The 287,695-nt window shown below is 36.5% G+C and overlaps 17 protein-coding genes and 1 long non-coding RNA gene across 32 annotated transcripts; 10 read left to right on the forward strand and 8 right to left on the reverse strand.

Moving 5' to 3' along the window:
* Positions 1-891: 891 nt before the first annotated feature.
* gjc1 (gap junction protein gamma 1) lies at positions 892-30,631 on the reverse strand. 6 transcript variants are annotated; one of them, XM_067381779.1, is made up of 4 exons: positions 30,085-30,631; positions 18,215-18,259; positions 4,480-4,966; positions 892-3,459 (listed from the first exon to the last, which is right to left on the reverse strand). In XM_067381779.1, the coding sequence occupies exon 4, from the start codon at positions 3,403-3,405 to the stop codon at positions 1,972-1,974; it is 1,434 nt and encodes a 477-aa protein (XP_067237880.1). In that variant the 5' UTR covers positions 3,406-3,459; positions 4,480-4,966; positions 18,215-18,259; positions 30,085-30,631; the 3' UTR covers positions 892-1,971. The 6 variants fall into 6 exon arrangements, with proteins under 6 accessions (XP_067237880.1, XP_067237879.1, XP_067237883.1 ...); XM_067381778.1 differs by lacking the exon at positions 18,215-18,259; XM_067381782.1 differs by lacking the exon at positions 4,480-4,966.
* Positions 30,632-38,769: 8,138 nt separating this feature from the next.
* eftud2 (elongation factor Tu GTP binding domain containing 2) lies at positions 38,770-54,692 on the reverse strand. Its single transcript, XM_067381787.1, has 28 exons — positions 54,580-54,692; positions 53,268-53,380; positions 52,975-53,140; positions 52,807-52,885; positions 52,653-52,728; positions 52,454-52,519; positions 52,275-52,310; positions 52,085-52,175; positions 51,866-51,948; positions 51,506-51,672; positions 51,179-51,303; positions 49,743-49,806; positions 49,566-49,656; positions 49,305-49,440; positions 49,098-49,225; positions 46,774-46,967; positions 46,224-46,335; positions 45,992-46,132; positions 45,677-45,778; positions 45,491-45,573; positions 45,260-45,346; positions 44,421-44,547; positions 43,959-44,046; positions 42,609-42,727; positions 42,270-42,364; positions 41,952-42,105; positions 39,836-39,943; positions 38,770-39,732 (listed from the first exon to the last, which is right to left on the reverse strand). Exons 2-28 carry the CDS (start codon positions 53,367-53,369, stop codon positions 39,637-39,639), a joined length of 2,916 nt encoding a protein of 971 aa, XP_067237888.1. The 5' UTR covers positions 53,370-53,380; positions 54,580-54,692; the 3' UTR covers positions 38,770-39,636.
* Positions 54,693-67,096: 12,404 nt separating this feature from the next.
* On the forward strand, positions 67,097-74,576 carry kcnj12b (potassium inwardly rectifying channel subfamily J member 12b). Its single transcript, XM_067381788.1, has 2 exons — positions 67,097-67,857; positions 72,128-74,576. Exon 2 carries the CDS (start codon positions 72,202-72,204, stop codon positions 73,468-73,470), a length of 1,269 nt encoding a protein of 422 aa, XP_067237889.1. The 5' UTR covers positions 67,097-67,857; positions 72,128-72,201; the 3' UTR covers positions 73,471-74,576.
* Positions 74,577-84,029: 9,453 nt separating this feature from the next.
* On the reverse strand, positions 84,030-91,530 carry LOC137004358 (myosin-11). Its single transcript, XM_067364616.1, has 16 exons — positions 91,468-91,530; positions 90,849-90,953; positions 90,623-90,679; positions 90,459-90,527; positions 90,279-90,368; positions 90,087-90,196; positions 89,278-89,773; positions 86,781-89,198; positions 86,557-86,704; positions 85,661-85,766; positions 85,329-85,488; positions 85,135-85,242; positions 84,772-84,858; positions 84,385-84,490; positions 84,217-84,290; positions 84,030-84,132 (listed from the first exon to the last, which is right to left on the reverse strand). The coding sequence occupies exons 1-16, from the start codon at positions 91,528-91,530 to the stop codon at positions 84,061-84,063; spliced, it is 4,269 nt and encodes a 1,422-aa protein (XP_067220717.1). The 3' UTR covers positions 84,030-84,060.
* Positions 91,531-99,082: 7,552 nt separating this feature from the next.
* Positions 99,083-105,850, reverse strand: eps8l1a (EPS8 signaling adaptor L1a). Its single transcript, XM_067373572.1, has 14 exons — positions 105,751-105,850; positions 105,602-105,654; positions 104,799-104,934; positions 104,618-104,706; positions 104,364-104,438; positions 104,099-104,247; positions 102,782-102,926; positions 102,659-102,702; positions 102,468-102,576; positions 102,057-102,194; positions 101,846-101,972; positions 100,538-100,703; positions 100,307-100,439; positions 99,083-99,224 (listed from the first exon to the last, which is right to left on the reverse strand). Exons 1-14 carry the CDS (start codon positions 105,848-105,850, stop codon positions 99,138-99,140), a joined length of 1,551 nt encoding a protein of 516 aa, XP_067229673.1. The 3' UTR covers positions 99,083-99,137.
* Positions 105,851-112,875: 7,025 nt separating this feature from the next.
* slc6a16a (solute carrier family 6 member 16a) lies at positions 112,876-130,202 on the forward strand. The gene is made up of 13 exons (XM_067373584.1): positions 112,876-113,237; positions 119,221-119,452; positions 119,537-119,694; positions 122,425-122,551; positions 123,344-123,349; positions 123,384-123,559; positions 123,882-123,992; positions 124,103-124,344; positions 124,943-125,123; positions 125,257-125,458; positions 125,544-125,703; positions 125,795-125,957; positions 127,796-130,202. The coding sequence occupies exons 2-13, from the start codon at positions 119,221-119,223 to the stop codon at positions 128,123-128,125; spliced, it is 2,088 nt and encodes a 695-aa protein (XP_067229685.1). The 5' UTR covers positions 112,876-113,237; the 3' UTR covers positions 128,126-130,202.
* Positions 130,203-131,155: 953 nt separating this feature from the next.
* Positions 131,156-156,593, forward strand: slc17a7a (solute carrier family 17 member 7a). The gene is made up of 13 exons (XM_067373597.1): positions 131,156-131,217; positions 141,925-142,177; positions 143,037-143,155; positions 150,748-150,862; positions 151,008-151,095; positions 151,276-151,362; positions 151,975-152,117; positions 152,285-152,434; positions 153,882-154,014; positions 154,585-154,695; positions 155,865-155,992; positions 156,107-156,176; positions 156,304-156,593. Exons 1-13 carry the CDS (start codon positions 131,156-131,158, stop codon positions 156,591-156,593), a joined length of 1,749 nt encoding a protein of 582 aa, XP_067229698.1.
* A 4,234-nt stretch (positions 156,594-160,827) lies between these two features.
* zgc:55558 (GTPase KRas) lies at positions 160,828-166,909 on the forward strand. Of its 4 annotated transcripts, none has more exons than XM_067381791.1 (5): positions 160,828-161,134; positions 161,766-161,877; positions 162,341-162,519; positions 162,940-163,099; positions 165,062-166,909. In XM_067381791.1, exons 2-5 carry the CDS (start codon positions 161,767-161,769, stop codon positions 165,173-165,175), a joined length of 564 nt encoding a protein of 187 aa, XP_067237892.1. In that variant the 5' UTR covers positions 160,828-161,134; position 161,766; the 3' UTR covers positions 165,176-166,909. The 4 variants fall into 4 exon arrangements, with proteins under 4 accessions (XP_067237892.1, XP_067237894.1, XP_067237895.1 ...); XM_067381793.1 differs by having other exon boundaries at positions 160,828-161,016; XM_067381794.1 differs by having other exon boundaries at positions 161,116-161,252.
* A 335-nt stretch (positions 166,910-167,244) lies between these two features.
* pold1 (polymerase (DNA directed), delta 1, catalytic subunit) lies at positions 167,245-182,638 on the reverse strand. 2 transcript variants are annotated; one of them, XM_067381790.1, is made up of 27 exons: positions 182,550-182,638; positions 179,645-179,842; positions 178,751-178,864; positions 178,518-178,658; positions 178,308-178,433; positions 176,428-176,596; positions 176,091-176,205; positions 175,863-175,992; positions 173,992-174,158; positions 173,574-173,678; positions 173,302-173,442; positions 173,095-173,205; positions 172,775-172,966; positions 172,590-172,678; positions 171,654-171,770; positions 171,405-171,518; positions 171,143-171,290; positions 170,968-171,063; positions 170,745-170,882; positions 170,180-170,355; positions 169,829-169,981; positions 168,690-168,792; positions 168,479-168,611; positions 167,941-168,054; positions 167,798-167,850; positions 167,586-167,683; positions 167,245-167,457 (listed from the first exon to the last, which is right to left on the reverse strand). In XM_067381790.1, the coding sequence occupies exons 2-27, from the start codon at positions 179,829-179,831 to the stop codon at positions 167,370-167,372; spliced, it is 3,318 nt and encodes a 1,105-aa protein (XP_067237891.1). In that variant the 5' UTR covers positions 179,832-179,842; positions 182,550-182,638; the 3' UTR covers positions 167,245-167,369. The 2 variants fall into 2 exon arrangements, with proteins under 2 accessions (XP_067237891.1, XP_067237890.1); XM_067381789.1 differs by lacking the exon at positions 182,550-182,638 and adding an exon at positions 181,656-181,859.
* Positions 182,639-184,710: 2,072 nt separating this feature from the next.
* On the forward strand, positions 184,711-197,387 carry gys1 (glycogen synthase 1 (muscle)). Of its 2 annotated transcripts, XM_067381795.1 has the most exons (16): positions 184,711-184,790; positions 185,874-185,992; positions 188,208-188,389; positions 188,946-189,137; positions 189,633-189,818; positions 192,527-192,671; positions 192,934-193,051; positions 193,149-193,269; positions 193,416-193,522; positions 195,142-195,201; positions 195,296-195,488; positions 195,606-195,732; positions 196,245-196,340; positions 196,475-196,638; positions 196,750-196,830; positions 196,995-197,387. In XM_067381795.1, exons 2-16 carry the CDS (start codon positions 185,875-185,877, stop codon positions 197,205-197,207), a joined length of 2,103 nt encoding a protein of 700 aa, XP_067237896.1. In that variant the 5' UTR covers positions 184,711-184,790; position 185,874; the 3' UTR covers positions 197,208-197,387. The 2 variants fall into 2 exon arrangements, with proteins under 2 accessions (XP_067237896.1, XP_067237897.1); XM_067381796.1 differs by lacking the exons at positions 184,711-184,790; positions 185,874-185,992; positions 188,208-188,389 and adding an exon at positions 188,426-188,842.
* A 147-nt stretch (positions 197,388-197,534) lies between these two features.
* aspdh (aspartate dehydrogenase domain containing) lies at positions 197,535-201,086 on the reverse strand. 3 transcript variants are annotated; one of them, XM_067381800.1, is made up of 8 exons: positions 200,961-201,086; positions 200,541-200,591; positions 200,092-200,236; positions 199,898-199,982; positions 199,645-199,794; positions 199,232-199,455; positions 198,828-198,967; positions 197,535-198,522 (listed from the first exon to the last, which is right to left on the reverse strand). In XM_067381800.1, the coding sequence occupies exons 2-8, from the start codon at positions 200,587-200,589 to the stop codon at positions 198,485-198,487; spliced, it is 831 nt and encodes a 276-aa protein (XP_067237901.1). In that variant the 5' UTR covers positions 200,590-200,591; positions 200,961-201,086; the 3' UTR covers positions 197,535-198,484. The 3 variants fall into 3 exon arrangements, with proteins under 3 accessions (XP_067237901.1, XP_067237900.1, XP_067237898.1); XM_067381799.1 differs by having other exon boundaries at positions 200,946-201,082; XM_067381797.1 differs by lacking the exon at positions 200,961-201,086 and having other exon boundaries at positions 200,541-200,679.
* Positions 201,087-201,901: 815 nt separating this feature from the next.
* On the forward strand, positions 201,902-205,025 carry tmem86b (transmembrane protein 86B). Its single transcript, XM_067381804.1, has 3 exons — positions 201,902-202,040; positions 202,480-202,723; positions 204,121-205,025. Exons 1-3 carry the CDS (start codon positions 201,990-201,992, stop codon positions 204,573-204,575), a joined length of 750 nt encoding a protein of 249 aa, XP_067237905.1. The 5' UTR covers positions 201,902-201,989; the 3' UTR covers positions 204,576-205,025.
* A 174-nt stretch (positions 205,026-205,199) lies between these two features.
* lrrc3cb (leucine rich repeat containing 3Cb) lies at positions 205,200-210,642 on the forward strand. 3 transcript variants are annotated; one of them, XM_067381803.1, is made up of 3 exons: positions 205,200-205,311; positions 205,705-205,744; positions 205,867-210,642. In XM_067381803.1, exon 3 carries the CDS (start codon positions 205,890-205,892, stop codon positions 206,700-206,702), a length of 813 nt encoding a protein of 270 aa, XP_067237904.1. In that variant the 5' UTR covers positions 205,200-205,311; positions 205,705-205,744; positions 205,867-205,889; the 3' UTR covers positions 206,703-210,642. The 3 variants fall into 3 exon arrangements, with proteins under 3 accessions (XP_067237904.1, XP_067237903.1, XP_067237902.1); XM_067381802.1 differs by lacking the exon at positions 205,200-205,311 and adding an exon at positions 205,326-205,453; XM_067381801.1 differs by lacking the exon at positions 205,200-205,311 and adding an exon at positions 205,326-205,453 and having other exon boundaries at positions 205,705-210,642.
* A 6,863-nt stretch (positions 210,643-217,505) lies between these two features.
* si:dkey-30j10.5 (uncharacterized) lies at positions 217,506-219,204 on the forward strand. The gene is made up of 2 exons (XM_067373609.1): positions 217,506-217,530; positions 218,085-219,204. Exon 2 carries the CDS (start codon positions 218,138-218,140, stop codon positions 219,020-219,022), a length of 885 nt encoding a protein of 294 aa, XP_067229710.1. The 5' UTR covers positions 217,506-217,530; positions 218,085-218,137; the 3' UTR covers positions 219,023-219,204.
* A 21,196-nt stretch (positions 219,205-240,400) lies between these two features.
* stk17al (serine/threonine kinase 17a like) lies at positions 240,401-259,595 on the forward strand. The gene is made up of 7 exons (XM_067381805.1): positions 240,401-240,836; positions 247,623-247,835; positions 254,117-254,261; positions 254,999-255,125; positions 255,442-255,490; positions 256,996-257,175; positions 258,093-259,595. Exons 1-7 carry the CDS (start codon positions 240,739-240,741, stop codon positions 258,346-258,348), a joined length of 1,068 nt encoding a protein of 355 aa, XP_067237906.1. The 5' UTR covers positions 240,401-240,738; the 3' UTR covers positions 258,349-259,595.
* Positions 259,596-264,852: 5,257 nt separating this feature from the next.
* On the forward strand, positions 264,853-271,535 carry LOC137004367 (uncharacterized). Its single transcript, XM_067364627.1, has 7 exons — positions 264,853-264,908; positions 268,867-268,919; positions 269,680-270,341; positions 270,430-270,475; positions 270,669-270,760; positions 271,166-271,275; positions 271,513-271,535. Exons 1-7 carry the CDS (start codon positions 264,902-264,904, stop codon positions 271,533-271,535), a joined length of 993 nt encoding a protein of 330 aa, XP_067220728.1. The 5' UTR covers positions 264,853-264,901.
* Positions 271,536-273,576: 2,041 nt separating this feature from the next.
* On the reverse strand, positions 273,577-274,632 carry LOC137011053 (uncharacterized). The gene is made up of 3 exons (XR_010893435.1): positions 274,457-274,632; positions 274,238-274,364; positions 273,577-274,007 (listed from the first exon to the last, which is right to left on the reverse strand). It is a non-coding gene; the product is annotated as an uncharacterized lncRNA (long non-coding RNA).
* Positions 274,633-274,677: 45 nt separating this feature from the next.
* On the reverse strand, positions 274,678-277,173 carry LOC137004374 (uncharacterized). The gene is made up of 11 exons (XM_067364640.1): positions 277,046-277,173; positions 276,727-276,802; positions 276,375-276,643; positions 276,166-276,261; positions 275,998-276,045; positions 275,837-275,910; positions 275,636-275,719; positions 275,328-275,533; positions 275,158-275,254; positions 274,914-275,076; positions 274,678-274,788 (listed from the first exon to the last, which is right to left on the reverse strand). The coding sequence occupies exons 1-11, from the start codon at positions 277,142-277,144 to the stop codon at positions 274,678-274,680; spliced, it is 1,323 nt and encodes a 440-aa protein (XP_067220741.1). The 5' UTR covers positions 277,145-277,173.
* Between the last annotated feature and the right edge of the window lie 10,522 nt (positions 277,174-287,695).

The following is a 287,695-nucleotide window of genomic DNA, read 5'->3' on the forward strand; positions in this document are numbered from 1 at the left end:
CAACAGCTCTGGCCAAACTGTGATCTAAGTGAAACGCTACTGGCTATTTTGAAAAAAGAGGAGGAGCTTCTTGATATATCCCGCCCTGTTTCATTGGAAATTACATCAACGCAGTGATTAAAGCTGCGCATTCCAAGGCACTTCAGTGGGCCTTTAAGTACAAAATTAGTGCATGAAAACAGAGAACTTTAAGTACATTATCGAAGTGTACTTTTTTCACCTGGGAATCTTATAGGAACACTCCACTTTTTTTGAAAATAGGCTCATTTTCCAACTCCCCTAGAGTTAAACAGTTGAGTTTTACCGTTTTTGAATCCATTCAGTCGATTTCCAGGTCTGGCGGTACCACTTTTAGCATAGCTTAGCATAGTTCATTGAATCTGATTAGACCATTAGCAACTCGCTCAAGACTGACCAAAGAGTTTTGATATTTTTCCTATTTAAAACTTGACTCTTCTGTAGTTACATCGTGTACTAAGACCGACGGAAAATGAAAAGCTGTGATTTTCTAGGCTGATATGGCTAGGAACTATACTCTCATTCTGGCCTATACTCTTACGCCTAACTATACTCTTACGCCGGAATGAGAGTATAGTTCCTAGCCATATCAGCCTAGAAAATCACAACTTTTCATTTTCCATCGGTCTTAGTACACAATGTAACTACAGAAAAGTCAAGATTTAAATAGGAAAACTATCGAAACTCTTTGGTCATTTTTGAGCGAGATGCTAACGGTCTAATCAGATTCAATGAACCATGCTAAGCTATGCTAAAAGTGGTACCGCCAGAACCGGAGATCGGCTGAATGGATTCGAAAACGGTAAAACTCAACTGTTTAACTTTAGGGGAGTTGGAAAATGAGCCTATTTTCAAAAAAAGAGTGAGTGTTCCTTTAATGAAAAATGTTCATATGCACCTTAATGTACAGGGATCCCACACTTTAGGACCAACTGTTTCCATTCACTATTCAATTACTGCACACAGATTAAAAAAAAAAAAAAATGCTATAATGACTATTGAACTCAAAAAGAGTCATGTCTATCTAATGAAACAACCAAGAAAACTGAGCACTTATATTAATTCCCTTCTAATTTTCTATTCCTTTAAATTTTATTTATTTTTATTTTTTTCAGGCCTGGAAATCACACTTTTAAAATTCCATGTCATTTCCAGGTTTTCCAGGACTGTGGGAACCCTGTATATATTTATATGGCTGATAAGACTAGACTGCAACTGCTTCCTTCACCACTAGGGGATAGTACAAGTACAGAGTAGGATGCGGATCCATCAACTGAATATCCCAAGTCTTTGTGGCTAGAAAAACTACAGATATTTCGAAACTGTGGGAATTTCTAGAACTGAAAGTCATGGCACTGATGCCTCTTAACACCCATAGCTCTGAGTGTGACCAAAAATGGCACTGAATGTGTTTGTAAATATAGATTACAGCTTATCAGCTTATTCCACAGGACCATTCAGTTTTGTTGGGTCTTCAAGACCACAGTGTACCACCACTGCATTGGTGCATCATTGCATTGTTATAGCATTGTAATGTCAAAGTTATTGTTTAACACTGGAAAGAGGAAGACAGCTGGCTTGGAATCGGACTGTAGTGTCATCACCATTCCAAAGGGATCCAATAGGAAGACTTTCTCTCACTGAGTAACTCACTGAATAGTTCCAAACTTTGAAAACGGAACGTTTTTTCAGGATTATGAGGGAATGTTCTTAGAGCTCAACATAATCTTGACAACACAAGATTATTTTAGGAAGATCAAGAAAAATCTTATTCACAGAGTTTCTTTAAGGCACTGAAAGCATTTAAAAATATATATACAGCATATTTTCCAATTGCGAATGCACAGTCTTTGTAATCTGTGGGATACACACAATATTTTGTGTCTAGAAAACATGTAGAAACGGATGAGAGTGTGCCCACAAATTTGAAATGCTCAGGTTTGCGTGAAAATGTCAGATCCAGACAGATGGTTTGCCTTCTCCTGACTTGCTGCTGCTGCTGCTCCCAGCACTCCCAGATTTCCCATGCTTGGACCGCTGTTTTCGCTCCTTCTGTGGTACTGTGGTGATGTTACTCTGAGGCTTCTCGTCGATGTCATTGGTGTCGTTGAGCTCATCGTGGTTATTGCTAGCATTGTGCTGCAAGGTATAGGCTTGAATCGCCGCCTCTAACTGTATCACATCTTTGTTGATGGGCGGCGGCCGCGCCTCACCTGCAGATGGGAAGTTGTCCTCATTGGAGCCGTACTGCTGCTGCTCTTCCTGTGCAATGTTGGCACGGTTCTGCTTGCACGCCATCTTGGCATTGCTCAGGTCTGTGTACGGCATTGTCTCGGGCTTCACCACGATGTTGTACCCTGGTGGTGCAGAAGGGGTGTTCCAGGAAAAGGGATAACCAACATAGTCCGCTTCTCGAGCACCACCCCCAACCCCACCTCCTGGTTCCCCCTCGCTGAGCGAGGGGCCGCCTACTCCGACAGACACGCCCCCCGCCGCAAGCAGGCCAAGCTGGTACTCATCATCAGTGGATGCTGCGTTTCGCTTGCGCAGTACATCGCTGATGGTTCCCACTCCGAGATGAATCATTTCCCACAGGTTTAGGAGCAGGCAAAGGCAGCTGACGCCGTACATGATTCGGAGAAAGATGGTCTTTTCGGTAGGGCGTGAGATGAAGCAGTCCACATTGTGCGGGCAGGGCTTATCTGAGCACACAAAGATTGGTTCCACACGAAAACCGTACAACAGGTACTGTCCCGCCAGAAAGCCAGCCTCCAGTGCGGAGCGCGTTAGAAGCTGTAACACATACACTCGCATCAGGCCATCGTCTCGGATACGACGACGCCCGTCGTGACGCACTTTGGGTTTGGGTCGTGGGGGCACCAACTCCCGACGAGTGTTGTCTATTTCAGGCACTTCGTAAATCATGGGGTCATCCTCACGTTCCTCTTCCCCATCCTCGTGTCCTGGTCGATGCTGCCGTGCCCCAAAGTACATCTTTCTCGGTCTGCGCTGGGTGTATCCGCCCCCTGCCGAGTCACCTGCCGCTGGAGCACCGGCCCCTGTGCCGCCCCGCAAGTCCTCGTTGTGGGAGATCTTATTGGCGGCGTAGCCCATGTAGAGCAGAGAGGGCATGGCGGACAGGATGATCTGGAAAACCCAGAATCGTACGTGCGAGAGTGGTGCGAAGGCATCGTAGCAGACGTTCTCACATCCCGGCTGGCCCGAGTTGCAGACGAACTTGCTTTGCTCATCGTAGTATATGGACTCGCCTCCCACTGCAGTCAGCACGATGCGGAAGACAACTAGCGTAGTGAGCCAGAGTTTCCCCACCGACGTGGAGTGGTGCTGGATCTCCTCCAGCAGACGCGTCAGGAAGCTCCAGCTCATGACGTCTGATGACAACGGGGCAGACAGCGTCCCACACTGCACAGCTCACAGACTCTGTGAACAAACACAGAGAGTTTCAAATATAAGTGCACAATAAGGAAAAGTGAATACCTTAAAACAATGTGAAGCATAATATCTTCAGTGCAATATTTGATATGCAGTTATGAAAAAAAAAATATCAGTGTAAGGAGTAGGAGATGGAGCACTTATGAAAAAGGGCAACTCTCAATATGGCATCTGTAGGATTGGAAGTCCGACCTTTCATTTTAAAAAGCCAGTGCCTTTTTGATCTTTTTTTTTCACTACAGAAACCAGACCAATTTGAAAAATGCAGTTTTTCAATGAGCTATGAGCGCAAAATGTATGATACAACCATTGTCATTTTATTGATGATTTGACGTTATTGAAACATTGTCTTGACAAACAGTGTTTTGGATATTCAAGTATTTCATTACTGAAGTAGATATTTGTATTTGCATTATTAGAAATACTATAAATCAAAGTATAAATCAAAAATATAACTTGAAACAAAAAAATGTAGTCTAAGTTTTGGATAAAGTTTTATGCAAACTTCACTATAATATGCAAAATCAAACAGCACTTATGTCAAGGATGTGGCCATAATTATTTTCATCATGGCTGAAAACAAAGAAAAAAAAGACCTTTTTTAAAATTATACTATTTGTCTAAATAAAATTAAAAACTAGAACTCTACTCAGTTTTAAATGCTAAAAAATTATTTATATCTCAAAACATTAGTATGTGCAATGTGAATTTTTTTATTATAAGTGTGTTATTAATAGTGTATTAACTTCTAGTGACTGTTAGATGAAGGAAAAGGTCATCTAAATGAAAAAAGAGGAAATTAGCATGATTAGATATCCAATAATTTAATCCAAACTGTAAAGGGGCCAATAATAACCAATATGGTCCCAATATATATTTCATCCATATATATATTGTTCATTGTGTATTCTGCTAGATATATTGCTCGATAAAAGGTGAACCTAGTGTTAATAGACTCAATGAACGGAACTCTCTCTTTCACACACACACATACGCAGACACAATTACCTTGAGCAGTGAGCCTGAACCACACAAATCTTCCCTGAGGGAGAACAGCTGTGGTGAGCGGGTGAGTGTGTGACCTCTCTGGTTTGTCTCTGCATGTTCTTGTTTGGCTTTTTTTTTTCTTTTTTTTTTGTAAATGAATGTTTGGATTTCTCCATCCAATAAAGCATATTGATTGTTATGACCATTTAAGGTCACATCTGAGCAGTCAAACACAAGGGAGACATGTAAAATTATAATATCTCATATAATATTTTAGTATAAATCCAGGTATATAGTATGTATGTTTGGGAAAGGGGAGGGGAGGGGAGGTTAATTTATTTCTTTTCAAGGGTCACTTTGAAAACAGGACCTGACAGGGTCCAACAGGACCAGAGGGTCCAGGGCTTTCTTGTTCCTCCTGCCCAGAAGAGGACCTCAGCAGTGGGTATGCGCTGATGTGTACTAGCCCTTCACCTTTAATCTGCGTCTCACTGTGCTGGTAGAGGCACTAGGGGTGAAGAACATAGACTTAGAACGTGGCTCGTATGTAGGAACACAAACAATGAACACACACATACTGAAAACAGAATAGACGCACAGAACACGAGACGGATCCACTGGTTACCCTGTATCATCTGTCCCTGAATGACTGCTTTGCTGTTATGCCCCCATCCTCTCACCATCACTCGTTTGTTTCTCTTTCTCTATCACACTCTCTGTCTCTCAAGGTTGAAATAGCACTCACTCCCAAAGGGAATAAAGGACTTTGTTTTGTATCTGTGACTGTTGAGCACAAATGGGCATACGCTCGCTCACACACAGGCTGTGGCCACAGGGAGTCAACTGACAACCATAAAATAATATAAAAATGCTCCTGTGTGGATATTAGACATGCTCACACAAAATAAATTGTGCCTCAGTATTAGTAGTGTCACATTAATTATATGTCAAAGGACAAGACATCCCCTGTGGTTTCATGCCAAGTAAAAAGCTAATCTGTTTATGCTTTAATGACTTAATAACATTACTTAATGTGAGATAAGAGTTATTTAATGTAAAAAAACCCCCACAACAACAAAACAATAAACAACATCATAAAGATATGTTGATTTCAAAACATATTTTATATCAAGGATATTTAAAAACATATTTTTGAGATATCATCCTTTCATATTTTTCCATATACATTAACATTCAATATTTTGGGTCAGTAAGAAATCAACTCAACTTAATTAACTTTTATTTAACAAGGATGCAAATCAAAATTGTGACAAAGATTTTTGCATCGTTACAATTTCAAATAAATGCTGTCCTTTTGAAGCTTCTATTCTTTAAAGAATCCTGAAAAAATCATGTCTTCCACAAAAATATTAAGCAGCACAACTGTTTTCAACATTGATAATAATAAGAAATGTTTCATCAAATCATCATATCAGAATGATTTGTGAAGGATCATGTGACACTGAAGACTGGAGTAATGATGCTGAAAATTCCATCACACGAATAAATTACATTTGAAAATATATTAAAATAGAAAAGTTATTTGAACTGTTTTTACTGTATTATTGACCAACTAAATGATCAAATGGTGAGCATATGATAATTATTTTAAAAACATCTAAAAAAATACATTACAATAAGGTTCATTTGTTAACATTAATGTATTAACTAACATGTTCATGTAAGTTCACAGTGCATTAACTAATGTTAACAAATCCAACTCTTGATTTTAATAATGTATTAGTAAATGTTGAAATTAACATTAACAAAGATTAATAAATACAGTAGAAATTATTAGTTATTATTAACTAATGTCGTTAACTAATGTTAACGGTAATACTTTAGTATAGGGAACACATAACTACAACTTTTCCCCCAATAAACTCCTAATTTACTACTTATTAATAGTTAGTAAGTTAGTAGTTAAGTTTAGGTATTGGGTAGTATTAAGAATGTAGGATAAGGTCATGCAGAATAAGACATTAATATGTGCTTAATAAGTACTAATAAATAGCCAATATTCTAGTAATAAGCAAGCTAATAAGCAACTAGTTAAAACACCCTAAAATGAAGTGTTACCATGTTAACTAATGAACCTTATTGTAAAGTATTACCAAAAAATCTTACCGAAAACTTACCCAAAACTTTCGAACAGAAATGCGCTTTTCTAAACTGAGAACAAGGCTCATTCAGCAGAACTCAAAACATTTTGTCCTGAATGCATTTAGGCATTCCTGCTATAATTGTTGACCCTATTCACTGATTAAAGCCGGAGTCCCCTGTTACTCTTGTGGGTCTCTATATCCACACACACACACACACACACTCATTTCTCATGCCCTGCCCCTTGGCAGGGACAGACAGTGTACAGATTCAGCAAAATGCCCCTGTGCCCATGCCAAAGCCAATCTATACCCTTCATCCATCCATCCACACACACATTCTCGCTCTCTGTTTGCCATCTCAGACATTTACAGCACTGTGTCCCAACATTTTTTGTCTTATGTACCCCCAGAGCTTCATTTCTCTATAATAAACCAGAATGTGCTCCTACTACCTTATAATACAGTGGATATCATTCAGCATTTTTAGTACTATTACAGGAACAGACCATGAAAAATAAATTAATGAAAAATAAAGTAGTTTTGTTATTTGTTGACAGTCCTCTAATATATTCTAATTTTAATAAAATTGTTTTATAGGTTTGGCAAAGCAAAATTAATCCCCTACTTTGGATTCACTCGTTCACAGTAGAGGGACATAATACAACACATGCCATATCTCGTGAGACACATAAAGCAAAATTCCCATGCTGTTCACAGAAATACCGACTTCAAGTCAAGTCAGGTCAGCAATGACGTATTCGCCTGTTAAGTCACACAAGCACACGCCGTGAAAGTTGTACTCACACGACATTCTGTTTTTCATGCCTTTCTTTGTCTGCTTTCCTTCTTCTCATTTCTGCATCCATCTCTTTTGAAGGGCAGCCTTGGAGATCAGAGACCACTGACCTTACAGCAACACCAGAGACCTACACACACATACTGTATGGGTGTTCATGAGCATGTGTCGCCATGAAGAATGCGCGAGGGAGAGACTCTCAAAAGTGCACACTAGCCCTTTACCCCAAAATCTGGGTCAGAGAGGGTTGTGGTTTGAGGGGGGAGTGTTATGGTTTTGATGTGGGAGGCTGGGTGGGTTAATATCCCTGACGGCAGGGGAACAGACAATGATGAGGGGAGAACAAGAGAAGAAAGCCAAAATCATGGGTGATGTTCAGCCTGTAACAAGAAACCAAGATTGCCGCAACCTCCTTACTCTACAACACACAAACACAAAGATAGGCTCACTTGTCACAGATAAGTGAGTAAGCAATATCTTACCCATAACCTTATCGCCAACCCCCTCTACTTCCTCTCTCAAGCCCCTCTCTCTCTAGCACTTTCACAACACACTGCTGGAAGGAAGGGAACTTCTTAATGCTTGCTCTTCTATTCATCTGCCCATCTTTGGTCATGGCTTAAATTAGAGCTTCCAGCGATCTCCAGCGCTCACATTCTTATTCCAAACCGTTTTCCCCCTCATCCTTATCTCTCCCCACTCTCTCTTTATGTGTTTCTCTCACAGTAAAGAGTGAGGCGAGATTACAATCGCAGGATTTCACAGCTACTTCCACAGACAGTGAGTGGGAAAAATCTCATTAAAATTCGACACACATTTCCCAAGTGTGATAAGGAAACAATCATTTAATGTGACTACATTAGTTTGTAGAGAGAGAGAGAGAGAGGCATTCCTGCATTGGAATGCTCAATGAAAACATTTCCCCGGTAATTATGATTTGTAATGTTAGAAGTTTGTTGTAGATTTTGGCTCGGGAATCAATGTGAAAGACTTCTCAGTTAAGTCAACATGAAATGTGAATAATTCATGACAGAATCTGATAATAGCCTGCACATTTTTTACTCTATCATATAGTCCCTTGTTGTTTATAATTTTTTTGGGTGAATTGTCCCTTTAAATCACCAACAAGCTAAATAACAAGAAGCTCTTAAAAGCTAGTTAAAAGTTTGTAAAAACACTGTGCAAAAATTGTTGTGAACTTTTCAGTGATTTTATATAATTCATTAAGAATTCAGTTACTGGGACCAAGCGACATCAATAAATTTAAATAAATCAGTTATGATTACCAAGATTGGTTATGGTTCCCAAGATCCCCAACCCTAGTAAGAGGACAGTGTGAATTTTGTAATAGGGATACAGATAAAAGTATCGATACTGCACTTGTTTACTCATATTCATTAAAATGTTCTGATACCAACAACTGATACCACGCAGAATGCACTCACCACATATGCGTCATTTGGATTAAAACTAAATCCTATATAGTAAAAATTGTAACTTGATTTATGTATAATGACAAAGTCCCTTTAAGACAATTCATTTCACTCGGTGGCCATCTTTGAAACGCCTCTCGGGCATCCTGGGCATCCATGCAGCTCCTATCTCTTTGAATGGGGAAACATCAAATTCTCCAAAACTGTTCGTCAACCTTACGATTAAATTTCATATTTGAAATCACCAATGAAATCTAAAAACAACCGGCTCATAAATTTAGTTTCTAAACGCTCGAATCATGACAAAAAAAATATTTTTCAGGCTAGAGACACGCATCTTAGTGTTTCTATAGAAACCGGTGATTCTAACGGCCGCTGAAGTGACGCGATGACTTTACCAGTCGGCGATTGGCTCTTGGCTTTAGAAGGCGGGACTTATTCCACCATATTGCGCGTTACACTTTCTTCCATTCAAAACAATACGAGTGACGCGTCTTGTGTTATTCTATAGTGTTTGATAATGAGTAGTTCCCTACATTATTACAGGACAATTGCAGGACAAAAAGTAAACTGTGCGCTAACATCCAAAGTGCGTGCCCAGAAAGCCGTGTCTCGTTCAGTGATTGGATATTGCATTGAATTCTTGTTTACGTCTTCATGCGAATTCACACAAAAATTATGTAATTATGCCCATCTTGTTACTCACAAGTAAGCTCCTAGTAAACATAATTGGTAATGTCTTAAGCAAACGTAAACAGTTGAGAAATAAAACGCATGTGTAACACTGGATCTGTGCATTCGGTCTTAAAGGGACAGCAGCTATATAAACCTGCTGCTGTGTTTTTAATGTTAATCAAACAACAAAGGACAAGGAAATGTTATGACCTACCTGGAAACCTGAAAAGCACTGTTTATTTTATTTGTATCTTTGTTCTATTGTATTTATTTGTGCTATTTGTAATTGGATAATGTGTTCTTATTTTATTACTGACAGTTTACTTGTCTTTAATAATGTTTTAAGTTGACATTAATTAGGCTTGTAGTTTTTGTTATAGTATCAAAAATTGTAATAGAGAGTTATGATATATCTAAACATTTGAAACTACTGACACAACCAGGCCAGCTGAAAAAAAATCCTATAACATTGAGCCCAGCTGAAGCAGCTCTAAATATGCCCTGTGCTATTAAATGAAAGATAAAATATGATAGAGCAATAGAATGAACAGTGAAAGTAAGAGAAGCTTGTACAATACATTTTAACAGGCATAATCAAGCATGAAAATAATTGATGGAAATATATAGGCTATTTGCTAAACAAATTAAATCAACGATAATGATTCACATTGTTTTGGTTTCTCTATACCTAATTTATTTTAAAGTTACAAATGCAATGAAAATACAGGTATTGGTATTGGTGAATACAAAAAATGAAAGTATCGGTATCGGCCTCATTCTGGAAAAAGTGGTATCGGTGCATTCCGGTGCAAGTCTTTTGTTTTATAATGCTACAAATGTATTTATTCACAATACAATCATTTGTATGCAGGCAGTTGAGTTTATTTGCCCAGAAATATGCATTATACACGCCATTTTGAGTCAGCTGTAAATTTAATTGTACAGCATACTATGCACTCAAAGCCTCAATTTCGTGTTTAGTCATCCAAAGTGAACCATTAGCCTATGTTATTTTGATAGATGATTACCACTGTGGTTGAATCAGGTTTAGATAAGTCTTGAATATCTTATCAGAGGGAAATACTTTGCATATGATTATGTACGTATAGGATGGACGTATGGACGTGTACTGGAGTGTAAACATAATGTGTTGGAGCACAGCTTGAGGCATTTGTAAGCATCATGAATACACAGTTACTCACACATAAAACCTGCTAAATTCATAACTAAGAGAGAGAGAAAGGTTGTCATACCTCTACCTCCCCAGGCATCCCAGCACCCGCCTGTGTACCTAACACTTTTTAATTAGTCGTGGGAGGGCAGATATTTAATTAGTGTTAAGAAGGTAGACAGCGCTGTGAAGAACAAATTGGGAGGTGTGTAGGATTAAAATGTTTGCTGTTACGATATGAGATAAATACAACATCTAATTTGGGATTATAGCCTATCATGGAATTATTCTTATATACATCCTACGGAGGCGAAACATGAATAAAAAGTAACAAAACTGTCATTTTAAATCTTAAAGTTGTCATACCATCTGACCTAAAGAAGGAAACCAAAGGACACAGATTATACACAGATGTTTGGGGGAGAAAAATTCCACAAATTTTGCACAAACAGCAACAAATATTTACCAACATTAGGTGTGGCTGCTTGCTAGCATGGTGTGCTTATTAAGGGACATAAACACTAGCTGGAGTTTATTGCTGGAGCTCATTACCATGCGCTACTTATTATGTCTATAATCCCTGATAAAACCCACAGCACACAGCCGTTAATCATATAAACCGTCTTGCAGCTAAATTAGTGGGAGGATAGTGTTAAAACTTTAGAGTCTAATTATAGGCCATCAGTGTATTCAATCACCAAATTAATTTAATGATTCATTTAAACGTGAATGTTTAGTAACAAAATGCAGAAACACACTACAAACATTCTCTTTTATACCTGCAAGAGGCGAATGATATTTCCATTATTTATTTTACATTCCATACTTAAGGCATTAACATGGGCTAACTCAAATCTTTTCAATGCATTCACACACACAAAAAATCTTATTTATTTGTTCAATAGCCAACATTGTTATGTTGAGTTGCATTCACAAATTATTGAGCTCAAAGATTCCAAAAGTCTGAATCTCAAGACACTTACTGATTTTCGGTCAAAACATCCAATGCTGACAGAATCTTTCTCAGTTTAAGCAGTGTCTAAATTTGAGAGCATATAAATTGATTTGCATACAATCAGTAAGTTTTTCAAACTAATAATATGCTCCTTTACAGACCACCCTGCAAGATATGTGCTATGCTTGTCTTTAAAATTATGACAGCGAAACACTAGGGTGAATTTAGTTAAAATGTAGATTTGAACTGTAAAAAAATTGATTAAAGGTTAACAGTAAGTTCCTGTTCTATATACAGGGAAAAACTGTAAAAGCTCTAACCAGACATTTATGCAATTTTCACAGTAAAATGCTGTAAATTTTAAATTTGTATAAGTAAAAAATACAAAATGAATGTATAATTTACAGTCAAAATCTGTAAACTAATGTTCCCACAATTCCCTTTGTGACACTCCACATTTGAAAGTATTTTGTTAAAATAATCATGTTTCTTAATAGTTTTTGTTATCAGTTATGTACATTAGGGTTTTATGTTACATCTTCTGTTGTTTAATGAATGTTTATTGCATTATTTAAGTGTTGTGGGTTACCATGATGGTGTTTTGCGTTTGCGTGAATGACTCTTTGCTGCTTCTTTATATTAGTATATACTTCAGCTTGTGGAAAAGCTACTTGTGATGAACTCTGATTCTTCATGTGGCTTTCTCTTTTACCACCTGCATTACTATGGTGCTTGTCAGTATATGTTAAAGGTACAAAACAGATTTTAGTAGTAATGTGCATTGTTGAATTTATTTAACATTAAAATTTTCTTAAATTACAGTTTTTCAATATTTACACAGTTTTTCTGTATTTTTTACAAAATTATTCTGGCAACCACAGTGTGGGTATTGACAAATGTCACAATTTGATTCTGATTCACAAACTTGTGATTGATTCAATAAAACGTGTAGGCCGGACTTGATCGACTGGATGGTTGTGGTTCGCTATTGCTGTGATCTCATGTGAGTCCTCATCAGAGAAGAGATGTCGTAATAGAGATGGAACTTGTTTTAATTTAAAGATTACATGAATTAACAAATAAAAAAAGAAAGATGTGCATGGATAAATCATTGACATCACTGATTTCAGGGCCTTAACTCAGGAGTAAAACACAGAGACACAAATACACATTCTCTCTTGCTCCCTTTCTTGGTCTTTCTCCAACACACAGTTGTGTACAAACAGTAATCCTTCTCATATATACCACAGTCAGCTTTAATCCTTTAGAAATTCATCAAAAAGTGCCAAAGATGCCATCTCAACATTTATTTATGAGTTCGAAAGAAGTAAATGGTAACCCTTCACAAGAAACTTGTTTACACTTAAACAGTATGAAATAAGATGAGATATTAGGTAGATATTAGGTAGATAGGTGTTGACTATAGCAGGAACCTCCACACTGAAACTAGAAGATTAATCAAATCACCTTCAGGGGAAACATAGCTGTTGATTACAGCATGAAAATACCCCATAAATGGCAACGTCTGAGTCAGCTAAATGTGTGCGTTTCTTTTTAAGGAAGACTGTTTTTCATACTGACACCCTGACAACTTTGATTACTGACAGGCTTTTGGGCAAAATATACATATAGGAGATGAAATTATAAAGGTGTTAACGGGAAAGGGAGTGAGAGAATGAAAGGAGAGATATATTGAGCACAAGTGTGAAAGGGAGGGGCATGCACGCTGAAAAGGTGAGATAAAGAGAACTGGCAGGGTACAATGCACAAAATGAAGAGAAAAAAGATGGAGAGAAGAACGCATGTTGAGGAAGATACCAATTCTCTGATGCTTGGGGCTGTGTGGTCCACATTTAGATTCACACGGAAAGCAAATATACCTAAATTTAGGTCTGCCTGTTTGGGTGAAAGTGTTCATTCTTATCTGCGGCCCTCACTTAAATGAAATATCTGGACAAGAAGTGAGAGGTGTTGCAGTGAATGCTCTCATTAAGGATAATTTAAGATCTTTTGGTGGGGGAACATCTGCTCAGTTTTAGCTAATGTTGGGGTAAAGTGATTATGTGATCCCCTGCGGGAGTTCGGCAAGTCACACACACCCGCGTTTACACATTACTGGTGCGTTTGTGTTCCACTGCTGTATGTCTAATATGCTGAATCCCCTCAGAGACACTGTTAATTAAACAGACAGACTGGCATGTCCTGCTGAAGCTCTGGGGGAAGCTATAAGTGTATAATGTATCATTGCACAACTATGTGAATGGACTGGAGTGCTGTTACCTGGAAAGAGATGCTGGATGAAAATCACGCATGGGGCATAAAGCTGTGCTGAGAACTTGCAGAGACAGGATGTGACATCAGATAAAAACGGCGCCACAAAGTAATAAAAGGAAATCAACACATCCTTCTATCACTGTGTTCTAGCTAGGCGCAAGATAAACATATACATATGGAGTGAATAGTGATTTGAGGACGGTTCTTTTTAATGAATCTGATTCAGAAATCTGTCATGAGCCTCACTGAATCATGGTCTGATTCAGTCAGACTGAATCATTGACTGAATCAGTTCAGTGACTCATTTAGAGCACAAAATATTATGTACAACTTAAAATGAGCCAATGTTACAATAAAACATTCTAATGTATTCTCTTCATTTTGCTTTAATTCATTTTAATTAAACCAATACTATTTCTTTCTCTGTTTTATTCATCCAAAAGCATTTAATGTATAATTCCTGATGTTTTGCCACTGAAACGGAAATATGTCATACTTAAATATTTTCCTATTTCAGATTTGTCATTTTAAATTTGACATACACTACCATTAAAAAGTACAGGTCAGAAGAAATTCTTTTATTCAGCAAGGATGCATTAAATATTAATAAAAAAAATTAAATAATCCAGAAAAAATGTATCACAGTTTTCACAAAAATATCAAGCCGCACAACAGTTTGAACAACTTTGAACGGTGGTGCATATACTTATCTTACTTCCTGTCTCACAGCAATGGGTCAATTATTTTGGGACCACAACAATACAGCAACAAAACTGTACAGCAAAGCAATGAGAGCAGATGTGGACTTGTGGTTCAAAATAACTAGCTTCACAAACATTACACTAGGAAGTGTAAGTGTGTACATGTGTAATGTGTGTATAAGTGTGTGTTTTTGGAAAGCCTAGCTAAGGCAGTGTGCTTTTTACAGCTGAGCTCCTTCAGGCAGAAGATTTAAATGGCATAATTCACATTATTTAACAAAAAACACGCACCATGCATCCAGGCATTTTTTGTTGCTCTCTCCTTCAGCTGCTGAGTCCATTTGTAAGAAAGCAGTGAGGTGACAGAGGGAATCCAGAGGCAAGAGGAGAATGCCAGCACAAGTGCTCCAGAGAAGCATTTTTATAAATGAATGCAATAATAATATTTCCCAGCATTTCTATGAATGGTAATGTACTGTGATGAAAAAAAAAAAACAAGTGGCCTGCAGAGATGTCATTTTTAAACACAGAGAGGACAGAGCATGGGTGAAAATAACTGTATATTTAAAATAGAAAGGTCAAACAAAACCTCACTCTCGCTCTCTCATCTATCTATATAAACACACATCCACACAAACACTGGAGCTTATTCACCAAACCATGCAGAAATTGTAAATGACTTGGGGGAAGAGAGACAGACTGTTCTGAATACACACACGCTACAGCCATTTACATACACAATACTGCTCACATTCATGCACGTTTCACAGAAAAGGCCAGTATTTCACATCTATAATCCTCAAACACATATGTGCACCATACACACACACACACACATGCTTCAACTTAAAACAGAGAACTGTTAGAGAAATGGATCACAGACTGTGTATGTATGTATGTATGTGTCTATGTAAAAGGGTGAACGGGATTAATCTCCCCAGCAACCCTTCCCCCAACCCCTTCTTTCTCTCAGCTCTCCCTCGTCCCTTATTCATCTGTTCATCTGCGCCTGTGTGTCACTGCTAACTTCATCCATCCTCTTCCTTTCGCCTTCACCATCTTTTCCATCTAACAGGATTTTTGGGGGTTGTGCAAAGCATGTTTGCTGGATAGGTAGCTTCTCAGCTGAATGGTGTAAATCAAATTACAGACTCTACACTTTCTCCAAAACCCTGATTATGAGCCCTTCATCCACTTTTTCCAGTTTCTTACTGGTTTATGACAGGCACCTATTAATGATATAGTGAATGACCAGTGTAAGCACATCTCAAGAAGGAGCAGTTCAGCAAAAAATATGAATTGATGAATGAAATGAATAAAGAAAAAAGAGCTGAGATGTGCAGCAAAATAAAAGTTCAGAAAAAAAATCTGCTCATCCCCCTTTACACCCTTGTGAAACATAATTCATTCATCATTGGCAGGTTTATATACACCAACGTTAGGTAAGGTATTTTGATGTTTTTGAAAGAAGTTTCTCATGCTCAATGTGGTTAAATTAATTTGATCAAACTAATAATATTTAAAATAACTACTTTCCATTTTAATATAACTCAAAATGTATTTTATTCTTGCTTTGGCAAAGCTGAATATTCAGTAGCCATTACTTCAGAATTACATGATCCTTCAGAAATCATACTAATTATATGTATAATATGTATATATAATATTAATGTATAATATTAATATATATAATATGTATAATATGATGACTTGCTGCTCAAGAAACATTTATTCTTATTATTATCAGTGTTGAAAACAGTTGTGCAGCTTAATGTTTTGTGGAAATCATGAACTTTTTTTCAGGATTCTTTGAGGAATAGAACGTTTATAAGAACAGCATTTATTTGAAATCTTTTGTAACATCATAAATGTCTTATTGGGTTAGTTCACCCAAAAATTAAAATAATGTCATTAATTACTCACCCTCATGTCGTTTCACACCCGTAAGACTTTCGTTCATCTTCGGAACACAAATTAAGATATTTTTGATGAAACCTGATGGGTCAGTGAGGCCACTATTGAGAGCAATGCCACTGAACTTCTCAAGATCCATAAAGGTACTGAAGATATTTGAAACAGTTCATGTGAGTACAGTGGTTCTACCTTAATATTATAAAGCGATAAGAATACTTTTTGTGCAACAAAAAAACAAAATAATGACTTTTCAACAATATTTAGTGATGGCCGATTTCAAAACACTGCTTCAGAGCTTTACGAATCTTTTGTTTCGATTTTGATTCGGATCTCCTATCAAACTTTGGTGCTCCGAACGACTGATTCGATTCGTAAAGCTCTGAAGCTTCAAAAAGCAGTGTTTTGAAATTGGCCGTCACTAAATATTGTTGAAGTCGTTATTTTGTTTTTTGGCGCACAAAAAATATTCTCGTCGCTTTATAAATTAAAGGTAGAACCACTGAACTCACATGAACGAATTTAAATATGTTTTTAGTACCTTTATGGACTTTGAGAGGTTCAGTGGCTTTGCTGGCAATGCAGATTTCATCAAAAATATCTTAATTTGTGTTCCGAAGATGAACAAAGGTCTTAGGGCTGGAGAACGACATGAGGGTGAGTAATAAATTACATTTCATTTTTATTTTCATTTTTGGGTGAACTAACCCTTTAACTGAGACTTGTAATTCTGATTGTTACAATATGACATTACTGGTGAAGTGAAAAGTCACTCTATTGTACTTCATTGCCAAAGACAATTTTTCCATGCATTCGGCACTTAATTTCAGACCCTGCTCACGTCCTTTGCCTTCAACATCCCTATCTCACCCTAGACGTCCATTATCATTTGCTGCTCCACCCTGACCTCCATTCTGCCTCTCTGATCATTATTCAAGCACCACAGACAGTAAATGTACTCTTATAAACCAGAAGGAACAGTTCATGAATATACAGTATATGTGCATGTCTATGAGCCTCTGACAAAATGTTGGCTTGTCCTGCAATGTAAAAATTGGTTCATTATGGGTAGAATCTAATATTAATTCTAAAACATGTATGTACAAAATATATATGCTTAACACACTGTATGGAGTATGTGCTGCTAAAAAGAAAAGGAAAAATGCCTCATGATTCAAAGTGGCAAGGATTGTGCAATATCAAGAAAAGCACACACACAAACACTTAGAGAGATTATGGTATTGATTGCTGTCATTTCTGGAGCTCTTTTCTTTATTAGACTGCTGCTAAATTGATGAGAATCAGAGTGATAATCGTTACCGGTTACACAAACACACTTATATACACACATAAACTAGAATCTGGAAACCACGTTGTTGTTTGAATGTATTAATATGATAAATATAACAATTAATACAAAATAATCTTCTTGTAATGATATTCAACCAAGCATTAGACATTATGTTTATGATCAATCACCTCCTAATAACAGATTAGTTTAAATTGCTTATAATACTGAAAATCTGTGCTCAGAGCCACAGGATTAAATCCCTACAGCTGAGCGTTCTCTGTCTAAATGATGAGATTATTTCCGTTATTTTTATTACAACATTATACCTATATATTTTCCATACGGAATGACGTAAACAAATGATCCATAAAAAAACAACTGAGCTTTTGATTTGCGAGTATAAATGAGGAAGTTTAAGCACTGCACTGTACAGTGGCTACTGACCTGAGAAGCCATTTCTGTCACTCCGTGAATTTTTGACCAACGAGGCTGATGAGACAGAATGAAGAAAAAAAAAATGTTGCTTTTGTAGTCAATCAACAAATTATTAATTCATCATTTATTTGTTATATTTCTAAATAATTTTGAAATAAGACAAAACCATGCATGAACAGCAGAGGAAAAAATGCTACTAGTCTTTTACCATAGTTTCCTAGTTTTATAGTGGGATAAAGCTTAATTTTAATGACTGTTTTATTAAAAAGCAACAAATTATATTTGTGAATGCATATTTTTAAATACAAACTGTCATACAAGTCAAACGTTTGGGGTCATTATGATATGTGATGTTCTTTTGAACTTTATATTCATCTTTTGATGAATCCAGAAAAATCTTGGATTCCACAAAAATATTAAGCAGCACAACTGTTTTCAACGTTGATAATAATAATAAGAAATATTTCTTGAGGAGCAAATCATCATATTAGAATGATTTCTGAAGGATCATGTCACACCGAAGACTGAAGTAATGATGCTGAAAATTCAGCTTTGACATCACAGGAATAAACTACATTTTAAAATAGATTAAATAAGAAAACTGTCTTTTTAATAATGTTTCACAAGGTTGTTTTTACTGTATTTTTGATTGAATAAATATTTCAAAAACATAAAAAAAATAAAACTTTTGAACAGATTCAATAAGTAATTAATTCGACTGATTCAAACCAACAAACCAACTCTTTTTGAAAGATTCATTAAAAGAAATGGCTGATAAGAGTCATTTGTGTGTGAATCAGACTATGTTTGAGCACTGTATTTTTGTGTGCAGCCAGTAAAGACATGTGGAAGTGTTGCTTACTTATTGTCTTCGCGTTATTTTTTCTTGAGCTAGTCTTAAAATATCATCTCATTCAACTGCAAGTAAACAACCTGGATTATATTTTTCCTTTGTCGTGGAGTAGCACTGCCGCTAAATAGTAATGCAGAAAACAATGCTGCATACACACACACACACACACACACACACACACACACACATAATTAATCAACACAAACAGTGAATGAATTAACTCAGGGGAACTGTCAACATTACCTCAGCTCACCTCATTATCTCTCTCTTTTACTCTCCGTATGGTCTCGCTCTCTCTTCTTTCTTGGTCTGACCTCTACTTATCACCTATGCTTTTTCTATTAATTTCTTCATTCCAATCTTTCTTGCTTTCTATAGTACCTGGTAATAACATTTGTCTCAGTTGATCAGATCACAAGTGGACAGATTTCGCTTACACTTGAAATAACATGAATCTCAAATGCGTCTTTGATGAATACATTCATCAAATTGTATATTTAGCCATACCTAGCTAGTAAAGTACAAAACATGTTTTGGAGCAATGACGGCGTTACATGCTATGCTGACATTGGCACTACAATGATAAACAGGGTTGTGTTCACCATGTCACAGTGGAGTAAAGATTTAGTGAAGGTTCACAATCGCGGTTTTCCATTGGAGGAAAATTTAGCAAGACCGCACTGGGTTTGACATAATCTGCCCTGCAGATTTAAAAAACAAAAACAAACAAAAAAGTACACACACACAAACAACAAATCTCTGCTAGATATTGTGGATAACCATGGTCAAAAACTGATATTCGAGACACATTGTTGAAAATACTTTCCTTTGCACGTCAACATTAATATTTACACAGCTTGGCCTTAGAACATCTTTCACAGTTGTAAACAGTGGAGCTACACTAGCTGTTGTCTTGACCTCAAGCTCACTGTCCGAAAACACACAGCAAATGGTTCTATTCTATTCTATTCTATTCTATTCTATTCTATTCTATTCTATTCTATTCTATTCTATTCTATTCTATAGCTTGAGGAAGTGGTCATCATCTGGTGTCATCATCTTCTAGTAGATACTGCAGGAAAGATCCTGAACACAAAGCCATGGACGCTAACTGTGGCCTGTTGCACAAAGTTGGTTTCAGTTGCAAATTTGAGATTAGTTTGAGCAAACTCTGGTTTTTCGGGATCATGAAGGTGTATTGGTTTTTTGTGGTGTTCATCGCCCTGGTAACTTATGCTACACAGCTAACCTGCTCTGTAGCAGGTTTTATTCTGGCTTAGAGATCGCAAACCAAAACTGGACCAATCAACTGTGAGTAAAGTGGAAATCTGATGCAATAAAGCCACTCCCCCTGTATCTCTCACTCCAAATTAAAGCAGTTTATAGTTAAAAATTATAGACAAAATTGCTTATCTTTTGCTACTAATTATTTTTTTATATTATATGAATTAGTTATAATAATGTATAATTCATATAATATATTCATATTAATATATTAATTATTATTAAACTTTGTTTTTAAATTCATATAAATACATGGATTAATCTATAAAGATTTTAAACAATTTAAGCTTATGTGTATTCTTTTGAGCTCTTTGTGATACTATATAAATTATTAGGCCTATTTCTTTTACATGTATTGATATAGTCAGATGTTTTCATTCAGCTGGCTTCTCAAACTTTCACGGCAGCAGAATTGTTTATTCCTGCCTTGTAAATGCTTTTCATTTCATGGTATTTTTTATAAAAATCTCTTAATCTTCTGAAGAGAAGTGAATTGCGCAGCTCTCTTGCGAGAAGTGAATCAAACGGACGTTCTCCGTGTTCCGTGTGATTGGCTGTTTTCCGCACGTGTCACACTTTCAGGTGCATGTGCTTCAGAGTTAATCGCAAACCCTGGATCAAACCTGAGTTGACAGAGAATTGTTTTATTCTGTGCGTTGTGAGATCGCTGAACCTGAAATAAACCAGTTTGGATTTATCTGAATTTGTCAACTCTAAACCTACACTGAAACTCAGCTGTTGAAGTAGTACAATAATATTTACAGGTACTTTCCACTCTTGAACTTACTGTATAATATAGCACCTACAATTTAGGTCTCAAACTATTTTCTGCACTTGAGAGAGAATGCATCAAATCCCAAATCCATAGACTCCAGCATTCATAGATTCAACTCTTAATAACATGAATTATGCATAAACTTTTTGTGCCATCACACACCTTCACTGCTAAATCTAATCCACGGCTGAAGCATATTAGTGCAGCATCTGCTTGTTATGTGACATATTAAAGCTACTTTACCGTACCTTCCTCTATGCCTCGATAATTATGTCTTAAAACTTTAGCTTCTTATGCAAAAATATCTCTCACATGTGTGTGATATTTGGATGGCTTAAATCCATTTTATACATATTTTTATGATCCATATTTGAACCTTCTTTTGATTTTTTAATCAAGTCACATTCACTTGAGATTGAGAAGCAAAATGGTTTAAAATAAAATGTATTTCTTTATGAAAAATTAGGTTCAAAAACAAGAAAAATATCTGCTTATAAAGGCAAGCTGTAACTTAAGTCAGGACTTGAGGGAAAACCAGTTTTTCTTACTTCATATGGCATAACTCATATATTTTTTTTATTGTTTTAAGCATAAACTTTTTAATAAGATATCAAGTCTTGATTTCTGATGAAATAAGTAATTTTCCTTCTCAAGTAAATGTATCGCGATTTAAGAATGTTAAGATATTTGTACTGGAAGACAAGACAAAAATACTGAGTAAGAAATTCATTTTTTGGCAGTGAAAGGAGGAAGAAAAGAGGAGAAGAAACACACAATAGTACCATGAAGTGAAGCACAGCTTAGAACGAGTATAGGAAATATTTCAGTCTCCATGGAAACGATGACTTGCCATAGAGGGGATTTCTCCCAAATCTGAGCTTTAGGCCTTTGATCAAGGTATGTGCGAGAATGTGTGTCTGTGTGCGCGTTTTTTTTTTTTTTTTGAGAGAGAGAAAGAGAGAGAGAGCAGCAGCAGCTATGTGTTCCTCAACTGATGGCTCACAATCCCATACCTACAGATGATTCCATAACAAATGAAAAGCATGCAGAGATTAGACTCTAACAATGGAATTCCATTTCCATGGACACAATCAATTCTAAAGGCAAACAATGCAATTCCATTACAGTTTAGAGTGCATTAAACCATAGGAAAATTCAGATGTTGGCCCCTAAGAGAAATATTTACAGGAACTGCCCTCTACGTTGCAATAAATCATCCAGCAAATGCTTTCTTTTCTCTCTCTCCTCTCTACCTTACACACTCTTACAGTATAAACACTCCGTCGGACAATATAAATCAACAAAGTTTGTAACTAGGAGAAAATCCATGGAATATGTCTCACCTCCTTTTCTATTTTTACAGGTTGAGTTAAAGCTTGTTTGTCTGAGGGGCACTTGTCTCCTTCCCCTTTCCTTCTAATGCATAACTGTTAAAATTACATCAAGCTATTTAAAACTTTAGAGAGATTTAAGGTTCAAGGACAGAGGGGATCAAAATGAAAGAGAAGGCCAGAGAGGAAGAGCCGCGGAGCAAACGCAAAGATGCTGGGTTAGCGTTAGCACGCTAGCATATGTGTCGCCGGCGGGCTTTTTCCTCGTCTGGAGCACATGGTGGCCCTGCGCTCTGATTGGCCCCGTCCTTGTGGCCATGGAAACCCAGCCATGGGTGAATGATACCCCCTCTGAACATGACTTGGGGAAAAGACAGGAAACAAGGACATCACTCTCACTCTCTCTCTCTCTCTCTCTCTGACACACACACGCATTCTGTCTAATACTTTTTGACCTGAGTCGGAGGACTCATGTTTTATGTTGATGATATAACCAAGGGGTCTGTCACTCTGCTCATGGCAGGATCACTGAGGGAGAATTAGAGGTGAACAAAGAAGAGAAACAGATCACATTGTTAATTTACTCCTGTTGTAAAAGCATAATTACCATAACTCTTCTTAGGAGAGACAGATATGCTTTGTGTGTATCTTCAGTTTGGCAACTACCCACATTATATTTGCTTAACTGAGTGAAACAGTACATGCTAAACAAAATAATACTCTTCCTTGAAACATTGTTTTTTTTTTTTTTTTTAAATTATTAAAACGAACGTGTATGTATTGTCTATTTATTGCCTTTGTCAGAGCACAACAGTAAGGATCTTTTTCTACTGGCCAAGTCATATTTATCAGTTTAAAGGGTTAGTTCACCCAAAAATGAAAATTCTGTCATTAATTTTTCACCCTCATGTCGTTCCACACCTGTAAGACCTTCGTTCATCTTCAGAACACAGATTAAGATATTTTTGATGAAATCCGATGGCTCAGTGAGGCCTGCATAGACAGCAATGACATTTCCTCTCTCAAGATCCATAAAGGTACTAAAAACATATTTAAATCAGTTCATGTGAGTACAGTGGTTCAATATTAATATTATAAAGCGATGAGAATATTTTTTGTGTGCCAAAAAAAACAAAATAATGACTTTTTAACAATATCTAGTGATGGTCGTTTTCATTACACTGCTTCTTGAAGCTTTAGCTTTACGAATCTAATCAGTGTATCGGAGCACCAAAGTCACGTGATTTCAGCAGTTTGGTGGTTTGATGCACGATCCGAACCACTGATTCGACTCAAAAGATTCATAACGCTCTGAAGCAGTGTTTTGAAATCGGCCATCACTAGATATTGTTAAAAAGTCATTATTTAGTTTTTTTTGGCACACAAAAAATATTCTCGTCACTTTATAATATTAAAGTAGAGCCACTGTAGTCACATGAGCTGTTTAAAATATGTTTTTAGTAGCTTTATGGATCTTGAGAGAGGAAATGTCATTGCTGGGAATGCAGGCCTCACGGAGCCATCGGATTTTATCAAAAATATCTTAATTTGTGTTCTGAAGATGAACGAAAGTCTTACGGGTGTGGAACGACATGAGGGTGGGTAATTAATGACAGAAATTTCATTTTTGGGTGAACTAACCCTTAAAATGTTTAATTTGAGATTTTAATTTATAATAAAAAAAAACACATTTTATGAGCATTATATTAACAAATAATATTTTAATACATTTGTACATTCAGAAGCGCTGCAAACTAGGGCTGCCTTTGACTAAAGATTTTTCTGGTCGACTAGTAGTCATTCATTTTAAGCGATTAGTCGACTAATCGCACATTTATTAATAAGCCATATAAATCATAATACTGAGCCTTTAATGCCTACATAGCCTAATTAGCACACTCGCAAAAGTAATGATTGTGAATGTGTCAGGAAAAAACAGCAAGGAGACTGCTTTAACATTTTAATAATTAACTGATAAACTAGTGTTTTCTGTATTTTTGGCTACAGTGATGAATTTGACGATGCTGACTCGTCATCTCTGCATTAGTGGACGAGTCTATATGAAGTTTTATTTAACAAAATTTGGGAGGCGCACATTCAGGTAATCAACTAATCAGTGCAAGACAGTGGCGGACTGGGACAGTAAATCAGGCCGGGAATTTGACTCCACCCCAGGCCACCTCTGCTGCTGCAGTCACCACCACCAAATTCATGTGTCCACCAGCCTGCTAAACTTATATACCCTATAACCCTGTTAGTTGATGTAACAGGTAGACTACCATTCATAATATGAATGGATAAATAAATAAACCCTCAAAAACTCACTAGGAATAGACCATCTATACTACCACACCAAAGACAAATATAAAATTGGCTTACACATTTTAAGAAGGGATAATAAAAGATACATATTCACATGTTAAAATATTTATATTTCATATATTTCCAATGCTCAATTCAAGTATATCAAAAGTATCAGAAACACAAACAAAAACAACACAAACACAAAACAAACGGTTCGGTTTGTTTCATAGTTTTAGAGTCACGGTTTCAGTACCATTGTTACAACGGCGTTGTATGTGCTATATTTATCGAAAAACTATACTTTCAAAAATATATATATTTTCTCATATTATTTAGAATATTCTAACTACAAAAAACAGCACAATTAAATATAATAGATTAAAGATACAAATAAAATAAACTGACTTCAGTTTTTTTTTTAGGGAGGTCTAGCATTAGTTTTTAGGTACAGAAATTGAATAAAGTAATAATGTAAAACAGCATTGCATTTTGGACTATACATTAAAGATTATTCTTTATTAAAGTTACAAAAGCTTTTTAATCAAGAGCAGTGAGTGATTTCTTCGTTGTTGCTGTTCAATTAATATAAAGACTGTCACTTTAAGAGAATGCACTGATACACTACAGTGTTCGTATTTAACAAGAGTGTATGGTTTGTCCACGGTTTTATTTTATTTTTTTCATCACTGTTGTTGTAATGTCGGGGAACCCAGAATGTTCATCCATAAACAGAAACATATATTAACTGAACCCTGATTGTTTTACGTGTTATTTATATTAAACCATATTACAGATGCTTCGTCAGATTTAAGTTGAACAGCGGTCCGAGCGCGTGCCGAACCGAGTGTGGAGAACCGAACGGATCGATTTTTTTTCCCCACCCCTGGTAAATATTATGGAAATGTAATTCTGGCCGACCTGTTCCCTAACCGGCGAACATGGCTGGGATTTTGCAGCAACTTGCTGCGTCTGTGGCCAGGGCTTTTCTCCTTTTTATGCGTTCTCTCTCTGCTCCTCCTTTGCGTTTACGCTCCATTTTTTGCACTATTATTCAAGATAAAGCCTGCCTCTGGATATAGCCAATTAGGCAGTGCTTCGCTGATGTTGGGTCATGTGGTGGTGTCATTTTCGCCTGATTCGTAGATTCATAAGTGCGTCAATTAATTCGCAGTTGCATACACGTCAGTCTGATCGACAGCACAGCGGCTTTCGGCAGGCCAGAATGACCATCTGGCCACCGGGAAATGTCCCGGTGCTCCCGATGGCCAGTCCGCCCCTGGTGCAAGAGGAAGCCGGTATATAAAGCCATCTCTCACCTCTATCCCACGACAAGTTTCACCCCATCACCTCACTCTTGGCTGGTTTCTATCCCAGTTAAGGAGGGGGAGTACTCTGGGTTCGGGCCAAATTCAGAGCTCGGAGCTCTTTGATTTCATGTACGTGTAACTTCGTGAAATTCACATTTCATATGGATCACATAACCTGTGAATATTTGTTTTCCAGTTGAATTGGTTCATTTAAAAGTAGACATTTTGCTTTCTATAGATATATTTTTCATGTCTGTGTGAGGCAAGTTTACATGGAGTATCGACAGAGTATTTTAAGTGCAAGTGATCGAGCCAGCGCCTCTATGTTACGCAGTAACCGTGCTACTATTCAGCTTTCACACTCTGCACAAACACTTTTATAGCCCACATTTTTCTAGGTTAACGTTAGAACAAGCGGCATGTAAAGATGCTACTACTTCCATGTTTCAGATGATAAGCCATATTTGAGGTCGATGAATGATAGGCGAGCGCTTGGATGTCCTGCCTGATACCACATAGATCAGCTGCTAATGTTCTGTCCTTCACAGACTGCGTGACTTCGTCACCTCCTGTGGATTTTTTCCCCGCGACTAAGCGACTAATAAAATTTTGTTCGAAGCCTAAGCCTCTTTTCATCGACTAACGATTTGTCGACTATTAGGGGGCAGCCCTACTGCAAACACTTCAGATGGAATTACTCACAGCCAGGGGTGCATATCCTGGGGGAACACTTTGGGATAACATCAAACTGTCACTACATTGTAAAATGTCCTGTTTGTTGCTTCTCCAGTTGGACATGAGATCTACACCTCTGCTCTACACTCATATCACCCAAGCGAGACGGACAGAGAAGAAGAAATGGAGAACAGAGTCTGTAATCTAATAGATTTCTTAAGTGTGCTATTTCTTACCCTGTTTTTCACTGTCTCTCTTTGACAGGACCCAGACCTGGCTGGGTCAACACAGCCCATGTACTTGTCTTTGACACAGGTTATGTGTCACCACAGAGACTTGTGTATGAGAAAGAGAAAGTTTTGAAAAAGATGATGTTGGGCAGGCCATGGGAGGGAAAGCTGTAAATCAGTATGGCTTGTGTTTGTGTGTGTGTTTTATGTGGCCTCTGTTGTCTCAGTGTGTCCTGTCTTTGCAGTCATCCCTCGATGTCACATAGCATTAATAGTGACTGCAGATTTACTCACTCAGCCACAGAAGCTGAGAATGCACACTCACGTGTGTGTCTGTGTGTGTTCGGATGGCAAAGGTTCACTTCGGCACTGAGCTGAGTGGAAGAGAAGAATCACATGAGACTCCTTCCCACTGGGAATGTCACCGAGGATCTATAACTACGCACACACACACACACATAAAAACATGCTGCGTCTATGGTGTGTGCATCAGACAGAATGATGGGTCATTATGAATCACCATGATGATAAGGACAGCACTCCTTTGTAGTTCACACACAAAAACTCACATAATATATTACAGAATCTCTTTACAGTGCGTGGATGGGTCAGGTTTTGCTTGGAATGTGGTGATCAAATGCCATAAGAAAGAGGGCCTGATAACAATACTACATAATATCTTAAAATGCAAAAATATCTGCATAAAGAAAGTGTTTGCAATCATTCATTTTAATCTCCATATGGATGACAGATTGACAGACTTTGTAACAGACTTACTGAGAGGCTTCAGAGCCTCCCCACTTATCTGATGCCGCCTCGATCTGGGTGGTCAAAACTGGCCTTGACCAGCCGGAACGAAGCAGTCTGTTTTCTCTCTTTATGTGTGTGTATGTTCACATTAGAAAGCTGTACACAGGCCAGGCTACTCAGATCAGGCTCCTAGACTATAGAGTGCATGAGCGTGTGTGTAATTGCATGCCAGACTGAATGTGCTCCTCATCGCTCTTTTACCCAGGCGAAACGCAATTTCCATCACTTTCTTTACTATTTTTCTTTCTACCTTAAAGTCCAAATGTCTGCTGTGTGCAATAAGTCACATAGAAACAGTTGTCTCACACACATATAGATCCTCCTGGAAGACTTGAGATGAAAAAGAGAAAAATAGAAAACAAAGAACATAAAATTTAATGAGCGAGTGTGTGTGGGAGAGGGTGTCTTGACATAGCAGCATTGTGTCTGTACACAGAACACGCACAAAATGCAGAAATGCTTGAATTTAAAAATGCTAATTATTCATATTATTTAGAAGATACATTCATAAACTGGAAATCTTATTTAATAAACATGCGTTATTTCAACTATGGGCACTTTTTTGTTATTAGAATAGTTTGTTTATAGCACTCTGTTTAGTTTTTAACTTGCAATTTGAATTTTTATGTAAAGTGTGGGTCTGGTGGGAAAGCAAAATCTATACATAAAAGATATTTTTAATAAACACAAATAAGTGATTAAGGCACGGTAAAAAGAGTTTTGTTTTAATCTGACCTTTATATAACAATAAAAAAGCGAAATAAAAATCTATAAATATATTCTTTTTGGATATGATTTTTCAAAACTCACTTTAATACTGAATTATCAGCGTATGCAAGCTTTTCAGAGCCATAAATCCATCACTGGGCAAATCAACTTCTTATGATTCTTATGAAAATTATTTAAGCAAATGTTTGCATTGTAATTTGAAATAAAATGTGTTTGAGCAATCCAGACATATAAGGTGCCTACAAAGCAACTTAAAAAGGCAAAGAAAGAGAGAGTAAACAGAATGAAGGTGTATCTTAGAGAGTGAATGTATGGTTAAAAAATGAAAAAGTATCTATATCTATTTACATTAACTTCAGTATCAGAAAAAAACAAAAAACATTTTCTGATGGTTTTAAGATGCCCAACAGAGTTATAGTTTACTGGATTTTCTATGACACATTACAATCTGCCAAAAGTGAATTAACAATTGACTAACAGTTGCAGTAAATCCTATTAAAAGCTAACTCAATATTTAAAAAAACCCTAAATAAATGCTAGAGGTATTTTTTGTGCCTTTACGCACCACCACCCCACCTCTGCTAATTAAATACTTTTCATGCTCTAATATCAGCTAATTGCTTTAATCAGATGATTTAGTGCATAACTGTGACAAATACCTGCAAGGCTCGTTGCTGTGGAACAGTAGAGCCGAACAGCACAACTGTACAGTGTACGACTAACTGAGAAACATGGTGTCCCCTTAGAAGACATTAAACAGACAGACCCGGACCAAACAATGAATAAAACCTTCTGGTCACTATCAGCATGAAAGCAAAGAAGAAAAAAAATGTATTTAATTGCCTTTTGCAAAACAATGGCAGGACCAATCAAGAACAAAGATCTTTTTATTCTCAAACTATAATCTGAAAAGCATAGACATAGCAAGGGAGGGACTTTCCTGGAGATCTCTGCTTTATTGAGGGTAACTTTAACAAGTATCTTCTGCTTTCAATCATAACTCTTTTTTTAATTTATCGCAGCTGTTGTTATGAAACAGAAAAGAAGAAAAGAAAAGTAAAAGATATGTTGTTGTTGTTGTCTCATTAGCAACTTAGTATAAGATTTTAGCTACGTTAAGGTCAGTGATCAATACATACAACATGAAGACTAGCTACATAAAGTAGAAACACGTCCAGTATCTCTCTTCACACACTTAACTGTGCACAAAGGAAAGCTACTAAATCTTCAATTTCAGCTTTTGCTCTCTTAAGACCAAGCAAAAGCACTACAAACAAAAATTGTGTTTTGTTCTGTCAGCAAAAAAAACGCTAAACCAAACCCGTGTATAAAAGTGTCATTACTTGCGCTCCAGAGAGCGATAATGTTTTACAGTGGAAACCACACTATCAATGTGCTGTGTTTTACACAAAAGTGCATGTAATTGTCCTTCATTTAAGTACATAATGTTGGTATTCATCATAACCTCGGCAAAATGTGGGAACGCGCTCCAGTTCTGTCATTCACGGGCACGTGTGCTGTTTCTCCATACAAAATATCTTCTTGTCAGTAAAACACAAATGACTGAAATATGACTCTTACCGCTCTGCGAGTCTGTGATGATTATTTTATGGAGAAGGATGCCCGGTCAAATGACGGAAGGTCCCAGTGTTTTAATCGCTGCCCAAGTCCTCCGTTGTCGATCTCGCCTCTGTCTTGTCACCGTTGAACCCTTCACGAGACCTCAGAGCGCGACTGAAATGGTCCGATTTTAACATACTGCTCGGCAACAAGCGCTGTTTTACGACGTATTGTGAGTGTTTTTAATGCTCGTCTGCAATCTGTAGTCCTGTTCATAAATTCATTTGGATAAATTCAGTCATCTTGAAGAAATCACTGCCGATACTCGCTGGCCGCCGAGTTCATTTTCGCGCGAGCTAGTCTCGTGCCCGTATTTACCTGGCCAAATATTCTGGCAGTGTAATTTTCAATCGCGCGCCTGAAGTCACTCACTACAGTGAACACGTGCGAACTATCCATCCTACTATCTGTCAAAAATGAGTGAGCGCGATTTCAAGCGGTGTCCGCATCTCCTCCGTCCTCGTGGGGAGGCTGGGACACAATGACTGCTTGCACGGCTGACCCACGCCACTTTTTTGGTTGTTTATCACAGGGAAAGGCAAAAGTGCACGACCTTGTCTGAGAGATGCTACGGCGTATTAAAACTGAAGGGGAAGCCTGACGGATGGTTGCACACTGAAGAGAGGCATTTCTGACGTTCACAAAAGTCGAAGGATGATTGACTTGCGCGCAAGCACGATGCGCGCGCCCGCTTTCATGCATGATTTCCTTTTGCACATAAAAAGCCAGTGTGTTCAAACTTCATTTTAAGCTGTTTTAATAAATTATTTTTGTATCCGTTTCGAAATATACATTTGTAATTAATTGGTTTAATACATTTAATAAGAGAAAACAAAGCAAAACCTGATTGTTTTTTTAACATTTAAACAGAAAAAGCTCAATTTCGTTTTTATGATTCCTATACTAACATACTCTTAGCCCCTTCTCTTCTTCAACTTAATTAACCAAGACTTCTAATACCTGCCCAGCCCTATATTCTCAACCAGAATTTGAGTTGATGGTTCTTACCCTGAAACCGCGTTGCATCAGACTACAGTCTGAACGAGCCATTGTAACCTCTCCATCTGCTTCTCTGACATTCAGGCACTCTGACAGGAACTTTGACAGGCTGACTGGTTCAGGTGCATTGCCTGACATCTTATACAGACACTGACATTGGAAATGGGGTTTCCTCCTAACCAGAGGCATCTCTCTCCCTCTGTTTTCTTTGTGTTCTATCTCTCTCTCTTTCTTACTTGTCAAATGATGGCAGGGCTTAGGCTGGTCAGAGTCCAGGGCATGAAATAATTATTGTTGCTATGGCATGGATACAATCAAACTGTTCACATAGTTGTGACTGGGAGGTAGGGTGAAATCGGGCTTCCAAAAGTTTGTGTACTCTGGATGGTTTTGTTGTACAGAAGGGTTTTCGGCATATGGCGCTCCAAAACAGCCTGCAGTGACACGGAGTGCTCCAGTACTTCCCTTTGTCACATCATCTTGCTGTGTCTGCCAGAAATTCCCTGGCGCCCTGTTTAACATGAAACTCTCACTCTGACTTGTGGGAAAGGAGAAAAGGAGTAGATAGAGAGGCAACACTGAGACGTCGGATCAAGATGGTGACATTGTCACATCAAATTGCTCCATTAATCAGTCAGTCAATGTGATCGAACAAATGATCAGACAATCACCACTCTTTAGAGGAAAGATTCAGAGATTTTTTTATACCATTGTGTATTCGAAATGCCAAAGTCGAGTTCCAAAATGTTCTTTAACCTCTCAAATATAATTTTAGGATATTCACATTTTGATTGAAATTTCATTTATTATCATGACATTATGGTCAACATATTTTGACAGTATCACATTTTCATGTAATACACAGCAAAATCTCCAGAGTTAAACCAACTCTGCTCAGACTACATATGGTCCATCTCTATGTAGTGTTAAAGTAACACTGAAGCAGAGTTAAAGTTAATGAGATAATTAAGTTATGAATGAGCATTAGTGATGAACACCTGCTGTTAACAAGCTGAAGAGAAACATAATAACTACAAATGACTTCCAGCCACAGCCCTTGATGGAATCAACTGAGGATAAAATACATTAAACTAAACAACTCCACAAACAGCATATTATCTCATTAACTTTAACTCTGCTTCATTGTTATTTTAACTCAACGTAGAGAGGGACCATATGTTCTCTGAGCAGAGTTGATTTAACTCTGGGGATTTTGCTGTGTACCTCAAAATGCAGTAGTGGCCAAAAGTGAAATGAAAATTGGCTTCTTTGCACTGTATTCAAACGTTTTAAGAAATCTTTATTGCATGAATATTGTGAGGTTGTGTAAAACGAATGTACTCGTTCCACATTTCAATTGTATCATGTATTATGTATATTGTATTCATGCATTATTATATATTGTATTATGAAGCAATGAAACATGCCAAATTGTATGGACATCATTTTTGGTCATACAAGTGGTCATACCAATCTTGCATTCATTACACAGTAGATGGCAAAATGGACCAATACTTGGGAATCCTGCATGATGAACACAATGCATAATACAATTAAATCCATATATAATTATATGCTGAAGTTTACCTTTCTTGCCAATGATTTTGTCAATTAAATACCTTAACCAAGTGTATTCTTCTTCCCAATATATCATAGGCCTATACTCCTCATATTTTGATTATTTAACAGAACCTGAAATGTCATTAAAAGCAAGTATTGTGCAAATGTCCCCTTTTGGCCACTAAATCAGACCTCTTCCTAGCAATTCATAACGTTTAGCAATTCCTTTTCACTGTATTTAAGACTGACCTTTCTTTTCTGGTAGAAATTCCCATACACCTGACTTAAGTTAATGTAGGACATCTACGTTTACCCCTGTTTACCCTGGCTCCGAGCTCGGAATTTTGGCCCGAAAGAGCCATATCTCTGGTTAGGATATTAGCCAGGCGAGTGTGAAGAGACGGGGTGGTGGAGGGATGCAGAAAACTGTTGAGGAATGTAGGTGAGGCGGCTGTGTATATATAAGCCTCGTCACTTGCTGATTGGTTAGGCAATTTGAACATGTTCCTCCTGAACTTTGTTAATGAAGGACAACTCAACTCAACCTTGTAAAGACAGAACTGCCCAACACTTCATCACAACTTCTCCATTCAGCAAGGTTCGTGATTGATGATCAGTTAAACTTCACCGACCACATTGCTGCGGTCCTGCAGATTTGCCTTATACAACATTAGGAAGATCAGGCCCTTCATATTGGAGCATGCTACACAACTCCTTGTCCAAGCTCTTGTTCTATCCTGACTGGACTATTGTAATCCTCTCTTGGCAGGCCATCCAGCATGTACTGTCAAAACTCTGCAACTGATCCAGAATGCAGCAGCGAGAGTGGATTTTAACGAGCCAAAGACTGTGCACGTCACACCTCTCTTCATCAATTTGCACTGGTTGCCAATAGCCACTCATCTCAAATTCAAGGCACTGATGTTTGCCTAAAGAACGACCACTGGCTCTGCACCCATACCTACAGTAAACTCACTGCTTCAGTCTCATGTACCCAGATGCTTGCCTTCTGCAAGTGAACAAAAAGAGGCACAAAATCACTTTGAGTCTTTAGCCACTTACAAGAAATGGCTAAAGATCTTTTTGTCAACACTTGACCCATTTAGCCTACATAACTAGACTGAGAGACCATTTAAAGGCCTTTTTGCAGGTGTTTTGAGTTAATTAGCTGATTAGAGTGTGGCACCAGGTGTCTTCAATATTGAACCTTTTCACAATATTCTAATTTTCTGAGATACTGAATTTCGGATTTTCCTTAATTGTCAGTTAATAATCATCAAAATGAAAAGAAATAAACATTTGAAATATATCAGTCTGTGTGTAATGAATGAATATAATATACAAGTTTCACTTTTTGAATGGAATTAGTGAAATAAATCAACTTTTTGATGATATTCTAATTATATGACCAGCACCTGTATATATTTTTCTATTCTATCTATATAAGCAATATGAAGCCAAACAAAGTCCATGCGCTGTATATGTCTTTCATGTAATATTTATTACATATTAACAAACACAAAGCATAAAACAGTAACCAACATAGGACAACAAAGGACACACATTTACACAGAATAAAGGGAAAAGAAAAAAAAATGCATCTGGATTGTCTCAGTCAGCAAATACAAAATAATTATTGAGAATATAAACATAACTGACAATATTCACAGTTGTTTTGTAAATCAGATACATCACCACAGGGGAAGGAAATTAGAAATACACAAATTAAAAAATAAGTATATTTCTTTCATATAGCTGTGACGAACACTGCCCTCATGTGGTGTCATGACCGGGTTCTTTGCAGTTCTTACGACTGAGGGTCATGAAGAGGTTGAGGTGTGAGTGGAGAAGATATGTTAAAGAAATAAGCAGTGGTAATTTAATTAGCCTGACTTAAAGGCATAGTTCCCTCAAAAACAAAAATTCCTTCATAATTTACGTTGTTCCAAACCTGTATGATTTTCTTGATCATGAAAGGAGGAATTAGGCAGAATGTTAATGTTTCTCTTTTCCAATTAATTGAAATGAAATGGTGACCAAAACTGTCAAAAAATCACATAAAAGTGTCTTTGAAGCTGCAAAAATGACAAAAAAAATCACATAAAATACAATAAAACATTTAATAAAAAAACATTAGCCCTCATACAGGTCAAATACTCATACTGGTTTGGAACGACATAATTTTAAAGGGTAAGTAACATACACAGCTTCTACCAATCACATGTTAATCTTAAGTACCTGTAGAGCAGTAGTGCATCCTTCATATCTCCGAGAAGTCTTTAGTTTTATCATATTTATAAAAGCTGTACCGAGTCTTTCTGAAAAAAGCCGAGCTCCTAGAGGCGTGCCTGCCGTCAGTGCCGTGGGCGGAGCTAACGAGTCACGAGCGTGCGCAGCTTTTGCGATCATTAGGCGGTAAACGATTGGCCCTCTGTGAGAGACGAGTACGGCTGCGCGCTCCAGTAACTTTCCACACTCCACAGGCGCCGCATGCAATGTTTTTGTCAGGAGACAGGAATAACAACTGCAGATTATGAGTTACCTGCGGTGAGTACGACATAATGAATCCACTAACACGACACAGAGAATGCCGGTGGTAAACACTCGTGTTCCAATACGATTGTTTACGAGTTTTTGGAGGCGTTCCCTCGAAAGGAGGGGAGTTGATCTTACGCATGCACTCATTTAAAAAACTCAGTAACAGTCTTTGGTTTCTCAGTCGACGAAAAGATCCTCTTTAGCACCTTTAACGCTGGGTTCTTTGGGAAGCTGAGAAAGGTAATCTTTCCCTCAAAATGAAACACACTCCTTTGTTTACAGGAGCTGCGTCTCATTTCGGAGGCTGTGTCCTCCGGAGGTCGCATTTAAAGGCTGAATACTTCATCAAGGATGTCATATTTAAGAAAAGTAACCATAAGATTGACTGATATTTATTGTGAGGTGTCAAATACTGTAATTTCTTTCCTGCTTTGCAATCTAAAGGTTATTTTTCTTAAATGAGACTGCCTCAATGATGCAGCCTTCAGAGGGTGCAGCCTCTGAATTGGGACACAGCCATTGTTGATAAATCTCTTGGTTTCCGTAACTCGAACGAAGTGCGTTGATTGGCGTTCTCTTGCTCTTGTTCTGATGTGTGTACACACTTATCAGGGAGAAATGCCCATACAAGGAATTCTTCCTTTATTACGTGATAAAGGGCCATACTTGAAAACAGTGTAAATAATTCAGAATGCATGAAATAGCCTTATAACCCCCCATTTCTCACCATTTTTGGGTGAAGTATTGTTTTAAGCAGATAATATAAAAGTCTAATAATTATAAACATTCATTCATGAACATTTGAACCAATGCCTTGTCAAAGCAGACCGAAACAATACCAGACAAGTGAGTCATTTTTTGACTAGCTGAGACAGAATGGAGGTGACACTTTATTAGCCAATAAATGTACAGTGCACAACAGCCAAAATTATATTTGGATAGAAGAAAACGTCTGGAGATACAAGGCATTTTGCCAGAGATAAAGGTAAACATGCTTAAATCCAAAAGCTTATACTGACATCAACGTGAATGTCTATAAAGCTAATATTTGACTTAGAAATAAACTGTATGTGCATATTTCTGTGTTGTCTTGATCATGAAGTGTGTATTACAAGTTTATGATATAGTATTATGACAGTTTTCTGACTCTGGGGGAGAAAATTTGTGTGTACATGCAGGGCCGCGTTATCCTAATGGGCAACATGGGCTGCAGCCCAGGGCCCCGAACACTTGGGGGGCCCGCGAGACAATCCTCTTTTGCGTTTTAAAACGCATCGTTGTCACACCCGAATCAAGAGTCACAGGCGCGCAGCGGACACGCACGCAGGAATACAACCAGGACAGTGTGCGTAGCGTCTGGGTATGCACGTGCATATGGCTGGATTGGTGGCCCGCTATTACATGCTTAACACCAAGGTATACTTCGGGCGTTCGCATCGCGTAATTTTCGTCATCAGGAGGGTTCGCAGACGTCCGCGCTCCCCGTCCGCGTGCAGCCCAATTTTTGTGATGGCACGGACCGTGTGTGTACTGTACAACAGCCCATGCGAAAGTGAATTGAGTGCTTGAAAACAAAAGTCCACTAGATAGTGCGCAGTGCACACGCCGAACGCATCTTTCCGCAGCCAAATACTTTTAGCACGCGCGTCTGTGCGCGAGACAGAAGCCGTGTGCATGTTCATAAAAATGAAGCATAATAGAAATAATGTTGTCAATAACTTGCTAAAGCTTATCTATGTTGTTACTACTAAAATCATTAGTAAATGGACAAAGAAAGGGTCCATACAATGTCTTAACGATGATCTATTGCATTTGACCGTCATTTTTAAGGTGGGTTTCTGAAACTTATGCATGCAGTAATGTTGGTACAGAATTTTAAACGAGTCGTATTGGTTTTCTGAAGAAAAAAAAAACGGCCACATCTGCACATTTTAAGATATTGCACAAGTGAATAAATGTAACTCGTACACTCGTTGGGGTGGATACTTTTTATTCAACGAAATAAAATGCACATAAAACGTGATGAAAACATATTTAGAGAAGAAACTAATAGTACATTTATTAGGTATAAAACGTGCATTAAAAAAGTCTGTGACAGAATAATTAACTAGAATAATCTTCGGACACATCGCATCTGAAATGATGCTATGACCATTCTGAAATTCCAAAGCCAGAGTCGAATCGGTCGAATTTAAACTTGGACTTGGTAAAAAGCCGTTTTTAAATTTAAATTTTATTTTTTACATTTTTAGATCAGCAATGCAAAGTCATAATGATGGAGGAGCGCATATGAGCCTGTTGTTTTTGTCAATCCATCCTAGAAATGTTTTTACCATTTTTGTCCGCATGTTTTAAATTGATATCTTATTCATATTAAAATCTTCATTCGCATAAGACGCGCGATTATGGATGTCGAGGGGGAGGGGGGGCCCCCTTTGCGTTCGTTAGCCCAGGGCCCCGCGAAGGCTTAACGCGGCACTGTGTACATGCAGTGTGACTGTGTGGAGCCAAGGGCATCTGCTCTGATGGCAGTGAATGTGAAATGTGCCGAAGCACACACACTCATTCACACATAACCTTTGAGCACAATTTGAAAATCAATGCTAAATATAGAAAAAACACTGAAGTAAGCCAAGACCTCAGGAGAAGACTTTCAGTCAGAATATCATTTCACCATTCATCTTGTGAGAAAGTGATCCTGCTGTATTCAATTCTTCCTACCTTTTCTCTTATCTTTTTCCCTTGACAGGCAAGTTAAATGTGTTAACGAAAGCACCTCACTGCTGGCTGGAGTAACAAAATCTTAAACTTTCAACAACAACATTATGTGTTTCTGTTTAGTGAGATTAATAAACACTTGTTAGAAACTGTGACATTTCTGGGAACTATAAGGCTTTAAGTGTTGACTGGCATATTTTATTATGCAAGTGGTATTTGCAGTGCATGAGATCACTACTTATAAAGCCTGTCAGTCATGCTGCCAGAACCATTTTGCATATTTAAATCACTCACACAAACACACATCTTTCATGAAGGCAACAGCAACGTAGTCCGAACTGATTATTCATCACCATTTTACCCACTGACACATGCATACACACTCCCCATCTCTGAATTAAAAATGATTCCCTCTGACATACACACTTCTAAACTTCTTAATGTCAGAAAATATGGCAGTAAAATTCAAAATATAAACATACCATTTACTGTTTAGTTACTTTTCATTAACTTTTTAAGTTTATATACTTATTTTTATTAGGCATAATGGTAACACTTTACATGTAAGGTCCATTAATTAACATTATTAACTAACAATGAGCAATACATTTGTTACAGTATTTATTAATATCTGTTAACGGTTTAATAATGATACAACTGTTAATTATCAATTCATGTTAGTTTCGATCCATTAAATATTAATAGAAAAATTTGATTTCGATAATGTATTAGTAAATGTTGAAATCAACGAACTAAGATTTTATTTTTCATTGTTAGTTCATGTAAACTAATATAATTAACTAATGCTAACAAACAAAACCTTAAAGTGTTCCTAGGATAGTAATCAAAAATGGATATGTAATCATTCACTCACTCTCACGTCGTTTCTTAGTGACTTTGTTTTAACTTGAATTTCATTCAGTATGAATGCAACTAACCATCTCTCACAATTCACAAGCGAAATCATGAAGTATAGAAAGACATCTGTGGCATTCACTTAAATGTCAAAATTGTCTGTTGAATGGCCTTCACTAATGTCAACCTTCCTTAGCTCTGTTTCTGCTACTGGTAGACAGTCACAGGCACAAACCGATCTGTTTTTACCCATATGTATGCAGATGTGCATCTCCCGCCCATAGTATGTACTTGTTTTATTCTGTATCCACAGAATGATCTCCAAGTTTCCCCAAGTGTCGAATATTCTCTTCCAAAGTTTGAGCATACTTTCATAATGCATATCAAAACCACCGTTTCCTTCACATCAAAGTGTCTGCAAGCTTTGAGACGTACAATGGCTATCATCTTCAAGGATATCATAAAAAATGCATCCACAATGAACTGAAACACAGATCCACAGGCCAAATCCTTTTAATCACACTTACAAAAATGATGTAAGATTTTAAAGAGACTTCAGACATATTTCAAAAAGACTTGCCTGTCCTTCGCATCATGTTATACTACAAAAACACTTGTCAAATATAAAAATAAACAGAGCAAGACTGTAAGGATGCACATGGAGATCACAGGTTAATTTAGGGGAGTCTGGGGTGACAACAAAAAATCTGTGTTGTTTCTAGCACTATGCATATAAAAAACATTTTTTATATCCAATCATAGAGAACTGAATTGATTTGTAGTAGGGGCAAGTCCAGTGAAGCTGAAGGGGAATGATGGGATAAGTTAAGCTCATTTGTCTCATCACATCGGGTAGTTCAGCACCACATCCTGTTTGGCTAGCTCCAACAACATAGGGTCATCGAAGAACTTGCTGATACTGACATCCTCACTCAATCCCTGGAGGAAGAGAAGAGAGATGATGTTGATATATGATGATATACGATGCATATTCAAACTAAACCAGTTGATTGACACTTCAGAGACAACAAACATGTCTTACTTTGCGCCTGCGGGTTTTGATCATAAACTCTCTGGCCAGATGAGGGGCCGGCTGAGGCTCTAGAGGACGAATCACAATGCTCTTATCCAGAGGATCACCGGGAACAATCTAGAGTGAGGGGCAGAGACAATAATTACACGGGACAGTGGCAAAAATCTAATACCATGTGACAAACACACACACACAAACAGTGGTGAAGGCAAGGTAGTCCGCTGCTGCTGACTCAAACGCCTGCTACTCAACATCAAACGCATTGAGTCGCACACACACTTGGGTCTTACACAAACATGTCCAAGTCACATTTTAACCAAATAATTTTAATTACTACTTTTTGCATTAAATAAACATTTTTGCAAAAAATCTCATTAGATTTTTATGTTTTTGTTGTCATTTCTATTACTCTTAAAAGTGGTTCTTATTAGATTATTAGAATCTTATTAGATCTTGGTTTAAATTACTGTAATACAATTTTTACATCAACAATACAATACAAAAATAATACTACAGTGTCTAAATATTTCTACATTTCCTTCCAAATTCTCAATGCAGTAATACATCAAGACATTTTTATTGTAATTTTCTATTATTGATTTCAAATGCTAAATCTCATTAGGTTCTTGCAGTATAAATATTGTAATGCATTTTGTAATAAATAAAAAAAAAAAAAAAAAAAAAAAAAAATAAGCTGCTAAATAATTTAACAACAATAGTATATTATTAATCTATTATCAAAAAAATTGTAATTTATCAATGATCAATTTAAATATATTTTCCTTACATTACTGTGCTTAATTGCCATACAAAAACTCATTACACAATTTCTTAAACTAATCAATTATTAATTTCCAATGGTAAATCTCAGTTTCTCACCGTACAAATACTTTAATACAATTTTGATAAACAATAAATAATAAACAGCATATTACATTAATAATGTATTATACAGTACTGTGCAAAAGTCTTAGGCACGTCAGTATTTTCACTCCTCAAAAAAGGTTTTAAGCCAGTTATTTATATCTTTTGCTGTAGTGTGTCAGCAGGAAATATCCGTTCACATTGCCAAACAATCATTTTGCCATTAATTGTAATAATCCAGTGAGATTTTTGAATACGCAAGGAGTCTGACAACAGCCGGTGCTCCACACAGTGATCTGATCTCACCATCATCGAATCCGTCTGTGATTACATGAGGAAACAGATGAAACTGAGACAAACTAAATCCAGGAGAACTGTGGCCATTTTAGGCACTTGTATAAAAATGCTCTAAAGTGAGGATGTTTTAAAAAAAAATACTGTTATAAATAGATTTTATTTATCAATTAACTTATATTAACAAAACAATATTTTGTGTGACCACCCTTTGCATTTAAAACAGCTCTTGACCAGGTACACTTGGGCATCATTTTTCAGGTAGCTTTGCAGGCAGGTTTCTTAAAATCTCTTTGAGACACGGCCACAGTTCTTCTGGATTTGGTTTGTCTCAGTTTCATCTGTTTCCTCATGTAATCACAGACGGATTTGATGATGGTGAGCTCTGATCTCCATGTGGAGCACCGGCTGTTATCAGTCTAATTGTGTATTCAAAAATCTCACTGGATTATTACAATTAATGGCAAAATGAATGTTTGGCAATGTGAACGGATATTTCCTATTGACATACTACAGCAAAAGATATAAATAACTGGCTTAAAACCTTTTTTGGGGGGTGAAAATACTGACGTGCCTAAGACTTTTGCACAGTACTGTATGTGTGAGACATGGGCATACCCATAATGACAACTTTATGACAATTAATTAATATATACTTTCCTATTACTGTGTTGAATTAATTGCCATAAAGTTGTCATTATGGGTATGTCCATATCACATTTTCCCCTAAGAAATAAAAAAAAGTAATATATTAAAAAACTGGAAATAATCAATCTCTTTTAACCAAAAATATGATTTCCAGTTTAAATTTTTTATTTTATTTTAATTTCTTTTCATTGTTGGGTGAAATGGGCTGTGGTGTTTTTTGACAGATTTTTCCATGTACACACAATCCCTCTTATACTCATTTAAACACATATGCACACACACGAGAAGGAGACAGAAAAAAACATAGGTGTGATTGTACCTGCCAGTGGTGGAACACACTGAGCGCAAAGGCCTGGCCCTGCGTGTGTGTGCGGAGGTCGGTTTCAAAGCCAAACGAGTCAATAGCTGGAATGAAAGCCTTGATAGTGTAGAGAGGAGAGCCAGGGATTGGGGCATCCTGCGTCACATGACCTCTACAGGACACACATACAAGTGATCAGTCAGAGGCTCATTCTAAAAAGAGACTGTCTTTATTAGACACTTGCTGACTTTTGCTGCCTTGAGCAACAATCTGCTTAATGTGAGTGTGTGTTTACTGACAAGTCAGCAATGTCCTCATTCTGTGTGTGTATTTTACCTCCTGCGTGCCAGCACCGTGTACACAGCAGAAACGCAGTCAGCAGGCGCCTGAACCTCCACAAAGTAATAGGGCTCCATCAGCCTGGGCGTGGCCTACAGAAAACAACCAATCAAAAAGTGAAAAAAAAATAAAAAAATAAAAAAAGGGTGGGTGGGTGAGTGAGTAAGAAACCAATTAAGATAATCAACTTAATCTACTGAACCCAGTTAATGGATCACGTAATTGAATGAAACAGTCTAATAAGACTAATGGAAACAATGATTAGGCAGACAAGGAAACAGAGGATGATGGGAAGAAAGAGAGGTGGCTAAACAGACCTATCAAAGGATAGATTACCATGAGAAAGGCAGAATAGACGACTCTGCGAGCTGTAGGAATGACCTGTCCTCCTCCTCTGTGCAGCGGTTCCTGTGCAATCACGGCATCTAGGATCTTAAACTTCACGTTGCGGATTGCTGAATGCAAGGATTGACAAAGAGGCACAGTTATAAACTATAAAAACAAACTTTTCTATTTACATATGGAGGACTTAAAAAAGGTTAGTTCACCCAAAAATGAAAATATTGTCATATATTACTCACCCCCATAAGACTTTGTTCATCTTCGGAACACTAATTAAGATATTTTTGATGAAGTCTGAGCGGTTTCTGTCTCTCCATAGAGATCCAACACAACTACCACTCCAAGGTCCAGAAAGGCAGGAAACACAATTTAAAGTACTCCATGTGACACCAGTGGCTTAAACTCAATTTTATGAAGTGACGTGAGTGCTGTTTATGCAAAAAAACATAATTTACCACTTTATTTACAAAATAATATTATCAAAGCATGTTCACGCAACAATGCCAGCTCTCGCGTGAACAACAAGTATGCATCTCGTAAAAGGGCGTTTCAGATCAATATTTTTGTACGTAAAGTGGTAAATTATGTTTTACTCACTCACGTCGCTTCATAAATTTGAGTTTAAGCCACTGGAGTCACATGGAGTACTTTAATGGTGCCTTTTCATATCTTTCTGGCCCTTGGAGCAGTAGTTGAGTTGGATCTCTTTGGAGGGACAGAAACCTCTCAGACTTCATCAAAAATATCTTAATTTGTGTTCTGAAGATGAACGAAGGTCTTACGGATGTGAAACGACATGATGGAGAGTAATAAATGACAGAAATTTCATTTTTGGGCGAACTAACCTTTTAAAAGGAATAGTAGCAAAAACAGCCTGTTTAACCAAGAAAGGGTGGTAAATGGTCATGAAAGAAAAGGCAACAAAAGTCAAGTCTTTAAGATTTTCAAGACCCATGAATAAAACTATCAAGCTGAATTCATAATCATACTGAATATGCTAACTATCACTTAAGCTGATAATTACGTGTTTTTCCCCTCAAAAAAGAAATTTAAATTGTGTAGTGTATTTATCAATCAAGGAGCAAACATTTAGCATCCCTAGTTTTTACATTAGTGATTTTATAAATTAACTTTAATCTAAATGTTAAAGGAAAATGATCATGCACAATTTCCAGTATTGATCGATATATATGAAAAATCAACCAATAACGATATGGTGCATCTGCATTTAAATATTTACTTGCCATTCAAAAGTATTTTATTGACTGCACTGTGTTTTTTAAAGACTGTTTTGCCTTCAAAATCAGAGAGACCTCTAATATAAAATGTTTTGTAATGTCTTACGTTCATCACATAAAGGACCCTCACGTGTGCCCCACTGGAAGCCCTGTACAATGCTGTCCTTCACTGAGCCAAGGAGAGCTTTATCTACCTACAACACAGATAAAAAGAGAACTGAATGACTTGATAAATGATCTATGTTCAACAAGTTCAGCTGTCCAGTGAATGACCTCTCACAAAAACAGATAGATCGTGTCACATGCAATCACATGCGACAATATTTTTCACACCTCTGACTGCCTGGCAAAACACACACCAAATAATGACACATCAACATCAATGCCAAAAGACTTCAACAGAGGTGTAAAATCAAATGGCCAAAGGCACTATTTTCAAATCTATTCTATTCAATCTATACTAAATTTCATTCATTTGCAATCCCACAACAGTAGAATTGTATGAGGTGAAAATGAAAATAAATGAACCTTGCCAAACATAAGTAGTGTCAGCTGATGTGTAAATTACCTCAGAGGGCAAAGTGTCGTCTACTAAGATGTTGGGCCCTGTTGTGTCAGGTCCAAAAGCCCAGATGGAACGAGCTGCTAGCAAATCCCAGTCATACTTGGTCTGGAAAAACTCTCCCAACTTTTTCCTATAGGGAGAAAGAGGGGCATATTTTTAAGTTGGTTGCAAAAAAGCATGTTGGTTAAACTGCACCACATACACCGCCATTCAAAAGTTTGGGATTGGTAAGATTTTAAACCAAATGTTTTTTTAAAGAGGTCTCTTATGCTCACCAAGGCTGAATTTATTAATCAAAAATACAATAAAAACAGTAATATTGTGAAATATTATTACAATGTAAAATAACTTTTTGAATATATTTTGTTATTCATTCCTGTGATGTCAAAGTAATGATGCTGATTTTTCAGCATCATTACTCCAGTCTTCAGTGTCACATGATCCTTCAGAAATCGTTTTAATATGCTGATTTGCTGCTCAAGAAACATTTATAATTATTATTAATGATGAAAACGTTTGTACTGCTCAATATTTTTTGTGGAAGCCTTGATTTTTCATGATATTTTGATGAATAGAATGTTAAGAAGAACAGCCTTTATCTGAAACAGAAATCTTACCAACCCCCAAATTTTGAAGGGTAGTTTATGTTGGTATTTTTACCCTTCAAGCCCTCACAGCAGAGCAAAACAAAAATCATGTTGAAGTGTTGTTTTTAAGTTCTAACGGTTGGTAGGCAAATAAAATATTTTCAAATTAATTTCCAACTTACTTTTTGTTTTACTCAGCTAAGAAACACACCTTTGTGTTATATATAACCCATAAGTTCTCTATAGTTATTCTACCTGTTCCATGTGATCTGCACCACCTCGTTCTCAATGTCTTCAGCTAGACCTTTCTCCAACGGCTCGGCAATCATGGTGATCTTATTCCTGCAATTTACACACTCAAGAGTTACAAATCACACAAACATATCTGAACCCATTAGTTTCCCTGTCAAGACTTTTACAGGTCACATGTCAACAAAACTGGATTTCTAAATGGTGGTGTTGAGATACAGGAAGTTTGTTCCTCACTTTTTATTGGGTGTTTCAGCAAAACACTTCAGGGAGGATGTCTCCACCACAGTCTCACAAAAAGTCACCACAGGATCAGCTACCTATAGGTAAAGATCAATGATAAAACGCATTTAAATAATATTAATAATAAAAAAGTCAAGAAGGGATGACCGAAAAATAATTTTTTCAAGAACAAAAAAGCACCTTAATATCAATCTCAGAGTACATCTTCCGCAGGTCGTGCATTACACAGTCCAGGTACAGCTCACCTGTGCCAAGAATCACGTGTTCACCTGACTCCTCCACCTGAACACACAAACAAACCAGCACAGATTAATACAAAACAAGTCAGTAAAAGGTTGCAATTCATCTCAATGAACCGAAATGTTATCAAAAAGTAACCCTGCTGATTGCCACTCAAGTATATGTGACATCTAGTTTGGTCCTGAGGTTTAAAACATGACAGAAATATGTTTTTAAAATAATATTGGTAGTGTGAGTTGTTCTAAAGTGTGTTACCTTTGTTGTAAGTGAAGGATAACTCTTGTTGACTTTTCTGAGTCCATCCAACATCTTGGGCAGTTCTGAGGGATTGACCGGCTCCACGGCTATTTTTATCACTGACGCAGTGTTAAACTTCAATGGCCTGAAGATCTGAGCCTACTCACAATGCACAGCACATTCAACATCCAATCCCTCATAAATAAACACTGCTTAATTTCAAATAGATATCTCTCTCTCTCTTTCCTACCTCTTCATTTCCACGAGGCTCTGTGATTGTGGCCGTTTTAACAATAGGCTGGTCGCAGCCCTCAATCAGCACCCAGTTACCAGCAGGAACACGATTCACTTCAATCTGATACCTTGCATAAACACATTAAACATAACATTTAACAAATATTACTATTTGGTGTAGGATTTACAAGTCAACAACAATTTTTATTTCATTCAGAACTTCAAAAAATCTTTTTCTTTTTTTTTTTTAAAGCCGCCGCCTAATTTTTAGTGTGATTTCTAGACCTGGAAATGTCATGCTTGTATTCATTCTAAAATGTTAATTTTAGAATGAATATACGTTCTAAGGTGTAGGTGTGGTCTGCAATTTTCTACCTATGCCAAGTTCTACAATATTTTATGAGGTAGAAATTTAACAGAAAATTATTAAAACAATCCTTTTTCTTAATACTTATCCAGTAAATCATAAACTAGAATGGTCATAAAGCCTTTAAATATTGTTGTGGACATGGAGTCAAAAGCATTGAGAATCAAGTAAAAAAAGAATGACTGAGTGTGACAGTCACCTAGCGACAGAAATCCACAGACGTCCGATAGTGCAGATCTGTGAGTCCTCTTCATCCTCCAGGCTGTAGTTCTCTCCCAGAACCTTCACCGGCTGGCCCGCCTGCAGGGTTCCACTCAGGACTCGACCGAATGCGTGGAACTGAACGCCGTCATCTGTGCTGTACATCTTAGTGGTGTGGCACATCAGCGGACCCTTAGAAAGGAAAAAGAGTTTGTCATTGTGATTTATATAGGCTTGCCTGAGGTGGATACATTTTTATTTTATTCGGTAGGATGATATATGCATTAACTACATTTACTGGATTCAATAAATTCAAGAAACGATCATCAAAAAAACTCATGTGACAGAATATTTGATTCAGAGGAAAAGATGACATTTTAGAGTGGTCATTCTGAAATGCCGGAGCCAAAGCCTGTCATCAAAATGATTGGTTACTCCAGAACTGTCTTGACATACTTTATGTCTGGGGGCGACAGCATCTGCCACGGCGTTTTGTCTGTGCAGTCTAAACCACAAAGTTATTTATTATTTATCTAATAGAAGAGCTAGAGTGGCTTCCCCAATAGCAATGACTTCCATTTCAATTTATATTTTGTGCCAATTTATATTCAATTTCATATACATTACCATTCAAGACATTAGTACTTTGATTCAGCAACGATGCATTAAATTGTTAAAAAGAGACAGTAAAGACATTTACAAAAATACAAAAGATTTCTGTTTCAAATAAATGCTGTTCTTTTAAACTTTCAATTCAAAGAATCCTGAAAAAAATATGGTTTACACTAGGGGTGTAACGGTACACAAAACTCATGGTTCGGTACGTACCTTGGTTTTGAAGTCACGGTTCGGTACAGTTTTCGGTACAGCAGGTGGAGAGAAAACTAAACATAAAATTGCTTTTTTTTTATTATTAAACAGAGGTTTACTGAACAAATTGTGTTTTTGTCTTTAAATATATTAAATTAAATTAAAACTAAAAGTTTCTTAAGGATAAAAAAAATGATCTCTGCTAATGCTATAAACTATTTAGGGAGCCCTAACTTGAAAGAAGCCCAAACTATTAGCCTAAATTCAATTGCTTTTTATTTTTAGATAAAATAATCAACACTCAAACAACAAATTGTATGCAAACCTGTAAGCTGCACCTAAGGCAGTTTTTGCATTAACTTCTAAATGTTTTTACTCCAATTCGTTGTTGAAATATAATCATTTCTACACAGTGGCTGTTATTTTAACATCAGATTTATTTAAACATACATTAAATAGCCTAATCAGGATATCACTAAAAGATTAAGTAAAATAATGAATATATTGGCTAATACAGTGCATATATTAAGCGAAAGAGTTCATTTTTCTAGCGAACTAACAAGCTGTGAACACTGAATGGCTTTTCTGAGGTAAATGCATCATGACATATTGTTGAATACGGACGCTTTCATTGTGTCTTTCCACCGTTGAAACACTGAATGAGCGATTACATGAGATATGACCGTTTCAGTAAGTTATACTGAATCTTGCAACATACCCTCAGATGTTCTTTCATGCTTATTCTGTAACTAGTATTAAGGAGGAAGAGATGAACACATTCACTTGCGCTCCGCGCTTGCGCTGCCGGTTGAACTGAGGCGCCTGTACAGTGATTTGTCACCTCACATCAAAGCACGTCAAAATGGCATTTTCTGTTTAAACTTCATGATTTCGTGGACAGAATTTGAAGGATGACACTTTGTTTCTTATCGAAAGTAACAAAACGCAGAGCTTATTGCGGTTATTGGTGGTGAATATTGGTTGCAATGTAATGCTTCGGTACGCACGTGCACCGTACCGAAAGCCCTGTACCGAAACGGTTCGGTACAAATACGTGTACCGTTACACCCCTAGTTTACACAAAAACGTTAACCAGCACAATTATTTTTAATATTGATAATTTTAAGAAATATTTCTTGAGCACCTAAATGGTATATTAGAATGATTTCTGAAGGATCATGTGACACTGAAAACTGGAGTAATGATGCTGAAAATCCAGCTTTGATCACAGGAATAAATTACATTTTAAAATATACTAAAATAGAAAACATTTTAAAGTTTTAATAATATAATCACAATATTACTGTTCTTACTGTATTTTGATAAAAAAAAAAATGCAGCCTTGGTGAGCATAAGAGACTTCTTTCAAAAATATTACAAAAGTCTTACGAGCCCAAACTTTTGAACAGTAGTGTGTAAAGTGATGATTTTGTTCTCAAACACATGGGATGGAAACTTTTACAAGTTCAATGTCACAGCACTGATATCAATCTTTGTAGATCCCACACTTACATCAGGGTCACACTCAGACATTGTCTCTCCGAGGTCTGAATCCAGTCCACCTGTGTAGCTGTGCTCTATCTTGGCTTTGGCACCCCCTTGAGGAGAAGGTATGTGTTGCACACACATGTCCACAAAGCCTGTTGAATTTGCAAACATTATTAGACCGAGCACACCCTTCATTAGCAAGAACTATAAATTAATGCAATAGACACTTACCTGTAAACTCTCCAAAGAAGCGGTTACAGACGAGGCGCAGCAGAGGTCTGATGTTAAGCTTTAACTCCTCTTTGGTCAGATGAATGCCGAGCTCATCCAAGACACGAGGCAGAGACGTATCCACATCCCCCACCACCTACAGACACACCACAGTTACACAGCCTGGATATGTATGCATGTTTGACTGCCTAAGTCTGTTGGAAAGTGTAGAAATATTGCCCAAGTAAAAGATATATGAATGAATTTGACTGTACGTCTTACCTGTGAAAGAATCTTGTACAGCGGCTCCAGCACAAACTCAACAAAGCTGCGCTGAGAGTTGCTGTTAGGGGCTTTCTTTGTGAATTTCCTCCTGATAGGCACAGAACACAACCAGTTACAAAAAAAAAATTTGTCATTACTTGAATTGTCTGAATAAAATCAGCTTGAGACTCTCACGTTTTGGGGTTGAAGTAAATGTCTCCCCACAGTCTTTTAGCAAACTCCATGTAATTGATATCACCTGGAAATCAAAAAGTGTGTTTTATGACAAAGTTTTATGTTTCCTGAAAAAAAGCATTAAAGGATTAGTTCACCCAAAAATGTGAATGTGAAGTTTTAGCTCAAAATACCCCATAGTTTTTTTTATTTTTTAACTGCCTATTTTGGGGCATCATTATAAATGGGCCGATTCAGGGTACGTGGCCCCTTTAAATCTGGTGCTCCACGCCCTCACGCTTGCCTTTAACAGCATAAAGTTCAAACAGCTAATATAACCCTCAAAATGGATCTTTACAAAGTGTGCGTCATGCAGCATGTCTAATCGCGTAAGTATTGTATTTATTTGGATGTTTACATTTGATTCTGAATGGGCTGTGCTCCGTGGCTAAAGCTAACATTACACACTGTTGGAGAGATTTATAAAGAATGAAGTTGTTTATGAATTATACAGACTGCAAGTGTTTAAAAATGAAAATAGCGGCGGCTCTTGTCTCCGTGAATACAGTAATAAACGATGGTAACTTTAACCACATTTAACAGTACATTAGCAACATGCTAACGAAAAAATTAGAAAGACAATTCACAAATATCACTAAAAATATCATGATATCATGGATCATGTCAGTTATTATTGCTCCATCTGCCATTTTTCGCTGTTGTTATTGCTTACTTACCTAGTCTGATGATTCACCTGTGCAGATCCAGGCATTTTGCCCTTGTCTAATGTCTTTCATAATGTTGGGAATATGGGCTGGCAAATGTAAATATTGGGGCGTACATTTTAATGATCCAGACTGTTATGTAACAGTCGGTGTTATGTTGAGATTCGCCTGTTCCTCGGAGGTCTTTTAAACAAATTAGATTTATATAAAAAGGAGGAAACAATGGAGTTTGAGACTCACTGTATGTTAATTCCATGTACTGAACTCTTGTTATTCAACTATGCCGAGGTAAATTAAATTTTTGAATCTAGGGCACCTTTAATGTTATGAAAATGAGCCGGTGTTCGGACATATACAATGTCTATACAATGTAAACAGCGTAGGAGAAGGACAACGAAGAGAAGAAATTGTTGAATAAAGTTGTTATTTTTGTTTGTTTTTGCACATAAAAAGTATTCTCATGACTTCATAAAATTAAGGTTGAACCACTGCAGTCACATGGACTATTTTAAGGATGTCTTTAGTACCTTTCTGGACCTTGAATGTGGTAATTACATTGCTTTCTAAAGCGGAATAAAAAAAACCTCTCCGATTTCATCAAAATATCTTTGGTGTCTTACGGGTGTGGAATGATATGAGGGTGAGTAATTAATGACAAATTTCATTTTTGGGTGAACTAACCCTTCAAGTATGTAGTATAGTATTTGAACTATAGGTGTGTGTATTTCTCACCGTAGGTGTCTGAATAGATTTTGGCGAAGGAGCCAAGAGTGAAGCAGATGCTGTATTGCGAGGAAGCGAAACACACGTTTCCCAACAGGGGAGACACAATCAGAGACTCATCTGTGGAGTATGTACTGCCAGAGAGAGAAACAGATTTAGATATTTAATCTCTGGAATTTCAGACAAAACTGCTAGCTAAAAAACGATTCAACTCATGATGCTCAATAGCTAGAAGCTAAAATATGAGCAAATGAAATTAAAACTGCAGCTCAAGGATTTGTTTTTAACAGCATGTTTTATCTAGCAAATTGTATTCTTTTAAGTATTGTGGGGTACCTCAGCAAGCCGTTGACCTCATCCACAATGTGCCGAAGTTTGTAGTAGGCATCAGTAGGGGGCAGCTTGAGCTCCACGATCAGACGATCTACTTTATTAATACAGATAGTGATGGCCAACCTCTCCTGCACTGCGTGCTTGATCAGTCGCTCAGTGTTCAGCATCACCTGAACACATGCAAACGGTTAAAAAGCACACTAAAAATTTATACTTACAATACAATATAATCTTACAAAAAATATTAAGCCCATACAATGATTATTTAATGTATTTCAATAACAAAGACATACTAATGAGTGACAGTCTTGAAGCGAAAAGCTTGGCATCAGCAGTAAACTTTGTATGTATATGTGAACTCACCCCCTCGGCAGCATCGATAAAAAGCACAATGCCGTCAGACAGTCTGACAGCAGATGTCACTTCATCAGAGAAATTCACATGACCTGAAGAAGAGTATGAGAGGTCATTTGCTTTTGCATTGCAGTGTGCAAATATACAGTGTACTTATATCTTTATAAGTGGAATTGTAAACATATGTCAGCTACTGCACTGGTAAGACGGAGAGAGGGCAGGAAGTACCTGGCGTGTCCATGATGTTGAAGAGATAGGATTTGCCTCGTGAATCAGGTAGCACCATGGTTACAGGAGTGCTCTTGATGCCAACTCCCCTCTATGACAAAACACAAAAATATGACTGAATGAAACCATCAATACCATAAGAACACAAGATAAATGCTTGCTTGTAATCTTATTTCAAGTCATTTCTTACCTCTTGCTCCGTGAAGAGGATATCTGTGTATCGTAACTGCGAAAAATAAAAGATCAATATTTCAACATATCACTTGCATGACTGTAGAGCTGAAAAAACATGGCATGCCATCTTAAAAACAGGATGCCTCAGTCTGCATGTGCAAAGAAATATTTATTATTTACTATCTAGATACTTACATCGCTGTCATCTCTCTTGCGGATTTCAGGATGAGTCTGCTCAATGAGGCAGTCCACAAAGCATGTCTGGCAGGGGGTGGGGTGCATAAATGAATTTTATAGAAACAAAAATCAAAATCATCACACTGAAAGCCACCATGCAATGCAGCATTTATTAGACAACAGTGAAATATCTAATAAGCATAATAATATCTTTTACCTTGCCATGGTGTAAGTGTCCACACAAAGTGACATTTCTGATCAGTTCTGAGCTGTCCATCAAATCAGCAAGGAACCTGTGGACAGACATGCATGTAAAAATATGCAATTCAAACATATGAGGGGAGAGAGAATCAACGCAATACCGAACTCACTCCATGTCATAGACTGTGACTGGAAGCTCCTGCTCCATCAGAGTAAACCGCTTCAACTTTACAGGTTTTATGATGGGCTCTGAGGAGGAAATAAAATAAGAGAAATTTGATTTTGCACTGGGAGTACATATAATGCATAAACTAGTATTCCGTCAGCATTTCTGTTACCTGTCAATGGTTGTGTATCTTCTTCTTGGACGATGGTCTCCACCTCAGGACCATAAACCTCCTCAGCTGTGGGATAATACTTTTTATCCTCATGCAAAACCACCTCCATACCACCACCCTCCTCATCAACCTCAGCCTGGTCTTCATCATCATCCTCCTCATCTGCCTGTAATAAGAAAAACAGTAGTCATATATGACTATATACGGTCTTGCAACTAGCACATAAAACATCATTTTTTGGATATTTCAAAATTCAATGTGATTTTTGTTGATTTTATGTACTTTAGACACACCTCATCAGCCTCCCGGTCCTCTGCATCTAGTTCTTCATCTTCATCAGAGTCCAGCTCCGGTCCTATATAGTTTCCGAACTCATCATAAAGATCCGTCTCCATGCTGACAAGCGCTGATGGGACAAAGCAGATTGGAACAGATACTATTACATTTGTGCAGAGAACTATTCAGCATGCATGGAATCTAGGAAAACTGTGGAATACTTTAAAGATGCTTAATTGTAAGATTGTTTTGCTTTCTTTCCTATAATTCTTTTTATATTGTTTCATAGGCTCGATGAAGTTACGGTTACTCCTTTACTCATATTGTCATGTTTTTTTGTGTCTTGTCCTTGACTAGAGCTGTCCCTGGAAATGTCCCCATTTTACAGCATGCAAATTCTGGAAAAAGCCAGACAAATGTAGTCTCATGCTAACTCCATGTTTTTTTAAAGTAATACAATTCTGTATGAACTATATAACAGGACGTAAACAGTGTGCAGGACTGTTTCACACAATAGTTAACCACGTGGGTAAAATTGTACCCCGATATGTATGAACAATAAAACAATAATCAACTAAACAATTACACTGGAAACTACTACATTTGCAGAGTTCACATACTTTCTGCTGTAACTGAGCCTAAAATAATAAATAATAAGCGTAATTAGGGATAGTAAGGCACAAACATAAAATAACATTTGAAAAGTTAAACATTCTAATTACTAGGAACACCATATTCAAAGTTTGTGAAAATAATTAAACACATTTAGAAAATATGTGTTAAATACATATTTTGTTTTATATTTATAATCTGTTTAATGTGTAGAGTCATAATTTGTAATATAATTTTGCTGCTTTTATCTGTTTGTTATTTGCAGTGGTTACTATTTACCATTTTTCATAGTGTGATTTTTAGGGAAATGTGTTAAAATCAGTTAGGGGTTTAATACAGGCATCATAATAATTATTAATTAGAACAATAGTATAATAATAAATAGCAAAAATGTACTGTCCCCGTTTTTAAATTCATAGATAATAAAGATTTCAATGCCATTTTGACCACTGAACTAGGAAATGTCCCCGGTTTCCATTTCAGAAATCTGCTCATAGTGGTGTATATTAAATATATGCATTATGCATGTGTAAGACAATAAACAATTTACTGACAGTCACAATATCTCAAAAAGTTTAGAACAGCCTTAAAATAATCTGTTAGTGCAACAAACGCACGACAGAGAAACGTTACTAATGAATGAATTAATTGCTCATTTAATTAATCTTTCATTTCTGTCCATCACATGTAAATGCACGGTGTATAATAGTGTTATACCTGTATACGAGTCTTTATGCCTGCGGTGATTTTATTGTTGTTTCAAATGAACTCCTCGTACTGTTTCCAAACCATGCACCGCGCGGTCCTCGCACAGACCAACGTATGTCGTACGTTGGTGACGTCATCACCCGTCGCCATGCACATTGCCTGTTTGAAAAACAAAACCAGGCTACAAAAAAGATGTTGCACAAGTCAGTATTCTGAAACTGCTTTACATTGGTACATTTATTTTATCAGTACGTTCAATCTTTTTACATGTTGGAATAAAATACAGAAATTAATTAGAACATTCAGTGTTAAATACCCACCTTAATGTTGTGCAAAAAATATACTTCAAATAACTATCTTAAGGGGTACTATTAACAAATTTCATTTAATTGTCATTATAATTTTGATGAAATCTCATTTGTATTTTTGCAAATGTTCTTACAGAAATTACAACTTTAGCTATAGTAGGGAGAGTGGGGTGAGATGAGCCATTTTTACTAGAAAATTAGGCAGAAGTACAATGAATGTATTTAAAGTAATTTCAGGATGTTTCCTGTCATTTTAAATGATCAGAATAGGTATATGACAAAGGGTTCTAAAAATATGGGGTCTTATAATTTTTTTTTCCTGTGGCTCAATTTAGTTGTTGTAAACTGACCATCTAACTGAAACTGAATGAAACCCATGTGAAATTGTAAAGATAATTTACCTATTTTAAAAACGAATTTAATAGACTAGTCAAATCTCCGTTTACAAGTATTTATATTTCTTTTTTAAAGCTAACTTAAACAACATAAAACCAACCAAATGAAGTTGAAATTTCAATATCTTTAATTGTTCGCATTTCTGAAACAATATGTTGAACACCAAAGTTGTAACCTTCCCAAAAATAGACTAAACAGAGAATTGGAGTAAAATTAAATAAAAATTGAATTAGAATGAATAAATGTTAATGAAACTAATAAATATTTTAGTCAAAATGTTCTTGGTCTGGTAGTTTTTCTGCAATGTTGACCATATTAGGCCATTAGAGACTACAGGTGGAAAGATATATATGATGAAACATCTTCTGGTTCATATTAGAGAAGGATTTGGTGGATTTATACACTGTTCCTATCATATTAACTCAAAAAATAAACAATAAATAAACCAGTTTACCATATTACATTGAAGTTTTACCAGTTTATACTTCCGAGATTTAACTTAACGTCAGTTTCTTATGGTGGGGTAAGTTAAAATGCTGGCTCAATTTGCCCCACAGCATTTGGCTCACTTTGCCCTATAGCTGCCATTTTAGGAAAAGCTAGCTAGCTTACCAATTCAGAATAATATTTAGCTAAATGATTTGCATGGTTTTATACATTGCTAAATCACCAATATGCATCATAAATATTTTTAGACATGGACAAATTTGCTTTGATGAAACAGCCGTTACATCCGTTATCCTCCCATGTGCTTCTCCTTTACAGTCTGGCAGAAATAATGGGTAGTTCTAAAATATATGGTCACATGACAATAAAAGGGTACGGTTGCCAAGATACAGGGGGTGGGTCAACTTACCCACTGGCTCATCTTACCCCACTCTCCCCTATTAGATACTTTTTAAATTTTAAAAACAGTAAAGACAACTGAATGTCTTTAAATACAAACAAACAGACAAACAAACAAACAAACTCATAATTATATTCACAATTAATAAGAAATATCCCCTCAAGACTATAATGAAATATACTGACAGAAGATGGCACCATATCACTTGTATATGCATCTATGAACAGAATTTCTAAGGTCCTCTATGAGTTTCACTCATTGGGTATTTTTAATATTTTCAGTCCCACATAGTTTACAATGTCCAAGTATGACTCAGGCTCCATTTGTTGATACAGGGATCTCAAATGGCACTTGAACATTGGCAGGACTGCAGAGGTCTGACTTTCCAACTGTAGTAAAAAAAAAAAAAAACAAAAAAAAAAAACAGGCTCTTCAAATATAAATAAGCATTATTGTCCAATTTAATACAACTGAACTATACAATAGTATTTTAATCTGCTAACAAAGCTGTGACAAGATGATGACTTGCACACAGACGCACACATTTACTTACAGCTTAGGCCTGCACACAATTGCCTATGCTTCGGGAATGGTTGCCTCAAACGCCCTTTGGACTTTGTTTATAGTGAGAATGGGATTTTTTTTTTCATCAGTCCAAACATAATATCAACAGATACTCTTTCCTTGAAAGAAAATTTACTGTGATCTTTCCTGTATGCAAGAGAAAAAAGCCAAAGAGAACATGCAGTTTTTATTTTGAATCAAATCAATGCAGCCTTGGTGAGCATAAGACACTTCTTTAAAAAAAACAAAAAAACATTACAAAATCTACCAACCCCAAACCTTTGAACTGTACTGTATAGTACATTCAACACAGAATGTTGCTAAAATGGCTCCAATTTATAATTGACAGTAAACTCGCATCAGATTTGATTAGACAATGATTTAAGTATCAGTGTTTCTTTTGCACATTAGAGTGTTTTATGTTACGATTTATGCTGCTTTGTTTAATTAGCAATTGTAATGAAAAGGCCAATTTGAATGAACTTTTCCACCTGTAAGATTATTGTGGTTATCAGTACATTTTACAAACCAGATTTTTATAGTTGAAATGGGTTGATATATTATAATGAAATGCGCAGATATGTACTGTAACATTTACAGGCACCAAAATGCCAACCCAGTGAATTTTAGGCATAGCTGCCAGTTTTGTCACACCTTTAACAGGATTTCTTTTACAGTGAAGGATGAGAGAGGCAGAAAGAGAGAGAGAGAGAGAGACTAGCCTACACAGAAATGTGTTCTGCTCGTGTTTCATGAATGAGGCTCAAAGTGTTTCTAATGATAGCAGTTGGTCTTGTCTCAGTGAGGTATAAATCACCATACTGTCCATGTTCTTGTTTTCTACACTCTAAAATATGTTTGGTTAAAAACAACCCAAGTTGGGTTGAAATGGACAAACCCAGCAATTGGGTTGTTTTAACCCAGTGGTTGGGTTAAATGTTTGCCCAACCTGCTGGGTAGTTTTATTTAACCCAACTACTGATTAAAAATGACTATATGGCTGCTTAAAATGAATCCAAAATAGGTGAGAAATTAAAAATCAGACATATAATTACTAGAGGCAACAATAATAATAAAAAAGTTGTACATTTATTAATAAGCAATTTAATAAATGTTTATTGTTTATTATTCATTATCCTATTAATAAATGCTCATTTATTAAACATATTAATAAATGTTAATTTCCAGCATATTTTGGGTTCATTTTAAGCAAGCAATACAGTAATTTGTATACAACAGTTGAGTTAAATAAAACTACCCAGCATGTTGGGCAAACATTTAACCCAACCACTGGGTTAAAACAACCCAATTGCTGGGTTTGTCCATTTCCAACTTGGGTTGTTTTTAACCAAACATTTTTGAGAGTGTATGAAATCAAACTGAACATCTCATCCACACTGTTGCATCACTTACAAAAAGGCAGGAGGAAGAAAGAAATGAACTGATCCCACTTCTGTATGAGTGTCTTTATGAATCAGCAACATGTAATGCATCAAACGGACTTTATCATGTAGTCATCAACATTATGTGATACTTCATGTTAAATATGCATAGGCCTAAGTGTTTTATATACCATAGTCACTGCTATTTTCATGTATTAAAAACAACTGCACATCAACAGTTATAAAGCTATTGTTATGTGATGATATCATATGCAATTTAATATTGTGTCTACGTGATTGCATGTGAACCCTCATATCAACACAAATAGATCCCTAGATGAAATAAATCATTCTAAGGCCACGGGTGGAATAACAGATGTTTTCCACCATCCCAATCTGTTCGTGCAGAGGTTCTGGAATGGGACGGTACTGGAACGTGTTTAAGAAAGGGAGCACCCGTGCTTGTTTGCTGCAGGGCTTATGTGTACCATCCAAAATCTATCTGAGCAAATGGTGAAGAGACATCTTGGGTGTGAGAGATATATTTTCCAGGGGCTTGATGCCAAATATCACAAACACAAACAGGACGGTGCCAAATGCACACACCGTGTATCATGAGTGTAAATACTCTGGCATAAAGAAGAAATGTATTGCGCTGTAGAAATACTGTAGCGGACAAACAGAGTTACTATAGCATCAGGGGTTCATTTCCCATGAAACATGACATTATTAAAAAATTGAATGCGCTTTCCTTCTTATTAGAATGCTTGTATTTTGTTGCATAATTCTCTTTTTGTGTTCTATGTTTGCATGTGCATGGTGTGTAAGTGTATTCTCTGAGGTGCTGCTCTACTAACTCTCTCATTACTCATTTTGATCAGCACACCTGGGCAGCGGGGAAAATAAACGACACACTTTTCCCCGTGCACAATCCCCCTCTTCTGTTCTGTATCAAATACAAATGTCTGTTCCATTACAGCTGCATGTTCATTTTCTTTTGCTTCTGTCTGTGTTGTTGATATAACCTCATGTTTATCATTATGCATATAGGCTATACTGTATCAGGATTGATTACTTATGTCTGTGCTGTATCTTGACTCTACTCCATTACTGGACACACACACCTGTTAATCAGCAGTTGGTCCTTGTGATGTAGTTGATGAGACTCTTGATTGTCGGCAGTTAGAGAGGAGAAAATAGCAGAAGAGCTTGTCAACCCCATTTACATAATGAAAACACATCAAGAGGCTCAATTAATGCTCGTTGTTAAATTCTCTTGTGAAAATGAGGTGTTACGTAATACTATTTTGCTGTTTTAGCTTTTTCCTTTGTCACTAGCACAAAAATGACAAAATATTACTATATAGGGCAGGTATAGTACATACATATTAGAATACATATGAATTCACATATTAGAATTCATCATATTAAGAGTGATTTCTGAAGGATCATGTGACACTGAAGACGGAAGTAATGATGCTGAAAATTCAGCTTTGCCATCACAGTAAAAAATTACATTTTAAAATATATAAAAATAGAAACCTTGTAATAATATTTCACAATAATACTGTTTTTATTGTATTGCCTTGGTGAGCATTAGAGACTTCTTTCTAAAGCATTACAAAATCTTCCAGAGCCCAAACTTTTGAACACCAGCGTGTATATGTATTAAAATAGCAGCGCTGAAACAATGACCTTCACTTTTAGTAGAGAGAAAGAGACAGAAACAAATACAGTTAGCAACTTTGTTGCACTTAGTGTTTTGCGTTTATGTTGCACATTTTTGGTTGTTATTCCTGCAGGTGTAATTTTTTACTTCTGATTAAGCAGGATGAATGCAGGTCTGTCAGAAAGATGGAGAGAAAGATGAATGGCAAACAAAGTGAGAAACTAGTTTATAGGAAGGTGGAGAAACAGCACAGCATATTTGGGGTCACACACTCACACACTCCTCTAAGTAGATCACGCTCAGTGCGCCACTGTGTGTGTGTGTGATATTTATCAAATTCACATTGTATAAATGGGTCTGTGTGCTCTTTAAATTTGGTCATTCCCTGTGTGATGCATACCTACTGTACTCCATTTATCTTTAAACGTGTGAGAACTTCTCAAACAGGGCTGCACAGATGAAACACACAGCAAACACAAATTAGCCAAAGTGGCAACACATAAGAGAGTCTGTGGCCTAAATTACAAACATGAAAAATTTTGTCCTATGTGAGTCTGTACTGATGCATGTGGGAATCAAATGGAAAAACCAACACGTGTTGTGTTTGTGCATCACTCTTAAAAATAAAAGTTGTTTTTGCAGTGATGCCATAGAAGAACCATTTTTGATTCCCCAAAGAACCTTTCAGTGAAAACCATTTAAAACTTTTTAATAACCTAAAGAATCCTTTACCACTATAAAGAACTTTGGTGGAATGAAAAGATTCCAAGGATGTTAAAGGATTTTATGGAATCATAGAACCTTTATTTTTAAGAGTAGTAAATGTATCAATAATGAATATAAACAGGCAAAGAATTGATTCATTTTACCCTTTACTAAGTTCTGCCCCTTGGTTACTGTTGCCAGTTCAGACAAGCTTTAAAGAACGTCCCATAGGAATGAACTCTAAACTTTTGCTAACAGAGCAAATAAATTTGCTCATAAAGTGGAAATTATTGTCATGAAGATGAAGACAAAGGTACACAGGATCCAATACGAAGTGACTTTAATGATTACATAAACTCACGAACAAACAGAATGTATAACAGTGCATGCGTGCAACAAATGTAAACAAACACACAACGACCGAGAGTGCACAGGGAAGAACTTAAATACATGATGGTAATGAACTGAATGACGAGCAGCTGTGATGATGATTAGTGTCCATAGAAACAGATAAGTGGCGGGAAACGAAGACAAAGAACACATGAATACAAACTAAAAGTCCATGAAAACAGATCTATGATCAAACAAAACTGAATGTGTAGCAGAACCCCCCCCTCCCGGGAGGTGCAACCTCATGGCTTGATGAGGAGAAGGAGGAGGCTTAGGAGGGCATGGAGATGGTGCAGGGATGGTGACAGAAGATGGCGAAGGGATGGTGATAGGCGGCAACGGAGGAATGGTGGCATCCGGAAACCATGATAGTAGATGTCCGAAGGCACAGACCCAGAGACCCAGTAGAGGCTGATGTGAACTGGGGGAGGACTGACGGAAGTGGAGCCAATGGATCCCAGGGTGCAGAGGGAGAGCCGATGGAGTGATATTGCTGGCACAGGAGGCCTAGGTGATGCAGTGTCAGCGAGTGTCTGAGGTTGAGCCAGAGTGCCTAAGGACTGAGACGATGCCAGTGTGATGGAGAACTGAGGCGTACCCAAAGGGAAGAAGGAGCAGCAGCAGCTGTAGGGGTGGAGGAACAGAAAGTAGCAGAAGATCCGCAAGTCTTTGGCAGAGTTAGAGTGACCACTGTCCAAGGGGAAGCTGATGGGACAAGGGAACACAGTGGAAACATAACGCCGAGGGTGTCTGGTGGAGCCAATAGTGGGAAGAGCCAAGGCAGAGCGACAGGTAGATGGGCCGAGATGGAGCGAGGTGAACAGAGGCCAGAGGCAGAGCTACAAGATCCACTCGCTGATGGTGGTTGCTCGATCTGAAGGGCTGCAAACCTCCAGCAGAGGCAGGGCTGGAGGACTGGTTGAGAGGGGTGGTGACGGAGGCAGATGGACACTTGACGAGGTTGAAGGTAATATATAGTCCAAGCAGGTCCTTGTGTTGTCTACAAACAGCGATGAGGGTTCAGAGGACACTGATAAATCACAGTCCACATAGTTCATAGTGCTGTCTAGATACAGCAATAAAGAACGAGAAACGGGGTGGGAGACGATACCTCCATACTGAAGTCCATCAGCCAGTCTTCAGTCTCTATTTCCACCAGTTTACCCTCAGCCACAGATGTAGCAGGCTCTCACCCCTGATCAGACTGAATGGGGGGCTCCTCTTTTGGGGCGAGGGTCAGCGCTGTCCACTTATCCTCGGGCTCTGGCTGACGCGTTGCGGCGGATGGTAGATCTCCATCTGCGTGGGCTCACCCCATTCCTCTGGCACCGCATGATAGCGACCCTCCATTTTGGTCCCGAGGTGTCTGGAAGGTCTACAGGGTGATCGCCCCGATCCAAAACAATGACTTCAGGGTCTCATCGTTGAAGGGGCTGGTGATGGCAAGACGGCAGAAGTTTTCCGTGAACACAAGAAAATCCAGGCTCTCTCGAGTGATCGCAGTGAATTTGGCTGCATAATCTAGAATGTGTAACAGTGCATCCGTGCAACAAAAGGACCACAAACACACACACAAACATCAAAGGACAACTGAGAGTGCACAGGGAGGAACTTAAATACACAATGGTGATGAACTGAATGATGAGCAGCTGTGATGATGATTAGTGTCCATAGACAAAGAACACATGTGACTGATGAATACAAACTAAAAGTCCATGAAAACAGATCTATGAACAAACAAAACTGAATACGTGTAACAATAATAGGCCTTGATATTATTCTTATGTGGGCTGGAATGAAGTGTGACATTATAAAGCATCTTTATCTGCTATTATTCTTTTTAAGAAATTGGTAATTGTGCAGTAACATGATTATAAACAGAGCTGGCTGTAAATCAAAATTTAAGTAAATGGTAATTTAAAGCCTCATTTCAAGGTTTTGTTCACCCAAAAATGAAAATTCAGTCATTAAATAATGTCATTCCACATCCGTAAGACATTCGTTCATCTTAGGAACACAAATGAAGATTTATTTACATAATTTACCACTTTATTCACAAAATATAAATCTCCAACACGCCTACAGATTCTTTTAAAGATAGGAAAATACTGTGATCCCACAACAATGTTCATGCATATTGTTGGATAATTGCTCTTAAAATTGTGTTCAAACTATCCAAACACAAAGAACTTCCATAAATTTACATTTTAAAAGAGGCAGGGCTTAGTGAAAGATCAGATGTATCGTTTTACTGAACCCACAAATGCACTTTTGCTCATATCACTCTACTCTTTCAAATAGCCTATTTTTCCACTCATGTTATTTTCATGCTCCATATGGCGTGAAGTTAGAAAAAGGGACACGCACACACATAGTCACTTCGATTAATAATCTGTCAGTTGCACAGAGCTTAAGGAGGACAACATATACAAGTGAAACTTCCTTCATATCTGCATTGAGCCAAGATTGTCTTCAGTGCGGAAAACATTCACACTGTTACTTCATTGATAAAAAGGGCTCACTTACATGATTGAGTCTAAGTGTGTGTGTATGTTTGTGAAGTCTCTACAGTAATAATTAAACTCTAGTCCATATGGATCCTTGAATTTCCACAACAGACATCTGTTCCTCTGCCTCAGGGCCAACACACAGACATATTTCCTAATAAATATTACAATAAAATCACATGCACACAGAGTTTTTTTTTTTTTTTCCTTTTCTTTGACAGCCATTTAAAAGTAGTGGTGTAAATTTTAATGACTTACATTTTGGTCTGTTCCCCACATAAAGCATATGACTTCAGAAGACTTAGAATATAGTGCACAAGTTGTTTGAACAACTTTTATGATACTTTTATGATGTTATTTTGGAGGGTGATATCTCCAGTCCTCGTTCACTTTCATTGTATTGAAAAAGAGCCTGGATACAGGCTCAAATATTCAACTTTTGTGTTCCACAGGTTTAGGTTTGGAAGGACAGGAGGATGGGTAAACAATGACACTATTTCTGATAATCACACATACTCTTAGCCAAACTTAAGTTGAGAAACTCTGGGAGCCAACATCTGATCAAAGATTAAAAAAAGAAAAGAAAAGAAAAACTGCAGGGGTTGGGTTCTAATTTATGATAAAAATGCAATGCAAACAATACACATGAGGCTTTTACAGTCTAAAACCATTAGTTATACTTATAAGGATTCAATTAAACATACACAATTAATTAAGAGGCAGTTATTCTAAACAAATGGTACTTAGAGACTCAATTGACCATTCTCAAAGACCTGCCCTTTTAGTTACTGTTACTATGTCAGACAAGCCATGCCGCTCTCACTCCACACATCATGTTCTCATGTAGTAAAAAAAAAATCACGGAGCAAAGAAGACACTGATAATGCCTCGACAGACAAGACATGTTACTTTTGATATGAAACAAAGTCTCAAATTTCAAATTTTGTCATTTTTAAAGAAATTTAAACAATAAATACAGTTTTGTGGCTCTTTAATGTGTTGTGACAGATCGCTGTAGCGACTCAGTTAAAGTAGCTCGTGAACCAATCATCTCTTTCTACTAATTCATTTATATCATCAAATAAATATGAATGGACATCAGAAGGAATGTTGTTTCAATCGCGGAAATATGTCAGTCCACACCATTTTTCAAGCTCAAGTCCACCTATGTTAATCTGCTAACTTCTGACTGCTTTGTCGGACAAAATGGCGGATTCAGCATTATGATTGTTTAGCTCGCCTGTCAATCAAACTCCTGGCGAAGGGTCAATTGAGCCTCTTAAGCTGAGGCGCTACAGCAATCTGTCATGACACATTAAAGAGCCACAAAAGGATTTTAATGTTTGAATTTCTTAAAAAAACTACACAGATTGAAAGCTGGGACTTTGTTTAATATCATAAGTAACCTGCTCTGTCTTGTTGTCAGTGTCCTCTTTGCTCCACAATGTATTTTTCACTGTGTGTGGCGTGACAGCGCCACGGCTTGTCGGACAAAGCAACAGTAACTAAGGGGGGCGGGTCTTTGCGAAGGGTCAATAAGGCAGCATGCAAATAATATGATGTCACAGAATCTTAGAACTGATTGGCTGGTTAAATCACAGTGAGATCTAAGGGTGCGTTCACACTTGTCATGTTTGGTTCGATTAAAACAAACCCTGGTGTGATTGCTCTGTTAGTGCGGTTCATTTGAACATGTGTGAACGCTGCCATCCGAATGCTGGTGCGCACCAAACAAGTGGACCGAGACCGCTGAAAAGATGGGTCTCGATCCGCTTCCAAACAAACTCTGGTGCGGTTTGAATGATATATGAACGCAACACAGACCAAAGACATGTAAACGAACCAAAAACAGGAGGATAAGACACTAAAAATACAGAATCCTCACGCATGTCAGTTTTTCTCGTCATAGTCACGAGTTTGCTCATCACAGGCATCAGACGCGCGTCTCCAAGCAGCAGATCGTTTGTGTGAGTGATGGAGGGATTCCTGCCGCTGTTTTGACTCCTTTACGCATTTTATAAGCTCTTTACGAGTTCCAAGATGGCCAAAATACCATCATATGCAGGCTACGCATACACAACAAGCGCATTTGTTTCAGCACACAGCATTGTTTTGGATGTTTGGTAAGTTCCGTCTCAAAAAAAGCAATACGTCATAAAATCTGACCAATAAGGTTGTGAATGTGTCCCTATCCCAGACAGTAACATAGTGTGGCCCAGATCCGGCCTACATCTGGTACATGTGGATTACACACAGACCAGATGTGGGCCGGATCTGGCCCGACACTATGCTGCTGTCAGGGATGTCTTTAGGTTCGGTGATAAAATTGCCAATCTGAATGCTAATCGGACCAGGACTAAATGTTTTTTTTTTTGTTTTGTTTTTTTGGTACGGACCAAATGAAGCAAACAAACCGAACTACAAGTGTGAACGTTACTGTCAGACCCTTGTTTTTGTGTTTGCATTATAATGTCAAATAATGTTCCAAACATTTTTTTTATTTTGAACTATTTGCATTATTATCTAGATTCAAGTTCAAAGCTTGACTACTGTTCAAAAGGTTTTTTTTTGTTTTGTTTTTAATGTTATTCAGCATGCATGCAATAAATCGAAAAAAAAAAAGTTAAATTAAAGACATTTATAATGCCATTATACATTTATTTATAATGACATTAAAAACATTCTGTTTCAAATAAATTACGTTCTTTTAAACTTTCTATTGTTGAAAAGATCATTTAAAAAATGTATCACGACATGAAAAATATTAAGCAGCATTGATAATTTTCAACATTGAAATCATCATATTACACTGATTTCTGATTGATCAATTAACACTGAAGACTGGAGTATTGATGCAGAAAATTCAGTTTTGCCTTCTCAGGAATAAATTACATTTTAAAATATATTTAAATATTTAATCATTATTTTAAATTGTAATCATATCCCACGATATTACCTTTTGTTTTTACTGTATTTCTGATCAAACAAAGCTTGGTTCAAAAAGATTTAAAAAATTTTACCGACCCCAAACCTTTGAACAGTAGTGTATACTAAAGCATGGCTTAAAGTAATGTCTTTACATTCCATCGATAACTTAACAGGTTCACTTGAATCATGTTTGTTGTTTACAGAAAAACTTCTCAGCCCTTCGTTCAATAACAGATCAATAGCAGTCCTTGTAGAACAGTTCCAAACATAGTAAGCAACGCAAAACATGAAACAGTATCAGGACAAGCCACTGCAACCCAAGCTGACATCACAGCAAGAACCTTAGTATGTTTACGATGAGAGGTCAACATATCTATCTATCTATCTATCTATCTATCTATCTATCTATCTATCTATCTATCTATCTATCTATCTATCTATCTATCTATCTATCTATCTATCTATCTATCTATCTATCTATCTATCTATCTATCTATCTATATATCTCAGCAGTAGAGAACCTGTCACACAGACACCTCTAATACCACACACACACACACACACACACAGGTAGGAGTCAGATTAATTAGTCAGCATGACCATGCATGACAGATGAGCATTCCGTGTGTTCGTTTGTGTTTATTTGTAGAGGAAAATGTCCTGGTTCTGTCACCGTCCTTGTGTGTGCAACCCAAACCAAAGAGCCAGCCTCTTTAAAACGATTATTCATCTGAGAACATGTTCGCACACACACACGCACGCACACAGACACACACACACATACACTAACCTTATGCAAACACTATATGAAAAACAGTGTGCACAAACCGCAGTTCCCACCTAAGAGAAAACAACACAAAACCATTCAAACAAAAAGATCTTCAGGAATTGCTTGTCTCACAGACTCACGAGAACACATTTATCAGTCTGTAATCTATTCAGCCAACGTAGAGGGCAGTAAAATGTACTTATTTTGGTTTTGTGCATGAACACCAGGCTGCTTTTCAAGAGCTCTGCGATTGAGGTATAGCATCAGTGAGACCGTGGTCCCTGCAAATGCCAACTTCAGAGAGAGAGAGGGAGCAAACGAGAGAGAGAGAGAGGGTGTGAAAAACTGCAGCAAAGATCAGATAGCAGACAAGGGTGAGAGAGAAAGAAAAACGGAGAGAGAAAGAGAGAGCAGTGTTTTAAACGCTAAAAGAGAGAATCACTGATGAGGTGTCGCACCGGAACATTAAGGAATCTCTGTACACGCGAGACCCTCGAGGATGACCACGGCAGTGCTGAGATTACTGAAACGTCAGAACAACTCTAGGGAACGTTGATGGAACATTCTGAGGTTGTTAGCATATAATCTGCAGGCTTTAGATAAGAACCTCCTTCGAATACATGCGTACATGTGTGCGAGTTTCCTTCTGTGTATGTGACGCTAAAGATGAGGACCTCGTTGAACAGTCAAGATCCCTTTTTTTTCTTTGAAAGGGTGTTTTTTCCTGAAGGGGAACTGTGAGAAATTCAATGGAATCATGCTTTAGCTCAACTTCAGATCTCTCTTTTACATATTTCCATGCACACAAAGAGAAGAAAAAAGGTAAGCAGAATGTGTTTTGTCGTTATCTTAAGTGCCTATTCCTTTAGCTTCTATCGGCTCTGTCTCACTCACATGGACAGTCTACAGGTATTTTCTGCAACCTGTAGGCGGTTTGCGTTTTTGATGTCTGCGAGTGTCTTGGTGCCTTTAATGTGCCGCACATGAATAGAGTTATATTGATGGTCATCAACATTGCATGTCCTGCACTTTCACTGCGTGTTATCAAATCAATGAGGGGGCTGTTGCACCCAATACAGCATTTGCAAAATGTCTGCACATGTTGAGCTCTTCTCTGATTTTAAAATTCTATGAAAAAAAAATAAAAAATCATGCATGCATTTCAGCTCAAAAAATATGAAGTCTAAATTTAGATTCCGTCAGACGTAATCCAAATCCTGATCTTGTAAATGCTGTAAGTTCAACACTCAGGCACCTGTTCAGATGGATATAGTATGACAAAACATCATACAAAATTTATGGTTTTTGAAAACCAGGCTGAATTTCATTAGGGGAAAAAAGTCACGAGATGCAACTCTGCGGATTCTTTTCAGCACTGCGCTTTTGGTGAGGGTGATACGAGTCTAAGTTCATAAAGTTTATTCAAAGAGACCGATGCAGCTCGTCTGGGGATGTATGGGAAATGTTTGGAGGGAGGAGCAATGTGGAGTAATAAATGAAGCCTGTCAACTGCCTGTCAAAGTTTTCACAAACTGCCATCACTTTAATTTCTCCTCATTTGCCATTTCGGGACTGGAGGAGCTGTTGGATGGGTAGAATGTTAATCACGTTTGAGAATTAAAATGACAGCTGTCCCGTTTGATTCTAAGTGTGCATGAAAACCAAAAAGGAAACATAATGTTCTCTACAGATTAAGATTCCATCGACCACCACCATAGGGTACAGGTATTTACGTCAGACTCTCATTACCGAGATTATCTTCTGCAGAATACATCTTTCCCCACAATCCTTTCATAATCCAACAGTACAAAACCTTTTCCCAATCATATATGTTTCTTGGTACAAAGAAACCTAATACAGTTTTATTTTATCTTATTTTAGTGCAAAATGTGCAGTGCATATTTTCAAAGCACAGTTCAAAGCATAGATCATTTCTAAATTTATTTTTATTTTAGTGCAAAATGCTTAGTTAAATAAATAAGCATTTCAAATATAAAATATTAAAAACAATATAATAGATTATTTTATTATATATATTTTATGTTTATATAAATCAAAATATTATTTAAGATTTGTTTTATTTTGATTTTTATTGATATATTTATAATATATATTTATAATTTTTTTTCCTTCAGGTCAGTCCTATGTTCATAATAAAAAATCTGTTTAAATGTCCGATGTATTATCCTGTCCTTTTAACATTTAAGGGGTTTTCCCATGACTGACAGCGCTAGTCAAAGCATTTGTCAGTTGCGTCTAAAACAATTCAGACTTTTCAATATAAAAGTCTTCGCTACTGACTGACACACTCATAAAGACGGTCTTTACTGCCATCTAATGGCATGAAAATGTAACTTCTGTTGCTGTTCACGGTCAGGGAATATTTTCTTCCGGCGGAAGGAAGGCTTTTAGAAAAAGTTTACTTCATGAAAGTTGCATTGATACATATTTCTGGCTTTAATATTTGTATTGTGTGGTAACCATTTTATAAAAGCAATAAGGTACTCGAGGCTAGTGCTGTATCGTGAATAAGTCACGGCTGAAGGGCGTTGCAGGCACTTTGCTTCACGTTGTGCCTAACAACGCCCTTCAGCCATGCCCATGACTTATTCACGATACGCCTCTCATACCTTATTGCTTACATTACATAAAATACAAATATGAATAATATATATAGCACTACTGAAAACCATTTTAAAGTGTATTTACAAAATAAGCACAGAGAAAAGCAAAGTCTGATAAAATCAGAGAGAAATATAGTAGAAATGCTGATGGCAGAGTATTTGTTAGTTTTCATTTGCTATCACAGAACATGGATTAGTTTATCTTTACTCATCATAGCGCCACTATCTAACCATTAAATGGTCAGAGGATCTGCTGACATTTAAAATGGAATTAGCTGACATCACATCAGGACGTAGATAAGATACTGACCCCACTGTCTCCCCTCAACTGGAAATCTAATTTTTATTCTCATGGCTGTCATTGAAAAACTTATTAAGTGCTCAACTGTCTCTCTCGTTTCTCATCTCTTCTCTCAGTTTTGAGTGATTGGCCACCTGGATGATGACTAAAATAACACCGCACGAAGCCGACAGTCACCCCTCAAATAAACACACACACCTACACACACACACACTCACACAAAATTTCTACCAGACAGGTTTCCATGGAAACCTCTATATCCCTCTATTTTTTTTTTGTGTTATTCCTATATTTTTGAGTATTGTAAGAACCATGCTGCAATTCTGTGCTTTCATGGGTATGCATGAAGGAAATTATATGTTTTTCTCATTATCACTCTCGTCGAATCTGAGGCTTCTTAGCTATTCGCACTCACCAATATAGCACCTGACACTACCCAGCCCCCAGTGTGTGAGTGTGTGTGTGCACACATGAGGAGTCTGTGTGTTTTGATGTCTCTCTGTCAGTACAGTATGTCTTGGAGCGCAGATTCTTGCAAGTGTGTGTGTGTGTGCGTGCAGTAGCCTCACTGAGACAGGCATCTATTATTAGAAAGACAGATCACTTGACTCAGGCACTGGCTAGACGCCTAAATCTGGACCCCACCGGCAGCTCCCGGCTCAGAGCTCTGTCAAAAAAACAGTAGTGAGAAAATATGAATAATGATAATGATGATAACGATAACAATAAGGACCTCATTCGAGCCCCTCTCAGCCTATGAGGTGTGCACACTTCAGCACTTCACCGTACAAAGGTGCGGAGTTTTGCTGGAAAAGTGCGAAATTACTTTAATTAGCTACATCTGCTGTGAAACAACCAGACGACAGATCTGCTCATCTGCTCTTTCCCTACTCACACTCACAGAATAGCACTTTTGCACACACTCTGACGGAGGAGTAACACACTTTTTTTTAGCTGCAATGAGGATTCATAAGATTTTTTTTGGCCTGCATCATTCAGATTAAGCTTTCATTGACTTTTTTTTTTTCATTATTCATTATTAAATCTAATATTAATTATTCATTATTGTAATACTAAAATATTTATAAAACGAAAAGTTTTGACTTTTTAATAAATACAGTTGTTATTTTCTTAAAGTATCAAGCCAACGGAGGCTGTTTTTACACTGATTTTACCATGTTGAAGTGGCTTTGCATCTAACTGCCTCATCACTTATTGCTCTAGTTTACAGTTTATTAAATAATTACACAATTATGCTCTTACACATTGCAGTATGTGGATTTTTAAAATGTTTTTGAAAAAAAGTCTCTTATGTTCACCAAGGCTGTTTATTTTTCAGAAATACAGTAAATTACAGTAATTACAATTTAAAATAACTATTTTCTATTGTAATATATTTTTTAAAATAATTTATTCCTGTGATGGCAAAGCAGAATCTTCAGGAGAGAGTTCAGTGTCACATGATCCTTCAGAAAACAAGAAACATTTCATATTATTATCAATGTTGAAAACAGTTTGTTGCTTCATATCTTTGTGAAAAGTGTGATAACTATGATTAATATTATTATTTTGATGAAAAGAACAGCATTTATTTGAAATAAAACACTTTTGGTTAATTTAACATATCCTTGTACATAAAAGTATTTTTAGTATTAAGTATTATGTCTTTTTCTTTCTAAAAAAAAAAAAAAATCTTACTGACCCCAAACGATATGATATATTTTGAATGGTAATGCATATCTACATATATTTACAAGAAAAATAACTGTTCTTGACAAATTTCCTCCAGGTAAGTTCTTTAGATTCCCAGCATGCCATGCACATTAAATGAATACTACCTCACAGTGGCTATATGAAGTTGAGATACAGGTTTGTCACTATCACAAAGGTTACAAACAAACACAATATTGAGAACAAACGGTGTGGAAACTTTTGAACAGGATAATTTATGAAAATAAGTTTGTATACATTTTTGTAAATCTTGTGGGATATTCTTAAATATGTGTTATGCAGCCTTTTCATAGCAATCCCCCTCAAAAATATCTTATATGTAAGATTTTATTTCTTATTTTATTCTTCAAGGAGTTTGTAAATGTATGAGCACAACTGTATGACAAACAATGAACAAAAACTACATAACTGATCTCATTTTTTGCTTCATCTTTAGGCAACACAAACTGATCCAGAGCTGCTTTGGTACTCTCTCCCACTTACGGATTGGTTCTGGCCGGGCAGAGTGGCATGAGCGTGGGCAAGCCCCACCGCTACAACATTGTGTCATCGTCGGAGGAGGACGTGTACCGCCACGGCAACATGCCCGCCCTCGGCAATGGCTTTGGTAACGGCAAGATTCAGACGCGCCGGAAGGTGCGGAGCCGCTTTGTAAACAAGACAGGCCAATGCAACGTCAGTTTCTCTCATATGGACGAGCAATCGCAGCGCTACCTCGCCGACATCTTTACCACCTGTGTGGACATTCGCTGGCGCTGGATGTTCGTCCTTTTCTCCCTTGCCTTTGTCCTGTCCTGGCTCGCCTTTGGGTTCGCCTTCTGGCTTATAGCTCTTGTCCATGGTGACCTAGACCGGCCCTCTCAAGACGACTTCACACCATGCGTCATGCAGGTCAACAGCTTTGTCGCAGCATTCTTGTTCTCGGTTGAGACACAAACGACGATTGGCTACGGATTCCGCTGCGTGACTGAGGAGTGTCCTTTAGCGGTGTTCATGGTTGTCTTCCAGTCCATTGTGGGGTGCATCATTGACTCTTTCATGATCGGTGCCATCATGGCCAAAATGGCACGTCCCAAGAAACGGGCAGAAACGATACTGTTCTCGCAAAATGCTGTCATCGCTATGCGTGACGGGAAGCTGTGCCTCATGTGGCGGGTTGGGAACTTGAGGAAAAGTCACATTGTAGAGGCTCACGTACGGGCGCAGCTAATTAAGCCCCGAATCACAGAAGAGGGGGAGTACATACCTCTCGATCAGATCGACATCAATGTGGGATACGACCAAGGTCTCGACCGCATTTTCCTGGTTGCTCCCCTCACCATCCTACATGAGATAAACGAGGAGAGTCCGTTGTTTGGAATCAGCAAGCAGGACCTGGAAACGTCAGATTTTGAGATAGTGGTCATTCTGGAAGGGATGGTCGAGGCGACTGCGATGACGGCTCAGGTGCGCAGCTCATACCTGGCCAGCGAGATCTTATGGGGCCATCGCTTTGAGCCTGTGGTGTTTGAGGAACGCAACCAGTATAAGGTGGACTACTCGCACTTTCATAAGACCTACGAGGTTCCCTCAACGCCGCGTTGCAGCGCCAAAGATATGGAGGAGAACAAATCCTTGGAATCTGGCGCCAACTTCTGCTATGAGAATGAGTTAGCCTTCATTAGTAGGGATGAAGAGGAGCAGGAAGAGGACAGGGTTGAGAGGGGGACTGAGCTAGAGACCCTTTCAGCCAATCTGAACTTCGATCAGAGGTCGTATCACAAAGAATCTGAAATATGACCTCTGATTGTCACCTTCGAAAACTTTGCTTTATCGTAGACTCAGCCTATTCTTTTAGTGTCGGTTGTAACGAATAGATACAGAGAAATGCAAGTGCCATATGAAACCTTGACCCACTGTCCTAGTGCCATGCTTTAGTCGAGGGCAGGTCAGGAAAAGAAAGTGCTTTTTGTAGTTGTCAGAAATGTGAGGCCTTCCTGTAGGAAAACTTGAAATCTGATTATCTGTTTCATACTGTAGTTTGAAGTGATAGCTTTAAGTAGTATCATTATGCAATACTAAGCTAGCCTGGGTGCCATATTGACTAAATTTTTGTCTTGTATACAAAATTTGCACAAAATAGGTTGTAAACCACTACTAGCGTTTTTGCTTGGATATTGAGTAGAACATGATACACTCTTGTTTAGTGTTATTTACAGCAATAAAGTAACTTGAAGACTTTATCCATGCTCTCCATATTCTACTGATATTTTTCCACTACGTCAGAGCAAAGACTGCAATGTCTGATAGTTTTATTTTTACCATGTAATGAGGTACTACTATAGAGGTGTGTGGAAGATAATTAACACCTAAACAGACACTGCCAACTGACAATGAGCACAATGGCTCCCAGGCTAGCAAATAGCAAAGACACAAAACTATTTATTCAGCATTAGAAAGTGAGTAGATAAATATATGAGTATGTGAGCAGATGAGTGAAAGATAAGACATGATGGGATACAGTTAAACTATTTTTTTTTTTTTCACAACATACCACCATTCACATTCATGCTCAGGGCAAACAACCTTGTGATGAACATGTTTCATGTTGCTTTAGTGATATATTAAACCCACAAGTCCTGGTTTTCTATGTGTGGTAGCCTTTCACAAATGTTGAAGCTCTAAAACAAGATATTTACAACGTTACATGCTTTGCTATAGCAATGGCTACATTGTGCTAGTGTGTGTGTTTTATGAGGTATGACCTTCAATATGACCTTTCTATATTGAGTTTTTGTCCTCAGTATCAAAACAGCTGCCCACTTGCGAATGTGAAAGGAAATTATCAATACTAAAAGCTACTTCTATAGTAGATGCTAAAGAATAAAAAATCAGTATCAGCTTAAAAAAACAACAACAAAAAAACATTTTCTTTTTCAGTATATAAAAAATACTAAATTTTAAAAAGTATTTAAAAAAGTTTATTTTGCTTACCCAGTTGAATTATTTTTCATTGTTTTAAGCATAAATTTGATGAGATGAGTCCTTTTTTTAAAAAGACCATTTATCTTATACAATTTTGCTTCTACATTTACTGTTAATAAAAAACTAAAATAATCAAAAACCAAACATATTGATTTATAAAAAGATTTTTTGCAGTGCAATTTAAGTTGCAACGCCATGCAATATTTCACAGGCTGAAACTAAATTGTCAACATTCAGCATAATATGACAAGCCCGTTTAATTACACAAGTAGATTTCCACTCACAAACCACTCTAAGAGCTTGAAATGTATTTCATCAAGCAACTAACAACAGACCAACACTAACCACCCACCTCGGGTATCTTACATGATAATTAGAGATCGCGACGATCTCCTTCCTTTTAAAAAAATCAGAGCAAAGAGAACGGGAGAGAATGGGAGAGGTGAGAACGAGAGCCGGAGACAAAAGAGAGAGCGTTCACCCACTCACCTCATCCATCACTTTGCTCTGTGGGGGCAAATAAGAGTGCCTGATTAAATAAAGAAGGCATAATATAAGATGATTTAAATAAATTAAACATTTCATGAAGGTAGATTATAGCTAAAGTCTTCCACTATCACAGAGAAAAAGAGACGATCCCCTCAACATCATCCACTCTCCAAAAATACAGTACTACGCTTCCATACCACGTCATGAAACCATCATAAAACCCACAGCCACACAGCTGATTGTTTTTAAATTGCTGTCTGGTCATGAAAGGAAAATGGAGTCATTATTCACATGCAGCAGCATGGCTGGTTCCAGGTCACGTCCTCATAACCTCTTCAGTTGGGTTTCTGAGGGTGAAAGTGAGTCATGACAGCTCATGCTGATTTCAGCTCTTCAGAAATGAAGGCAACACAGATATAAAATAATGAGGTACTTTATTGCAAATAAGCTTAGCCTTGCAGGAAAAACCAGGTCATACCAGTTTAAGGTGCTCAAGCTGATTTTTAAAAAAAATATATGCTAGCTGTTTTTTGCTGGTCCAAAGAGGTGTACCAGCTCTAACCTGCTTGATCAATTTGGTCTACAGGTCAAAACCAATACAAGCGGGTTTTCCCGCTGATCAAACAACCAGCTTGGGTGAGATGAAGACCATCAATGGTCACCTTGGACCAACAACCTTGTAAAACCATCTCTGACCAGATCTAGATTTTAAATAAGCAGGGGATACAACTAAAGACAACATAGAAACACTAAACCATTCTTCTGAAACGCAATAAATAAATGTCTTCTCAGCAATAGGATCCAGAAGTGTACCTCAATGAATCAGAGCTACCTGTTATAAAGTAATAAACCTGAGTGACGATGTATAACTTTGTGCAGCTGGATGTGAGAGAGTGAAAGAAAGCTGAAGATATTTACATCACGATGAGTTCCAGGTAAACAGGTGCATTTTATAACCATCTGTATCAAATGTCACCTTAAGCTGCATAAAGTTACATCATTCAAACAGGCAGAGGGAGAATCAGGGAAACGACTCAACACTGGCATGACATGAGGATATAACTGATTAATATATAGAGGTGAATCTTTTTTCTGTCAGAAGCTGTGTAATCTACTGTAGCATGAAACAAATGTCATTGCAATGCGAGGGAGTGAAGTGTGAGTCCACACTCTGCACTCTAATGGTCAACTGTATTTAAGCACAAAATAAAGTAAGAAATAAGAATGAAACTTAATTTGAGTAATAGGCTCGGTGAAGTTACTTTATTCCTATTGTAAATTATTCAAATGCTGTTATATAACAAAAACTTGCTAGAGCTTTACGGGTATCCCGCTGTCCGTCATAGGAAGAGAATCATAACACACATAACCATGGTGACAAATGTAACCACGGTAACAGTCTATCTATAATTATTGGACGCATAGGCCTATCTATAGATTTGTTTCTTTCTTGTTCCACTGTTGCAAATCCACCATTGTTTATTTACCAGCATTTCTTTAATTTACCATAAATTCAAGCCATCAAAGTTTTTCAGATCTGTAATTTTTCTAATTCTAAGCATAACAGCACAAGAATTATGGATTGTAACTTTAAAAACTAAGAATTAATTAAGCAAACACATAGACTACAAACTCTGCTCTTATGGCCATTGAGAAGGAGAGTAAGTCCACATGCCCCAGTTTCACTAGTCAACTGTGCTTTGTGTTCCACTCCAGGGAATGTCTCTAATTGCCATCTCTCTTTTAGTACATTATAACTATGGGAACAAGAAGCATGTGTGCCCTATAGGTTCAAGCCTAAAAGCTTTGAGAATACTTGTCACATACAAAGGTCAAAGAGATCATGTACATTTGCCTTCTGAGAAGGCCGGTAATTAATACCAAATATAACACAAAACCAGGAGAGAGCATGGAAACGCGGATTCAGCATTTACATGTTTACTCGAGCACTCCTTACATAATCCACAAAAATGGTAATGATGCAAGGATTTAAAATATAGATCTGAGTACTGAAGGTTAAAACACTTTAATGTGAACATTACGTTTTGATATTGAGCTCAAGACAAAACAATCAATCAATGCATATCACAGTAAAACAGCACACCATGTCACTGACAAGATTTCATCTCAGCAATAGGATCCAGAAGTGTACCTTAATAAATTAGAACTGGACAATCAGGGAGTTTAAATTCTACAATTAAACAGGAAAAAGCATTAAACCTGAGTAGTGATGTCACTTTGTGTATAGCTGGATGTAAGAGAGTGTGAAAGATGAGTATATATACACACCACTGAGTTCTAGAAAAACGGGTCCATTAAATCTGTATAAAATCTCACCTTCAAATGCATGAAATCTTAAATTATGAAATATTAAATTATGTGATTCCAGTACTCTCTCTCTCTCTCTCTCTGTGTGTACGTGTGTCATGTGACATTTATTGACAAGCTACTGAACTAAATTCTCCATTGCACGATTCTCCCTCTTGTCTTAACACACAACATGTTTACTTGCTGTTTATAACACAAACATACTTATTTTTTCCTGTCATAATAGAGACTTTCTGTAGACTTCTTTAAAAGGTGCTAAAGAGGATGTTTTGTTTTATACATTTTTGCAATATTACTTGAAACTGTCTTTACTAACTGATAAATAGACTATTTATTAGGTGCACTGAAAGGAATAATATTAATATACATCATCTGTGCACGAGGTAGGGCCTTAAAAACATCAGCCAATCGTTTACGCGATCATCCCTCTGGCTCTGCCGTGACGTTCCTTGTGAGAGACGTGCGCGGCTGCGCGCTCCAGTAACTTTCCACACTCCACAGGCGCCGCATGCAATGTTTTCGTCCGGAGTCAGGAGTAACAACTGCAGATTATGAGTTACCTGCGGTGAGTCCGACATAATGAATCCACTAACACGATACAGTGAATGCCTGTAGTAAACACTCGTGTTCCAATACTCGCGCACGAGTTCTGGGAGGCGTTCCCTCGAAATGAGCTGTGAAGGAGGGGGTTGTTCTTACGCATGTGCTCATTTCAAAAACTCACTAACAGTCTTTGGTTTCTCAGTCGACGAAAAGATCCTCTTTAGCACCTTTAATGTTATGCAGAGCTATTGATACTTTCTATCCCCTAACCCCCCAAAAAACCTTTGTGCATTTTTACATTTACATTAAAGATATGATTTAGTCCTTAATTGACTTGAAGACCCCCCAATGTCCAACATAATATTCGAAGGGCCCTCATATAAGCTATAATTTTTTCTCTGATATGTTCAGTTTTAATTATAATAAAGCTGCTTGTTTTAAAAAAAATGTACTAACAGAAACTGGGAGTGACAATATATTTAATTTATTTACCAACTACAAATATTTTGTGACTCTAGAACTTTCAAGAACTGTTTAATAAAAGTTTATAATAATAATAATAATTTTAATTGCAACTAAATATTAATTTAATATTAATAAATATTAATATTAATAATAAACCTTGATTTTAGCATTTCAATTAAGTTAAAATGATTTAAATTATATTAAAATAATCTAAGTCATCCTGTGGCCCCCTTAAGCTGGGGACACACTAATGCTGTAGTGGGCCTCTGCCTATGTTTATTAAAGGGATAGTTCACCCTAAATTAAATCAGGTCATCGTTTACTCACCCTGGTGTTGTTCTAATGCAGTATGCCCTTTTTTCTTTTATGGACCACAAAAGGCAATTTGTTTTTTAATGTCCCGCTTGCATTCGTCCATATAATGGCAGTGAATAGCAACTATCATCAAGCTTTTTTAAACATTTTCACAGACAAGGCTTATAGTCTAAGACGGAATTAGGCCTTAGTTCAATTAGGGCATTTAAGTAGCTTTTATAAACTTTCACTAGAAAAAAACATTACTGTTACACAGACAAAACAATGGCACTGACATATTTTAAGAGATCTCAGTACAAATTGCTTTCAGTTAAAACAGCTCAAACATGCATTATAAAACAAATAATTCGGGCCCTTGATTCTGATTTGGTTGAGCCGCATTCGAAGCCTTGTAAAATTCCCGAAAGCATACAGCTGACCGCATTACATGTATCGCTGCCCCACTGATATGTTCTTTATTGATTTTGTTCACTGAAGCTTACTGCATTATCTAGAAGAGTATTGTGAGAGAGAAATCGAGTGAGCGAGTGTATTATCTGCATTCAGATTTAGTATTTTCCTTCAGGTCAGTCCTATGTTCATAATAAAAAATCCATTTGAATGTCCGCTGCAATCTTGTCCTTTTAACATTTAATGGGTTTTCCCATGCCCTGCTGACACTTGCCCTGTCCAAATTCCCACATTTGCAGTCTTTGCACTTGACCACTTGTCTACTTACATGACATATTTCCTGTATTTGGTGTTCAAATAGGCTTGAAGACTGCAAGTGTGTAAAGAACTGAAAATGCAAGCATTTACACTTTTTTTATTATTATTATTTTCAATACTTTGCATTTTAAAATACACTTCTACATGTCTGTTCAGTGGTCGCTATGTAGAAGACAATTTTGAAATTGTGATAAAAAGCAGTTGCAAATGATACAAATTACAAATTACACACAGCCTACTCGTCTTTGCATCAATAAAAAATGTGCAATACTTTATATTTTACTACCAAATTATATGTAATATATAATTAATTTAACTTTCAGTCGAATGTTTTCATTCACATCTTGTGATTTCGGGGCATGTGAGTTCCCGAACATAATGCACGATGGGATACGCTTAGCCTCGAATACCGCTCCGAAGCGGTATTCAAGATAGTGTGTGTTTACTGTGCATTAAGAGCACTGCACTTGGGCAGTTTTAAGACATGGGACAGTCTTGTGCACTTATTTCCTGTCGCGTGCATGTGCTCTCAAGTGGCCAAGACCGCGATGTGGGTATTTGTACAGGGCAACTGACAGTGCTATTCAAAGCATTTGAATCTTGTTTTGTGTTCACAACAAGTTTCAATATAAAAGTCTTTGCGACTGAGTGACTCGCTCATAAAAACAATTTTTGCCGCCATCTAATGGCGTAATAAATGTAACTTCTGTTGCTGTTCACGGTCAGGGACTATTTTTTCCAGTGGAAGGAAGCCTTAAAAGGCTTTAAAATAGCCAATAGCGTTAAGTTAATGTTACAGCTTGGCCAGAGCCGTCAGACTCTGTAAAACCTCTGTTTCCTTTTAATCTCTAACAGTTTCTCCTCATAATGTCCTTTATATCGCTTTAAAATACAGCATTCTGTGCAGAATTCAAATGAGTCCGGTACCTTTCGTGGTCTGAGCCGACTCATGGATATGATCCACTCTGTGCTCTCGTGTCCCTGGCCCAGAGCAGACTGTGCTTGTGTTGAGGCGGTTCACGTGACACTAACACGAAAATGGACTTCATTCACGTCAGTGGAAAGCATAGTTACACTGTCTGAATAGTTCCCTATCCTCTATACAGTGCACTGTGTGCCATTCACCATGTAGAAACTAGTAACTGTGTGAACAAACGACCGATTTCAGACGTAGGAGGGGGCAGGACTTGATTGGACCGAAGATTTGACGAGAAGCTGAAGTGCTATGTGATGTCATGTAAATCCGTGATCCATTTTAGCGGAAGTGAGAGACTGTAAGTTTTGAATGCCTATATCTCCTAAATGTGCATTTTGTCATTGTTTTGGAACACACCAGCTTATTCATAATCTTAAGGCTAACATATTCATACTAAAAAACTGTTTATGAAGATGGAACAACTTGTTTCACTCATTTTAAGACATTATAAACTACAACATTAATTACAAGATTTTCAGCCACCATCACTCTTACTAACATACTGTAGCAATCCACAAATTAAAGCTAAACAAGCATGGATAACCACCTAGATCAGTAATCCTCACTATTTCTTCCAATTAAGCCACACCAGCAGGATCAAGTCAACAAGCAAGTCGCCACAATAAAAAACATGTACGGAAATACACATCTGCCTAGTACAATATGCAATGCATTTAGCCACTGCCATTCTAATAATACAAAACTGTTAGTTGCTTTAAAGGTGGGGTGAGTAGATTTCCATTTGATATCCATTCATTCGTTTTTATGTCAATTTGATGTCCACACACTGACTTCCAATTGATGTCGAAAAAAGTCAAATTGACGTAAAATAATTGACGTCAATTTGATGTCCACACACTGATGTCCAATTGATGTCAGAAAAAACTCATCAAATTGACATCAATTTTTTTTATGTCAATTTGATGTCCACACACTGATGTCCAATTGATGTCGAAAAAAAACCCATCAAATTGACGTAATTTTTTTTTATGTCAATTTGATGTCCACACACTGACTTCCAATTGATGTCGAAAAAAGTCAAATTGACGTCAAATAATTGACGTCAATTTGATGTCCACACACTGATGTCCAATTGATGTCAGAAAAAACTCATCAAATTGACATCAATTTTTTTTATGTCAATTTGATGTCCACACACTGATGTCCAATTGATGTCGAAAAAAAACCCATCAAATTGACGTAATTTTTTTTTATGTCAATTTGATGTCCACACACTGACTTCCAATTGATGTCGAAAAAAGTCAAATTGACGTCAAATAATTGACGTCAATTTGATGTCCACACACTGATGTCCAATTGATGTCAGAAAAAACTCATCAAATTGACATCAATTTTTTTTATGTCAATTTGATGTCCACACACTGATGTCCAATTGATGTCGAAAAAAAACCCATCAAATTGACGTAATTTTTTTTTATGTCAATTTGATGTCCACACACTGACTTCCAATTGATGTCGAAAAAAGTCAAATTGACGTCAAATAATTGACGTCAATTTGATGTCCACACACTGATGTCCAATTGATGTCAGAAAAATACCCATCAAATTGACGTAAATTTTTTTTATGTCAATTTGATGTCCACACACTGACTTCCAATTGATGTTGAAAAAAAAAAAAGTCAAATTGACATCAAATAACTGACGTCCATTTGACATCGACACAGCGATATTCTTTCGACCACCAAAATAACGACACAAAAACAATGCAATGAAAGAAAAATACAAAGTAAATAAATTCTGATTTCAGGGGGACTTTGATATTTGTATTGATGCTCCGTGTCGTGCTTAACAACGCCCCTAAACTGTTATAAATTCACTGTAAACCACGGCTTCTTGGGGCTTATTGCTTTATTTTAGTCTAGGACTAGCTTAAGCCTTGTCTGTGAAACCGGGGGTTAATGTATTATTTAACAAAAATACACGAAATACAATCCATCCATGTACCTTCTTCTCTTGGTTATTACATAATCAAATACACTATAATATTATACTGCATATTCTTTGTCTACAAAGTTTAAGACAAAAATAAGTGTTTCCCCCCAACTACTTGTGGCGCTGGCCTTTCTATGCTGAGAAGCTGTAAACTTCTTTCTTTCCCCTGAGATCTAACATGACTAAAATGAAGTGGGAAGCAGAGGTTACACAAACAAAATACACACAATATAAGCCTCAAATGTAAGCTTTGCATCCCTAACATGACCTCACTGGACGATTTTGTTACTGAGATTTAGGTATGTTAGTACTTGACAATTAAAATGTCGATTTACCTGTTATAAAAACAGGATTTCTCTTCCCATTCCTGTAAAACGATAAAAACATGCTTCAGGTGACAAGATGTAAATACGTTACCTAGGTAACACGAATGCTCTGAAACCAGCTGAATAGGACGGACATTTGAACACTTTTGGTCAGAGAGAAAAGCAGAGAGAGAGAGAATTAAGGGATTGCCATTTTACAATTAATCAGTGTTGTGAAAATGTAACATAATGAAGCGATCATCGTTTCAAAGCAACATGCATTATTCATGAGTAATTACTGACAAAGAAGCAGTCAGAAATTTAATTAGGAAGCGCGCACACCTGCCGCGCTCCTCTCTGGAGCTTCACACGGACCCCAGACAGAAAACACAGCTTTGCTGAGACTTATAAGCAAGCAAAACATTTTAAGATCCACAAGTGATGTGAAACGATATCGAGCCCGTATTAAAGGAGGGGAATAGAGCAGCCCGTCCGCGTGTTCCAGATGCTATCGGTTAATTGGTTTTTTGGCTAAATTATTTCACGCTCACACTCAGTAGCCCATTATAAAACGTATCAAATACCTGGGTCACATATGGCGTTTGACATCTCCGACAACACATCCGAAAACAGAAACAGTGGGATCTGACTATTAACAATAACATTAAAGCAGAAATTTAGCAAGTAAAGGATTTTTGCACTGACTTGCGCTGAAGGTTTCCAGAATACAAGCACGACATCTAGTGGTTAAGAAAGATACTACAGAGAGTTGTGGCGGTCAAGTGACATCACGTTGATTGAAATTAAAGCAATCGCTAAGTACTTGTAGCACTTTTCAGACTGAAAACAGCTTTTACATATGCTATGAATAGTTACTTTCGCTAAACATCTGTAAAAACGTAAAGGAAAACACTTGTGACCGTTACATGTAGAGTACTGTTTATCAAAAGGCTTAAATATATTAACAACAATCTGGAATAAAAGAAATCTGCACTTGTAGGTCGAAAAGTTACACAAACTAGACAAGAAAACATAATTTTATTCATAATAAGAGATGGAACAATCAATGCTCAATCAGGCATAAACATGTAAATATAAACAGTTAAAATTTTAGAGAGACATCCTCATCAAAAATTAATTCTATTATGTAAAGAAATAATGAAACAAAAATCAAAATGACTTACGTACACACCTGTGACTAAAGGTATAGATATAATTAATTGTGTAATAAAGATATACCATTAATTTAATAATTTAACCCACATAATGCATTAAAATCTCTCTCTCTCTCTCTCACACACACACACACACACACACACACACTCAGATCTTTTGCGTGCTAGTTAGTTCAAAGAGCTTCATCCTCTCCAGAACAGTGAGTCCATCCTTAAGACTCTGAGAAGAAAAATAAGAGAGAATGTTTAATTTTTAGAGAACATCAGTATTGTGTGCCATATTTTGTAGCACATGTAATCCAACCTTGGATCCGACTGGCTGTGTCAGTGTTGAACTGTCCTCTAGGAAGTCTGAGTTGCTCCTGGATTTCATCAGATCTGCAACACACATTTACAAATTGTGAATGTTTATGCACTTATCTGTTTGCCTTCACATCAACATGTTCAAGTCTGTTCTTGCAGATTTGCTTACCATAATTTAAACACTGCTGTCGAGCTGGCACCATCCTCGCTTCAGTGGGGTCACTTTGAGTTTTGACTTGTAAATGGCTCAACTCAGAGTCTAGCTCTTTAAAATGCTAAAAACAACAACATCAACATCAAAAACGTAAAACAGAAACAGAGTAAAGAAAAACAGAAAAAACACTTTTTTTGTAGTAGCAGTCTACTCTCCATGTAAATTGAAGTTATGGGTAAAAACTTCAAATAAAACTAAATATAACTTTCACAAATGTGTCATACTACTTGCTTGACTACAAAATTACTCAATATTTGCATTGCATAGTATAATATCTTAGAATAGTATAAAATAGCATAATAACCCAAAACTATTAATTTGTTTTAATTAAAAAGCTGTTACCATATTTCCTGCCTGCAGTTCCGACTTAAGTGAGTTGATCTCCTGTTTCAGACACTTAATCTCTGATTCCTTCACTCTGAGGTTTACCTACAGCATAAAAGAACGAGAAAGAGAACATCTGTTTTCACACATAATAGACTTTATAGCACCTTTGATGGAATATTCTCTAACATAATCTCTTCTGAGTAGTAATATAACCCATGAAGGTTTATTTGTAAGGAAGCGGATTAAATGTAGTGAACTTAGAGTGCAGATCATTTTAATCTGTGTTAAGTCAACCATCCCCTGCTAATTTTAGTAGTGCAAGTCACTGCACGTGTGAAATTTGGGGACTTCGCCATGTGAGAGTGTGTCAAGTTGCACCTCCAACTGATATATGTCTTTCTCCTGAGAGGACTGGGAGTGCTTCACCTCCCCATTCATGCGTGAATGCATCAGGGATAATTCAGCAGCCAAACACTCGTTTAATTCCTTAGAAACAAACATACAGTATGTGAAGTAAGCAGCACAGTAGTGACTATGAATATGCATATTTTTTTGTGTACATGAGCATTTACCTGGTTGTGAGTGCGAAGCTCCTGGTTCTCTCTCTCTGTTGAACTCAATGCCTCTCTTTCTGTTTCTATAGTCCTGGTCAAATGAGTGTTTTCCAGACATTTCTGGGAATACTGCTCTGACAACACCTCCAGCTCCCTGTGCAACATTTCTAGCTCCTCACTGCAGAAAATGCACCAAGACACATGCACTACTCAGTGGACAGAATACAATTATCCAAATAATAATGAGTGGATGAGGCATATGGTCATTATATAATTCTGCAGCCCTAAACTGATGTATGATGGTGTGGCTGACACAGATCCCAGATTATTAATAGACATCACACACGCACTTGTATTGTGCACGAAGCTGACGGGTGTCCACATTGGCTCCATTTTGCAGGGCTTTCTGAGTCTTGTCCATTTCCTCTTTATGAGCTTTCCTCATGGCCTCAATGGCTGAACAACAACAAATATTATTTCAAAACTGAAGCAGAGATGCTAGATCACACTTTGTATTTCTAAGCATGCAGAGCACAAACTTACGTTTATTCATTTAGCAGATGCTTTTATCCATAGATAAATACAAGAGAGTAGTACACATTTAGAAAAAAAAAAACCATCTATCTAGCTCTGTAGTTTTCTTATGCAGGTGTTAAAAGGGACAATTCACCTAAAAATTAAAATTTACTCAAACTTACGAAGTTTCAAATCTATTTGAATTAACTTTCTTAAAAGGGAGCACAACAAGAGTTATTTAGCAGAATGTCCAAATTGCTTTTTCTTACAAAGTCAATGCTGACCAGAGCTGTCCCTGTTTCCCTTCCAATTTCACAATATTGCAAAAGAGCAGAGTGAGCATTATGAATGTTTGCAATGAAGGAATAATAAATGACAGACATTTAATTTTTAGGTTAACTATGCCTTTAATTCCGTTCAGTTCAGTGGATATTTCAATGTAATGTACTTTGTAGGCTAAGCCAACAGTACTTTTGCTGTGCTATGCCAGGGGTGTCCAATCCTGTTACAAGAGTGCCACTATCCTGCAGAGTTTGGCTCCAACTCGCCTCAACACACCTGCTTTAAAGTTTCTAGTATGCCTTGTAAGACCTTTATTAGCTGCTTCAGGTTTGTTTAATTTGGGGTGGAGCAAAATCCTGCAGACAGTGGCCCTCTAGGGGTAGGACCGGACACCCCTGTGTTACGGTATGTGATGTGAATGAATGGGAGCTAATGCTGAGAGGAGCACCTGCAATGGTGGCATTCGTCTCTTCCTGCAGCACCCTTTCCCTTTCCTCGGTCAGCCTTTCCACCTCTCTCTGATGCTGTCTCTGCATCTCCTCAATCACTCGCTGATGGCTGTCCTCCATAATGCTGAAACCATGCTCATATGTGGCCTAAGACACCGAAATATGGAGTAACTTAATTTTAAGTATAATTACATGTTAATCTCAAGCTGTAACAAGAAGGCACCTTGATGGTTTCCAGGTCAAGCTGGAAGGCCTTGACATCCTGATTGCTGAGTTCCGCCCTCAAACAAGTGACTTCAGTCTCAAGCTCTCTGATTTGGTCTTGCAGAGTAGTCACAGAAACCAGCTCAGTCTTGTCACTCTTGTCTAGTTCCGAAGGTGTTGCAGCTTTTGGCTTTGACAATTTCTGAATATAGTATTCATGGAGACGGCTCATCTCCTCCTCATGGATTTTCTGGAGCTCCTGCAGCTTTTCCTCAAACTCCATCTGCAATCTTTCTGCTTCTTCCGTCCTCAATTGAGCATTGGTCTCAGCTGAAACACGTTCCTGTTCTGCCTTTTCGAACAAAATGCGCTCCTCACGCAGCTTCTCTTCGTAGCGCTCTGTCTGTTCCTGGAAAAGAGTTTCCATACTACGACACACGGCACGACACTCACACTCAGCCTGCTCTCTCTGCTTGCGTAGGGCACTCATCTCCTGCTGTAGGGCCAAGCGCAGACGACAAGCCATGTATGCCAAAGTGGCCTGAGACATTGCAGCCTTCAGGACGGCTGCAGGAGGTTCAACAGGAAGGTCAGCCTCTCTATCATCAGACTGTAGCTGTGTTGAGAGGGTGTGCAGTGACTTGGCCTGAGCTCGGAGCTCTACCACCAGACTCTTTCTGCTAGCAAGCTGTATCTCAGAGTCCTCAAGAAGTAGATCAGTCGCTAGTTCCTCCTCCATCTGTTCACTGTAAGGTGCAAGTTCTGGTGGGCTAATGTCAGCAAGTTTGGACCCCTGTTTGGAACCATTTTCCATTTTGTTTCCAGAGGAGGAACTGTCAGATACTGGCCAAGGCAACACATAAAAGGGCTTCAATCCCTGTTGCTCCTTTGAGGGATGAGTACACAGACTGTGTAGGAGGTATGCCATCTCTGCTCTTATACACAGTCTATGGATCACACTTTCACTCAGTGTATTGTCTAGCACATCTTGCTCAAGAGGGTCCAAGAAGATCTGAGAGTAACTAGGTTCCACAGCCCCATTATGACTGCCTCCTTTAGCCATCCTAAGCACTTGGACATACACCTCTGACAATCTATTAAGCAATTTTGTACTGGGATGCTCAAGTGCAGAGGCAATCCTTTGGACAACCAGTGCCTCCACTGACAACACTCTGCTGGCCATGTCCAAAGCTTGACTTCTCCCAGGAATTCCATCATCATAAAGGGAGACATTAGCTTTGTCCGAAGTTCTGTCTAAATTGGTTCCCTGCAGGCTGTGCAAAGCTCCAGTAAAACTCGGCAGAGCATCCACGGAGAGTCGACCTTCTGGATTCTGGAGGGATCTGTGGGAGCACGAAGAATCATTGAGTGCATGTGGTCCAGTGTTGAGTTGTTGTTGTTGCTGTTGAAGATGCATTGTAAGCTCCCAGAGTCGCTCTTCAGTGTCACACAACTTGCGCTCTAGTGCCTGGATCACAGAGATCACTCTGTGTGACTCCTGTCCCTGAGTAGTAGGTTGCGCTTCCAAATCTTTTTTCCCTTTCTGTCCGTGTTCTTGCAGCTCGATCAGTGTCTCACAGAGAACATTATTTTCAGAAGAATGGATTTGGGCTTCTTTGAGCCTTAATTCCGTCTCCTCTAGACTACTGCCCAAGACGGCCATCTTAACAAGCACCTCCTGAAGTTCACGTTCCTTCCTGTCCAGCTCTTGCTGTTGCTGCACCAGCTGGGTTTGGAAGCGCTCCTCAATTACTCTCTCACAGTCCAACAGAGCACCTCGCAAACTCTGTATCTCCTCACAAGCTCTTTCATAATCATGCTCCATGTCGTAATAAAGAGTCTCTTCGGTTTGGAGGCGTGCTTGCAGACGACTGACCTCACTGTCAGACTCCTCCAGCTGGTTTTGTAGCTCCTGGCACCTTCGTAGTAGGTCATCAGTAACTTCCCCTGTTGGCTTCTTCTGCAGCTCAGCCTCTTTCTGCCTCAAACGCTCCTCTAGTTCCTTTGATCGCTGTTCCGATTGGTCAAGGCTGTCACTAAAGCTCCTCCTTTCTCGTTCCTGGCTCTCTTGCAGGAGGCGCAGATGCCTTTGTAGCCGGACCTCCTTTAAGGCTTGCGCTTCTTCGGTTGCTTTTAGACGGCCTGTTACCTCCTCCAACCGTCCATGCAGACTCTCCAACACCTCCTCACGCTCCTTCAGAAGAGTTTCTGCCTCTTGAATCCTTAATTCTGCCCTTTGAAGACATTCCTGTCTATCATTAAGCTCAGCTTGTAGACGGGCCTCAGTTTGTCTTAACTCCCTTTCTTGAGTATGATTCCTTTCATGCTCAGCCTTCAACTCTCTGCGCAGGCTCTGAAGCTCCACATCCCACTGCCATTCTGTCTGTGCTGAGGATGAAGAAAAGGTGACTGGCAAAGGAGAAGTGGAGCGATCAACCTGTAATGAGTTGAGAGACTTTGTTTCAGCCATGACAAATGATATGTAATGACACAACCATATTTGCTTGTTACGTTACCTGCTTTTCTTCTTTGGGTTTAGCTTCCAGTAGTTCACCAGGACTGTCACAGTGGGCACGTACTGTCCCTGCATCAACCTCTAAGCTGTCTGGGCTGATTGATTCTGGGGAGGTGCGACTGGACACTGCCATAAGAGATATATCAGCAGACATGATGTTCAAGCTTCGCCCCTGAGATAGTCTTATCTTCTGACGATATTTGTTCTCTGATGCCTCAGAGGCAGAACGTATGATCGGCTCTTCAGGGGTTGATGCAGGTGCAGGAGGCACAGAGTGCTCACTGTTAAGATTCCATTGCCTCCCTGACAGATCATTTGACAACTCCTCTTTGTGCTGTTTACAACTTAATTCTGCCCAATCAAAGGTTCTGTAACGCCCCTCTCTACGACGCTCACGGATGCGACTCCTTTGCTCCTCCTCCTGGGGAACTGTATTGTATTGGGAGGAGCCTGTACGAGCATGTGCACCAGTCAATGGCACCTTTTGAGGAATAGAACTGAGGAAAGAAAAGATGTAATAAACTATTATATGGTTATTTAAATTAAAATAATCTTTTTATGTGTTTGTGTGTGTTTACCATATATACACTTATACAAAAACACATTCAAACCTGGATTTTATAGTAGGATTTTTCCTTGTATAGCATTGAAGAAAAAGAAAAACAGCAAAATGAAAAAGTCAATCCCCAAACATGGGATGAAACGGATCTCAAAATAGTGCAATAAATGTTTTAGGGTTTGATACCAGTGTACAAAAATTGTAACAATTAATATATCCTTGAGAATGGCAGCTAGCTTTAATGTTGTTACCATGTGACATCAGGGGCAATGCTGGGATGAATATTTTTCATTACTGCCTGGACCCAGTTTCGTCGTATCCCATAAGTCATTGCACAGAGGGTGAAGACCCCATCCTTTGTCTGTGTGAAAAGAAGGATGAAAAAAATTCAACGAAATAGACACAAACACATAAGCATAATGTTTAATATAATATACACTCACATGAATCTGAAATCCATAGTTTCTTTGTACAGGGTAATCTGTAACATCATAACAAGTAGACAAATTGATCTCACCATCCACATCAGCTGCCTAAGTGACAAAACAGAGAAATACCAGTTAATTTCTCTTAACTGCAAATGGCAATCAGTTATTATGATGATTATTTATAAATCAATTGACCTCTTCTGCTACAGAGTCACGGTAGAATCTCAGAATCTGGTCAGTTAGAACAAACCAATGTTTTTGCCACTAGAGAAGAGAAAACAATTTACACAGTTAAAAAAAAAAACATGAACAAATAGATTGTCATATGTGCCCTGAGACACTCAAAACTTCAAAATTACCTTTCCGTCTTCTCCCAATCTAGACATCCATCCCTTTTTGAAATTAAGAAGGTCAGGCTGAAAAGGAAAAGAGCATTAGCAATGTCATATAATGATATGCATGGTTAATTATGATTAACTAGATAAATTAGTTGCCACATCCCGTAAGTCATTTGATTAAAATGTATTTACTGGCATAATAAAAATAAACATTACGGTCATTCTGATCTGTATTGGTTGTACTTACTGTGGGTATGGGATCAAGCTGTCTGCGTTCCAGCGATTTGGAGCGGAAGCTGCATGACGTGAAGGGTCGCGAGTGATCAGGAATGTCATCATTAGGGGAGGAATCCTACTTAGAGCCAAAACGGCAGAGTAACAGAATGAGAAAATAATCCACATTACAGTGCATTACATAAAACTAGTAAATGTCATTTTACCTTATTTCAATAATGATCCACATACACTACAGTTCAAAAGTTTGGGGTCAGTAATTTTCTTTTGTATATTTTTATTCAACAAGGATGCATTCAATTCATTAAAAGTCACAGTAAAATAATTTATGATGTTACAAAATATTTATTTTTAATTATTATTTCTATTTAAGTATTTCTACTAAATTATTTGAGGGATTCTTTGATACATATAGTCAGTTTTCCACAAAAATATTAAGCAGCCAGCACAGCTGTTTTCAACATTAATAATAATGTTTCTTGAGCACCAAATCAGCATATTAAAACCTAAGTGCACTGGATGCAACAAGAGACTCATTTAAAAAACATTTAAAATGCTTACAAACCTCAAACTTTTCATCTTTAGTGTACTTGGTTCAATTAATCCAGAATGAGTTTTCACCTGAGATGTACTGACAGTTGTGTTATGGTCATTTTGTGCAGTAGAGGAGGTGAAGGTTGAGGAGGGAAGCTCATTATCCAGAAATGAACCCTCCTGTTGATCAGCTTCCTGAGATCTCCTAGAAACAAACACTCAAACTTGTCAAAAGATATTCTAAAACAGTGGATATCAATTTCATATTCAACTTTGAATTGCAACTCTACAAATTCTCAAAAAAAAAAAAAAAAAAAAAAAAAAAATCTAAATTTCTCAGCCTAATATAGAAAAAAGATAGACATTAAGAAGACAAAACAGAGATGGATCGTAATATGCAGTATAGACCAACTGGAATTCAGTATGTACATATTATAATGGTGTCATTAAAGTGGAGATATACATAGAAAATACACAGAACACTTAAAAAACTGAAATTATCTACAAAACAAAAAAGTGTGAACAAATTGCAGACATTTGTTGAGGGGGAAAAAAACCCAAAGCAATGCACTGCTGCAAAGCGATTTAACATTTAAACACATTGAGAATTGTGGCTTGTAGAATAGCTTGGGAGTAAAATGGCAAATGGGAAAGCAAGCAGGCCTAGTTTGATTTGACGGATGGAGATGGGATGAGGTCTCCTGAAAGATAAACAGAAAAATGCTTTTGATGGAATGGTAATAAAATGATGAACACAAGAGGGAGCCACAACATGAAACATTCATGAGCGAAATAAACAGTCTTACCTCTGCCGATTTCCAAACAGCCGGTGAACTTTTCTTCTTGGGCTGGGTGTTTCATGTGCTTCATGTCTGAGTGTGTGTGTCATGGATGTGTGTGATTTTCTGTCCTCATTGGAGTCCAAACTTTTCTCCCGAAAACAACCTACCGCATCTTCAGGTTTGGCCCCACATGCACACTGTGAACTGTGATTGGTTGGTGGAGGAAAGGGGCAGGAGCTAAGGGACTTTAAGGTAGGAAACATACAAGGATGTGAGGCAGCTGAACAAACAGAATCACAGTCACACCTGGAGTCAGTGTGTGCTTGTTCATCTGCAACATGAAGACTTGTCTTCTCCAGAGAGGAATAGCCACTTTCAGTGCCCAGTCGACTCTTAGTACCTGTGAGAGCAAATGAAAGCAAAGCAAACTCAGTCCAGAACTAATCTGTGTTTCCTATTCTTACTTAGCCAATGGACTGACATGAGTTTACGAGGGAAAAAAAAAACAAAAACTTGATCAGTAACATATTTGTGTCATGGCAGATAAAAGTGCAATGTGAAAAAGTACAGTTTCATAGTTCACCCAATAATGAAAATCTGGCATAATTTATTCACCGTCATGTCATTACAAACCTGTATGACTTTCTTCCATGGAACACAAAATGAGAGTTTGAAAAGAATATCATATTCGCTCTTTTTGCAGTTACAATGAATAGCCTTCAAGTTTCAAAAAGGACAGAAAAGTACCTTAGAATTATCATGAAAGTGGTCCAAATCACAATGTTGCACTGATCTACTGATTCATTGAAATGATCTATAGCTCAATGCATCAGATGATCAGTGTACCGCTGTACAGGTTGGAGGAGTAAATAATGACAGAATTTTAATTTTTGTGCAAACTATTCTAATTTACTAGACAAATTAACAATAGTTTTAGCTACTACCTACCTGTATTTCTTAAGCCGACAAATTGGTAACCACTAAAACCAGTTAGTACATCCAATAAAATAAACAAGTACATCCAATTAATGTCATAAACCCACACACAAAGGCCACTCTGAGGTCGTACCGTCTGTGCCGGAGCAGCTCGAGAGCTGATCGAGTGATGAAGAGAGACAGGAGCTAAGAGTGGTATCGAGTGATGAAGCATTATGAACCTCGACTCCACCATTAAGTGACTCCTCCTCCAGCTCTTTCTCTGAGGAAAGCAACGACACCTGCTCCACCGAGCTCACAACGCTACTTCTTCTGTCTTTTTTGTTGGCCCCTTTAGTACTGCCATTTCTGCTGCTGCCTTTAGTGGCACTGCTAGTACTAGAGCCAGCATTGTCACTGATTGAAACTTTACCACCACTATTATTACTAGAAGTGATGCTGCATCGTCTATTAATGTTGCTGGTGAAACTACTTCCAGAAGTGCTAGTTTTTTTAGCACCACCACCGCTGCTGCTGCTGCTGCTAGAGGTTTGGTTTTCTGCTGTCTGCTGAGAGAGAAAGAGAGACACAGAGAATATAGGTGAGTAAATCAGAGACTGACAGGTTGAACACAAGCGCTCGGCCAGCAAAATCCAATTGGCACGGATGGTAAAGGAAAAGCCTCTCTCTTTCTATATACAACCTGCTTGACAAACAAGCACGTATGTCTTTTGCCCTATGCTCCTATACTGCCAAGCCTTTACCCTCCCCGGGGGGATGCTCAATAATCCTGTCTAGATCTCTTAAGTTAATTCTTTTAAACTTTTATCTGATGCTTCAAATTACGCACACACACACAAACAAACACACACACACACACACACAAAACACAGGAAAAAAGCATTTCTTCTACATGCTGTTAATTGTTGCAGCACAGTGGAATGGCACTTTCACACACTAGATCAATTTGGTCTGCTGTCAGCAGAAAGAATATGCGTAAGGAAGATAGAGAGGGATTAGTAAATCAACTGGACAGAAAGACGGGCACAGCACTTAGAAATGTAATTAAAGAAAAGAAGAGAGGTGGAGGAGGGCATTTAAAGGAGCAGTACTGCAAAACTGTATTATTCTATCAACATTACTGTGACCATCTAAAAATAAACCTGTTCCAGGAGCCTTTTTGAAAAGCCTTTTTGCACTTATTGAAGTGTACTAATCTGGTGTAACAAATAATGGTGCAAATGTCTGTACGCACTTGTAATGTATAGAGAGTGGACTTCGCTATGCTTAAAGGATTAGTCCACTTTCAAATAAAATTTTCCTGATAATTTACTCACCCCCATGTCATCAAAGATGTTCATGTCTTTCTTTCTTCAGTCGAAAAGAAATTAAGGTTTTTGATTAAAATATTCCAGGATTATTCTCCTTATAATGGACTTCAATGGAGCCCAAATGGTTGAAGGTTAAAATTACAGTTTCAGTGTAGCATCAAAGGGCTTTAAACTATTCAACTTATGAAACGAACGCGGCACAAGTTCCGTAAATAGAATAGGAAAGGCGTCGGACATACAGCGTAAGCTTTTTGAAAAATACAGAAAGCGGAAGCACGTGCAAGGTGATCATTTGTGTTTATAAAGCATATACAGTTTTATTTTTTTAAGAAAATGACAGATCGTTTCTCTAGATAAGACCCTTATTCCTCGTCTGGTATCATTTAAAGCGGTTTGAAGCTGCACTGAAACCGTTTGGGCTTCATTGAAGTCCACTATAAGGAGAATAATCCTGGAATGTTTTCATCAAAAACCTTCATTTCTTTTCGACTGAAGAAAGAAGGACATGAACATTTTGGATGACATGGGGGTGAGTAAATTATCAGGAAAATTTTATTTGAAAGTGGACTAATCCTTTAAATATTATATAGTATATATGTATAGTATATAGTACCAGATCAACAGAAAAACTTTTACTGAAGATACCAATTTCCTGCACAGAGCTTGGCAGATCTGCCTTTTAAAATCATGCTACATATGCATGGAATGAGCTTCAAAGTATTCAGAACATGGAACCTGTATTATCTCTTGATCTGTTTAAAAATATTTTAAAGTCCATTTTTTACAGAAAAATGTCAATTATGATTTCTTAAAATGACATTTTAAGTGTGATTTCAGATATTATGATCAACATATCTAGAAATCTAATCCACCTCTAGTTTAAGAATAGGTTGGTTTGTAATTCCTTTCTGAATATTTATAAAAACACTGATCAGTAGTACTAAATCCTGCTACACCTTGTAGACCTCAAATGAAATGACGACAAGATATAGAAAACAAAAGTAATAATAATAACCAAACTGGAAATTTGTTGACAAATCTGTTGCATCTAAAAACACAGTAAAATGAATTTCACTTTGAAAAAAAAAAAAAAAAAACTTAAAAATACATGCAGGAATACTACATTGAATGTTTCTGTTCATATTCATATTTTACCAAAGCAAATAACCAGATGGTATATTGAAAAGATATTAGATAGGATACAGGCATTGCCTGTCACAGAACATATTTCCATTAAATATGAACAAAACTCACCTGCGGTGGTTGGGCTGGATCCTTCCCCTTCTTCCTCTGATTTGATTTGGCAGCTTTGGGGTAAACAATCAGATTTTCCTGCCATCTAAATAAAACCAAATACAGTCAAATTCATATACAGGACAGACCCCGAAAAAAAGGACCCGAAAAATCACACATATATGCAAACTCAAACAAGCATTCAGAGATCTCTTACTTCTGCTTTTTGGACATCACTCTTCTAGACTAAAAACCTCCAGTTGCAAAGAAGCAGAGAATTATGAGCAATAAAACCACAACCCTGAACAATCCCAAAAGAACCAGTTCTAAAGCAGGTGTTCTCAACACAGAAACACATGCACACACTAATCCGAGACTCCTTGACACCTTTTATTAAACTCTTAAGGGATTAGATCAGCCTGGCTGAGATTTACTGATTTATAACACTTAAGAAGAAACAGAGGGATGAGATAGAAAGAGAGAGATGATTTCAATTAAACTACTGAACAGAGCCGAGATCGTGGCACTTGTCACAAAATAACAAGACACTTAACAGCTTGACTTTACCTCTTCTGTTTCATTACATCACAACATTGATTGCAAATGTATATGGCTGCATATATCAAATGGGATAAAAAGTAACTAATGACAAAGTAGCGGTTACAGTACATGTGGCTAAGTTCACACCGCAGGTCACTGAGCATATTACCTACTGATGCTGAAGCTGTCTGTGTTTTCTGTTCGGATGTAGTAGTCTCTGTCAGTGAAGCACAACCTCAGACAGTTCTGGAAGCCAGTTTGAGATGAAGCGTCAAGAATCTCACAACACTGGATCATATTCACACTTCCTTGAGGCAATGTACCAGGCTAGATAAAAACATTGCACAGAGCAGGAAAGATTTTGAAGTCACCATGAAATCACAATAGACGATTCTTGCTTTTTATGGACTATTGCTGTATTTATTATAAATTATATGATAAATCTGTTTTTTTTTTTTTTGTTTATGCATCTGCCCTCATAATATTTAATCAACATAACTTCCCCTCCCTCTTGCAGCTACATTACTGATTATGCATTTAGGGCGGGACAAGCTGTCACTCACATGAGATCGACCAATAGCAAACCATAACCATCCAATCAATTCCCGATGGACAAAGTCCCGCCTTGTTCAAGAAAGTGTTATACTTTGATATAGGTCACAATAGGGAAGAAAAGACTTTCACTTCTTCAGTTTCATGCTAACTTTAATTTTGGCAGCGGCTATTTTCACAGTGCAAATAGAAATAGATGTCATTTATACTCGATTAAATAGCAATTAAATGCTATTTCTCTTCTTATTCATGATATATTTACTTACGATTTATTGAAAAAAAAAAAAAAGTGAAATGTGAAAAGGGAGAAGAATGAGTTTGGCAAAAGGCAGATTCGAACTTTGCTCATTCACATTAAAAGTATCTACACCACCGCTGCTGACAGGACTTGGGCATTTTTTGTACTTCTGTCTTACGCATCGGGAAATTGGTGGGCAGAGTAAGTGTAAATAGGGCTATTTTCACTTAGTATAAATAGACACTCTGTTAATTATTTATTTTTTGTTACTTACAAGTCTTATGTTTTACTTCTGGTGATTGCATTTAGTTGTTCATTTGTGAAATGTAAGAATTGTAAACTTTTGTTGGACACAGAACCTATTTTCTGCAATAATCCAAAAGCCAGTGGAAAAAGCCTATTGGGTTTTCATCGAGGAAACCAGGGTGATGCTAACTTCCATGTTTTACATAATCACCCCAGACACTTTAATTAAAGATAATGCAAAATTACATTATAACATCAAAATGTCAAAAATTAACATTTTTGGTCTGGTATCAGTGATGGGGTTTTTGTAAGCTTGAGATAGACTGCCTAAAGAACAGATTAAACCTCACCATCTCATTCAGAGAGTAGCGTAGAAGCCCATGCTCGTAAAGCACAAAATATCTCCTCTGCCATTTCTATAACAGAGACGTCAAAGGTTAAGATCAAGGCTACCCTTACAACATGGTAACATATAAAAGACCTGTATCTGATGGAAATAATCTCTAGAAGTGGCAGTGCCATCATCACCCGTTTCCTGTGGCCAGAACTGCTGAAGTCAGTGTCCTCAGGGGCCAAGAGGAGCCACCCCACCTGAACAGGCTTAATTTGGGACAGAGAGAGAGATTGACTCTATTTTTTAAATAAATAAAATAAAAAGGATAGTTTCATTTCTCCAGCATTTTAAAAAGTTAAGAAAGTATATCACCTCACCTGATACAGATCTGCTTCGCCGAGTTTGTGCGAATCCACTGTTTTAAAGCAGTTTTGACACTTACTTTTATTAAAGATGTTGGCCTGAAAGCGATGACACCGATTCTCGCGTGCAGAAAACATCGTGTTTTTTAGATTAGAAAAATTACAACAACAAAATAAGAATTTAAAGTGACGACGGCGGTTATGTAATTTTTTATATAAATAAAAATAGGCTAAGTACTATGGGTTCGCTATGTCTTCATATATTAATAGTGTCCGACGTGTCGTTCATGTGTTTTATCTTCCTTCCCAACGAGCAAACGGCCTTTCAGTCACTTTACTGACAATTTGTGGAGTCTAACATTAGAGGGATATCCACTGATGTAAACGTAATATAAACATTTGATGGAGAGTTCAGCTCTTCTAGAAACGTTTTGATCCACAGAACTTACATAATCAGGTTAAACAAACCACCACAGAGTGATTGTTTACAATGTCACGCCCTAGCTGTGCTAGCTTGCGCTTTCTTCAGTGGTGATTCATCCCAGTGATTCGATTCTTTTGACTTCGTTCACATTCATTCACTGACCATTTCTGCAGATTGTAAAAACTCTAATTCTAAATTCTGTGGTGTGGATACTGAAACGTTAAACTAAAGAATTAGGCCTATGTATACTTATATGTGTCCTTTTTTTGCTTGGACTTCCTATAGGGGTTCAAACCAGATTTGGGGCAGGTTTTTGTTTTTAAACTTAAATTTTTTTAGCCTACTGTGTAGAATGCTGCTACATGTGCACATGACCTCACTACATTTTATATTTAATGCAGTGAGTTAAATCAAGCTATCGTTTTCAAATTAAAAGTTTTATTTTGAGGAAAATACCCTGAATTGTTTTCAATTAATTCTAGTCAATATGAGAACATTGCATTCTGGGATACAGTGTGCTCTGGTTGTATACTGCACATTGTTGGCAAAAATTAATATGATCAATAAAATATGAATATTTTCAATTTTTCAATAATTTTATTTATCATTAAAATACAATACATAAAGGAATATACAGGGTTGAATTTATATATGTTGAGTTAAGTGGTAATGATGAAATATATATATATTATCAATGACATAAAATCAACAGAGATCATTATGGTTAAAAAGATCTTGATTCATGCCACACCTGTCTGTTAAAGCATTAGCATCAATGCTTGTCTGAATGTGTGAGTGAACGTAATATCCATTAAAATTCTCCACCCTCTGCTTTCAGATCAACTTTCATCTTCTGTTTCTTCATTATGGCCTCCAACTCAGTGGCCTTCCGCACATCCTGAAAAAGAGCGATACAAATAATCATGAAGATAATCATCTTTCAATTAGTATAATTTCCCTCTTTTTTTTTTTTTTTGGTTTGTTCTGTTTATTTCCAGTCACCCACTGAGAGAAATCAATTTTAAGATGACTTTAAATGACTTTAAAGCAATGACTATTCATAACTTTTATACTGTTAGTGAAAATGCTATTTCACTAGATTTTGCTTTTGCATAAATTACCTAGTTAAATATCCAATTTAAATTAAATATTTATTTACTTTGTTTAAAGTTGGTAATGGTGAAATATATATATTATCAATTACATAAAAACAACAATGAAATGAAAGTTTTGATAGTCATTTCTTCTCTGCTGTGACGTAAATCCAAGTGAAAGAGCTTCTCGAACAAGAAAAGATGTACACTCCTGGGCAAGCCAAAAATACTTAGTGGTCTTTTAATGGACCATTAACCATTTTAATCACAAATCACTGGTCAGGAAATTAGCAAGAATTGCACAAATACTGTTGGTAAAGTAAGTTAGCACAGAATAACCTTCCCCAACTTGTAGACAGGAAACTTTTTACAAGAAGAGTGTTGTTACACTCAATGTTGATGGCTTCAAACACTTCATGAGTAGTTGAAAAATGTCTCCAAGTTCATTTGAGTTTAATGTGAAACCAAATCTGGACTCTGACCAGGCCAAAACATGAGCCTGAAGGTTCTCAAGCCACTTCTTGGTTGTCTTTGGAGTATGGGCAGGAGCATTGTCTTGTTGAAAAATAACATCTGATCATTCCTCTTTAGATAACAACTTTTCATTTGTGGGAATGTTGTTTTAATTTTGGGCTTGGCCCATTTTATTTTGCCCAGGAGTGTAGGTAGGTTTTTATATCTGTCCATCTGGAAATAATTGGATGGTTGTGATTGCTGTGATCTCATGCGAGTGACAGGTTGTTCCTTCCTCACTACAGTGAACAACACACCATCAGAAAAGAGAAGTTGTTGCAAGAGGGAGGGAAAGTTATTCTGAAACTGCCAACTGTAAAAAATCAGCAGTATTCTGTGAGAATGCCTCTGGGAGTGAGTAATGTATACATACGTCCAGCAGTGCTTTCTGCACCATGATCTGGCTGTAGACTCTGATGCCCTCTTCTGGACAAACAGAACGCAGCTCCTCCTTATTCAGAGAGAAGAGCTGAGCTCCTGTCAGGACACCCAGACTGTTTACAGTGCTGAGACAGAGATAGAGATCACAACATGAGCAAATTTCAGAGGTCTAAGATCAGTTCAGCTCCAGATCATCATGTCTAGATGTGTGTATTTTACTCACTAATCATTGAAGCCTTTGGCCCTGAGCCATTCCTGAACCTCAGCTGAGGTAGAGTGATAGTCCAGCGGTGCTGTTGTGTCATTCGCTTTATTAATTACCACAGGGCGTACTGATGCTGCTCTACCATTGGCCAGTCGCTGCAAGAGCTCATCATTCATCAGTATTACTGTTAACACATATAAATATCACATTAGGAAATAAAATGAAATGTACATTTGTGATATTTGGACATTTATGATATTCGCTGTTTAGTAAGGGGAAATGTAAAGTCAGTTGGTCAATTATAAAAATCCCAGTGTCATCAGCAGAAATCTTGTATCATTCAGTGTGTTGCTATTGTTAACTAAAACCAAAGCTAAATTAATGGAGATAAAGCTGAAATAAACCATGTATTAATTAGATGAAACATAAACTTGAATTTAAAATGTTAGCTTGGCAACTAACTAAAATAAGTATGTTGAAGTACTAAAATGACAAACTAAAACAAAAATTAATTAAAGTCAAGATATATCAAATATTAAAAAACAAAAACTAATAAAAAATGACAAAAGCACATAGCAAAATTAAATAATATATATATATATATATATATATATATATATATAGCATCATTATCATTATATATATATATATATATATATATATATATATATAGCATCATTATCATTATATATATATATATATATATATATATATATATATATATATATATATATATATATATATAGCATCATTCTGAAGGTGGTTAATTTTGTGATACTGATCAGATGACTCTACATTATCCAGCTTATTAAACAACTAACAAAATAAATGTATAATAATATATAATTAATATAATCAACGTCGAATTGAATTGAATTATTATTTAATTATGTGAGGGAAAAAGAAACCCCAGAATGCTACATGAAACTATGACAGAGTTAGAAGACTGTTGCCAAAACAAATGAAAACAAAAAACAAAACAAAATTATTCATTAGGCCTACAACATATTTGACAGTCTCACGATTGACCAATCAGAATCAAGTATTGAGAGTTGTGAGTAGTACTAATACTGGAGAAAAATCAGTCAAAGGTTTATGGATAAAATACATTTTTCTGATTGACACAAAGCAGGTTTGTTCATTTTCTTGTATACAATACTGAAATAATGACTTGACCATCCTCTATAACCTCAAAGCTCTTAACGTTTTTTCCAGAAGTAGGCTATTGTCCTGTAATCATACTTTGAGGAAAAAGACATTCATTAGACTGTAGTGACTGGTTAGAAGTGACTAATTTGCAAGTACTGTTGCTGTAAGAAACATTACCTTTCTCTCCGTCTTCTCCAGCTGGCGGCATACTGTGTGGGCGTGGATCAGGGCGGATTGCTTTTTCGCCTGAGGAATTGGGTGCAGCATAAAAAGAGATTGCTCTCGGGGGAGAGATAGGAGCTTTCTATAAAAATATGATAGAAATTAGTTTGTGACTGAGGATGTGAATGTGTTGTTATATGTTGCTGGTTGCATTTGACTACTTTACCATGGACTGGTTGCGCATTACTACGTTGGAAGAGTCAACTTCTGCGTGATTGATTGGCTCGAGGATATTGTGTGGAACAAAACCAATCTGACCGTAATCATTCTTACACTTCCACCATCGCTTTGATGACTCTAACACCTGAGGCAGAGAGGATAAGAGAGACAAAGTGATTGAAAACGAGGGGAAATGAAGTGAACTGGGAGCATGTGTGAGTGATGATTTTCAAGAGGAAGCACAGACCACTTTACAGATCATCAATACTGTGAAATGTGTGCTGAGAACTCTCTCTCTCTCTCTCTCTCTCTCTTTTTTAATAATAATAATAATTTTGGTCAGCAATTATGGAAATAATTGATCAAACTCAGAACTTTTTCCATATTTAAAAATGCTAGTAGTGTCTATGCAAGGTACCTCTAGAGTTTCTCCCTGTAAGACTGAAAGCTCACTACTGTTTCGTGCCACAAAGTCATAACTGCAGCGATACATCCTTTCTTCATGAGGAGGCAGAGAGTCTTCCATCCTAGACCATAATCACACACACAATAAGACAAAGTGCCATCACAAAGACGCTGCACACACACAGCTGACTGGTCCATACTAACCCATCGTGTTCATGGTGTACAGTTAGACGAGCCTGATCAAGTACCTGTGGAAAGAGAGAGGGAGGAGATTAATGTGGTTTGTATTGTGGTTGTGCTTATATCAGGGAGTGTGAGGTCTCATACCTGCTGAGTCTGTATAAGAGCTTCATGTTTGTGCTGGGACTCTATGGGGTCCTCGATTGGTTGTCCATACGCGTCTATGACCATAGGCTGCCAACCATCCAAAAAGACAGGTTTGTATGGAGGCACAGTCTCGCTGAGTTGAGAGCTGACAAAAACACATTGGAGTTGATCAACTGATCTTAACTAGGGGAGAATTGACACTTTTAAAGGGTAAGTTCACCCAAAAATTTAAATTCTGTCATTAAGTAATTCCTTAATTCTGTCATTAAGTAATCCACCCTCATGTCGTTCTACACCCATAAGACCTTTGTTAATCTTCAGAACACAAATTAAGATATTTTTGATGAAATCCGATGGCTCAGTGAGGCCTGCATTGACAGCAAGATAATTTCCTTTTTCAATGCCCAGAAAGCTACTAAAGACATATTAATTAAAACAGTTCATGTGACTACAGTGGTTCTACCTTAATGTTATGAAGTGACGAGACTACTTTTTGTGCGCCAAAAATAACAAAGTAACGACTTTATTCAACAATATTTAGTGATGGGCGATTTCAAAACACTGCTTCATGAAGCTTCGAAGCTTTACAAATCATTTGTTTCGAATCAGTGGTTCCCATGATTTCAGTAAATGAGGCTCTTCGTTACGTCATAAGTGTTTTGAAACTTCAATAGATCATGTGACTTTGGCAGTCTGATACACGCTCCGAACCACTGAATCAAAACAAAAGTTTCGTAAAGCTTCGAAGCTTCATGAAGCAGTGTTTTCAAATCGCCCATCACTAGATATTGTTGAATAAAGCCATTATTTTGTTTTTTTGGCACACAAAAAGTATTCTCGTCGCTTCATAACATTAAGATTGAACCACTGTAGTCACATGAATTGATTTAAATACGTCTTTAGTAGCTTTCTGGACATTGAAAAAGGGAGTGTTATTGCTGGCGATGCAGACCTCACTGAGCCATTGGATTTTATCAACAATATCTTATTTTGTGTTTCGAAGATGAACGAAAGTCTTACAGGTGTGGAACGACATGAGAGTGAATACTTAATTTTAATTTTTGGGTCAACTAACCCTTTAAGATGTGCTTTTGTACCTTTTATGAAGTTTAAACACTACCGTCCACATTCATTGTATGTAATATCATAGAAAAGAGCATTTAGCACTTATGTTATGTTCCAGAGAAGAAAGAAAGTCATTGAGGTTTGGACCAACATGAAGATGAATAAATAATGACAGAATGTGCATTTTTGGGTGAACTATCCATTGAAGTGGTGTTTCCATTCAAATTTAAATTCTACAGCTTTGTTACTGACAATGGCAGGGTCCAGTTTGGCCCAAGGGACGTCCACAGTTGTTTCTCTTGCTCGTTTAGATTCTGCTGTAGCAGAGAGATCGCTCCACTGGTCAGAGCAGGGCTGGAGACTGTTGCTGCCAACTTAGGACCACCTGTGGTCTTCACCATCTGGTGAAGATACAACAACATACCTAATATGGCCACTACAAATCCTTTTGTTGTAGTTTTATTTTATTGTTTGGGTGTGTTTCTCTGTATGTCTGCTGTGTGTGTAATTCTCTTACCAAGTGCAAAGGGATAAAGACGTGGTGCAAGAGTTCTTCTGAGGATGGCTCTGAGATTTTCATCTTTAGGCGGTCCTACAACAAACACATAGACATACAGACATAGTTTTGTGAAGTTCTTATAGCTGTGATTTCTGCACCACTAGCCAAATCACCACAAAATTGCCCCCCAAAAAAATTGCAAAAATAAATATATTAACTTTAATATATATAAAAGGCAGGATTTAGAAAGATTTCTCATTTTGTCATCTTACCAATAGACAGATAGAATATTTAATCTTCTGAAATATATCCACAAACTCCTGTTCTGATGGTGGGGTCGGCGTTTGTGTGAGAAGGCCATCTACAAACATAGATGTATAATATTTATGATTTATGATGTTTCTGAAGGTCTTGGATATGGGTTTTGTGAAGTATGGAGGTCATCTCTCTCACCATCCTGTTTTTTATTCTTCTTGCTGCTCTTTTTTTTGCGACTCTTTTTCATGCTCTGTTGCTCAAGAGCTTCTGCTGTCACCTGCAGACGGGCCATGAAACGCTCCACATCAGCAAAACAGTGATTCACCAACTCCTAATAGTGGGAGATATAAAAAAGGAGCAAACTGTAAGGTTTTAAGCTATAAATCCACTTACACAAACGCAATGGCTTTCCATGTTGTTTTCAAGCCCTTTCATTACTCTTTCCTCTAAAACTAAAATCCCAGTAACATCATATTTTTCAGGTTGGGGCAACTTATCACAATTTGAGGTTTTTGAGGTAAGCTGGCATGTTTTTTTTTACAGTTTGTAATTCATAAAGTTTATTAACCACAATTTTGCTGTTCAAAACAGTTTCATATTTTTGTATGTTATCTTTTACATATATCATGAATTGTCTTATCTTTTTATATTTGTTGTTTTGCTAAAAAGAGCCATAATAGGATGTTTAATGGCAGTGTCTATGGTGACAGCTTACCCCCAAATAGTGGGGTTTGTTACAGAAGTCAATGTGCATTTAATGAACTGTACTTTTTTCTGGGTAGTAATGGTGAAAATGATTGCAAAAAGGTGTGAGTTTATGAAATAAATGAATGAATGAATGAATGAATAAATAACCCAAGTAATAAATAACCTTAAAAATACTCAGTAAAAAGTGTGACAATAGCACAGTCTCCACTATACAAAAGTAAAGTACTGATGGATTTTTGCAGTCTGCATTCAATCAAACAGGCAATGTTATATGTAACATTCACACTTACAACTTCTCTCTGTGCGTTGATCAGATGTGTATCTGTTTTCACTCCTCCATTTACTAAGATGAGCAATGAAATATATATAAAATGTGCATATATTGTCAAAAATATATATTGCTGTATATATATAAAATCAAACAGAAATACAGATATAAATGCATATATACCTGCGGGACCGGGGTAAGCAGCTGTATCATTTGGAGGTAATTTGATTGACTTTGACAATCTCCTGGGAATAACTTGGGGAGCAGCCATCTTAGAGAGAGAAAGAATGAAAGGGAAAAATAAAAGGAAAAGACAAAAAAAACAACAGAGGTTATTTAGAAAGTATTTATCTGTCATCCATTTGACAGCTTTGCCTATTCAGCTGTTCACACACAAAGTCAGATTTGGTTTAACTAATGATTCATAATTACAGCAAAAACATGGACAAAGTGGACAAATATGTTTCCTTTTCAAGTGAAAACAAATAATGTCTGATTTTTTTCATCTATATCTCTGATTCCTTGGTCACCACTTTAGTTAAACAGCTTTAGGCTACCACAGAACAATTATCAAAGAGGATTATTATGTAATGGACTACTGGAAAGAGAACATTAGACACTGAAGACAGAATTTCATTCATTTGACCTGACAGGTAGACAAAAAGTGAAAAGAAGTGCCAAGAAGCCTGGAAGAAACTCTTTATATGGTTTAATAAACTAATCCTTAGGACTTGGACTACCACAACTCCCTATAACTAAGACAAGATTTTTTTTTTGCCAAACAGAATGAATGGCTTTTTTGTAAACCTGGTCTTGGCAAGATTGCTTGAGAGTTTCACTCATTCGTTGTTTAAGACTCTGGGATAAAGAGGGTTGACATTCCACACATAACCAATACATTACTCCACATTAGCTTCTCATTCAGTCACATCTGTGGCCTCTGACTAGCGCAAAGCCATAAAAGTTTGTCAGATCTTTGTGAGCTTCTTAGCTATCACTGGACATTTCTTCTCAGGATGAAATGTCATGTTTAGTCCTGTAAATAATGTAGTAAAGTAAAAAATATTTTCTTTTTTTCCTGAGGAAACACAAAAAAATGATAAAAATATTAATTAAAAATATAAATAAATATGTCTTAGTTTTCAAGGAATGATTTCCAAAAAGTCCATTATAATTTTTACAGCTGGATTCAAATGTCTGAGACCTCTGTTAAAGCGTTAGTTCACCCAGAAATAAAATGTCTGTCATTAATTACTCACCCTCATGTTGTTCCACACCCGTAAGACCTTCATTCATCTTCGAAACACAAATTAAGATATTGTTGATGAAATCCGAAGGCTCAGTGAGGCCTGCATTGACAGCAATAACACTCCCTTTTTCAATGTCCAGAAAGCTACTGAAAACATACTTAAAAGAGTTCATGTGACTACAGTCGTTCAACTTTAATATTATGAAGTGATGAGAATACTTTTTGTGTGCCAAAAAAACTTTATTCAACAATATCTACTGATGGGCGATGTCAAAACACTGCTTCATGAAGCTTTCGAAGCTTAACAAATCTTTTGTTTTGAATCAGTGGTTCAGAGCTTGTATCAGACTGCCAAAGTCACATGAACTATTGAAATTTCAAAACACTTATGACGTAACGAAGCCTCGTTTAGTGAAATCACATGATTTTGGTGCTCCGAGCCACTGATTCAAAACAAAAGATTCATAAATCTTCGAAGCTTCAAGAAGCAGTGTTTTGAAATCACCCATCACTAGATACTGTTGAATAAAGTGGTTATTTTGATATTTTTGGTGCACAAAAAGTATTCTCGTTGCTCTACAATATTAAATTTGAATCAGTGTAGTCACATGAACTGTTTTAAATATGTTTTTAGTAGCTTTCTGGACATTGAAAAAGGGAGTGTTATTGCGGTCTATGCAGGCCTCAATGAGTCATCGGATTTGATCAAAAATATCTTAATTTGTGTTTTGAAGATGAACGAAAGTCTTACAAGTGTGGAACGACATGAGGGTGAGTAATTAATGACATTATTTTCATTTTTGGGTCAACTAACCCCTTTTGTCTTGTGTGTTTTTTCCTTCAGCATCCCTGCAGCCCTGCAGGCAGTATAAAAATGTATGGATGATTGGAAAGACATAAAATTAAATTATATAGCTACTAGACAATTCAACAATTTGAGCCTTCGCAAGTTTGTGCAAAAATGAGTTATCATGTTCTCCAGCATGATTTGAAATGATCTACTGAGCATGTTGTGCTTCAATGGAAGCAAGAACATCTGTCTGTACAAAAGAGTTCACGTGATCAATGTGACAAATGTGATTAGTGGCCTAGAAATAGTGCAGAATATAAAACACTTGTTCTCATAATTCTTTTTTAAAACATCTCAAACCTATAAACCTTCAAGGTTTAGATTATATTTTAAATCCCTGATTTTCAATGTGGTCTCGGATTTTTAACCCCCCTACTGTATTCCTGAAAATTGCAAAAAGTAATCTTCAAGATCTCCATTAAAAATCCAACACAATCACCCTGTCAAAATCACTGCATTGACTGAACACTCTTCTGTTGTTTAGGAGGAGTGGCAGCATCAATACCCAGGATTTATAACACAGCTGCTATTATAAGCAGAGACCTATGCAATGATTTGTTTGCATTCATACTGCCATTGTATCGCCAAAGAATAGGAACCAGACACAAAAAATAGCTCTTAGATATGAGATTACAGCACACTGAACATTGCTATAGTTCAGTGAATCATTTTCAATTCTTCAGGGAAAAGCGTTGATTCTTTACCTGTGTGCATCACAACTAGACTATAAAAGCAATAGACCAGTTGCCTAATTGCTAGTATTAATGTAAAATCTCAATATCGATGGCATTATAAAGATTTAAATGTTTGGTTTAAGACAGTCTTACCGTGTGTTAGATGTGTACACCTCCTTCTGTCACATTTTCTGTTTACACCTAATAGAGAAATGCAAGAACAAGAAAAACGAGTTGATCTGTTTAACTTGAAGGAAACCTGGACTCTCTCTCTCTCTCTCTCTCGCCTGAGTTTCAGGATATGAAGAGCACAGAAACCTGGGTGGAAGTGTGTTAATACATTCCTGTAAGTACATTCCTCTGACATACCTCTGAGAGGCAATAAACGCAACAGAATTTCAGATAGATATTTATGAGTTTTATAAGAAACTGTCATGCGCCCAAAACAGATTGTAAAACAGGAAAATATTAAAAAAGCAACACATATTCACACATAAGGACAAGTGAAAAATTTGAGTTAATACTCACAGTGCCACAAACTGTCTCAGGCGAAGAACTGCGTTGTTGCTGCTTCAGTTCAGAGTGTTCAGGCTAGGCTTGTTTGTCTAGATCTGTCATTCTCCTCTCACCCTCCCTCTCTCTTTATTTTTTCAGTGTCCACTGTTCCTCTGTCAGTCGCAGGTGTTAAGAATTGCTGTTACCTCAGTGTTTGTTATATGCCATATACTTTGGTCTGTGTTTGTCAGTTTATGCAGTGTGTGCTGTCATCACCTAATACAATTAGAGTGCTAATATCTTACTACAGTGTACTTGTTGCACAGTTTCTATTACTAATGTAATGGTGCTGTTGTTTTGCTTTTTAAAAAAATCAATTGTCTGTGTTATGACATTTTTATTTGTTATACTTCTGAAATTCTGTATATGTAGCTTGTTCAGTTGTTGTAAATTCTGCAAAACTATCCATTGATTATTTCAGTTCAACATAATCAGGAAACAACTATACACTGCTTGTTCATTTTGATATGAATTCTGTCTATTGCCTTGTAGACCTTGCCAAGTAGAGCATAAATGCTGTTCATCCTACCAGGAACTGTGAATCAAGTTTCAGATGACACTTATGATAATTGTATTTCCTCTTTCTTCTCATTCACAAAGAAAGGTACCATATCTTAGTGAATGAATGTGGGATTTTCATGAATATTTTAAGAAAAAATAATTAAACATGCTTTCTTAAGTCTCTAAATAGATCAAAAGACACACAGTTTTCAACAAAGTAAAATAAGATGTTTAATTAGTGAACAACTTCTGTGTGTTTAGCTTCTCCGACATCCTCAACTCTTCTTGCTCCATCTCCTCTTCCTAAGCCATCTATTCCTTTCCCCTCATCTCTTTCTACCTCTTCTACTGTTCCTCTTCCCTCTCAGTATTCCTCTATCCTCTCCAAAACACCTTACATCTCTTCCTTTTCCCATTCTTCTTCTTTCTGTTGTTGTTGTTTTTCTTTCCCCTTTTATAGTTTTTGTAATGTAAACAATTAGGAAATTTGCATTTCATGTGTTGTATTACTAACTCAGCAGATGTTTATTTCGGGTTAATAGAGAACATTCCAAGTACAACTGAGATTTTAACAAATAATGTTTTTGTTGTGTTTGGAAAAATGGTGCACAATTGATTGTGATTTTTGTAAAACCAATAAAAAGAGCTGCAATAGTTTTTGCCTGATATATTAAGCTTTTGGTTGGATGTATGAACTACTGTGAAAACATTTGGGAATTTAGTGCACAGTGTTTTGAGAAAATGATGCATGTGATTTAAAAATTGCAAGAAATGGAGGAAAATTTACAACTTTTTAGGACAATTACAAAGTGTTCATTACTGTGTTAACTGTTTTGAGAACAGTGACCTGAGTTTGGAGAAATGTGTCAAATTTATTGAGAAAAATTGTAAAAGAAATTACAATATCCAGTAAGAGTAAGATTTTAAAGGTGCCCTAGATTCAAAAATTGAATTTATCTTGGCATAGTTGAATAACAAGAGTTCAGTACATGGAAAAGACATACATTGAGTCTCAAACTCCATTGTTTCCTCCTTCTTATATACATCTCATTTGTTTAAAAGACCTCCGAAGAACAGGCGAATCTCAACATAACACCGACTGTTACGTAACAGTCAGGATCATTAATATGTACGACCCCAATATTTGCATAATGCCAGCCCATGTTCAAGGCATTAGACAAGGAGAGCCAGTATTAATGTCTGGATCTGTGCACAGCTGAATCAACAGAGTAGAAAAGCAAGCAAAGACAACAGCGAAAAATGGCAGATGGAGCAATAATAACTGACATGATCCATGATATCATGATATTTTTAGTAATATTTGTAAATTGTCTTTCTAAATGTTTTGTTAGCATGTTGCTAATGTACTGTTAAATGTGGTTAAAGTTACCATCGTTTCTTACTGTATTCACGGAGACAAGAGCCGTCGCTATTTTCATTTTTAAACATTTGCAGTCTGTATAATTCATAAACACAACTTCATTCTTTATAAATCTCTCCAACAGTGTAGCATTAGCCGTTAGCCACGGAGCACTATCAAACTCAATGTAAACATCAAAATAAACACTGTACTTACTCGATTAGACATGCTGCATGCCGAACACTTTGTAAAGATCTATTTTGAGGGTTATATTAGCTGTGTGAACTTTGTTTATGTTGTTTAAGGCAAGCGCGAGCTCTTGGGGCGTGGAGCACAAGATTTAAAGGGCCACACACCCTGAATCGGCTCATTTATAATGATGCCCCAAAATAGGCAGTTTAAAAAAGTAATAAAACAAAATCTATGGGGTATTTTGAGCTGAAACTTCACAGACAAAGTTCTAGATCACCTTTAATAATAAGATCTTACAGGACAAACTAAAATAGTTTTTTTTTTAAATGGCAATGTCCAGGAAATCATCCTGAATACTGCTTCCTACAATGGCATCTCTAACTATCGCTTTTGGGTGATTCTGAATCTACACTTATAGGTTTCATCAACAAAATATCACTGAGTGCACCTTTTAATTCTGTTTTTGTTTCATTGTTTGATCACTGTTTTCAGGTGAGAATTGGCCCCAGCACATTCATCAGAACAACAGTTTGCTCATGTAAATTGGACAGAAAGCCACAAAAGACCTCCGGATTTCAGTGTTTGAAAGAAGAGCACACTGTTACACTGGAAAATGTCGCAGTGCCTTCAAGGAAAAAGCAGCAAAGTCTAAACTGGAGTCTCAAAAAGTGTCTGACGTCATTAGTGCGTATTCCTACTGAAACATTTCCTCAGATATTTTCATCCCTCGAGAGTCTGCATGGGTTCAAGTGAATAGTTTTACAGGCACAGCCTCGCAATAGAGAGGTTCTGCTGTGAACAGAGATGCCCAATACCATACATCTGTAAACTTATGTTCTCATTATTTCTTTACCTTACAGGCTACATCACAAATAAATCCTAATTGAGTGTAATTAGGAAGGCCATTTCCCAGAAATGTGCAGATGAATGCAAGCTGTCAAAAGGTGAAAGCCTGTAATGAATATAATCTGAATATAATAATAAAAAAAACAGTAATGAAGTGATTAAAGTAGAAAGATTCAATGAAATGAAATGATGAAAATAATGACATTAAAAAACAGAACAATAAGCATTTGTTGATTTGTCTTTTGTTTCATCAATCCATTAGCAAGTGGCACACTAATGCTGTGTTCATAATATGACTAAAATTGCTCTGCTGCCTCCACCAGCTCTAGAGAAGCCTTGTTGTTTAATGTTACCGCAGGTTAACACATTGAAACTCTCTTAACAATCTCTACATTGAGAATAGCTTGAGCAAACTGCAAGACACAATCTAAAGTACTTTAGTAAAGAACTTTTTACTGTTTAGTGAAAGAAATACAGTGGAGAAGTGTACTTCTTAAAAATATCACATTGAATTCCCATATAGACCTGAAAAGGAACCCATTAAAGTCCTGCAGAAGTGTCCTACACTATATTTCATATAAAAAGTTTCTTATTGGCAATGTTCTTATTTTCTGGCAAGGGGATTTCTTCAGCACCAAATAACAACGACTTTTATACATGATCAAAATGTAAGACTACTAGAGGTCCTACGGAAAGGCGATGGCGCCCTCGTGTGTTAAGCAAGTGCAATGGGTCTTCTATTTGGCCTCTCATATTTCTTGGCAGAAATTAGTAATGTTATGTAACAGTCACCTCTAGAGCCAGATGTCTCTGCTCTTCTACTATTGTAGCACATGCACTATCTTTACTTCTCCACAGCCTTTCTATAGACCAGTGGGCTCTGAACGCACGTGAAGAGCAGTGCGCTTTCCCAAAATATAAACAAGAGGCGGAGCGCGAGGTGGAGCTTAGCAGTCATGCGTTACCACGAATAACTCTCGCTTTGCTGCCCACATAAGCGCCCTATGGGATATAATAACAGTTTAGGCGGTTTTATACACTTCAAAATGTTTTATAAATCAGATATTTAAGGGACGAGTGCAGACCCCAGAAGGGGAGCTCCGCGTGTTCTGTAATGTGACACAAAGAGCTGTCAAGAAGGGGGTGGGCTTCGTTACAGTGTATTTAAAACAGCTCACGAGTAGATCTCCAATGACAGAGCGCTTAACTTCAGGGTCTGGCGTTACATTTGCCTTTTACCAAAGTTGTACATTAGGAGCCCTCCAACGTGGCGATCTCCCGACCACCCCAAGAGTGGGATAAAAATATTACAGTGAGTCTGAACGACTGGATTATTACCCGAATCGATAACGCAGAGCCTGTCAGTTTAAGATACGGTTTAAACAAAAAAAAATCTACTACAGGGTAACTCCCCCTGAAACGGGCTGCAAGGTAAGAGTCGAAGAATGTGTTGCTGCAAGTTTTCTTTTCATGAACTGCAACCGAAAACTTTTCATTTGAGTGTCAGGAGTTATTTTATATGTGTTTGTTTGCTTTGGAGGTTCTTGTTTATCGGTTTCTATCCCCAAAAACCCAACAATAAACTAGCGAAATGTGTCCAGTTGCAGTTGTTGAGACTTGCTTTTGGCATAAGTTTGATCTAGGTCAATGCTTGTTTTCTTTTATACATTCAACTGCCAATATCTTTGTTTATCTGATCAATTTTGTCTAGTTTAATCAGGTTTTACTGTTTATTTGCAGTTGAATCGATGAGTGAAAATATCTAATGTATTTACACTCATTGATTCACTCATTGGGGTGAGAAATATATTCCTGGTTGACTGGAATGGCATGTTCCTGAAATACTGTCAGCTGCCAAATTTGCACCAAGCTGGTGATGTTGCATAAATTTCAGCCAAAAATATACCTTGGGTATTTTAGTTTTGCATAAATTAGTTCACAAATAAAGCATGTTACATTGCCAAACAATCAAGTTAAAATATAGCACAATAAAAGAAACAGAAATTGACCAAAATGCATCACAATTCAGATAATTTGGAAAAACATAATGTAGGCCGATTTATATTTCAAAAACATAAAGATGAGCATTTGTTGCAAAGAGAAAAACATTTTGTTTTATCATAACTTTGGACTTGTGTCGTTTGAGAATATGTAAAGTTGTGTTTTAGGTTAAGTTAGAGATAAGAAACACAAGTAAGCTTCTGCTTCTTTCAAGGTGACATGAATAAACAGTGCGGGTACCCACGTGGAGAGCGAGAGCAATGTTTCAACATTTCAGTTAAATAATGAGTGGCTTTGATGCTGTGTAGATACTGTCTACACATATAGTTATGTGTTCCCATGCATGGCATAAGTGAAATCAACTGAGACTGGCAAAGAGAAATGGCACAGCCAATCAAATAACGGGTTGAGTGGGAAGGTCACTGGCACTCGTAGAAAAGGCATTTGTAGAAATAACAAAGAGGCAAAGAAAATCTGTTCACTTTCCCACTACTTTGACTTTTTTATCTGTCTTTATTGTGTAATTTGACATTTTAGCCATTCTAAACTACTACCTAGATATGTGAGGACACGGAGTAGAGAAAGACAAGAAGCATGTTTATTTTTCCCCTGTCACAAGATCATCATAGAGGCATCGGACACCTTGAAAACTTTCCACCTCACAAAGACCGCCTGTCAGTCAACTAAGAATGACTTGCTGCTCCAGCTCTGACGCAGCAACACACCTCTTTCTCCTTCTCTCACACACTCTCTCACTCTCTCTTTGCTAGAGAAAGTTTTGGACATCTGTACTTTTCCACTCTCACAGTGGAGAGCACATAGATCCCCGAGCTGGGCCCTTCCTCAGACGGTGGGCAAATACTGCTGGACCCGACTGTTTCATGTCTGCAGTTACCCACATGGCCTCTTTAGCTGTGAAACTGTATGCAGACGCATGTCTTTATGTCATGCCCCAGTTCAGGGGTTTTCAACCTTTTTAATGCCTTTTAAATACCACAAAAGGGGCCTAAAACTAACTTTTTGCAACACCTTACCAATGGTCGGTGACTTAAGAAATTGTACCAGCCAAAACTATTTTTTACCAGCTATGAAACAAAAACAGGCAGTTATGACAGTAGTCTAATCAAATAAATAACACTGCATAATCTTCATATCATTTTTAAAGTTCAAGAGCAGTGAGTGATTTTTTTTTTTCCTTTGTTTGGTTAAGATTAAAAACTGCACAGCAGTAGGATTATTAGGATGCTGTAACTTTAAGAGAGAATGCAGCATTCGAAGACATAATCGGGAATTTTTTTTATATAATTTCGTGTGAATTTGTCCATTGAAGCACAGGAAGGCATTAAAGGGAGCTCAGCTTAGTATTTGCAAGCTGTCTGAAACACGGCTTTCAGAGCACATGATTCAGATGTTTTGAATGTTAACCTTCCCACATAACATGCCCTTTGCGTGTTCTAGGCTAACGCTTGAATATTTACATTGGAAAGGCTTAAATATTCGTGATGATGCAGCTCTGACCCATCAACTGTACAGAGATTTGTTCATGTTCATGTTTTCATGACATTGTGGTAGAATTCATAAAAATGTTACCGGCCATATGGCGACTGACACCATATCATATACTCGCCAACACAAATTTTTACTCACATTTAGCGTTTGGCGAGTGTAAAGGGTTAGTTCACCCAAAAATGACATTTCTGTCGTTAATTACTCACCCTCGTGTCGTTCCACATCTGTAAGACCTTCAGTCTTCAGAACACAAATTAAGATATTTTTTGATGAAATCCAAGAGGTTTTTCATCCTCCATTGAAAGCAATGAAATTACCACATTCAGTGTTCAGTAAAGTAGTAAAAACATTGTTAAAATAGTCAACGGTGACTGCAGTGGTTCAACATTAATGTTATGAAGCGACGAGAATACTTTTTGTGTGCAAAAACAAAACAAAAATAATGACTTTATTCAACAAATTCGTCTCTCCCTTGTCATTCTACTCCACTATTTTCGTTGCAGCGCTTCCAGGTTCTTGGTCCGAATGGTGGCTCCGTATTGGTCAACGCCTGATCTCGTGAGCAGCACGAGGCATGCGTGTCATGCTGATGTAGGAGCTGGCCAATAATGAGCCGGTGTAAACACTAAGACATAGCACTGTGCCAACTGTGTTGGAAAAATTGTTGAATAAAGTCGTTATTTTAGTTTTGTTTTTGCGTACAAAAAGTATTATCGTCTCTTCATAACATTACGCTTGAACCACTGCAGTCACTTTGACTATTTTAATGATGACTTTTCTGGACAGTGAATGTGGTAATTTCGTTGCTTTCAATGGAGGATAAAAAAAACCTCTTATATTTCATCAAATTATCTTAATTTGTGTTCCGAACGACATGAGGGTGAGTAATTAATGACAGAATTTTCATTTTTGGGTGAACTATCCCTTTTATTTTAAGCCCTGCCTGCAAATATGATGATCCCCTTTCATGAAATAACTATATATTTTCATGTATACAGACCCATTACATTTTTGAAAAATGAAAAAGAGAGAAAAAACAAACTTTGTACCATTTTTGTAACAAAATGTTTGAATGATCTTTGTATTTTAGAAATAAAAATTATAATGTTATTTGATTTGTGACACCATTAGTATTGTGATACTTTTTTTTTTCTCTCTCTCTTTTTCATTTCAATTATGGTGTACACAGTGTTTGATATAGAATGATATGTAATCTTTAAAATTCTTTCACTCTTGTTTCCCTGAAGTAGCATAACCAGGTGATTGTTATTAGACTAATTAACTGCTGCTCAAGATGAACTTTCAATGTGTTTGCTGTTCACACCCTGACGAAGGCAAAAGCCGCAATGCGTAGGTGTGCAGCTTGTGTGTATCACCTGTTTTTAAGTAACAGCCAAGATGAAATAAAGGCTTTTTAACATTACTTTTCGCTTGATTCGAGTGCCTTGGATTACCTTCTATTATAAGGATACATTTTTCCCTCGTATCCAAAGAGCACAGAGACTGAATTTACACCCCATGCAGCACATCTGTTGCATTATCTTTTTATAAAGTCATTGTACTAAGCCAAAATTTTTGAAAAATGTATTTATATACATTTACCAAATATTTTACTATAAAACAAGATTTTTCATGTATTTGTATAGTACTTATCTTTTTTTTGTGATATTTAAAAAATGTAAGAAAAGAGAAATATAAATGAATTCGTTTTTAACAAAAGTTTATGCATATATTCTTTTTTTCCCCTCAGATTTTCTCTATATTGCTCATAAAATACTGCTCTGTGAAGAATGACTTTACTTGGTGGACTTACATGAGGTTACATGAGCACTTTACAGTTTATATTACAGCTCTTGAAGTGCTTTTCACTTTAAATTAGCAAACTAAACTAGTTACTATAAAATTATTAGTAAAATATATTTGAATATAAATCAAATATATAATCAATTATATCAGTGTTTTTGAATGGTGCTTTGGTGTGAAATATTTCCACATTTGCATATTATATAGAATAAAATGATTTTCAATTGTTATTTTAATTGTTTTTGCATCAGTTATGCAATGTCGTGTTTTACTTCTGTCTGGAGCCCTAGCTAGAAAACTAGCTACAAAAACTAGCTTTTTTATTTCCAGCAATTACCTGGCCTAAAGTTTCTTGTACAGGCCTGGTTGTGTGTTTCACAATCAAAAAAATTCTTGTGAATTACAGTTTTGTTTTTTTTGTTTTTTTATCAAAATTAGTTTTAAACCAATGGGACTCTGGTGCTGTAGTTGTGGTTGCCCTCTGTTTGCAAAGTTGCAAACATGTATTGCTTGCTAAATTAACAAGACCGATTTTTGAAATACGCACTTCCATGTTTGTCTTTTGTCTGTGTTCAGCTGAGCTTTTTATCTCCACTGGTGAATGTCTGGATTATTTCTAAGATAAAGAGATTTAGATGTACTGTACAGTTCAGTGACAAATAAGGAGTGAAAGTTTTCACACACAAAGTTTTCAAACTCATTTTATAATAATAAAAAAAGACATTAATAATAAATTATTAAAGTTTTTTTTTTTATAATGCACAGAAAAGTACGTTTTTTTATTTATTTATTTTTTTACCTACAATCTTAAAAAACATTTTTTAATGGCATTGATGGTTCCATAAAGAACCTTTAACATTCTTGGAACCTTTCCATTGGACAAAAGATTCTTTATAATGAAAAAGGTTTCTTTAGATTATTAAAATGTTTTTCACACTAAGAAGAAATGGTTCCCTTTAGAACTGTTCACTGAAAGGTTCTTTAGGGAACCAAAAAATGGTTCTTCTATGGCATCACTGCAAAACCCCCTTTTTAAGAGTGTAGTGTAACATCCTGATGTTGAATAAAACAAGTATGTGAACCTACATGGTAATAATGTAAGACAACTAATTTATTTATCCTTTCTACATTCTCTTCACTCTGGTTTTCTGTTCTCAGTGTTGTACATTCTACACCATAATCTTCTGTTTACCTTGAAGTGAGAAGAAAAGTGATAGCTGGAGGGAAGGAGGGAGATGGCAAGGTGGACCTGACTTTTTGACTTGACAAGCTCCAACTTACATAAAGAGCACAATGAAACTATTCACTTCTCTCCAGGGAAGAGGGAGAGAGTTTGAGGGAAACGAGAGAAGTAAATACAGTGAAGCAAAGAGCTAGCTAGATAAAAAGAAATAAAGGGTTAGCGGATCCCCATGGTTTTCTGCGAATTGGGTGTACTTGTCCAAGAAAGTGTCTTCACACACTGTGCACATATGTTGACTCAGAAACATGTTGAATTCCGATACTTTTCTATTGTATATGAACTGAAAAAAGGTACAACACTCACTTTTTGGTTGCACCTTCTCTTCTGTTGGTAGAGCACGTCTTTTTAACATTTGTTACATTTCTATTGTATATCACTATTTTAGATCTTATGTTGACATAATTGCTGAGAACTTGAAAGGAAAGTCAAAAAAGAATCAATTCATCATTCACCCATGATGGTTAAAACAAGGAGCTATACTGGAAGCAGTGTTATTGATAACTAAAACATTTTTTAAAAAAGTTTTTGTTCATTCTGAAATAAAATATAAATATTAGATGAAAACTTAACTTAAACTTAAATTTTAAAATGGGAAATGTTGCCTTGGCAGCTAACTGAATTAAAATAAGTTGAAGTACTAAAACTGGAAAAAAAATAAATGGAAAAATAGACATTTTACAATAAAACATAAAAATGATAAAAGCACATTTAGCTTAAATTTTTCGTAATTTTACAAAGTTAAAACAAAAACTGGATAATTGAAAATATTTATAAATACTGTACTACAACTAAAATAACACTGACTGGAAGTTGTCCATGTTCTCCAATATTCAGTGACAAATATTGTGCCCTTTCTAGATGGAGAAGCCGCCATTGACGAATGAGGATGGGAGTGTGTTGGCCGAGAGCCGATCAGACGTGGCTTTGGTGTCGGCGGATGATGAAGTCAGGTCTGTTGGTGCTGATGGGCAGGAGGACGACAGGCCAGCATGGGACAGTAAGCTGCAGTATGTGCTCGCCCAGGTGGGCTTTAGCGTTGGCCTGGGCAATGTCTGGAGGTTTCCCTACCTCTGCCACCAAAATGGAGGAGGTGGGTACTTTTTTGTTTATTATAAGTATGTGTGTTTATGCTATTGAATGAATGGTAATGTAATTGCACACTCTCTTTCTTCAGGTGCCTTTATGTTACTGTACGTGATGCTGTTGCTCATTATCGGGGTTCCTCTGTTCTTCATGGAGCTAGCTGCTGGACAGAGTATCCGTCAGGGCAGCATCGGGGTCTGGAAACACATCTCGCCTCGCCTCGCAGGCATCGGCTACTCCAGCTGCATGGTAAAACACATATAAACAATTTCTGCATTATATTGTTCTATTTCATTATAACATTGGGCTTATGTTCATTTATAAAATGGTTAGTTCCTGTCCTTGATTCTGATTGGTCAATAGCTGTGTTTTATTCACCACGATAAACCACGACTATGACCGCTTCACCCAACGGTTCTGTGTATCACTACACAACACACTTAGCAACCACTCTTAGCAGCGTAAACTGTTTGTTCTCTGTTGATATTGTTCATTTGAAGCTTACTGTATTATATAGAAGAATGTTGTGAGAAAGAGGTTGAGTGAGCGAGTTTATTACCTGCATTCAGATTTAACATTTTCCTTCAGCTCAGTCATATACAGGTGCATCTCAATAAATTAGAATATCATATTCATTTTGATGGTTACAGCTTGCTGCTCATCAAAATCAAAAAATCAGTATCTCAAGTTATTAGAATATTTAATTTCAAGATCTATTAGGTTACCATTCTCAGGGTATACATACTGGGTTTAGGTCAGTAATCCCAACAGCAGTCATGGGGAAGTCTGCTGACTTGACAGTTATCCAGAAGATGATCATGAAGACCCTCTACAATGAGGGTAAGCCACAGAGGGTCATTGCTGAAAGAGCTGGCTGTTCGCAGAGTGCTGTGCCAAAGCATATTCATGGAAAGTTAACTGGAAGGAAAAAGTGTGGTAGGAAAAGGTGTACAAGTGAAAGGAATGACTTGAGAAGATTGTCAGGCGAAGCCGATTTAAGAACTTAAGAGAGCTTCAAAAGGAGTGGACTGAAGCTGGAGTCAATGCATCAAGAGCCACCACACACAGACGTCTTCAGGAAATGAGCTACAACTGTCACATTCCACGTACCAAGCCACTTCTTAAGTAAAGACCACGTCAGAAGCGTCTTACCTGGGCTAAGGAGAAAAAGAACTGGACTGTTGCTCAGTGGTCCAAAGTCCTCTTTTCAGATGAAAGTAAATTTTGCATTTCATTTGGAAATCAAGTTCCCAGAGTCTGGAGGAAGAGTGGAGAGACACAGATTGTATTGTCAAGAGGAAGATGAGAGACACCAGACCAAACAATGCAGATGACCTGAAGGCCACTGTCAAAGAAACCTGGGCTTCCATAACACCTGAGCAGTGCCACAGACTGATTGCCTCCATGCCATGCCGCATTGATGCAGTAATTCATGCAAAAGGAGGACCAACCCAGTATTGAGTACATATACAGTAAATGAACATACTTTCCAGACGGCCAACAATTCACTAATTTTTAAAAAAAAAATGTTATTGATCTTATGAAGTATTCTAATTTATTGAGAATTGGTGTTTTTTTGTTAAATGTGAGCCAAAATCATCACAATTAAAAGAACCAAAGACTTAAAGTACTTCAGTCTGTGTGTTTTCCCGTGACTGACAGCGCTAGTCAAAGCATTTGTAAGTTGTGTCTTGTTCCGTGTTCACAACAATTCAGTCTTTTCAATGTAAAAGTCTTCACTACTGACTGACACACTCATAAAGACTGTCCTTGCTGCCATCTAATGGCCTAATAATGTAACTTCTGTTGCTGTTCAATTTTTTCAGGCGGAAGGAAGGCTTTGGTAAAAGTTTAATTCAAGTTGCATTAATATTTATTTTTGGGTTTAATATTTATATTGTGTGGTAACCGTTTAATAAAACCAATAAGGTACTCGAGGCTAGTGCTGTATCATGAATAAGTCACGCTGAAGCGGTTTGCAGGCACTTAGCTTCGTCCCTAACAACGCCCTTCAGCCATGACTTATTCATGATACAGCACAGCCTCTAGTACCTTACTGCTTACATATATATATTCTGGAGAGGGTGTTTCAGGGTGGGGTTAGTGATTAGAAAGTATACATCTGTGTTCAAGGTTATGTAACTAAAATAAATTTATATAGTAAAAAAAAAGAGTAATTGAAGACAGTTTAGTATATTTATTTTACAATGAAACATTATTTGCTTTAGCATAATTTAACATGAAGTATTCAAGGTGTAAACCTGGTTCACAGCATAGTTATTTTTATTACCCGTTTTTTCTGGTGCATAGTAGACAGTATAACAAAGACGGACAAAAATAGTTTGACATTTTTTCAGAGATATTAATGGTGAGTTTATATTTAAAATTAGCTGTAAGGTCTCATGTGGTTACACGGCATGGGATTCTTTTAACTTGATTTATGAGCTTCAGTTTCAACAGAAAATGTGTCTTGCTCACAGACAAAAAAGCCACAAATATTTTTGACTGACAAATTAAAATTAGACATTTTTGAGAAAAATATTTGTCTCATGCTGTCTAGAATTGTCAAAAAAAAAAAAAAAAAAGATGCAGTAGTTTTTCTTTTTTTAGACTGCCTTAAAAAATGTTGTTGTGAGAAGTTTTTCTAAAATGTTTGCAATCATACATACATGTTGACGTATATTATGTGTTTGTATGTGGGGAGGAGGAGTATTTCCTCCCTGTATGAGTATATAAGTGGATTTCCTGTGTGCATTTGTACATGTGTTGCTGTATGATAGCATTATCAGCTCATCAGTAAGATCAGATGGCAGAAGTTCTACAACGTTGGCATCTTATACAATTGGAGAGTTGTTTTTTTTTTTTGTTTTTTTTTTTGCCTTTCAGTAATGGAACAAGTGAAGATACTAACACTCTTTTTGGTCTTTAATCATACTTCTGTACAGACTTAAGAAGTCATAATACTTTTTTCCCCCTCAGGTTTGTTTCTTTGTGGCCCTGTACTATAATGTGATCATTGCCTGGTCTCTGTTCTATATGGGGAATTCATTCCAGTATCCATTGCCATGGGAACAGTGTCCTGTAGATATGATCTCAAACCAGACAGGTATTTTGTTCACATACACAAAATCACTTAGAATCAATTTTTAATAATTAATACTTTTATTCACCAAGGGCACATGTAATTGATGAAAAGTGAAAGGAAAGACTTTTATATTGTTTAAAAAAAAGGATCTCTATTTCAAATAAATGCTTTTGAACTTTCTTTTCATCAGAATCCTGAAAAAAAAATTATAACGGTTTCCACAAAAATATTAAGCAGGGCAACTTTTTTCAACGTTGTTAATAATTGTAAATGTTTCTTTAGCATCAAATCAGCATATTGGGATGATTTCAGAAGGATCATGTGACACTGAAGACTGGAGTAATGATGCTGAAAATTCAGCTTTGACATCACAGGAATTATTACATTAAAATATATTTAAATTATGATAATATTTCACAATATTATTGTTTTCGCTTTGATCAAATAAATGTAGCCTTGGTAAAAACGAGAGACTTCTTTTAAAAACATTAAAAAAAATCTTACCGATCCCAAAATTTTGAATGGTAATGTACGTTTAAAAAAAAATGAAAGGAACAAAATGCATTAATGAAAACATCAAGCTTTAAAAACAACAGCAAAACTCATTGCATTCAAACTTGATTTGAGGGATTTAATGGAAGAGAACATTTCGTTGTTGCCTAAGTCAGACAGATGCACAAAGGAAAATTATCCTATCTAAAAATTGACTAGTGTCAAATGATTAGTACAGAATGAGCACTCCACTAGTCAGTTACTCATGCACATCCCTCATAATTACACACTTTGTATGTTGCGTGTATATGATACAAAAAGGTTTATGTACGGCTGTGTTGATCTCATCTTCCTGTCTTAGTGAAGGAATGTGCAGCGAGCTCTCCTACCTCATATTTCTGGTTCAGGAAGGCTCTGGATATCTCAGACTCCATAGATCAGTCGGGAGAGTTTAACCCCATCATGACCGGTTGCCTCCTTGCAGCCTGGGCGATAGTGTGTCTCGCAATGATCAAGGGCATCAAGTCTTCTGCCAAGGTACAAAATACACACAAGTTTGTTTTTCAATCTTGGTAAGGACTTTTCTGTTACATCTTCTGTTTGTAACTGAGTTAATTATATTTTCTATCCCCTAACCCTCACACAAACCTTTTTGCATTTCTACATTGTCAAAAATTAAATATTTTTTAATTGTTTATCAAGTCATTTTCCTCATAATGTAGGGTGTTTCACTATCCTTGTAAGGTTTTACTAGACATTTTGTTCCTACACTGTATTCAAAATTGTTGAAATGAAATGAATCAGTAAATGTTAGTGAAGCCAATCAATAAAAAAAGATTTGTCCATTCTTTTTCTCTAGGTGATGTATTTCTCCTCCGTGTTCCCTTACGCTGTGCTGATCTGTTTTCTCATCAGAGGGCTCATGTTGGACGGGGCTATAGACGGCATCAAATATATGTTTTATCCTAAGGTGACAACAGGAGCTCACACTACTCCCATAAATTGCAATTGAAAGGCATGTAAAAACATGCTATATTTAAATGTGATTTTGTAATCATACAGTATTTCTCTCTGTATTAGCTAGAGATTTGGGGGGAAGTGCAGGTGTGGCGTCAGGCTGCCACACAGGTGTTTTTTGCACTGGGTTTGGGTTACGGCTCTGTGATCGCTTATTCATCCTATAACCCTGTACATAACAACTGCCACCGGGACGCCATCATGGTCTCTGCCATCAACTTCATGACCTCAGTGTTGGCCTCTCTGGTTGTCTTTGTGGTCCTTGGTTTCAGAGCCAAGAACATTGCTCTGGATTGTGTTGCAACGTAAGTAAGAATCTGTGTTCGTTTTCTTTCTATTTAGCTTGAAATACGATTGTATTTAAATTCTCACCTTTAAAGGGTTCGTTCACCCGAAAATAAAAATTCTGTCATTAATTACTCACCTTCATGACGTTCCACACCCGTAAGACTTTTTGTACATAAATAACATATTTCTCTTAAATATATACATTAATTTGTGTGTATTTATACATATTAATTACATACATTACTCACACATATATTATACAAACTTTTATTCAAACTTTTTTTTTGCGCAAAAAACAAAACAAAAAACGAACCAGCCAATAATGAACTGTAGAACCCGGAAGAAGTGTTTACAATGTGAACAGCTTCAAAAAGTATTTATTTCTTTAAAAAAAACAATGTGACTGAACAATAGTGTAATATACATAGCAATGATTGTTGTATATTGTGTAAGCTTTTCAACAATGCATCCTTTTATTCATCTTCATCATTTTTGTACCCTCAAACTAAACTGCATATAATAAATCCTGCTAACTGTTACTATAAATTGTTCTATATTACATTAATATTTTTATCATTTCTTCATATTGGTATTTCAATTAATGTCACTTTGCAGTAATGTGGCCAGGATGGCAGAAATGGCACCAACAGGTTCATCGCAGCATTGGTGGCCATGGTTCAACATGTCTGACCCCAAATCAGTGTTTCTTCATGACTACAGAGAATGGTACAGCCACTATGGAAGCCTGTTAGGATCAAACATCACTGACTGTGACCTGGAAAGAGAAATGAGCAAGGTAGGGTTAACATATGTGTATGCACTTCAGATCATATTCTATTACTACTCAGTTAAATGTATGTCACTGTCATAGTAAAAATTATATCTGGTTGTGAGAGTCCATCCATCTATGCTGTTTCTCTTTCTCTCAGGGAGTGGAGGGCACGGGTTTGGCGTTTATAGCATTTACGGAGGCGATGGCGTTGTTTCCTGCAAGTCCATTTTGGTCTGCTTTGTTCTTTCTCATGCTGCTGAATTTGGGTCTCTCCACCATGTTTGGCACCATGCAGGGGATTCTTACCCCACTCATGGACAACTTCAGAGTGCTGGGGCGCCACAAGACCATGCTGACGGGTACACTCAAATAGACGTGCTAATACTAAAGGATGTTGTGCCTTAGCTGTCATGTAACTTGGCTGTATCATTGTATAACATGCAGTGTGTAGCTGTGTCCTGGGCTTCTTCATTGGCCTGCTCTTCACTCAAAGAAGTGGCAACTATTTTGTGACCATGTTTGACGATTATTCTGCAACATTGCCGCTGATTGTCGTGGTCATCTTTGAAACGGTCAGCGTGGCGTGGGTTTACGGTGCTGATCGGTGAGATTAAATGTAAAATCGTTGATTTATATGCTGATTTTGCTGAAGTTAATACTGTTTGTGGGACCTCCTTTCATTTGCTGTTCTGCAGTTTCTTGGATGATGTGGAGGTGATGCTACACTGGCGCCCTCCGGTGGTTTATCGCTATTTGTGGAAGTATGTGTGCCTGTTCGGCATGGTGGGACTGCTGGCTGCTAGTCTTCTCCGCATGGTCTTCAAACGGCCCACTTACACAGCCTGGAACCACACCACGGTATTATACAAACTGAAATAACATTATGGACTAACCTTTGTCTAAAAATGAAATAATGAATGGTGATAACCTGAAAGGGAGAGCTCTCAAAATTACAAGTTTTCTCATCATTTACTCACCTTCCTGTCTTTAAAAACCTGTATGACTTTTTATATATTTTGAAAAATGTCTTGTTTTTTTTTTTTTGTTTTTTTTACATATACAAATTTTTGAAAAGTTTGGTTATCAAGGCTGCATTTATTTAATCAGTAATACAGTAGAAACAGTAATATTGTGAAATGTTATTTGAATATATTTTAAAATGTAATTTATTCCTGTGATGACAAAGCTGCATTTTCGTCTTCAGTCTTCAGTGACCCTTCAGAAATCATTCTAATATGTACGGAAGAGGATTAGGGCCAAGCAATAATAAAAAAATAAAACCATCCCGAGATTAAAGTTGTTAAATTATGAGAAAAAAGTCTAGATAAAATGTTGAGAATAAAGTCATTAAATTATGAGAAAAAAATCATTAAATTACGAGAAAAAAGGCGAGATAAAATGTTGAGAATAAAGTCATTAAATTACGAGAAAAAAGTTGTTAAAGGTACAATTTGTGATATTTTTTTTGCTAGAGGTCGCTAGAAGCCTATTGAAAACAAAGGCGTAGTTTGATGACGCCAAGTTTTAGAGCGGAAACTTGGGACATGTGGTCTCCATCTCAACGGACGGTGCAAAAAAATAGGGATTGGAGTCTGGAAGAACTCATGTTCGTGGATGTGATTATTAACGTTACTGTAGTATGAAGCAGAGCAGGACCGAGTGTTGCGGGAGCTGAACGAGGAGCTGGAGCGATTGATCAACACACGCCTCACGAGCAGCGGGACTTTTATTATGACACAGTCGCCGGCGCCGCTTCCGCTTTTCCGGTCATGAGTTTACAGGAGCTGTTCTTGTCGGCAGAACCAGCGGCAGATGGTAAACAGTAATTATGTTCCATAAATAAGTAACACAATCCACCATAAAACGTGCAAGAAGTAAATAAGGAACTGCTTGAAGCAAGCTAGTGGTTTGGACGCTAGACACTACTTCCGCATTTGTCCACGGCACTGTTGTCATGTGGTTTCTACGTCAGTAAAGGCGGTAACAAAGGTAACTGACGTCATTGACAGGCGACTGCACTGCCCCGTGTCACTGTTTAGAATGGGAATTTTCTCATGATTTACAAGTAGTTGAAAACATTAGAGATATTGTTAGTAATCAGCTGGACAAAATATATAACACTAGCCTAGTGGTTTTTGGATATTTTACTGCAAAAATTGTACATATTGTACCTTTGAATTACGAGAACAAATTCGTTAAATTATAAGGAAAATGTTAAATTACGAGAAAAATGGCAAGATAAAATGTTGAGAATAAACTCATTAAATTTATGAGAAAAAAGTCATTAAATTACGAGAACAAGTTCGTTAAATTACGACTTTTTTCTAATCTTCCTTAAATATGCTGCTTTGGTGCTCAAGAATTATTTATTATTGTCAATGTTGAAAATGGTTGTGCTGCTTAATATTTTAGTTACAATTCTTGAATTTTTTTTTTCAGGATAATTTTATGAATAGAAAGTTCAAAAGAACAGCAATTATTTGAAATGTCACTTTCGTAACATTATAAACTCACTTTTGGTCATTTTAATGTCTTTGCTGAAAAAATTTATTAATTTCCTTTAAAAAAAAACATGAAAAATTAAACTGTAGTGTACACTGAAAGTCAGTGGGCTCCATTGTTGTTTTGGACCCCACAAACATATTTGCTACAGATTATCTACCGTGGTTTTGATGAGCTGTATTTCTCTCTGTCAGGGTTCTGAAGCTAGCCTCGAGTATCCTGGATGGGCTCTGATCATGCTGTCCATGCTAATCATCATAGCATCTCTCCCGGTGCCCATTGGCTACCTGCTCTCCTTCCTCAGAGGGGGGCTGAGCCTACCAGTGGAGGAAGGTGAAGTTGAGCCTCCAAGAGAGCGATACTACAAATGCAATTCTGATGAGCCAGAGCCAAATAATCACGACTCCCCAGTGGATGAAGACAGAAATCGGCCCCGGTCCACCTTCCTTCCACTGGGTGCTGAACACTACAGGCTACTCCCGCAACAGGAAGATGGAGAGGAAGAAGACGACACCGGGGTGTAAGGGACAAAATGGAGATAAACAGGTGTTTGAGCAGAAAATGACAAGACTATTTATTCATCAGTATTGGAATTGTTTAATGGAGTGGAGGGAGAGAGACTCCATTTATTCTCATTATGCTAATGAACATTCATGAAAAATATGCGGCCCTATTTAAGAGGGACACTTTTTGCGAGTGCACCAATCATTGAATTGCTTTGTTCTTGAATCCCTACGTGTACTTGGGCTAAGTGATATGGCTTGTACCAAAAGTGCCTCTTAATGAGTATCCACACTTCAGATTACAGCTTCTCCAAAGGACAGCAGTTATACTCATGTCATCTAGAATAAAACATTTTTGAATTACTACAGTAACTCAAGCAAAATAGGGTACACATTTACAATAAGGTTTCATTTGTTAACATTAGGTAATGCCTCTGGTAAGATTAACAATGAGCAATATATTTTTAGAGCATTTATTAACCTTTGTTAATGTTAGTTCCCTTGAATAGCATCAATCCAAGATACAGTTTTGAAAGTGAACTGTTTATATTCATGTTAGTTCACATTTACAACTTTGTATCTTAAAAATGATTAGAATTATTAGATTTCTTCATATTTAGATTATTTAAATTATTAGAAATGGTTGAGATTAACATTAACTAAGATTAATAAATGCTGCAGATGTATTGTTCATTGTTAGTTCATGTTAACTTAACTAATGTGAACAAATGAAACCTTAAAAAAAAACAGATGGTGGAAGACTGTTAGAAGGTTTAAAAAATATATCAGAATTATCCATATTACTAGAATACTAACATTTTCTGCAAAGAAGATACTATTTAGAGGTTAAAAATGTTACTTTGAGTATGAAACTATTAACCATTAACTTATAAGTTAGTTTTAGCCTGTAACTGGTTGTAATATCAAAAGAAAATTGCATTGTATGTTATTACTATTATTATTATTATTAATAGAGCTATGGGAAATGTCAACAGTTATATCTAACATGAATCAAGTAAATTAATTATTTTTGTAGTTTTCAGTGACGTTAAAATGCCTTTTTTTTTTTTTTAGGAAAGCCACAGGTCACAAATGACCTGACTATCAACCTGATTGCACAAATATTAGGTTAAAGTAACTTTGTCCAACAGGAAGCATCGGCTCCAAAAGTATCTACATATATGTTTTTTATTTTTATGTTTTGACCACACAGCAGGTAAACTAGTCCGACACCACAGAATTATTAAAAAAGATTGCGTTATTGTGTCTTTAGCCATTGTGCTGCTTCAGGAGACATGCATGAACACTAAGAAATGAGACGTTTGCAGAATTACTGCCACACATGCTGCAATTAAAAACATAACACGCAATACAATGCAATTTAAGCAATGACTCTACAATGCCAAACTATGACTGCACAGGGAGAAAAGGGTTCATATGCAATAACGTTTAATTGTACTGTGATATTAGAAGAACAATGTTGAACAGATCAAGCAAATGAATGCTATGAGGAGCCTCAGGTTAAGTCAGTTATGTGAACACAAATACAGAAGGCAGCTTCATTTCATGATACCTTGATGATTTTTTTTCTTTTCCTTTTGTATGTGTGTGTTTGTGGGGATAAGCTCAGAATGCTTTTGGTCTGTTTCAGGCTGACCAGAAAGATTTTAGTCTATATTTTAGACTGATCCACAAGAGAGGTTTTAGTCATAAGACTAAACATGCAAGATTTTTTTTTTACTTTCATGCTGTTGATGATGATTAGTTTTGTGTATATACAGCAGGGCATGTTTGCATGTTCACTTCCTTTGTGAGTATTCTCTTTGTTCATTTATTTCTTTTGTATGACAGTATAGTGGCTGCTTTCTGAGTATGTGTGTATATGTGTTATTAAAACAAGGAGTTTGTAATTACATTTGCAATTTTGTGCCATGCTGAAGAATCACTGTAGTCTATGCCATATAAAAAATGTCTTCGGTCATAGGTGTGAGAGCACATTAATTTTTTCATTAATATTGAACAGCATGTCATAAAAGAGTAATGTTATGTATAAAATTGAAGATTTAAGTTCAAATACATTTATACAGTTTTCACAGTAAATGTTAGTTATATACAGAGAACTGGTCTCAAATCAATGTTTTTAAGAACAATCCTAAATAATGTTAAGGGGAAAAAAAATATAAACTTCGACAGCTCTAACATTTCCCTTGGACTCCATAGCGACCCCTTGTGAAACATTTAATATGTGTAATATATTAAAAACTCACCTGTACAAAGTTAGGGAACTTTTTTTTTGACAGATATAATCCTTAATCATATCCTAAAAATGATGTTTGTTGGTGTAACCATACAGACCATAAGGCTGATTCATTATGTTGTTATAATGAAAATAAGAGAGAATTTGACTTGAATAAAACTGGTTGATTTGGATGTTAGGCTATTTGAAGCTATCTGGTAAAACATTACTATCCATTACCATTAATGAATTGCCAAATTATTAGTAGGCTACTGCTCAAATCTGCAAACATCTTGTAAACGCAAGGTGGCGATAGACAGCTCACAAACTTTCATGCTGAGAAACTGCGCCCTAACACGACTTTCATTACAGGTGACAAATTGTGACATGTAGCTAGAATAGTTACATGATCAAGATATAATAAGCTATGAAAAGCTTTTATTGTCTTAGCTTTTTCTTTAAATGCATAGGTCTATATAGCCATAGGCTTTATGCTTTTATTTATTTTACATATATTTTAGGCTATGTAATGTGCAGTTGTGTAAATGTTAGTGTGTGTTGTTAACAAGTTCAAAAGGCAAAAAAAAAAAAAAAAAAAAAATTGAGGCGTGTCATTTTGATGGTTTGATTTGATTTGAATGATTATAGCCTGTATACATTCATCAGGACCACGGACAGAGAGAGAGAGGGAGAGAGAGAGAGAGAGAGAGGATTGGGGGATGTTAGAGGGATAACTGAAGAGAGATAGAGAGAGAGAGAGAGAGAGGCAGGCACACGGGCCAGGAGCACACCGGTCGGACTCGGAAGTCGCGAGGATGGAGATCCGTCCGGACCGCTTTAAGGCTCAGGCAGGAAAAACTTTGGGAAAAATACACAGGTGAGGTATCTTTCTATCATTAAAGTGCGTTTGTACTTTTAAGAACTTTTCCTTTAATTGCTTTAAATGTCCCTCTTGGTTTCTTTTAATTCAAAAATAAATATTGCCCAGAGGTGATTTGTTGAAAAACATTGGAATTGAAATGGGTCGAGTTTATGTCTGTGACAGCATCTGACAGCACAATTAGAAACGTATTATATCAAGTTCATTCTAGCCAAAAAGTGATTGTGTTCCAGCTTCAAAATATCAGGTGCAAACCCTTGTCGTGACTGAATCTCAGTCAAATGTCTTCTTATGTAATCTGTTTGCACGTAATGCATCCACTCTGTCCGATTGAGAAGATTGTCCAGATGGATCAGATTAGTTCGAGGCTAACCCGGTGCCACAGACATTTGACGCTTGGCGTTGGTCGCTTTATCTCTCACTGTAGTAGCTATCTGTGCGCGTGAGCGAGTTCATATATCAGATGAACTTCATTATTCCACCTGAGCGTCAGGTAGTAGCGCGCATCACTGAACAGCAGCTCGCGCGTCCCGGGACACACACAAGCTCTGATTCCACGCACTAGTTGATGAAGCAGACCGCGGTCAGAGAACAGGAAGTCGTTGACCAAATTTGGTCTGTATACGTCATGAGTACTTAGCACGAAGCTTATTCGATTCAAAAGTTCCATAAATAAATAAATTAACAGTAGGCTACTTTTATAACAATATTATTCATTTTAAAAAGTGTTGGCTATGAAACACATATTATGCGTGATAGAGGGGGAGAAAAAAAAACATAGGCTAGGCCTAGCTATATAATTCTATAGGATGATAAAAAGTAATTTATTTCAACAACTGAAATGTATTAGCCTATTTTAAACCTAATTAAGACCAGGAAGTATTTTGTCATGGCAGATTTGGCAGGGGAGCATTTTAAATACCTTTTTAAATCTTGTTAATTCGATATCTGTCTTAAGCCCAAATTCTTACAGGATGGACTATCCCAAAGGTCAAAGTACATCCCTTTCAAACAAGTTCTTGGAAAAATGTTTGATAACATCATTGTTACTAATAGCCTACTAAAATAGCCTATGGATTAGATATTTTTCTATATTCTATAAAATAAATAGCCTACGCTATATTTGCGATGCAAACAGAGTCATGTCAACACTCACAGATGAAATGAGTTTTAGCGTTGAAGTTTTATTTTTAGTTTAGTGTTAAAGCGCAAACTCTTTCGTGAGATTTTAGGTAGCAACTAAACATTTAAATCCAGCTCCGAAATAGCCCGTCAGAAACACACACATAAACACACACCCACACACAGCTGTCGGCCCTACAAATCCCTGAACACCCCCTCCCATCACTTCCTCGTCTCTCGCGCACACCAGTCAGCTCCGTCGTCTGTGCTGAGTGTGCTCGAGCTCGCGGGATTAAATGAAGGGCTGCACGCGACTCCCCATTTTTTCGCGATGCTGCACGTGCGTAGTTTCCCTCTGGAATTGAATTGAATAGAACTTTTTGAGTACAAAATTCTTTATTCTTAAAATAATCCAAGGTATGATAGGCCTATCTGTGTTAAAAGTTTGTGTTAAAAGTAAACTGCTGATTTGGATGTCTGACTCTCTTCTTTAGCTCTGAGACTCTGTGTCCCTGATAATATTTTAGAGGGAGCATCAGCAGCTGATTAATCATTTAAAGCTCAGCAATGCATCTCCTGCTCCTACTGTTTCACAGCCTCACACGCCAGCAAGCAATACACTTCACACCTGCAGTTTTCCCTCTGTCATCCCTATTCCATCTCTCCACCTCAACTCTTCTCTTTCTGACATTCCTCACGGAAGAACAGATGCCATTTCAGCCCCGTGGAATTTTTATTTCTTACAAAGTAAATTCTCTTAGGCATATTTTTCACTCTCGCAGTTTATTTGTCCATTAACAATGTCCAACATTGGATATATATATATATATATATATATATATATATATATATATATATATATATATATATATATATATATATATATATATATATATATATATATTGTCTTGCAGTAGATAGTTTCATAGATTGCAGTTTGTGTGTTGAAGATACATAAACTGTGAATCATATCTTAACACTTAGTGAATAATTTGACAAAAAATACAGTTTTATTTGAAATAACATAATTAAATATTACAAGTGATATTTATTGTGATTTTCTTTTTTTTCATATATCACATATCATTTTTCATCTCAAACAGGCTCTTTACTGACACTTTAGTCTCCTTGGTAACCAAGTTCACTAACTTTCGATAAAATGTTATTTGTGATGCCACAAGTTTAGATTATCATAGTTGTAAAATGAAATAATTAACATATTATTATGGATTTTCATATTTTAAATATGAATATTTAAGAAAAAAATTTATCAGTTTTATTAAAAATCAAACATATAAGAACTTACACCATAAATTCAATTTTCATTCAGATTTATGGCACCTTCTGATTCCAAGAGAAACATTTAGGTAAAAGTTAACAACAACATAGAAAGAAAGAAAGAAAGAAAGAAAGAAAGAAAGAAAGAAAGAAAGAAAGAAAAAGAAAGAAAGAAAGAAAGAAAGAAAGAAAGAAAGAAAGAAAGAAAGAAAGAAAGAAAGAAAGAAAGAAAGAAAGAAAGAAAGAAAGAAAGAAAGAAAGATGCATTTAAAAAAAATGGCATGTTCAGCTGATGGTGCTTAGGTCATTTCTCCTGTACTGTTTTTCACTCACAGATTTTTATTCTTGTTTGTCGTTTGCATTTTGCATGTTCACTAGGCTGCTTATCTGAAAGCATGTGAAGGTCAGACTGCTGGGATGTGTATAAGTTTGCGTGTGTGTGTGTGTGTGTGTGTGTGTGTCAGGAGGGGGGAAGTATCTCCCCAGGTGACACGGTCCCACTGAGACCCAATCTGTTCAATAGACGCAGGGGAGGGTCAGAGGAGTTTGGCATAAAAATCATAGAACAACACTGATGGTAGAACAGAAAGAAATGTGTATGGGAGGGGGTTAGAGATTTGTGTATCAGTTTTAATCTGTTACCTTTATACAATGTCATCAGAATTTTTCATAAAATTAACCAAAGGTCAGAGAGGCGGCTAGATTCAGAACACCTTTCCATACATGAAACGACAGTGGAATAGTGAGCCAGGATGTAAAAAGGATAAACAGAGCAGAGTTGTAGTGATGTACAAAGAGAGAAGGAGGAGGAGGAGGAGGAGGGGGGTTAGGGTTGGGTGAGAGAACTGTAGGATTATGTAATTTTTTTTTCTGTCGTGCCTTCATCCTCTTACATCAAGATTAAATGGGAAAAAGTGCATGTGTGTCAATGTATGTTTGGTGTGTTTGTATGAGCAATAAACCTTTAGTGTTAGCAGAAATCTACACATCTCACCTCTGAACTTGTTGAACAATGTATTGAACAACACTGTAAAAAATTACCATGATTTTAACAGTAAAAGACTAAAAATGCTGCGGTGAAAAACTGTTGATTGGTTTATAGAAAGCTTCCGTACTATACGGTGAATAACTGTAATAGATCTAATGGTACATTTAATGTAATTTTACGGTAAAATACCATTAAATTCAGTTTTTGGAAGTGAAAAATAACAATTCATTGTAAAATTTACAGTGAAAAACCGTATATTGACATTCCCACAATTCCCTGCGTGACACTTCACATTTGATATATTTTCGTTGAAATAACTGTTTCTTCTTAGTTTTTCTCATTTTTTTCTAATCAGTTATGTACATTAGGGTTTTATCTTACATCTAATGTTGTTAAATTAATGTTTATTGCATTTTTATAATTTCATGCATGTTACCATGATGGTGTTTAGTGTGTGTGTGAATGACACTGTGTGCTCCTTCTATATGTTAGTATTGTCTTTCTCAGCTTGAGATGAACTTTGATTCATCATGTGACTCTTATCACCACTGTGATTGGTGACTGTCAGTGTATTATAAAGGTACAAAACAGATATTAGCACTTCGTTAGGTTGGTAAATTAACATTATATCAGTTAATGAAATATGTTATTTTACCTTAAATTTAACAGATTTAAAATGTAAAATTCACATGTAACTCCGTAAGTATGTTTACGGTTTGATGTCATTTTTACAGTATTGTTCTGGTAACCACAGCTGCCGGTATTTTTCCGTAGAAACAACGGGATTTTTTTTTACAGTGAATGGAATGTGAACTTATATCATGGTAAAAGTGCGTGATCTGTAATTTTCAGTGAGGTTTTTTGTTGTTTTTTGGTCAATTCATAGTAAATAATGATATTGCTGTTTATGTACATGTTGACAAGTGAACATGCTGTAAAAAAAATTGAAAGAAAAAAAGCATGAAAGTCTGTTTAAAATTATAATAAAATTTTAATTATTTATATTTTTTAAATAATTTGTAAAAAAAAAAAAAATTGTAATTAAAATATTTATTTTAATAATTTTAATTATGGACAATCCAATAAGATGATTACATATGATATATACAAATTATAACAAAGTAATTTTATATTCATTACTCACTAAAATCGCATACTCTCCGAGTCGGTAGTTCTTTTGAATAAACACTTTGTGGCCATTAAAAAAGTATGTTCTGTGTAAGCTTATGAATGTACAACCCCAAATCAATAAAAGTTCAGGCATTTTGTAAAATGCAATAATATCAATAATCTGTGATTTGTTAATTCTCTTGAACATTTACTTAACTTACAAAAGTAAAAAGAAAAGATTTTCAATGTTTTCACTGACCAACTTGATTGTATTATGAAAATATAAACAATTTTGATGGCTGCAACACTTTTGTCAGTTAAAGGGGACTTATTTTACAATATGTACAATAAGTCTCTGGTGTCCCCAGAATGTATATGTGAAGTTTCAGCTCAAAATACCTCACAGATCATTTATTATAGCTTGTCAAGTTTGCCCCTATAGGTGTGAGCAAAAACACGCCATGTTGTGTGTGTCCTTTTAAATGCAAATAAGCATTTCAGAAGAGGGCGGAGCCTTAACAATTCGTGCTTCAGTTACTCAACAACAACAAAGCTGGAGAATCTCACGCAGTCAAAATGAGGATTGTCAGGAACGATGTTCAGTCTTACATTGTTCAAACCGGAGTCGGACACTGATGGAGAGACTCAGGAGGAAGTTACAACTTTTAGAATGCAACTGGACATTTCTGAACGGTTAGTGGATAAATGTATGTAGTTGCTGTGGAGTTGATCGCTGTGAACTCATCGACTAGCATGTGCCGTCATGTTAAACTTTTGAAGCATTGAATTGACCCTAATTTGGCGTAAAATGACGGCATTATAAACAACACTCTGCTGAGGCCAACATGGCCTCACCCCCTTTGTTGCGTGTTCCCAGGGGCAAGGTTTATGTAAATGTTGAGGTTTGTGATGTCACCAACCCGGGAAGAAGCTTGTTGTAGTCCCAACAGCCAGTTGTTATAACGTTAGTCCTTAAAAAAGCGATTTCAGCAAAAGAAAATATTTCCCTTTGCATTGAATTTTTAGCATCGTGACTTTGCAGATTTTGTTTATCCTCAAACATTACTAAAGTTAAAAAAGTGAAATCATAATCAAGGACCCCTTTAAATAAAGGTTCAAGAGAATTAACAAATCACAGATTCCTGATTTTATTGTGTTTTAAAAAATGTCCCAGCTTTTCTTGATTTAGGGTTGTAGATGTACTACATTCATTATGTTGTCATTTTTATGTGACCTGCCAGCATCAGTTGCATCTTCCATTCACAGCTCCTCTCCTGTGGCCTCATGGAATAGTAAAGTATCCATTAGATGCGGACTTCAGAATCTCGTCGGAAGTAGTAGGTCATCCAGGTACTTTTCGCCTACTGTTATGAATACATACTACTCTTTTCATATAGTTTTTTACATCCACTGTATAGTATAGGGAATTATGCATATTCATATGCAGCCAATATTCAGAAATCAGTTGGCGAAAAATACCTATATGATGTACTACTTTCACAAAGATTCTGAAGGACACTTTAATATTAAGGCCACAGGAAAGTTGTTTTATTCAGTTTTTTTCAATGTTTTTAATTAGATTTAACTATTTCCATTTTTTGTGTAAATTTTGTTATAATTTTTTTAAATAGTTAAATATTTAGTTTTCATAAATTTTTAGTTTTAGTTTATTTAGTTTTAGGTATTTTAGTACTTTAATTTAGAAATGCAGCCTTGTCAACTATAGCTGAAATCAAATAAATGTAAGTTTTTTTTTATTTTTATTTTATTTCGGTTAACGTTAATTTCAAGTAACGAAAATGTTTTTTTAGGGTTTGAATTTTAGTTTTAGTTTTACTTAATGATAAACTCTTTATAGAAAATACTTTTAATGGTCAAAAAATCTAATTGATGGGAAAGTGAATATGATGTACTTGAGAATCAGAGCATGCTTGATATAGTCATTTTGTGTGGAGAGGTTAAGTGTATAATATGCATATGAGATCAATAAAAACTATTAAACAAATGCTGAGATAGTGCTGTTATAATCATTATGCAAATGTGTATGTATTATACTATATAGATAAAACTTGGCTCTTGGTACCCATGTAAGATATTTATAACATGCTGACATAGAAGTTCATACTACTGGACAGGATTCTGTGAGCGTGTTTGTGTCTTACCCACATAAAGTGTTTGTCGTAGCAAAGTTCTCGTACCACCCCCTTCTGCGGTACACCTGTCTCTTTATTAGACGGCCTAAACACACACACACACATAGAGGTCAGCTGGTGCGTCATGAACCGTGGAATGAGATGCAGAAGTGCATGATCCGTAAACCTTTTTTTTTTTTTTGGTCACATGGTGTAAGATGCAGATAAAGAGCTAAAATACTCCATAAAATAAATATTAATTACAGCCAACAGTCATTCTCATTAGTAGGTAGCATATGTGCTGCTGTTGGCTGCAATCTGTTTTTAACTAGCTTTAACCTTAATTACACATCTTCCTGAGTGAATATGTGTGCGTTAAATTGTGGACAATTCTCTTTCTCTTTTTCCATCTCTCTTTCTCATTCCACTCAGTCATTCTTTTTTTCTAGCTCATATTTATCTCCGGAAGTCTATAATTTCTGTAATCCTAATCTGAGGGTGGGGCTACAGATTATCAGTGGATAAGAGATGGAAGGGGGAGATTGAAGGGGAGGGACGTGTATGAGTCACGGGTGCAAGAGGTTTTAGTTATAATTGAAACACATTGCTATTTTCCACGAGACACCCTTTTTAGTTTCACATTAAAACACATTATGGCTGCTGAATTAATCTGCTCTCCAGCATGCAAACACACATATGCAGTCATCTCCCACTCATTTCTCTTCTTCACTTTCTGATTGTATGTTGTTTGAGGTTAAAGGGATTATAAGGGATCTGCTTTTGTAGGAACAGTGACAGAATGAGAGAAATAGAGAGAAAGAGTACAGAGAGAGAGAAAGAGATTAATATTGTGATACATGTATATGAGATTTGTGGAGCTCAGAAGTCGTTCTCTGTAGGCTATTCTATTTTATACAACTATTGTATATATATCACAATAATCGTGATATGAGGGTATATATATATATATATATATACATATATATATATATACATATACATATATATCCTTATGTCACGATTATTGTGATACTCCAAGACATAAGGTAAAAGGTTAATAAAAAATGTTTAAACTGTTGATTAAAATGCTAAATCTGGTATTACATTGGGAGTGGAAATGAATAGGCTTGGACTTGGTGCTGGTAACCCAATGCACAGGACACCAGAATAAAAATATTCATGATTCTGAAGCTGAAAATATACATAAATATTTAATGGTAACATAAGACATTTGGCATTATCAGGACCCACAAATATTCCCTTATTGCATCATTATTCAACATTATATATCGCAGATTAATGTAGGATTGACACTAAGACTCTGTAAACTTGAATTTTTTCTCACACAGTAATTTTCATTTTTGCAACATATTGTTGCATTTTTTTTAATTGCAATTGTGGTACGATATATTGTTACACCCCTAATATATATACATATGGCAGTCACATGGCAGCAACTCAATGCATTTAGGCATGTAGACATGGTCAAGATGATCTGCTGAAGTTCGAACTTTGAATGTTGCATATGGGCTGAGTATTTCAGAAATATCGGATGTTCTGGGATTTTCATGTGCAGCCATCAGGGTTTACAGAGAATGGTCTGAAAAAGAGAAAATATCCAGTCAGTAGCAGATTCTGTGTCGGTGAAAATGCCTTGTTGATGCTAGAGGTCAGAGGAGAATGGCCAGACTGGTTTAAGCTGATAGAAAGGCAACAGTAACTCAAATAAGCACTCGTTTCAACCGAGTTCTGCATGACACATCGACCCTTGATGCAGATGGGCTCCAGCAGCAGAAGATCACACCAGGTGCCACTCCTGTCAGCTGAGAACAGGAAACTGAGGTTACAATTCACATGGGCTCACCTAAATATTAAACAATAGAACATTGGGAAAATGTTGCTTGAGTCTCAGTTTCTACTGCAACATTCAGATGGTAGTGTCAGAATTTGGCATAAACAACTTGACAGCATGGATCCATCCTGCCTTGTATCAACGAGTTCAAGATGATTGTGTAATAGTGTGGGGGATATTTTCTTGGCACACTGTGGGCCTCTTAGTACAAATTGAGCGTTGTTTAAACGCCTACCTGAGTATTGTTACTGATATATGACCACAGTGCACCCATCTTCTGATGGCTACTTCCAGCAGGATAATGCACCATGTCACAAAGCTCAAGTCATCTCAAACTGGTTTCTTGAGCATGACAATGAGTTCACCGTACTCAAATGGCCTCCACTGATCAGATCTCAGTCCAATAGAGCAACTTTAGCATGTTGTGGAATGGGAGATTGGCATCATGGATATGCAACTGACAAATCTGCAGTATCTGCGTGATGCTATCCTGTCAATATGGACTATGTCTGAGAAATTTTTCCAGCACCTTGTTGAATCTATGCCATGAAGAAGGCATCTCTGAAGGCAAAAGGTCCAACCCAGTACTAGCAATTATTAGCAAAGTGTACCTAATAAAGTGGCCGGTGAATGAATATAAGACTACCATTCAAAAGTGTGGGATTGGCAAAACATTTCTGAAAGAAGTAATGTATTGCTTACAAAGAAGACTGCATTTACTTGAACAAAGAAATACACTAAAAATAGTAATGTACTGATAAAACAGAACAATGTAATTTATTCCTGTGAAATTTCAGCTTCATTACTCCAGTCACATGATCCTTCGGAGATGATTTTGGCTGATTTGACTGATTTGCGACTCAAGAAACATTTCTAATTATTATTATTAGGGTTGGAAACTGTGATTCATTTTTAGTAAGTAGTAATAGTAAATCATATTTTTTATATATATAAAAATATTACATTAAATACACTGAGTGTCTATGTAAAGGATAGATTTAATGGTGCATATAGATAATCTCTGCATTCATTTTATCTGCACATTAAATCCATATATTTATTGTAAGCTTCAGAGCATATGTCTGTGAAAGTGTTTGCTTGTGTGCTTGTATGTATGCGTGTTTTTATTGGCTGTAAACGTTGCAGACAGGTTGCATACCCAGATGGTCTCTCTTTAGGTCTCTGCTGGACTCCCATGTACTGCTATCCAGTGAGACACCTCATTCTTGTTCCATGTCCTCTCTCCCTCTGTGTCTTCCCTCTGCATCCCGCCTGGTTTTAGGTGTGTATGTGATGTAGTTCTATGACCTATGAGGGTTCCCTAGTAGTGTATGCGACTTAATTTCCGAGCTATATACGAGTGAAACGGCTTCTCGAACAAGAAAAAATGCAGGGCTCCGACTTCATTTGAGAATTGATTGGATGTTTGTGGTTTACTATTGCTGTGATCTCATGTGAGTGACAGGTTGTCCTGCCCTCGTGCCAGTAAATACATCAACAGAGAGGAGAAGAGAGGCTCATCAAAATCTGAAAAAATTATATGCACACATATTTTTTTAATAATACATTTTCTGCAATATTCCATAAAAAAACAGGAATCATATATTTTGATTTCATGCAGTGTAATAAAACATACAGGTCTGATCTGACTTATGAAATATTTTAATATTCAAAAGTAGATGGAATTTTTCCTATCAGTAACTTTTTCAGTTTCAGTTCTTTGCGATTTAAACCTAATTAATGTCATTTACATATAAAAGATAAACAGTCATCATCCAAATCCTTTCATTTAGAATGGTGAGCTGCAAGAATAAGTGTGCGAACAAGGAAAAGTGTGTACGTCTGCTCAGACCCTGACGTGGCGCTAAGCACTTTTCAACGTCAAAGACCTTTTTCATAAATATGAGCGCTGGCGTGGATTTAAGCGTACTCTAAAATCAAATCCGTGCCCTCTGACTGATATCCAATATTGACCTGGTTTAACCCTGTGAGGAGACATGAACTGTGTCCTTGAGTAAGACACTTAACCTCAGATTAATCTAAGACTTGTAATATGTGGCCTGAAAATTACTTTGGATAAAAGCATTTTTGACCTTTTGACCCTCTAAAAGTATTATCACTAATCAGAGCCAGTTATTATATGAATTGATCAAATCTTTGCACACTGTTACTTATACACAACTTACTTATATTGGCCTTACACTTTCTGTATCCACATCCAGACTCCTCGAGAAACGTCAGCAGAATGGCGAGACGATCGAGCTGTCAGCAGAAGGTCGTCCGGAGCTGGTGGAGGAGAAGGAGCTTCCCGTCGTGGACTGCACGTGTTTCGGGATGCCACGCCGTTACATCATCGCCATCCTGTCAGGCCTGGGCTTCTGCATCTCATTCGGCATCCGCTGTAACCTGGGTGTGGCCATCGTCAGCATGGTCAACGACCACACGGTTTACTCCGGAAAGAAACCTGTCATAGTGGTCAGTATCAGTGCTGGAATTCAACTTAACAAATAAAGAGCATCCACTGGAGTTTAAGAAAATTCATATGAAGAGTGGACTGGAGTTATTTAAAATCCGAATGAAGAAATATTGGGCATTTTGGGGTTTATTATCAGGCATATTTTAGGCATTTTTTGTTGTTGTTGTTGTTTTATTTAGCATACCAATAAGATACATTCAGCATTGATTAATACAACACAGATTTTTAAGAAATTAAGGTACAACAACAAATAGCCTACAGCCAGTTTGATATGCTATATGAAAGATTTCTAGCTTTTAGAACAGAAAGTATACTGTCAATATCTAAATATATGCATAAATAAATATATGCAAATCAATTGAGTACCTTAAATTCCAGTTTATCATCATTAGCCAGTTAACGACGACCCAGTTTGCACTGTGAGAGGGGATCAGCTTTGCTTAATTCCCTGTAGTATTTCATCAAAAAGTGCAGGGCTTCACCCAGCAAAGCAATTTACCCCCGCAGGGATCTGTTACAGAAAATGCACAGAGAATGATAATGATAATAATTATTTTATGATCAATTATTAGTATTATTATTTTATTTCATTATATTAGACTACTTTATCTTTTACTTTTAGTGACTACTTTATTACTTATGGTATTTCTCTCTTTTCTCACATTCCCGCCATACTTTTGTTTTTGCAAATGTAACAGAAAAAGAGATGTTTCAGGTTATGTGATGCCTTGAAGAGTGATGTGTAATCATTTTCTAATACACAAGCAGTGCACTTTGAAATATTCTCAGCTTTTTGCACAGAATGCTGTCGAATATACATTGGGTGAGAGGAGTTTGACTTTCTTTTTTTCCTCTCAGGCTGCTCAGTTCACATGGGACCCTGAGACAGTGGGGATGATACACGGCTCCTTCTTCTGGGGTTACATTGTCACGCAAATCCCAGGGGGATTCATCTGTCAAAAGTTTGCTGCTAACCGGTAAGAGTCAGATTGTCACAAGGGCTTGATTTCAGTAACTATGAGGGGTTTGAGTCAAATGTCCAGTTACACAATTGTGGTCTTTTGCATTGGCTGGTGTGGCAACTTACCCCATATATTATGACAAAAGTCCAGTGTGTGTTCAGTTCAATTCAAATACGATTTTTTTGACCCTGGTGGAAATTATTATAAGCTATTTTGAAACCTACCTAAAAGACTACGGAAGAGGATTAGGGCCAAGCAATGATAAAAAAATAAAACCATCTCGAGATTAAAGTTGTTCAATTTCGAGAAAAAACTCGTTAAATTTCGAGAAAAAGGTCGAGATAAAATGTTGAGAATAAACTCATTAAATTACAAGAAAAATGTCGAGATAAAATGTTGAGAATAAACTCGTTAAATTACAAGAATAAACTCGTTAAATTTTGAGAAAAAAAGTTGAGATAAAATGTTGAGAATAAAGTCAATAAATTACGAGAAAAAAGTCGTTAAATTACGAGAACAAATTCGTTAAATTATGAGAAAAATGTTCTTAAATTACAAGAAAAAAGTCGTAATTTAATGAGTTTGTTCTCATAATTTAATGACTTAATTCTCAACATTTTATCTCAACTTTTTTTCTCAAAATTTAGCAAGTTTTTTCTTGTAATTTAACGAGTTTATTCTCAACATTTTATCTCGACTTTTTTCTCGAAATTTAACGACATTTTTCTCATAAATTAACGAATTTGTTCTCGTAATTTAATGACTTTTTTCTCGTAATTTAATGACTTTATTCTCAAAATTTTATCTCGACTTTTTTTTCTCGAAATTTAACACGTTTTTTCTCGTAATTTAACGAGTTTATTCTCAACATTTTATCTTGACTTTTTTCTTGAAATTTAATGACATTTTTCTCATAATTTAACGAATTTTTTCTCGTAATTTAATTACTTTTTTCCAATAATTTAACGAGTTTATTCTCAACATTTTATCTCGACTTTTTTCTCAAAATGTAACAACATTTTTCTCATAAATTAACGAATTTGTTCTCGTATTTAAATTACTTTTTTCTCGTAATTTAATGACTCTATTCTCAACATTTTATCTCAACTTTTTTTCTCGAAATGTAACAAATTTTTTCTCGTAATTTAACGAGTTTATTCTCAACATTTTATCTCAACATTTTTCTCGAAATTTAATGCAATTTTTCTCATAATTTAACGAATTTGTTCTCGTAATTTAATTACTTTTTTCTCGTAATTTAATGACTTTATTCTCAAAATTTTATCTCGACTTTTTTTTTCGAAATTTAACACGTTTTTTCTCGTAATTTAACGAGTTTATTCTCAACATTTTATCTCGACTTTCTTCTTGAAATTTAATGATATTTTTCTCATAATTTAACGAATTTGTTCTCGTAATTTAATAACTTTTTTCTAGTAATTTAACGAGTTTATTCTCAACATTTTATCTCGACTTTTTTCTCGTAATTTAACGAATTTGTTCTCGTAATTTAATTAGTTTTTTCTCGTAACTTAATGACTTTATTCTCAACATTTTATCTCAACTTTTTTTCTCAAAATTTAGCAAGTTTTTTCTTGTAATTTAACGAGTTTATTCTCAACATTTTATCTCGACTTTTTTCTCGAAATTTAACGACATTTTTCTCATAAATTAACGAATTTGTTCTCGTAATTTAATGACTTTTTTCTCGTAATTTAATGACTCTATTCTCAACATTTTATCTCAACTTTTTTTTCTCGAAATGTAACAAATTTTTTCTCGTAATTTAACAAGTTTATTCTCAACATTTTATCTCGACATTTTTCTCGAAATTTAACGAAATTTTTCTCATAATTTAACGAATTTGTTCTCGTAATTTAATTACTTTTTTCTCATAATTTAATGACTTTATTCTCAAAATTTTATCTCGACTTTTTTTTCTCGAAATTTAACACGTTTTTTCTCGTAATTTAACGAGTTTATTCTCAACATTTTATCTCGACTTTTTTCTTGAAATGTAATGACATTTTTCTCATAATTTAACGAATTCTCGTAATTTAATTACTTTTTTCTAGTAATTTAACGAGTTTATTCTCAACATTTTATCTCGACTTTTTTCTTGTAATTTAACGAATTTGTTCTCGTAATTTAATTAGTTTTTTCTCGTAACTTAATGACTTTATTCTCAACATTTTATCTCAACTTTTTTTCTCAAAATTTAGCAAGTTTTTTCTTGTAATTTAACGAGTTTATTCTCAACATTTTATCTCAACTTTTTTCTCGAAATTTAACGACATTTTTCTCATAAATTAACGAATTTGTTCTCGTAATTTAATGACTTTTTTCTCGTAATTTAATGACTCTATTCTCAACATTTTATCTCAACTTTTTTTTCTCGAAATGTAACAAATTTTTTCTCGTAATTTAACAAGTTTATTCTCAACATTTTATCTCGACATTTTTCTCGAAATTTAACGAAATTTTTCTCATAATTTAACGAATTTGTTCTCGTAATTTAATTAGTTTTTTCTCGTAACTTAATGACTTTATTCTCAACATTTTATCTCAACTTTTTTTCTCAAAATTTAGCAAGTTTTTTCTTGTAATTTAACGAGTTTATTCTCAACATTTTATCTCGACTTTTTTCTCGAAATTTAACAACATTTTTCTCATAAATTAACGAATTTGTTCTCGTAATTTAATGACTTTTTTCTCGTAATTTAATGACTCTATTCTCAACATTTTATCTCAACTTTTTTTTCTCGAAATGTAACAAATTTTTTCTCGTAATTTAATGAGTTTATTCTCAACATTTTATCTCGACAATTTTCTCGAAATTTAACGGAATTTTTCTCATAATTTAACGAATTTGTTCTCGTAATTTAATTACTTTTTTCTCGTAATTTAATGACTTTATTCTCAAAATTTTATCTCGACTTTTTTTTCTCGAAATTTAACACGTTTTTTCTCGTAATTTAACGAGTTTATTCTCAACATTTTATCTCGACATTTTTCTCGAAATTTAACGACATTTTTCTCATAAATTAACGAATTTGTTCTCGTAATTTAATGACTTTTTTCTCGTAATTTAATGACTCTATTCTCAACATTTTATCTCAACTTTTTTTTCTCGAAATGTAACAAATTTTTTCTCGTAATTTAACAAGTTTATTCTCAACATTTTATCTCGACATTTTTCTCGAAATTTAACGCAATTTTTCTCATAATTTAACGAATTTGTTCTCGTAATTTAATTACTTTTTTCTCATAATTTAATGACTTTATTCTCAAAATTTTATCTCGACTTTTTTTTCTCGAAATTTAACACGTTTTTTCTCGCAATTTAACGAGTTTATTCTCAACATTTTATCTCGACTTTTTTCTTGAAATGTAATGACATTTTTCTCATAATTTAACGAATTTGTTCTCGTAATTTAATTACTTTTTTCTAGTAATTTAACGAGTTTATTCTCAACATTTTATCTCGACTTTTTTCTTGTAATTTAACGAATTTGTTCTCGTAATTTAATTAGTTTTTTCTCGTAACTTAATGACTTTATTCTCAACATTTTATCTCAACTTTTTTTCTCAAAATTTAGCAAGTTTTTTCTTGTAATTTAACAAGTTTATTCTCAACATTTTATCTCGACTTTTTTCTCGAAATTTAACGACATTTTTCTCATAAATTAACGAATTTGTTCTCGTAATTTAATGACTTTTTTCTCGTAATTTAATGACTCTATTCTCAACATTTTATCTCAACTTTTTTTTCTCGAAATGTAACAAATTTTTTCTCGTAATTTAATGAGTTTATTCTCAACATTTTATCTCGACAATTTTCTCGAAATTTAACGGAATTTTTCTCATAATTTAACGAATTTGTTCTCGTAATTTAATTACTTTTTTCTCGTAATTTAATGACTTTATTCTCAAAATTTTATCTCGACTTTTTTTTCTCGAAATTTAACACGTTTTTTCTCGTAATTTAACGAGTTTATTCTCAACATTTTATCTCGACTTTTTTCTTGAAATTTAATGACATTTTTCTCATAATTTAACGAATTTGTTCTCGTAATTTAATTACTTTTTTATAGTAATTTAACGAGTTTATTCTCAACATTTTATCTCGACTTTTTTCTTGTAATTTAACGAATTTGTTCTCGTAATTTAATTAGTTTTTTCTCGTAACTTAATGACTTTATTCTCAACATTTTATCTCAACTTTTTTTCTCAAAATTTAGCACGTTTTTTCTTGTAATTTAACGAGTTTATTCTCAACATTTTATCTCGACTTTTTTCTCGAAATTTAACAACATTTTTCTCATAAATTAACGAATTTGTTCTCGTAATTTAATGACTTTTTTCTCGTAATTTAATGACTCTATTCTCAACATTTTATCTCAACTTTTTTTTCTCGAAATGTAACAATTTTTTTCTCGTAATTTAACGAGTTTATTCTCAACATTTTATCTCGACATTTTTCTCGAAATTTAACGAAATTTTTCTCATAATTTAACGAATTTGTTCTCGTAATTTAATTACTTTTTTCTCATAATTTAATGACTTTATTCTCAAAATTTTATCTCGACTTTTTTTTCTCGAAATTTAACACGTTTTTTCTCGTAATTTAACGAGTTTATTCTCAACATTTTATCTCGACTTTTTTCTTGAAATTTAATGACATTTTTCTCATAATTTAACGAATTTGTTCTCGTAATTTAATTACTTTTTTCTAGTAATTTAACGAGTTATTCTCAACATTTTATCTCGACTTTTTTCTCGAAATGTAACGACATTTTTCTCATAAATTAACGAATTTGTTCTCGTATTTAAATTACTTTTTTCTCGTAATTTAATGACTCTATTCTCAACATTTTATCTCAACTTTTTTTTCTCGAAATGTAACAAATTTTTTCTCGTAATTTAACGAGTTTATTCTCAACATTTTATCTCGACATTTTTCTCGAAATTTAACGAAATTTTTCTCATAATTTAATGAATTTGTTCTCGTAATTTAATTACTTTTTTCTCGTAATTTAATGACTTTATTCTCAAAATTTTATCTCGACTTTTTTTTCTCGAAATTTAACACGTTTTTTCTCGTAATTTAACGAGTTTATTCTCAACATTTTATCTCGACTTTTTTCTTGAAATTTAATGACATTTTTCTCATAATTTAACGAATTTGTTCTCGTAATTTAATTACTTTTTTCTCGTAATTTAACGAGTTTATTCTCAACATTTTATCTCGACTTTTTTCTCGAAATTTAACGACATTTTTCTCATAAATTAACGAATTTGTTCTCGTAATTTAATGACTTTTTTCTCGTAATTTAATGACTTTATTCTCAAAATTTTATCTCGACTTTTTTTTCTCGAAATTTAACACGTTTTTTCTCGTAATTTAACGAGTTTATTCTCAACATTTTATCTTGACTTTTTTCTTGAAATTTAATGACATTTTTCTCATAATTTAACGAATTTTTTCTCGTAATTTAATTACTTTTTTCCAATAATTTAACGAGTTTATTCTCAACATTTTATCTCGACTTTTTTCTCGAAATGTAACAACATTTTTCTCATAAATTAACGAATTTGTTCTCGTATTTAAATGACTTTTTTCTCGTAATTTAATGACTCTATTCTCAACATTTTATCTCAACTTTTTTTCTCGAAATGTAACAAATTTTTTCTCGTAATTTAACGAGTTTATTCTCAACATTTTATCTCAACATTTTTCTCGAAATTTAACGCAATTTTTCTCATAATTTAACGAATTTGTTCTCGTAATTTAATTACTTTTTTCTCGTAATTTAATGACTTTATTCTCAAAATTTTATCTCGACTTTTTTTTCCGAAATTTAACACGTTTTTTCTCGTAATTTAACGAGTTTATTCTCAACATTTTATCTCGACTTTCTTCTTGAAATTTAATGACATTTTTCTCATAATTTAACGAATTTGTTCTCGTAATTTAATAACTTTTTTCTAGTAATTTAACGAGTTTATTCTCAACATTTTATCTCGACTTTTTTCTCGTAATTTAACGAATTTGTTCTCGTAATTTAATTAGTTTTTTCTCGTAACTTAATGACTTTATTCTCAACATTTTATCTCAACTTTTTTTCTCAAAATTTAGCAAGTTTTTTCTTGTAATTTAACGAGTTTATTCTCAACATTTTATCTCGACTTTTTTCTCGAAATTTAACGACATTTTTCTCATAAATTAACGAATTTGTTCTCGTAATTTAATGACTTTTTTCTCGTAATTTAATGACTCTATTCTCAACATTTTATCTCAACTTTTTTTTCTCGAAATGTAACAAATTTTTTCTCGTAATTTAACGAGTTTATTCTCAACATTTTATCTCGACATTTTTCTCGAAATTTAACGAAATTTTTCTCATAATTTAACGAATTTGTTCTCGTAATTTAATTACTTTTTTCTCATAATTTAATGACTTTATTCTCAAAATTTTATCTCGACTTTTTTTTCTCGAAATTTAAGACGTTTTTTCTCGTAATTTAACGAGTTTATTCTCAACATTTTATCTCGACTTTTTTCTTGAAATTTAATGACATTTTTCTCATAATTTAACGAATTTGTTCTCGTAATTTAATTACTTTTTTCTAGTAATTTAACGAGTTATTCTCAACATTTTATCTCGACTTTTTTCTCGAAATGTAACGACATTTTTCTCATAAATTAATGAATTTGTTCTCGTATTTAAATTACTTTTTTCTCGTAATTTAATGACTCTATTCTCAACATTTTATCTCAACTTTTTTTTCTCGAAATGTAACAAATTTTTTCTCGTAATTTAACGAGTTTATTCTCAACATTTTATCTCGACATTTTTCTCGAAATTTAACAAAATTTTTCTCATAATTTAATGAATTTGTTCTCGTAATTTAATTACTTTTTTCTCGTAATTTAATGACTTTATTCTCAAAATTTTATCTCGACTTTTTTTTCTCGAAATTTAACACGTTTTTTCTCGTAATTTAACGAGTTTATTCTCAACATTTTATCTCGACTTTTTTCTTGAAATTTAATGACATTTTTCTCATAATTTAACGAATTTGTTCTCGTAATTTAATTACTTTTTTCTAGTAATTTAACGAGTTTATTCTCAACATTTTATCTCGACTTTTTTCTCGAAATTTAACAACTTTAATCTCGAGATGGTTTTATTTTTTTATTATTGCTTGGCCCTAATCCTCTTCCATAAAAGACGGGTTAGTTCACCCAAAAATGAAATTTCTGTCATTAATTACTCATCCTTATGTCGTTCCAAACCCATAAGACCTTCGTTAATCTTCAGAACACAAATTAAGATATTTTTGATTAAATCTGAGCGATTTCTGTCCCTTCGTTGACGCAACTACCACTTTCAAAAGTTCATAAAGAGATCCTGAAACTAATCCATATGAGTTAAACGGTTTAGTTCAAAGTTTCTGAAGAGACTTGATTGCATTATATGATGAACATTAAAGACGTAAAAACCCACTCTGAGAAATATTCAGTGGAATGAAAAATGACAACCAACCCACTGTGATGAGATATTAGCATGATATTTTATTGTGCCTCGTGTGTTTGGTCTCAGGGTGTTTGGCTTTGCCATTGTGGCCACATCGACACTGAATATGTTGATCCCAGCAGCAGCTAGAGTTCACTACGGGTGTGTTATCATGGTCAGGATCTGCCAGGGCCTTGTGGAGGTATGCCATCTGTGTGCATGTGTGGATTTGTGTGAATTTGTGTCAGTCTGTAGAATTAGTGTATTATTATTATTAGTGTAATAGCATCATGTAAGGAAGGTTTTGTCACCATTACATACACATTAATTCATTTCTCTACTGAAAGGGCGTGTCATATCCTGCATGTCACGGGATTTGGGCCAAATGGGCTCCGCCCCTTGAAAGAAGTCGATTAGCAACAACAGCATTCTGTGGTGAGATGTCAATCATTTGAATACATGAAATATATCAAACTTACGATATTATCAGCAGGATTTAGTTTGTGATTATTTGAACCTTGAATTGAGAAAGCTGAAATTGATGATAATGTTAATAAATGGTACTGATAAGAAGAAGCATACTCAGAACTGTATGTTGATGTCTGTATGTTCTAGGTTCATATGCCGGTGCTGTTGTTGCAATGCCTTTGGCTGGAGTCTTGGTCCAGTACACCGGGTGGTCCTCAGTGTTTTATGTGTATGGTAAGTAGCATACACGTCATTTAATTACATATAATATTATTTAATATTCAATTTTTGTTTATTTAATAGACGAAGCAAACCATGACATTTTAATATACAATATATAATATACACAGAACTTCAAATTTGCCAGAAATTTTATTCAGCAAGGATGCATTAATCAAAAGTGACAGTGAAGACATTTATAATGTTACAAAAGATTTCGATTTCAAATAAATGCTGTTCTTATTAACTTTCTAATCCACAAAAATATTAAGTGTTTTCAACATTATTAAGACATTTTTCTTGAGCAACAAATCAACAAAGAATGATTTCTGAAGGATCATGTGACACTGAAGACTGGAGTAATGATGCTGACAATTCAGCTTTACCATCACACGAATAAATTACATTTAAAAATATATTCAAATAGAAATATTGTAATAATATTTCACAATATTACTGTATTTTTGGTCAAATAAATACAGCCTTGGTGAGAATAAGAGACTTTCAGAAACATACAGAAAAATAAAAAACACCTTACCGACCCCAAACTTTTGAACAGTAGTGTGTATACATAATATATCATTTTCATATGATAACTCTTATTGCACTTTTCTCTTTGTCTCACAGGGAGTGTTGGGATATTCTGGTATCTCTTCTGGATTTTAGTGTCCTATGAAAGTCCAGCTGCTCACCCTACCATCACACCAGAGGAGAGGAAGTACATTGAGGATGCCATCGGGGAATCCGCCGGCCTGGTCAACCCCCTGCAGGTACAAACACAGGCTTTATTTTTCTCTCTTAATCACACGTCCACACATTCCCCCTCTTTCATACACATGCACACACACACTAAATCCTCTCTCATTTCTCATCTGTAACTGCTGCGTGCTGCACTGTTCTGGATGTGTTCGACCTCTGGTTTTTCACTACCCTGCAGAAATTTAAGACTCCCTGGCGGCACTTCTTTACCTCAATGCCAGTGTATGCCATCATCGTGGCTAACTTCTGCAGAAGCTGGACCTTCTACCTGCTCCTCATCAGCCAGCCTGCTTACTTCGAGGAGGTGTTCGGCTTTGAAATCAGCAAGGTGAAACACAAACACTCAAATTAGAGACATTTTCATGATGATACAGCAGTGTTTCTCAACTGATGGGTTGCAGACAAAAATAATCAGATCTGTTGTGAAGGCTTGCTGAAAACAGGAAAATTACAATTTCATATATAAAAAAGCAAACTATAGTAAATAAAGGTTGAAATCAGAACAAACATGTTTTTTGTGTTGTTGATAAATTTAGAAGCCAAAACTGTTGAATGGTTGCTGTGCCATGTTGATAATTTATCATATTTTTAGACCTATGAAGGTAATATTAATGGATTTCAATGTTTAATTGGTAACAATTTATTTTGATGGTCCCTCAACAGACATTCTTATGGAAGAGGATCAGGGCCAAGCAATAATAAAAAAATAAAACCATCTCGAGATTAAAGTTGTTAAATTTCGAGAAAAAAGTTGAGATAAAATGTTGAGAATAAACTTGTTAAATTACGAGAAAAAAACTTGTTAAATTTCAAGAAAAAAGTTGAGATAAAATGTTGAGAATAAACTTGTTAAATTACGAGAAAAAAACTTGTTAAATTTCAAGAAAAAAGTTGAGATAAAATGTTGAGAATAAACTTGTTAAATTACGAGAAAAAAACTCGTTAAATTTCGAGAAAAAATGTTGAGAATAAACTCGTTAAATTATGAGAAAAAAACGTGTTAAATTTCAAGAAAAAAGTTGAGATAAAATGTTGAGAATAAAGTCATTAAATTACAAGAAAAAACTTGTTAAATTTCAAGAAAAAAGTCAAGATAAAATGTTGAGAGTAAACTCATTAAATTACGAGAAAAAAGTTGTTAGATTATGAGAACAAATTAGTTAAATTTTGAGAAAAAAGTCGAGATAAAATGTTGAGAATAAAGTCATTAAATTACGAGAAAAAAATCATTAAATTATGAGAACAAATTTGTAATTTAACAAATTGTTCTTGTAATTTAACGACTTTTTTTCTCATAATTTCATGACTTTATTCTGAAAATTTTATTTCGACTTTTTTCTCGAAATTTAACGAGTTTTTTCTCGAAATTGAACAACTTTACTCTCAAGATGGTTTTATTTTTTTATTATTGCTTGGCCCTAATCCTCTTCCGTACATTCTACTAACTATAAGTAACTTTGCATTATTCTACTAACCCTGACCTAACAGTCTACTAATACTCTAATGAGAGTTTATTGACATTGAGTTGCAAAGTTACTTATAGTTAGTAGAATATCTAATTATTCTATTGAATAATAACAATTAAGAACCATTTTATTTAATTTTTGATAGACAGTAAAAAGTTTTAGTAAGTAAAAAATAATAAAAACCAATTGAGAACCACTGCTCAAGAACAGGTGAAATTTAAGTCTACACTCTGATACAATGTAGTACTGTGCACCTGGATTAAAATGTTTTGTTCAATAGCTACTCTTTTTGTTCCTTCTGTGACTCAGGTGGGGCTGGTGTCTGCACTTCCTCATTTAGTCATGACCATCATTGTGCCAATCGGAGGACAACTGGCCGACTACCTGAGAACACACAATTTAATGACCACAACAAATGTCCGTAAACTCATGAACTGTGGAGGTAAGATATAGACAAAATGATAAAGACAATAAAACAACAAAAACCCATTGAATTTCACTCAGACATTTACATTATTTACTCGACTTCATGTTGTCCCAAACCTGTGTTTTAAATTTGTATTATAAGACCAACAGCATGACATGAGCCTGAATAAATAGCCATAGTATGACAGAATTTCTATTTTTGGTAAACTTCCCCTTTAAAAAAGGATAAAAATATAGAATCCAGCACACAAAGTATGTTTTAAACAACAGAGTTAGAAACTGTGTATGTGTGCGAGTTGCATATTTTGCTCTGTCTGGTCCTGCAATGGCAGCTGGGCCAATAATCACTGAGGCATCAATGCATGACACACTCACTCTCTCACAATCATCTGCACATACAACATTCAAACAAACCCTACACAGAGACACATGCACCACTGCATCCGAGAAATGGATGGCACAGGGCTCAGGTATACAGACACGGGTACATGAACCACAGTGGTCCTTGTATGTTCTCTTTAAATGAGTGAGGGATGCTTCCTTATTCAATAGACAATACTGTTGTGTGTGTCTGTGTGTGTTTTAGGGTTTGGCATGGAAGCCACTCTACTCTTGGTTGTTGGTTTCTCACATACCAAAGCTATGGCCATTTCTTTCCTTGTACTGGCTGTTGGCTTCAGTGGATTTGCAATTTCAGGTTAGTAACAGCAAAGAACCTTATTTAGCACTTCCATTCAGAAGTTTGGGAAGAAGTCTCTTAGGTTCACCAAGGCTGCATTTATTTGATTAAAAATATAGTAAATACAGTAGGCTAGGCTAATATCATGAAATAATATTATTTCTCAGGGAAGCCTTTTTCTGTCTGACTTAAAAAAAAAAGTAATTATAAGAAAAAAGTGACCAAAAATAAAAATCACATGTAAGCAATAAGGTACAAGAGGCTGTGCTGTATATCATGAATAAGTCCACTTCGCGTCGTGCCTAACAACGACCTTCAGCCGTGACTTATTCACGATACAGCACTAGCCTCGAGTACCGTATTGCTTTTATAAAACGGTTACAATACAAATATTAAATCCAAAAATATATATCAATGCAACTTTAATGAAGTAAACTCTCACTAAAAGCCTTCCTTCCGCCGGAAAAAATAGTCCCTGACCGTGACCAGCAACAGAAGTTATTATTACGCCATTAGATGACGGCAAAGACTGTGTGTTAGTCAGTAGTGAAGACTTTTACATTGAAAAGACTGAATTGTTGTGAACACGGAACAAGACTCAACTGACAAATGCTTTGACTAGCGCTGTCAGTCACGGGAAAAAAAATCCCTTAACTGTTAAAAGGACAGGATAATACATCCGACATTTAAACAGATGTTTTATTATGAACATAGGACTGAGCTGAAGGAAAATGTTAAATCTGAATGCAGGTAATAAACTCGCTCACTCGATCTCTTTCTCACAACATTCTTCTACATAATACAGTAAGCTTCAACGAACAGTATCAACAGAGAACAATCAGTTTACGTTGCTAAGAGTGGTTGCTAAGTGTGTTGTGTAGTGATACACAGAACCGTTGGGTGAAGCGGTCATAGCCGTGTTTTATCATGAATAAAACACAGCTATTGACCAATCAGAATCAAGGACAAGAACTAACCGTTTTATAATATGAGATATAAAGTCACAATTACAAAATTTAAAGTTACATTACTTTACAAGAAAGTTACATTGAAATATATTAAGTCGCAATTATGAGAAATTTAATTGCAATTGTAAGATATAAATTGACAATTTTAGATGTTTTTGTTTAGATACATGTATGACAAATACTTTTTCCAGACTTCTGATTACATTCTTTCCCTCTCAGGGTTTAATGTGAATCATCTTGACATTGCTCCACGTTATGCCAGTATCCTGATGGGAATCTCCAATGGAGTGGGAACTTTGTCAGGAATGGTGTGTCCTCTCATAGTTGGAGCAATGACCAAACATAAGGTACATACAAATAATATCACACAACCTTCACATGCCAAATAATTGATTTTTTGCTGATGAATTTATTAATTTTATTTTTATTAATTGATTTATTTATTGTTTATTTGCCTGTAGACACGTGAAGAGTGGCAGTATGTCTTCCTAATTGCAGCACTGGTGCATTATGGGGGTGTAATATTTTATGGTATGCTGTGTTCAATTAAAAATAATGCAAACATGTCTAAATCTCTTTTCAGTTCACAAATAATTCTAAATTACTTTTGTCATATCTTTCATAAAATGATGCATACTTCTTTTGAATATGCTCCAAGGGCTCTTCGCATCAGGTGAGAAGCAGTCATGGGCGGATGCTGAGAATACCAGCGAGGAGAAGTGTGGCATTCTGGGAGAGGACGAACTGGCCAATGAAACGGAAGAGCTGTACAGGACTGGCGGACAGTACGGAGCTATAAACAATCCGCATGCCGGTGGTCCGAATGGGGGCGGAGCTGGCGCTGGGGCAGGATGGGTATCAGATTGGGATAAAACAGAAGAATATGTTCAACCAGTTGGGACAAATAGTTATTTATATGGTGGAGAAGGAGAAAGAGAGCTCACATAGTGGGAAGAAACATATAAGTCTAAAGGAATAAAGATCAATACAGAATAAACAAATACACTGAGTGAATGAGTGAGTGAGTGAGTAAAAGAACAAATGCATTTCCAAACTGATAATGAGATTATGTGATGATTGTTCTGTAAACATACACAATAAAGTGTGTGTGTAGATGTAAGTTTCTTGTGAGTCAGATTGAGATACAGTGGTGCTCTGTTAATTATATGTTCAGTATTTTAGGCTTCCTGCCAAAATCACTGTAATGCACTTAAAATGACAGCGATATTAGACATGTTCATGGTTGTCGTGTACGAGTATACAGTAAATGAGCTTCTGTGTGTGTGCTCATGGTGAGTGTGTGTATGTTTCCTTACTGTGATCACTTCCTTTTGTTTTATCCAGTGCTTTAAATATGGTAAAAGGGTTCAAGCTAATCTATGGATGTGTAGACATTTATTTGATCATAAGGTTGTGCACTTATACACAATATTCTTAAAGGGACAGTCACCCAAAAATAAGAATTCTGTCATTAATTACTCTTTCACAAGTCATATGTTTTATATGATATAATTTCAGGGTGAGCTGTTCCTTTAAAACATTACTGAATGTGTTTGTGAGTTTAAACGACCCAGATCCTCATCATTGGGTCAGTGCACAAGTGATCACAAGCGTGTTTTTGTCCTCTGACGTACTATATTACTCACATACACACATTTTCATAAGCTTACATGCACACACACTTTCAAAAAAATCTGTGGGTGAGTCTGTTTTATGCACGTTCAAGGTTTACTTATATTACTGCCAGGCTCATTTTTAATCATTTATACATTTACATTTATGCATTTGGCAGATGTTTTTACCCGAGATGTATACATGGGAACCAGTGATTTTGGCATCGCTAATGTCATCTTCTGCTGTTTCAGTTAGGCTACGTGAATGCCAAGAGTCCAAATATATAGACACGCACAAACACAGAACTATACAAAATGCCATGCAGGTGAATTTCAAGGTGAAAGTGCCGAAATTCGGAGTTTCTAGATCTGTGTGAGAAATGAATGGGGCTGTAATCTCAGCATATGCAGATTTTTCCTCATCATGTACATCCGTTTAGAGGCTATTCAGTCAGAGTGCAGAGTGCAGTATGAGTATAGGTAACCAATCAGAGACCAGCATTAGGGAATGGAGAGAGGATGATGGTAAATTAGTAACTCTGATTCTGACACATAATCGGATGTTATTCTACTTCATGTGTTTGTATTTTGTATTCGCGCTTCTTTCCTAAACATTTCATTTGTTTCTTTCTTATTTTGTTTGCCTAAATGTTACTTGACTTGTCATCAAACAACAAAAAGATTAAAAAAAAAAATGAGTAGAGAAAAATTATATATTGTAAAAAAAAAAAAAAATGTGTACAAATTGTATATGTGAAAACTCCCTGTGTACAATAAAACTAATTAAATGTATAAATGGTGTATTATTTATTCATTGCACTAATGACTGATCAAACAGGCACGGGACACTGCTCTAGACAGCAGACTAAGCAGTGTGTGTTTGTATGAATCTGCTTTGTAAAATAAAAAAAAATCAATTTTTCCCCACCAGCATCACTTTGATTACTTGCTCACGTGCACGCTCATCAGTTTTTCTGCTTATACCTTTATTCATCTCTTCTTTTTCCCCTCCCTCATGCTCCTCTCCATCCACAGAGGGCATCTGCTGTCCTCTAATCTTTGCCTAAAATCACCAAGATAATCCCTCATTCCATCTGTCATTCGGAGAGATGTACAAGAGGGATTTGTGTCGTGTTGAATCTGACATCTAGTGGTTAAAACGAGTAAACTCTAGCTAAAATGAGTGACCAGGGTAAGATTCAAGTAGATTTGTGGCATGGTAAAAGGCTTTACATTGCCAAAGCATTGTTAAAAACATACACATTTATACACAATAAAAAAGCTTATACAACAATAAGATGGAAAAGGCAAAACAGTATAGACCTACGATGATTTGTTTTATTACTGTACACAATAATTTTTTTTATTTAGTATTTTTTTTATCATTTATCGTTATTATTATAATTATTATTTATCAAATTAGAGTTATTTATTATATTTTACCAACTGACTACGCCAACCCTTGGTTAAGTTCTTAATCATTCTAATCCCTTAAACCTCTGAGGAAGGCATTAAAGGGTTAGTTCACATAAAAATGTAATTTCTGTCATTATTCACTCACCCTCATGTCGTTCTACACTCGTTAGACCTTCGTTCATCTTCAGAACACAAATTAAAGGATTAGTTCACTTTCTATTTAAATTTTCCTGATAATTTACTCACCCCCATGTCATCCAAGATGTTCATGTCCTTCTTTCTTCAGTCGAAAAGAAATTAAGGGTTTTGATGAAAACATTCCAGGATTTTTCTCCTTATAGTGGACTTCAATGGAGCCCAAACAGTTGAAGGTCAAAATGTCAGTTTCAGTGCAGCTTCAAATCATTCTACACGATCCCAGACGAGGAATAAGGGTCTTATCTAGAGAAACCATCACTCATTTATTAACATTTTTTTTTTTTTTTTTTTTTACATTTTATACGTTTTAACAATAAATGCTCATCTTGAACTAGCTCTCTTCTTCTTCTCCATTTGAATTCCAGCAGTGTAGACACTACTAAGTGTATTACTGCCCTCCACAGGTCAAAGTTTGAACTAATTGTCATATACAATATGCTAGTGCAAGTATATAACAATTAGTTCAAACTTTAACCTGTGGAGGGCAGTAATACACTTAGTAGTGTCTACACTGCTGGAATTCAAATAGAGAAGAAGAAGAGAGCTAGTTCACGATGAGCATTTATTGTTAAAACTTATATAATTTATTTATTTATTTATTTTTAAGAAAATGAGTGATGGTTTCTCTAGATAAGACCGTTATTCCTCGCCTGGGATCGTGTAGAACGCTTTGAAGCTGCACTGAAACTGTCATTTTGATCTTCAACCGTTTGGGCTCCACTGAAGTCCACTATATGGATAAAAATCCTGGAATGTTTTCATAAAAAAACATAATTTCTTTTCGACTGAAGAAAGAAGGACATGAACATCTTGGATGACATGGGGGTGAGTAAATTATCAGGAAATTTTCATTTGAAAGTGAACTAATCCTTTAAGATATTTTTGATGAAATGGCTTAGTGAGGCCTTTATAGACAGCAATGCCAATGTAAATCTCAAGATCCAGAAAGCTACTAAAGACATATTTTAAACAGTTCATGTGAGTTCAGTGGCTCAACCTTAATATTATAACGTTTTTTTTGTGCACCAAAAAACAAAATAACGACTTTTTAACAATATCTAGTGATGGCCGATTTCATAACACTGCTTCATGAAGCTTCGAAGCTTTACAAATCGAATCAGTGGATCGGAGCACCAAAGTCACGTGATTTCATCAGTTTAGCCGTTTCATAGGAGATCTGAATCACTCGATTTGTAAAGCTTCATGAAGCAGTGTTTTGAAATCGGCCATCACAAGATATTGTTGTAAAGTCATTTTTTTTTTTTTTTTTTTTTTTTTTTGGCACACAAAAAGTATTCTCATCGCTTTATAATATTAAAGTTGAACCACTGTACTCACATGAACTGATTTAAATATGTTTAGTACCTTTATGGATCTTGAGAGAGGAAATGTCATTGCTTTGAATGTAGGCCTCACTGAACCATCAGATTTCAACTAAAATATCTTAATTTGTGTTCTGAAGATGAATGTAGGTCTCACGGGCGTGGAACAACATGAGGGTGAGTAATTAATGACAGAATTTTCATTTTTGGGTGAACTAACCCTTTAAGTAACAACTAAATGACAATGGTAATACAATATTATTATTCGTAAATGCATTGACAGTCAAACTAAATATATATTTTATGTTCTTTTAACAACATATTTTTATTTTATGTTCTTTTTTAACTAAGTGAAACGTCCAGCGAAAACATTATACCTGTATGAACGGATCCAGATTACCTTTCATCCGTTTGACGTTCATTTCTGTCCTTAATATGTCAGACGAATCTGACTGGCTCATACTCATGGGGCGGGACATAATGGAGAAATTGGAAAGAGGCATTGCACTACCATTGGTCGATTCGCACTTCCGTTTATTCCTCGCCCAATAGAGTTTAAAAACCCGACGGGCCGGCTATATCCCATTGGTCATCTCCTCCGCTGAGCCCGCCTCCTTCCTCGCCCTCAATGAATCTGGGAGAGTCTTAGCCGAGAGGAGCTAATGACTCTACGGGCGGATTTATTTGGGTTATCTTAAAATTTTAACAGAACGGAGAAACATAGTTAAAATACGAAGCTTTTTATTTTTTTCTGAAGTTGGTCGGAGTCCCATCAAGCCGAATAACTGCACCCTGTCCTCGACTCCCGGGAGAGAGAGTTTAGTGAGTCTGCTCGATCGTAATGTGGCTCAGGGGCTAATCCTTGGACTTCATTCAATACTAGTTCGCCTCGAAGCGCTTCGTTTGGGCCAGCCGAACTGATTTAACAACCACACGCGAGGTAAAACACGCGAATAAGCCGAAAAATAACTTCCAACCTGTTGATAGTAGTTGGGATGAAGGTAAAAACTGCTGTTGTTTCAGTCTGCTACCTGCCGGCTGAGTAAATTAGACAAGAAGTGGGTAAATGTTATCTTCAGCCTCAGTCTTACATGTATTTGAATATTATTTATTGACATAATGCACCGACTTTAAAATCTCAGTTAACCATCTTATGTAATGTGTATGTTCTTTTCCGGTTATTAAAGGGACAGTTCACCCAAAAATGTGTCATGATGTACCCACCCTCATGTTGATCCAAACCATGACTTTTCTTTCTTCCGTGGAGCACAAAAGGCAGAATGACAGCCTCACCATTCACTCTCACTGCAGCTGTTTTCCATACAATGAAAGTGAATAGTGACAGATCTTCTTTTGTGTTCAGCCCTTTAGCACTGACATAATTTATAGAAGTGTACCAGTCAGAGTACTTGGCTTGAGGAACTAAAGCTTATGTTTTTCCTAAGGTGCTCCTGAATATATCCAGTCAGAATATATATACATGTGTGTGTGTGTCTATAATATATAATATATAATATATTTTCTTCTGTTTGTAACCCTCTTCCCATTGACCTTCTCTCTCTTCCATCCAGAATGACAGAATACAAGCTGGTAGTTGTCGGTGCTGGTGGCGTTGGGAAAAGTGCACTGACCATCCAGCTCATTCAAAATCACTTTGTAGACGAGTACGACCCCACTATCGAGGTAAGAGTTCACCTCCTCTAAGATTGGTGAAAATAAACTTTGACACAAATATATTACTATTGTACAGTAGAAAGTTTCTCTCAACGTAATAATAAAATCATTAAAACTTAAGGAATAATCACAATATTTCTTTGTTTTAATTTTAGCAGTAAACCTGTTGTGCAGCATTTTGTTTGTCAAAAATAAATAGTTTACTTTTTATGATTACATTTTTATGATTTTATTTTATTTATAATAAATAACTAAATATATAATAAAGATGTTAAAGTTTTATGAATTAAATTGATTAGACATCGTTTTTTGATTGTTATTAAAATTTATTCAAACCATTAAAATGGAATCAAGAACAATTAAAATGGAAAACACTGTATTTGGGAAAAATAAAACTGATTTCATAGAGCCCTATTTTATTATTATTACTATTATTATTTTTATTTATTTATTTTACTTCTATTCCATGTAGGATTCATACAGAAAGCAGGTTGTGATTGACGGAGAGACATGTTTGCTGGACATCCTGGACACTGCAGGTCAGGAGGAGTACAGTGCCATGAGAGACCAGTATATGAGGACAGGAGAGGGATTTCTCTGTGTGTTTGCCATCAACAATGCCAAGTCCTTTGAGGACGTACACCTTTACAGGTACATAGTCAAACACTTATGGACAAACTAATAAACGTAAAGTATATTCAGAAGCTGTTGCTATAAAACAGTCTTTTAAGGTGTAATACCCCCATATTATATTTGAGATTTGTGGACTTGGACTGCATGCTCAAGAGGAATTAGTTGGGTGTGTGCCATCTAAACGCCAATAAACCTTTTTGCTTCTTGTAAACTTAAAATATGATCAAATGGAAAAATTGCTAGACTGATTTTTGAGCTAAAAATGAGATGTCAATTCAGCAGAAAGACGTCACTGCACTGCGTTTATGTACCTACTTCCTTTTTTGTCTCTTGAATTTGATGAGTTTGGAAACCAGTGTGGAATTAAAGAAAGGGCCTAGGAGAATTTCAAAAATCAGTCTTTGTGGGAAAAAAAAGAACTTTGTTATGTCTGTGCAGGGAGCAAATAAACCGTGTCAAAGACAGCGACAATGTCCCGATGGTGCTGGTGGGGAACAAAAGTGACCTAGCTTCACGTACTGTAGAGACACGTCAAGCCCAAGAGCTTGCCAGAAGTTACGGGGTCCCGTTTGTGGAAACGTCTGCGAAGACACGACAGGTGGGTGAAGCTGATTTTGAAGTTTAAAAGACCATTCACACACAATGGTTTTTTTCTTTTTAAAAACGCATTTCACTGCTCTGCTTTTACACTGTCTTTATATGTAATAATGTGCTAGACAGATGTTTTTGATTGTTGTATCTTTTGTTTCTTGTGTGTTTCACAGCCCTGTTTTTAAATGGAAAAACATGTTCTGTGTGAATGGCCACTTATCTACTTTGACTCTGTTTGGGATCATTTTTGATATTGGAGCAAAAATTGATGAGATAATTGGCAATATTTTGCCTGTGTAAGTTACTCAATATTAAAGGGATAGCTCACCTAAAAATGAAAATTATCCCATGATTTACTCACCCTCAAGCCATCGTAGGTGTATAAGACTATCTCTTTCAGACGAACACAATCAGAGATATATTTAAAAATATCCTGGCTCTTCCAAGCTTTATAATGGTGGCTAGATTTTAAATCCCAAAAAATGTGTCCATCATAAAAAAAATTCCATACAGCTCCAGGGGATTAATAAAGGCCTTCTGAAGTTAAAGGTGCTAAAGAGGATCTTTTCGTCGACTGAGAATCCAAAGACTGTTAGTGAGTTTTTGAAATGAGCACATGCGTAAGAACAACCCCCCTCCTACACAGCTCATTTCAAGGGAACGCCTCCCAAAACTCGTGCACGAGTATCGGAACACGAGTGTTTACCACCGGCATTCACTGTGTCGTGTCAGTGGATTCATTATGTCGGACTCACCGCAGATAACTCATAATCTGCAGTTGTTACTCCTGTCTCCGGACAAAAACACTGCATGCGGTGTCTGTGGAGTGTGGAAAGTTACTGGAGCACGCAGCCGCACACGTCTCTCACAAGGAACGTCACGGCAGTGATTGACAAGCCAGAGGGCCAATCGTTTACGTGATGATCGCGTAAACGATTGGCTGATGTTTTTAAGGCCCTACCTCGTGCACAGATGATGTATATTAATATTCCTTTCAGTGCACCTAATAAATAGTCTTTTATCAGTTAGTAAAGACAGTTTCAAGTAATATTGCAGAAATGTATAAAACAAAACATCCTCTTTACCACCTTTAAGCGATTGGGTTTTTGTAAGAAAAATATACATATTTAAAACTATAAATTCAAATAACTAGCTTCCGCCAGACAACCGTACACATACTGCACAAGTCGTTTAGCACCAAATGAGTAACCTGTGACACGATGTATGTTGTAGGAGTAGCGTAAGCTTAGACGCCTCTCACGGTTCAAACAAATAAGGTTATGCAACAAACTGAAGCTCCTCTTCTCTTATATCAAAATTTCTTGTTTTAGACTTCTAATTCATGACCTTTGTTTTGTTTAATGATCATAGTTAATAAAGTTTTAAATATGGATATTTTTCTTACAAAAACCCAATGCTTTGCTTCAGATGGCCATTATTAACCCCCTGGAGCTTTATGGTTTATATTTATGATGGATGGATGCATTTTTTGGGCTTCAAAACACACCCCCCTTTTGCTACCATTATACAGCTTGGAAGAGACAGGATATTTTTAAATATATCTCAGATTGTGTTTGTGTGAAAGAAGATAGTCTTATACACCTAGGATGGCTTGAGGGTGAGTAAAGCTTGGGATAATTTTCATTTTTGGGTGAATTATCTCTTTAACTTTAACTCACGGAATGTGCTGTTGATCTGAACACCATCATACACAACGGCAATATTAAGAGTGATTCAATGCAAAAACCAGGCTCACCAGAAATATGGGGTCAAAATGATGGTAATGACAGGACGAGTGTTCCTTTTGTTTGTTTTTTTGTTTTTGTTTTTTTGGTGGTATTAAAAGTGTTTTTAATTTTATAACATGTCCAACATTTTTGTGATTTTTCTCCCCAGATTGACCAAAGTGAATCAGCTTCTTGTTATAAAGCACCTTTAATTTGGAATCTATCTTGTTTTCTGTCTACAGGGAGTTGAGGAAGCATTTTACTCTCTCGTACGGGAGATCCGAAGATACAAGGAGACGAACCGCAGCAATAAGAAGAGCAAAAAGCACACACAGAGACGTTGCACTCTTTTATAGCGATACACGCGTACAGCCTCGCACTGCACCTCCCCTGTGATAGCAATGCACTCAAGGTCACACATACTCATATACACACATACACTACTGTAGCATCACACGTACATACACATCCTATTTCCTTTTCTTACCGCTCCCTGTGTCTTACACCACCAGCCTTTGAGGAATAGGAACCTGACTGGCTGTTGAATGTGTTTGTATGTTTGTATGTATGTATGTGTGCGTGAAGACCTCAGTGAGAACCATGCAACTGTGGAATTGTTTAGAATAAGACATATATTGACCTCACATTATCATATTTGGCTGGATAATTTAGTTTCAAGTGGACTCGTCCACCATGCGCTGCTGCTTCCTCTTCTGTGCTAAAAAGATCTGATGTATGTCAGTTTTACTTTAAACCACAGCAGCAAGGAACTTTGACCTTTATAAGAAATGAATGAGGTGGTGAAGGGATATACTTTAAGTCGGTAATGGGTAACTGTATTTAAGTAAGCCTTACGTCTCATCTCCAAATGTGTGAGCCAATCAGCACATCGGCGTGCTTCTGTTAGCGGTGGTCGGGAATGGGGAAGCTCAGAAGTCCCCTAATTTTTTTTGTGGCCTGTGGGAAAGCACATTAGAGCAAGTGGTCGCCACATTCAAAACCACTAACATAATGTATCGCACACTTTAAAAAGTGTTCCCACCTCATGCATTGTGGGATTTATCTAGCAAAGATTTTCAGTACTTGCTACAAACACTGTAATTTCATCTTCAAAGGGGATTTCTGTAGTATTTGTCTTGTCTTTTTGGGGAGTTTGTACAAAAATATAGAAAAACAAATTACATTTCAGACATTCATCACCCTCCCAGAATCAATTATGGACTTCACTTAATGTAGCCCTTCTATAATTATGAAATTCAAATAAATCAAACTCTCTGCTTTTATATATATATTTTTTTTTACCAGCAGTATTTTATGGTAAAGTTCTGTATTTTTGTAATTTTTTTATTTTATTGGTTTTCGTTACACATGCCGGCATTGTATTGGACATTAACATTTCATGTATTATGATGAATTGTGTAAAATGCCAGTCGTTCCCACCAGTGAAGAGGCTTGGTTGATGAAGGCGAGACATTTTTTTTTTTTCTTCCCCTTGTTACTCTATTTCTTTAGTTTGTCAGGAGTGACAGTAATAGTTTTGGTTCAGACTAAACATGTGACCAAAACTTGTGATTAATGCATTCCCTTTGCCACATTGACTCCTGTAGTTATATGTTTTGTGAATAAAGAGACTTTTGGCTAGATGACTGATTTCCTTAATATTCAAACCTTCAGTTGTAGTTGAAACTGTAACTTCTCAGTTAATGTATTTGCTTTATAAAGTGTTTCAAGTATTGTGGTAACAACAGGGCAGTTGCATCAGCTTTTCTGGATATCTGAACTCAGAAAAGCTGATGCAATCAGATTTTTGTGTAGTTTTTAAATGCCATTCTCACAGTCACAATGACATTATTATGATCAGATATCTGCTGTTAATGGTCATGTACAGTAGTAAGTGCTCTAGGTAAAAAGTTTTTGTTAAGTTAAAACAACGAGGAACGACGTGCAAGAAATAGTCCTATATTTTTGTCTTTATTCCTAAATTAAGTTATTATCCATATGCTTTAGGTTGCCTGAGAAAGTTTCTTGTTCTGGTATTTCATATGTTTGTATGTAACCCTCAATGTATCTTAGGGCTTATAATGACTGAAACCCAAACATGCATGAATACAATATTGCCTAGGGATGACATTTTTTTGTTTGTGGTCTTTTTTTTTTCTCTTATAAAAGTAGCTTTATGGTAGGATCACTATCCTGATGAAATATTTTATAAAAAAAAAAAAAAAAAAAAAAATATTATATATATATATATATATTATATTATATATAATTGACAATAGTTATGTCCATGTCTTGAATTTGATTTGAATTATATGTTTTAATTACACTTAAAACCTGTATATGGTTTTAAATGAAAAAAAAATAAGTATAATGTTGAATCGGACAAGAGAAGAAAACAACCATTTTACAAAATGCATTTTTTTTATTTATTCAACCACTAGAAAATATAGATTCTTTACAATCTGGAGTGTGACAGACTCCTTCACTGAGGTAAGATAATGAATGAATGTTGAGAGAGTTAAAGGCAAAAAGAGGAAAAATCCCCATCCTTCACCAGCCAAAACGGGAAATGAGCTTCTCCTGATCGTCTAAATCTTTCTGGACTTTCTTCCTCATGTAAAAGATGGGGCAGTCTCGACTGAAAGAGAGAAAACAAAAATGTTACATAACCACTGGTATATTCACCATCGCCAACAAAATAATTCAAAATATATAGTGTATATTCAACATATTGCATAGGCCTAACGTGCATATGTGTGTAGACACCTGGTACAAAGCACGTCTTCATGCAGTGAACCTTGACAGCGTTGACATTGAGTCCACAGGCGAGAGAATTTCTCCTCTAGTGTTGACAGATGAGCAATCTAAAAGACACACATGGACAATCTTCAGCAACAGTAAGAACATCTTTTGCTTCACTTAGGAAGATGATTTTGCTAGGATTTGTTTATTTATATATATATATATAAAAAACACACCTCTTTCTGATAAAGCTCCGACTCTTTCTTTTTGCAGAAGTCGCATACAGCCGCTGTAGAGAGAAAAAACATCAGATGTAGAGTTTTGTGATTTGCGGTCATACTGAAGCTCCAGTTTTGCCCAAAACACACATTTTACATACCATCAGTTTTGAGCACAGCTCTGCAGCCAATGCAAGTGCTTCGTTTCTGAGCGAAAGCCATGAGACCACCAACCCTGGATGTCAAGACTGTCTTACAGCGTGTGTGATCTCCCTCTGAAACAAACATGTTTATCATCAGCTGAACAATAGAAAGACGTTTTACTTTCACTAATATCTGACTCACTTAAAGTGCAGTCACACATTTACTGTCTGTGAATTTTCACAAGCAAAATCCAGTCATTTCAGTAGGAAACCACACAGTCAAGAATTCTACGTGATGGTGAAAGATCTCGGTGCAGATTTTGCAACAGTTTCAAGTTAGTGATGCTGATCTGTGGGAGTTTCACTTCATATCGCTACACAAATGTCTTATTGTCAATATCTACCCTTGAAATTCAGTTAATGTGATTGCACTTGTAAACCAAAAATGATTAGAGAAGTCCAGCATACAACAGAGAGAAGACTGCTGTTCATTTTCATTTCATGCCATGCCAGCTTTAAACATCCATTAGTTGTAAGCTTAATTGATGATACTCACTCAGTAGCACACTCTCAGCTTTGCTCTCGCCCAGTATGGGCTCAAAGATGCGCAGTAAAGGCTTGGAAAGCTGCTGCTCCAGGTAGTACTGTGTGTCTATAGGGATGTTGTTCTCCAGCACATAGATGGGGTCCTGAGATACACAACTCAGCAGTTATAAATACAGTCAAGAAAATCAGCCACATCAAAACAGATAATACACAATACTGACCTCTGATTTCATATATGCCGCCACTCCCTTTGCTGCTTTGATGATCACATACGGAACTCGATCGCCGAGGTTTGGAGCGCTACCGGCATCACGCTTCCGCATCCTAAAACCCATGTTGGTGGAAAGTGATTATATGCGCAAGTAATTCCATTCCTGAAAACTCCATGCTGCAGGAAGACTTCTTGGAATCAGCAAAAAAAATTCTTGGAATAAGAAGATTAACTTGTTTCTGAAAATTCTGATTTTAGAATAGAAGTACAAGTTGTTTATGTAGCAACAATATCTATGGTAAAATTTTTAACTGTAGAATTACTACAAAAACTATTAATTAAAAAAATTAAAACAAGATTTGCCAGAAATAAAAAGATTTATAAAATGTTGTCTCCGCACAAATCAAATGCTCATCACTATGACCTTATCAAAGCTGCTGCCGGTTAATTTGACAGATGAATTTGTGCCTCACTTTTGTCGTGTGAAAAGACTTTAAAATTTTATCCATGTCTCCATATTTGATATTGCTTTAGTTACTGTCACTACAGTTTCAGTCGATAGATCCCGCTGCATGTTCATACAGACAGTATTACAAGACACTATTGTGAGCTGCTCTGTGAACAGGATATTTCAAGAATCACTAATGCGGATGTCAATTCCAAACAATGACAGTGTAAACAGCCAATGGTCATTCCAAAACTGCCCATGGTATAAAAACAACTAAATGTACATCGCGAGTAATGTTCCCAAAATTTTGATTTTATAAATTGGACATTATCAAGGACTTTTCAGCTAGAAAAATCTAAAGTCGCTCCTGTATGTTAATAACATGGACTGAAAGAAAATGCAAATTCACTCTGTAGGTAGCAGTAGGTGGAGCTTATGGAAAAGCAGAAATATAGTGGTTACCCCGCTACACAAAGCAGTGCTTCGCTTATAAACACAGTTTTATAAAGCCATCAAAACTTTTCTGAAGACAGTTTCTCTTCAGATATGTATTCATTTTTGAAAACTTCTCAGATTTGCATGTATCCTCGGATTTCCATGTATCATGAGAACGGCCTATTTCAAAGTCAGAATGGCACATTTTGTATGAATTGCAGGTATAAAAATCACAGTCAAGATAATAAGAACACACACACACGCACCTCTCAGCTAGTTCGACGTGGGCCTGTTTGCCGGCATACTCCTGTGCTGTGCGTGTCAGCTCTTTAGTTATGACCAGCTGACTGATGTCAATGCGGTTACACAGAAGGTCAGAGATCACCTCTTTAGCATGGGCTACTGCTCCATCAGGGTCTCTGAAACACAAAGCACATTATTAGTCATGTGAATTAATGTGCATGTTGGTATATGAACGGTGTTGCCATCAAAACAAACAAAAAAGGCTTTTATTAAGGCTCGTAGAGTCATGTCTTCACTATTACACATGCTAGTTTGTGCGTCACTGTTGCGTTTCTGAGTGCATGGTGGTTTTCTGAGTGTGGCAATGCTTGTACCTGTCAATGAGGATGTTTTGGAGGCATGTGTTGATAAGGTTGGCCACTAGAGGGCAGTTGTCTCGTCTGACAGTCTCTATTCCTTTGCAATCCATCTTATCATGATGCTCCGCATTGGAAGAGAAATACAGCCCGGCATACCGCTTTTTATTGATCAACAGATAAGGGTAATAAACCTGAAAAAGTGTAAATGAGAGGTTATTATCTATTGAGGTTATTAAGAATGGTCATAAAAGTCTCTTTAGTTAATGCAATAACTAATATTAACTAACAAAAAGCAATGCATTTGTTATAGTATTTATTAGTTAATAAAAATACAACTGTTCATTGTTGGTTCATGTTAGCCCAGGTCCATTAAAAAATCTTAAGATACAACTTTTGATTTTAATAAAGTTTTAGTAAATGCGGAAATAAACATTAACTAAGATTAATAACTGCTTCATAAGTATTTTGCATTGTTAGTTCATTTTAACTGATGTAGTTAACCAATGGAACCTAATTGTAAAGTGTTATCATCATAATATTAGATGGCTTCTGTTATGAAATCTTGGCCTGCTTCCTGTACCTTCTCAAACTCTAATTTGATTGGTGGAACGAAGTGGGAGGAGACCCAATCAGCTGCCTCCCTTCCCAGATTCATTGCGTCCTGCACCGTGGCCACACCTAGTTTCACCATCACAGAGTCTGTATCTCCGTAGATGACCTAAAACACATTTGATTTGCATCATTGCATGTTTTCAGTGCATTGAAATGAAGGCAAAAAAAAAAACATTTATGCGATTAAATACCTTTGCATCTGCCTGGTAGCCATTAGAGACTATGTATCTTGATTCCACAAGCTGTTTGGTCTGTTCAATCATCTGCCTACCAAAGCCTGTGACGCTCTACAATGAAAGAGAAAAAATTAAAGCATCTCTGTCTAAAGCTGACAATATTTATCCTTGTGTGAGTGCTGAAACTGACCTGTGAGATCTCAAGACAGGGCAGTTTGCCCACCTGAGCCCCGGTGAACCCGTACACTGAGTTCGCACTGATCTTCAAAGCCAACTGCCTTCCGTCTAGCACCTGTTTTTTAAAGGGGTCCGTCTCTTTCTTCAGTTCTGCCTTCGCTCTAGAGGCACAACAAATAATGGGTTTGGTTTTGATTTAATGGGTCTATTTGGCATTGAACATAAAACATTTATTTAATCTTCATTTATTCTCTTTTTTTTGCTGATATGTTCACCTTTTCCTGGCCCCCAGCAGGTTTTCCAGGATCTCAGGGAGAAGGCCCTTCCTCACAGAGCTCTTCACAAACAGATCACCTGTGGGGGTCTTGATAAAATCTTCTGGAGACAGACTAAAAACACACGCACACACAAAGAAGTACAGCTTTAATTAGTCACAAAATGGAGTACATCATAATTAAAATTAATAAAACCCATGCAAATCAAAGAAAAATACATCACATGATATACACAAACACTCCTCTCACCCCAGTTTGTCCACCTGGCCCTTCTGCAGGAGTGTAGTGTAACATAAATTGTGAGCCATCATGATGGAGGGATACAGTGAGGAGAAATCCAGAGTTGCTATAGGAACACTGTAATACCTGTAAACACATACACACACAGCTTCTGCATTTGTGAATCATCCACAATGTGAATCATCTGTAAAATTTAAATGTTGCTTTAATTTTCTCCATCTCATAATTGCATTTTCACAACATTACATAGTACCAACATCTGACTTAATGTCAATTTTGTTTTTATTAACTATCAGAAAACAACTGCAAGAATCTGTTGTCACGTACTAGAATTTATTTATTTATTTTTTAAAAAATAATTCTGCCTTAAGTACTTTTATTTACACTACTGTTAAAAAGTCTGGGGTCAGTAAGATTTTTTAAATGTTTTTGAAAGAAGTCTCTTATGTTAATCAAGGCTGCATTTTGATTTATTTGATACAAAATACAGTAAAAATGTAATAATTTGAAGTAATATTGTGTACAATTTTAAATATGTTTAATATATTTTGAAATGTATTTTATTCCTAAGATGTCAAAGCTGAATTTTCAGAATCATTACTCCAGTCTTCAGTGTCACATAATCCTTCAGAAATCATTCTATGATGATTTGCTGCTCGAGAAACATTTTATTATCAATGCTGAAAAACCAAGATAGATTTTTTTCAGGATTCTTTGATGAATAGATAATCTTTTTAAACCGCACATCTTTTTTTGATCAATTGAATGCGTCCTTGCTGAATAAAAGTTAATTTCTTAACAAAATTCTTGCTGACCCCAAACTTTTGAAGAGTAGCATGTTTAAGTACTTTTTTAATGGCTGCTTTTTTTACTAGAACTCATGATATGCAATTTACTTATTCTCTGATTTGAGAATGGAATTTGAACACAAAAGTGGGAACAAACCCTTTCTCTGGTTCGATGACAGTGGCTCCAGTGTAGTCCTCCCCTCCCTCTGTCCTCACCACTGGCATCACCAGATCCTGCTTCATAGCCTACACAATAAAACAATCATTAAACCATGCACATTAAAGCACAATGTTGACTAGGTTTGTTACATTAACATGTGTTACAGTGAGGCATGCACAGACCTGTCTCAGGAGCTGTGAAACCACTTTAATCTGCTGTCCGCGAGAGAGCAGGTAAGTCAGGGGCACCCCAGTTACTCTGGCCATTTCCATGTAATTAATGACGCACATCAACTTCTGCAGCAAGCGCAGGGGCAGATACGCATCCTTCAAACAGTATACAGCCAAACGCCTGCGGGTCTGCTCATTCCCATTCTAATCAAATATAAAGAGGGAGGAAAGACACAATTTCACTGAGAGTTTACTGGACTTCAGATGTCTTAAGATGGAGTTGAGGGATCTGATTGGCTATAAGTGTAGAACAGAGATCTGATTGGCTGCACCTGTAGATCTGTGATGATGGAATGCTGCACATCCTCCTTCTGCTCCTGCAGAAAATGGAAACTGACGGCGTTTAGTGTGTAAGAGCGCAGTTTATAATCCCTCAGCAACACCTACACAACAGAAGAAAATCTGGGTGAGTTACATCATGAACAGTAATGAATCATCTGATGGCACAATATAAAAAGTCTGAGTTTAAGCGTGCATACCTGCAGTAGGTCAAACTGCACACGTCCCTCCATATTAACGGTTTTGTTCTCTCTGCGGCCCATCTGCTTGCTCTGGAAGCTAGAGTCTTTCAGAACTGATTTGATGCCCCGCACGCGGCCCAGATATGGGAATAAATTCACCTATGGAGACAGAAAGGCGAGTGACTCAAATTACTATACCCCTGCCCGAATTATAATAAAAAGCCTTTCTGACATGTGCCACTACTGGGTTTGTGTTCACTCTCCACCACAGACATACAAAAACACTTTACCTTTAAGGTTGCAGCTCTGTTGAGGAGATATGGAAGGTCAAAGTTCTGGATATTGTAGCCAGTGATGATGTCAGGATCCACTGTCCTCACAAACTCAGCCCAACTCTGAGATAAATCGCACATATACATTTATTTACATTATATTTGTGTGTATATGTATAGATAGATAGATAGATAGATAGATAGATAGATAGATAGATATCGAAATGTTCCCACACTTTGGATTTTCTGCCTGACATATTACCGCATGGACCAGCCATGTTAATGATCTGTCACTACAGGAGTATTTTTTATTTTTTTTTGTGACCTTCCTAATTTAGTTGACCAAGCTGCTTTTAACGTTTAGTCGACTATTAGGGGGCAGCCCACATGTAAACATTTCAGTTTTATTATAGTAGGAGAATCTGTGAGTGCATACCTGCAGTAGCTGTTTCTCCTGAGTAAAGCAGAGAATCTGGGAGCCCACTATACTGGCACAGTTCTGTAAAGTGAAGACTGTCCGGATAAATGGCTCCTTTTCTCCCTGACGCTGCACCATAGAGGCGATCTGAATCACAGGGTCTATCTCCGGCTCTGGAAACACACCTGTATCACAAATAGTTCAGTTACTTACACAGCAGAATATAATACTTTTATTTGCAGGCAATTACAAGACCAAGAACAGGCCTACGTATTGCACATGGTGGCAATGACACACAATGTTAATGTTAGTTTGCTAGTGCATTATATAAGACAAATGGTTTGGTATATCAAAAATCGCTAAAATGATGTAGGACAAATTCAACAAAAGTGACAAAAACTACAGCTTGTTTTCAATGGTCTAAAATTTGTTTTTAGAAAATTTGATTAAACAAATGATATACCAAAAAATAGGGCTGGGACAATAAATCGATTAATGATTCTGCATCGATTCTGAGATTTTCCGAATTCATTGCGATTCTCTCTTGAATCGATTCTGAGTTTAGTTTTTAACAGCAGATGGCGCTCTAAGCTAGTTTTAACCACATGCTCAAATGCTCACAAAGAAGAGTGCTTGTGTGTTCGGCTGAGTCTGAGAATGCACTTGCACCTCAGAATGCTTTTATGACAAGGTTAAAGTAAACAGCCCACTGCAAACACCCTTGTAATTCGCTTCAACCTTTTTGAACTTTATGGATGATTATTTTATAGAAGGGATTATTTTATAGGTTGTTTCTAAAGCCCGCAGTGCCATCCGCTGTTAAAAACTAAGTTCAGAATTGATTCGAGAGAGAATCGCGATGCTTTCAGAAAATCTCACCCAGCGTCCATACTATCCATCCTAAATAGTATGCGAGATTAAAATAAGTGTCTCCCAAAGCATAGTATGTTGAAAAGAGTATGCCAAAAGACCCCGGATGGTCTACTATTTCCGGTAGATTTTCGAAGTGTGGACCCGTGCACAATATAAGGGCTAATATCGCCCACAAATCATTGCGCGAGGATTCAGTTCAGAACTACAAACATGAATAAAAAGTGTTAAACTACAAAACATGGTGGATATGCACGATCAATGCTGAGAGGTTTGAGTGACTTATAATCAGTTCAACCTGATAGAAAATATTCATTTAATGTTATCTGTGTTATTTTTCATCTGCAAATACCAATGTGGACTTTTATAAAGATCTGATTGGCCATTAACTTTTAAATGCATCATTATGCATTAATATGAGGAGAGTTCTCCACATGAAAGACCCGCGACTGCAGATCAACGTGCTGCATTTCTCTCCAATATACGGTAGGATATTAGCTAAATGAAATGTGGAGGATGTAAGATGATTGACAGGCCAGTTTACGGTGACAGGAGGCGACAGAGAGAAAAGACGCAATTGTATGACGTGATAGTATGACCCAAAGCTTGTCTACTCTTTTGCTACACACTCAAAACTAAGTACTTTTTGTTCACAAAAAGAGTACATACTTTTAGGGCATAGTATAAGTAGGCGAATTGGGACGCAGCATCAGACTCTATCCAGAATCATTTGTTGATTAATTGCAACAACTTATTGTCCTAGCCCTACAAAAAATATTAATAACGTTTGATTTTTTTTTTTTTAAGCTAACTAAAAATAAAAAAAAGACAATTTTAACTTGTGGGGACACTAAAGAGTTTGATGGTTTCCAAACTTTCCAAATGAAATATTAATATCAGTGTGCCCAATTTCACAACTTTCTACCAAATGGTGTTATGGGACGCCAAACCATACAATGCAGCAAATTTAGAATACGCTTAGCTAACAGAAACAGAAGGTATGATGCCTAAACAAACACCTTTTCTGCCAGCACACTCAATATCAAAGCTCAGGACTCTGAGTGGAGCGATCCTCTGCCATTCTCCTTCAGCTGGATGACTGACCAGATCATTCCATGCCACATCCACCTCATACTGACACAGGGAAACCTGAGAGAGAAGTCAAATAAAGACACACTAGATGAGCACCAAATCATTGGATCAGGCCTTAAGTGACCGTTTTTGTTTGTTTGTTTGTTTGTTTTTACCATTCCAGGGTATTGTGAATCTGTCTGTCCTTCACTTCTCTCTTCCCTCAGCCTGTACTTCCCTTTTGGAAGCTCAATCCAGCAGCAACCGACAACATCACTGTCCACCATGAACCTGTCGTCACATGCACATACAGCAGACCTTACATACTTGATCAGGTCAAGCAAACAATGTCTACTACACATCACCAGTAAAGTTGCACGATTCTGGATAAATTGAAAATCACAATGTTTTTGTTTTTGTTTCCAGTTTTGAATCAAGATCGCAGTCTTTTGTTGATTAATCGTGCAGCTCTAATCACCAGTTTCAGTAACTTGAGCACACACAAACACGCACCTGATTTCAAAGTCAATGTTGGCTTCAAAAGCCTGGTAGCTCTGGGTGCCAAAATTGGCAAATTTAAAGCCCTGCTCCAGGATACGCTTCGCTGGGGCAACCAGACGTGGCATCGCCATGGTGATGCGCAGAAAGTCCTGAGGTCGGTTTCCATGGTAATGATACATACCTTAGGACAAATATGGAAAAGCCAGTCAGTTACAAACGGGTCATGCAAACAGTTTCATTTACACTACCTTTAAATGTTGGCAGCGGTAATTTACACTAAGTGGCAATAACAATGTATTCTATTTACACCATGTTCATATCAGTTATTTGCAATAAGAGTAAATAGTAATACTATTAATACTACAGATACTATTTGCACCTCAGTGTTTTTGTACATTAACAGGATGCAATAATATCATAGAGTGTAAATGATTATAAAGTAAAGTCTATGTGTGGGAAGCACTGGATGTGATTACGAGCAGTTGAGTTAAGGACCTATTAGCCTGCCCATTTAGAGTTTCATGACAGAACTTTGTATTTTTCTTTCATTGCATTGCTTTTATGTCGTTATTTTGGTGGTCGAAAAAATCAGTTTGATTTGCATTTTGACCTGTTTTTTTAAGTAAATTTGACATTTTTCGACATCCATTGGACATCAGTGTATGGACTTCAAATTAATGTAAAAAACTGACGTCAATTTGATGTCACAACATTATATATATTAAAAATACAAAAAATGCTGCTGCTGTACAATATAGTGTACATGAATTACCCATAGCAGATCTATACAGGTGGAGTTGGGGGTGGAGGGTTTCTGAGAGCGTGCTGCACTGCTTAAGGCAAATGCTACTCATGTATTTGAAGACTGAGCATGCAAGCTCATTGCCTACTAATACAGCAGGAACCAATCATCAGTGTCCTATAAATATAATGATGTGATTATGAGCAGTTGAGTTAAGGACCTATTAGCCTGCCCTTTTAGAGTTTCAAGACAGAACTTTGTATTTTTCTTTCATTGCATTGCTTTTGTGTCGTTATGTTGGTGGTCGAAAGAATATCAGTTTGATTTGCATTTTTGACCTGTTTTTTTTTTTTGTCAATTTGATATATTTTTTCAACATCAATTGGACATCAGTGTGTGGACGTCAAATGGATGTCAAAAAATGTGTCAAATTGATGTCAATATTGTGTGGACAAAATATTGACATCAATTTGATGTAAAAAACAAATGTGTGTATATATATATATATAGCTAATTAATTATTACAATGTCTACTTTATGACCTTTATATAAAATGTTTTAGACGGTTGTAAGAATCTGAAGGATCAGCCTGAAATTGTGTACACATTTCAAAATAAGAGTCCCAGTGTATTTCGGGCTTGTTTATAATTAAAAGTCACACACTGTTTTTTCTTTTTCTTTTGGGCATTATTGGTATTTTGGTTACGCAATAAATTAAATTTTATTTTATTTAAATTTAATTTCCATTTAATTCATAGTAAATTACTGTAGTCTTCACCACAGGAAGAAAAGACTAAGAACATTATTTGACACACATATTATTCATTATAAAAATTTTAGTAGTAAAATCTGTGTCCCATTCACTGAGAGAGACACTATATGACAGCAAGGAGAACATAGCAAAAGGAGAACCATTTAAATGCTGTAATTTTGCATAATATTAGTATATAATTAAATGTAATAGTATGCTATGTAATTAAAATTAATTTCAATAAATAAAAATACTGTTAAAAATCACACATTATTTGTTGTTTGTCACATGTAGTAGACCATTTTTGTGCCGTGTGTAATAGGAGGATTTTTCACCCGGCTACCACCGCAAGTATATTTCAAACCTGTGGGAAGCACTGTTTACACTAAATTCACTTACTTTCTTTTCTGGTGATGTCCACTGCCAGCACAGTGACTGCTATGTTGTCTTTATTGGAGCGCATGTCCTTCAATACAGCAGAATTCAGCTCTCTCTTAAACTCGGCCAAGTTTGCATTTGTAAAACCTGAGAGAAAGAGACAGAAATCATGAAAGATGTGCTTACTATGTCCCAAAGACAATGAGAAGCAACCTGTAATTGGCGGCTCACCATTGGGGGCAGGAACATAGAAATACGGGGCGAATCCATGAACATGGCAGCACACGCTATTTCCACTGTCCGTCACACCAAACATGCGCACTATGGGCACTTTGCCCTGTACCTGCCCAGGCATACCTGCTACCGCAGATCCTAAACACCAGACGACAGCACGTTGAGGAAGAGGTCTGGATGAAATCATGGATTTTTATGTGTGCATTTGCGAGAGAGCATGTGTGTCTCACCCAGGTAGTAATCCAGGTCTATCTGCTGGAAAATTAGTCTGTCTGAGTTTGGTTGAAGAGGCGGTGCATGGGGTCGTTTCCAACGTGGATTAAGATCAGCAGAGAATAAGTCACCTGAGCAAAAGAGTGTAGATCATGTTGAGGTCAAGAGTTAGCAAGTAATGTAAAGAATAAAATAAAAAAGACAAAAACAGTCTGTGAAAAGAATTATTCTCCAAAACTGGAAATATAAAAGAAAATTAACCATATAATCTTGGAAAATTCAGATCCAAGGTGCAATACTATGGGTGCTTCTCAATGCTCAAATTAATGCTTCCTCCCTCCTACATCCTGTGCCTGTGACCCAGAAACTGATCGAACTCAGCCATCTTGTAGGACATTTCAGTTCTCTAACTGCATCACGAGGAGGCGAGGAACGAGGAGTGAGGAGGCTTCCCGAGGAGCTATGAGCGAGGATACACAGGTGTACCCTTAGAGGAAGTCTTTCTCGTCGAGAATAATTTAAATGTATGCTTTACTTTTGCAGTTTAAATGAATTTTTACATCTCCCATATTTCAACGGGGAATCCTGTGTTTAAATAACCAAACTTTAACAACATGACGGCAGATCCCTTGAGCACAACTGATGATGCTTTGAAGTGATGCTCAAGTGATCAAGAACATTCCAATATACAAATAACATTTCCTTTGATTCCTCCGTCCTCTTTTCTTTCCTTGCATCCTTCACTCACATCCTATGGGGGGTGGAGCTGAGACACGATGAAAGGAAACGAGGATGCACAAATGTGAAATGAGAAGCATCCCATGAGTAGAAGCTTTTTACCAGATATTTGTTGTGTATAGTAATAAAAAAATTAATTTAATTAATTAAAAAAACAGACAAAACATACTTACCCACTGGAATGACATCATGGCCAGCTTGCCCCTCCCCTGACTCCACCTCCATCTCCATTTCATCAAATAGAGCAAGTTCCTCTTCAAACTGGGAGGGACTATCCTCCCACTCTGTGCTCATTTTCCCCTTCTTGGCCTGTGAAGCCCCGCCCAATCCAGGGCCTCCATTGCGCCTTTTGAAGTCCATTCTGAAGCAGCCTTGCAAAAGCAATTTCAATCAATCAATCAATCAATCAATCAATCAATCAATCAATCAAAATTTTATTTATATAGCACAATAAGCACAACAGTAGTTGGCCATTGTGCTGTACAAGAGGACAAATAAATCAATAAAAAAAACGCAAAAGCAATAATAAAGGGAGTTTACATCGGAAACACTAATTTGAAATAAATCTTTAAAAATCAACGTTTAAAAAATTTTTTAAAAATCAAATACAGTTGAAGGCCTGAGAGAAAAGGTAAGTTTTCAACTTAGATTTAAAGGTGCCCAAGAATGCTTTTTCACAAGCTGTAATATAAGTCTAAGGTGTCCCCTGAATGTGTCTGAAGTTTCAGCTCAAAATACCACATAGATTTTTTTAATTAATTTTTTTAACTGCCTATTTTGGGGCATCATTAACTATACACTGATTTTGGCAGCGCCGCCCCTTTAAATCGCGAGCTCCCTGCCACACGAGCTCTCGACTATATTACAGTGCATTTACAAAGTTCACACAGCTAATATAACCCTCAAATGGATCTTAACAAGATCCATTTGTCATGTCATTACAAGTTTGTCATGCATGCTTCGAATTATGTGAGTAAAGTATTTATTTTGATGTTTACGTTTGATTCTGTATGAGTTTGAGGCTATGCTCTGTGGCTAACGGCTAATTCTACACTGTTGGAGAGATTTATAAAGAATGAAGTTGTGTTTATGAATTATACAGACTGCAAGTGTTTAAAAATGAAAATAACGACGGCTCTTGTCTCCGTGAATACAGTAAGAAACGATGGTAACTTTAACCACATTTAACAGTACATTAACAATATGTTAACGAAACATTTAGAAAGACAATTTACAAATATCACTAAAAATATCATGATATCATGAATCATGTCAGTTATTGTTGCTCCATCTGCCATTTTTCGCTGTTGTTCACAGATCCAGACGTTAATACTGCCTTTCCTTGTCTAATACCTTGAACATGGGCTGGCATATATGCAAATATTGGGGTCATACATATTAATGATCCCGGCTGTTACGTAACAGTCGGTGTTATGTTTAGATCCGCATGTGTTCCGGAAGTTTTTTAAACAAATGACATGTATATAAGGAGGAGGAAACAATGGAGTTTGAGACTCACTGTATGTCATTTCCATGTACTGAACTCTTGTTATTCAACTATGCCAAGATAAAATAAATTTTTGATTCTAGGGCACCTTTAAATTCAGACTTTGTGGATACTAGTCTTAAAGATAGAGGAAGACTATTCCACAATTTTGGACCAATAATAGAAAAAGCACGGTCACTCCTCATCTTAAGTCTTTCAGTCTTTGATTAGATGACCTTAATGATCTAGCAGAGTTATTTAATATCAAAAGTTCAGAGAGATATTTTGGAGCTGATCCATTCAGGGCTTTAAAAATAAAAAGCAGGATTTTAAAATCAATCCTATAACAAAGTGGCAGCCAGTGCAATGCTTGTAATATTGGGCAAATATGATTAAATTTCCATGTTCCAGTCAACAGCCTGGCTGCTGCATTTTGGACCATGTGAAGACGACTAATATTGGATTGTCTCGTTCCAATATAAAGAGAATTACAATAGTCGTCAAGTCTCGATGAAATAAACGAATGGATCACTCTCTCAAACTCTGCAAATGTTAGAAAACTCTCAGCCTTAGATAAGCGTCTTAATTAGAAAAAATAGATTTAATTACAGCATTAATCTGTCAAATTTAAAGGCAGAATCACAACACCCAAGTTTTTCACAGTGTTTCAACTGTTTATGAGCAAATTAAACACTTACAAACATCCTGAATCTTTAGAAGGTTTTCCACCACCACAAACGATCACTTACATCCTGTCAACTGAATATGTGTGGGATACAGAATATGTAGGCTATATAACAAACTATTTATAGAGTATGTATATAAGATTTAGCGCACGTCACGTGATTAAACTCTCAGCTCAACGTCTCAAAACTAAAGAATAACATCAAAACAAAACGCAGAACAATAACATTAAAATGGAGCGCCTGACAGCGCTACAACATCATTTACATAAAGGGGCGGGGTTACTAAAGTCAAGTCGTCTTCATTTATATAGCGCTTTTCACAATACATATCGTTTCAAAGCAGCTTCACAGTGACAACAGGAAAATTATTATCGAGCTAAAGTTGGTTTTTGATTCACTTCCGTTGTAAAAATTGTTAAATATTACTTTAGGGGCCACTTAGATGACACCTTTCCTACTGAAAAACCGAATACCTCCAATGCATTCTTGCCGTTCATTTACATGTTTTTTTAGTCTATAGCGTTATTGAAATGTCTTGTGCATAAGCATTCTTATTTTGTATACCAAGCAATGTACACAAGTTATAGGCCTATTGTTAAACTTTTGCGCACACGTGCACTTTCCCTACAATTAACTGTGACTGGTAATTCAGCAATCGAAAGAAACATATAAAGCAACAATGACATCGCATAAACATGATTCAAGCTCATGCTGTTTATTTTCACGTTGCGTATTAAATAATATACAAGGCGAACTGGACAAACAAGAAACGCAGCAGAACATGTTAGCAATATGTAAACAACAAAAGCAGCCAGAAATTCATGAAACAGCGCAAGATGAGCTGCAACAAACAATCTAAGATATTGAGGGGAACTCTAGCCACGGTACAAATACATAATCTTTCACCTTTTATTCCAGCTCGAGCTCTCTTACTCCATTTGTGCACTTGATAAATCTCCCGCCACTTCTCAGTGTTGAATGTCAGTTTCCACCGGACACGAGCAACATCCGTTTTCCCGGTAAAATTGCGTAGGGTCGACGGAGGACTGCAATTGGTCAAAAAGTAGGAAGTGATTTGTCTGCATGGTCGACGATAACTGCCATTTTGAGAGGGTCGTCGCGTGCTTTTTACAGTCTATCGTTTTACATAACATTTGAACAAAGCATCAATATACGCGTGAAAAGCAAAAAATAAAATAAGGGATTATGTTAATAAAAACAATAACAACATAAAACAATAATAATACATTTTATATATATTTATATATTTGGCAAGACCTCTTCTCCAGAAACAGGACTCTCTGTGTTTGTGCTCATTTGTGATCCTGACTGTAAAGAACTGCACTGCCCTTTTTCAATTTCAGTTTTGAAGTACTTTATTGGCATGATTGTGTTTACATATACAATATTGCCAAAGCGTTAAACACAAAACAACTAATGACAAATAAAGGAAACATACAATATTAAAATAACAAAATATAATAAAATTGTATTAAAATAAGGTGCTATGAAATGAATAAAATAATTACATGCGCAATGCCTATATTTTACTATTTATTTTATTTTAAATACAATTTTTTCAAGAGGACATAAATAAATAAAAATCATTCATGTATGTAGATGTATCTTTGATTATACTGATCAAGGCAGTAGGTGGTTTCTGATGATGTGCCGCTGAAAATGTGCACAAAACGCATTGACCCTCTATGGTACGGTGTTGCCTCCAGGCAACATGGTCTATTTTAGTTTGTTTTTAATAAAATAAGGCACCAACTGATTGATCTAACATATCTCAGGACTAATAACTCAAATACTAATCAATAAAACTGCAAAAAAGACCAAAACATGACAGGGGTCCATTTTGTGTCCTGTTTCAGCACGTCATATGACTCCATATTTTCATGAAAAGTGCTTTTTTCACTTGTTTGTATCCATTTAATCACCCACAAAAAATATGAGTCACCTTCACTGGCAAGTAAAGAAGTATTTTTAAGAACTTTACATTATATATCATCAAATGTTTTAGAGAAAATAACAAAAAACTGTGTGTTGCCTCAAGGCAACATTGTACCATAATGGAATCGCATAAGGCCATACAGGCATAATACAAATGTATCATATTTGTAAGGAAAAGAGTAAGAATTATCTAAATATATTTGGATGTTCACATGATTTTGTAATGCACTTATGAGAATAGTAATTCACATACTGTATCTGCATATATTATGATCTGCACATTTTCTATAGCACTTCAAAGAGGTATAAAACCCAGGCAATTGATGAGGGTGATTATGAGGGGTCATACTGTGTTGAGGAAGATAAAATCATAATGTCAATCCATTAGGGAGAGAGTGAGGGTGAGAGAGAAGATGGAGATGAGGATGAAGATGGATATGATAACTTGATATAATAACATAATAATATGATGGTTTGGTAATACTTGTGTTGCCTGAGGGCAACAGCTGAGCATAAAATGTTACTTTTTATTAAATACAAAACTTTGAATACATTAAAAACTAGATACATTTGTTTGTTCAAGTGTGTAGTTAAAGAAATTGATGTTTTCAATACATACATTTCTTTTTTTCTACATGAAAATGCCAAATGTTTAAAAATTTCCAATGTTGCCTCGAGGCAACAAACTTATAAAAATTAAATAAATTAAAAATTTATGAATATTGTTAAAGTGTCCAATTTTAAGCAGGAAAACAACACAAATATTTTTTTCTCATCAATATCATATTGCGTAGCTACTATAGAGGGTATAAAAACCAACAGTTCAACTTCCTTACGAGTTATGGGAGGAAAGTAGCAGGGATGCAGATTTTTCCCCCCTCTAAATTCTCTGTTTAGCCAATCAAAATTATCATACAGTAAACGCCTAGTTCTCTGAGGAAGTTCGTGTTGCGGCCGTATGCGCTGCTCTTCCTTTACCCAGAGATCAAGGAGGAGGAGACGGCGTCAGATAAGACACGCCCACATATCTCATGACGTGCGAGCCGTCACGCTGACGGACAGCCCAACTGTCCAATAGACAAGGTGAACTTGCGCAAGAGACTCCGCCCACTGTCAAATCATCCTCCTGGTGATTGATTTCAGCAGATGTGAGGCTTGCGCCGCTGAGCGAGGAAAAGACGCTACCGCAGGGTGAGTGCATAACTGCTTTTGTTTGTTGTCAGTCTGAAATTAAATGTCCGTATGTTTTAAAACCAGCAGAGGCACATTATCCTCCATCTGCAAAGCCTGTGATTACTGTCACGCGTAGTGCTCTTCGTTTACCCGTGTCAAATCCAATTTTGCAGCCTGCGCTCGACTGGCCAGTCCGTCCTTCCTCAAGCGTGCAGACGAAATGTCGCAACTTTTTTGATCGTGTCCACCTGTTTGTTCCGCGCGCTTTCATTTTATGCCCACGAAACACTTTACGTGCAGTTTTGTTTTGGTGATAATGACGTTCTGCCTTTGACTGTTCCTGTGTGGTCAAAGCGCACGTACATGTCAGCGCTCGCGCGCGCGCACGTAGCCAAGCATCAGACAGAGACGCAGTTGTAAAATGCTCCTAAGTCATGAATGACATTTCACTAACACTTAAATATAGGCCTACTACAGCGGTTTCATAATCCAAGTAGCCAGTGCTACGGCGTTTATGTTGAATGGACTGGAGGACCTTTAAGTACCGTTACTTCTTTAATGAAGCCTGGCTGGGTTTATAGGGACTATATAAGCCTCTTCTCTCCATCACTTTTTGTCCCTCTTGTAAAACAGACCTCATGTTTCTCAAGATATGTTGTAATTGAAGGGCGTGATGGTGGTGTGAATGAGTGTCCTGCTATTACATAGTTTTGTGATGTATGAAAAGTCATGCCTAGACTTGAGATGAAGGCACAGTGTCACATTGTATTTGGAGAGATCTCACCTGATATGTACATGCAATTGTTCATAGTACTTGCTCATAAGAGTTTTTTTTTTTTTAAATGTTTTTGAAAGTGCAAAGCCGAGCGATGAAGAGTCAATGAGGATGTAGGAAGATGAGTAATTTTAATGAAATTCTGTTGAAATAAGTTGATGTAATTCAGAAATGAGGAAGTGTGTGTGGTGTATGCTTGAAGGTCATATAATAAGATCGTATGATGGATATAAGCGTCACATTGGTTTAAATGTCAAGAGTTCAGTGCAGATCAGACTAAAACATGGATAAATTGATTGATATTATCATTGTTTTCCATTACCCAGCATGCCACTGGCGCGCAGTTTGTCGGTCACCTCCCTGTCTGGCCTGGAGGACTGGGAGGAAGAGTTTGATTTGGAGGATGCAGTCCTGTTCGAGATCGCATGGGAGGTCGCTAATAAAGGTGTGCATGTTTCTTTGCTAATGTAGTATCGTCATAGACATTTCCACTCATAATCTCAAAGATCTACACTACCGTTTACGTTTGGGGTTGGTAAGATTGAATTGTTTTTGAAAGAAGTGTCTTTTGCTCAAGGCTGCATTTATTTGACCAAAAATACAGTAAAACAGAAATATTGTGAAATATTAAAGGATTAGTTCACTTCTGAATGAAAATTTCCTGATAATTTACTCACCCCCATGTCATCCAAGATGTCCATGTCTTTCTTTCTTCAGTCGAAAAGAAATTAAGGTTTTTGATGAAAACATTCCAGGATTTTTCTCGATATAGTGGACTTCAACAGGGTTCAACGGGTTTAAGGTTCAAATTACAGTTTCAGTGCAGCTTCAAAGGGCTCTACACGGTCCCAGATGAGTAAAAAGGGTCTTATCTAGCGAAACAATCGGCCATTTTCTAAAAAAAAAAAGAAAAAGAAAAAAGGATATACTTTTAAACCACAAATGCTGGTCTTGCACTGCTCTGCGATGCGCCACGCATTACGTAATCACATTGGAAAGGTGACGCGTAGTCACCGCAGTAGGGTGAAAGACTACATCTAATTTTCTCCTCCAACTTCAAAATCGTCTGACAACATTGTTTTACTTTCTTTCTTTTTTTTTGTAAAGTCCGTTTTGCTTAATCTTTGCACATTCACATTGTAAACACTTGGTCGGTACTTCCGCCTGCATCACGCATGACCTTTCCAACGTGATTATGTAATGAGTAATGCTAGACGTCGACGATTCCTCGTCTGGTATCGTTTAAAGCCCTTTGAAGCTGCATTGAAACTGCAATTTGGACCTTAAATCCGTTGAACCCTGTTAAAGTCCACTATAAGGAGAAAATTCCTGGAAAGTTTTCCTCACAAACCTTAATTTCCGAAGAAAGAAAGACATTAACATCTTGGATGACATGGGGGTGAGTAAATTTTCATTCAGAAGTGAACTAATCCTTTAATATAATTTATTACAAGATAAATTGCATTAAAATAAAATATTGTATTAAAATATTAAATTGTATTTAAAATAACCCCTTTATATTTGAATATATTTATATATATATATATATATATATATATATATATATATATATATATATATATTTATTCCTGTGATGCAAAGCTGCATTTTCAGCATCATTACTCCATTCTTCAGTGTCACACGATTCTTTAGAAATCAGTCTGATATGATGATTTGATGCTCAAGAAACATTTCTGATTATTATCAGTGTTGAAAACAGTTGTGTGGCTTTTTGTGGAAAGTGTGAAGTATTTATTGTAACATTATAAATGTGTTTACTGTCACTTTTGAACAATTTAATGCATCCTTCTGAATAAAAGTATTAATTTCTGACCCCAAACTTTTGAATGGTAGTGTAAATTTAGTTTTTAAGATATTAGTATTGTTTTTACACTGACATGTCATGAATGCACTAACAAAAAAGTGCTATCGTACCATAGTTTTCTACTCTCTCTGTTAGGATTGAGCAGCGAGTAATGTATGCATGGCCACAGTGGAGATAAAGAGATTTAGGGTTCTACTATTTCAGTGTATTCAGTTTATCTTCTATTTTATGAAAGGTTAAAGGTTTAATCTCCAGTAACCAAAGCTGGACTTGTAAAGAAACCATACTGCATTGTACATAGTCTATTGAATTTTCCATAGAAAGTGTCAATATATTTGGTAAGCATTTGAGACGAGAGGTTTTTGATACAGTACAGTACAATACAATGTATTAACCAATACTTAAATGGATAAAAAGTTAACAACAATGTCATAATGTTTTTAATCTTAATTATTTTGAAGGTCTTTAAGATAGTTATTAGCTAGTCTACAATCATCTACATTTTTTGAAAGGAGAAACCAGATACTGTTGTTGTTGTCACACCACAAAAACCTATATGCCACATGACTCAAGTGCTGACACTGTATCCATCCACATACTTGGGGGCGCTAGAATCATGTGACCCTGGTGTTGGTATTTGCTGCACTCTGTGAATATTATATATATATATATATATATATATTATTGATGGCTAGATTAGATAAAGGTCAAGGAGGGGTCAAGGGGACATTGAGATAGCCGTTGAAAACGTCGAGTTGAAAGGGTTGGGTGGCCTTCTCTTTGCTGGACCTAATCATCTGTTGAAGGTTAACTAACCACTCTCATTTTGTGGCAGTTGGTGGCATTTACACAGTGATCCAGACCAAGGCGCGTCTGACCTGCGAGGAATGGGGTGAGAACTACTTTCTAGTGGGCCCGTATGTGGAGTCCAATGTCAGGACGCAAGTGGAGCTGATCGAACCCTGTAATGCAGCACTCAGAAGAACCATTGATAAAATGAACAGCAGTGGGTGCAAGGTATACAAATGCGTGCACATAATTACTGGCTAGTCTACTTTATATTATATATATATGAAAAAAGATTTGTTCACCTCCTATTTATCCACACTAATATGTGCACACACATAACGCAGCCCGTTTTAATCTGCTCTTATCCTCAGTGAAACCCTAAACCTTCATTCTGGAGAGTGTTTGTGTGGCATCTCCCTGGTGTTTGTGGGTGTGTGTGTGTTTTAAAGGTTAAAGGCTATTTCCGTGTCCTACAGCCAGACTGAGGTCTATTTCAGTTCTTTGAGGAAATTTCCCCCTGAGAGACGCTGTGTGAATTGATGCCGGCACTATTGCCAAGTCACTCTGCCATCAACATGACCAGAAATGAATTTGTATAAATCATTTCTCATTGAAAGTATTAACTAAAGATTGTGATCTGTCAATTGGTGAAACTGTATGAAGAAAATATCAGCAAGTGTGGTAATCTTGGTTATCAAAATATTATTTCCATGAATGTCATTTCAAATCTCTAGCAAAGTGACAAAGTTTCTGACTTCATTCCTTCCTCTGCCTCTTTCTATAGGTATATTTTGGTCGATGGCTGATTGAAGGCTCTCCATATGTGATTCTGCTAGATGTGGGCTTCACGGCCTGGTCTCTGGACCGCTGGAAGAGTGAATTGTGGGAGAAATGCAGTATTGGTGTGCCCTGGTTCGACAGAGAGGCTAACGATGCTGTTCTCTTTGGCTTCCTCACTGCATGGCTACTGGGAGAGGTGTGCAATGTTGTTTTACTATATTTATAGTATTTATTAATACTTTTAATTGCCTTTTTATTTTTATATTATAAGTTTTAATTTTTGTTTATTGGCTTTTGTAAAAAATTGTTTGAAAAAAATCATGTGTTTGTAGCTTTAATTTTTAATTCAATTTTAGTTCTAAAACTTACTTCAGTTAGTGTTCAATTAATGAAATCATAACGGAATTTTTAATAGTTTAACTATAACAACACTGGTGTGAGTCATTCCATGTTTTATATTAATATAAATTTTGTCAGTGTAAATGTGCATGTTTTTTTGGGGGGGGGGTCAATAAATTCAACAAAAAATAATTTAGATAAATACATTTTTAATAAATATTATTTTGGATAATTCAGTGAATTAAATACACATTTTTTAAAGATACATCACCTTTTCTTTTTATTTGGAACTTGGATATAAAAGAAAAATGGTTCATTCTCATTTATTATGATTTGATTATGTCTGTTTCAGTTTGCAGCTCAGTGTGACGAACCTCCTCACATCGTGGCACATTTTCATGAGTGGTTGGCAGGTTTGGGGCTTGTCTTATGCAGGCAGCGCCAGTTACCCGTAGCAACCATCTTCACCACACACGCCACTCTGCTCGGCCGATACCTGTGTGCTGGGAACGTCGACTTCTACAATAACCTCGCAGAGGTTTGTGCACAAGAATGTGTATTTGTGAATATGTGATACTTCCCCATTACTGTTTATTAGTCTAACTCTAGATAGAATTGGTTTTCTTTAGAAAACCTTCTGTTTTCAAGCAAATAATAGTCTGACATGAAGAAGATGCTCTGAGAGAGAGAGAGAGAGAGAGAGAGAGAGAGAGAGAGAGAGAGAGAGAGAGAGAGAGAGAGAGAGAGAGAGAGAGAGAGAGAGAGAGAGAGAGAGAGAGAGAGAGAGAGAGAGAGAGAGAGAGAGAGAGAGAGAGAGAGAGAGAGAGAGAGAGAGAGAGAGAGAGAGAGAGAGAGAGAGAGAGAGAGAGAGAGAGAGAGAGAGAGAGAGAGAGATAGATAGAGAGAGAGATAGATAGATAGATAGATAGATAGATAGATAGATAGATAGATAGAGAGATAGATAGATAGAGAGATAGAGAGATAGAGAGATAGAGAGATAGAGAGATAGATAGAGAGATAGAGAGATAGAGAGATAGAGAGATAGAGAGATAGATAGAGAGATAGAGAGATAGATAGAGAGATAGAGAGATAGATAGAGAGATAGATAGAGAGATAGATAGAGAGATAGATAGAGAGAGATAGAGAGAGATAGATAGATATCCAGTCAGTATCCCTCATTTAAAGGTGTCCTAGAATTAATTTACCTTGGCATAGTTAAATAACAAGAGTTCAGTACATGGATATGACATACAGTGAGTCATTGTTTCCTCCTTCTTATATAAATCTCATTTGTTTAAAAGACCTCCGGAAAACAGGCAAATCTCAACATAACACTGACTGTTATGTAACAGTCAGGATCATTAATATGTACACCCCCAATATTTGCATATGCCAGCTCATGTTCAAGCCATTAGACAAGGGCAGCCAGTATTAATGTCTGGATCTGCAGAGCTGAATAAATATAATTATATTAGCTGTGTGAACTTTGTTTATGCTGGTTAAGGCAAGCGCGAGCTCCGGGGGAGGGGAGTATGAGATTTAAAGGGGCCGCACAAGGAATCGGTGCATATATAATTATGGATCAAAATTGGCAGTTAAAAAAATTAATACAAAAAAATCTATGGGGTATTTTGAGCTGAAACTTCACAGACACATTCAGAGGACACCTTATACTTATATTAAATCTTTTAAAAAGAGTTTCTTCGGCACCTTTAAAGGTGAAATATGTGATTTTTTCGAGACTAGTGGCACCTAGGGGAATTACAAAAATTAAGCATATTTTTAAACAACCTCATAATCACAGCTCTTAAGGGTGCTTGTGAAGGCATCTCTCAAAAGGTAAAAGTTGACTACTTTCAATAAAAGATCAAATATATTAGGAAAATATTTAGCTGTGTTGCTATGGGTCATGAGTATGAAAATGAGCAGGCTAACACTGTCTAGAACAAACATGAGTGTCTTGCTTATAATAAACCCATCCAACGTATCTTCTCCGGGCGCATTTTTTGACATGACACACCACAACAGTTTGTGGCTGAGTAAACATTATAAACCGGTACATTTGTCTTTCTGAATGGATGCATGATGATGTTGTATTGAAGCGTCCAATGTAGCATGTTGCATTGCAGTGCCCCACTCGCTTTGATGTGTTCAATATGACACTGATAGCTTTAAACCCGAGTCTGCACAGTAGTGAACTTGGAGCCCGAGTCTGTGCAGTAGTGAGCATTAAGTGGAGCCGTGGTATCAAGGCCCCACCCACACAGAATCGTTTAGTACAGTTTACTGCAGAACAATGTCGGTGTGAAATAAACCATTGTGGAAATCTAGAAATTAAATTTAAAGCTCAAATATCCTCCCGAAAATCACGAAATAAGTCAGTTGTTGCCTCAGTGACAACTTTGCTCAGAGAAGCTGTCAATCTCCGCTGTCAATCTTAGCGTCACACCCCCATTTTTATAGCATCAAATAACTAAAACCAAACTTATTTTTAAAAAAATGAACACTTGAACTTACATTAGCGTGATTAAAAACTTCCTAAAATGACCGAAACCATATTTAAATAAAAATGTATTTGTAGTGTTCTATGATTTAGTTCAGAGGTCTCCAAACTCAGTCCTGGAGGGCCACTATCCTCCAGAGTTTAGCTCCAACCAGCTCCAACACACCTGCTTGTATGCCTAGTGAGACCTTGATTAGCTGGTTCAGATGTATTTAATTGGGGTTGGAGCTCAACTTTGCAGGACACTGACCCTCCAGTACAGAGTATGGAGACCTGGTCTCACGTCCATGGAGAGGGTGGGTTTATGACCTATACTGCATCCAGCCACCTGGGGGCGATCAAAATGTTTTGGCTTCACTTTTCAGATCTTGTGTGGCACACTCAGTCTAAATGCAGTGAATTTTGGCTTGCAATTCTGTAATCAAAGCTGAATGTCTTTTTTCCCATGTAATGCATCAGTCATGGTTCTACACCAGCTAAACACCATCTGGCTATTGTGTGCTACAGTAGCCACGCCCCAAACTCTCGCTAAAGGCTGAGCTGACTGCAGATCTGAGCGGACTGCTCTCAGTGTTTTGATGGTGCAATTTTTGGGGTGATAAACCCATGAATAGCATACTAAATCATTAGTCAATGAACAATAAACTGGGTTGAAAGAATGTTTTTTAACATAAAAAAATGACATACTTTACCTTTTTAAAGGAAGTGCTCTAAAGTGTCTTTCATTATTTCTCCATGTGTAGTTTAATGTGGATAAAGAGGCAGGTGACAGGCAGATCTATCACCGGTACTGTCTGGAGCGTGCAGCAGCCCGCTGTGCACACGTCTTCACCACCGTCTCTCAGATCACTGCCATTGAGGCCGAGCACTTACTAAAGCGGAAACCAGGTGACTTGAGTTTCTGCTTGTACTGTTTCCTAAAGAGACTGTAACACTACATTTCTAATAGTGTCATGGGTCAGTCAGATGATGCCATTTAAAATACCATCATGGGCATATTGATCTGGTTTTAGGAGGGATTCTGACCTCATTTTCACTCAGGAGGCTTCTTGATTTGGTTCGGAAATGGAAGTTTGGCCAGGAAGCTGCTGCATTTTGACCCATTTTTAACCATTTTCTAATGATATCAACTTAAATTTTTCTCTGTCAGATATTGTGACTCCAAACGGTCTGAATGTGAAGAAGTTCTCAGCCATGCATGAGTTCCAGAACCTCCACGCTCAGAGTAAAGCACGCATCCAGGAGTTTGTCAGAGGCCATTTCTATGGGTCAGAGTTCATAATACGCACAATCATATTCACATGTCCATATACCAAAATACTCTGTCATAACATATGTTTTCTTGTTGTTTTGTGTTCCCTGCAGGCATTTAGATTTTAACCTTGACAAGACAGTGTTTCTTTTTATCGCTGGACGCTATGAATTCTCAAATAAAGGAGCTGACATCTTTCTTGAAGCATTGGCCAGGCTTAATTACCTACTGAGGGCAAGTATTTGCGCATCACTAGTGTTCACTGTGCATTTTAATAAGTCACAGTACAAATAAAAAAAAATGTTATGAAGATGAAGAATCTTTGTTTGAAAAGGTTTTAAAAGTGACTGTGATTTTAAACATTATACTTGTATGTCCAGGTGAATCACAGCGAGGTGACTGTAATAGCATTCTTCATCATGCCTGCTCGTACCAACAACTTCAACGTGGAGACGCTGAAGGGCCAAGCCGTCCGGAAACAGCTCTGGTAACCATGACAGCTGCACTGTGAGGACTACTATTGTGAATGACACTGTGAAGCTCACACTACTTACTTCATATAAACTTTCAAGATCACCTGAAACACCACAACATGTCTTGAAAGCAGTGCTAATATTATTTATATTAGCTTATATTTTTATTTTCAATTTTCATTTTAATTGTTGTGCTTTTTTGTTTATCTATAACTTATTTTTATTTCAGTTTTAGTTTTAGCAATTTTAGTACTTTAACCTAAAATTTTATTTAAAGGATTGGTTTACTTGGTTCATTTTAAAATTAAAATGACCCCAAGCTTTACTCGTCCTTAAGCCATCCTAGGTGTCCTATGACTTTCTGATGAACACAATCTGAGTTATATTAATAAATATCCTGACGTATTCAAGCTTTATAATGGCAGTGAACAGGACCAACTTGTATTAGGCTCAAGAAAGTGTCTCCATCCACATCCATCCATCATAAATGTACTCCACACGGCTCCGGGGGGTTAATAAAGTCCTTCTGAAGCGTAGCGATGCATTTGTGTAAAAAAAAAAAAATCCATCCATATTTAACAAGTTATGAAGTAAAATATCTAGCTTCCGCCAGACCACCTTCCATATTCAACTTATGAAGAAAGTGTAAACTGGTGTCGCATCAGTTAAGCTTTTTCCATAGTTGAATAGGGAAGGTCGTAGGATGTAGTGTAAGCTTTATGAACTGCAGTTTTAAAAATTTATTTAAATAAAAAAAAAAAAAAATAGATTTAGTTTTAGTTAATAACAATACTAGTCATGAGCATCCCAACACAGCTGCCTGTTTTCTGTTGCCATTCTGCTGTGAAGGATGTATGATGATATATTAAAAGAAATATATTTAGTTATACTTAAAATAAACAGTAGTCATAATATCACCTAATTGAGAAGAATAGTTAAAATTCTAGTAATTTTATTATTTACTCATGTTGTTCAAAAACGCATGCATTTTTTTTTTTTTGCTTTCACACTTGGTTTGCTTGCCTGGTCTGAGTTTGATTCCTCCCCCTGCCCACATTGGATTGTGTTCATATTATATTATTTGGGTCTGAACCCCTGTTGCTTGGTAACGACGATGCAGGAGAAGGCGGCAAAATGCTTAGTGCTACTAAACTCACTTATATATTTTGTTGTTTTGTGAACCTTTGGTTTTGTTTTCAAAGCATCAGCACATAACGGCACCTGCATCTATCTGTCGGGAATGTACTGTGTTCTAAAGAATGCGGGAGTCCATTTCTGCTGAAGGAGAACAGAAATGAGATATACATTCTCTCTGCTTGCAGTGCATCACTAATGATTGTCAGGAAACTGAGTGAGATGCACAAGTTTTATTGAATCGTATGTCATCAATAGCGGTTCACTTTCGCAATTTAGTATGAATGTGTACCCCAGACCACCCTTTTTAATGTGGACACAGGTACGGTTCCCGGGTGCACATCTGAGTTCAGAAAACGGCAATCATCAACCAAATGAACTGAACTCTGACGTGCACCAAAAGTGGTAGTGTGAAAGTACCCTTATTTTCAGGGACTCAGGGTCTGTGGAAACAATAAATGAATTTTGTTGTGATTTTGCATCTTTGTTGTATTGTCAGGGACACTGCACAGACTGTGAAGGAGCGCTTTGGGAAGAAACTTTATGAATCACTTTTAGTGTGAGTTGTCTCTTATGTTCGACTACATTAAAAATGTGTAAATGTCATCTTTGGAGTGACGTTGCTCTCTTTTTTTTTTCTTTTTTGTTCTCAGAGGGCAGTTGCCTGATGTGTCTAAGATGTTAGATAAAGAGGACTTCACCATAATGAAGCGTGCCATCTTTGCCACCCAACGACAGTGTCTGCCCCCCGTCTGCACTCACAACATGCTAGAGGACAGCAGTGACCCCATCCTCAACTGCATCCGTCGCATTGGCCTCTTCAACACCTCTCAGGACCGAGTCAAGGTACACAGACATTCTGTGCTGTAATAACCTGTATATAATTAATTGATTCTTTTCTCTTTTTTATTTCTGTGGGAAAAATAATGAATACACTTTTAAAGCCTCATATTCTTCTGCTAGGTGATCTTCCATCCAGAGTTTCTCTCCTCAACTTCTCCTCTCCTGCCAATGGACTATGAAGAGTTTGTGAGAGGCTGCCATCTTGGAGTATTTCCATCTTACTATGAGCCCTGGGGATACACACCAGGTATGACTCCACACACTCCTATATGTACACTACTGTTCAAACGTTTGGGGTCAACATTTTATTTTTTGAAAGAAACTAATACTTTTATTCAGCAACTATGTATTAAAATGATCAAAAGTGACACTGAAGACATTTTTACAATTTTACAAAAGACTTATTTTAGATAAATGATGATCTTTTGAGCTTTCTATTCATTAAAGAATCCTGTATTATTTTACAAAAAAATATTAAGCAGCAAAACTGTTTTCAACCTTAATAATAATAATAGTAATAAATATTTCTAGAGCAGCAGATCAGTATATTAGAATGGTTTTAAAAATCAACATTTTAAATAAAATATTTGATAATATTACTGTTTTCACCGTATTTTTGATCAAATAAATGCAGCCTTGGTAAGTATAAAAGACTTCCTTCAAATACTGGGCAAAATTTTACTGATCCCAAACTACAGTAGTGTATGAACTAATTAAATATTGTATTGCCACTCAACACAATGAATGTATCTCTCTTAGCTGAGTGTACAGTGATGGGTATCCCATCCATCTCCACTAACCTGTCTGGGTTTGGCTGTTTCATGGAGGAGCACATTGCCGACCCCTCAGCTTATGGTGAGAGCCGTACATATATGGCGGAAAAGATCAACAGCAGCTACAAGATTCTCTCTCTCTCTCTTTTTTTTAATCAGTTTTATTTAATTTCATTAAGTGTAATGCACATTTGATCCTAATTCCCTCTCTCTCAGGTATCTATATTCTGGATCGGCGGTATCGTGGGGTGGACGAGTCCTGTAATCAGCTGACGTCTTTCCTGTTTCAGTTCTGTCAGCAGAGTCGCAGGCAGAGGATTATTCAAAGGAACCGAACCGAGCGCCTCAGTGACCTGCTAGACTGGAGATATCTGGGCAGGGTCAGACACCACACACACACACACACACACACACATGATGTGTGTGCATCAAAACAACAAAGCTAACAAGTTACTGTTCTTGAACTAATGTAACATGTTTTTATTTCTTAGTATTACATTTCTGCCCGCCATATGGCTTTGGCGAAAGCTTTCCCGGACACATACATCTATGAGCCTCAAGAACCCACTTCAGTAAGTTAAAACGATGAAAAGCAAATTTGAAATTAAGTTTATTAGTTTTAAATTTAGGGCCTTGGAGTCAAAAAGGTTGACTGTTCTAGACAGCTTTGGTAATGTCTGTGAAATGGACGTAAAGATTTCTTGTTGACATTTATTCTTTCGTTCATGTAAACCAGACCACAGGCTTCCGTTACCCGCGGCCCGCCTCGGTGCCCCCGTCTCCCGCCCACTCGCTTCACTCGTCTCCTCATCACAGTGAGGCTGAGGATGAGGAGGAACCATATGACGAAGATCTGGAAGCAGAGAAAGACCGGGTCAATATCCGCCAACCGATAAACTTACCGAACCGGAACAAGAATCATACAGTTGGTCTTCCTGAAAAAATCTAACACACTCCTATATGCATACATAGACACAAACTGCAGCTTATATACTGTGAGGCACTCGTATACAGTGACACACACACACTCACGCACACATAATAACACTCCCCTAAAAGTGAACGTAATGCCTGCAAACAGTGTTTGCATGTTGGATTTCTGAAGAGAAATAAATAAGGTATTTAAGTATGTTGTGAGCCATAGTTTTTGAAGATTTCACTGGTGTCTTTCATACAAGGCCTAGTACAAAACAACTGAGAGCAAAGAATTAAATGGTAGCTAGAGTTATTCAAATAAGTTCATATGGATTCATACCATATTGACATCCAGCTGTGTGCCAGTGATGCCAGTCTAAATCTGACATTCAAATCAAAGTTACTGTGAAAAGTACTGTGAAAAGTTAAGCTGATACAAATAAAAGTGTTTTGCCTACTAATGTAGGTTTCTTCCCATGATAAACTAATTGAGATGAAGAACATAATTAATAGAAGCATTTACTTTAAAGAGACTTTTATTAGAAATGAGAGCCTTATCAACTCCTTAAAGGAAAGTTTTAAGAAAAATGTATTATTTATACACTTTGTTCCAAACCTGTATGACTTTCTACTGTGGACCACAAAAGAAGAATGTTTTGAACAATGTTCACGCTGCTCTTTTATATAGAAAAATAGTGAGTCAAGGTTCAGTGTATAAACAAAAAAATATGATAAATAGTCCATATGACTCTAAAGTCTTACAAGATCTTTGTATTAAGAACAGACCCAAATTTAATCTCTATACTGAAAATCATGCTTTGACAGTCATAGTCACTATTCCCTTTCATTTTGCAAGTTTCAAAGAGTTAAAATTCTCCATTTGTGTTTCACAAAAGCAAGAAATTCATACATGTTTCAAAAGAAGAGTCTGCGTAAATGACGACATAATGCACCGTTAACCCGAAAACATTATTGCATTGCTTTGCTCACTGGCAATGCTTTGCTCCCTTTTCATTATGTACTGTCAACCATAGTGAGTATCCAGCCATTTTTGTTATTGTTATTAAAGACCATAGTTAAATGACAAGCAATTAATGTAGCAAAAGCTAACCAGCCAAACGAATACACTGGAACATCATTGATACTGTAATACAAATATACACCAGCACTGTTTGAGTTTGTCATGTCTGTCACGGCTGTAAAACTGAGATTAAAATCTACAACATTATTGACACGACACTTGTTTTATTCATCATGTGCAGCTGTTATTCTTCGGTTAACTTGTACACTTTCTGCAGAAATCCACTGATGTCAACACAGATATACCCTCCCTCCATGACCCTTGCAGACTGAAAAAAAAGACAAAAAGTAATTTAGATATACTGTAATATATAATAAGACGGACAAAAAAAAAATATTAGATACGTAACTGCATATCCATGTATTATTTTCGTTAATTTCCAAACTTTAGCAGGACAGAAAGCATAGAAGATAATTACAAAAAAGTGCAAAAAAGGTTGTGATGGAATTGTTTTTTATGGCTATATTATCTGTGTAAAAACAGATTTGGCTTGGGGTGTTCAGCACATACTGTGATTTTTGGCTATATGCACTCCGTCGGTTTACTCCATCTGTCTTTCTTACACAAACATACCCAGTAAGCTGCTCCAGAAGGAATTGTATGTGGCATTTCCTGTTACAGCTCCCAGTTTGGCGGGGTTCTGTCTCACAGTTTTCACTGAGAACCCATCTGGACCAATTACCTCAACCTCCACAATATGGTAGTCTGTTAATCTGGAGAGAGGGGCAAGAAGAGAAGAAGCTCATACTCAAGGTTAGGGATTTGAACAAAAACTTAAACTTGAAGTATAATGTTTTTACTTGTAGCAGTGAGCCACTACCTAGCAACATGCTGAAATGTCACTCTGAACCTTTTAGCAATTGCAGTACATGGTAATGATGAATCAATCACAATAATAAGCAATCCACTTTAGGTATGGAGGCAGTTTTATTATGATACAAGGAATGAAATGCTTTGAGGACCAGTTGGCAACTCACGCAGTGTCTGAAACTATTTCTCCAGTAACCCCATGAAAGCCCAACTTTGATGCGGCTATGGCCGCAGCTGCCATAGTGTTCACATTGTTGGGGGCGATGGGGCAGAGATCTGCTACTGAGCCGCTGTACAAGACCCGCCTCCCCTCTCCCTCTGTCCAATCAGAGAGCAGGCCACCAGTCAGTCGAAAGCAAGAGGGATGTTTAGACATTCGGATCGAGAGAGCCTACGAGAGAGACATTTGAAAATTCTTTAATATATTTTAATGTGGGAGGGACAATAAAACTTAGTTGAACTTCAGCTATGATTAAGTTATTTATTAAATATATATTGTATGGACAATCATATAACAGTTTGTACAGTGCTTTAATTTTTTTGTGTTTCAAAATAATTATAACAAAATGGTTTCATGCACCTGCAAAGTTCCGCTGTCATTCATTTTTTGAATATCTTGGCCACCCCATAATGCACCACTGGGCACATAAAGTGTTTTCCCATGTTGTTTTGCAGCAGTGCGGAGTTCGTGCTCAAGCTGGGGGTCAGAGAGGGCAGAAGGGCTGCCCACCTGAGGGAGGGAAAAACTTGATCAGGGATGATCCTCTAGCAATTACATAACCAACACAGCTCAGGATTTCAGGTGATAATATAGAGGTAAACAGTAAAGTTACCAGGAAATGAGCATGTGAAAGAAATCTGACACCAAACTCTTTAACTATCCGTGGATGACACACCTCCACTATTACATCAGTTACTCTGAAACACACCAAATACTTATAATTACATAGCTCTGTTTTGCTCTCCTCCTTACATTTCAACAAATATGCAACATACACGTGCATACACACATAGTGGCAATGTTTACCTGTGTGTGAAATCTGAGAGCTCATGCAGAACGAGCTCTTTGGGCAATAAATCTTTTAGTTTGTCTGGATTTCGGTTCCAAACGAATGCTAATTGCAGCCCCACTTGAGGCCCTTCCCTTTGGATCTTCTCAACAAGAAACTGACCTTAATGTGGAAATAAAGATGAAATAAAAGCTTCATTGACAAATACTTTTTTCAAAGCGTTTTGTAGTCTATGGATTTTTCAAATTATTTAAATTCAGACAGATTCTAATTCAGACAGTTCTATGCTTATAGATTGAGGGCCTACATATGTTATATTTAAAAATAGTAACAGTAAGTGTAGACAATAAAAATGGAAAGTTTGTAATAATAATATGATATATTTTATGTGCAAATGTAAATCAAAGGAGTAACAGTAGAAAGAGTTGTGGCTATTCAAACTAGTTCTTTTTGCTGGAGAACTCACCTAAATGTCCATATCCCACAATTCCAACCTTTAAGGATCTATCATCCATATCTAAAGAGTTAGAAAAGAGATTCAGCAGATGAATAACAGAATTTCTAGAATGTCTAATCTGTGATCTTGACAACAGCCACATTAACAGTTAAAGAGAGCTAATTATTATCCACAACAACAAATGTATTTTATCTTGTACCTTCTAAAACATCGAAACAGACGTGCTTAAAGCCTTATATTGTACAGCACTCACTGTAGTCTATATTCAACCACACATGCTTTTGATTTAATCTTTGGCCCCTCCCCCTTTTCATTTCCTCCACCTCTCCGTCAGCGTCCAACTATATATTCTCCTTTATCTCTAAAAACACACTAATCTCACCGGCTCAATCTCTCCTCACAACCTTCACTTACCTGCTTATTCCTCACCTTTTCTCTGTTTTTCACTCGCTCTTTCTTCTCGATGTTAGTCGAACTCTCTCTCCGCTGTTTAAACTTGAGAGATTGTTGGATAGGTTAAAGTTCATGTTAATGATTAGACTTTGTGTGAATCCATTGGTGTTTGGCTATTTTAAAGTTGCACTGTATTTTATGGTAGAAACTGTGATTCTGAACCCAAACCGAAGAAACTATGCCATCTGCATACAGGTCTTAAAACACACCTTATGAAGAAGTGTAAGACAAAATTATTATATCAGACAATATATAAAATATAAAACATTTACCCCTGGTTTCACAGACAAGGCGCTAGTCCTAGACTAAAATGCATGTTTGAGCTTAATGTATTTAGAATAAATTAAAAAAAGGATTAAACTTTATATAGAATTTTCTTTTTTTCTTCTTTTTTTTCCATCATAACACTGCGTCTTATGAATATCTTCAGCAGTTTTGATTATAACTATGCAGTTAAAACCACTACCATCAGTGAAGCTTTGATCAATATGAATTAAAAAGTATAATAATTACAAAACTTTGGATAATTGTAGTCTATATAAATATATAAAACTTCAATAAGCTTCTTATGTTGTCTATCCTTACTTTCTTACCAGAAAAGCTGATAAAATGAAAAAAGACAGAAAACAAAGTGAGAATTGTTTTTTTTCTATAATTAATAAAAAAAGTTTATCTTTCTGAACTTGTGTCTCAATCATCAAACCTTTGCTCTTACTGATAATGTCACCACAGGGTAATAGGCCATATTGCAGACAGAAACATATGCAGATATAGAGGGAGAGACGAGCACAGAAAGAAGGAGAGAGAGTGAGGGGTGTACTTTGTTTATGACAGAACAATCTGTCAGATAACGCATCCCTCATAATGGTCCAAAGTCCAGACCTACCCCATTCAGTGAAACACACTGGCATAGTTCACAGAGACATTACACATCTCCCAGTTGTGGAATACGTGGCCCACATCTGAGAACGCTGCGTGTATGAATGCTTAGGCCCGAAGAGAGAGATGGACATCCTGGAGACAAGTGCCTATGACCGCAGACAACGCAGAAACACGGTAATCACAGCAAACACATGCACATAAGTACAGACACCTGCGTTCTGCTCTTGTTGGATTACTTTTATCACATCCAGTTTACTCATTTACATCCACATGGATTTAGTCACAATTATTTTTCTACACTCTAAAAAATGCTAGGTTGTTTCAACCTGTGTTTGGGGCAAATATGGTCCAACCCAACTGATAATTACATTAAATTAAATTTTAAACCCAATGGTTGAGTTTGAACCCAATCATGGGTTGAAACAACCTAGCAACAACCTAGTGTAGCATGGCTTCACACTCATATCATGTGTTCATTTCCTCATAACAAAGATATTTGCATTTAATGTTTGATGATACTGTTTGAATTCTGTTTAGAGCAGAATAAGAGCAGACTGTTTTTGTTTTTTTATTTTTTATAACTGATGCCTGTATTTTTTCCATTCTTTTCCAGTGGTGTGTACTGTTTCTTCACCTCCTCCCTTTTTTTGCATCCTGCACAATATACTTCTATTTGTGGATCCCAGATTCCGCCCCCTCTCTTCTAGCGGCTGGCATAAAGGCCGCTCCAATCCTCTCGCTGGTCTTTCTGGCATTCAGCTATAATGGGGGACGGAGTCTCATGGGTGTGGCCGGAGGGTTGCTGCTCTCAGCGGGTGGAGACGTTTGCCTTATTTGGCCAGAACTTTTTATCCATGGTAAAAGTTATTTGTCTATCCCATATCTTAACTTAAAGGATTAGTTCACTTTAAAATGAAAGTTAGCCCAAGCTTTACTCACCCTCAAGCCATCCTAGGTCTATATGACTTTCTGATGAACACAATCAGAGTTATATTAATAAATATCCTGACGCATCCGAGATTGATAATGGCAGTGAACGGGACCGGGAGTATGAACGGGAGTATTAAGCTCAAGAAAGTATATCCTTCCATCCATCATAAACGTACTCCACACGGCTCCGGGGGGTTAATAAAGTGAAGCTATGCATTTGTGTACGAAAAATATCCATATTTAACAAGTTATGAAGCAAAATATCTAGCTTCTGCCAAACCACCTTCCGTATTCAAGTTTCAGAAGGCCTTTATTACCCTCCCAGAGCCGTGTGGAGTACACATTTATGATGTATGGAAGCACTTTCTTGAGCTTCATACTTGTTGGTGCCGTTCACTGCCATTATAAAACAGAACTCAGATTGTGTTCATCAGAAAGAAGAAAGTCATATACACCTAGGATGGCTTGAGGGTGAGTAAAGCTTGGGCTAATTTTCATTTGAAAGTGAACTAATCCTTTATGTCTATTAGGGTTACTGACACAGATCCTACCAAGAACATGTCCAGGTCATATTTCACCCTAAAATAATATACTTTTCATACAGAAATGTATTTTAAGACCATTAAACAATTTTTTGCATTGGGATATTTCTTTCATGGCAGTTAGGCACTATTTCTCCATAAAACCTGTTATGCAAAATAATAATAAAAATATATTATTGTTTAAATTGTAAAGTATTTAGAACTCAAGGCTTCTGTCTTTATATTAATTTGATATATGCACAGTATAAGTACTGTATCACAGTAACGAGAAGAATAGAATTACCTTTCAAAATAATATACAATTAACCACATTTCTCCACAACAGTGTTATTTTAGTATAAGTTTATTTTACTTAATGGTTTGAATGAGTGTTTGTTATAATTTTAGTTAACGTTTTTGTAATTTTGTTGTGGTTTTGTCTCTTTTTAATTTAAAAAAAAAAAAAATTAATCTAATGTCCATGTAATTTTTTCATTAATTTTATTTCATTTTCAATTAAGTAGCCTACATCAAGTTAAAGGAAAATGACAAATGTTTCCTTGCCAACTAGCTGAAAAAAAAAATATAAAAAAAAAAAAAAAAAAAAAATATATATATATATATATATATATATATATATATATATATATATATATATATATATATATATTTAATTAATTAATTTATTTTATTTCGATTAAAATTTATTTTATTTCAAGTAACAGAAATATTTTTATGGTTTAAGTTTTAGTTAATTATAATAACCCTGCTCACAGTCCAATCTCTTTCTTTTTCTTTTTCAGGAATGGGCTGCTTTGCTCTGGCCCACTTGCTTTACTCTGTCACCTTCCTGTCCTCACGATATTCTGCAACATCTTCGTCTTACTCATTCTTTTTCCTCTACCTCGTCCTGTGGTTGATCGGTGGTGGACTTTATGTTTACCTGGTGCCCTTCCTATGGCTTGATCCAGAAGCTGACGTCCTCGTCCCAGCCATAGGGGGTTACGTGCTGCTCATTGTCATCATGGCCACACTGGCTGCTCGTACACGGCGGCCGCTCATCCTGCTGGGCAGCCTGGTCTTCATGGCTTCTGACCTCACAATTGCACTTACAAAGTTCAATGTCGTTGATATAGAATACGAAAGGCACATTATTATGACAACATACTACCTGGCACAGCTGATGATTGCACTGGGTGACGTGAAGGCGGTGCTGGAGGAGGATGCTGATGATATCCACAAGTGGAAGAGATCATAAAACTACTGTGAACTCAGGATATTGGTTCAAACACTACATTGTGCATCATCATCATCACTGAAAAGGGTTGATTACGGCATAAAATGAGGCACATTTGGATAAACTTGTGTCTGTTTTGCAGTAAATGCACAACTACTGTGTGGACATGACTTATATCCCTAAATATCAGAAATATTATACAGTCTGACCTAACAACTGAGACTTCTAAAGCAGCTGTAAACTTATCACAAAAGACTCTGTGCTGATATGAACTGATTTTATTAAATTTAAATGTATTAAATCAAGTTTTATTTTGTCCAACAACACAAATATTTATGCTCAGATGCTTCACATTGAAATTATGCTGTTTCTAGAGCAAAGATTAGTTTGTCATACTTAAACAGAGATTCATTTTGTGGTCTAGTTGCTGGCAAAAGAGATATGTGAAACAGATATGTAGAAACAATAGCTTAACTTAACATTTATGATCTTATTAAGCTATATTAGTTTAAAATTAATTCCATAATATTATTAATAAATAACTATAATTACCCGTTCACACAGCGCCATCTGTTGTTTATCTTGAGTTATGTGTGAGAAAAGGTTCAACACCACACCAGAACTGAGAGGCTTCTCTGCGGTCAAGTTGGTCTCCACGACAGGAATGAACTCGTTCCCGTTTAATTTGTGAATAATGACGACTTTGGGATCATCACAGGCGTTGTTTTGGTGATGAAGAGACGTTCACATTCCGACGGTAGGAGGATATTAGTCAATAATTAGTCAGATAGGCACATTATCAATGGAAAGTTAGAAGAAATAAGCTTAACACGGTAAATACAACGTGTTAGTGCGCTAAAGACCACAACACAAAGGCGAGTTCTTATCTTTCCTGTCAGGTAAATTAATAGCCTTTACCTTTTTGTCTCATTTGCCAAGCTTATCCAAACCATCTTTTATTGAATCTCGGGATTGTTACAGGTACACATTAACTGACTTGAGGAGCATTAGTCATATTAGTGAACATTCATGAACTGTATGTCAGAAAATGATATACTGAAACTTAAAACAAAGTAAATAATATGTGTAAATTATATCTGTATTAACTGTTTTCTGGCATTATTTCCTGCTCGTTCCTCTACATCTGAAGAATACAGTTTGTGTCGTAACAAACCAGCAGTTTCTTTATGGTAATTAACCTAACAAGTGCCCATTTATCCTCAAAATAACTCCACATTCAGCAAGCGTAAAGATAGCAGGGTGTCAGTTGTAATGACTTGTTGTTTTCTTCCTGTTTCTTGTTTGTTTTGAGCTGGTGTGCTCTTCTTTCTCCTGATGTTCGGGACTGTCAGTATGCCTATCGGCTGTCATGCTGTGGCCAGCTGCCTCTCTCTCACTTTCACCCTCCTCCTCCATGTCATGGATGTGTGTCTGCCCCACCAAGCAGAAAACGGATGCCCAGAGAGCTGTTTCTGCTCGGAGAGTGTCGACGGCGGGCTGGTGGTCCGTTGTAGTGACATGCACTTGATTGCAGTGCCACGTGACCTTCCAAACACTACACAGCATCTATATCTAGACAACAACCTGCTGCTTAGCATACCATCTGATGCCTTTATAGGGCTCCCACTACTGTTCAAATTAGATCTTTCCCACAACAGGTTGGTCCACCTGGAGCCTGGAGCGTTTCAAGACCTTGCAGACTCGTTGAGCAGCCTGGATCTTTCTTCTAACCAGCTTGAGACTCTGGACCCCAAGGCGTTTGGTGAACTCAGAGCCCAGACTAACCTCTCTCATAACCCCTGGCTGTGTGACTGTCGTCTGCAGCTGGCTATGCCACAGCTGCTTTTGAATCCCTCCTCCCTCACTGAGGTGGTGTGCAACACCTCTGAACCTGAAGAGCTGCAGGCTCAGGGTATGCCCTTCATCCTGGTAGCGACTGATCTTGACTTCTGCGCAGCACTCCGGAGGACCACTGACGTGGCTATGCTGATAACGATGTTTGGCTGGTTTACAATGGTTATATCCTATTTAGTTTACTATGTAAGGCACAACCAAGATGATGCAATTCGCCACCTCGAGTATCTCAAGTCTCTGCCTAACCGGCAGGGCAGATCTGAGGAGTCGCTGACACTTAACACCAGGTTGTAACACAATTATGAATAACAGTTTTTAAGAAATTGCATATCACAGGTTTTTCTTTTTTGTTGTGTTTATTGATGTTTCTGTATAAGAGTTAAAAAAAAACATTCCTTAAAAGTAGACCCCAGCTAATAGCATTACAATATAGAGAGAAAACAGTTAAATGACTGCAACAAAATAATAATAATTGGGATAGAAAAAGGTATTTAGAAAGTGAAGGGAGATAAGATTTTAACACTGACTAATGAATATGCTCAATAATATACAATCTTGGACTTTTTAGTTGACTGTAATTTGCTATTTGACACTATGTACATTACATAAAAAAAATTGGGGGTCAGTAAGATTTTTTTTTTTGAAAGAAATTAATACTTATATTCAGTAAGGATTCATTAAATTAATCAAAAGTGACAGTAAAGACTTTTATGATGTCACAAAAGATTTCTATTTAAAATAAATGCTGGTCTTTTGAACTTAAAGGTGCAAAATTCAGCACACTGGCGTGTTTCTACAGTAGCCCTAAATGGACAAATTGCTCTACAGAGCGCATTTAAATGACTATAGATATTCTCTGTAGTCTCAGACGATGACATCTTTGTCCTGTGTTGGCCACCATAGCTTCTCTATATTGCAATTTGCAACATCACCACTAGATACCACTAGATACTATAGATATTATTTAATATTCATCAAAGAAATATACTCAGAATAGTCTCAAGGTTTCCACCAAAAAGCAGAACTGCTTTCAACATTGATAATAATAATAATAATTCTGGCTGACAAAATAACGCATTAATTTCGATTAATTAATTAATCTGAGAAAAAAAACGCATAAAAAAAAATAACGCAGATGAATCCATTCCGTATTGACCTTTGAACCCGCGACTGTAAAATGAAGGAGGGAGATGACTGCTGCGCTGACGGGCAGAACGAGCAGAGCTCCTCCCTCGTGCGCTCGAGCTCTCTTTGTCTTCAGAGTAAGCACCGTCTTTGCACTCTCTCTCTACCTCGAACATAATAATCTAAATCTGACACAATGCTAAAAGTTCGTAAGGCTGAATCCATGTTTCACGAGGCGCATTCGGAGAATATTTTTCCTGAATAACCGCTGGGAGTGAATAGTGCTCAAAAAAACGTCACCTCATTTTCTCTGACAGGCGCCCTGCACGTGCAGCTGACATAAACCACACTTTCAGTAAACAAAAAGAAAATCCTATCCAGTGGTGAAGTGTTTTCTGTGTTGACAAATCTTTTGCGATGTCCTAATAACAGTCGCGATTCGCACGTAACGCGTCAACGTCCGCTAATGTCCGATTCGCGACCTAATGACTCATTTGAACAGATTCATTTAAATGAATCATGACAACAACTGATCTGTCCACACGGTCTACAATGAATCATTTACTCGAACAACTCTGAAATGAGAACATAAGTGTGCTTACCCCATTTAGCAAGTGTGGTTAGTAAAATTAGCATTAATAATCCAGAATATTTTCAGGTTATTTAAATGACAATGTGTAGTAAATTAGGCCTACCTATAAAACAAAGCAAGTTGTTGTTAGCTAGGTGCATTCAATTGTATATGGTAGAAAATTATATTATTAGTTAATATAACTTCTAAATGCTAGTTTTTAATACTTCTCAGGTTTAGCAAAAAAAAAAAACATCTTCTCTTACAAAGCTATAAAATCACTTTTTTTTTTTTTTTTTTGCAAAGAGGGCAAGAAAGAATTACTATGAGACGGGTACTTTATTGTCAGTATCGGGCTCGCAGATCACGTGGGTATGGGCAATTTTTACTGTTTGTGTGGGTAACCATGTCTGTCACCACCGAAGACCATTTATGACCCAGGAAAAACCATTGATTCATTTGAATTGAAATATTTAATATTTTCACAGCAAAAATATGCAATTAATTTAGATTAATTAATCACAGAGTAGTCTATGTAATTGATTAGATTAAAATTTTTAATCGATTGACAGCCCTAATAATACAAATTTTGAGCATAAAATCAGCATATTAGACTGATTTCTGAAGGATCATATGACACTGAAGACTGGAGTAGCCTAATGATGCTTATTGTTATAATATTATTTCACAATATTTATGTTTTTGCTGTGTTTTTTATCAAGTAAGTGCAGGATTGGTGAGCATAAGAGACTTAATTAAAAATCTTACTGACCCAAAACTTTTGAACAATAGTGCAAATCACTCTTTTAAATGTTATCATATTTGAAAGATGTTAAGAATTAAGTGTAATAATTTGTGTGTGTGTCTGTTTCAATTACAGTTACTAAGTGATTTTCATCATTTATAGAAATATCCATTAAAAACAACCAAGAGCTTGATATATTGAGACTTAACCATTTCTTTGGGACACAGGACCAATTGAAAATATGTTGCAGCCCAGATCAAAAGCTTTTTATTATTATTATTAAAATAGGGTTCTTGAGGTTAAAGACTGTGCCGGGACACACGTTGTACATAAAGTAGATTAGATATGAGCCCATTGTGGGTTTTTGTGAGACTCCAGTAAGCCTATAAGATTATGCAGCACTGTATATCTATCACAATACAAATACCACTGATTTGTGCTTAGGGTGCTAAATTATGCAGACAACAGGCAACTATGACTTGTATTATTACTCATATAAGATGTCTACTTTTAAGAAGTAGCAAGAGTTGGATTCAGATTACACCTAATAACTACATATTTGCACTCAAAATGAACTCTCTTACACAGACAGAGGAGCTTGAGCTCTTCAGATGTGCAGCACTGTCATCTTTTGTTACTGTTGTTCAGGCCTGATAGGCATGATGGACCAGCACCTGCTCCCCACCAGTGGCATCTGCTACTAATATTAATGTTTGATTGTGTTTATCAGGGTCTTCATGATTTTTTTGGCCCAGATGTTTAATCCAGGGGGGAAGAATCTGTGTTTTACTGAGTCTTTCTGAACGGTTTCATAGGTCTGCTTTATCGATCAGATGCTTTAGTGATTCACACAATTCTATTGTCAATTATTATAAGAGCTATAGGTAACACAATTATGTGTTATGAATTCATATGATTCAACTGCTGTATCAATTTGTTTTAAAGGTTTTATAATGTTTCATAATGCTCTTTGAGGTCCACAGACAGATTTTTAGAAGTAATAGGCTATTTTCTATCCTGTTTTTGACCCTCTCTTTGAAACACTCAGTTTTGAGAGGTGTGCCACAGAAGTAAACAGCCACTGCTGTGATTAATTTTAGTGTCCTCGCCCTTACACGTGTGGAAAAAATCTGATGCTGAAAAATGGCAACCGGTGAGTATCCCGAATCAGAAGAAAAACTTAACACCAAGGATGCTCCAGTCTAATTAATCATCTTTTATTTATAGTTATTCCTTATCTATTTGTGAAGTAGTATTGTATTATATGATATTAGTCTTGAAACAAAGATGCTACAGAAAGATGTTTATCTCGTTACATATTTGAAACATTTTCTAACTGATACATTTATATACATTCATGCATATTACTTAGGCCTATGCTTTATAAGTCTTGTTTGTGGCAGATAAATTCGAGTTACCACAGTTGACAGGATAACTTGCAGTGTTTTGTATAAATGAAGTATGATTGAATAACCATTGTTTTTCGCATTGTCTTATATTCATCTTTAATAATTTTCAGTAAAGTAAATGTAAAGTTACTTTCAGTAAAGTGAATACATATCAAATGATCACATGGAAGTGTTACTGACACTTGTGTTGCTACATTACTGTCGTTTCCAATATAGTCGTCAGAAAAGATTTTCCCCTATTTCTTGTTTCTTTTTGCCATTCTAGTGACTCTTGGGAGTTTGGTTTCAATAAATGCTGTTTTTGGACTAACAAGGGAGTTTTGAGTTCTGAAACTTACAGGATATTATGTGTGTCAAAAGGTCAAGGAAAATGTGATTTCTCAGTTCATGACCCCTTTAAATTGTTTTTAGGAAGTGAAATCTTTATATTGATTAACCTATTAGCCACTAATTCCTAATTATTTTGAAACCAGCTGTGCTCTGCATAAGTTTTGGTGGTTTGTGGCAGATCAGATGCTCTTTTTGACCATTTATTGCTCATGACATTGTGACAGTGTGGCTATAATAGCTTGTTTTTAAATTTTTCATCTGACTGTGTTTCTACAGAGGCAAAAGATGTCCTAGAAACGCTGACTGACTGAATGCACCACAAGAATGTGCACAGTCTCAAGCATTAATGATTAAAAGTCTATTTTTTACACTTATACATGCTCAATAAAAGAATCAAGCACTGATAAGACATCTACGACTACAATAGAATAAAACGGGTTGATTACAACAAATAAATCAAAATGAAGATGTTTAATAGAAAATGTAGTAGATATATATATAAAAAAAGTCAAACGTTTGCATAGGCAAAAAACATTTTTGTGCACTCAAAATAACCTCTTGCCAACACAGGACCTGGCACAATTACAACACCATATAAACAAAAAAATATCAAAAGGCATTAAAAATAGATGACTGCAGATCCATAACTGAAAAAAAATTACATATTATTTTATGATAGTGGCATGAATGGAGTATCATTTCTCCATCCGTTCATAAAATATATGTAAATAAATATATAAAATAAATACATAGGTATATATTTCTAGCAATCTCTGTAAATGAGGTTATTTTGTTGACTGATAATTCTGAAGCAAAAGGGCTCACTGAGAAAGAAGAGTTCTATTCAGAAGAGACTTCTAAGAAGAGTACTGATATAATACACAAAATTGTATTAGAGGTATATGAGGTGTCCAGTCTTACGAATTTCTGTTCATATTGTATTGTTTTGTATAACTGTCTTGTAAAGTGGAGTGACTTGGTGGGACAGTCTGTGTGTGTTCATCCTGTGACAGACTAGCCCCCTGTTCAGCATCTCGGTGATACACTCTTAAAAGTAAAATTTTTTTTATTGGCATCGATGGTTCAATGAAGAATCTTTAACAGAACCTTTCCATTGCACAAAAGGTTCTTTATAGTGGAAAAGAGTTCTTTAGATTAATAAAATGTTTTTCACACTAAGAAAAAAATGGTTCTTTTTAGAACTGTTCACCGAAAGGTTCTTTTTAGGGAATCAGAAAAATGGCTCTCCAATGCATCACTGCAAAAACCCCTTTCTTTTTTAAGAGTGTATTTCAAAATATGTGGATGTTTTTTAGATCGAAAAACTGAAGTGAAAATAAAACTGATAATGTTTTTTAACATCTGAAACTTGCTGTGCTCAGCATAAATTGTCAAAAATTTCCCAGGTGAAAAAAAAAAGTACACTTCAATAATGTACTTAAAGTGCTCTATTTTCGTGCACTAATTTTGTACTTAAAATACCAAAAAATCTTTAGTACTTCTTAAGAAAATCTCAAGAACATCTAAGTGTACTCAACTGTGCTATTTTGAGACACCATGAAATATGAACTATAATGTGCTTTTAATATACTATCTGTATTTAAAAAATGTATTTAGATGCTACTTGTTGTACACTATGGGTTCAAATGTACTAAAAGTGGTAACTAAATACATTTTTTAAATACAGATATTAAAAGCACATTTTAGTCAGGGGCGTAAATTTCATCGGACAGTAGGGGGGGACAATAAACATAAAATTTCTCAAGAGCAATTTTTGAATGGGACACAAATAATACAGCCACAATTTTACTTATAAAGGATATATGCAGGGGTTAAATTGAGCCGGGGCCGTCCGGGGCTGAGCCCCGGCACATATGCTTATCAGGGCTCGACATTAACGCTTAATTTTTTGAAGGGGCAAGAGAAAGAGAGCTTTATTTGTCCTGATTAAAACATCAATAATAAAAATAGTTAGGGAATCACCAAAACGCAAGCATGATTCTATTAAATTTAGTGTAAGTGGCGATTGATAATGGATAATATAAATATTTAATAATAAATATTTTATTAATGAATGATTCAGCGTTTTGAACGAATCGGTTGAGTCAAAGATTCAGTAATAGCCTATTCCAAAACACCTGCCTCATTCTTGAATGAATCAGCCATTTGAACAAATCGTTTGAATGAATGACTAGGACAGTCACTTGCCGCCACCTACTGCCAGTTCAGTTTCATGTTTAAATTTTCCCAACATTTCTTATTTGTATATTCAAAAATATTTAAAGAATATCATAACATTATTTAATGCAGTTGTAATTTTTCAGTGTAAATTATTTAATTTGATTCATAACAGTCCTGCTTTATTTTTCTTATTGAATTTATTGATCAAATGTAAAAAAAAAATAAAAATAAAAATGAAATAAGATTAGGGGAAAAAATGCCCTTGGGGTAAATATCACAAATATGCAGATATAAATATGCAAAAGCTGATGGAACACTGTTGAGAATATAGCTTCAGAATAAATTATATTTATACCAAAAAAAAATCCTATTTTTTCCAGACAACTTTTTTGGTCGGAGAGGTGACCAATTTACTTGTCCAAAGGACAATACCCTGTATTTTGTATTGATATGCTCTCCTTTAGGCCTACAGAAAGATTTTGTTATCAGATGTAGCTTTGCACACTGCCAACATCTAGAATGATTTTGATCTGCATTTTAGTGTTCATAGCAGAGGGCTCTGTCGACTTATTTTTAGTTTGTCAATTGATAAGATTTTGTAGGCTTTGCATACTCATGTGCACTCCTCGAAAGCCTGAACCACAGAGGGGGGACAGCACTCAGATAGGAGGGGTCATGTCCCCCCCGTCCCCCCTGCGATTTACGCCCCTGATTTTAGTTCATATTCATGCTGTCTCAAAATAGCACAGTTGAGTACACTTAGATGTTCTTGAGATTTTCTTAAGAAGTACTAAAGAAGATTTTTTTTGTATATTAAGTACAAAATTGGAGCAATGTACTTTTTTTTTCACCTGGGATGTGGTAGATGCCAATTTTAACATTTTTTTGCTAATGGCTTTATTTCAAAACTGATTAATGGCTTGTTATTTTTTCTTTTTCTATGTGTCATCTGACAAAAGTTGTAAAACAAAAGGTATTTCTCACTGAAAAAACCCTGTAAACATGAAATGAGATAAATTAGTTCTACAGTTCTGTTTAACCTGTTCATCTGTTTTAGCAATCAAATGTACAGTAAGGGCTATTTGTTTGTTCAAACATGATATATTGAGACTTTATAATGACTTTTTTAGGACACAAGTGAAAATATTGTACTTTGCAGTCATATTTGGACAACAACAAAAAAGGGGCTCCTATGAATGTTTCTTTCAAAATGGTACAGACATGTTCTTCTTAGATTAGATATTTTAGCTTCACTGATCAGATGTGTAAATGATTCACACAAATGTATTATAAATAGGAGCCAGTATTATGCGTTTTGCTTTCCTATGATTGATTATTTTGTCTTTTAGGAAGTGAAATTATTTGAGACGATAAACTGAACGTTTTTTTTATATATATATCTGAAACCTGCTGTGCTTAGCATACAATAATTTTCTGTGGTGTTTGGTAGATCAGAAGACAGTTTGCTGTATTGCTCAGGATTTTCCACAAAACTGATGCTGTGTCATCTGTCTACTGTCATGGGGGTTGCAGGAAGGCAGACACAGACGATAATATATCCAAAATACTGGTTTTAATGATAAATCCAACAGGCAGAAGATCAGGCACAATACACACATAGTACTTGGACGGTGAACAGACAGGGAATGGATGTGTAAGGGACCAACTTATAAGGCAAACATGTGAGGATAATGAATGGAACACAGCTGATACGAATGAACTAATAATGACGGTAACGAGTAGTGGGAAACTGAACAAAGGAACATGTGACAAATAAAAACAAACTGAAAGTCCATGAAAACTGAAAGTCCATACAAACAGAAACTAAAAGAAAAAAGAAGAAATGTAAATGAGACTTTATGTTCATGCAATGGAGGCCAGCTATAGTAAAGAGCTGTACATGTAAACCCAACTCACTGATTCTGATTAGTTGTAAAATATCTAGAAAACACACTGGAATATTTATTTATTTTATACTATAAAATATTTATACATAAAGGTTTGCTCAATTTTCTGGCCTATACTCTAACCCCACTTCCTAAATCTCTTTAAAAGTGACATTTTTAATACAAAAAGTGTTTTAGTGCTATACTTCTTAACCATTAAATGCATACCTCGGGTCTTTAGTGACCCGGGACGTCATTCACTGCCCTCCTCCTCATTCATTTTTTAAAGTTAGACATCAACCTTCTTGGTATTCCTCAATCAATCCATTATAAAAAAATATAACAAGAAAAAAATAATAAAATTATAAAAGAATGCCTATTTTTGTATTCATTTTTTGTAAAAATTGTATAGGGTCGCAAACGACCAAAGGTGTGTATGAGTGTAAGTATATTTTTTCTGCACAACAATAATTGAATCTTAGATGACAGAATAAGTGCAATTCACCTTTATTCCACAAGGTGGCAATGTCTGAAACAATGCTGAAGTGACGACTCATTCAGACAGAAAACGAAATAATAAGAAAAACGTGAAATGGCTCAGCAATTTACTGCAGAGCAAGTAGCCTACTGAACGCAATCAAATATGACTGTAACTGGATGGATCTGGTGAAGCTGTTAGCGATCGAAATATTGATTTTGAAGATGTTGAAAATTATATAGTTTTGAGAGTATGTTTGAGATCGTGAATGGGCTCATATTCGTGACCTCGAACATAAAACTAGCCTATTATTTGCTGAATGTACTGGGAAATGAGCTGACGAGGACAGTGATGATGGCATAAAACATCTGCTCAAACGGAGCCCTTTCAAGCTCCAAAACGTAACAAAATATGATTTATTTTATTCTTCTGTAATTGTTACTCTAATATCAAAGGAGTTTTATATTATCATGACAGGTAGAGATCCTTCCATGTTATATATAGATCCGGGTCGATAAAGACCCGACTATGTAAGAATGATTGGCGAAACAGTCATGCATTTAGGGTTAAAATGTATAATCTTTCACTTTTACTCTTGAATGTGTTAATGTATTAGTAAAAAACAAACAATCCTAATTAAGACAATGTCAAAGTCAATATTAAAACATTAAAGTCCCCCTGTGGTGAAAGTCAAGTTTGGTGTTTTTAATATGTTTTAAGACAAACCATGTGCAAATTCATAAGTCAATAACATTGCTGAATATTTTCCCTTTAAAACTGCAGTGGAAAAAAGACGGTTTGAAATCGCTGGTGTCTATGACGTCACAAACTACCTTGTAACCAGTCATTAGCATATCATTATGCTAATGCTTGAGACTCCGCTGAAGCTATGATATGATAATATGATGTATATTTAGTGATTGAAATGGACCGGTATGCGGTGGTACACAGTACCGCACTTCTCTATTTTTACCTTTAGTGTACCGGCAGTTTTCCTTGCGTACCAGCACTTCTGACATGTTGCATGTACGGAAGCCCTCCCTTCTTCAGGAACGCGTTTTAAACTAAGCATCGGGAATACCAGCACTTTTATTTTTCCACTTCAAGCAGTGTGTATATTAAGATGTTATGATGAACAATATGCCTTTCTACACTGACGTTCTGAGTCAAGTGTTTGTAAGGATTGTGACCGTTAGAAGGCTGTCTGACTCTGACATGGTGAATGTGAACATGGTTTGTGTAACATTAGCAACACATTATTAGCAGCTGTTTGATAATGTAGTCAAGTAAAAGGCTAATCATATTAATTAACGTTACATGTCCGACGTTGTAAAGAGCAATACCATTGTGCAGTGTTTACCTCAGTAAGTTGACCGAGTGGATCTCTGAGCTGGTGCGAGCGAGTGGAGGCGGAGCTAATTAGCATATTCATAGATCTAAATGAAGCAAGGGTGTAGAGTTACATTCAAGATATTTTAAGGCATGACGTTTTTTTTTTTTGTTTTTTTTTTTCTCAGGAAAAAAACATTTAAATATGTCATTTTGGTTATCAAAAATTTGTTTTAAGGGATACAATTATTGACTACAGGGGGACTTTTAAAAAAGTTTTAACAATCAAACTATTATAATCTAGACCAGGTCAAGTTAAACATTTAATTATCAAAAAAATAAATAAGTAAGAACTTTCCCGTGTTCCCATTCTTTTCTTAAATGGCAAAAAATGCACACAAAAAAGGATTGCACAGTTTAAGGATGAATGAAGCAAAAATCATCAAATGTGAGATAAAACCACAGCATTAATGAAAAATTACAAAAAACAAACAAACAAAAAAACAAAAAAAACACAACAAATGACAAAATACTATATGGCCTTTTTTGTGCCATTTTACATAACTGTGGTCTTTTATGTCACAGTGAGTTTTTGGTGATTTCAGCCCATTCTTTTCTTGGAAAAAAAGTTGTTAAAAATCATATGACTTCTTAAAGTTAGTATAACCTTGTGTTAGTCATGTTCTTCAGAATCACATGCAAATTTCTGATCAAGGCTGAATGACTGTTGAACTGTTTTGATTTTGCAAATTGGATTAATGGTCATACTGTGTCCCTGTTTCTTACTTTTCAGCAACAGGACTTGTAGGTTATTTTGTTAACCTTTTTATGTTTAGCATTAGATTATTCAACCTTATTTCTCAACCACTGAAACAAGAGCATGACATTTTTTCAACCACATTTTAATGGTGATGGTCAGTCATGCGCCAGCTGGGTTGAGAAATAAGTTGGTTAATGATGATTAATCAAGGCGGTGAAGGAGGAGCTGGTTATAGGATATATAAATAAGAGTTTTCATAAGTCAAAAACTGTCTTCTGCAATACGACAGACAGGTCCTGCATTTAGTGGTAGGGTGGTAATGTATTGATCTGAATTTAATCAACATTGACTTGAATAATGACGCTCTTGCCTTCTGCAAAGCTGCTTTTTAGCTGAATTTAATTTGTTTCGCAGTTGACGAACTTGGCAAAATTGACTTTGTTATAGAACTGAGTTGAATTAAACTGAGCTAAAAAAACAAAACTATTGCCTAAACACTAACTCTGTTACTTTGCTGTTTATTAATCTGAGGCTGAGGTGCTTAATACTAAATAAATGTGCAATCAAATATTTTTATTACAACAAAAATTTTACATTTAGTATTTTCCTACCTTGAGTTACACTTTTAAGCAACTATATATATAATAATGTAAATTTTAAAGCAAAAATATATGCGTAAACAGTAAATATTACTACTTCTGAATGCTTGTAACATTCTAAATAAATATAACAAAGAAATGTTTGAGTCTCAGAAATATTATGCATGTCAGACTTTATTAATTAAGTCATAAATACAGAATTTATATAATTTTCTTATCGCATAACAAAGCAATACATTATTAAAGTATCTTTTCTCTTTCAGGTGAAGAAAGTTACCCTACTTCCTCAGTGCCCAAAACTTCTGAAGAAACTAAAATGGCAAATGGTCCAATAACAAAGCTCAGTGTCTCCACCACTAAGGACGATGAGGAAATACTTGGAGCTCAAGGTTATCAGCTCCTCAATGCTGACCTCAATGAAGGTACTGGTAAAAACCGGGTCTTCCTTTGGTACAAGAGAGAGTGTGGCATGAGACCGGTGACCAGGATCCAGTTTTCATTCTCAAGTGAAATGAAAGCTGGTCTGGTTAATGCTGGGTATGAGCTGGTCAACAAGGATCTGAATGCAGGAGTTGGTGGAGATCACATCTTTCTGTGGTACTTCTACGGCAACACCGAATTTGACATTCCTATTGTAAACATCGAGGTAAGCAAAGATGGCAAAGAAGAGCCTGCTCTTCTGCAAGATGGCTGGGAGAGATTGGGCTGTGATCTGAACCGTGGTGCGGGAGGAAACTATATCTACCTGTGGGTGAAGAGAGAGAAGCCGAGCTACATCAGTGAGATCACGGCAACTGTTGACTTCAATTCTGACAAGCAAAAGTTTGATCTTGGCTTCACTCGTGTGGATGAAAACACCAATCGTGGTGCTGGTGGAAACAGTATCTACCTTTGGTATCGGCGCACAACTGATAAAAGCAAAGCTCTCACTGCTCTTAATGTATCCACCGACTTCCAGGACAACGTAAGGCTTCAGAATGAAGACTTCAAAAAGGTTGGTGTTAATCTGAATGGCGGAACCACTGGAAACGATGTCTACGCGTGGTACCTGAACAAAGGATGTGAATCGCAGATCAAAGTCATGGTTCTACTGATCAACCCTAACGCCTGGCCGGTGTATCAGAAAGCTGGTGTCAACTTCGTTGACAAAAATCTCAACGAGGGCAACAAAGGCCAGGCAATGTACATAGCATACCAATAGTGCTGTAGCTTAAATAATCAAATTGGTGCCACTATATGGCAACTATAAGCAATTATTGAAAATCATAAAACATGACTTAAAAGCATATTGTCATTGAGGCTTTTGTAATACACTCAACCACACACACTTCAACTGGCTTTTGTGATTTTGTTATAATGCATTATGAAATAAAGGCTTTTTTAACCACAACAAATGTTTGGTGGTTTTTATGTTTGTCTTTAGAACATACAATGTCTAGCAATATACATTGTTCGATCAAAATATGCGCATATTTCAGGGTCATAATGCTCAAGGAAAAAAAGGTGAATCTTCTCTTCTATTAATATATTAGCTGCTTTTGTTGTTTACTATAAGACCAAGTGCTTAGATACTAATTATATTCCTAATTCATATATGGTTACAGATGAAGTGCAAATGTAAAAGGTACATTTTTTTTTCTTTCTGATGCCCATTAGTCACTTGACCCTACCTTGTGCCATACTGACTGTAAGTGTACTGTGAGCCACTTTGGATATAAAATATCTACAAAGAAAAAATATACTCATATAACTCACATAATTTGTCAGGTCATTGCCTGTTATGTCCACTAAGTGGAGTAATCACTTTACTTTTGAGTTCATGTCTCCATGATAAGAACAAAACATGCAAGTCAGTCCTGTCAATCTAAAAAGAGTCAGAAAGTTACAAAGAGCAGCACAGGTATATATATATATATATATATATATAGTATGATATGCTATTATAAAACATTTTATAATAGTCACACACACATTGTGTTTTCATGTTTTGTAGGGACATTCCATAGATTCCCTACATCTAAACCATCACAGAAAATTTTCAGCATTTTTAGATTTTCAAAAACATCACTTAGTTTGATTTATGAGCTGTTTTCCTCATGGGGACCAAAAAACGTCCCCAGAAAGACAAGAATTTTGGATATTGCCATCTTCGTGGGGACATTTTGTCTCCGTAATGTAGGGTACATACCTGAACCACACAGAAATAAAACGTAATTCAGTCCTGGTCACCCATATTCTGCTGCTGGCATTTTCTATTTTAATCGCAACATGCTCTCTTTTTCTCGTCCCCAAGAGAAATATACACCTTTTGTTGAAGTCTCTGTACCCTTATGTAACAGGCTCATGACCTGGTTTTTTAAAGCATCTTCTGTGCAGCTGCTGCTGTTGGGGAGTTGTTCAAAGTGGAATTTCCTGCCATTTTGCAGTGTTTTCTCAGTATGTCTGAGATCAGATTGGCAGCTGTCCTGCTGTGCTCGGGACAGATAAGAAAAGTCTTCAGACAGCAATCAGCTGCAGGTTATAGCACAAAACAATGGTGAAATCACCACAGTAATGTGAAGCAGTGATACTGTCTATAGTGTCTTATGTGGGGCTGCTGAGGCAAATAAGGGCAAGTACTGTATGTATTTCTTTCATAGAATCTTATCAAGCAAACTAAAATTCTCATTTTATCAAGTTTGCGCTCATGTGACAACTACTCGTCCAGAAAAGCAGGATGGTATAGTTCACATACTGGAATCTTGTCTGATTAAAACAGAAATTCTAAGCAATAAGCAGATAGAGTTGCACGAAAAAATAGCAGTTTACGGTGATGATGCTCTTGCAACTTTTTTTAATCATCATTGTAATTTGAATCTGCCTCATCAGATGCTTTCCAACAGAAAACATTTACTTCATAAACCATGGAGTGAAACAAAACAAGTTTTTGCTTTCAGTTTGCGATTATCAGGTGTGGGAAATTTTATCTAAGTATGTGTACCTGCAGACTATGAGGGATGCCACAGTGAGGTTATGCAGATATCTCTGGGTTGTTTGCCACTTGTTGGATAACATCTCACACTGTTGTTTTTACACCTGGAATTGAAAGACATTGGATTAACACATAGCAATAGCAGTTATGTACTGCATTTGACAGTGTGTTGATGTGATATAGTGCCGATTTCCTTAGTGAAGATGGGAAAGGCTGAAAGTAAAAAAGGGCAAGGGGTTGAAAAATTAATCAGCGATACACTGAAGCAAGGGCCTCAGTTTAGCAAAGCCAACTAACAGAGAAGTATACGCTAGCTGACAAAGCAGAAGAGGCATGTGTGATTGGTGTTTGTGTTGGATATGCTTGGAAATCCTCCAGTGTTGCATTTTTCCAGCATTTGTCAGCACAGGGCAAGTGTGGGTTTCTCTGGTAAAGTCATCAGGGTGAAACCACGGGAGATTTCGAATATTGTCCTGACCAGGTAATGTTTTTGTGTGTGAGAGTTCATCTAGGCATGATCTGAAAGCAAAACAGAATAAAACTTGCTTTCATTTACAATATATCTTGTTTTGTTTAAGCTCCCAAAACTTTTCTCTATTCAAAATCACAGTATCAGCTAACATAAAAAATATTTTCATGATTTGTTATGACAACATTTTTTCTTTTGTCCAATCAACTTAAAGGTGCCTTGATTCAAAAATTGAATTTACATTGGCATAGTTGAATAACAAGAGTTCAGTACAGGGAAATGACATACAGTGAGTCTCAAACTCCATTGTTTCCTCCTTCTTATATAAATCTCATTTGTTTAAAAGACCTCCGAATAACAGGCGAATCTCAACATAACACTGACTGTTACGTAACAGTCGGGATCATTAATATCCCAATATTTGCATATGCCATGTTCCCAATATTATGAAAGGGATTACATGTCTGGATCTGCACAGGTGAATCATCAGACTAGGTAAGCAAGCAAGAACAATAGTGAAAAATGGCAGATGGAGCAATAATAACTGACATGATCCATGATATCATGATATTTTTAGTGATATTTGTAAATTGTCTTTATAAACGTTTCATTAGCATGTTGCTAATGTACTGTTAAATGTGGTTAAAGTTACCATCGTTTTTTACTGTATTCACGGAGACAAGAGCCGTCGCTATTTTCATTATTAAACACTTGCAGTCTGTATAATTCATAAACAACTTCATTCTTTATAAATCTCTCCAACAGTGTAGCATTAGCCGTTAGCCACGGAGCACTATCAAACTCAATGTAAACATCAAAATAAACACTGTACTTACGCGATTAGACATGCTGCACGAGGAACACTTTGTAAAGATCCATTTTGAGGGTTATATTAGCGGTGTGAACTTTTTTTATGTTGTTTAAGGCAAGCGCGAGCTCTTGGGGTGTGGAGCACCAGATTTAAAGGGGCCGTGTACCCTGAATCGACTCATTTATAATGATGCCCCAAAATAGGCAGTTAAAAAAATGAATTAAAAAAGCTGAAACTTCACAGACACATTCAGGGGACATCTTAGACTTATATTACATCTTTTTAAAAAAAGTTCTAGGGCACCTTTAAATAATTAATGTGGTTCAGATAACATAATACTTTGGGTTTCTGTTGATTAAACCAATCGCTCAATATATTAATTTCAAGGGACAACCAGGTAACTTAATTTTTTAAGGTAAAACTAACAATTCTTTTTTACATTGTAGTTTTTATTTTAGATTTTCCCCATTACAATAATATTATCAAAATGACAGTTTAATGGGTTAATTCTGTTATTACTCACCCTCATGACATTCTAAACCTGTATGACTTTAGTTCATTTTCGAAACACAACTAAAGATATTTTATTCTATATTTTTGTCCCTCCACTAACAGCTACGCAACTGACACTTTGTTGCTTCAAAAAGTCCATAAAGAGATCATAAAACAAATTTTAGTTTAGTACAATTTTTCAGAAGAGATTTATATGATGAACATTTATATTTATATGATGAATGAATTTAGTATATGTGAATTTTATTAACACATCGATCAGCAAACATAAACAGAAGCTCAAACATACTTGCTTGACGTGCGAGAACAAACCTCATTGGTTCTTGGAAGCTCAAACGTGCTGCATTACACACAAGAATGCACCTCATTGGTTCTCGCATGTCAAGCGAACATGCTTGAGCTTCTGTTTACCACAACTGATGTGTGCGTTGATGAATGTCAGTAAAAAAAAATTGGACTAAACCGATCACTCCATATGGATTAGTTTATGAACTTACCCTTTAAGTGTAAAGTTAAGTTGAAAAATTAACAAATTTCAGAATATTTACTTATTTAGTTTGTCTCCCTTTTACTTTAATGACGGTTGCACTTTTGTAAAACCTGATTAATCTTGAATATTTCTTCTTAATTTTTCTTCATGTTTTTTTAAGTGTTTCATTCATAGTGTTTTTTTTTTCTTTTTTTTTTTTTCATTTGTTTATGAATCCTAAAACCATCTGTCTCAGACTTTTTGGAGTATCAAAAGAAATGTATAAAAATATACTGAATGTTTGAAGAGAGGTGGTGCTTAAGGATCTGGCCTGATAATACAAAGGTCGCAGGTTCAATCCTTGGTAAAGACATAAATGAACTGTGAAATATGCCTTGTTTTTATCTCTGTACCCTTGAGCAAAGCAATTAGAAATGTTATAAAATCCATCTGCTCAATGCCAAGTAGGTTTTCAGCCGTTCTGACAGTTTTACCATCCAACAGTGATGGAAAACACCAAGACTTTGAGAAAAGAATGACAGAATCACATCACTTTCCCTCCTCCATTTCTCCTCAGTGATTAGAGTTTTAAAAAAAACCTGTCCCACATAAACCCTAGACAATACTCTCTTTTGTGGTTTGGTCAGGCTAGCCCTAAACAATCAACTCAAGTTTTGTTATTTGTTCCTTACTTGTGTTTACACAATCTGACCAGGAATTTATGACCCACTGTACAAGGTCAAAGGTTTTCTAATTGGTTAACCACTTGACCCAGTGGTCACCATCACATTGACATACTTCTTACTTTGTGTATGTTTGTGAGTGCTTGTGCGTTCTTTCAGTGAGTTTGGTCTGTGGGAAGGAGCGTCCACGTCATCTATTACCATTGAAGTCATGACCTTGTACCCCTGAGACATTTTGGAATTCGGCACATCCACTGCATGCATTTGTGTATGTGGAAAGAGCTTGAGAAGTGTGCTGTGGGAACTGTCCTCCAGTACAAGCAGCCAAAAAGAACTTCTTATTTTCCTTCCTTGCCTCAGCACAAGGAACATCCACTTCCTGCCTCTCTCCTAGTGCAAACTGCTGTAGTTACTGATGTATGTTTGTGTGTCTGAGTCTCTAGGACGATAAACATCCGCTGTTTATGCATCACCATTCATGAAGAAGCATCAAATACACCAGATAAAAATTCACAAACAAAAAAAAAGTTCTTGTCTTAAATGAAATAGGCTCATTTTCCAAAATAGGCTAATTTTACCATTTTCAAATCCATTCAGCCGATCTCCGGGTCTGGCGGTACCACTTTTAGCATAGCTTAGCATAGTTCATTGAATCTGATTAGACCGTTAGCATCGCGCTTAAAAATGACCAAAGAGTTTTGATATTTTTCCTATTTAAAACTTGACTCTTCTGTAGATACATTGTTTACTAAGACCGACTGAAAATGAAAAGCTGTGATTTTCTAGGCTGATATGGCTAGGAACTATACTCTCATTCCGGCGTAATAATCAAGGAACTTTGCTGCCGTACCATGAGTGCAGCAGTGCAATGATATTACGCAGCGCCTGAAAATAGGCTAACTTCCGTCAACGAAACCAATGGCTGCAACTACACAAATTTAGTGCCGGTCACATTGGAATTTATCTAGCTGGGGACTATTTTCAGGCGCTGCGTAATATCATTGCACTGCTGCACTCATGGTACGGCAGCAAAGTTCCTTGATTATTACGCTGGAATGAGAGTATAGTTCCTAGCCATATCAGCCTAGAAAATCGCAACTTTTCATTTTCCGTCGGTCTTAGTACACGATTTAACTACAGAAGAGTCAAGTTTTAAATAGGAAAAATATCAAAGCTCTTTGGTCATTTTTGAGCGAAATGCTAGCGGTCTAATCAGATTCAATGAACTATGCTAAGCTATGCTAAAAGTGCTACAACCAGACCCAGAGATCGGCTGAATGGATTCGAAAACGGTAAAACTCAACTGTTTAACTCTAGGGGAGTTGGAAAATGAGCCTATTTTCAAAAAAAGTGGCATGTTCTTTTAAAGGGGTGGTTGATTATGATTTCACTTTTTAACTTTAGTTGGTGTGTAATGTTGCTGTTTGAGCATAAACAACATCTGCAAAGTTACAATGCTCAAAGTTCAATCCAAAGGAAGATTTTCTTTTACAGAAATCACTTTTTAAGGACTACAAATGGCTGGTACATGGACTACAACAAGCTTCTTCCCAGGTTAGTGACATCACTAACCCTAAAATTTAGATAAACCCTGCCCAAAGAACAGGGGTGAGGCCATGTTGTGCTGCTTTAGAGAAGAGGAAGAGTTGTTGTAGTAGTGTATTGTTTCCATGCTGTCATAACTGCACTGCTTCACAATCGATGGTCAATTCAGTGCTGGATTTGCACAAAAGTTTAACATGACGGCACATGCTAGTCGATGAGTTGAATCAAATCCACGGCAACTACATACATTTATCCACTAACCATTCAGAAACGTCCAGTTTCATTCTAAAAGTTGTACCTTCTTCCTGAGTCTCTCCATCAGTGTCCAACTCTAGTTTGAACAATGTAAGGCTGAACACCGTTACTGACAATCCTCATTGTCATTCTGCCCTCTTCTGGAAAGCAGCCAGGAGCAGCAGCTCATTTGCATTTAAAGAGACACACACAGCATGATGATGATGACCCTCTAATTATCACTGTCTTAACATGGCAATATAGGCTACATTTTAGAGAAATAACTATTGTTCTGTCATTAATTATTTTGTTTTAATTCATTATGGATATTCATACCCCGAAAATTACCCACAGTTATGGCATTTGAGATATTACATTTGCACGTGAAATACTACTTTTTAAACACTTTTATACTGTTTACCTGCTCAGGTAAACAGTGTGCTTGTACATGGCTGTCCGTGTGATGTAAAAGAAAACGGGACTCATCAGAGCAGACAACCTTCTTCGCCCACTCTAGGCGCTTTTGACAGTGGATGGGTCATCACAGGCACTTCGATTGGTCTGCAGCTATGCAGCCCCATACTCAGCAGAGTGCGATGCACTTTGTATTGTGACACATTAAATCCTCGCATTACTGACTTCAATGTGCTACAGTAGAACTGTTGCCTCAGACCAGATAGCCTTTGTTGCCTTCATGCATCGATGAACCATCCACACCCTGTCGCTGGTTTGTGGTTTGTCTAGTTGCCTTGTCCTAACAATTTGGTCTTTGTCAAATTTGCTCAGATCTTTATTCCTGCCCATTTCTCCTGCATCCAACACGTTGATTACAAGAACTGCTTAGTCTACCTAGTCCTTAATATGTGGCCTTGTTAGGAGAAGATCAACGATATTCGCTTCATCTCTGAGTGGTCATAATGTTTTGACTCATCAGTGTATATAACAATGATTATTTTTCTGTCCATAAAAGTATCTAAACAGTCGCTGACCTGTCTAATAAAATGCACGGGTCATTACACCGGTTAAAATTCAATTTTGATTTCTCTGGATTTAAACATTGTTGGAAACATTTGGGATAATTTGAGTACACAAAATGTATAACATTGTTTTAGTGGTTTTTGGATATTTTAATGAATGAAATCTTAACTAGTAGGCTTCCACATCTGGGATTTTTTTTGCCACAGCTGTTTGAGGTGAAATACACAGCGCTTATTTGTCACTCACTTAATCTAGACCAGACTGAAAATGGTTTCACTTTTTCAACTACTTTAAATCTGCTGCAACTCTTCAGCTGTTAGCTCATTGAACCGTGTTACCTTTCTTACTCTCACATCTCATTTTTGTTCTGAACGCATTCTCATATTTATTTTTACAAGAAAGCAATTCTTTTTGACTGGGTGTCAAAATTGAAAATACTAAATGGAATCACTTGCGCCATTTTGAATATTTCATCAATTTGCCACGAAAATTCCTTAGACAACATGACATCATTATTCTCACGCCAGTTCTACACAGTAAAAAACGTTGGGTTATTTTTAACCCAACATTTTTTAGTGAGTAGGAAACCTATCTTGTGTATGTTTGTTATGTTACTCAGGTTTTCACACAACGACAGCTATGTCAGGTATGGCTATCTCTACGTCTTTTGTTTCCATAGCAGACCTGCTTTACAGAGGTACAGTCGTGAAATACTTCATTCCAACGACTTCATGTATTATCCTGGTCCTGTTGTCTAAGGGTTTCTAGACAGCTATTTTTAAAATACTTTCATTATTGTGTAATGTCACTTGACTACATTCTGAACGTATTGTACCATAAATGTGGTACTTTCAGTGCAATGATGTGAAAGGATTTTTGTATATTTCATTCTCTGCTCTACAAACTCTATATGCTTTTTATGTACTAGTACTGGGTCATACTAACCAGCCAAACCTTGACTTCTTGGTTAAATCTACATTTAACAATTTTCTGAATCAAATCTGAATCAAATTCCTGCTTAATGTGCTTAGAGAAATATACACCTTGTAGATCACTGTGTTTTAATGTGGCAATGCGATGATGTGCATGTCAGAGAAACCCCAGACAAAAGATTAAATTACTGATAGACAATAGCCTAACCTCAGGCTGCCTTGTCTCAGTTGCAAAAACTTCAATCTTTTTGTTTTCCATTGTGTGTTACAAGAATAATTATGAGAAATCCCAGTGCTACATACTCAAATGTCTACATTGAGACATTCATGCTCCCCTTGAGCCATGGAATCAGCTAATAATTGTGGTTGTTGTATGAAAGGGTAGAGGAGATTGAAAGAACTTGAGTCTAATTTCAGATGAGATGGGAGATTATGAGAATGACTGTTATTATAAGTTCTCCAGATCCATCATGTCGTAAATGCAAATGTGCTCTGCAGGGTGAGTGATTTTCCATTCCTCTCTTTCCTCTAAATGATCCATTCCTGCTGAGGAGCAGATCGGTGGAAAGAGACTCAACACAGTCGCTACCCTGTTTCAGGTTTACTTACTTTGCTTTTTTGTCTTTGTTTCTACTGGCATTAATGCATTATGCATAATTCAGCTATGTGATTGAGTATTTGGTTTCCCTAAATATTAGTGTTGCCTCCGAAACTGAGTTTGCGGCTTTTCCTTATGCGTCAACATTGAGGGCGTTGACTAGTATTTCTAGCCCCCTGGTGACTAACACAGAGGCTAGCACAACTTTCACACAAAGACAAAGTCTTTCATCCTTGCCTTTTTGGAATATTAAGGTCTAACTTCTTGGCATTATGTCCAATGTCCGAAAAAACAAACAAACAAAAAAAAAAACATAATACTGTACAAACTATTTATTTTCTGAAGTAAATGCTTCCCTAATCCCTGCAAATCTCATCACCATAGTTTGGGTGGTTGTTAGGGTGTTGCTATGGTGGCCTAACCCTCAATAAGCCTCATGAATTGAAGTATCATTCATGTTCGTAGCACAAATGGTCAGATAAGAAAATAAATATGATGGCATGTTCTTGCGTTGAGGAGGACTGAAATCACAAAATGTAAGAGAACCAATAAAAACAGCATTAAAATCATCACCATGTTTTAATACACCATCAAATGTACGAGAAGGGCTGGCTAGCGATAATGTTCTGTTAAGTTACTTATCATGTCTGTTCCAGATTTATGGATGTATTGTTTTACCTGTTTAAGCTGTTTTTAACATACTTTAGTTTCTATTTTGATCCCTTTAAATAACTTCCAAGAGCCCAGTGCAGTACATTTTTCCAAAATAAGAATGGAAGAGCAAAAATAACACCAAATAGGGAATAAATTAAGGGGTAAAATGATGACGTTGGACTTTTTTCAGAACGGATGTACATGCCTCCTGAGCATCAGATTCCATATGTTTGCTGATAGCAGTTTATAGCATCTTTTTGCTGAAGTAGGACGTGCTGTGTCGCATGGACCCTCAGCTTTGGACAAATTCCTGACTAAAGAGTTTAGAGGATATGACCTTTTCTCCCTCATTGACCATAATTGCATAATGGCATCTGCTTTCTCTGTGCCATGTTTAGATGTGTTCCCACAACAATAAGGAGCACGCTGTGACTTATGTAAGGCAGGCTAGATGCAGAGTGACGATTTGCCTCAACTGGGAATGTCCCAGCAAGGTGATTTCCCTCTTTGGAAGCCATTCCTTGCATGTCAGGCCCAAGGAATGGACAACACCTTTGGACTTCCTATAAATGTGGCACAGAGCTTTTTATTTGAGAGTTTCTGCAGGAGGAAATAGCTCTTTATTAGTAAAATAAGCATTGCTGATGTCATGCTGCTCTAAAACGGGCGTGTCTTTACTCCAAACAGCCTCTCCCGCAATTGTGAGATTACAACTTGGAAAAGCAAGGTTTCACGGAAAAGCAAAGGCATGAGCAACGAGACTACACTCAAAAAAATAACTCTTTGAATGAACATAAAAAAATCATGGAAAGGATTTCCACATGATTAAGTTGCTTTATTTCAGCATTATGCAATTCTGTTATTCCAATTTAATGTACTTACGTTGGTTCAACTTAATTTATTAAGGTTGATTCAACGTATTTACTATAGTTGGGCACAGCTTAATGTAATAGTGTCAGCCCAACTAATTTGAAATGTTTTGGAAAATAAATAAAAAGCAATAAATAAATAAATAAATGATACAATTTTTCATATTCATTGATTTTTACAATTAATTCTTCTTGTTCAATTTTGTGATTTATATAACTTTTGTGATGTTCTGTGTTAGAAATCTAGATGTGATACTGGATTCATCCTAAATTGCCTTAACCAAAAACATTGTAAATTGATCATAAGTCCATTGGTGGCAATGGTTTTACAATCAACATAGGCTTACAATGTTGCAAATGCAACCCAGAGCACAACCACAGTGATTACTTTCTTATTAAAGTAATTGTAAAGATTGTTAGCAGGTCCTCAGTCCGCACAAGTGCAACAATTCACCACAACTATTAATTAACAGAAACTTTTAAATACCAACATAATAGAACAGGAAACATTAAAAAGTCTTTCCATTTTCTCATCTTCCTAAAAACTGCTTAAAATAACACTTTATTTCAACATTTACACTCCTAGTTCAGCATGATGGGAAGTGAAAATCCTGTTTGATTGAGTCCTGGTTGGGTTTACTTGATTGAAACATGTTATTCCGATATGAAAACATCAAGTTAAGTCAAAGAGTAATCAATTTAACATGAATCAATCACATTTAAACCAGAAACCTGATACAATGGTGTTGAATCAAAATAAATTGTGTAAATAAACTGAACGGCATCCCTTTTTTTTGAGTGTACATTCAGACAGGATTGCGTGTGTTAGACAGACACACCTGTCACATGAGCTTCTTAACACCTTGGGAGAAAGGATGGCTTTTCAGAAAAGAGTAGAATTTCTATGCTTCAAATGAATCCCCAAAATAGTCTCTGACCCAAAATATCCATGGCCTGAATTCATACTGAATCACTGACCTGAATTTGCTTAATTGAAAGATGCTTGATTGTTTGCAGGCATGAAAATGCCCTGTCAGTATACAGATGCAAATTGCAAAGTTTATTAAAGTGCTGATGTTTTGCCCCAAACGCTTTTTGTTTTGTTTGCTTAATACAGTACTATATCAGTGAAATTAATATTTGTATATTGAATTCAACATATTAAATTGACCCCTGGTTTGTTGACAGTTTCAAAGACAAGGCTGAAGTGTAGTCCTAGACTAAAGTTAATGATTAAGCTATCTTAACTGTATAGCTCACAATGAGATATCTTAAAATATGTCAGTGCCATTGTTTTTTTTCAAAATGCACACGAGAAAGTTTTTTTCTAAGGCACATTTACAAAAGCTTAAAGGGTTAGTTCACCCAAAAATGAAATTTCTGTCATTAATTACTCACCCTCATGTCGTTCCACACCCATAAGACCTTCTTTCATCTTCAGAACACAAATTAAGATATTTTTGATAAAATCCGATGGCTCAGTGAGGCCTGCATCGCCAGCAATAACACTCCCTTTTTCAATGTCCAGAAAAGCTACTAAAAACATATTTGAAACATTCCATACATTCAGTGGTTCAACCTTAATGTTATGAAGCGACGAGAATACTTTTTGTGCACCAAAAAAACAAAATAACGACTTTATTCAACAATATCTAGTGATGGTAATTTCAAAACACTGATTCATGAAGCTTCGAAGCTTTACGAATCTTTTGTTTCGAATCAGTGGTTCAGAGTGCCAAAATCACATGATTTAAGTAAACGAGGCTTTGTTATGCCATAAGTGTTTTGAAACGTTTCGAAATTTCAATGGTTCACGTGACTTTGGCACTCTGAACCACTGATTCGAAACAAAAGATTCATAAAGCTTCGGAGCTTCATGAATCAGTGTTTTGAAATTACCATCACTAGATATTGTTGAATAAAGTTGTTATTTTGTTATTTTTGGTGCACAAAAAGTATTCTTGTCGCTTCATAACATTAAGGTTGAACAACTGCAGTCACATGAACTGTTTTTAGTAGCTTTTCTGGACATTCTGGAGTGTTATTGCTGGCGATGCAGGCCTCACTGAGCCATCGGATTTTATCAAAAATATCTTAATTCATGTTCTGAAGATGACTGAAGGTCTTACGGGTGTGGAACGACATGAGGGTGAATAATTAATGACAGAATTTTTATTTTTGGGTGAACTAACCCTTTAAATGTCCTAATTGAACTAAGGCTTAATCTAAGTTCTGTATGTGAAACCAGGCCTGAATTACATGAAATTAACAAAAATTAAACAAGTAAAAATTGAATAAAACATTAAAGTAGTTGGTTGTATGAAACATTTTTTTCAGTTGCAGTTAATATTTTTTCAAAGTAAAACACTACTAAGTGCCCAATTAAAGTGTACTGTGATCTTCCCAGCTATAAAGTGTTAAAATATTTGTGAAAGTGAGTTGTGATTGTGACATAGTTTGCCAGTTGTGTCCTCTGAGGACCCCAGACAAATGCATGTCTCTTCACAGTGTCTCTATCATGCCGTGAGACATTTCTTGTCGTGTGGTTTTCCTGTCATGCAAATCACCCAGCCATGCAGAGTGACATCTGTCAGGATAGATGTTCTGACTATTTAGGCATAGCATATGAGAAAGACTGTTATTGTACATCTGTGAAAAATCAGTATCCCTTTATATTAACCCAGTGCATTGGGTTCCCACATGGAAAAAACCTATATAAACATATATGTTTCAATATAAGTTTTGATATAGGTTTTGCATATATGTGACATATATAAAATTGGCAGTTTTATATATATATATGTACCTATAATATAGGAAAACGGCCAATTTTATATATGTCACATATATGCAAAACCTATATCAAAACCTATATTGAAACATATATGTTTATATAGGTTTTTTCCATGTGGGTTTATAAGGTAGTGGTGCTATATAGCACCTTAACCACCCCAAAGAACCGCTGAAGAACCAATTTTTTTAAATTCCATAACATGCCAATTACATGTGATACCAATTTCACGTGTTCGCACATACATAAGTTCTTGCATCATTTTTTTTTCATTAATTCTTAGTTTTTGCCTTGATAATAGAAAATATGAGCTAGGCATCATGTATGACAGTCAAAAATGAGATATGAGCTACAAAATGACCAGATCCTGCCATTAGCTATATAGATATGTGGAATTGTGGATATGAAGAAGCAATACAGGAGACCTATATTTCCTGTATATGCACATATGCACCTCAATTTTGCCTATATGTGGCATATATACGCATATATGCAGTATATATAGGGCATATATGCAGCATATATATTATCATATATGTGCATATATGCAGCATATATGTGCATATACACTGCATATAGGTTTCATTTATGCGCATATATCCACATATAGGTTCTTTCCATGTGGGTTGCCCTACTTTACAAACTTTTCTGGCTAAATGCATGACGCTACATATCTCTTCCCATCTCAGGATGCTGATTTGCAAAATGTCACATCTGACGACTTTATTTTATCTGCCAACTCTCTGAGGCAACAGCCAACATCTCTCTCTCTCTCTCTCTCTCTTAGTCATTCAGAGAAAAAAAGCCAATATGAATGAATCGTTTGTGTGGTTGACAGCTAAATTCATATCTTGGTTTTTTCCACACACCCAACAAAAAATGCTGCAGCCACTGTGTGAGCATATCAGCGTGAATGACTGGAAATCGTGATGTCATTATAGGTCAATGAAGCACACACATCACTAACATCAGCATTAAAAAATATCATTGAGACAAAAAGACAATAATATGCATTAGCGAGAAACATGCAAAGTTTGAGACACACTTAAGGCCTATGGCCTCTCTTATCTTTGTTTTGAAGAAGATATGTTTATAAGCTTAAATAAATAATTTAGCACACTTTGGCTTATGTATAAATAAATGAATACATTTCAGTGTTTAATTTTAAGGACATGATCCCCCTGTTTCACAGAGAAGGCTTAAGTCCCAGTCTGAAACGAATGTTTGAGCTATTTTAACTAAAAGCAACTTGCACTGGCTTAAAATATTTTGTCTCAAGATGATTTTTTTCTAAGGCATGTTTATAAAAGCCTAAATTGAACTAAGGCCTAATCCTGGCTTAATCTGAGCCCTGTCAGTGAAACCAGGCCAATATTTGCTTTTTTTTTGTGATAAGTAGAAGTAATTTTCTACTGTGTTGGTTCATCACTTGATTTGTTCATCACAATGTAAAATTTGTAAAGTAAAACCAGTTGTGAATCACGGCTCTAGAGTCTCTTTTATAATTTGATTGTGTGTTTGTGAGCATGAAAACTGTGGGAGTGATGGAGAGAAATAAAAAGATATTATTAGTCTTTAAAAAGCTACCAAAAAGCCCAGATGTCTCTGAGGCGAAAACACACGCTCAAATCACATTTAGAGTGTTTTACGACTCTATTTAAACGCAGACAACTGTTATATTCTTGAAGTGTATTTCTCATTGGGGAAATCCCTGATGATTTTTTTCATGTGTGGACCAGTTTATGTGGAGCCGTTACCTTTGAACCCTGCTGTCTGGATGGATGCCTTTACAAATGAGGTTTTAATCTGAAGGAACATTATACTTGAAGGTTTTCCCTCTCTCGATTTCAGACGAGACCCTTAGGAGCAGGCGCAGAGCATGGGAGCACTGTTTAACTCCCTGTCAGAGTCTGCACAGGAAATCTAGGAAATTCCTGACAGAGATGCGGAAATCCGTCCGCTGTTTGGGGAGTTGTGTTATGCACACAGCACACACACACTTACACACACTCAAATACAAATACTTCTGTGTGAGGTGGGATACAGATCCAGTCCAGAGAGATTTTTAAGGATTTTGCTATTGTGTGTGTGTGGGTACTGAACGAGAAAGTTATTCAGCTAAATAAAGCTTCTTTATCAGATCAAGTCATTCCGAGAAACTTGTTGAATGCCAGTGACTGCATTTCAATTTGTCGTGCGAACAGTAGTTTTTCAGACTTTCCATATGTACCCATGCCTCAATTCTTTTACAGTTCAGCACTTAATCACATTTTTTACAGCTTAAATAATTCAGAAATCTAAACACCAAACGTTGGAAGTACTGCTGTGTCCAAACCACAAAACCCTGTCCGGAAAATGTGGAGTTCACTGGCAGCCTCTTTAACCCCAGAAATCGAGCCCTTTTAATTCTTTTTTGCCTGAGCTTTAAAAGTCTAACGTCACTTTAAATATTATGGGAACGACTGTTTTTAGCTAAATCAGTGCAAAAAAAGCTGCAGTTCAAAGGTTTGAAGTTGGTAAGAATCTCTAACACTTTTGAAAGAATTATCTTATGCTCACCAATAGAAACATTTGCATTTTCTAAGAAATGCAGCCTTGCATTACTCCGGTTACTCCAGTGTCACATGATCCTTCAGAAATCATTCTAACATGATGTTTTGCTGCTCAAGAAACATTTTTCATTATTAATATTATGTTGTGCTGCTTTATATTTTTGTGGAAACTTTTTTCAGTATTCCTTGATGAATAGAAAGTTCAGCATTTATTTATTAAAAGTCCTTAATGCGTCATTAATCTTACTGACCCCAAACTTTTGAATGGTATAGTGTATACAGAAACTGTTGCTGGTTAAACAAAGTGGGCTGAGCTTGAACCAGGTGAAATCTGAAAACACTGCAACCACTCAGTCACCACTATCCACCATAGTAAATAAAGGTAAAAGATAATTATGAAAAATGAATGCGACATAATATTTTACAATACAATATAAATATAATTTTAAAATTCAATTATGACACATACAGTTTTAAGACATAAAGTCACAATTGTGAGAAATAAAGGCACAAATAGCTTTTTATGTTTTGTTTCCTAGGTGTAAATGGGCTTTAACGCTATGTAAAGCGTTACAAAACATGATTACAGTCGTCATTATAATACTACATATTTTGTCTTTATATGGAAGAACTGATGCTGAATGACATACACTGGAATCTTTTTTAAAGAATGTACACGTGTGTTTCAAAACACTGTTCCTCTTCTATTGTATGAATCTTGTGTATCTGTTCTAATTACATTCTTGGCAACCAATACAATACTAGTGACTGTGCAACAACAAACACACAAGAGCTTTTTGTTTGAACTAGTGTGACATTTACCTTCTGTGTTTTGCATAAATATAGTTCCATCTTAGCTGCATATAAGCATGCATGTGCATGTGCTCATTTTGGTAAACGTTGCACGCAACAGCAGGATGTGGACAAATCTGTCTCATGCTGCTACCTGTAACTGTTTCATCTTTTTTCTTTACACAATCTCTTGCGTTCAACTTCTCTGTATTTTTTTTATGTTTCCTCCCACACAGCGGTGAGCTGACTGCTCTCAGATGAACCTATATGAAACAGGAAGTTGAGTGCTCTGTTGTCACTAACTCTTATCATTATGAGAGATAACTAGGATTTTATAATTCTGAGCTATGATGTAATTTGTCTTATAATTCCATGATAAAAAAAAAAAAATCCCATGATTTGTCATGAGTTGTTTCATATTAAAACATAAATGTTGCTTACATGTGCAGTATGAGATTTTAAGTCCCATATATAGAGCAGGCAAAATTGCAATGTCAAATAAAAACACATTTGGCCTTTCATCAAGATCGGAATATATGGACGTTTCTGTTCAGAGAACTACTTATAATGGCAGCATTGCATTTTAACAACTGGCATTGATGTTGTGTTTGCACATTCATTTAATAACTAAAGCAAAAGGTTTAGTGTCAACCTTGTGAGACAGTTCCAGTGAAAGCTTGTGTGCATAAGGGGGGTGTAGGTTGGCTTTAAACAGTAGGCTTTTGTGGTTACCACTTTTACTGCAGAGACACTGCAGAAGTAGGTAGGTGTAGCTGTAGAAATTGAAATAATAAACAAAAAATCCTCACTATGGAAAATGGAATTCACCAAATTCTGATTGGCACCGCAATGTGTATATGAACGATAGAGTGTAAATTGCTTCTGTATGTGCACCTATGACCTGAAGTTTCCTTTATATTATACACACACACCAAGGTCCAAATGTTTGAGAATCAATCATTTGATTCACAATTTAATTTAAACCTGAAAACAAACCTTTTTAAGTTTGAAAATGTAAATAAATACATATTATTATTATATAAAATGTCATTGATAATTTAAAAGGGTTAGTTGACCCAAAAATTTAAATTCTGTCATTAATTACTCACCCTCATGTCGTTCCACACCTGTAAGACCTTCATTCATCTTCTGAACACAAATTAAGATATTTTTGATAAAATCCGATGGTTCAGTGAGGCCTCTATTGACAGCAAGATAATTAACACTTTCAATGCCCAGAAAGCTATGTATTAAAAACAGTTCATGTGACTACAGTGGTTCAACCTTAATGTTACGAAGCGACAAGAATACTTTTTTTTTGCCAAAAAAACTAAATAACGACTTTATTCAACAATATCTAGTGATGGGCGATTTCAAAACACTGTTTCTTGAAGCTTCGAAGCTTAACGAATCTGTTTCGAATCAGTGGTTCAGAGCGCCAAAGTCACGTGATTTCAGTAAACGAGGCTTCGTTACGTCGTAAGTGTTTTGAAACTTCAATAGTTCACGTGACTTTGGCAGTTTAATACGTGGTCCGAACCACTGATTTGAAACAAAAGGTTCGTAAAGCTTCGAAGCTTCGTGTTTTGAAATCGCCCATCACTAGATATTGATGAATACAAATTCATCTGTCACAAAGTGTTTGTTTTTTTAAATAAGTGATTCCCTGGAGATTCGAGATTTCAACTTCCATGTCAACCTTTCTCACTTGTGACAACTATGCCACGCACAAACCACACATGCGTCAAAGTAGCTGGAGCAACTTTTCTCTATTTATGGATATGATGAGATATACACGTATGTAGCCCCTAAATGGACATGGTGAAGGAAATAAAAATAAGTCAATGCTTTTGCGTTTTCTCGCAAATGTTTTGTGTTCCTCCAAGAAACTTTGGGTTCGCTCACAAAAACTTTTGAGCTCTTTGAAAGCGTACGCAAAGTTTCTTGGCGAGGGAACGCAAAAGCATTGACAAATATTTTTTCTTTCACATCGTATTTTTCCTTCACCATGTCCCTTTAGGGGCTCCGTACAGGCGAGTGACAGAAAACAAGGTCTAAAATATAAACAGTTGTAATCATAGTGAATCACGAAGACACGTTTTGGAATTGATGATGAATTGACTCATTATTTCATTTTTTTTTTTTTTTTTCGAACAAAAACCATTACATAGTGTACCTTTAACATCAATGTTAACATTATATTTAATGGTAGTTTTAATAATATTTATATTAATATTGATGTTAATATTTAAGATTCTTTGTAATATTTAAGATGAATCAAATAAGTTAATTCATAAGTAAATTTGTGGCATAGATCATGAGAACTCTTTGTACACAAGGTCAGGTGTTCTTGCTTCTATTGAAGCACAAGATGAGGACATGACCAACAAAATGATTAAATCAAAATGATTTTCTCCCCAGGAATCTTGCATGTTTTCTCACATGCTTAATCTTATGACTGAGCAATGCTGATTAAACCTCAGTTCTCTCTCTCGTTCTGATTTCTTTTGTTTCCTGTTCCTTTGTCTTCATGTGTTCCAGCCAATGGATTAATTGAAAAACGATAGGCCTGTTGCTAATGTCTAGTGCCCAGCTTCTTCAATGCACCACTAAGTCAGACCTCCACGTCATATAGCAACACACAGTCTGGTATCCCCACAAACAGATACACACATGCATGACAAAAGGTGTTTGCTCAGCTCCGACGTCACAATTTTGTGTCCCCTTGTGACCTTTCTAACTAATGTGCACACACACATGAATAGATAGCAAGGCCAAAAACGCAGCTGGAAGCTCCCTGTTTTGCCAAAGCAGCCAGTGGAGAGAAAGAGAAAGACATGCAGTGAGTGCTCAGTCAAGGTACATTGGTCCTGCATGTGGAGCAAAACAAAGCAGCTGAGATTCCATCAGGCATTTCCCGGAGTATATAACTATTTAAGCAGTCAGATGTACTGTACCAGCAGATCAGTCAGAGGTCTGTGCTCTGCTGGAACAGGACCCGCGTCTTTACTTCTACAGCCAAACAATTTCTGAATTGGGCAAGAAACATAAGTTTAATTCAATTTCCCCTGAAAACTGACCTTATTATCTTACACAATTTTAATTCTCAAGTAGGTTTATCTTGTTTTAAGGATGTTTACACATTTTAAACAAAGAAAAGACTTGAACTGAAACTTGAAGGAACAACTTTAGGTCAAGCAAAACAGCCTTACATAAGCTACTGAGGCAGACAAACAAATGCAGGAATGCCCTTTTCTCATTAAACTCAATCTTCTTCCCATTCCATCCCCTTCTCTCTTGCTCTCCCACTTCTATTTATCCTGTCACACGGACACTTGACTCTTTGGTTTTAATCTGATCATCACACATTTCTGGTTTGAGGAAACACAATCTGGACTGCAGCACATAAACACACTGACACAGAAATCTATCTATCTATCTATCTATCTATCTATCTATCTATCTATCTATCTATCTATCTATCTATCTATCTATCTATCTATCTATCTATCTATCTATCTATCTATCTATCTATCTATCTATCTATCTATCTATCTATCTATCTATCTATCTATCTATCTATCTATCTACCTGTCAGTCAGTCTGTCTGTAAAAATATTTGATCACTAGTCTGCTCTGTACCACCTGATTACCAAAACTGTTTATGAAAGTTATTTACTACACACACACCCAGTGAACAACCTTGATATGAAGCAATATCAAGGTTGAATGGGGCAACATCAATTATATCTATTTTTTAATTGACTGAATTGGGTGTTAGACTACCAAGTATCAAGCAAGTCACCTAGAATCAGAGGGGGAGAAAGTATGAAACCAAAAACACAGAGATTAGTGGCAGCAGGGAGTGAGAGAGGGTGTTGTCAAGCTAGCTGGTATGACAGGAATCCTGACACTCATTAGGTAATTGGTTTTGGCAGATACCAAAAGTGTGTGTGTGTGTGTGTGTGTGTGTGTGTCTGTGATATGATTTAGCAAAGTATGAGGTAAGTCAAGGTAGGGCACTGTCTGTTTGGTTGCCATGTGACAACATGGGAATCAACAGACTTTGAGTTGAGAGAACACATTTAAAAAGAAAGTTTTTTAAAGTGTGCCATGACAGATGAGGGGGGGAAAAAGAAGCTTTTAGTGCTAATTTTCTCACATAGCAATAAATTGGCTAAATAAATCTGGGGCCAAAATACATTTGAATCTTATTAGGCCTACTATTTGTTGTAAATATAATAAAAAAAAGTGATATAAAAGAAATATGTTTTCCATATGTTGTTCAAATCAACCTTTAAATGTCAAAATATGTTACAAAATAAATAAAGCTAGGCCCATTTTTTGAATGTTATGCTGAAATATGAAATAAAATAATAAACTAAAATATTCTAAATACATGCATATTAATGTATTTTCCATATTTTCCATATATGTGTTTTGCTAAATGGACGTATCAGCTCTATGTAGTATTTTACAAAGTTGTTGTTGTTGTTGTTTGTATGTGTGTGTTTTGAGGGACTTTTTAGTTTATCTAATTATTTCACAGAGCTATATATTTGAATTCGCTTTCTAAACTAAAATGATTTGAATGCCAAGATACAAATTTGTCTATGAATTACCATGTCATGATCCCGCCCATTTCACAAATTCTACGCTCCCATTGGCCGTCCTCTTTAAGGGCGGGGCTTGTGAAGAGCCTTGTGCTTGGTATGTTTGTCCGCATTCTCAAACTGAGTTACCGCTGCTTGGACGTAGGCGTGCGCGTGATCTGTCGCGGTTCTCAACAAGTTCTGTGAGTTTCTTGGAAACCATACTGTAGTTTTACAACATTTGCACCACGCCGAACGCTGTGATAAACTCTGCAAGGGAACATTGCGCTTTTAAAAGTTTGCCTCTGCAACAGCTGATTACTCTGAGCATCATCATTTCCCCCCACCGCTTGAATAGCGCTCTATGATACTGACCTGATGGACTGAACTTTCATATTTCTACTCAGTACTTCAGAGAACGCAAGGCATTATCCCGCAGCAGGACTGCAACTGCAGACGACACAATGATGCACAGGAACGGAGTGGTCACCAAGATTCGCACGCGGATAAGGAACGACCCCTTCAAGAACAACTATGACCTGGTCGGCAGAGAGCTTGGCAGGTAAAAAACACTGTAGATTATCTGTCGTATGAACAAATTAGTGCGTTTAAAATGTCAAAATATGTACAAGACATGTAGTCATACGCCCACAGGCAGTTTTACAAACTTGGGAACCGGTGTGAGAATTAATTGGGGGAGTGAATCACCGCAAGCTGGAAGCCAAAGAGATTTGTTTGGCTCCTGCGCGTGTAATCTGAGGATCAATTGGATGAATTTTAGCCCTTATTGTAACTTGTCAGTACTGCAAGCGAACTACACAGATTGATACAATAAACGAAATGTTTATCGCGCATTTGTACACCTTTGTGTTTATTATAAAGGGACCGTTCTGATTCGCTTCGTTCCCTTGCAGGTGATTCAATCAGGTGAATTAGTATTGTTTTTTTTCTAAACGAATCGTCGTCGTTTATGCATATTTTTTTTCACCAAGTTTTGTGAATCCCATAAATGTTTTACTGGCTTTTCCTCTCTGCAAAAACTGATTATAAGGCAAATCATTATTGTTACCGAGCGAGTCATGTTTTGAAATTTATAATTACAGTATAGCTTGATGCAATGCATGGTAGTTGAAAAACTGACATATCATTGTTGTCATTTGTGAGGGAAAAGTTTATGATGTTTGTTTTTAGTCAGACTCATTTCGGTCATGAACGAATAGGTTGATTAAATGATTCAATGATCTCAATAATTACACCCAAATAGGCTAAGTCGCCACCTACTGGCAACACATGGAAAAGGGACACTGAATGAATCATACTGAATCATTTAGTGAATGGATTCAAAATCTTTGGTTCTCTTTGATGATTCAAAAGTGAACTCTGGACCACCTAACGTTCTTATTGGCATTTCCCAGGGGCGGCCCTCGTGCCTGAGTACAAGACTTGGATCCTTTCAGTGTATTTTCTCAAGTAAACAGAATTTGAAACATGTTAATTCAGAGCCGCTCAGGGCTCATGTGTGATGGATATAGCCCCGCTTGCCGTGACATTGTTCTCTAAGGCTCCACTGACTAATTATAGACAAGATGGTATCGTTTGACCACTCAAACTTGTTTTCTCTTGGACAGATGTGTTCATTTAGAGTTAAACACTCATGCTGTGCTTGTTGATAATTGCATGGTGTGTTTCTGCTGCCTTTAGGTGAACTTTTTCCAAGTTGCTGGATTTTAATTCTCATTGCCATTCCGCATCGTTTAACCCAATTTGATGGGTAATTTGTGGATTGGGTTGTAAAATGTCTTAATTTGGACTGGATTTAGTTGGTATTTGGTTCTCTTTTATTTTTGCCCCACACTGCACGAGATGTGAGCATTCTAAAGCATGAGTTTTTCCTATAATTAAAGTGCCCAAAAACACCACATGCGTGAGTCACAAGGCAAGTCACAAAGGCTTTTTTTTAATAATCTGATTTGCTTACCATAGTGGTGAATTGAATGAGCATTGGAGGAATGCAGATGTTGGTGGATATTGATGTTGAGATTAGGTAGGCAGGAGGCGGCGGTCACACAAATATCTCGCATTCTTTCAGCGTAACCTAATCAGATTTCATCCCTTCCCATCTTTCTCTTTATCATATATTGACATATGTTGCTTTCATGTAAACATGTGACGGTAGCTTTGCAGCAAAGATATTTACACTGAGGTCAGCTTGTCTTGTGATTTTTCCCAAGCGAAAATCTTTTTTTAGTGGTAGGTCAGCTTTTAAATTTATTCTTTAGCTCTCCCAATGACCATAACGCATCTGTTGGCCTAGATTTTTCTTTTAGCGTGTGCACACTTCCACTCATCCCACTGGAGTCGATGGAGTAAAACGTAGACTGTAAAATGTACCTTCCTTGTATATGTGTGTGAGGCTGAACGCACTCGTTTTGCTGAATGGCCAAACCATCTGGACCTGTTGTCAGCACTCCATTCATTTGATACAAAGCACCAACCGCAATTTCCGTATTCTTCAGCTAGATCAAATCCAAAGTTTATTCCCAGACAACTTGTTTGTTTATTTGATGGACGATCAGTTTAGTTATCAGTCGTGTTTAGGTCAGTTTCCATTTCCTGTCATTTTCTTCCCCATATTTTTGAATTCTTCTGATTTATAACAATAGTACTTGTTTTCATTAATGTTTTGATTGCCAAAAGTCGTCACTGGTGTAGAAATGGACAGTGTGAAAGAACAAAATGTGAAATGCTGAAATCTACCAAATAAACTTGTGTCCGTTCCATTTGAATATCTGCCAGTTACTTGTGGGAAGTGGATGTCCCAGTTTATTAAAGTTCTTATGAGTTGTGTCCCAATTCGGTGAGATTAGAGGGTATTTTTAAGCGTATCATCTTTGGAGCTCCTCCAGAGTATCCAAAAATGGCTTTAACCCCAACCTTCAAAATCCCATCTCGGATCATGCACCAAAATATAATCTATTTGAGGAACTGCATCCACAGACTCCTTCATATACAGCATCTTTAGTCCTAGCACTTTTTCAGAAGCTTTCCATTGACTTCATTCATGTTTTCAACCCTTTTTTTTTCTTCTTCTCGCTGTGCGGCTGTTTTGGTAATCTGCGCTTTTTATCCTCAGGAAGCCAATAAAGTTCATGAGTTCAGCTGAGAATTCAGTGATCCTCTATCTGAGGTGGTCTGAAGTGAGGAATGTTCTACTGCAGAATTCTGGGATGCTGACTGAGCCTTCTGCCATACCAGTAGCAGACAGGCCAGCTGTGCATGTGTTGCAGTTTTTCACTTAATAATGGGGTTGTACGATTTCCCTTTAATAACGGATTGAGATTGTGTATCTTAGTGTCTAAATGATCTTGTGTTTGTGTCTTCATGCACACGTGCATGCTTTTGGTCTTTAAATGTTTATACATTCTTTGACTCTCAAAGTAGACATGTTTCTACCATATGGGCATGAGAATGAAACTGAGAGATGGAGGCAGATAGACAGTGAAAGAAGACGGTGTGATTTTTACACAGGAAGTTTAACCACCACAGTATCTGGGTCATCTTTAAAAATGAATGTTCGAGAGTCGTTATTTTAGATGACTGAGTACATTGATAAGTAGAAAAAAACTAACAGATGTTTCAAAGTGTTGTGGGCAATTTACTGGTTCTTTCATCTTTGGTGCTTTGTGGAGTGCTGAACAATGTTGAATTTAATTTTGAGGGGTAAAACCGAAAAAATGTATGTATAGTTTGATATCTCCTAACTCTTTGGAGTTCGCTGACCCTTCTGAGCAAGAGGGCAAGAGAAATGTGAGCTTGGCAGAATTATGGCAGCTATGCGATGCCCTTTGACCTTGTCACCTCTCAATCTAACCCTTTATGGTTGTTTTTGCAATTCAGAAATGTGTACATTTTATTTAATGTCTTTTTTTTTTTGTTCACAATTTCCTCACGTGCTGAACTAATGGACATCAGGGTTGTTCTGAGAGTTGGCATTATTGCATGCGGTTCTTGTACTCCGTGTGAACTCTGTATTGTGACTGTGTTCTGAGTCCAGAGAGAGCTTAGATGCTGGAACGTGCGCGCTTCACTTCGACCCTGCCAACCACACTCACGTTTAGCAGGAAAACCACTCCAATGCTGGCAATGAATGCATTTTGGCTTGTACCCTTGGAAGTTTTCAGAGGATTTTAAGTGTTCTACAATCATGGGGATTGTTAACACCAAGACCAAACAACAAAAGCTTTTAAACACCCCATGAAATTAAAGTTAATGTTCTGTGGCCACAAAAATGTGTATTTAGTAGATAAAGATATTAAGTCTTTTTTCTTATAGAAAAGTTGGCCAATATATTGCATTTTATGAAATCACAACTGTGTGCTCCCTGCCTGTTTGTCATTGAATTGAATTTATGCGCACATTTATATTAGTTAAGTTCATTTATATGGAAGCTTGTTTCCGCCACTGAATAAAAATTTAAAAGGGCAATTGTGACTTTTCACAATTCTGACTTTTTTCCCTCAGAATTGAGATTTAAACTCACAATTGGGTCTTATAAAGTCAGAATTGCGCGATGTAAACGTTATATCATGACTTTATAACTCACAATTGTGAGTTTATCGCAATTCTGAGAAAAAGTCAGAATTGCGAGATTTAAACTTGCAATTGTGAGTTAGTCAGAATTGCATGATATACAATTCAGACTTTTTTTCTCGCAATTGCAAGGAGAAAACAGTCGCAATTTCCTTTTATTTCGTGCAAAAGTAAATTTGTTTTTTTCCCCCCTATTAATTTTAGTGCATTTTAGAGGGTTAGTCCTTCCCTACTTTGTTCAAAAGCATGTCAACACAGGAAGGAACGCTTGGCCATTTCATTAGGTCTTAGAGATGATAATCGAAAGCTCCGTCCTAAATCTTTTATTTTCGCCCTGCGTTTTTGTGTGTTCGTGTCAAACTTTTAAGTAGGGTGTTAATGGAGACGTAGATGGGAAGAGACAAGCAGTGGACAGAGGAGAGGTCACCCGGGGGCTGTATTTTGTTTGTAAGTGCCATGTTTGGGCTTTGGCTGAACTAGACAGTGGCAGGAGTGGACACCATTGACTCTCAATAGAGGAGTGTTGGACAAGTGGGTGGTCTGTTTGTCAGGGTCCCTACCACACACACAAACTGGTGTCTCTTTATGATATGGCCTGAAGAGGAGGTGTGGTTAAGAGCCATTTGTCCCTCTCGCAGTCAAACAAGAGAATGCCTACGCTGACAGGCCTGTTCTTTCTGTGTGTGCAGCGCCCCGTGTGTCTTTTGACTGTTAAATGAGGCGTTGGGAGGCAGCAGGAAATCAGTGTGAATGAGCCTATGTGTGTGTGTGTGTGTGTGTGTGTGTGTGTGTGTGTGTGTGTGTGTGAGCAGCCTCGGATGGCTCCAACTGTCAGTCTTATCATTTTGGTGTCAGGCTCTCATTGAAACCGAAGAAGAGAGGGAGGGAATGATCATGAAAAGTGTCAAACTGACGGGTTAAGAAAGAATAGAAGGTTAAATTCACCATAGTAGGTTTCGTCATCATCAATAGATCATCAGCCTAATAATGAAATCAAATTTTTCTTTGCTTGTAGACAAAAATTATAGGAATCACTCATTTGTTGCTCCCTTATCTTGTTTTAAACCTGTATGCTGTTCTTTTACAATAGAAAAGGAATCTTGCAGCTTTTTGACCACAGCTGTTAAGCTCCAAAAAAGACAGAAAAACACGATAAAAGCATCATAAGTATGTGCATATGACTTGCACATTAACATTATGCAATTGAAAAATCGAAAATTGAAAATTTTCATTTGTTGAAGACTTCCTTGTAAAAGGGGATTGATGACTAGCTCATTCTGTGTGTCAAAGATGAAGCATTTTTTAAAAATAACGCACCAGTTGGCTTATCAGCCTGTAACACTGTGCAACCACGTCTTTATCACCAGGCTAACTTTATGAACCAGTTTTACAAGTTTAGTACTCTCTGATATTTAATGAATGAAGAAATATTTACTATTTTTAAATTTATTAAACTAAATGTTTTTTTTACCTTTTTTATTTTTCTTAAATGTAAAGGTGCCGAAGAACATGTTTTTAAAAGATGTATTATAAGTCTAAGGTGTCCCCTGAATGTGTCTGTGAAGTTTCAGCTCAAAATACCCCATATTTTTTTATTTTATTTATTTATTTATTTTTTAACTGCCTATTTTGGGGCATCATTATAAATGCGCTGATTCAGGGTGTGTGGCCCTTTAAATGATGTGCTCCACGCCCCAAGAGCTCACGCTTGCCTTAAACAACATAAAAAAAAGTTCACACAGCTAATATAACCCTCAAAATGGATCTTTACAAAGTGTTTACAGCATGTCTAATCGCACAAGTATTGTATTTATTTGGATGTTTACATTTGATTCTGAATGAATTTGAGGCTGTGCTCTGTGGCAAAAAGCTAACATTACACACTGGAGAGATTTATAAAGAATGAAGTTGTTTATGAATTATACAGACTGCAAGTGTTTAAAAATGAAAATAGCGATGGCTCTTGTCTCCGTGAATACAGTAAGAAACGATGGTAACTTTAACCACATTTAACAGTACATTAGCAACATGCTAACGAAACATTTAGAAAGACAATTCACAAATATCACTAAAAATATCATGTTATCATGGATCATGTCAGTTATTATTGCTCCATCTGCCATTTTTCGCTGTTTTCCTTGCTTGCTTACCTAGTCTGATGATTCAGCTGTGCACAGATCCAGACGTTAATATTGGCTGCCCTTGTCTAATGCCTTGAACATGGGCTGGCATATGCAAATATTGGGGTCATGCATATTAATGATCCCGACTGTTACAGTTATGTTGAGATTCGCCTGTTCTTCGGAGGTCTTTTAAACAAAATGAGATTTATATAAGAAGGAGGAAACAATGATGTTTGAGACTCACTGTATGTCATTTCCCTGTACTGAACTCTTGTTATTCAACTATGCCGAGGTAAATAAAATTTTTTAATCAAGGCACCTTTAAGATGTTTTAATAATTAAATACAATTAAAAATACATTTTATAAATTATATTAATGCAATTAAATGTAATATAAATATTAAATATACAAATGTGCAATTTTTATATTTTTTACAATTATTATTTTTTTATGAATATACCACAGAACAGATTATTCTGGAGAGCTGTGTAATAAAAGTTGTTTGTGATGTTTAATAGAACGTGAATTGCATTATTCAAAGTGTTTTATATTTTGATTTTCTCATTCTCATCCCATAAACATTCCCCACACAGTTTATTTAATCACTCTTCTGTGTATGTTTGTGTGCACACAGGGGCAAGTTTGCAGTAGTGAAGAAGTGTGTGGAGAAGACTACTGGCAAGGAGCATGCTGCAAAGTTCCTGAGGAAAAGGCGAAAGGGTCAGGACTGCCGCAGTGACATTCTGAACGAGATCGCGGTGCTGGAGTCAGCTGAGGCGAATCCCTATGTGGTGGCACTGCACGAGGTCTACGAGACCACCACAGAGATCATCCTCGTATTAGAGTGGTAAGACACACTCGCAATTATGTAATGACATGCCCTGACCGTGAAAGCTTAGCATAATGCGGAGTGTTTTATGATGACTTGGACGTTGCGCACCGTAATTTTGTTATTCCAAGTCACTAGGGCTTTTGAAGATTAGAATTACAGGCACAAAGAAATGGCACAGCGGGCAAATCAAAACAGGAATTTTTCATAACTCCGTTGTTTGAAAGCACTTATATTTGGAGCTCGTGTTTGTCTGTACCTTTCTATACCACAAACCACATTGAACTAGTTCTTCTTTGAACTGAGTGAGCTGAATGTTCCATTACAATAACCAAAAAGAAACGCATGTATAATTTCCCAAGTGAGAATGCGGTTGGTGTTTTGTTCGCCTCTCGTGAAATGTCATTTCTGAATACTTCTGAGAAAGCACCCCGAAGCGAGTGCACTTTTTCTGACCATGCTGCAACTGCCAAAATCAGACAAAAGCGGTTTCCTTTGCCTTGTCATTTTCTGCTGAAGTTTAGCAGGCCTGACCAATAAATGTCAAGCTATGTTAGTTTCACAGCTTTTAATTTAAAGCATTGATGACCTAAATTCACTTCATTACCTATCTACAGGATTACTTTACCCAAAAATAAAAACGGCCATAATTTACTCTGCTTTATATTGCTTTAAACCCTTATGGCTTTCATTGTGGAACACAAAATAATTAATTTTCTGATTTTAAGCTTTAAAAACTTTAAGTTTCCAATTAGAAGTTTTTAATTCCAGTTAAAAACTTTAATTGGAAAAGAGCAACCAGCACATTCTTCTAAATTTCTGCTTTTGTGTAAATATAGACTTAAAGGGTTAGTTCACCCAAAAATGAAATTTCTGTCATTAATCACCTTCATGTCGTTCCACATCTGTAATACCTTTTGTTTATCTTCAGAACACAAATTAAGATATTTTTTGATAAAATCCAATGGCTCTGTAAGGCCTGCATCGCCAGCAATAACAGAATGCCCAGAAAGCTACTGAAAACATATTTAAAATGTTCATGTGACTACAGTGGTTCAACCCTAATATTATTTTATTAATTATATTATTAAGTGACGAGAATATTTATGCGCCAAAAAAACAATATAGTGACTATTCAATGATATGTGATGGGCGATTTCAAAACACTGCTTCATGAAGCTTCGAAGCTTTACGAATCTTTTGTTTTGAATCAGTGGTTCAGAGCGCCAAAATCATATGATTTCAGTAAACGAGGCTTCGTTACGTCATAAGTGTTTTGAAACTTCAATAGATCACGTGACTTTGGCAGTTTGATTCACACTCCGAACCACTGATTTGAAACAAAAGATTTGTAAAGCTTCGAAGCTTCATAAAGCAGTGTTTTGAAATAGCCCATAACTAGATATTGTTAAAAAAAGTCGCTGTTTTGTTATTTTTGGCGCACAAAAAGTATTACACTTCATAACATTAAGGTTGAACCACTGTAGTCACATGAACTGTTTTAAATATGTCTTTAGTAGCTTTCTGGGCATTGAAAAAGGGAGTGTTATTGCTGGCGATGCAGGCCTCACTGAGCCATTGGATTTCATCAAAATTATCTTAATTTGTGTTCTGAAGATGAATGAAGGTCTTACGGGTGTGGAACGACATGAGGGTGAGTAATAATGACATAATTTTCATTTTTAGGGTGAACTAACCCTTTAATATGGGTTTCAAATAACATTTCTTCCCAAATGAATTAACATTTAGGAATTCACCACATATTTGAGAAAATGGTTCACTGTATATTTTCAGCTGAAGTGTAATCACATAATTTTTTGTTTTTCCAGTAACACAGTAGCTGATAACATTCACTAATGAGGAGGAAATTGCATGTCATTAAGTTTAAAATGCTTTTCGTAAGCTCTCTGTGTATCTATCAGTTGAATCTCCCTGTCTCCCCCATCCCCCCCCCCCCCCCCCACCCCCTTAATTTGTTGAAGGCATTTCATGGTTTTTTCCCCTACTGTCTGTTTTTGCAAATTCTGCATAATATCAACAGCCTGTTATTTTTTTTATTTTATTTTTTTAATACGCGCCGTGTGCGTCAGTCTGTATAGTGAGGCAGGATGCTGACTGGTTGAATGACGGTGGTTTTGAGAACTGGTAGATTGCATCTGCTCTCTGTCTCAAAGGTAACTTGCCGCAAAAAAAAGCCACTTCCTCTGTAGAGACAGCTGTATGTCAATCTATCACATGTAAGCACACACATCGGCATGCTTGCAGAGAACCAATGGAGTATTACCTTATAAGGAAGGTAACGCTTCTTGTCTTTTGTTAATTGTTGTGTAAGTTCAGTTAAGATCTGTGTGACGTCATGGTCTGGTTGATCTGTTTTCACATTATATATGGGCCTATATTATATTATCTATTATAGTATTATATATAAATATAAATCCTGTTTATATTTCTATATGGATAAATTAATATATATTTAAATTATTAAATATTTTAAATATTGTATTATAAAACATATATTGGACTTTTGTGTTTTGCAAATTTGCATGTGTTTTAGAACGGTATGTCTGGTTTGGTAGGGAATAATGTAATTACTAAAAACTAATTGTTTTTGCTCTTGTTTTCTGTTGTTAGTTAAATCCTTAAACCTCATGTGGGAAGGTTTAGCAGTAGAAACCAGTTTAACCGAAGAGACACAGACAGAAAGAGATGCTTCAATTTCCATTTCCTGTGGCTTTTCTTCTAAAAGCAGAGCTGCTACTTACTCGCGCTTGCATGTGCAATATATTGCCACATCCTCTGTTGTCAGAAAACAAACCAAATTCTCTGCCATTTAAAGTTAAAACCCAAGCTATTGTAAGACTGAAAATAAAAAGGTCATAATTACATTTACCAAACATACAGACACCCCAGACAAACACCAGCATCAACTCTTACATAATCGCACTAGCCACTGCTTTTACTAAAGCCAAATGTTGTGTGTTTAGTTGTAAAATGGGATTATTTTTGAATGTTTTTGGGATTGGCTGGTGAATTAAAACAGATCAAGTAACAGGCCTAACTATAAGTCGAGCTGCCAGGAAGAGGATATGATGCAGTGTTTATAGATTCTTCTTTAAACTATCGTTTGTACTTTTTTTAAGTGGTCTACATTTACACATTTAAGGATCTAGTGACCAGAAGAGAGACTTTAGGTGATGTTTTCTTGCTTTGAGCCGTAAGAAACCACTATCAACCGTCCACAACACCACAGCACAGTTTATCACACGCAAGTGATAGTCCTTGGAAAATGTGAAACATTAGTTGAGTTACTCTATCTGTGGTAATCTGTTTTTCATTCCTTAAACGAAACGAAATGAGGCCCTACCTTGCTCCCGAGTTTGACATTCATCTTTCTAGGAAAGCTCTTATGTAAGTCTCTTTGTTCCGAGTTTTCATTTTTATCACCTGCTTGATCAAACAACCTCAGAAGTCTGAAATGGAAAGCTCAGTGGCGGCTTAAGTCTTTTTGACAGATGCAGATGTACAGTGTCCAACTGCCTCTGGTTCAGCCCATTGTTGATCCCCCACAATAAATCCAGAGAGACAAGACTCTGGCACTTAGGGAAATTTGACAGTTTTTACAACAGATTTTGAGCAAGAATTTTTTTTTTTTAAAGGTGCCCTAGAATTAAATATTGAATTTATATTGGCATAGTTGAATAACAAGAGTTCAGTACATGGAAAAGACATACAGCGAGTCTCAAACTCCATTGTTTCCTCCTTCTTATATAAATCTCATTTGTTTAAAAGACCTCCGAAAAACAGGCGAATCTCTACATAACACCGACTGTTATGTAACAGTCGGGATCATTAATATGTACGCCCCCAATATTTGCATATGCCAGCCCATGTTCAAGGCATTAGATAAGGGCAGCCAGTATTAACGTCTGGATCTGTGCACAGCTGAATCATCAGACTAGGTAACCAAGCAAGAACAATAGCGGCAGAATGGAGCAATAATAACTGACATGATCCATGATATCATGATATTTTTAGTGATATTTGTAAATTGTCTTTCTAAATGTTTCATTAGCATGTTGCTAATGTACTGTTAAATGTGGTTAAAGTTACCATCGTTTATTACTGTATTCACGGAGACAAGAGCCGTCGCTATGTTCATTTTTAAACACTTGCAGTCTGTATAATTCACACAACTTCAAACACAACTTCATTCTTTATTAATCTCTCCAACAGTGTGTAATGTTAGCTTTAGCCACAGAGCACAGCCTCAAACTCATTCAGAATCAAATGTAAACATCCAAATAAAAACTATACTTGCATGATCAGATGTATGCATGCAGCATGCATGACGAACGTCTTGTAAAGATCCATTTGAGGGTTATATTAGCTGTGTAAACTGTGTTTATGCTGTTCAAGGCAAGCGCGAGCTCTGGGGGAGGGGGAGCAGGAGATTTAAAGGGGTCGCAACCTATATATCGGTGCATAGTTAATGATGCCCCAAAATAGGCAGCTAAAAAAATGAATTAAAAAAAATCTATGGGGTATTTTGAGCTGAAACTTCAGACACATTCAGGGGACACCTTAGACTTATATTACATCTTTGAAAAAGAAGTTCTAGGGCACCTTTAAGATATTGAGCACATGCTTCATTTGCTGTTGGAATTTTCTGATGTTCCAAAACAAAATCATAATTATTAGAACCAATGCCTGATACTCCATGAATTAAGGAATTATCAAGAGATATCAACCTCAGAACCACTTAATTGATGGTGTATCTGGTATTGGTGCTAACAATTTTGTATATATCCCTGTTACTAAATTTAAAGGAGCTTTCTCACTAGTTTGTTTTCCATTTGATTGGTGCGTAGGTATGTATGCAAGCCATCCTAAATCATGGAAGTAAATCACTATTTACTACAAATGTGTTTCTTAGTTACTTGTCTTCAGATAAATTGCCTTTGGAGAGCATTCTTCTCATCTTTTGCGAGACGCAGGGTTCTCTTCTCATAAAAGGGGAACTGCGCTCTTGGTGGTCTTTTTAGCGGAGGAGCATACTTTTGTCCTTTCTTTCTGTTCCAGAAAATGAAGTTTATTTGAGCAACAAATCTTTGCCTTTGCTCCACATTCTCATGGCTTAAATCCACTGAGTAAACTTGCAATTCATCTGTCGAGCGTTCAGTGTTGGTTTTCATCGTCTGGTTTACCAGAGCAGCAGCAGTTTGATCAGGTGAAGTGGATGAGCATGGGACGTCAACATCACCAGCCTGTAGGCGTGCGATTTACGCAACCACTGCTCTTCTTGAGTCAGTCATAAATCGAAGTCAGTCCACGGAACCACTTTATAGATGCTTCAAATTTTCAGTCTCACACGCATGACGAAACCAAAACATGTTTGTTTTTCTGTCCATGAAAGGCTGTGAGGATTTGACCCTGCACATGTGTGCGCATTAACAGACCTCTTTGAGGTATGTTTTGCTGATGTTACTTTAGAAGATGGTGACTTCGGGGAATTTAGAGTGGAGGGTTTATTCCATTAGAGTGAAGAGCTTGAGTTGTTGTGATGTGTTTGATTAAAGGGGGCTGAAAGGTTCCCAATATCCCAGTGTCCTTACTTTATAAGCCTCCAGTGGCTCATCTGATTAGCGATACCCAGAATCCCCTATTTATACAGCTGGATTCAACTGTTATGTAATAGACACTACACGCACAAATACAGACTCTCCACTGTAGATGAAAAGCATTTACATTGGTGTCTATGGGAGAGAGCATTTGTGTGCGGCCCGAAATTCACTACACATGGTCCTTATTTTCCCAGTCTTTCATCGCCCAAAGGAGTATCCGCCTGCAAATCCTCATGGTCATGGTAACCCTCGCCACGGTTACGCAAGATGAAGTTCCACCCCCCTCAGCCTCCTCCAATTTAATAATTAGCAATCTTGTTGGAGAGGCCCAATTATAATGTGTAGAAATGAGCGCAAACACCTGGCATAGTTCAAACCACTCTATGTGGGTGGTGGTGTACCTATGTAACCTGTGTACTATTGATTTTTATGAGCATTTTTGTTAAGCTTAGTTAGATGCTTAATATGATATCGATAACACACCTCATCCTCATGTTTTTAGGATGGTCACATGAGGGTGTGTTTGTCTTTTTAGGGTGTCTCTAACCATAGATGTATTTAATAGAATTTTTTTTTTTTAAAACGCAACTTTGATTAATCAATCAGGACATGTTATGTGTGAGAACGTAATATTTGAGATCTAAATTGTAACACGCTCGTGCTCTTTCTGTCTTTCAGTGCTGCCGGAGGTGAAATTTTTAACCAGTGTGTTGCCGATAACGACGAGGCCTTCACAGAGAAAGACGTCATCCGATTGGCCAGGCAGATTCTGATGGGTGTGGCCTGTCTCCATCAAAACAACGTAGTTCATTTGGACCTTAAGGTGAGTGTTGGGCATTGTACTATATGTATGTTTGTGTTTTGCGTGTTGATCATAACGATGCAACCAGGGGCCTTGAATGACACAAACTGCCTTACTTTAGGTTTCTGCTGCCCATTTATTGTCATTTGATACATTTGAATGAACACCTTCAATGTCCACAGTAATTAATTAACTTGCTGTATAATGTCTGTGTATGTGGTTGTAACAAAGTGGGTGTACAAATTTTGTTACAAGAGCACTGGTTTAACATTGGTTTAACATTTATTGCGTAATAACATCAGGTGGAGGTCAGTGAAAATGTTAGATAACATTTGCAGAAATAATTTGACTAAATTACTTATTTAACCAGACCTGTTTAAACACACTCTCTTGTAATGATGGCACACATTGGTTCAAACAAATTTCATCAAGTATGCAAATTCTGGTGTCTAAAAGCTTTGAACGGCTGTGATCTGGTATCACACCTGCTAGTTTTGTGCCTCGGGATGTTAGACTGAATTAAACTTTTTGTTTGATTTTTGTTTGAACTTATTGGGTGTGTGCTTAAGGTGCTTAACTGTTTGATAAATGGTATTAATGCAGTGTTAAAGAAGGGCACTGTTCACATTGATTTAAAAAGCAATTAAATGAAAGATTAGTGCCAGTATTTTTCTTATGGCTTATTTTTTTTTTTTTTCTTCCTGTCTGAAGTATAATTCTGTGTTTCCTTTCTCTCACACTCTTCATGTCTTCTCCAGCCTCAGAACATCCTGTTGACGAGTGCTCAGCCTCTGGGTGACATCCGTATTGTCGATTTCGGTTTATCTCGGAGGGTGGACAGCGTGACGGAGGTACGGGAGATCCTAGGCACTCCCGAGTATGTGGGTGAGTCCGACGTCCCTCATTTGCAAACCTCCAACCCACTATGCATGGCATAACTGCTGCTGCTGCAAAAAAAAAAAAAAACAGATAGAGATTAAAGGTGAAGACTTGTCAGCTCAGTATAGTGAAGAGGAGGTGTAAAGCGAAAGCTTGTGTAGGAAACCTCAGTTATAGAAAATCAGTAGAAAGATCAAACATGAAACGGTGTGTGAGCAGGATGTTTTTGATACTTGTATGGGAGCGCTGAGATACTGAATTTTTTTTGGTGTGTAGCTGTGATGTGAAAGTTCATGAGATGTTTTTTTTTCTCTTTTTTCAGCTCCTGAGATCCTGGACTATGAGCCCATCAGCACAGCTACTGACATGTGGTAAGTTGAACTTATTGAGTGTCCAGAGTTCAGACGTGTGTGTGAGTATCTGTTCGTGGTATTTGACACACATATGAATGTTATGTAAAGGCTATTAAACGTTGTGACGACATCTAGATAAATGGACCTATAAAAGCAGATATAAGTTGCATGAAGCATTTCTGTAATCTAGTAGCACGATAAGTGTCAGTGTTTATCAGCATGGTAAAGTCAGTGTGTGCAATCCCTTTACAATCCACTGATAATTTAGAACAATCCCTAGAACGTTTACCCGCATTTACTGGATGGAAATGGTGGTCATCTCGCACACATTGTCTATATTTTTCGCATCATTCAGCTCTGTTTAAACAACATGCAGTTTCCTTCTTTCATAATTGGTGGCAGTCGCTTAGGCGATCACTATCACTTTTGGTCATTAATTATTTAGAACAAACATCTAACTTCAAGTGTGAGCAAAAGTCTAAACGTAAATTTAAGATTAAACTAGATTAAAAAAGTTTGAAGACCATCTTTAAGTTGGCTTGAAAAAGCCTAGCTAGAAAGTTTGAAGTAGTTTTAAAAGTTTGAAGTTTGAAAGTTTGAGCTTAAAAGTTTTAATAGAGAGATAGATAGGGCTAGGGCTAGGTTACTCAAGGTGGTTGCTAGGGTGTTGCTATACGGTTGCTAGGGTACACGGGGTCATTGCTAGGGTGTTGCTATGCGATTTTGCTGGGGAACTTGGGGTGGTTGCTAAGGTGTTGCTATGCGGTTGTTAGGGTACTCTGGGTGGTTGCTAAGGTGTTGCTATGCAGTTGCTAGGGTACTCAGGGTGGTTTCTAGGGTGTTGCTATGCAGTTGCTAAGTTGTTTTGGGTGGTTGCTATGATAGATATAGATAGATATAGATAGATATAGATAGATATAGATAGATATAGATAGATATAGATAGATATAGATATAGATAGATATAGATAGGTTTATGCATTTCAATGGATTAGAAACAATACATAGAATGGCACTTGAGTCTAATTGAGTTTGAGTCTTCCGTAGTTTAAATTTGGCTTTTTCAAGCCAACTTAATAATGATTTTTGCCTTAGTTTAGTCACAATGTAAATGAGCTAGACAGATCTTTTCTTCCGTATTGTGACACTGATTATCGAAAAGAAAATAAAGGGCGGGACCTGGTTCTATCTATTGGGTGTTGATTGAATGGAGGCAGATTTGAGTTTGCAGTCGATTGTAAGAAAGAGGCAGGGTTTAAAGAAAACTTGCTTAAACCAGCCCAAGCTTTGCTGGTCTTAACTGTTTTAAGCTGGTCTCCCAGCCTGATCAGCTGAGAAATGCCTAAAATCTATCTTAAACCAGGCTGGGAGACCAACTAAAACGGCAACCCAGCTTGGGCTGGTTTATTTATTTAAATACTTTCAGGTTTATGTTTACTGTCTAGCGATGAAATGGGTGATAAGTCACATTTGAAGGTGCGTTTTTCCTCTATACTGATCTGTGTTGCTGCTTTTCCCCTACAGGAGCATTGGGGTACTGACTTACGTGATGCTGACAGGCGAGTCACCTTTTCAAGGAGAAGAAAAGCAGGAGACTTTCCTGAACATTTCCCAGGTTAACGTGGACTACTCGCAGGACGTCTTTCAGGGCATCTCTGACCTCGCTGTGGATTTCATCCAGTCACTGCTCATCAAAAACCCTAGGTAGGGGAAGTTGGCTGAGTGTAGATGTGAAATGACACTGTCCCACTCCAGTTTTGTTTAGGCAAACTTGCATAACCCGATTGATGTAGTTTGCTCTGCCCCAGACATGTAATCTCACACTTCAATCTCTCATTAAAGCGTAATGACCTCTTGGTTTAGAATATACAGTGAAATGATCCTTGCAGTCTTACTGGTTTCCCACATCCTCGGGCTCTTTTGCTGCTGCTGACGAAAGCATTTTTGGGTCTGTTGGTGTAACTAATGGCAGACCTGCCACCATCACGGCTCTATGGGAACTGATATTAGCACAGTCTCTGATCCAGGACCATAATCTGCACCCCATAAAACTTAATGCTTATAGATCATCGGCACTGAGAATGCACGAGAGGAAAAATGAGAGCTTAAAGCTATGTGGAAAAATTCCTGGGTGTGTGAGTAATTGGGGAAGGAAAAATCCTGGGAAACTAAACGACAGAATCCTTCATATTTGCAGAACTGATGAAGAAACCAAATGAGAACTTTAATGTGCTTTAATCATTATACAAATAAGCACATTCTTTAATGTTTTCATCAAAGGGCTAAATCTGCAGTGAACAAAGTGCTTATTTTATTTTACTTATTTATTTTCATCATAGTTGTTGTCGTCATCGTTATTTATTTATTTTTTTTCATTCACTTATTCCATACTTGTTTTTTTTAGTATTTGTAGTGTTTAACACTAAGGTTATGCTTCATCAGCTTCATAATGCACCTCTGGCATCCACAGGTTATGTAACTCCAGAGATGAGTGGCTCAGGCCACTGATCTGATGGATATTATGAGATTCCTCTTTGTTCCCATATGTTTTGAATTCCTGATCCCTTTCCGTAATTTTCCTTAAAAAATAATTTTTTTCTTTCTTTTTTCCCCCTCTCTAGAAAACGAGCAACTGTGGAACAGTGTTTAAATCATCCCTGGTTAATGGTCGACACTCATCACCACACTGTTGATGAGCAAGAAGCCAGCCAATCCGAATCAGAGCCCGAGAGTCCCGTCCCTTCCCCAGAACTTGTCGTCATCCCTTCGTATCCCACCTTCCCAGGCCAGGGGGAGCTGAAGACAGGTCGGGACACTTTCATTTTCACAGAACCGTTCCAATCCCGTCCAGAGATACAACAAGAGCTCATCTGTTAAGCGATGGACATAATCGCCCAATCGGAGGGCCTCTTTTTGTTAACGACCGAAAGACTTATCCTACCGAACTGGTGCGGCCTAGTTTGGACTGGACAGTGGCGGTCTACTCAGGTGTTTGCAGCACCTTTGTATGTGCATGTGAAGTCTTTGTGTTGTCTTGTGTAGGATACGTACTGTAGCCGTCCGGGTCTGTGAATGCGAGTCAACCTCCCTTATGACCACAGAAACTTCTCTGCTGTCTGTACTTGGTCCAAATCTCAAGTCTGAGTCTCTGCAGGAAGTGCCTGCTGCATTGTAGGAAGGAAATGGAAAGCTCTGATGAATCGACTGATGTTTTATTCACCGTCGCTGTTCATTGGATCAACATTTTATGAAATCTTATGAAGAACTGGCACTGCCGCTTTCTTCAGAACAGTAGATTTGACATTGTTATGCTTAAGTGGCATCTGCATTTTAAAGAACTGATTCACAGACTACTTTTGTTCTAGCACTTTTGGTGGGAAAAAAATGTATACTCAAATTTCTCAACAAGCACATTTAAGTAGTTGAAGATGGCATGGTCGTACATATCCGCAACCACTGTTTGTTTGGTTTCTCACACCATTTCTGTACCACTTTTTCTGTTCTTATTCATGACAAGTTTGCTATAATTGCACAAATGTCTTATACCGTTGTTTTGTTTTCGAAGGGCATTTTTGCCTTGTTATAATATATTCTTTATGTTGTTATTATGTCTGGTAGGGCAACATGGGTATCGTGAGGTAAATTTTCCAAGTCGTCCGTGATGGAGCGGGGCTTATAACTGAGGGCCTCTCAGAAGGTTTTCTGGGATTTGTGCGTTTCTGACAGTTGTGGGAGAAGTTTGTATTTTGAGAAGAACAGAGCACAACATAACAAAAGGCTTTGATAAATGTATATTTTTTATTTTAAAAAAAAGAATGTAAAAAAAAGGTATTTTTCTACAGTTGTGGTATTTTATGATTTAATATGAGAAAATTAAATTGTAATATTAATTTTTTTTTTTTTTAACCAGTTGTGCTTATAAAAACTTTGCACTTGTGTCCAGTTGGACTACTTATATGTATTATTGGCATGCCTGGCAAGATATTGAAGAAAATAAATGATCATTTTGTATTAAACGTATAAAGAATCTTGTTTGCTTAACGTCTTATATACACTGTTCATATGTTTGGTTGGTAAGATTTTATGTTTTTAAAATTGTTTTTTAAAAAAAAAGTCCCTTATGCTCACCAAGGCTAGATGTATTTGATCAGAAATGCAGTAAAAACGGTAATATTGTGAAATATCATTACAATTTAAAATAACCGTTTTCTATTTTAATATACTATATTTGTTCATTTTGTTCAGATGTCAGCTGAATTTTCAGCATCATTACTCCAGTCTTTAGTGTCACATGATCCATCAGAAATAATTCTAATATGCCGATTTGCTGTTCAAGAAACTTTTATTATCAGCTGAAAACACTTGTGCTGCTTAATATTTTTATTAAAACTGTGGACAGCATTTATTTGAAAAATAACAATGTAAGAGTCTTTACTGTCCATTTTGATCAATTTAATGTGTCTTTGAGTAAGTATTAATTTCTTTAAAAAAGAAAAAAAAAAGAAAACTCTTTGCTTTCAATACTTTGAATATGTATATTTATTAGATAAACCCAGCCAAGAGTTTAATCGATTTAATTTTGTAATAAGTTTTCAAGATTTTAATTATTTTTTTAGAAACATGCATGATAAATTCATGACCGATTACCAAAAGAAAACGCACAAAATGATTCTTCATTGGACTAAGGCATCAAGTTTCCACATTCCAACCAGTAAGGTTTCAATAAAAAAATAAAAAAATGGCTCTTCCTTGCAGTTTTCATAACCTTGCGAGGCTGAGGTAACCACTTGAAATGACACTGAGAAAAATCCATCATTTTCTTTGAAAGGTGGGATTCTCTTTGCCAGTGTTCCTTTAGAAAGATGCAGTAGTTTCTGCATTTGGATGCCAAACTTTACCATCACTATTAGTTGAGACATGAACTCACCTTACCCTGAGGCATCTGGCGTGATTTAAACAATTGTTGGAAAGTGAAAACTAACTGGAAAATATTACATATTTTTATTTCAGTAAATTTGCTTTGACATGAAACTCATTCTGCCTGTCATATTGAGAATGAACTCACTCTTATGCGCATCGCTCAGTTGCAGGATGTGTACGATGGGAGTTTTGGAAGTTCTTGCCGTCATGGGAAATAAATGGTGCATTTCACTCTGTGACATCCTACCGGACTCTCAAGAAAGTTGTTCTTGATAGCTAACTTTTTATTACCATGACATGTGCCTTTACTCTTAATATTCAAACACGCAAACAGGAAATGCCAGTCTGTGTTTAAGAAGAGAGCATGTTTCTGCATTCCTCTACACACACACACAGGTTGGACAACATATACATCTGCCAATAATTCTTGTTTTAATGTGTTTTTCCTCTGCATGTTAGCATTCTTCCTGCACACACACACACACACACTCACCCTGGTCTCTGGAGTTCCCATTTCCCAGCGGAATTAGAGGAACGCACTGCTGTTTTTCAGATGAGCTGATTCTCTTTCCTGTCCTTTCTTTTCGCATTCCTCCTGTATCTGACTTCACCTTCTAACAATACTGCATTACTTCTGCTCGCTCCCAATATAATGATGGCCAGTATAATATTGATATGTACATAATATAATGACTATGCATTATATTATGCAGATACAGATATGCATAATTAAAAACAAACAAACATAAAATTGTTAAAATGACATCCTGAAATGTACTGCTTTTTCATTATAAAAACGTGTAGTTATTAAAAAACACACATAGAAAACAAAAAGTTCGATGGGGTTCAATCTTGAATCTTGACAAAAAAAGGTTCTATATGTCACGTTTAAAGGGTTACTTCAATTTTTTCTACCGATAAAGAGCTGTTTAATTCATAAAATGTTATTAAAATTGATCATTAACATTTATTTTAAAACTAAATCCATAAAATGATCCCATAATGGGAACCCCTAAAAGGTTCTGTATGACGTGACTGACAGAACATTTTAAGGTTCTATATAGAACCTTTTCTTCTAAGTGTTTTCTCTCTAATTTTTGTAGGTATGTACTTAAAGGAACTGTATATCCTTGATATGATAAAACGAGCCGCACTGCAACGATTGGCAGCTCTGTGTTTGTTTAATTTCTGAACCTTTCCTCAGAACCTTTTCTGCACTCCCTCATACTGTGACATTATGGTGCAACTGAAAATCATTCTGAAATGTCATCTCTAATCTCATCCTCCAATTCCCCACAGCAGAGGGCCGCAGTAACAAGGAAAATTCCGGAAAGGGATCAAGAATCCAAAACATATGGGAACAAAGAGGAATCTCATAATATCCATCAGATCAGTGGCCTGAGCCACTCACCTCTGGAGTTACATAACCTGAGATGCCAGAAGTGCATTATGAAGCTGATGAAGCATAACCTTTTTTACAAGTTCTGAAACATAGACAAAATAGTCTGTTGGTTTGGCAGGTAATGTTCAATCGCAGGTTTAAATAATTTGGCATAAACAAAACAAGATTAGTGCTTTAGCTTTTTATTTTACATCCCGAATTCCAGAAATGTTGGGATGTTTTTTTTTTAAATTTGAAGAAAATGAAAACTTAAAGACTTTCAAATCACATGAGCCAATTTTATTCACAATAAAACATAGATAACATAACAAATGTTTAAACAGAAATTTTACACTTTTATCCACTAAATGAGTTCATTTCAAATTTGATGCCTGCTACAGGTCTCAAAGTTGGCACGGGGGCAACAAATGGCTGAAAAAGCAAGAAATTTTGAAAAGATTCAGCTGGGAGAACATCTAGTAACTAATTAAGTTAATTGATATCAGGTCTGTAACATGATTAGCTATAAAAGGGATATCTTAGAAAGGCAGAGGCTCTCAGAAGTATAGATGGGCAGAGCTGTGAAAGAGTGCATAGAATACTTTAAAAATAATGTTCCTCAACATCAAATTGCAAAGGCTTTGCAAATCTCATCATCTAGAGTGCATAACATCATCAAAAGATTCAGAGAAACTGGAGAAATCTGTGCGTAAGGGACAAGGCCGAACACCTTTATTGGATACCCGTGGTCTTTGGGCCCTCAGACGACACTGCATCACTCATCGGCATGATTGTGTCAATGACATTACTAAATGGGCCCAGGAACACTTCCAGAAACCACTGTCAGTAAACAAAATCCGCTGTGCCATCTGCAGATGCCAACTAAAGCTCTATCATGCAAAAAGGAAGCCATATATGAACATGGTCCAGAAGCGCCGTTGTGTCCTGTGGGCCAAGGCTCATTTAAAATGTTGACTGTTTCAAAGTGGAAAAGTGTTCTATGGTCAGACGAGTCCAAATTTGACATTCTTGTTGAAAATCACGGACGCTGTGTCCTCCAGGCTAAAGAGGAGGGAGACCTTCCAGCGTGTCAACAGCGTTAAGTTCAAAAGCCAGCATCTCTGATGGTATGAGGGTGCATAAGTGCATACAGTATGGGCAGCTTGCATATTTTGGAGGGCACTATGAATGGTATATAAAGGTTTTAGAGCAACATGCTCCCCTTCAGACGACGTCTATTTCAGGGAAGGCCTTGTGTATTTCAGCAGGTCAATGAAAAACCACATACTGCAGCTATTACAACAGTATGGCTTTGTCGTACAGTAAAATAATCTGGGTGCTGAATTGGACTGCCTGCAGTCTTTCACCTATAGAGAACATTTGGCACATCATTAAACGAAAAATGCGTCAAAGTCGACCACAAACTCTTCAGCAGCTGGAAACCTATATCAGGGAAGAATGGGACCAAATTCCAACACCAAAACTTCAGAAACTCATAACCTCGATGCCCAGACGTCTTCACACAGTTTTGAAAAGAAGAGGAGATGCTACACCATGGTAAACACATCCCTGCCCCAACTATTTTGCGACCTGTAGCAGGCATCGAATTTGAAATGAGCTCATTTTGTGCATAAAATTGTAAAATTTCTCAGTTTAAACATTTATGTTATTTGTGTTCTATTGTGAATAATTGTGTTAAACCTGTCAAGAATAATTCACCCAAAAATACATATTCTCTCATCATTTATAAGAACGTGGAACACAAAGGAGACATTTTTAAGAATTCTTATCACACTTTTCCATGCAGTAACAATGACTGATTGATTGTGGACTGGAGCTTCAAACTAAAGCATCAAAATGCAAAAAGCATTTAAGTTTTCTAAAGTCATATAATCATTTTAGATGAGAAACAGACTGAAATTTCATTATTCTCTGATAAACTGTTAACCCCGAGAACTGCTGCACCAGAAAAATCTTTGAGTCATTTTTGAGATTATGGTCAGTTTGATTTGTGAACATCGCTACTTCTTTCATTAATGCACCAAAGAGAGTTAAAGCTTGTTCACACCTAGAACAATAAATGTTGGGTAAAGATACTTTTAAATGTCATTACAATATTGTGTAATTGAGTTACTTCTTTTTATGGAAAGTAATGTGTTACCTTTTTCTTACCTTGGATGGGCTTGCTTGTATTTTATTATTAATAATAATAATAATTAAAAAAACAAACAAACAAACAAACACAAAAACAAAGGCTCTTTCACATCAAAAGTGAAATGAATAAGCCTCAAGCTAAAGGAAATTCAAGTTCATGCCTGTACAGTAGATGATGCAGCTCAAACCTTTCAGCATTATACTGAGTTTGCATTTCACTGTTTTTATTCATTTTGTGGAATACTGAATCTGTTTTTGTGCAAGTGAGATGAGTAAATGCAAACTCATATTTAGACTAGAACTACAATAACCATCATGTTTACACAGCGCACGCTTGCATTACTTTGTTGTAATTTGAAAAGTAATGTTTCTTTACTAGTTACTAGTAATCTGATTACATAACTTGTGTTACTTGTGTGTTACCTTCAACACAGACGATAACAATAAAGATAACTATATTTTAGTCTCCACACCAACGAACAGTAGTGTTTTGTTTATTAAAGCGGCTACTTATTGTCGTCTGCAGCTTGAAATGCTTGAGCTCTTTAAAGTTGATTCTGATTGGCTGTCAATGTTTTTGTCATTCATCAGTTAGAAAAAGTCGTTCTGAAATTGATTCCACTGTGTCATTGTCGTTACAGCTGGTGGATCGAGGGTGAGTAAATAATAACAGAATTGTCCTTTTCTATGTTATTAAAATTAATGAAGCGATTATTCGATGTAAATTTGCTTAAGCAACCTCCTGCTTTCTCTTTGTTTCCCCTGAGTTTTTGTTACTGTGACAAGCCTCCTTTCTCACCATCTCATTTTTAACCTCTGTGACTTTCCCTGGAGGCAGAGGAGAACTCTTACATAACCAGGACATTCCTTTACGCTTCTGACCCCATTAGAGCTCATTAAGGTGAGACACACAGCGGAAAAGGAACAAGAAGGAGAAGTGATCATGGCGATGATCACATTAATGAGCACTGAAAGATGAAAGGTGGGAGCCATCTCTGCTTCAAGTGTTCATGATGTATGTGTGTGTGTGTGTGTAAGTTTCCTTTGTCATGAGGCAATGAATGTTTCATATTACTTTTCATAGGGTAATATATCATATATCTTGATGGAATTTTTTTTTTTTCCAGCCACTGCCTTAAGTTCATCGGTTTTGACATATCCTCCCTTGTAGATCAATATCACTGTAAACCCTAATGCTCAAAATATAAACCCGATTCAAAAAAAGTTGGGACACTGTACAAATTGTGAATAAAAACAGAATGCAATGATGTGGAAGTTTCAAATTTCAATATTTTATTCAGAATACAACATAGATGACATATCAAATGTTTAAAACTGAGAAAATTTATCATTTTAAGGGAAAAATAAGTTGATTTTAAAGTTCATGGCATCAACACATCTCAAAAAAGTTGGGACAAGGCCATGTTTACCACTGTGTGGCATCCCCTCTTCTTTTTATAACAGTCTGCAAATGTCTGGGGACTGAGGAGACAAGTTGCTCAAGTTTAGGAATCGGAATGTTGTCCCATTCTTGTCTAATACAGGTTTCTAGTTGCTCAACAGTCTTAGGTCTTCTTTGTCGCATCTTCCTCTTTATGATGCACCAAATGTTTTCTATGGGTGAAAGATCTGGACTGCAGGCTGGCCATTTCAGTACCCGGATCCTTCTTCTACGCAGCCATGATGTTGTAATTGATGCAGTATGTGGTCTGGCATTGTCATGTTGCAAAATGCAAGGTCTTCCCTGAAAGAGACGACGTCTGGATGGGAGCATATGTTGTTCTAGAACTTGGATATACCTTTCAGCATTGATGGTGCCTTTCCAGATGTGTAAGCTGCCCATGCCACACGCACTCATGCAACCCCAATACCATCAGAGATGTAGGCTTCTGAACTGATAACAACTTGGGTTGTCCTTGTCCTCTTTAGTCCGGATGACATGGCGTCCCAGTTTTCCAAAAAGAACTTCAAATTTTGATTCGTCTGACCACAGAACAGTTTTCGACTTTGCCACAGTCCATTTTAAATGAGCCTTGTCCCAGAGAAAATGCCTGCACTTCTGGATCATGTTTAGATATGGCTTCTTTTTTGACCTATAGAGTTTTAGCCGGCAACGGCGAATGGCACGGTGGATTGTGTTCACCGACAATGTTTTCTGGAAGTATTCCTGAGCCCATGTTGTGATTTCCATTACAGTAGCATTCCTGTATGTGATGCAGTGCCGTCTAAGGGCCCGAAGATCACGGGCATCCAGTATGGTTTTCCGGCCTTGACCCTTACGCACAGAGATTGTTCCAGATTCTCTGAATCTTTGGATGATATTATGCACTGTAGATGATGATAACTTCAAACTCTTTGCAATTTTTCTCTGAGAAACTCCTTTCTGATATTGCTCCACAATTTTTCACCGCAGCATTGGGGGAATTGGTGATCCTCTGGCCATCTTGACTTCTGAGAGACACTGCCACTCTGAGAGGCTCTTTTTATACCCAATCATGTTGCCAGTTAACCTAATAAGTTGCAAATTGGTCCTCCAGCTGTTCCTTATATGTACATTTAACTTTTCCGGCCTCTTATTGCTACCTGTCCCAACTTTTTTGGAATGTGTAGCACTCATGAAATCCAAAATGAGCCAATATTTGGCTTGACATTTCAAAATGTCTCACTTTCAACACTTGATATGTTATCTATATTAAGGCATCTTTACACAGACGATTTATGGCTGTTCTGAAGCGGGTCTGTACCTGCTCAGAATTCAGTGTAAAGACGCAATGCCGTGTTAAAGAAGACCTAAAATACGCCGGGTCTGACCCACCTCAGCCCCTAGTATCAAAGGCGAGTCTGATTCTGTTCTGGTTCAGTGTAAATGAATGCGAAATATAGCCGCTCTAAACTACGTCATTGCCATGACAACCAAAAGCATTCCAGTCAGCTCAGGTGGCGCGAGATTCAAGAAGCATGAAACGAAACATATAACTTAGGGCAAATAATAAAAATAATGTCTTCCAACAAGGGGCATTAAAGTAAAAGAGTCCTGTACTCACATCGTGAAGCAAACCACCAAAATAACAGCAGAGAATCGTTGTGTGTCATCAATTGGCTTTCGCCGTTTGTAATCTTCCTATTAAGAGACTGTCGGGTCAACGCGCTGCTACATTTCTCTCAGATAAGGTAAATGCTTAACACAATCGGCGTCACTTTGATTGTGTACTGTTATATTATATTCCAAAAATCATCTCCTTGAGGACGATATTTCACCCACACACGACGGTCTGTCTGGTGATCTGCTGCTGCCTGATACACGCAAATGCTAGCATCATTTGTTGTTTCTGTCTCTTTGAAAAAAAAAAAAAAATGTTCGACCTCTTTTAATCCTGTTGTGAACTACCCGGTGTAATAATGAATAATTTTGTTGCATCGTTCAATTTTATTTTATGACAAACATCAAAGCGTGAGATATAGCACGCAGTTTACTAACTTGTTACTTTAAATTTTCTTATTTTTTTTTATTTCGAGTTATATTTAATTGTTTATTATTTAATTATTTTTAAATTAATTTTGTTAAAACTCTTAGTTTTGAAATACTTATGTTCAAAGCATTGTTTCCCGCGATTTTAATTCCTGTGTAAATGCGTTTATGCCGCTTCAGAACAGCATTAAACGTTCTGTGTAAATGCACATTTTTGTGGTATTATGCCGCTTCAGAGTTGGTTTCTGTGCCGCTTTTTCTGTGTAAAGATGCCTTTATATTGTGAATAAAATATAAGTTTATGCGATTTGTAAATTATTGCATTCCTTTTTTATTCACAATTTGTACAGTGTCCCAACTTTTTTGGAATCGGGTTTGTAATTAATTGGTTTGAGTAGGACAAACCTAAATTAAAAAATTAGTTCAGTCAAATTAACTTTTATGAGTATTTAGAACTTTCTTTTTCTTTCAAGTTCACAGAAATTATATATTTTAAGTAAACTGTTTTGAGTTTTATGAACTTATTTCTTTTAATTTAGACAAACTTAAGTTTAACTGAAACTGGGCTGGGATTTCTATTTCCCAGCATGCTTTGCCCATGGTACTCAAAAGGGGGAGTAAATGCTAAAATGAATTGTTATATAGGCCCGATTTCACAGACAGGGCTTAGCCTAAAACAGGATTAGGCCTTAGTTTAATTAGGGTATTTAAGTAGCTTTTATAAGCATACCTTAGAAAAAACATTGGTGTGCATCTTGAGACAAAACAATGGCTCTGATATATTTTAAGACCTGCTGGTACTAGTTGCTTTCAGTTAAAACAGCTCAAACATGCATTTTAGTCTAGGACTAACTTAAAATCGCTATGAAATCAGTTCGCTAATGTTTTTTACTTTGTGATAGTTCCACAACATAATTTTTTATATTTTATTGAAACCCGCGTTGATTTGACAACATAAATTCAAATCCGGTGGCAGCTAACTTGTCTTTTTGCCGCATGCCTGATTAAAGTATTGTTTTGTTGTGGTTACGTCCATACATACGATACGTTACATGATATAAACAAAACGTGCATTTAGTTTGCGTGCTTATTCATCAGTATTGTATTATTATGGCGTTTAAATAGAGTCAAAAGTCGCGCGCACGAAAACCACGAGCACGAGAATAAAGCCAAGCGCGCAAAACAGACCCACGAGAGGAAAATAACAACGCGAGAGCGCATCTGTGCACCCGCGAGCGCGCATTTGTACACCGCGAGCGCGCAGAACAGTATTTGGGAGCGGAAATGAATACTGGCGCAAGCCCCTGCTGCCTAGCGCGCACAACTGCACATGAGCTCTCGCGCGACTACTCAACACTCGCTCGCTCCTCGAGTTGACTTTTGACACTTTGAGGGCGGGGCAATGACTTTTGTCTTCCCACCTGTGATTGGTCATTTGTTTAATCAGTTTCTCTCTTGTTTAAACATGTAGCAGGACTAGGACAAGGCACGTTTTTCGGAACCATTATGTCGGACCCGGAGCAGGTAATTTAATTTTTAAAAGTATTTGTGTTTCCAGTGCTATATATTCAATATATGATATTGTATTGTACTTATTTTGTTTTCTGCCTAATGCATGTAGATAAAATCATCTTGAATAGTTTGTATAGGACCTTAACGACTAAAAAAGATAAGCTAATTTAAGATAAAGCTGGCTAACCCATAAATGTAGGATGTTAAAGGTTAGTTTTGACCTACATTGACAATATACAGTAAATAAATCATGGCTGAGTAGCGTTTCTAGCTACTAAACAAAGCTAGTATGCTAATTTACTAAACAAAGCAGCGAAAATGCAATCTTTGTGATTTATTCAAACCACAGCACCGACCCCTATTGCTATTATCGTAATGCCGTTTATAAAATGATTAGAACACATTACAAACGGTATTAGTGAAACTTAATAACATAGTTACATCACTAAAAGCATTTTTCTGCTGATGGTCTATGTGACCCTGTAAAAAGTGTAAAAAAAGTGAAGTTTTTTGTGTTTTGATGTTTTCTATCATCCTATATGCAAACAATTAAGAAAATAATTTTGATATATTTACTACTAAGACCATGTTTGAAATAGGGAAATTAGTAAGTAAAATCAAACTTTGATGCTCATTATCTAATTTTTGATACTTTCCTGGAATCAAAGGATGAGTAGAGATAATGTAACCCTTTCAACTTTTGAAGTGTGTTTATCACAACAGTGACATGGTATCTTAACATCTCATTAATTATTCTTTGTTCTGTCAATAGCTAAGACACCACTTTTTGGAAAATCTTTTACACAAGTTGCAACAGGCCTTCAGCACAACACCACTGGATTTAGATTATCTGGAGTTTCTGTGTCGTCAGGAGCTGTATATTCTGGAGGCCCTGTCCAGTCACATACAAGTACCCCCTGCTATCACCCAGGCTTTGCAAGAGCTCTTTGAGCTTATACGGGCACAAGTGGAACATCCAGCACCATGTGTCAGAGTGGAAGTTGCTATCACCACAGGACGACCAAAAATTTTGGTTGAGGAACAACGCTTAAAATACATGCTACAGGCTCAACTTCCTGTGAGTTGCATAGCCACATTGATGGGCGTTTCAAAAAGCACGATTTTCAGACGCATGAGAGACTATGAGCTTTCTGTCCGTGACATGTATAGTTCCATCAGTGATGAAGAACTTGACAGTTTGGTTGCTTCTGTGAAGAACGCTTTACCAAATTCAGGCTACAGGATGGTCAGAGGAAGACTGGAGTCTATGGGCTACCGAGTTCAGTGGAGAAGAATTGCAGCCTCTATGCATAGGGTTGATTCAATGGGTATTATCTCAAGGTTATCAAGTCTTGGCTGTGTTGTGCGCCGAGTGTACTCTGTTCCAGGGCCCTTGTCCCTGGTACATGTGGACACAAATCACAAGCTAATTAGGTTTGCATTAAAGTCATGTTTAACATATGAATAGATTTGCATGTTTAATAACTATATCAATAATGTATATTACTTAATTTCTTCACAGATACAATATTGTGATATTTGGAGGAGTGGATGGGTTCTCCAGAAAGGTAACTACTGGCTAACATTTGGTCAACATTATGTAGTCAGTAAACACATTTAAAACCTTTGTTACTAGTCATCAATTAAAATCCACAATGACTTAACTAATATTTGATGGGTAATTGGCACACACACACACACACAATATTTTTTTAATGGTTTACCATTTTAATCTGATTTACTGTATGTTTTACTTTGTAGATATTGTACTTGAATGCAGCCACAAATAACCGTGCTTCCACAGCATTTTCATTCTTTTTGGAGGCAACTCATCGGCATGGTTTACCCTCAAGGTAATGTACTTTAAATTGTTACAAAGCTGCACTTTTCTCTGTGTAAATAATATGAGAAAAATTTTAATGATTAAAAGCTGTTAGATAAATTAGAGTGTACAAGAGCTTTATAATCAGTTTAACTAGTTTCCTCAAAGCAAAATGTCTTTAAAAAACATTGACAAACATTGGCATTTTTTGTTGCATCTCCTTCTTTTACTGGACAACAGCATTCTATTGTTTCCTTGAGTAGTTTATTTAGTTTAGTAGTTTACTCGTGGTAAATTCTTTGCCCATCCCACTTTCTTGGTATACATTATCTTTAAAAAGTTATTTTATTACTTGAGGATAATCTTTATTTGTCAGAGCCATAATCCAATGTATGAACTGTTTCTTTTAATTTCACTATTATTGTTGTAATTTAAGGGTAAGAGCTGACCAGGGAGTGGAGAATGTGGATATTGCTCGGTTTATGTTCACTGTCCGTGGCAATAATCGGGGAGCTTCATCTCAGGAAAAAGTATCCACAACCAAAGGTAATGCTTCTTATTTTATTCTCAGTTTTCCTGGTATTAAGGCGTATCCTCATCACATTTTATTGTTTCATTCTGATGTATCCGTATTTATTTATACATATGACAAATGCGCCATAAATGTGCCATATGGTGTTACATTGAATCTCTCATGTTGTTTGTCACTTAAACAATTAAGATAAATCTGTCTTATGCTAATTGTATATTAAGTTTTTATCAAATGTCACTGTGACACCATAGGACAGTGTTCCTCCACAACATAAAAACTACTATCTAGTCATAGAAACAGTAACAGTTTGAGTTACTTTTACTAACATTAAATTTTCATGATATAACAAGTGTTAGCAGTGTAAACTTTGGATGTAACATTACAGAACACATTCTACCACATACTTGCAATATAAGGTTTTGTTCCGTTTTAAAATTATTGCATGTTTGATAAAACGTCATGTTTTCCTACATGGTAACAGTGATTACTCATTGGATCCCCCAACAGAATAGAGCGGTTATGGCGAGACGTCTGGATCTCTGTGTCATCAAAATACTACAATCTTCTACACTCTCTTGAAGAAGATGGCCTCCTGGACATTTCATGTACGGATGACATATTCTGTGTACACTTTGCATTTCTTCCAAGACTCAAACGAGACTTGGAGGTATTTTATTGAAGGCTGGAACCACCATCCTCTACGCACTGAGAGAAACCGGTCTCCAACACAGATTTGGGAGATTGCACGGATGCTTAACACTGCTGTAGATTCTGATAACCCTGAGGTAAGAGTACAAATTCATTTTTAAGAAGCAAAATATGATGACTATAATTTGATAAGACAATGTCATTATGATATATAATATAGATAATCTATAATAAATATTACAATGGCATTGAATTGTAAATACAGTCAGGTCCATAAATATTGGGACATCGACACAATTCTAACATTTTTGGCTCTATACACCACCACAATAGATTTGAAATGAACAAGATGTGCTTTAACTGTAGACTGTCAGCTTTAATAATTTGAGCATTTATATCCAAATCAGGTGAACAGTGTAGGAATTACAACAGTTTGCATATGTGACTCCCACTTGTTAAGGGACCAAAAGTAATGGGACAATTGGCTTCTCAGCTGTTCCATGGCCAGGTGTGTGTTATTCCCTCATTATCCCAATTACAATTATTATTCTGTCCCATTACTTTTGGTCCCTTAACAAGTGGGAGTCACATATGCAAACTGTTGTAATTCCTACACTGTTCACCTGATTTGGATATAAATGCTCAAATTAAAGCTGACAGTCTACAGTTAAAGCACATCTTGTTCATTTCATTTCAAATCTATTGTGGTGGTGTATAGAGCAAAAAATGTTAGAATTGTGTCGATGTCCCAATATTCATGGACCTGACTGTACATTGAATTGTTGTCTTATTGAAAATTTCTAGGCCATACAAGAGCCTGACATTGACTGGGAGACTGCTGCTGACTTTGATCATCTTGAATCAGAAAGCGGTGTTGTCGTACCTGAATATGAGAGCCCTATGACTGCAGAAATGATGAATGAACTACATAGTTTGGTTGATCCACTGGATCTGAACATTAATGATGAACAGCTCTACATAATCTGCTATGAACACATAAAACGACTACGGACATAAAGATACATTTCAGTGAATACATGGACGCTTTAAGTTTGCAACTTTTTTTATTTTCTAGTACATGTAATAAGCATGTAAACATTTGAAGCTGAAGTACATGAACATTCTTTAAGAAGAAAACACTTATGCTTTGGTACTGCATACACTGTAAACATATACAGTAACAATAAAACATTTTGAATGCATACAACTTGTACTTATGTGTTGGAATTCACAAACATCACTTCATAAACTTGCACAATAACTCATCATGTGAGCTTAGATTAGATTTATGAAATCCCTATATGTGCTACTCAGGTGTGCAATTAGGAACGTGACTGAGCAAGAACATGCATTAAAGTGACAGTTCACTCATTAAATGATAATTCTGTGATTACTTACTAAACTTCATGTAGTTTTAAATCTGCACGAGTTACTTTATTTTGTTAAACACAAAGCTAGACTTTTCAGTTATCAATGGTAACCACACAGCTGGTGGCAGCCATTGACTTCCATAGCATTCGTTTTTCCTACTATGGCTGCTGCCAACTGTGTGGTTACCATCATTAACAAAAACGGGTTTAAGGTTTAAAATTACATGAGGGTGAGTACATAATCATATAATTTTCATTTGAAGGGTGAACTACCACTTTAACTACAGGATAACAGATACTGTGTGTACAATAATGCACATTGCAGTCATGGTCAAATTCCATGACAATTTGAACATTTTTACAGTCTGCATTTTCCTAAATGCGTCCAAATTCATAGCCATGGGTAATGGCCTGTGAGATTACATTTTTGAATTCCATGTATGTGCAACTCAGGTGTGCAATTGGGAATGTGACTGAGCGGGAACATGCATTAACTACAGGATAACAGATTGTGTGTGTACCATAGCGCACACTGCAGTCGTGGTCAAATTCAATGACAATTTTAAAGTTCTCACGGTCTGCATGACTTAAGGGAATATGAGATTGTCCTGTCAGCCATTGGCAAAACTTGCTAACATTAATGTGTGTGTTGGTATGTTTTTCTGCCTTGTCCTCTTCACCCATACTCTCCTCCTCAGGTCTGTTGTCTCTGTCGTCTTTGCTCTCTCCTGAGAAAGTGATTAAAAATCAGTTGAGAGATTTTACCTTACAGTAAATTGCAGTTAAAAATATTACAATGGAATAAGTTTTAGCACTACAACTTTTGACAAATTGGCTTTAGTTAAAAAACAAATCTTTTTAAATCCAGTTTCAAGAAAAAAATCATAACCATAACAATGTAATGAGAACAGTTTTAACTGTAATGTGAAAACATTAATAATTTGTATAAATTAGTCACCTTCATCCTCCATGTCCTGTAAATAGTCCTGCAGAAAGTTGACTACTTTGGACTCCCTTGCACGCCTCATTGTACCCGTCTCACTAAATGAAGGTGATAGTGATTTCATCAGAAAATCAGCATCCACCTTAAATTTACAAAATGAAGAAAGTTAGACAATTATATTTAAAAACATTTACTGATTCAGCAAGTTATCTATTGGGTGGTATTTATATTTACCTTGCAAAAAGATCCTGGAACAAACAGCTGCCTGCAAATGTCAGTTTCTTCTTGTACCAAGCTAAGGAGGTCATACAGTTTCAATCCAGAGGCAATTTGTTGTAGCATGGGAAGTAACCTCACTGTAGAGTGTAGAACCACAGAGCTATAATACAAAGATAATTGAAGAAAAAAATGAGTATCTGAATTAAAAATCAAGACCAATAACCTACAATAAAATGTCATATACCGCACAATCTCTTCTTTTTTTCAAAAGACACTGCCCCTGTATAACCACATGACAAAATTCTGTCTGTGAACTCCATGACAGTTGTGTTGTCAGCTGCCTTAATCTTTGAAAAAAAACACAAAAAGTATTTTAATTTTTAATCCTTATAGGCAAAAAAAATTCCACTACCTTAACAATTTAACAAATAATTTAACTTTAAAAGCCATTTTCCATACTTAAATGAGTTACCTCTTTAATTAGTTCCAAGACTTCAGGGTCAGTAATGTCTCTTTCAGTTATTGCTTCCTGATCCACTTCTCCAGTAGATATATACTTGTAACACCACTGCGAAAAGAAGTTTGGTGGCGGTCCTCCCTGTGCGATGCTGACAGCAAATATCTCTCCAATAACCCTGCATAAAATGGTTTGTCATGTCAACAATAATCGTAAAAAACTAACATTGGCAAATAAGTGTGAAATTTAAATAACCTACTTGAAGTTATGTTTGTCCAAGTCTGTAATTGAGTACTTGGGGTTTTTGCCACCATCCCCACCCTCAAAAAAACGCTTCTCTATTCCTGACATCATTTCTTTTCAGAAAAGAAAAAAGAGAACAATAAATTCATAGATATCAACCATAAATTATATTACTGTAAAACTAACCAGTTAAAAATTCTGTCTTCAGCGCCCCATTGTCAATGCCAGCCTCTCCAATAAAGGTAACTCTAAGGGCATTTTTAGGGGAAGACTTTTTCTGCCGCTGCCACTGTTTAATGCCTCTTTCAACCATCTGTTCCCTGGTAACACAAATGCTGAAGGTGCTGCTTTCGTCCACCCTTTCAGTAAGGCTTTTGATGACATCAGCAATGCTAATAATATTGGGAGCAGAGAAAAAAGCATGAAATTGGAATGTTTCACATTATTAATGTAAAACAGTTAACTTCTGATGAACTATTTGGGGTTTGAGGTACCTTTTAATCTCTTGCTGTGTCCTTAATCGTTTTGGGCATATCTCAGTTCTATCTGTGTCAAAGGCCTCTGTTTCATCAAAAACTCTGTGGGAATAAATATACAGTAATACTCTGTAAGCAGAGGTGCAGTTACTATCATAACATGTTAAAACCTTTATTGGAAATCTAGCTTAAAAAATAATTAATGAAAAAATGAAATACCTTTCACCACAGTAGCTTGCATGGAATTCTACAGTGTCACTGGGGTACAACTGCTCGCAAATGGGACAGGCAGTCTAAAGTAGTATGTAGTAATAAAACACATTATTATTATCATTATTTTTATTACTATTATTCAAGTGGAATGAATTAGTTATTCTTACTGTCTCAGAACCCTTGGCACATGAAGTAAGGTTTAAATTGTTGGTGTCCTTAAAATGTAAAATAAAAACATATTAAAGTATGAACTGGATGAATAACAGTACCTGTGACATGACTTCTTTTTAGGACATACAGACTTTATATTTGCTGCATCAAACAAACACATTTACCGTTACAGATGTTTCAATAGAGGAAGTGTTATCTGGGGAATTTTGCATAGTTATGTCCATGGCAGGACTGTCATCTGTAGAAAATGTAGAAGTCGTCTGCAAAAGACCCAAAAAAACTAAATAAATAAATAAATAACTTTATTAGCCATGGGGCAACAAATATGCAATTAATTAATTAATTGTTTTAATATGAAAGAAATATTTCTCACCTCTTCATCAGAGAGTGTCACTGTCTTACAAGATGCCACATGTGCGGCTAAAAACTGGACTGGCATGTTTTCGTAACAGTTACGACATGTTGTTTTGGGCATTTTTTCAAACTCCTTTGAAGAATAAGGAAGAGGTGACATATCAAGTGTTCCTTGCACTGGCACAATGTATAGTGCTGACTTGCCACGAGCAACCGAACTGAGGTAAGCGCCTGTATAACCTTCTGCCTCAGGGGGTACAATACACAGTTTTCTTTGTCCAGATCCACCTATAAGGAGGGACATAATATTTAAAGTCACTTTGCCATGAGGTCACATGAGATAGTATGTATAGAAAGTTTCAAAGTCTTACCAACAGCCTTATACAACATCCATGCCCCATTCAAATCAGTCATTTTAGGGTATGTCTCCTCGAGTTTTCTGGAGAGCTGTACATAATTTATATAATGTAAGTACTTTGACAAAAATACGTTTTTTAATTCTTTAATAACATATGGTAAGTTATATTAGTCTAGCGATCAATAATTATATCTGCAATGCCCCCGGCATCAAAATGAACAGAGCACAGCTGCAAAGGAATTTAGGTGGTGCACTTACATAAAAAACATAATGCAAGTCATAAGTCTGACATGAACATCGAAGTGCAAGTGAAGTTTTCAACTACAACTTACCCATGAATGGTCAGAATCATCTTTGACAGTAATAGTTCTCCGACCCATCCCTGCTTGTAGAAGTGTCAGCTCATCTGAAGCTTTTGGTGTCTTCTCCATGTGTTTGTTTACCAGGTAGAACTGTACTTCAAAACACTTTACAGTATGTAGTTTTCTTTTCATGTCAGTAAAGCTAGAGTGTGTTCTCTCTTTTCCTGGTCACTTTTTCCCCAAATGTTTTTCCAAACAGTCCTGGGAAGGATCTGCAAAACAAAACAAAAAACATAAACCGTAAATGTATTTTACAAAACAATGTTAAACACTACATTCAACAATTTATTGTTAAAATGACCATAAAAACAATATGACAAACCTTTTCATGTTCTGCTCCAAGGTATTTTGCTGTGGAACTTCTTGTCTAGTGTGGTTTGTAGAATCTGCAGAACCTTTTTCAAACACACCAAAGCAACACATTTCTAAAAATGTTACCACTTTAGGAAAGAAATGTTACAAATCAGATATATTTGACTCATAAAATGACTTTTTAAATTTGTACCCCTCAGTTAATAATAATATAATACAGTATATACATTATTTAGGCAACTCAATTTTTATATTTTTAAATCAGTTATAAAATGAGCAAAATATGTACTAAGTCTACCCATGAGACTTTTAACATTATTCATTTAAACATGCATGTCATCAAGCCATTACTACAGTATATATTAATTGAGAGGAAAACATGTTAACCTATTGTTTACCTTATGCCAATATCTCCGAAAAGCACATGTAGTTTTACACTTACACATTTACACTTAAATGTAGGTTTACACTTACCCTACTACTTTTATATTAAATCGTGATAACATTGCTGCTTTAATATCATGCATTGTATGATCAATGTGCAAAATTATGTAATTGTCAATCTTTTAGAAAAGCAGATCAGTGTAAGTATAGGTAAGGATGAGAACAATCCTCACTGTCTCTTGTTGCAGGCCGGGAAAGGGCACTTTGCAGCAGTGAGACGACCTTTCTTGCTGCCTCCTGCAATTCTTCCTAATAACAGTTTACAGATATGTGTATAATCAGTCTTTCGTAATTATGAGCTGACTATACAGAAAAGAAAAGCCAAGAACATGATGGAACTGATCACTTAGAACCAAAATAGACGTATGCAGAATATTTTCATAACAATTAAATACATTTATTTTATATTACTGCTGTTGTCAAATAGGCTCTGCAAAGTAGGCCATTCCCAATTTATGGTATTAAGGACAATAATGCTTGCCATTGTGTTTTACCTCATTTTTCTCCGACATTCTTGGGGATTCTTGGACGAAAATGCTGTAAGGGGGGAGGGGAGGCGGCAGATTGTAGTTGATTGGGTTTTACAAATGACCAATCACAGGTGGGAAGACAAAAGTCATTGCCCCGCCCTCAAAGTGTCAAAAGTCAACTCGAGGAGCGAGCGAGTGTTGAGTAGTCGCGCGAGAGCTCATGTGCAGTTGTGCGCGCTAGGCAGCAGGGGCTTGCGCCAGTATGAATTTCCGCTCCCAAATAATGTTCTGCGCGCTCGCGGTGTACAAATGCGCGCTCGCGGGTGCACAGATGCGCTCTCGCGTTGTTATTTTCCTCTCGTGGGTCTGTTTTGCGCGCTTGGCTTTATTCTCGTGCTCGTGGTTTTTGTGCGCGCGACTTTTGACTCTATTTAAACGCCATATATGTTCTGTATCAACCAGGGACTCTTGAGGAAACACGCAGGTTCGTCTCCTTTGTCTTATGCGAAGAACTGAAGACAAATGCAAAAAAAATAGCTGTCGCCCAAGCAACAGAGATCACTACAGCTATCGAGGGCATCTTAAAGCTTTTTTAGCGCGACCCTTTTTATTAACGAGACCCATAAGCATATACAACCATGTAGCTAAACAAGCCAAAACGAATTATTAAAAACGAAACTGAAGGTAAACCTGCGTTGCTCTCATAGTGATTAACGTTACCTCTCTCTTTTGGTGAAGTGGTGCAGCTGCTCTTGCTGAATGGCACGGATTGCACTATGGACTATTGTACCTTTTGTATATTTTATTTTTTAACAGTATTTTATTTTTTATAATGAACAAGCTGCGATGTCAGGTTTCCACTGCTTTGTTGTGTTGCGTGTGAGGCGCGGGCGCGATCAAACAGCTGTCTTTGCAGGGGACTTGCCTCATCGTCATGGCAACGGTTCGTGGCCAGGTCAGATTATGTGAGTTTGTTGCCGTCTGTTGGAAAACTGTTCACACCGCGCAGACATTCCACGACCCAACAAACGCCGATTAAACATGTTCAGTCGAGTGAAAACCGACTCCAACAGACACCAACAGGGGTATCACACCGATCCAACAAACTCCAACAGACGAGCGTTGTCGGTGCGGTGTGAATTGGCCTTTAGAAGTGTGTGATAAACATCGGCGCATCTATGACGTAGGAGCTAGCGACGACTTATGATGACGTGTAACGGTCTAGTAGTGGTGTCCCATTTCTTAGAGGAATATTTTCAGCCCTACCCCTTGACATTCTGTTTCAAGGGGCAAGGGGAAGGGGTAGGCGTAGGGGGAAGGGGAAGGGGAAGGGGTATAAAATAGAATTGGGATTGGGCTTAATACTGCCTTGTCTAATGCCTTGAACATGAGCTGGCATATGCATGAATTTACTACGTCCTTTCATAACAGTGAATATTCTTCCCATCCAAACTATCAACTTATTTCATGCTCTGTTTATGAAGCATTTAATGCATCGAGTGCAGAATAACTTCATCCAGGGCTCAACAATAATATTTTTTTTTTTCTGATGGCCTGTTGGGACCAGTTCAGATTTGTAGTTGGATTGAAGTTTTTCATTTGCTCAGCCACACAAAAGCAAAATATTATGTGTTATAATGTTACTGTACATGTATATAGTATATTTTCCATTCAATTTTCAGGATTTAATTTACATAATAGCGAGAAAGTAGACAGCTACTCTATGGCAGAAAATGCAATTGGTTATATCAATGCAATTTTATTATATCAATCATTAAATGTCAAATGAATTATTATGTAAGAAATACATTTGTTGACTTGTTCCTGTTCATCTGTTTTGACTAATGGTTTAGTAATGTTCTGTACAGTTGCCAACATAAACAGGTTCCTCTCCAGATCTGTTTCAAATTAAACAGTGAAAACTAATTGATAACTCTTGGGAAGAGGTGTGTTTATTATATTTTGTGCTGTAAAAGTGCTGTAAAAATAGTTTAATGACTCATGATATGTCATGCCTTTTTTGAAAAAGAACATTGAAAAGTAAAACTTTCGACATCAGTCTTCAAAGCATTCAACATCCTCATCTTCTATTATCAGCAAAACAATTTGTGTGAAGTGTAACTAAAAAAAACATAATGAATGTCATATTTAGTATGACATTTTTTGCTTGAATGACAGCAGCACTTGAGCTGCATGAACTCCACATGTTTGTGTCAAAACTGATGATCATGTTCTCCAGCATGATCCAAAGAACATCTTGTTATTCAGTGGAAGCAAGAACATCTGACCTTTAAAGGAGCTCAGTCATACATTCTTTTACTAGTTTAAAATAGAAATAGTTTCATGACTTTCATGACATATTCCTTATTCAGTTTACATCATAATCTTACTTTGTTTTTAAAACACAAAACTTTGTGTATTTTTCGTTTAGGTTGCATTAATTGTATTTTGTCCCCTGGGGTACAACCACACTTTCCCACAAAACACAGCTATTTTTGGTCTCACTCGGCTATTTATTCTACATTCTACAAAAATGTCTAAAAGATCAAAACACACTTGAACTATAAACTTTCTGCCTGATTTTTCCTTGCCATTTTCTTTATCTCAAAGTAATATTTGTTTTTCTTCCTTTGTAAGGGTGAGCAGATGTGACATCAAAATCTAGATAATCATTCCAGCATCATGCCTGAGAGAATCTCTGTGTTTATGTTCCATTATATCTGATCTATTTTATATGGGATCATGCTGTGTGTCTGCATGCAGCATGAAGAATTATAAAGGTATGATCACTGTTTTGCAGCTGCTTTATGGAAAATGGAACTGAATTACTCCTGCAATTTTTAGTGCCAGGGAGAATTCATTTGAAGCCATTCGGCTTTGTGCCTTGCCTGTACTTCAATCTTCCTTAAGATTATGCAATTCATTCTATGATTTATTGATGTGTGTGCGCTTGTGTTTGTCTGCGTTTATGAAGAATGGGTGGATTTGAGACTTTCTGCCAGTTTTTCACATTTTGTTGAATACTTCTCGCTGTAATCAACTAAATCTTTCACCATCAAAAATAAACGGACATGTACATATTATGAGAACAATGGAAAGGGGGTGGCAGGTCATAATGATGTGTGTGAGAAACAATGTTATCACTGAGGCAGGGTCACTCACAAGGCAGATAGGAAAAGGTGTAACACAATTGATTACCTTAGACCACATTTTATTCAAAATTACCTTGAGTAGCATTTGTACAGCTGTACAGAATGAATCATGACCACACCCACTCAAATATCTGTCATGTTGGAAGGCCTCGCCCACTCATTTTGTAAACCCTAAAACTTTCCTTTCAGGTTTTTCTTTTCTTTTTTCCCCCTCACGTTTTTACTTGTAGCCTACATAAGAATGATCACCCATTTGTGTTTATTTTGTACCAGCTGACTGCACATTATCCATCTTAATAATATTGTTTTGAACTGAAATTATTTAGCCTATACATATGTACAAAACTACTTAGCAACAACACACAGCAAAAAGTTCACAGTCAAGTGAATACAGAAGTCCTCAAGTCTATTTTACTAGGTTACAATTAATGATAACTGATAGCCCACAGAAGAATCATGTTTAGCAGTGGCATCCCTGGTGAAAACTACATTACCCATGATTCTTAACAAATATCTTGAACAAATAGAGTATCATGACAAGGAATGTATGAATGAATGTATTTTGCAATAAATGTCAAATATATTGTTTATATATATAATCAACATGCTTCAAAAGTCATGGCCTTGTCTTGTACCATGCAGGAGTCTTACCTTAGCCATTTTGTCCGATTTTCAAATAGTTTTTTTTTTTTTTTTTTTTTTGCTACAAATCAAATTTTGTAATGTTGTGATTTACCTTGGAGTTGGTTTGGTTTGGTTAGTGGCTTATAACTCTTAAACAAAGAATTTTTTTAAAATCCCTATGGGGAAAATGAATGGGAAAATCCTAACTGTTGCATAATGAATGTGCATATCCTCCTGGGACCCAGGAATAGACTTCTGTCCTCTGTAGTGGACATTATATTTGAGTGATTTTCTCTGACATCATACATGTCACAGTTTTAAGTCTGGATGTCTTGTAAAGAGCACATTCAGGGCTTTGCAGAGATACCAGATTTTTAGAGGTTTACCCATGACAACAACAACTTCTTGGTCTTTAATTATGACTGAAAATGAAAATTAGCACTCTTATGGAAATATGATAATATTTTGTGATTAAATTTAAAATTTATTTAAATCGGATTAATTTTCAAATTGTTTATTATAAATCAACATCTCAGGAAAATGTTATGGGGTTTCAAATCAAAATATGACTTTCTGTTATGAAACAGAACATTGATTTCATACATGTCCACTATAGAGGACACCAGGACTTAAATCATGTTTATCAGGCATTTTAGGAGACACAACAAGTGAATAGGGAAAGAAATTATATGTCAGTATTCCTATTAATTATTAGATATTATTATGAAAATGTTACCAATTATTGCTCCCATTATTACACTTCTTTTTTCATTGCATGTTGCTCCAAGAATACATTAATATGCAAATTAGATACAGTGTATAGATACATTGTATTGAATGGGAAAACCGATGTATGGCCATTTTACCCTCATATTGCATAAAGTAAAATGGTATATCAATTAATTCCATTATATGTTTCATAACATAGTTGAGAATCATCTTTATACATAGTTTGGTTAAAAACAATATTGAAGCCTAAAAATTGATTGGTGATTAAAAAAAAATTCCATTGTTTTTGCCTATAAATGTCATTTAATGTCATTTTATTTTTTAAACAACTTAGACCTGGTGTCCACTACAGAGGACATATCATAACATATGAATAAAATATAATTTTTAAAAAAAATTATTTTTTCATTTGTTTCTTATGCTCTAAACAATATAATGACGTGAAAAAAAATGCTAAATTCAAAAATGTTGGGTCCCAGGAGGATATGTATTGTGATAATCTGATCGTGACAGCCTGTCTGAACCAGGCTTGTTGGAGCTCTGAACTAGAGAATTGCATTTGGCCATAAAATACTGGATGTCTATGATTTAAGTGACAATCTCTGTCAAGCGGAATGGATAGGCTACTTTATAATAAATAATTATTTTTATACTACACTTTTAAAAATGTTTTTCCTTGAAAACAATGCCTATATTGAATAAGAAAATGAGTTTGCAGTGTAGTTTGACAAGACCACAATTACATTTTCTATGCTTCAAAGTATAAGTAAATAATGAAATAACCATGTATAGTGGGAAGGGAAAGTATTCAGACCCCCTTAAATTTTTTCACTCTTTGTTATATTGCAGCCATTTGCTAAAATCATTTAAGTTCATTTTTTTTCCTCATTAATGTACACACAGCACCCCATATTGACAGAAAAACACAGAATTGTTGACATTTTTGCAGATTTATTAAAAAAGAAAAACTGAAATATCACATGGTCCTAAGTATTCAGACTCTTTGCTGTGACACTCATATATTTAACTCAGGTGCTGTCCATTTCTTCTGATCATCCTTGAGATGGTTCTACACCTTCATTTGAGTCCAGCTGTGTTTGATTATACTGATTGGACTTGATTAGGAAAGCCACACACCTGTCTATATAAGACCTTACAGCTCACTGTGCATGTCAGAGCAAATGAGAATCATGAGGTCAAAGGAACTGCCTGAAGAGCTCAGAGACAAAATTGTGGCAAGGCACAGATCTGGCCACGGTTACAAAAAAATTTCTGCTGCACTTAATGTTCCTAAGAGCACAGTGGCCTCCATAATCCTTAAATGGAAGACGTTTGGGATGACCAGAACCATTCCTAGAGCTGGCCGTCCGGCCAAACTGAGCTATCGGGGGAGAAGAGCCTTGGTGAGAGAGGTAAAGAAGAACCCAAAGATCACTGTGGCTGAGCTCCAGAGATGCAGTCGGGAGATGGGAGAAAGTTGTAGAAAGTCAACCATCACTGCAGCCCTCCACCAGATGGGGCTTTATGGCAGAGTGGCCCGACGGAAGCCTCTCCTCAGTGCAAGACACATGAAAGCCCACATGGAGTTTGCTACAAAACACCTGAAGGACTCCAAGATGGTGAGAAATAAGATTCTCTGGTCTGATGAGACCAAGATAGAACTTTTTGGCCTTAATTCTAAGCGGTATGTGTGGAGAAAACCAGGCACTGCTCATCACCTGTCCAATACAGTCCCAACAGTGAAGCATAGTACAGGGATATCCTGGACGAAAACCTTCTCCAGAGTGCTCAGGACCTCAGACTGGGCCGAAGGTTTACCTTCCAACAAGACAATGACCCTAAGCACACAGCTAAAATAACGAAGGAGTGGCTTCACAACAACTCTGTGACTGTTCTTGAATGGCTCAGCCAGAGCCCTGACTTAAACCCAATTGAGCATCTCTGGAGAGACCTAAAAATGGCTGTCCACCAACGTTTACCATCCAACCTGACAGAACTGGAGAGGATCTGCAAGGAGGAATGGCAGACGATCCCCAAATCCAGGTATGAAAAACTTGTTGCATCTTTCCCAAAAAGACTCATCATGGCTGTATTAGATCAAAAGGGTGCTTCTACTAAATACTGAGCAAAGGGTCTGAATACTTAGGACCATGTGATATTTCAGTTTTTCTTTTTTAATAAATCTGCAAAAATGTCAACAATTCTGTGTTTTTCTGTCAATATGGGGTGCTGTGTGTACATTAATGAGGAAAAAAATGAACTTAAATGATTTTAGCAAATGGCTGCAATATAACAAAGAGTGAAAAATTTAAATGTGTCTGAATACTTTCCCTTCCCACTGTATATAGGCTACTATTTATATTAGGCTATGTAAGCTGTAATGACTTGACCTGTTTTTCCTGTAGCCATTTACAAAGTCGACAAGTATAAGATGCCTAGTGTTTTAAAATCATTTCAGATTTTAAAAGATGTGTAATGTGTTCCAGCCTTCAATGAAGCTTTAAGAAGCAGCAAATAACATCAATATTTGCATAGACGAAATAAGTCACGACTAAAAATGAGGGAACACAAACATTCCCCCATTCTCCCAGGCTCTCGTCTCGTGCCATCCGTCTGCTAGAGAATTTCACATTAATGAAGTTTATTTATTTAAAGCTCTTGAAAGGCAGCCCGTAGAATTCAATACTGCTTCATCAGAAGGATGATCATCTGAGCTCTGTTCCAGCCCACAGAAATCATGACAATCACCAGAAAGGTCTTGTGTGTGTGTCCATAGAAAACAGTATTATCTTGTCTTCTTCAGTTTATCAATCCTTTGATTAAATTATAGTGGTTCTGTTGAAATATGAACAACCTAAGGTGATGCAGGATACAGCTCTTAGACTAAACTTGTCTCCAGTGGGTACTAAATCACGACGAAGTTTGAAAAACAGATCAGTGGAATTCTGAACCTTCGAGAGAGGAATGTGAGAAGGAAGCATGTTTTCTCAAACGCTCGCTCTCGGCCTGTCAATCATAAGGATGTTGAAGAACAGCTTGTACAATCCAGCTGATGAATGTACTGAATGTAATGAATGTTATAGACTTTTTTTTCTGTTATAGACATAGCTGCCTGTTGTCACTATAACCTGCCATTAAACAGGCTAATCAACAAAACTAAAATAATTACACAACACAAAACAATTCAATAAAGAGCAAAAATGTAAGAGACAACTTTCCCATGTGACAACTTGCCCCATCAAGTGTGTATCATATATATGTGTGTATCAGTCTCATATATTCTAGTTAGTCTCATACTCATACTATATAGATAGATAGATAGATAGATAGATAGATAGATAGATAGATAGATAGATAGATAGATAGATAGATAGATAGATATAGTATGAGTATGAGACTAACTAGAATATATGAGACTGATAAAATAATGTTTTTTTTGTTTGTTTGTTTTTATTGCCTATATGGTTGCTTATCTCTGGTTCCTTGAAGAACCTTTAACATTCATGCAACTTTCTATTACACAAGAGGTTTTTATATAGTTTTTTTTTTTTGATTATTAAACTGTTTTTTTCACACTAAAGGTGATGATACACAGGGCAACTTTTTGAGCAATGTTGCCAGCGATGTTGCTTGGGCACTTTCCCATTGAGAATGGCCAACAAATTTCAATCTAAAGTATTCAGATCCAGCTGCCCCGTCTATTATCACCTTAAGAAAATAATGGTTCTTTAAAATAAGTGTTCACGGAGAGCTTGTTTGTGAACCAAAAATGGTTCATATATGGCATTGGTGTGAAATCCCCTTTTGGAATCTTTTAAGAGTGATACTGAAATTCAAGGAGACTGATAGGTAACAACAAAATGTGCAACTCTTACACAAACCAGCTGTACCTCATGCTTCTGTCACATGGGAACCATCAAATTAGATCAAAGAGCCTGAGGTAATGTTATGAAACCAGAGGCTTCTGCGATAAGAAGTGCATGCAGTCTCTTGTGGGACAGCACATTGACACCTTCTTTCTTAAACCCATGCAACTAAAAACCCACTCAGTTTAAGTTTTTAGCCCTAAAAACAGTAGGACATTATTTTTTAACCTTATTAGGTCTTCTTCCGCCTGTTATTATGCTTCCTGTGGCCTTCATACTTTACAAATAAACACCACAGCACACGCTTGCTTAAGTTCCTCTGAGGTTTATTGAGCTGTATTAACCTCCTGAGTCCTGTACCCTTTTTTGTGTTTATATTATTGCTTATTTATAAGATAAGTTAAAGGCATGCTTAAATTTTTTTTCATGAAAAGGATTTTATAACTGTGCAAAAAGCCATAAAAATCTTCGTAATAATACATTTATAAGAAAACATAAAACAGGCTAAAAAGTTGGCAAGAGAGTAGAGCTTCTGGCAGATTGGGAAATTATATCTCACCATAATTCAAAGACAAAATAATCTCATTGTCAGTTAAGTGAAATATAACGTGAAAAACCTCACAGACAGGAAGCCTGGTTCATGCAGCCTGAAGCTGTTTTTGCACGGTTCATTTCCCTAGTGCAGGCTAGGTGTTTTCTTTGCACGTCATATAGGCTATTTCATTTTTAATGGACTTCAAACATTCACATTATACTCTGTATCTTGGGAAATTTCTGATAAGTCCTGGCTTCATCTTATGAAATGCTTTATTTCAGGCATCACAGTTAAAATTGTATAGTTCTTCTAGGCCAGAGAGATATTAGCAACACTAGTGTTGAGCAGTTATTCCTGATAGCAAATGAGTCTTTAAAACATCTCGGTGTGTTTTCATTTTTCACAGCACCTCAGGTAGGGTAAGGTTGTAGTTTATTGACCTGTGCTAATGTGTTGTTCTTTAGTGACTCCTGGTGGTTGAGGGTGTA

Source organism: Chanodichthys erythropterus, chromosome 3 (genome assembly GCF_024489055.1).
Source record: "Chanodichthys erythropterus isolate Z2021 chromosome 3, ASM2448905v1, whole genome shotgun sequence".
NCBI lineage: Eukaryota > Metazoa > Chordata > Actinopteri > Cypriniformes > Xenocyprididae > Chanodichthys > Chanodichthys erythropterus.

Excerpts from the sequence above, each read along its gene's own strand:
- si:dkey-30j10.5 (XM_067373609.1), top strand. The coding sequence starts at position 218,138 with ATGGCAAATGGTCCAATAACAAAGCTCAGTGTCTCCACCACTAAGGAC.
- stk17al (XM_067381805.1), top strand. The coding sequence starts at position 240,739 with ATGATGCACAGGAACGGAGTGGTCACCAAGATTCGCACGCGGATAAGG. Across the intron at positions 247,836-254,116 it reads ATCATCCTCGTATTAGAGTG|TGCTGCCGGAGGTGAAATTT; the intron begins GTAAGACACACT and ends TCTGTCTTTCAG. Across the intron at positions 255,126-255,441 it reads AGGCACTCCCGAGTATGTGG|CTCCTGAGATCCTGGACTAT; the intron begins GTGAGTCCGACG and ends CTCTTTTTTCAG.
- aspdh (XM_067381797.1), bottom strand. The coding sequence starts at position 200,673 with ATGTGGCTGTTGTCAAGATCACAGATTAGACATTCTAGAAATTCTGTT. Across the intron at positions 199,983-200,091 it reads CTCTCAGATTTCACACACAG|AGTAACTGATGTAATAGTGG; the intron begins GTAAACATTGCC and ends GGTGTGTTTCAG. Across the intron at positions 198,968-199,231 it reads GAAATAGTTTCAGACACTGC|ATTAACAGACTACCATATTG; the intron begins GTGAGTTGCCAA and ends CCCTCTCTCCAG.
- slc17a7a (XM_067373597.1), top strand. The coding sequence starts at position 131,156 with ATGGAGATCCGTCCGGACCGCTTTAAGGCTCAGGCAGGAAAAACTTTG. Across the intron at positions 152,118-152,284 it reads GCCTGGTCAACCCCCTGCAG|AAATTTAAGACTCCCTGGCG; the intron begins GTACAAACACAG and ends ACTACCCTGCAG. Across the intron at positions 152,435-153,881 it reads TCGGCTTTGAAATCAGCAAG|GTGGGGCTGGTGTCTGCACT; the intron begins GTGAAACACAAA and ends TCTGTGACTCAG.
- pold1 (XM_067381790.1), bottom strand. The coding sequence starts at position 179,831 with ATGGACTTCAAAAGGCGCAATGGAGGCCCTGGATTGGGCGGGGCTTCA. Across the intron at positions 172,967-173,094 it reads CCATCATCACAGATCTACAG|AATGGGAATGAGCAGACCCG; the intron begins GTGCAGCCAATC and ends ATATTTGATTAG. Across the intron at positions 170,883-170,967 it reads GCTACCAGGCAGATGCAAAG|GTCATCTACGGAGATACAGA; the intron begins GTATTTAATCGC and ends AATGTGTTTTAG.
- slc6a16a (XM_067373584.1), top strand. The coding sequence starts at position 119,221 with ATGGAGAAGCCGCCATTGACGAATGAGGATGGGAGTGTGTTGGCCGAG. Across the intron at positions 119,453-119,536 it reads CTGCCACCAAAATGGAGGAG|GTGCCTTTATGTTACTGTAC; the intron begins GTGGGTACTTTT and ends CTCTTTCTTCAG. Across the intron at positions 125,124-125,256 it reads TGGAAAGAGAAATGAGCAAG|GGAGTGGAGGGCACGGGTTT; the intron begins GTAGGGTTAACA and ends TCTTTCTCTCAG.
- eftud2 (XM_067381787.1), bottom strand. The coding sequence starts at position 53,369 with ATGGAGACGGATCTTTATGATGAGTTCGGAAACTATATAGGACCGGAG. Across the intron at positions 49,441-49,565 it reads TGTACAAGATTCTTTCACAG|GTGGTGGGGGATGTGGATAC; the intron begins GTAAGACGTACA and ends GTGTGTCTGTAG. Across the intron at positions 45,779-45,991 it reads ATCCTTCACTTACAACAAAG|GTGGAGGAGTCAGGTGAACA; the intron begins GTAACACACTTT and ends TTGTGTGTTCAG.
- lrrc3cb (XM_067381803.1), top strand. The coding sequence starts at position 205,890 with ATGTTCGGGACTGTCAGTATGCCTATCGGCTGTCATGCTGTGGCCAGC.
- gjc1 (XM_067381781.1), bottom strand. The coding sequence starts at position 3,405 with ATGAGCTGGAGCTTCCTGACGCGTCTGCTGGAGGAGATCCAGCACCAC.
- zgc:55558 (XM_067381791.1), top strand. The coding sequence starts at position 161,767 with ATGACAGAATACAAGCTGGTAGTTGTCGGTGCTGGTGGCGTTGGGAAA. Across the intron at positions 161,878-162,340 it reads AGTACGACCCCACTATCGAG|GATTCATACAGAAAGCAGGT; the intron begins GTAAGAGTTCAC and ends TATTCCATGTAG. Across the intron at positions 162,520-162,939 it reads GAGGACGTACACCTTTACAG|GGAGCAAATAAACCGTGTCA; the intron begins GTACATAGTCAA and ends ATGTCTGTGCAG.
- LOC137004374 (XM_067364640.1), bottom strand. The coding sequence starts at position 277,144 with ATGGAGAAGACACCAAAAGCTTCAGATGAGCTGACACTTCTACAAGCA. Across the intron at positions 275,077-275,157 it reads TTGGACAAACATAACTTCAA|GGTTATTGGAGAGATATTTG; the intron begins GTAGGTTATTTA and ends CATTTTATGCAG. Across the intron at positions 274,789-274,913 it reads TCTTGGAACTAATTAAAGAG|ATTAAGGCAGCTGACAACAC; the intron begins GTAACTCATTTA and ends TTTTTTTCAAAG.
- gys1 (XM_067381795.1), top strand. The coding sequence starts at position 185,875 with ATGCCACTGGCGCGCAGTTTGTCGGTCACCTCCCTGTCTGGCCTGGAG. Across the intron at positions 185,993-188,207 it reads ATGGGAGGTCGCTAATAAAG|TTGGTGGCATTTACACAGTG; the intron begins GTGTGCATGTTT and ends ATTTTGTGGCAG. Across the intron at positions 196,341-196,474 it reads TGCCGACCCCTCAGCTTATG|GTATCTATATTCTGGATCGG; the intron begins GTGAGAGCCGTA and ends CCTCTCTCTCAG.
- LOC137004358 (XM_067364616.1), bottom strand. The coding sequence starts at position 91,530 with ATGAGCTTCCCTCCTCAACCTTCACCTCCTCTACTGCACAAAATGACC. Across the intron at positions 90,369-90,458 it reads GTGACTCTGTAGCAGAAGAG|GCAGCTGATGTGGATGGTGA; the intron begins GTCAATTGATTT and ends TTTGTCACTTAG. Across the intron at positions 84,133-84,216 it reads CACAGCCAGTCGGATCCAAG|AGTCTTAAGGATGGACTCAC; the intron begins GTTGGATTACAT and ends TTTTCTTCTCAG.
- kcnj12b (XM_067381788.1), top strand. The coding sequence starts at position 72,202 with ATGAGCGTGGGCAAGCCCCACCGCTACAACATTGTGTCATCGTCGGAG.
- tmem86b (XM_067381804.1), top strand. The coding sequence starts at position 201,990 with ATGGACATCCTGGAGACAAGTGCCTATGACCGCAGACAACGCAGAAAC. Across the intron at positions 202,041-202,479 it reads GCAGACAACGCAGAAACACG|TGGTGTGTACTGTTTCTTCA; the intron begins GTAATCACAGCA and ends ATTCTTTTCCAG. Across the intron at positions 202,724-204,120 it reads GCCAGAACTTTTTATCCATG|GAATGGGCTGCTTTGCTCTG; the intron begins GTAAAAGTTATT and ends TTTCTTTTTCAG.
- eps8l1a (XM_067373572.1), bottom strand. The coding sequence starts at position 105,850 with ATGGCTGCTCCCCAAGTTATTCCCAGGAGATTGTCAAAGTCAATCAAA. Across the intron at positions 102,577-102,658 it reads GTACACCATGAACACGATGG|GATGGAAGACTCTCTGCCTC; the intron begins GTTAGTATGGAC and ends ATTATGGTCTAG. Across the intron at positions 99,225-100,306 it reads TGCAGAAAGCACTGCTGGAC|GATGTGCGGAAGGCCACTGA; the intron begins GTATGTATACAT and ends GCTCTTTTTCAG.
- LOC137004367 (XM_067364627.1), top strand. Across the intron at positions 270,342-270,429 it reads ACAAATCACAAGCTAATTAG|ATACAATATTGTGATATTTG; the intron begins GTTTGCATTAAA and ends ATTTCTTCACAG. Across the intron at positions 270,761-271,165 it reads CGGCATGGTTTACCCTCAAG|GGTAAGAGCTGACCAGGGAG; the intron begins GTAATGTACTTT and ends TTGTAATTTAAG.